The sequence below is a fragment of the Barbatula barbatula genome (assembly GCF_947034865.1).
Source record: "Barbatula barbatula genome assembly, chromosome: 14".
Lineage (NCBI taxonomy): Eukaryota > Metazoa > Chordata > Actinopteri > Cypriniformes > Nemacheilidae > Barbatula > Barbatula barbatula.
The window spans coordinates 13,532,887-13,821,244 of NC_136777.1; the positions used below are offsets into that span (position 1 = coordinate 13,532,887).

Consider the following 288,358-nt stretch of genomic DNA (forward strand, 5'->3'; position numbering starts at 1 on the left):
TGTAATTGAATCATTAATTGAAAAGGGAATGTTCAAAATAATAGCAGTATGGAGTTCAATTAGAGAGGTAAATCATTCTGTGAAAAAACTGGTGTCAAACAAGTGGCCCTTATTTAAGGACGAAGGCAGCAAATGTTATACTTTGCATTTCTCTCTGAAAATCTGAGTAAAATGGGTCCTTCCAGACATTGTCCAGAAGAACAGCGTACTTTAATTCAAATTGATTAGAGAGGGAAAAACATAAAAAGATGTTCAGAAAATGATAGGCTGCTCAGCTAAAATCATGTCAAATGCTTTAAAATGGCAACCAAAACCAGAAAAACGTGGAAGAAAACAGAAACGACCATTCGGATGGATCGCAGAAAAGCCATATGAAGAAAGTCTGGTATTACCTGTGAGTACTGTAACAATTAGAAGACGCCTATGTGACGCCAAGCTATCGGCAAGAAGCCACCGCAAAGTGCCATTGTTGAAAAAACAACATGTGCTGAAGAGTTTACAATTTGCCAAAGAACACATTGACTGGCCTAAATAGAAATTGTGCAATATTTTGTGGATGAAAGCAAGATTTTTCTCTTTGGGTCTAGGGATCCCAGACAGATTGTCAGACGACCCCCAGACACTGAATTCAAGCAACAGTACACTGTGAAGACAGTGAAGCATGCATGGTGGTGCAAGCTCATGATATGGAGTTTATCATACTATGGTATTGGGCCTATTTATCGGGATCCGGGATCATGGATCAGTTTGAGTAGATTAAATTAAAGAGGTCATGTTGCATTATGCCAAAGTGTAAATACTCTTGAAATGGGTGTTTCAACCAGACAATGACCCCAAACACCAGTAAGCTGGCAGCATCTTGGTTTCAGACCAACAAGATTAATGTTATGAAGTGGCCTGCATAAAACCGTGGCATTACAACAAAATATTAGTTTAGTGTTTCACAAGAACGCTAAATCTTGAAGGATTTTTTCATTTTATAACATGTTTGACTTTGTAAGAAGATTGCAGACACTGCTATTTTTTTAACAGCCTAATATTCCTTTTTCTTCACTTTCTGTAGAGTAATAACCAATTTGATACTTTTTTCTTCATGTTTTGATTTAGAATAGTATGTGCAGGGTTCCCAATACATTTGTGTATTAAAGTAAAAGCTATTAAAAGGATTTTGAGCTTTACTTACTTTTTAAACACACTGCTATTATTTTGAACACATCTGTTGATCAGTGGTTTTTATACCGTAAAGAAGATATAAGTAATATCCTAAAATGAGGTTGGAGGCACCAAGGCCAGGGCACTCGACTATTTTGCGGCTAGGTAGTATAAACTTGGTAGGCACAGCTGGGAACGACTACAAAAACTTGATATCCGTTTGTGCCGTTTCCATTAAATGGGTGTAGTTCTTGTAAGTGTCATGATTCTGCCGCATCATGTCATGTTTCTCTTGGTTTAGTGGCAGGATCATGACAGAATCTCATGTTTTGTGTGAGTACTTTCAGTTCACTGAACCTCCAAAATGGATCCTACGTGACGTCACACACAATAAACCCACGTGTCTGACAAAGACCATTACTCAGACTAGCACAAGGCTAAAGTTGCACTGTATTGATGATAACTGCTGACTGACTCCTTCATTCATTATATTTTTCTTGTTCTTTATCTAAATTGTAAATGAATGAAAGATTTGGGAAGTTGTTGTAAAAGGATTTAAAATAAAATATTATTTTTTAAACGTAATTGGGATGCAATGATTTGTAAATTTTGGTTTGATAACATGTACCAAGACTACTTTACGTTAGTTTAAGATTTTTTAACCTTCAAACTTTTCTGGTATATTTTTTATTTAATAAACAAATTATAGATGTTCTTCCACGGCAACCCAGCCACATGTCCAACATGTATCCAGAAAGAAAGCATTCAGACAGCAGGCTGATTCAAACAATGTGCTTTTGTTCCCATAATGTACACATTTCATAGTTACATACTACATCAGTGTTCTGCTAATAGCAGTAAGTGAGTGATGACGACAGAAAGACAGTTCTGAACTTTATTTTAACTGTAAGTAGTATGCAGCTGAAGAAGTTTAACCAGAACATATTATTTATGATTTATCGGGCTATATTATATCAGCTTAAATGTTATTATGATAATTTATAATTACGATAAATTACCGACCATATCGGTATCAGACGATAAATGGATATTTTTAATGTTATCGGTATCTGCTGATAATATATTGTGCATTCCTATAATCAACCTCTCATCTCCTTTTCTAAATTGGATTTCTAGTTCAGTCACAATCACTTCTTTATATATTAACACATTTTAATGAAAGTTATGTCATATGAACAATAACTTTGTATCAGCCGAATTACCTTTGCTGGTGTTTCCTCATGATTAAGCTTAATTTTCTGTTCCCTATCGAGAGTGACACAACAAAAATAGATGAGCGTCCTAACAGCTCATACAATAGAGTTGAACATAAGCTGCCTGGGCTCATGCTCTTATGGTAATGAAGGAAGGACTACTGGATAAACTGTCTATCAGTTGTTAGTCTTTTATGATATCCAAACTATGAGGCTGTCTGATTTAAAAGTACACCCTGTGCAATCCTCCATACCACATGTTTATAAAGCGTATATAACCCATTTTTATAGGTCCAGTGTGTAATTTTGTGGAGGCTCTATTGTTAGAAATGCAATACAATATAGATAACTATGTCTTCAGAAGTGGATAAGGACGCTACATGAGCTATTTCTATCTCCTTTCATGGAATACGCCATGTTGTTTCTACAGTAGCCCTAAACGAAACAAAACTCTACAGAGCACTTTTCGTAAATACGTTATCTCCTTCGGCAAAGAAGCGAAAACATGATGACATCTTAGTTGACGCCATCGCTAGATGCCACTTAGTTACATACACTGGACCCTATCATAAAGACCAGCATCCACCATTGCTGAGATGACATGTACTGGAGACTTTTAGTTTATCTAACAAGAGTTCTAAAGTTCCCTTTGTACACATGTAGACGTAACAGTTAAGAATGTTCTTTCACACATAATCTTCTGGCCTTGAAGTTTATTTTGGAATTTCTAGGTTGTGAAATTAATAAATCTTGTGTCAGACAATATAGTTGATTGTGCATTAACAGTAAGATCATCAGGTTCTAGAGCAGTTCAAGATATTAAAATACTGGCTTTGAAAAATCTAATCATCTGTTTTCCTCATCCCAGGTTTCACTGTGAATATGCATGAGCACGCTCTCAAAAGTACTCGCACAGACACACATATACTTACTTCTTCTAGGTGAGGGTCCAGTGGAAGGAAGCTCCACCCATTGTTGTTTATTCAGTTTGACTGTAGGCTCTTCCTGGAGATACAATACAACTATGGGTGTAAAACAGACCCAAAAAGTGTTAGCAGACCTTAATGCTTGAGAAACTACATTTTCTTTGATATATACGAAATTGTATCTAATGTTAAATTGATAAATACAATAATATACTAGTTTCATGACGAGGCCCATATTTTACAAATAGTTTTAATGTTTTAAAGCTTTATCAATTCACTGTTTTGGTACTAGTGCCTTAAGCTTTATAATGTGTCATTTAACCAATAATTTTAAATTTTTACCTGGAAAAGCCTGTGCCGTGGTGTTTGTAATGTGAAACCATAGCTTCTGAACGAAACAAAATTATGTCAATTGTGACTTTAGCCTTTTGTGGACAGATCACATCTTCATGACCTAAAGTGGTGATGTCAGCAATTATTACCCATAAATTTCCAATAGCCATTGTTTGTGCAGGAAGATAACACAACATTTCCTGTGAAGCTTATGATCTTACTATCACTGCCTAACACATACAGGAAGTGAGGTCCAGGGCACACAAGTGACAGCACAATGTATTTATTAAATTGTGTGTGTGTGTGTTTATGAGACTGCTCTTAACAGTTATTGTGTAAGGCAGAAATTTATAATTACATACCTTTGAAAAGTACACAAGGCACTAGGGGGCAGTGCATCACCCAGAACACTCTTTGCTTAGCTGCAGGGAATCTCTCTCTGTTAGCCAATGCACATCGCGTCCCTAATCTAGCCCAAATATTTCGTTGTGCAGCATGTCTGGCACCTCCGGACAATTCTGCTGAACTCAAGGACAATGGCAAGGTCAGAGATTGACCTCACTCTGTTAACCCACAGCATCCTGTTCACACATCAGGATTTAACCCTTTGATTCCACATTCGCCACATATTTTACACAGAACGTGAATTGATCATATGTGGACAGAGAGTGACAGAAGCATTTGTTTAGGGTTAATGTTTTAGAATGTAGATTAGGTACTTTGAATGCGTAGGTGGCCGAATCAAGCGTTTTGCATGCCATACTGTGGGAGGTACCACTACATTTCCAACTCTTGCCACAGCCATAATAGAAAACTTTAAAGAGCAGTGCATCGTAATTCAGTTTAAGGCTTACACAAGAGCTGTGTTTCTCATCCCCCTGTAAACATTTCAGCCAAACACACACACACGTATCACACACAAACATTTCTCAAAAAACACTTACATGCTGCCAGCAGGTGTGTTTTTTGGAAAGAGCCTTTGATGGCAACAAAATGGAGGGAGTAGAGAGGGGTTCTACACTTTTTGTGAGGGCCGAAATAAAAAACAGATCCCCCACTCCACTCTACAGAGAAATAAAACAAACAGCCCTGGAATGATGAGTCATTACAGTGCTTGCAAGGCAAGATTAAGATTCCTCATTCTGTTGTCTGCTGCACTAATTTCTGCATCAGAAATTAATTATTTCAACTACTTTTGGTGCAAAAACACAACTTCACAAACTTTATATGTTTAGTTAACAAGTAAAGTTTGAATAAAAACTATTAAAAACTGACTATGTTGATGCAATTATAATATTTGCATTTTCATTTTTGCATACTAATGAATGTTTTCTGCTTTAGGGTTAACTATTTCACTGCTTTTACGCTGAAAAAACTGTGTCAGGCCGTGCACTTATTCTTAAACAACAAAGCACATCCAATGTTTTATTTAGTCTACACAAAGAACTAAGTATTAAGTTTACCTTTACTCAAAGTTACCTTTTTCTGCATTGCAAGCATTGGGATTTTCTTTAAGAAATCTAGTTTACCCTGTTGTCAGCCAATCAGCAAAATATTTTCAGCCAACTATGCAATAGGTCGATTGGGACTAGCACAAACATGTCTTAATCAAAAATAGCCAAATCAAACTATCCAGAAGCTCCACATTGTGATATGGGATTTCAAAATCATGCCATGAAACTAATGCTAACGTGACATCATTTCTGATCTTGAATGGAATGAAACCCTCAAGGACATCACAGTGACATCGGAATATAAATTTACAGCTTTTGAAGCACACCACATGTCGCACATTGTAACACATCTATCAGAATCCACATTCTATTGAGCGCATCATGAGCACAAACACACTTCTCCTGTGCGCTAGCACACACAGAAGTGATTTGAGAAACCAGACGGCGTTTGAAGTTCATCGTGACGATTTATGACTGCGAGCATCAAATATACAAACCACGGCGAAGAAACGCTGGAAATGCAGGCTTTAGGACCCAGAGTCACAGCTCAGTGGAGGCAGGGCAAGGCTGACTCACTAAATATGTCTGAGGAATGAGAGAGAGAGAGAGAGAGAGAAAGAAAGATACACACAGAGAGAGAGAGAGGTAGAAGTGGAGAGAGGAGGGGAGAGAAGAGACCGGAGAAGAGGTGATCTTGCCCTCATTAGTGTCAGAACTACCGGATGATTATGGGTTGAGAAGGGAATGATGGAAGGCAACAAAGTTCTTCATTTCGTGCCATCTGGTAAGAACCACATGTACATGTACATTTACATTTTGTAATGTCATTTACCAGACACTTCAATCCAAAGCATGTACTCTCAGACATACACATCCTCACACGCACATGCTTGCTCACTGTCACGACTAAGCATCTGAGGGTTCCCTGAAATTTGAGACTGTGTGCTTGCCGTGCTGAAGGAGGATGTAAATGTGTTGTTGTAAGTTTCGTCTCTGTTGAATCCTGCAGGTCTGTTGGTTGTTTTTCTCACAAGCTTCCCATGCTGCTGTTTTTTGGGCAGCGTTATTCAGGAATGCAGGCAGGGTTTGGAGCTGGTTTTCTGGAATGCTTCGCAAATGCTTTTTCATTGCTGATCTTTGTCAAACTAACAGGGAAAAAGGAAAAAGATCACACACTTTAAAGTGCACACACAATCGCATGCCCTCGCGCACACAAATACAAATGCGGTACACGAAAACACAGATGCAAAACACAATACCTGTAGGGCAGCACTCGTAAGAAAACCCCATATACCTGATTAAACAATACTCAAGTGTGTGTGTGTGTGTATGTGTGACAAAGAAAGTATGTGTGTAGTTGGTTGTCTTCCGGGAGAGTAGGTTTTATTTGTACGCAATGTTGCTGTTCAATTTGTTCCGTTTTGAGAAGTCGGTCTAATACCGCATGCAACACACATGCGCTGTCTTACAGCACGAGTGCACAGACATCAGTCTTTTTCCCTCCTTTTCCTTCGCTCAAACCCTTTACATACACACACACTAGGGAGCAGAAGTGTGAAGACACTCATTCTTTTGCTCATGTTCTCACCAAAACACATGCATACTTTATTACTATTTGCATCTATTCGCCCGAGGGCTGAACTTCAAATTCAGTTTTTGTACCATCTCACAGCGTTTACATGCATGTTTTTCTATGCGTGTATGTGATCATGGTGGACATATGACTTCTGTGGTTGTGATAATTCATGGATAACTCCATTTTCTCTATACCATCGAATCTCAATGTCATTGGAGCAGGTCACGGGCCATCTAACATTGCTCTTGAAATACAGCACACTGTGGCTGCCGCGTTTCCTGAGAACTCTGTCTTACGCAATATACGTCCAAATATGCAGATGAGTGATCACTGCAGCAGGAAGTTGTCTGTAGATGGATTAACGGACACCTGTTTTAGTGATACGAATTAACATTAATTGTAAGACAAAAAGAAAAAGCAATGTCCATTTTCATTGTACGACCGTCTTTCCCTCAAACGATCATTTGGACGAGTATTGCCTACACACATGCATTACACACAAGGTGGACATTTTGTCCCCGATTCCTTTATTTACGGTTTCCCCCTGCACGTACTTAGAGAACATCCCATTTGCGCTTACAGGTGGTAGGGTACAAATATTAGTCATTTTGTAAATGGCCGACTGACTTTGTGCGACTGCGTGTCTTCTTATTTGTTTGTGTTTGTACGTGTGTCATCCTTTGGGTCCTAGATAGTCTGATAATGCCTTTTGGTAGTCTTTGACTTTTCTATTCCATCCACTGTAAATTACATCCTGCAGGGGAAATTAGAATCACACATTCCACTGTTTATCTCCTCTGTTTATGGTACGCTGTAAATCGGCCATATGGGTATCCTCTCTCATACAAAGAGATGCGTCTGCGAGCGCAGAGAGAGCAGTCGGCACAGACATTCAGATGATGGAGAGCTTGATCTCTCTGGCCCTCTTCTGATTTACAGACATGGTCATGACGTGTGTGTGTGTGTTTGTGGAGAGCATACTTTTAGTTAGAAAGAGGTTAATGGCTTGATATGTGGGCGATGTTGGATATTATCATTAATAAAGTGCTGAATGTTGTTGTGAGAGCTCAATTAACCGGGGGGGGACTGGAATGTATTCCGCAAAAAATCAGATTGTGGATAGACATGCCTCTGCTTCTCTGTAATGGATTAAATATAGCTCACAGGAAAACCAGGCATCTGAAAGTTACAAACGCTCTGTCCTCACTTTGTTACTGAATGTCAGGAACCCCCCTCTCACATGCATACACACAAACACACACGCTCACAAACAGACACACCCCCCGCCCACCCCGGGATTGTACCCAGATTGTTTCAAGATGTCGGAGGATGCCAGTGTTGATGAATTCTGACCTTTGATTGCGAGGCTGCCCATAACCTCACATCACACAAACACACCACCTTTACGATACACATCACCATGCATATCCAAAACACATGCATGCACTTCCCTGCTCGTAGGACAAAATTGCAAAAAACACACATGGATACACGTACTTTGTGCCATGCTGTGTGAGTACCCTGATCACGCCTCTCCACGTCTCTACAGCAAACACATCAAAAAGTGTCTTTAAATATCAAACAGCCTTCTTGTTTTACTCAACAATCCACATTCCTTGTATGGACGCTTATGACATGGTTTTGGTTCTTTCTCACTTTTTTTGTCTCTGGTTCTCTCTTGTCCTGTGGCAGTACTGTAGATTGTAAGGGGAATGGTGGCCTGGCTTTAATAGAGGAAGAAGAGAATGTGCAAGCAATTAGCAGGAATCCCCCAGCAGAGCGCTCACGAAACCAAAGCAGCCAACATGAGGAGAGATAGAGAAGAGATGAGGACAGGAAATTCTGTATTTCCTCAATGTACAGGACAATAGTGTCCATGCAAACACATTTTAGCTCAGAGATCCCTTGGCACGATGTGATTAAAGACGGCTGTCATGTTGAAACATGTTAGCGCCGCGGCCAATGGATTCTGACGTCCATCTTTCTCTCTCTGACTCGGTCTGCCTTTCTATCTATTTTACTCTCTATCCCATACTCAAGAGAACATGTTATAGCCGAAATTGAATAAATGGTCTGAAGAGAGCTAGATCTGAAGCTTTTAGTTTCTGTGTTGCATGCTTTCGTATAGTACAGATGCTGCTCTGCGGATTTTCTCTGATGGCTTAAAGAAAGAGAGGGAGACTCCAGCTCATATACGTCTATATAACATTGTGTGATGTGTAGAGTATGCGTAGATCGCTATCAGGGTCACCTGGTGATTGCTACCATCACATTGAGAGAACGTGGTGAGAATGATGCATAAACATCTGCGCTCTTTGACATTCATCTACGGGCTGAAATGTTCGCATTTTTAGGATTTCCATTGAAAGGTTGTTTAAGCTAAACGTATAAATAAGGCATTACACTGCATCACACATTACTCAGAGTCTAAAAGGCATTACACATACAATGAGATAAACAGGTGCATCTCAATTAATTCGAACATCGTGAATTTTCACTCATTTCAGAAAGTAAATACAATATATTATAAAGATTTATTTCACATAGAATGAAATATTTCAAGCCTTTATTTCTTGAAATTTTGATGATTATGGCTTGCAGATAATGAAAACCCAAAATTCACTGTCTTAGAAAATTAGATTATTACATAAGTTATTTCTCAAAAATGTCCTGGTAGATGGCTGCGTTGACTGTGGACTTCAGAAGACACAGTGGACCAAAGTCCTCTTTTCAGATTAAAGTAAATTTTGCATTTCATTTGGAAATCAAGGTCCCAGAGTCTGAAGGAAGAACACAGAATCCATGTTGCCTGAAGTCCAGTGTGAAGTTTACAGTCACTGATGATTTGGGCAGCCGTGTCTTCTGCTGGTGTTGGCCACTGTGTTTTCTGAAGTCCACAGTCAACGCAGCCATCTACCTGGAAACTTCATACTTCCTTCTGCTGACAAGCTTTATGGAGATACTAATTTCATTTTCCAGCAGGACTCGGCTCCTGCCCACAGTGCCAAAGGCACCAAAAGCTGGTTCAATGACCATGGTCTTACTCTGCTTGATTGGCCAGCAAATTCGCTTAACCTGAACCCCATAGAGAATCTATGACACCAGACCCAAAAATGCAGATGCCGCTATCAAAGCAACCTGAGCTTCCATTACACCTGAACCCCAGACTGATTGCCTCCATGCCACGCCGCACTGATGCAGTAATTCATGCAAAAGGTTGCCCAACCGAGTATTGAGTGCATATAAATGAACATATTTTTCAAAAGCCTAACATTTCTGTTTAAAATAACAGAAAGTAATATTCAAGTAATATTCAAATTTTCTGAGACACAAAATCTTGGTTTTTCATTATCTGCAAGCCATAATCATCAAAATTTCAAGGAATTAAGGCTTGAAATATTTCACTCTATATGTAATAATCTATATAATATATTGGTTTTACTTTCTGAAATGAGTGACGAAAAAATATTGACCGTTTTCACGATATTCTAAATAATTGAGATGCACCTGTATATAACCGGAACGTTCCAACAGGTACCGTCTGGATTGTTTCCCTCTGTAGCCTCAGCCTCAGGGGAAGACCAACAGACCGCCCACAGTCAGTTTACAGAGTGCTTGATGCATACTGATGCAGAAAGGGAAAGAGCTGTTTGAAATCACCAATTTTAATCTCATTGGCTGGCAGGTTTAGAGAGCTGACAGATGCACCATTCCATATTTACGAAGTAGGTTCCAGGTTGATAGAATGAGCTCTTATTGATAGAGAGAACTATTCACTAGATTTGTCTTCTAGATTGTGCCTTCAATGTTTAGATGTATAAATAGAATATTATGATTTTACTTGTAATCATAAACTAGATTGCGACAAGCAGAATTGCATATTCGGCATTGTTTTTCAAATATGTCAGTCAATAATCTCTACACTCTAAAAAATGCTGGGTTATTTCAACCCATTGTTGAGTCAAATATAACCATATTCGGGTGAATTTACCTAAATGTTGGGTTTTTCCATATTTTTCCCAACGATTGGGTTGAGTGTTACTTTTGAACAGACATAAATTCTGATTGACATCATTTTCTGAGAATTTTTCTTAATCACCAACCCCCCACACCATAACACACTGTAGTGATCTTAGTTCCTAAAGCTAAAAATATGCCAGTCTTTATTCCATCTCAAACATTCAGCTAGCCAAGGCTACGATCAGAGGGGTATTCCACTAGAGCATAATAGATGTGTGCCACTGTCACACCTGCTGGGCAGAAACTCATTTCGCTTGGCCTATTATAAATCCCTGTTATGAATTTGTGTGCAGTAGATTCCAAACATACTCATTTGCATGCTGAACATTTGTGTGCCAGTACACAGTTTTGCTCACTCAATGATTGTATTATTTTTTATCATTCCCTGTTACTTCCTTAACCATGTGCGTATTCATTTTTCTTCGTCACTTTACATGCTTGCATTGCTTACCAGGCTTTTCTACTCACTTGTTTTCTCTCTAGCAACCCCATATGCACACAAGCTGGAAGCTTTTCTCTTTCCGACCCTCATCACACACCTATTCCCACAAGAACCTGTGTGTCATTAGTGGTAGTCAAAAGGACTTCCCTCTCTAAGCAGTCAGGGACTCGTGTTCTCAAAAGCCTGCAGGCATATTAGATCTCTCTCTCGCTCGCATATAGATCAGAGCTCTAAGTGACATTAAAACGCAGCAGAGAGAATCTGGAACCTCATACGTCTCACTAAAGTGTAGGTGTCCCCGTGTGCTAAAGGACCATCACTACACACCGTTAGACACGAAATATCATCACAGCCCGCGAGACAGCTCGCTCTCTCTCTCCAACCCTATCTCTCACATAGCACAATCATCTCGGTGTCAAATCCTGGTGCTACACTCTCATGCAGGTACAGCAGGATTAACAAAATCCTAAAATCGAAAGAACAGCGACTAAAATCTCTTAACCTTTCCTCGTGTTTTCTGTATAAATTCATCCCCTATGAGCAGCTTATGTAAAAGGTGCATTCACATGTTTGACGGGCTGTTATATTGCATGCCATGTGCTCCGTTTCTTACCACCGGCATTTTAATGCGCATTGTCCATTTGTCAGGGCAGGGATTAATGTTTTGGGCCTGACAGAGCGTGGTGCCATATGGCTCAATCTGACAGCCCCTTAAATTCAATTTACTAGATTTATTTTGTGATGTTACGCAATCCTGTACGATTTTTTCTTTGATGTAACTGGAAGAGAGAATTAAACTAAACGTTTCTTGGGCTGGGCTACGGTATATTGAAGTGGTGTGATTGCTTTAAACCATAATTGCCACTAAAGGGTGTAACATGCAGCAGCAGTACTGACCTGTTTTATATTTTCAGATGTTTCGCAAAGAACGTTGTAATCGGCGCTACAGATCTAAGGGCACCGAAGTTGCAGGACTTGCTTGTGAAATACTTATCATGTGGTCTGTTAGGATAGGTATGTTAAAGGAAGCAAAGAGATCGAGCGCCTGTCTTTTGTGACCTAACACCTCTATGATGAGCTCATTTAACTGCGCGAGAGAGTGAGGGAGCTTTGCTACACACTCCCGCTTTCACACTAAGGAAATTACACAAGCTACCTCAACTGCACACAACCACACGCTCGCTCGTTCTCGTGCGTTTCATCTTCTCACTCTTTAATCTAGAAATTTGCATGATTCTCCAGACAGCGTCCGTCCATCCCGACTGTATTTCTCTAGCATGTTCAGTCTTGTCTGTGAAGAACAGTGTGAGAAATACAGGGGTAAATGAAGAAAGGACGGAGCGAGAGCATATTTGATATTCGCGATGAGCATGGAGAGGTTGTTTTTGCACACAAACCACATACGTTCATGAGTATTTCTTAACGCCCAGACCACTGGGCTCTAAAGATTTGCACACTTACTGCTCACTTGCGCAGAGAGCTTGAAATTGCCTGTGTGTGCAAAAGGAAAGGACTCGCTGGTTACTAAGCCGTGCAATGTCTGTGACTCACACATCAGTATATCTCTGTATTTGAGCTCAATCTAGTCATGATATTAAATGCAAGTATGTTTTCATTAGGGGAGAACTGTGTGTAAATTGTAAAATGACAATTTGACGTTTTTACCGTTAGTGGACAGGCATGCTTTCCTGAGTCCATCTCAGATGTGCATGATTTGTTTGTTTTAAAAGAGTTCCTTGTGAGGTAGTCAAACCTGCACACGCACACACAATACTCGTTTTGCCAGTTCTTGCTTCCTGTTTGCCAAGGCAGCACTTCCTGTGTTAGTAATAATGATGACATTTTAGCAAGTAGTGTCACTGGCACCAGCCTGTATTTTCTGCATGCTTCAGATTTGGGTTATCACAACTGGGTTGTCAACGTTCCCTTTCATTAATGTGATTATCAGGAAAGGACTAATGTTTATCAACATTTATTCACCACCTGGGACAAAATATTTTGTTTAGTCTCTTGTCCCATTTCTTATCTCCTCTTTTTCTCCAATCTGGCTTTGATCATGTCTCTAAGTAAGAAAGCTTTGTATTTTGCCGTTCAGAACATGTGATTAAAAAAGAGACGGCACAGGACTCGGTGTGGGAAGGAGAGTTCTAGAATGAGAAAAAGAAAGAGGGCTCAAACTGAAGATTCAGTTCATAGTAAAAGTAAACATCTTAACTTAAAATATGAAGCTTAACATTACATAAATATATAAATTATCCTTTTGACAATGTGCGTTTTCATATTTGGACAAGATTGTGTCAATAGTTTTTATTTTGTCTGCAATAATTTGAAAAGGGTGACTAAGGAACCAAAATTTCAGCAAGACAGGCAGATTCAAAACGTTTAGTGTAAAATCCAGTTAAAAACAAACAAAGCATGTTTTCCACATGAGTAAACACAGGGAAATATAGTGCATATATGCAATGATATAATAAACTAACAGCAATTTTTACTTAATGCCTTCATATGTTTTATTTAAAATCAATAGATGAATGGAATTTTCCACACTGAATTGTCCTTAAAATTACATTTCATGCAGTGTGCAATGTTGCTATTTGTGAATTTATTTAATGCTATTGTGCGAAGAAACGCTCAACAGTATTCCAATAGCATAGACTTTAATAGTCCGATACGAAGAATAATACAATGGCAACAACAAGCAACGTGACATTAAACAATACAGATTGAGTATTTATAGTCCCTGAGTGATGAGGCTGATGACGGGCATGTGTGGGGATTACAGAAATGAAAAAGGTGCGGAAGCGTGGAGGAGCATGGGTAATGAAGTCCAAGGGGGAAACACAGGGTGAGACAGAGGAACCGGGACAATGTAAGCCGTACGCAAAGTTGTAAAGCCAAAACTGAACGAATAACAAACTTATTGGCTTGGGTCATCTGTCGTTCGAATTTCAGGACCGGCTCAGATATGCGTTACTCCCGCCTACCTTCCATTTTTTCGACATTGCACGCGGTAGACCAATCACAGCAGACTAGACCATCTGACCGATCAGATCAGAGATAACAGAAAGGAGGGAATAACAAATGAAACGCCGAGCGAATCATTTGAGTGTCAGTCAAGAAATTAGGAAATAATCCCTGCCTAATATTAGAAAATGAAAGTGTTTTTACATTGTGCGTGTACGTTAACTAGCTGTTGGACACTCAAAGTAAGGACCTTAAAATCACAAAATATTTACTCTTTAAACCTGATAAACAATTAAAATAAATATTTAGAATATTAAAGTGAACATATAAAGAGGGATAAAACTCATAATGATATTGAGGACATTGCACTTATTTTTTATCACCAGCAAAGCCACTGTGATTAAATGTGACGCTGTCTGTGAGAACCAGGATAAGTATCATAATCTAATTCTGAGATAGTGAGCATCAAAGTTTGATTTCAGCCATTCATTTCACTATGATTTTAACCTTTGACGCGGTCTGACTCCGACTCAGGTTTAAAGATATCAAGGTTGAATTTTCACAGAATGATCTTTACATGATGTAAGATAACTTACATAAAATAACTTAGATAAGTATCACAGACAGAGTCCTAAACCTCAATTGTATCATGTATTTTTTACACAGACTTTATCTTTCCTAATTATATCTGTTTGTGTTTGACACTGGTCATGCCTGGCTAAGTATTTGTATACGTTGCCTTTGTTTGATTTGATGCGTGTGACTTAAACAGACCTGCACTGTAGGTACGGCGTGAGCCAGCATACTGCACCTACAGTAATGTAAGCACTGAAGAGGAAGTGTGATGGCTGAAGTCATACCCTGACTGATGTAAACTTGCGACAATGATACTTCCTCTATCAGTTATGCTCACTTCCTGTGCACATCGAAAGCGAGTGCCGTCTGAGGTGAAAATAAGCACACAGTAACATGGCATTAGAAAAATATCTTCAGATCAGACTATCAGACAGGGCTCGGTAAAGGTTGGAAACACAGTACCCATTGCTGGAGGATCCAAAGACGAAGTACCAGGAAAGGTCAGAGTGGGGGTAAATAGCGCAGAGACTGCGGACCCCTCCGGAGGGCATGGAGGCATGGCTGGACTGAAGGTGTTTAGTCTCTGGGGAAGGTCCTGACAAGTACACACGCAGAATACAGAACAGCTGTGGTGTCACTGACTTCAATGGCAGATGAGGGAGAGAGTTGCTGTTGCAATCGCTTAACCGGCGTACGTTTTATTTGTAAATGATGTTATGAGAGACATGTAAATAATTAGCTATTTGCTAGATTTGGATATTAATGCAAATGCTAGTTTAATTTTTGTGGCTGGTAGCACATCAGCGTAACATAAAAATCTTGCCTCATTCTCTGCCTGAAAATTCTCATTCCCCTTTAAGAGGGCGGCATTGTATAGGTGACCTTGAAACCTCAGTCAGACAAGACTCCATATATTATTCATTTTAATATATGTCTTTCTATAATTTTCCATAGAGAAAATATTTTGAAGATCAGAGGCCACCATTTTAGCTCAGTACATTGTGAATGTTTAAAAGATTCGTATCAAGATGTCACTATTTTTTCATCATATTCTTTTTTCATTGTCATGGCCCAGAATGAAAAAAAACAATTTATAATTATGTAATCAGTGACAGCAGCAGTAGGAGTACAATTACCAGGAAATATTTGAGATTAGAGGTTTTTCAGTAATAATGGTTCTGAGACTGAATGTTTTACAACAAGCAAAGCAAAAACTGCATTAGTTACACAAAGCTGGACTCTCTGTAGACGGATCTCACACAGATGCACACGCTTATGAACATTATTATTTATTATTATAACATTAGAGAATGATTGGAAAATGTGATCTTAGCTTTTCATTGTGATCTTTATGTAAAGATCAAGGGTGAATTTCAAATGGCATGTTTGTGCCCCTGAAGGGCGCTGCTGGAGCTGGATGCTTTTTCTAGGTTGGTTGCAAATGAACAACTGAATATTAGTGACCACGTGGACGTTCAAAGTAGTCATTTAGCGTTGTTTTATATTGTTATTATGTGTGGTTAGTGTACGCTTTATTTTGAAAACTAAAAGATTTTAAATGAGCTTATGACAGAATTTTGTGCTAGAACAGTAAAATTGGGATTTATTTGATGTGATCGTGGATGGTCTCAAGTGAACGTTTTCAGACGGATTGTCATATTTGACTATGGTTCGGTACTGTATCAGCCTATATATCAAGACAGTCTGTTTCCTGCACTGACATGTTGAGCTTTTTTACATCCTGCTGAATATCCCGACTCGGGTGCATGTGTTTTTGTGCTGTCACCGAAGAGAAACATGAGAAAAGCACTGCCGGGATGTCTTATTGACGATGTATCCCTAGATAAACACTTTGCTACTGTTTCATAACTCTAGAAAATGTAATGGAGGTCTCAGTTATGTTTACTAAAATTAGCAACTTTGTCACAGATGTTTTCCCTACAATACTTTTGAATAAAAATAGATGAAAAGAACACATTGTTGATACACTGAATAAGCTACAATATAACTTACATTTTCGAGGAATGTTAAGATATTAAAGTCATTATAAAATAGATATTTGCATCAAGGCATTTGGCAGACGCTATTATCCAAAGCGACTTACATAGCATTATCCTATACATTTTACATAGTTATCTGCAATCCCCTGGGATCGAACCCACAACCTTGCACTGAGCATTATTTGAGGAGTTGGTGAGATCCCTCCCCTTTTTTAAAATAAAAATAGTAGTTTGGGGTTAAATGTGTTTAAAACTATATGTACACTCACATGAGATAAACAGTTTATTTTTTTATCTTAGTCTATTTTTATTTGGCCTAATAACTGTTGTAATTGTACATGGAGCCTTGTTGCAATCATATGACCAGCTGCATATTACATTCTTTATCTTGGGAACCCCTTATTATCACACTTTTGCCTGAAAGTAATTAATCATGGATGACTTTAATAAGACGATTAACTGGTTTGGATGGACTGTGAATTCCTGCGAGTAACTTCAAACCTTAAATTTATTTGTGATGTTGCATATTCATTTGATCATGTTTTTAGTTTTTTATGCTTCGTAATGCCAGTGTTCGAGGGTATCAATGTTAGTTGTAAATGCCTGCTCTCTTTATAATGGGTGGGGGGATGTGAGGGTGCTGGAGCTGGAAACAGAGGTCTCTGACAATTAAGGGAGTCAGAAAGTGGATAAAGAGAAACCTCGGTCACGGCTGACTTAACCTCATGAATATCCCTTTAAACGGCACCCAATGAATGTAGGCAACAGGTGTGAGAGTGTGTGTGCTTGTTTCATGTTAACGTGCTTCGACGAATGGTTAAATGTATTTAAAATAACGTGAACTTCTATACTGTACTCGTGGTACAGTCAGTTTAACTGCTGTTCAGCACGACCTCCTAAATTGTCCTCTTTTTATTAAGTGTGCTTTGGATGGAGTCATTTCAGTGTATTGGATTGTTAGGCCACAAAATGCACAACATTGTCTTTTTATATTTAAGTCTTCTGTTAAATGTTACTGTTTAACTTTATTGTGGTTAGGAAGGTGGGACGAGAGCCGTGAAGCGGGGCCGGTTGCGCCTTCCTAACCACATTTATGTTTTGGGGTGTGTACGTGGGTGTGGCTTTAGATGTATTAGCTGCAAGAACATTACTGAATGAACCATTATAAGCTAATTTACAGACTACACAAAAGTAGCTTGCCCAACACTGTCTTTCTGTGATTTTTAACAAACACACATTTATTCTCACACACTCAAAAAATCATATAAGTATCTTGTTAATTGTGAGTTTTATTTCTCTTTCAGAGGCTCCCTCCTCAGGGATGGCTAAGAATGGATACTTTTATCAAGAGATGGGTGAGTATATGTTTATCGGGCTTGGTTTGTGTGTTTGTTTGTTTAGCACATGGCTCTGAAGAGAGCTGTGAAGGTCGAGCCGGGAGCAGCAGTAGGAAAATCCTTTATTTCAGAAATTTAAATTGCTGGATTTCTTGCCAGTTTCAAAGATAGACAAGTTTTCTGCCTCCAGTTCTGCTGCATTGAAGCACAATGCAGTAAAATCCAAACGAAAATTGGTCTCTCTCGCAGCCGTGAATGAAGCCTGTAAATGAAATGATCATTTCTCAGGAAACCTTGTGGCAAATTTTCAAGAGCTTTCTCTTCATGTCATTTCAGAAACTGTTTACATCAACGCTGTGGCCGTTTGATTCAAGGGATTCTTGTTTATGAGTTTGTAATTATAACAAAGTATGGGGTATTTTCAATAAATTAGTTAATTTGTTCATTTTGAGTAAGCTCTCAGCGAATCAAACGCTTATTAATACGATCAACTACGCTGCTTTGAGCTTGAAAGAGCGAGCGAGGAATGGGGAAAAAAGGGGAGCGTCGTCGTCGGGGTGGGGGATATCCACTCACCGGCTCGCCGCGCGTCCATGACGGCAGAGTCCATGAGCACACGCGTGGATTAACAGCGCCCTCTCTTCTCCGGCTTTACATAGAGAATAATAGAGGGAAGGATTAGTGAATAAATTAATAGATGAGGAGAACGATATGGAACCGATAGCCCCACACACGCCACATTCAGCACGAGAGCAGACAACAATGACGAGCTGCCATGTGTGGATAAATCACAGCTTCAGCCACACTCTGGCTATACAGTCAGATCTGCGGGGTGTTAAGCTTCAGTAGAAAGGAAATAAATTGTTGGATTAATGAAGCCTTTATGTCTTTAAATTGATGAAATTCTGTCTTACTGTAGTGAGACATCAATTCATAGAAAGTAATGGGTTGGTGTATATTAAATGTTAAAGGTAATTGTGGGTAGGCAAGAGGGTGTTGTTATATTTGGACATTGACAAATAACATCTTTGCATTCACCTGTGTAACAGAAACAATTTATTTATCATCATTGTTTTTTTGTTTTTGTTCAAAAATGTTTTTTACATGAATATTTTGGGGAAAATGGATATGAATCACTACATAGAGAATATATGTGAGAAGACACAGTATACTGTAGCATAAGGTCAACGCACACATCTTCATTTCAAATCTGAACTCAAGCTCAGAATATAACTTTGCAAATTGCAAGTCCAATGAGATGAAAGAGAAACAAGACTGGAGAGTAAGAAACGACGACTTCTACCTCGCTAACTTGGACTGATAGCTTCGCTGTCGGAAAAGCACTGCTTCGGACTGGACCTCTCTGCTCAGTGACTCAGTGATGATTCAAGAAGCAGTGGGTAAAGGTACTAAGCGCTCGGGGAAGTGTGGGCTCACGTCCCTTCTGCGTTCATTTATCCCAGCCTGACCAGCGACAATTGGCGGCCGCCAGTGACATGGTCTCGTTTGTCGGAAACAAATTAGAGGAGGACGACAGCATGTCTTTAGAGGCTAAGTATCTAACCCCGCTCCCTGCCGTCTGTAGAGCACAGCGAGCCCACGCTGGATGTGGACTCCCAATTTTATTTGGGTCCTCACAAAGGCTCTGGAGGAGCTGGGCTTGGAGTGGTCTTCTCTGGAGGAACCCGCTCGCAGTCGCCTGGACGAATGATTCCTGCCCTGGTCAGTGGACTTCACCGTTCTTCCAGGAATTTCATGATGAACCCAACAGGTCATGTCACGCCTCCCCCTTGCTTTCAACCCCTTGCCATACGAGCCGAGGCCTGATCCCCGGGGTATCAGATTGGGTTCTGGGGATAATATATAGAGTATATTCACTCCAGTTCGCTCACAGACCCCCACAATTTTGCTGGATGATCCCCACCCGAGTGCAGTGTGCAAATTGACTTACTGGACAAAGGAGCCATAGATCTCAGACATCTGAACCACAGCCTAATGAAATAGCACTTCAGAATGTTTACACTGAAACAGATGCTCTCGCAAATATGCCCAGGGGATTGGTTCTTCTCCCTGGATCTGAAGGACGGGTACTTTGACATCCATATAACCCCCCATCCCAGACGATTCTTGAGATTCGCATACAAAGGGGTTGCATATCAATACTTGGTCCTCCATTCTGACTTTTCTCTGGCTCCCTGCACTTTCACGAAGTGCATGGATGGGGCTCCATCCCCTCGCAGGCAGAAGGGAATCCGCATTCTGAACTTCCTTGATGACTGGCTTGTTCTAGCACAGTCAGAGGATGAGCTAAGGTCCCACAGGTCCCTCCTCCTTGGTGTTATGGAATGCCTGGGGCTTATGATCAACCTTGCCAAGAGCCCTTTGTTCCCCAGCCAACTTATCTCGTTCCTGGGGGCGGTTTTAGATTCGACCCCGTATGGCGGCCTATTCGGCAACTCGTGGCCTCTTTCAAACAGGTAGCTTCATGCCCCTTCAAGGTGTTTCAGAAAATGCTGGGTGTCATGGCCTCCGCGTCTCAAGTACTGACGTTGGGCGTTCTTCAGATGCATCCCCTTCAGTACTGGCTGAAACCAAGAGTTCCGCCACATGCTTGGCGTCTCAGATGCCTACGCGTCTGGGTGGACTAAGTCAGTGTGCACTTACCAATGGCTGTGCAGTATTCACTGCGTTATTAAAAGCTTCAGTCATCAGAGAAAAAGGAGTTTTCCCCATAGCGTCCTGCTACGCAGTATTCGTTCCCGTATCTCAGGGAACCGAGGTTACTTTAGTACCGAGTACGTTTACGAATGCAAGTTTTATTTCGATCAAGACACCATTCTAACATTTTAGTTAGTCTGGAACTAGGCTTTAGCCCTGTCCGGGAAATTGCCCAACAATCTCTAATAGTTAATATTCCACGTTCTCACTGCAAATATCACATCAGTAATGCTGGAATTGCCCTATAACACGAAATTGTTTCAAATAGTTGAAGAGAATATTTGAATAGTTAGATGAAGCATTTGATGTCACACTGACACACTCCAGGACACTTATGTTAGCTATCCAAGGGAATGTAGATGTAGATTGAAACTCTTTGTGTGTGTTTGTGTCTGGTCTTAGAGCAGAGGGAGAGAGAGGAGCAGGAGGAGGGGAGCGAGGAGATTGAGGAGGGCCAGGACTCTCCAATCCCATCAGGAGATGACATTCATCTCTACGGCAGCCAGACGCACCAAGGAGGAACAGGTCAGTGAGTGTGTATGTTGTGCGAGCGAGTTCAGGGTGGGATGGCAGTTAGACCCAGAGCTGTTGATTAGCTCTGGAGATGCTACGGTTAGCAGGTCAGCTGTTGCCAAGGCAACAGTCTCAGGTGTGCTGTGATTAGGTCGTAGCCCCCCCCCCCTGCACCAAGCCCACACACGGTGACAGGTCACCTGTTGTCACTCAAGACCACACGAAATATGCTTATTCTGTTTCTTTTCTGGCTAGTCTCTGTAAAAAAAGTCAATTGGTAAGAAGGGTGGATACCTTCAAAAAACTGAAGTTACTTAAAGAACAATCTGTTTAAGCATAAGAAACAATGGGAGAAAATGTCTAAGACTATCTGGAGCAAGAAACCCTGCTTAACATGTGGATTTTTCAATAAAAAGCCCAAATGCTACGAATATGAAATAAGAATTCTTGCCGCATTTTCAGTTTTGAAAATGGAGCACATTAAAAACTATAATATCCCATGGGTGATGTAATATATCTGATATTACTGAAGCTGCTCAGAGCTCACAGCAGCTTTTGCGAATGAACACAGTAAACCAGCAGACAAGTGACCCATTCAGGCATTGAAGAAAACGTTCTTTTACTGTGTACTCAAACACGGTTAGTCCTGTTTTAAAATTCTCTTTTCTGCGAGACTGACTCCCGCTGTGCATTTGGTGGGCCGGTATTAGCACAAGTGGGGCTTGTTCACACGTTGTCTCGTTCGGTCTGATTTTTTGTCATCCTCAGAGCACGAGCCATCAGCTCTTGTCTAGATTAAAACCTTATTCCACTCATTCCATACTGCTGGGAATCTGAACTGTGTAGGATGTGAGTGTGTGTTGGTGAATATGTATAGACCAAGGCCTCGGAGCATGTCATTTCTAGTGATAATTCCTAACAAACATTCAGCCACAATATTAAGTAGGCTGCTGAGTTTTTTCTCCTGGTTCATTGCTGAAGATGAGGACAAATATTAAAAGTATATATATTTTATGTAAGTGAACAAATGCGTAAACCTGACGTTTTCCAAACCAAAGTGAGGAGAGAGTCGCAACATGCCGGTGAACAGTCATGTGAGAGGAGGCAGAGCCTCTTTAGTAGAGATACACCGATATTAAATGTCTCCACAGATACCGATAGCTGATTGTTCAGAGTGATATCTGCTGATGCTGATACTGATTCTGAAGATTCAATTAATATTTCTTTACCTTTCTGAATGATATTAATGACTATTTCAATTGAACTGGGGATGTTTCTTAACATTTTCTATATAGAGTACAAATTCATTGCCTTCTCGTCTTTTGATTGACATGATACATAGGCTGTTTTAGTCATCGGATTTAGCCGTAAAGAACTGATCCACTGAGACATCACCAATTGTCCAAAGACCGATTGTTAGCGACTGGCTCAGCTGGATTGTATTAAGGTGTAAGAGGTCTCATACCTAAGACCTCTAACACCTGCAGTTTTTATTTATAGAGCATTGACTTTGGGTACAAAATGAAGGTTGCTTTAATTGTAGTAGTCAAATGATATTACAATATTGCTTGTATTGTGTTATACGATTGGTATTTTGACCAATATTGTTATGAGGATTAAGCACAATTACTCATTGACTAATATTTTAAACAAATAAAATATTATATATTTCAGTGAATAATGTAAAATAATACATAAAATCAGTTACATCCAAATAAATTAGATCAAATAAGTCGTTCACTGTCATAACCTTCTGAAAACTCCTTAACACACATTAAAAATGTTCTCAGGGTACATTCAACATATGTTAACATATACGACTAAATGTCACAGGTATGGTGGTACTAAAGTTTGAAGAGTAACTGTAGGGACAGTGTACTGTGGATTTACTTTTGTGCTCTTAATGCAATGCAAACTATACAATTTATAACACAATCCTTGTTAAATCTATCACAATAACTGCTTGTTGGAAGCCATATTTTTTTATGTAAAACCTCCTGGCGTATTGATAATCAGGGTTTTTAATATCACAGTTATTTCAAATTCTGGCATCTTGTGACACCCTTATTTAATTCCAGTTCGTTGTTATGATTTTAAAGCCGTGATCCTGTTTAAACACATAATGAGACCTTGATATGATGGTTTAATAAATGTTTTGTTAACATAAACATACGTACATATTAGAATATAATCTTGTTGGAATGGCTTGTTTATAGTGTATAGTAAAATGATGTTTAATACAGTATGTCTTTAATAAATGTGTATCAAATGAAACATGAATTTATATTAGATTATGAAGCAAACACAGAGATGGGGCCTTGCATCATCAAACCATAAGTCCACAACACAGGATTGTGGTGAAGATCCGTCCTCCTGCCTCGGGCAGATCACTGATGCTGGTGTGATTGTGTGCAGTTTTGATAACTAGCTTATTGCTGAATTCTCTTTGGATTGGAGTTTGCAGTAGTGAAGTTAGAGTTCAATGAATGCTGCCTTTTATCTGATGTTAATACAGTGCTTTTGAATTGCATTGCCTGCAACTAACTGAGCTTTAATTGGGTGTTTAGATGCTTTGATACATTCCAGTTCAACGTTATTTGACCTCACCTAATTGTTAAATGCATACTGCATGTTGATCTAAAAAACAGCAAACATCTGAATATGTAAATGACGAAAGATGAGAGATAAAACATATTCATGGAAATGGAAAGAATGATAGGAGCGGTTCCAAATGGCAACTGTAAGCCTTTAAAAGGTTTGCGAGATTACGTACCGTTGTTCGTTTAACAGTTTTACCTTTAAGTAAAACTCAAAACTTTTTAAGTGGTGCTTTTATACTCTGTTTTTAATCCCAAACCCGTCGAAGGGGCTGTTTAATCCTGGAGCTGAGGCGGAGAAGTCCGACGCAGGTCGTGGTAATCCTACCCGACTATCTCTTTCCAGGGGAAGGACTTTGCACGGGCCACGCATGCAGGATCTTTCTTTTGATAAAGGCTGTCTTTCTTTATATAATCTCTAGATGGAGGAAGACCTGCATGTGGCCATCATGTATGGGATTTAAGATGAGCTCGGTGCAAACCTAAGCATGGTACTAAACCTGAATTAAACAAATAAAGAAGGGCACGTGGGCACACACGTGCACACCCGGCTCTCAGAGTCTGGATGGTGCTCACGGTGCGTGGAGCATTTTGTGATGTATTTGGTGGATCCTAGTAAACAGCACATCGGGTGTTATGTATTGTTCTGTATTGAGGGACTGATATTTGAGAGAATATTTGTTATGTTGGTGATGGTAGGGCTCTCTGGTGCTGATGGCTTTTATGTTTACTGTAGCTGTTTTTTCTAAACACTTTCATGCTATCAAAGGGCTCTTTTAGACACTACTGTATGTTCTTTTCTTTGGTTTATGATGGGTGTTGTTTCGGTTCACAGTATTTACCTCTGCGGGCCTTTTTATACTCTCCTTCCTATAGAATCTGATGTCCATGGCTGTGTTCTGCTCAACACATCGAGAAGGGTGAGAATTTCTCTCGATATTCACATGCCAAACAAATATTTTCAAAAGTAGTGTTCCTGCGAATCTGATTGGAGGAAGGTGCATTTGAAGTCGTGAAAGGACCAGTTTACTAAACCCGTTATTGCACATCAGTTTAATTCCGTATTGAGGCACCAATGTTTTTTTATATTCACAAATATTTCCAGATCTAAATAAAAATAAATAAATGTATGTTTATTTTGTCATTTTAATGTAATGTAATGTAATGTAATCTAATTTGTAGTTAAAAGTTTATGAATTAGAAAAGCAAAAAAGTCAAAATAAAAAGCATTTTCAGTATTGGACTATTTACAATCGCATACTTAAGGTTCACCATGGCTTTGAAAGAATTGGTGAATGTGAAATACTTTGTTTCAGTATGTGAAGCTGATGAACTTCGAGGAGGAGGTGCGGGCTCACAGGGATCTGGATGGCTTTCTGGAGAGGGCTTGCATTCTGCTGCACGAGGACGAGACCTCGCTGGACGACGTGTTGAAGACGATGCTCCGCCACGTCTCGCAGGACCCTCACACCGCCGAACCCGCCTGCAACTTCGAGGAGATCATGAGCTCGCTTTTCACAGACGCCGGGTCACAGGAGGTCAATGGTGAGCTTGTGTGGTCTTTCATGAGAAAAGGTTGCTGAAAACCTTGGAGAGATGATTTGACTGACATCTCAATGAATATGAGCACAGCAATTTGGCGTTAATCAATGGTAATGTTATTTATAAAGCTTTTTAAATCATAATAGAAATTTTACATTTAAAAAGAAATGAAGAGTGTGAAAGGAAAGGTTTAAGAATGAAAGGATAAAGGAATAAAAGGAATTAACAATAATTCAGTCTTTTGCCGTCCCCGTCGATCCTATAGCTTTAAAATGCATGTGTCAGAAAGAGGACTTGCTCCGACTGACCCGATAAAAGGAATTTAGGTGATAATAATGCTCTGCTGTCCAGCCGTTCACACATTAGACTCACGGGAATTGTCAGACCTTCCCAGAGGACACACACTCCTATAAGGTCAGCATCTCTCTGTAGCACTAACCTTACCTCTCACAGACACTAAGAGTGCTTTCAAACAGGAGAAAGTTCTGACAAGACTATGGGCAATTTTAACTTGGGGTTAATTTTCCTTCATAACTCACAAAGTACTTTGAATTTAAATGCCATCTATTGATGTATAAAATATACAGTATTTGAGTCCATTTTTTAAATAATATTACCGATTTCAGTATAAATTTATCTTTAAACACTAGTCCAGAAGCTCTTTCAGTTTCATTTGTACATATTTTACTTCTGAATCTTACGTGTATAATTAACAGATTTTTGTTTAACATTTTGATTCGGTCATAAATGTTCGTTTGATTGTATTTTGTTCAAACGTTTGTGTTGTGTTAACAAACTGAAACAAGAAGTTCTTCTGGACCAGCGTTGAATCAGTGTTGTTTACATTTTCTGAAGAGGTCTACGGCGTCTGTTTTTAATGTATTTATTTTCAAAATTGGTAATTCAATGAGGTATAAAGTAAGTTCTCCGGTAAGTTCTCAGTGCTGCACTCTTAAAATGGATGTGTTCATTTTAACACATTGTTTTGTGTTATTCAAGTTGTGTGAATATATATTTAATATATAAAATATGTATATATAATTTGTAAATATCTGTGATCATTACATGGCAGAAAATATTTTACTGTAAGTTTTTAGGTGCTTTGTACTAATATTTTGATCTTTAAACTTTTTAAAGTTCAGGAAGAGAACAGTACCGAGCATTAGTTGAGAAAATAGGTTTCGTCACTCTTCCTTGTTAGTGAGAGTTTGTGTTGACATGAAGAGTCGATTCCAAACCACTAGAGATACAGATAAGAAGCACTGTTTTTATGCACCTTTTTTAAAAACGATTAAAGTGTTTATGCAGTGAGAAGAGTGTTTTGGCAATACAGTATGTTATCAAACATGTCTCATTTACCTTATTTGTAAATTTGCACATGTTTGAAAGCTGTATTTACAGTCAATATTTAAATGACGTAAACACCTCATTAGGGCTTTCTGCCAAAAACACTTACGCGAAGCGAGAGAAACTGACAAAGAGCGTGAGAGATGCAGAAAAGCTCTTGCTGAGACACACAGGTTTTCCCATTAGAAACTATAATAGCCTGTGTGTGAGAGATTCTGTTCATGTGTAAATATCACCCCTGATATTTCTCACCACGCTCTACACACAATTATTTTCTGTCCTGATGATTCAACTTATGCTTGTTACTTACAGATTCAGCCGATACAGGACCTTTCCAAAGTAGTATTTAAAATGCATCGTACTAAGTATTCATGACCCCGGAATGTATTTATTCTCACAGCATATAAATCAGTCTGTTGGGCCACATGACATGCGATGCCCTTTGGTATTTTCACAAATTCTTTTTAGATTGTATTGATCATTTCCGGCTCACCAGTAATGTGGTTCTTATCACGGTTTGCAAATTCAAAATCTAGTTGAATGAAAACCCCTTCCTGGATTGTACTGTACCTTCCCTAATGTGTTCCCGTAGAGCGTCGAGTTGTGTGAAAGGTGTGCTGCGAATTATCACTCGTTGATCACAAAGTGAGGCCATTGATTTGGGGTTTTTCAAGTCTGGGGATGATGCATTCTCGCTCGCCTCTGTTGCTAGGATACATACCTCACATGTGAGAGAGAATCACATTAATGATTAGAGCCTGGGAACATGTAAATGAACTAACGTGTGATTGGATTATGAAATGTGGATGTCATGAATATGATAATGTATTACGAAACCATGAATGGGATCTAATTGTGATTGCGTAGGTTGTGTGCACACGAGAGGTCTTCACACATGCACACATTCTTTCATCCCAAAGTACTATCAATCTGTGTATCCAATTAGGATGAAACGGCAATGAAGATGTCATTCAGCTAAGACACAGGCTGAGTAAAAAAGGGAGAAAATTCATATTTCACGCGAGTAAAGAGACCTGAGCATCTGCCTGACAACCCAGCCCCAATTAGTGAGAGAGGGAGGTTGAGTGTGGCTGTGTGGGTGGGTTTTCTGTATTTATGTGTGAGAGAGATGTTTCACATTCGGGGTTCGGGACATGTGATTCTGTATTCAACCTTACTTTAACTCTTTCCTTTCTCACTGTACTCATTGTGTGTTTGTGTGTGTGTTTGTTTGTGTCCGTGTGCGCGCCCGTGTGTTTTCTCTCGCACAGACAGGTCGGCGAATTTCATTTTCTATGACGACGGTAAGAACGATATGATCAGATGGGGGATATTACCCACAATTCATCCGTGTTTCTCCCAGAGTGCCGATGTTTCCACTGGATGTGATTGACATGTACCATTAGCCTCACGGACATACGCGCATCTGTTTTTATTTATTCAGATCCATCAATTGACTGCCTTTTCCAGTTGATGCAACAACCCAATCCAATTTAAACTCAGTATCCACACATTTGAAATGCGTTGCTTTAAGTCCGTTCTGAATACTGAGTGATTTCCTTCCCCTTGGTGGTGCGGTAGATTGGGCTGTATCATCCCCACTCTCATTTTTGCCTCATTGCAGTTTGGCTGATTGGCTGTGCATGGATTTCACTGTTGTGATTGAAAAGCCCACTGTCATTCTGATGTCTTCTTCTGCTTGATATTTATGCAGAACACACACATGCACAGGAGTGAACAGACTTTTTAATAAGTTGTGGAAAAGTCAGTAGTGTGCGTGAATAAAAGCATCTCATTCCGTCCTGACGTTCAGGCCTCTGGCTGTTATCAGAGCCTAGTTAATTTTCTAAATGTAAATGTGTGCGTATTACAACTGTGAGATATGGCTCAAAAAAGTCTTCTTCGTAGCTTCCTGCCTTTTGACCATGTATATTTGATAAATCCTGAAATCGTCGCCGTCCTTAAATGTCAAAATTAGCTTTTTTCAGGAAATGGAAAAACCCTCTACTAAGTAACTATATACTGTAATGTTGAAGTTGACAAGCACTTTTGTGCAGTTTTTGTTGGTTAGATATTTGCAAAGCCCAGTAACAAACTATTCATGGCACAAACAATCACGAAATACGGAGACGCAAGGTTTTGTAAGCACATCAGCGATAGTTAGGTGTTTACTATAAACGGTGTTTTTTAATCGGAGGATTAACATTTCAACCAACCTTTGTTTCAAAGCAGAATAAGTGAAGTATATCAATTTCATTTATATGAATCAATCCAAAGTATTGTTTATCTTTAGTAATATGCTTATTTTTATTAAAACATTAAAAGCACGTGTAATGCAATGCAGGGACTTCCATTAACATTTGCGATGAACCAATTGAATCAATCTTTAAGCAATTTATTAAAGATTTAGAGAATTGATTTGAAGAAATCCAAATTTCTGACTCTATTTGCATTTCAGCAATTCAGGTTTTACGCTATTAGAATTTTCATTTTTAGGTGAACAATCCATTAAAAACACACATATATGTAACATGTAACGCAATAATCAAGTACTGAAAAGAAATAATGTACACACAATAAATAGCAAATTGATATAGATTATGATATTGCATACAAAATGAACAATGTTGGTCAGCATTTATGTATATGACTCATTAAACATGCAGTTATAGCTGTGCACAGAATGGCTTGGCATACTTCTGATTTTCTGAAGTATTGCGGCACGTGTTGTTTGTTTTCTTTGCATCTCGAAGCACACCAAGTACACAGTCATCTCATCTGCCAATTCACCGTAACCTTTACATTGCTCTATATTGCTCCATTCATACATTTACCCTCTTTTTTTCCTCTCCCTCTCATACCTTCATTCTCGTCTGTTTCTCCATGGTGCTGAGTGTGTTGTCATGGTGATACCCATCTGTCCAGAGTGTGAGTGTGCGATGTCTTATTGATGAGACAGTGTGACTGTGTGCCAGAAACATCCATCCTGCCTGCTAAACAGCTTGCACATAAACATGCTTTCACATACTCACGCATATTGTTTTTGATAGTCGTGCTTAACATCACATGTCACCTCTGACCGACAGGGGACATACCTGCACACACACATGCCTCCATACTGTTTGTTGTTAATTTGCTGGACGGCTCACATCTACACAATGCAGAGGGCAGGGCACACATGCACGCACACATACTGATGGATTAATTTGAATTAAACATTTGGTGGTGTTCTTGGAAAGGTCTTTATTGTCACTCACCGGTGGCTGCATTGATGTTTATTGTCCTTTGGTACGCTTCAGCTTCTGTTCTACCTTGATATGCATTAGCCTTTTCACGAAGAGACGAGGACTGTATTTGATAACCAGCCCCTCCATCATATCACCCTCTCTTGTGTTGTCGCCATGTACTGAAACTCAGTTGACTTAATCTTGGCGTCAGATAAGTAAACAATCTCACTATTTGGGTTTCTCATTCGCACTTGATTTAAAGTCAAAGTGGCACCAAGATTGTGGTTAACTTGAATCGATTGTTCAGTCGTTTCTCCATGCATGGTCACTGGTTGTCTTTATCGTGCACCAGCCTTCGATTTACCCCTGTCTTCTGTCTTTACAGTGCATCTGTTGTCAGAGACGCTGCAGTGTGTGACGGCCACAGCCACAGGGATTCAGTACCAGCAGTCTTGGCTTTGCATCCTGTGAGTAAACCGGGGGTCTCTTATGTTTGTAGTACTGACCCGATGGAGGTTCTTGGAAAGGGGTGTCAACAATATGATTCTGGCCCATGAAAAGGGCACCTCTGTACCGAACCGGCACTTGTGGTCACAAGTCTGACTCTCTAACCACTTGGCCACAACTGCCCACAAACCAAGTGACATTTAATTTAAAGAATGATAGCACAAATACGTTGTTCAAGTAAAGTTAGGTTTTAATAATGAAACAATGAAAAATGTTGATCAGAATTATTTGGGCCTAGCATTATTTATTCGAACACTTGATTTTTATATTTTGTTTTATCTAATGCTGTGTTTGTCATACACATTTAGTTGTGGCTTACGTGCCCAAATACTCTTGTGTGTCCAAACAATCTCCCATTTGCTTCAGAGAGGGGATCTGATTTTCACTTTTCTCATAATTGATGAGACTTTTGCTTTTGAAACACAACAGTCGTGGTGTTAAGGTTTCAAGTCACTTATCAAACCATTTTTTGCACTTAGCATTGCTGAATAACAACTTCTGGCAAGGTTTCTATTTCACATAATCAAAACCTTGTTTTTGGCAAGTGACCTAGACAATATATGGTAACAAAAGATAACCACAGCTGTTTTTTCACAGCAGCCTACGCATATATTATTATTAGATTAATATTAACTCCTAAAACAATGGGTGATCATATTTTGTCTAGCTCCTTTATTTCCTCTGTGTATGAAGTGCTCAGAGGAAGAAGATGATTCGAACAAAATACTTACACCATGCACAGCAAAGTTAAAGAACTTACCAGGATCTTCAACTTAAAAAAAACACAAACGGTCAATGAGAGAGTCAATGAAGGAAAGCGATAAAGGGTGAACCGTGTCAAAATGGCCATTCTAAAAGCAAAGGCTTTTGCCAATATTACTTTGTCAAGGAATTCTGTGGCAGGCAAGAACAAGGTATTTGAAAAAAAGAGCCATTCATTTTTTTAGAGGGTCGGCGTCACATCCTGTAGCTGCCGACATTAAGTTCAAGGTCCGAGATTCAAAGGGTTTATTGTGGATATTAGGGATGCACTGATATAGGTATCGGGCCCAAAACCAAGCTCATGTACTCATACTCGTATAGATACACTGATACCAAAGACTGATACCTCAAGTGGCATAACTCACTGAAATGTGTGCTTTGAAAGTTTGTGACATGAATATAAAATTGCCTCAAACACACATCACATGTGAAAAAAGACAGAGATATTCGTTTCAGTGTGTCGTGCTTGGAAAATTGCCACCTCAACAAAATAAAATACAGGCATAGGTATTGGTATCAGTATCTGCATGTACCAGAAAAATATATCGGTACTGGTGCTCTTTCTTTAAAAAATTGTATCAGCACATAGTGTATATGCATTACTTAAGAACTCTGTTCACCTAGAGTTTGTCTTTTCTCTAAGTGTAGAAAATATATTTTTACAAAATACTTTCAAAAAATGCACTGGTCAAGCTGTGCAACATGAAATGAATTTATTATAACTTGAGTATTTACAGAATGGAAAGATGGATCCTAAATGGAAATAAATGCAGGATGGAAATTAATACTGAGGACATGGGGGAAATGTAAAAACATGGCAAAACATGTTTTGTTTGAAATATTTGTTAGAGAAAAGGAGGAAAAAGAAATGAAAAAAGGATTATTGCCAACATCTATTCAAACTAATGGAGCGCAGTTATAATGAAAAGTGATTCATATCTTTAATTGTTAACTTTATAAACTATTAAACTCGTACACGATCACAAGGTGAATGTGAAGCACAAAAAGAGTGATCGAGAGACATAAATAAAGTCCTTGAACCTAGTTTCAAGTGTATTCTTTTTCAATAGCCCCAGATTTTATATTCTACTTATTTATAAGGTCTCGTTCTTTCACTCTTTCTTCATGTTTGTGTTGCAGCAATTTTAACTGAATTTCAAATATCTGTTAAAACAAAGCATTAAAAATAATATATACAAAGCGTTAAAACAAACGAAACCCTTTCAAGCTAAAATTAGGATCGATTTTGATGTGTGGTGATGAGGAAACACTGCTAGATCAGTTCCAGCCATTGCCGTTGTTTCTGGAGGCCTTTGAAGATGCAGATGGCCTCAGGGAAGACGCTGTCAAGATGGTGGGAGGTTCTTGTGTGAATGGATTTCCATTGTCCGTCTGAGAGAAGCAAGGTGAATAGGTGATGGACAGGACGTGACAGGTCTGAGGAGATCTTGCAAGTTCAAGCTGAGGTTCTGGTGTCTGCATATGATCACCTGCTGTATCCTGGGCTTGGGATGCGAGGAGGCGGAGCAGAAGTAAACGTTTGAGAGTTTAGAACTCTGAGAAAATTGCAGGTTTAGAAAGTCTGTCTGCAACGTAAAAATCCATCGGAAAAAGGCATATTGTATAAAACTGAGCTTACCTGAGAATAAGATAAACGTGGAAATACTACAGAATAGCACAACACCAATTGTGTTTGATATGAATGCTTGGAAGACACAGCTATTCTTTGTGTGTCACATGTCAATTATGATAACATTGACAAGTACAAGGAAAATCATTAGGGCTCAAGTTTCAGAGTCTTCATTGACCTCAGGGGAGAAATCACACTCTTGATCTGACCATTTACTGTCACTCCAAGTGGTCCTCATGGAACCGCTGTGTAACACTGACTGAATGATGCAATGTGAAGGAATGTGTTTGGATTTATTCTACCAATAGCTGAGAGCAGTGTAATCGAAGATCATCGCCTTCCAAATCTTTCGTGTATTCAGGACAGCATATATATATATACATACATACTCTATGTACACTACCATTTAAAAGAGAAAATGTTAAATAAGTCATGCAACTGTGTTCAGCTTTATTTCTCTCCTAAATATTTTAATAGAGATGTTATATTGATATAAACTGTAAAACAGGTGGTGGCGGGCATCAAACAGATGGAAATATTTATAACTTTATAAACCTAGAGTGCCGGAAAAACGTGTTTATTATGTTGACACCCCTGTTCAAGAGCTTTCTGTAATCCACTTAGACCTCAACCGATGGATTTTATAATGTTTATGCTGCCTTCTCATTACATATTAAATTCATCTGATACTGTCTGTGTGTAAATCTTAAAGAGGATTTATCAACTCTTTCTTGTAGCTCAGGAGTTAGAAAATGATGCTAGCAACCTCACGGTCATGGGTTCGATCCCAGGAATTGCACATATTCAGAAACAAGTGTATGGTATTCTGCAATGTAAGGCGCTTTGGATAAAAGCGTCCATCAAACGCTTAACTGCAATGAAATTCTTTATGACAGCTGTAATGTGAAGAACCTGCAGAGACGGCACGTGTGTATCTCTCGCCTGGAGCGTCCGCAGAACTGGGGGGAAAATTGTGCGGAAGTCCGTTACGTTATCCTCATTCTTGCACCTTCTAAAATGGTAAGATACTGGTACCGGTTCACATACACATGAATGCAGAGCTAAACTGAATAGCCACCACTGAGTCAACCGACTGCATATTTTGTCTGTTGCTTTGTTATAAGCATGTGTCTTAACCATGCATAATGTGATGAAACTCAGTTGACAAGCTATTTGTCTGTTCACAGTTCACATGTATCTGTATTGTGTACAAGATGTTAGTCTTCCAGTCCTGGTCTTGTTCTTCTCCCAGCAGTCTCTCTGCAAAGCATTTGATGCCTCCAGCTCATTCAAAACTCATAGCTTATTCTATCTGTCTGTGTTTAATATGTGTGTTTGTGTGTGTGTACAGTATGTGTTTACATCTGTTGTCGTAATCACTCTGCCACACTTTCCTTCTCTCTTTCTTTGTTTCTGATCATGCATACGCTCATTTCTCTATCTCTGTAAATCACATGCAAACACGCACACATTTTTATTACATTAAAAGCAGGATTGGCGTGCTGGCATGTGCAGATACATCCTATTTTGTGTGTTTTAAAACAAAGGGTTCACAAATGTTACATAAGTGGACTCAATCTTCTTTAATTCTCAGCATCCTTAAAACATGATGCATTCGGTTGTAAAATTGTGTAAAATAAAAAGGAATGTAAACGAATGTAATCTTGCAAAACCCACTGGAAAATTCTTGTCTATTAAGCATAAACCTCACTTAATTGTGTTAGATTTATGCTGGAAAACAATTGGCCAACGGGGTGAATTTATCTTGTTGTACAGATGTTTAGATATTTTTAATGGAAAACAGAGAAACTGAATTTTTGCAGTGCAGAGAACTGAGGAAGAGTGCACGTGTCCTCTGTCTTTTCAACTCATCATAATGCTCTTACTTTTATAATACAGTGTCAGCAAATCTGATTTAGTCTTTATCACCAAATGTACACAGGCGTGATCTGTGCGTTTGACATATCTTTTCCTAACCTCTCTCAGAAAAGCACTAAGACAGCGATGGAGCTGGGCAGGACATTCGCCAGCATGTTCTCCGATATCTCCTTCAGACAGAAGCTGCTAGAGAGTAAGACTCAGGAGGAGTTTAAGGAGGCGCTGGTCATCCAGAGGTACCACCTGACCGCCACGAAGCGTAAAACTACGGCCGTGGAAGGCGAAGAGACAGACCCACATAGCCAAAAACCATTGAAGGTGTGTGTGTGACGCGTTGCTTGTGCACGTGCCGTAACGTTTCAGGTGCAAATGTGAGTTGAATGCGATTGTCTGTGTTCGTTCTCTCTTCAGCTCTCCTACCCGAGCGTTTCTCTATTTCGTCTACACCTGTTCACACTCAGCTCACACTCCAGCGACTGACTTCTACTAAACATGTAGCTGCTAATAAGAATTTGTCTTGTTTGGTTACTCAAACACAAACTCGATTCGACATATGTGAGTGATAGACCACCCCGGCTGAGGTTAACCACCTGTGCAAGCCCTCTCATTTCTTTATAAAGACACCAGCGGAGGCCCAAATGTTTTTGTTTTCTTCGTTTCTCACTCCATCACACATCTGAGGAATGGTAACCAGGTGGAGAGGTTCATTACTTTGAGTGTATGCGCATGATCATCTGTGCCTGTGCACACTAAAAGCTATTCATCTTCGGCAAGCGACCAGGAAAGGTCTCTCTCTCTCTCTCTCTCTCTCTCCCTCTGTCTGTCTCAGACATACATACTGTCATGATGAATAAGTGTATCTTGGTAATGAATCTTTATGTTAACCATCTGGACACACACACACACACACACATTAGGGTTTCCTACAGAATTGCACCCCCCCCACCTACATTGGTCTGTACTAAGCATAACAAAACACTTATATTTTTTGGTTACACCTCATAATGTTCATTTCAGTTTTTTTTACTGAATTTATTTTATTATTAGATGTTGATGTTCATTTGCAAATATACTATCGTTGACGCTTGTTCATGCTCATTCATAATATAATAACCATTGTTATACAAGCTGAAATATGGAAAATCTAAATGAAGAAATCTCCATTAACCAATATGTTATTTAACTAATTATTTATTTAACAGTTGTTATGCGATTTAACCACATTTTACTGTAAATGAGATGAGTACTATTTATTACAAAAAATCTTTGAGCACATATTAATATAAACATCCAGTAAAACTTACTCACTTCTAAATTGTTCTAAATGGTGAACACAGAGAAATATATTTGGATGAATGGTTGTCAGAAAACAGTTCTTGGCCACCGTTGACTACCCTAGTAGGATAAATTGCTTTAGGATAGAAGTATAAATTCATTTATTTTTCTGTTGAACAAGAAGATATTTTGAAGAATGTAGTAAAGCAAACAGTTCTCGGGCACTTTTGACTACCAATGTTATTTTTCTTACGATGGTGGTAGATGGTGGCCAAGAACTGTTTGCTTTCCTGGTTACAAGCCTTCGTCCTAATATCTCAGAACAAAGAGATGTATACAGATTTGAAAGAAATCGAGGGAGAATGATGACAGAATTGTTGTCCCTTTAAGTATTTCATTATTCCGATTCAGGCTGTTTTACTTTATTCATGAGTTTATTTAACTCCAAAAACAGGTAGTGAAAACAATATACGACCCGAAAATCAAGTGATTTGGTAATATAAGAAGGAGTGTTTATTAGATCTGTGCTTGCGCATGTAACGGAGGAATTCCTGGAGCCGTTTAGACTGCTTTAAACACTTCGCGAGTGACAAGTTTGCTAAAAAAACCTCATATGCGCAGGCATACTCTGAGCATGTGTACCCAGGACACAGCATTGGTTTGGATGTCCGGTAAATTCTGTTTTAAAATATAATTCATAAAAGCTGTCCGATCACGTTGCAACTATACACGTAAGCAGTTATGTTCGCTGTTAAAATGCCGGTCTGACACTGAACCAGGATTCAATTTATTTTCTCTGCACCAAAAGAACAGCACACTGAACTCTGTCTTGTGGTGCCCTAAATCCGTAGTGAAGCAAAATCAAATAATACTCTCTCTCAAATACAAATCCACAATTACAGCAAACTTACTTTTTTCTAAAATGCTAAAACGTAGTTTTCTGAACCGTACATATGTCACGGGTTTTTCGCTGATGCAGCATTGTGTTCATGTTTACAGTAATGTTATGTAGCTGTACTAATGCTATTCTAATACTGGGCTGTCTCTCTCTCTAGTCTGCAGAATCTGTGTTCTCTCATCTTCTGTCTCTCTCTCTGCTGTGCAGGGGGCCCTGTGTGAGTGAGATTACACTGAGCTTCTGTGTGTATGACTGTGTATGTCACTGAGTGTGTTTGTGTACGTATTCCTCTGCTTTAACTCCGTATTTCTTCCCTTGCAGTGTAAAACACTGTTTGTGTTTGCTTTCGTGTGTGTACTGTATGTGCTGTGATTCTGCAGGATCCGCTGTATGTATTGTATGTTGTGTGCGTGTCTGTACCTTGGCCTCTGCGCTGCAATAAATGTATTTCAATGTTTTCCTATACTTTACGTTAGATGTGATGTGTGTGAGTAATCCTCTCTCTCTTTCTGTGTGTGTGTGTGTAGTGTAGAGATTTTTTCAGAGTTGGAAGAGGAATCTATGAGGATCTTTGCCGTCGCCTGCCTCTCTACCCATCTGACTTCACTGATGGTGTGTGTCGCGCACAAACTTGCATATCTAAACACAATATATCACAAATAAATCTTATGTGATGTAGAGACATCCCAAGTCAGTTCACCCGTCAGTTGTTTGACAGCACTAATATTTCTACACGTGCACTTGTGTTTGTATGAATGTGTTTGTCTCAGGTCTGGTGGGTAATAATAAAGCCCTGGTCAAATTCATGACGACGTCCATCTTCCTGTACATTGCCGTGCTGCTTCCTGCCATTGCGTTTGGCTCGCTCAACGACGAGATCACTCGGGGAGAGATTGGTGATCACTCACACAAACACACATTATAGATGTATGCACACGCAAACACACACACAGACTGAGCTCTTTTGTCTTTTGATTAGACGTTCAGAAGACGATTGTTGGGCAGAGTATAGGAGGAATCATCTACTCACTATGTGCTGGTTCTCCTCTGGTCATTCCACTGACCACAGCACCCATCGCTATTTTCATCAGCGGTATGTACAGAAATGCATCCGCAAGCATGCAACAACAGATTATAGATACACGTTCGCAAACACACATACCTTCGTGCCTTCATTTGTGGTCCTGGAGTATGTTTAGATCAGCACTCGCTGTTTGTTGAACACTGTTTGTTGATTGGGTAATGATGTGGCGTGTTTGGAAAGCGCTGCTAACCGCAGGATGAGGTGGAACAAGACTTTTAATCTCACAAATGGCAGAATGGGAGTCCAACACGGCCCCCATTTGTTTTGGGCAGAGGCGGATGTTTGCCCTGGCTTAGATGAGATTTCTCCCTAAAGCTCATTCCTGCTTATGCATTCGACACTTTCTACGGAGGACAAATGTTTTTTTTACCAAAAAACGCCATCTGTAATAAAGATCAATCCCAATCAAAGATCCTTCATTGAGGTTTCTGTTGATTGATTCAAATAATTATTTAACCGTTTATGAAAATGTTTGAAAACGAAAGATTTACAATGTGTTATAATCACATTAATATAAGATTTTAGCTGATTACGGTTTATTTCACATGTCTTTTTTTTCTGTTAATGCAAGGGATCAATAACCCCTTTTCTGCTTCTGTGTAATGTTTGTGTGGATACAGTGATTAGAGGGATCTGTGATGATTACGAGCTAGACTTCCCAGCGTTTTACGCATGCATCGGCTTGTGGAACAGCCTCTTCCTCATCATGGGAGGAGTCTTCAACCTCAGTCTGCTTGTTAAGCTCTTCAAGAGGTCAGAAACACACACGCTCACCTGCAAATACAGCGAACATACTCCTGCAGTCATTAGTGCTGAGACTGATATGCTTTTTGTTCTCTATGTTTATGACCCACAGGTCGATAGAGGAGGTGATAGCTTTGTTCATTTCCATTGCTTTTGTAGCAGATGCAGTTAAGGGCACTGTCAAGAGTGAGTGATATACACACACGTCTACACAGTTATGCACTTTGGATGATGTGGATTTCTGCATGGACGATTCTTAGATGACAATTTAATCTTCATTATAAGTATAGGGGAGAACGGGGCTAGTTATTGCGCTCTTTTCTTCAGTGAATATTAGTCAGGGTAGGTTTGAATTTGAAACTCTGTTTCTGTATATGTAAATTATACATATAGTATATATGGTTGTGTGATCTTAGCGACTGTTATGGTCGTGAGGGGAGAACCCAATTGCAGGCAGCGAAACGGGGATGAAGGGGTTAACAGAAGGGACTTTAATATATATATATATAAACAGAAAAACAAAAACCCACGAGGGGGTAACAAAGGAGTACACAATAGCAAAACACGACAAATTGAAAACCAAAGACTCAAGAACTCAACTATAAACACTAAGACTAACCTGAACACTCAAAGACTAGATTTTAAAGTTTCTTACACAACAAGGCTTAGGACAGGGTAACAAGTACAACGAACCAGCACAAGACAATGAACACGAGGATGTTTTAAAGGGAGACAGACAAAGGATAATTAACAAGGGTCAGGTGCGGGTACTGAAACACTCAGGGAAGGTTAACAAGGAAACGAGATGGCGGGAAACACTGACGAGACACGAGAAAGCACATGGCTTTCTTACACAAAACCTAAGGCTATGCCATGACTCCGCTGCAAGACCAAAAATAAACATGACATGATAGCGGAATCATGACATAAGCCCCCCCTTAAATGAACACCTCCAGGTGTTCATCAAGGGGTAGACTAACAAGACAAGACAGACTGGGAACACGACAATACAAGGCAAAACAAAGAAAACAATATCAGGGGGAAACAAGCAAGCAAAATCACAGGGTTGGGGTGAGACAATAAAAATAATAAACATGGGAGGGGGGGTGGGGGAACAACAAAGTTCACGGGAGAGTGTCCAAGAGGGTAGGGATAGGGTGGGACAGTCCTAGTTCCCGGGGGCGCTCGCGAGCGTGGAATCCCCGGGGACTTGATGGGAGAAGTCCTCGGGGGAACTGTTCTTGTTCCCGGCTGGAAGGCCGGCTGAGCCACAGGCTGGAAGGCCGGCTGGATAGGACTGGGTGCAGGACTTGACGCCGGCTGGAAGGCCGGCAGGGCAGGACTGGGTGCAGGACTTGACGCCGGCTGGAAGGCCGGCAGGGCAGGACTGGGTGCAGGACTTGACGCCGGCTGGAAGGCCGGCAGGGCAGGACTGGGTGCAGGACTTGGCACTTGCGTGTACGCCTGAGCAGGACTTGGCACTTGCGTGGACGCCTGGGCAGGACTTGGCACTTGACTGAGTGCAGGTGGGACCACCGGACTTGGGACCACCGGACTTGGGACCACCGGACTTGGGACCACCGGACTTGGGACCACCGGACTTGGGACCACCGGACTTGGGACCACCGGACTTGACGGGACCACCGGACTTGACGGGACCACCGGACTTGACGGGACCACCGGACTTGACGGGACCACCGGACTTGACGGGACCACCGGACTTGACGGGACCACCGGACTTGACGGGACACCAGGAGGCCCGCTGGACAGGGCCCCCCTGCCCGTATGACACCCCCCCAAAAAATATTTGGGCTGAGTTCCGGCGTTCTCCTCCGGCTGGAACCTCGGGCTGGACACCACACCCCTCCTCGGCTTCTTCTTCTTCGCCCGGCTCACGGTGGGTGTAGCCGGTTGCGTAGAAGCGGCGGGGAGCATGACCAGCTCCGTGCTGAAAGAGTTGAAGGGTGCCGAGGGTGAGGAGAGGCCCACAGCCCCGATTCGCCGGGTACGGCCCTCGGGGATGGCGGCCAGCGGAGAGATCGGTTGGGGTGAGACCCCGGACTCAGAGCGAGCATTGACGTACCGCCACAGGTCGTCGAGTTCCGGAGGTCCCAATGACCTCATCTCCGCCCGCGAAAGTGGGTCCCTCAGACCGGCATTAAAGAGCACCGCCAGCTCCTCTTCTCCCATGTCCACATCAACTGCGACATCCAGGAATCTCCCAAAATAGTCCTGCAGGTTTGAGTTCCCTTGCTGGATGCCGCAGAGTAGACGAGGCTTCCGGGATCGTGCCGAGGTCATAGCTGCCTGCTGGGTTCAGTTCTGGCTGGTTCGTTCTGTTATGGTCGTGAGGGGAGAACCCAATTGCAGGCAGCGAAACGGGGATGAAGGGGTTAACAGAAGGGACTTTAATATATATATATATAAACAGAAAAACAAAAACCCACGAGGGGGTAACAAAGGAGTACACAATAGCAAAACACGACAAATTGAAAACCAAAGACTCAAGAACTCAACTATAAACACTAAGACTAACCTGAACACTCAAAGACTAGATTTTAAAGTTTCTTACACAACAAGGCTTAGGACAGGGTAACAAGTACAACGAACCAGCACAAGACAATGAACACGAGGATGTTTTAAAGGGAGACAGACAAAGGATAATTAACAAGGGTCAGGTGCGGGTACTGAAACACTCAGGGAAGGTTAACGAGGAAACGAGATGGCGGGAAACACTGACGAGACACGAGAAAGCACATGGCTTTCTCACACAAAACCTAAGGCTATGCCATGACTCCGCTGCAAGACCAAAAATAAACATGACATGATAGCGGAATCATGACAAGCGACTAAAAAGGATTCTACGTTTTGTGAGCCCCGAAATGGGAACCTGCTCTTTATTGGCATTGTTTTTAAAGGAAGGCTTTATTTTGACATTTTAATATTAAATACAGCTGCAATCAGCGATAGGGGGCCAAGTCCCCGAAAGTGCCGCAAGCGCAGATCCGCTATTGCGCAGAACAAGAGCTGAAAAAGGCAGAAAGCGGAAAAACGGACAGGTTGAGAAGAATTGGTGAGAACAAAGCCACATTACAACAATAACCAAAGTTGCAGCTATGACAGCGCACAGCCACAAGAACACGTGAAAAATGGATATGTTTAAAAAATCACAACGATTCAAACCCATGAGGCATGCGCTTTATTAGGTTGACCCACTCAGTTGATATAGTGCACTTTGACTGCCGAGGACACCTTTTAGAGCTTAGACAAAACTAACTAAGAAATACAACATACAAGAGAAATAGAAGTGACAATGGATGCAAGAATATAATTTTGTATAGTTATGCACAACACGGTACATATGGTCAGAATAGTTTAATACGAGAAAGAGACAATGTCACAGGCACAGTCAACTTTGAAGAGGTATTTCTCAAAAATTTGCTCCAGAAATAAAACAAATCAGTTCGGCCATGTCTGTGCGGCTCGGTCCAAAGATCATACTAGCGGAGCTTGTATGAAAAAATAGACCACATTTGTAAAATGGAAAAAAAGGTTTTTCATATGATTTACAATAAGTTATGAACCAAATGTTATAAAACGACAAATGAGACATCAATGGAATTGGCATGGCCAGGAGAAATAATGACGTGTACCAAATATCATACAGTTCAAAAGATTTAACGATTGACAAATTTCAAAATGGTGGACAGGCCGATCATCCAATCGTGGCAGAATCATAATCATATGATCAGGAATGACACAAGGAATTCGTAGACACCAAAATCTCGATTTTCTGACATCCGTTTAAAAAGTTACGAGCCAAAGAGCCATTTTTCTAATATTTTTTTAAACTGCTGGTGGCGCGATAGAGTGAGTGTTAAAGACCCCATACATTACTGTTGAGGACCACCACTACGAGTGTGCTGCCATAGACTCCCATTGGGGAAGAATAATAATAACAACAGAAGCAGTAGAGGCCATAGCCCCTTCGGGGCTCGGCCCCTAGAAATATGATGTAATAAAAGATATGACATACTGTAATAAATAATCAGTTTTCAGCAATATTTAAACAGCAAAACAATTATGAAACAACTCGTCAGACCTGACATTTATGAAAATAATGATTGTGGTCCTACAGAGTTCAACCTGTCAGTAGAAATCAATGTTTATACTATTCTTCCCTAGAAATAAACCAGTGTAGTTTTACTAGGTTTTCTTGCTATTTCTGGATTCTCATAGAAAATAAATCACAAATCTTTTTTTCTGATCAAAGGCTAGTTTGAACTACGTGTTTAAAGGCAACTATTGAAACCACCGCTGGAGAAACAAGCATTTATTCAAATTTTTGTGTGTACTAGCCCCAGTTTTCCTCTATAAATGTTACTTCAAAACACATAAACAGACATTTTGCCAATGCCATGTCTCTATTAAACAAATGTGTAACACTTATAAAGATGAAATTACTAAATGTATAAACTATGGTCACAAAGCAATTGTACACAAGCTATGCATTCCTGTAGCATTACATTACCATCAGGGTTCAATTCCCAGGTAGTATCACACTTTCATTGGCCTAGGCCCGCCCAAGAGGCCTTATTACTGACAGGTAAAGCAACCAATCACGTTTTGTTTCTTGCAGCATCATGTTTTGAGGCGTGGAGTGTCCCCACAGTAACAGACCGGTGTACATTCACAAACGTGTCAAAGGTTAATTAAGCATTTAGTCGATCGTGATGAATTCATAGGGCGACCGATATGAACACAACAGCTTACGTCTTCGTTCAGATGTCTTCGTCCAGATGAACCGTTAAAGAACGTGCCACGCATGTATCCTGTAAATCCTGTAAAATTCAACCAATCAGAGGACGGCTTCGGACATGCTGTAGTGTTTACACAAAAGTGTGCCTTATGCATCAGACGTTCAGCCAATTTATAGCTTAAATGTATAGTATAGCTCATAAATGTAAGTCGCCAAAATGCATAAATGTACAAAGTACAATCTGGCCAGATCAAAAGGGACTGCAAAAGACCCCAGAAAAAGTAGAGCTCATAAAACCTAAAATGTTTACCCAAGGTTTTGAAAGATTTGGGCCACGATCAGGCAGATTAGCACCATCAGTTCAGCACCATTGTTGCGCTCCAGAAGAAGCCAGTCTGATGTGTAGCAGGGCAGCTTCAACAAATGTCACTTGCACATAAAAACCTTTGATCGCTAAGAGTTATAATCCTACAAAGGTTAGCGTCAAGGAGACATCACAGAATCTTCAAAGAGGTTACACAGAACCCGAGGCTGACTACAAGCAATCATGTTTTTCTCACTGTTAATAGTGTCTGCTCGTAAGTCTATCATTAGGAAAACATTGTATACTGGAAAAAGGTTTTACAACTAAAGAATGTAGGGTAAGTATTCATATACCTAAACCATATTCTAAACCAATTACTTGCCCTAAATAATATTTTCTATGTCTAAAAAAACTATTTTATAAAACTTAGCACAAATTATATATTTCTTGTTGAAGTAAGTCAGTTAATTTAAATAATATTTTTGATCCAAACAAAAAGATTATTTAAGTTTAAAAATATTTGTTTTCTCAAGTCAAATAAATACAGATTTAATCAAACGATTGTTTATTGATTGAAATATATGAGTTTAATAAAACATGATAGCATTAAGGAACGTTATTAGTTCATCCTAAAAAACACGCAAATCCTTTTCATATACATTACTTCCATACATCCACAATTTCAGTATTCAAGTATCAGATTTTTAACTTCTAAGAGCTGGCAAACATTGACCTTAGAAAACAACAGCCGTTATTGTACCTAAGTATGACGCCAATGTCTTTGGATACAGCTTGTGCATCTTTGATGACGAAGATTGCCAAGGTTTCCTGCTGAAGAATGTGTTAAGCCTCTTCCTTCTGACACCTGGACAATAATTTAAAAAGGAGAAAAGAATCTAAAATCTCTCAACACATGATTCGGTTTAGACACGATGTCACACACACACTTTCTCGACACAACATCCTCACAAAACGTTACACAATCTTAAAACGTTAACATTAATACTAATCCTGTGGGTTTATGATGGGAGAATTCACGAGTTTCAATCAGAGAGCGCGCTCACTGAACCAAACCCTCCGTTTCAGCAATGATGTTAACTAGCTGAAGTTGAAATTATAACAGATAACTTTAAAGGAACATAACATTTTTGAAAGTTTACTCACCTTCAAAAACGTATTCACGAATGACTGGGTGCGTCCATCTTGATCCACGGACCGTTAACTTAAAAAGCGAGGTCTTGTGACCGGACGAGGTTTGTGTTTAATGCGCATGCGCTGGTCTGTGTAACCTAGAAATTCTACATTCATTAAAACAAAAATTTCTTAGTTGAACTGTTAATTAAATATATTTATATTTAACAATGTTTAAAACTAAAAATAAGAATTTTAAGATGAACTGATAGACAACTTATTAATGGGATGAAGTACTGCTTGAAAACCTTTTTCAGTGTACAAGAAAGGTGTTCATAGATATAAATATAAAAAAACGTCTCGTAAGAGAACTCGGAATGTCTAGAACAATGTGGATAGACGAGACAAAAGCTAGAACAAAAAACCTAATCGTGACTGAAGGACAGTGGGGGGAGTATAATGATATGGGGCTGATTTGCGGCCTCAGGGTCTGGTCGGATTGGAGTCACAGAGGGACCAGTGCATTCCAGTATATACCAGGGGCAGAAAATCACAACGTCTGTTTGTGATCTGAATCTCAAAAGAATGATCCAAAACACAGCAGTAAATTACCATCAGAGTGCTTCAAACAAAAGAGATGCTGTATTTTAGAATGGCCGAATTAAATGTCCTGACCCCCTCCGTTTGAAATGCTCTGGCGTGATGTGAAGCAGGCCGTTCGGGAAAGACATCTTAAAAATGCGTATGAACCGAAACTATGCGCATGTGTTATCAGCAGAACCCCATGGCTTGATGTAACTGGCAATAAACGAGATTCCACTAAAATAAATGTTCACATGCTTTTTCCATCAATAATCTTGATTGTTTAAACCAATTATTCAATAAAGATGTGGCGCAGAAAACATTTACGCTTTGGAAGCCATTCATGCAGGCTGTTCCAAGACCATTATACAATACACAAACACAAATTGTACATTTTGCGCACACATACTGTTTACATATATTTAGACTTATTAGGAACGCACAAATGCGTTTTTTTATCGTTATTAACAACGAATTGCCTTCACACACTGCCTTTCTCATACTACAGTATAGACAACATGGCGATTGTTTTAAATTAAAAGCAATAAACATCAATGGCTGATACATTGGTGCTTCTCTACGTTATATGATTAAAACAATAATAATTCATATAAATAACTTGACCTTTTATCTCTTTCAGTTTTTCACGAGTACTACCATGCTCCCACCCTAGCCAATGGGAGCGCAGCAGAGTTAAATCGCATCAGCAGCAGTATACATTTAGGGGAACTGAACCTGACAGAAGCTGGACCAGCGTCCCTCCCAGAATCCTTCATTCTGTGCACACGAGCTCGGCCACTTCTCTGTCTCCTCCTCATGCTGGGCACATTGTGGGTGGGATACACACTCTACCAGTTCAGGAGGAGGTGAGCATCTTTCTCCATGACACACCTGCAGATACACACATACAACTGATGGGTGATTTAAAGAGTGACAGAAGCCTATTTTGACACCCCCATCTTTCCATTTTTTCCTGGCAGTCCATTTCTGCATGTGAAGATGAGAGAGATTCTGTCCGACTGTGCTCTGCCTATCTCAGTGCTTGTCTTCTCTTATGTGGGATCATACGTCTTCAACGACATTGCCTGTGAGTCATGTGATCACACTGTGTGTGTTTATGTTGCACATATGCTGACACTAACAGACATTACATTGAAGTGCCCCGGTATGTTATCACATCACACATAACGCAAGCTTTTAACTAGATTGAGCTGTTTTTCTCAGGTTTCCTGGTTATTTATAGCCACAAGCATTTTATCAGGTACAGTATATCACCTGTCAGTCTTTCTCATGTTGGATGTCTGTAAATCAAGGTACTGTAATTTATTAGGGCTTTTTACTAAATTAAACATCACAGTTACTGTTCTTCATACTTAAGATAAACCCTAAAAAACAGGGTTGTTACAACTATGGTTGGGTGAAATACGAGCGTAGTTTAAAACAACAGTTGGGTTTGTGCATATTTTAACCAATGGGTTGAAACAACCCAGCATCTTTACAGTGTAAGTATTAACCTTTGAAGCATTACTCATCCCTCACTGTTTGTAAGTGGTCGGACTTATCACGTGCTAATGATTCAAATACCATAGATTTACATTGAAGGACGGACCTTAGACATATCCAGCGACCGGTAAGCATTTCTGATGATCCCAACATAGGATATTCTAACATCCTACAAAAATCTCAGAATTTAGCAACTACAAAGCGCTCCCTAGCAACCACCCACAACCACTAGCATCATGGCTGTGAGTCACGCAATCACTTCTCATATTTTTATTTAGTTCAGTTTCTCCAAATCACTATAGTCCGTTTCATCGGACGCACACACCTCCGGCCAGTGTTTGGTTATAATATAGCAATTTATATTTAAGTATATTAATATTAAAGCGATAGTTCATCCAAAACATTTGATTCTGTCATCATTTACTCATCCTCTTGTCATTTCAAACCTGTATGACTTTTGAAATATGCTGTTAACTGGACCCCATTGACTTGCATTGGTTTTGGGTTCATACAGTACAATAGATGTGAACCGAGGCCAGTGCTCTTCGGTTACCAACTTTCTTCAAAATATCTTCTTTTGTGTTCTGCGGAAGATAGAAAACCATACATGTTTGAAATGACAAGAGGAAGAGTAAATGATGACAGAATTTTCTTTTTTGGGTGAAGTTTCTTTTAATATGTTATTGTGTTGAATTAAATAAAAACTACTCCACAGTTAATGATTCTTTATGGAGGTCTACTGGAAGGTTAATTTGGGCGACATAACATACGTTTATGTTGTTGCCGCTGAAACTGTCTATATATACGTTTTATCGAAGCAGAGGTTTTTTCCCCTATTATTAATATATATTTTTGCTTTGGCTGTGCTTTGATCTTTGGATAAAAAGGTATCTGCTAAAATACCTAAATGTGATCATGATCATTTATTAAAACAAGGGAACGTGACATGATCTTATTTATGCTATAATCTAAGCAGAGAAAAGCTATTTTAATGATACAATAGATTTATTATGGTAATCTTTAATGAAATATGGGATTATCTTCAATATGCCGAGATTCAACATTTGAGCTTCAATTTTAAATGACATGTCAATAGCATGAAAGGTTCAGTACTGAGAATCTGTTCAAATTTGGCCTAGTGCGTGTCCAGGAAAGCATGCCAAAATAAAACACCCCTACCAACACTTACACACACACACTGTACTCTCCTTTTTACTGCCAGCACGTTACAGCAATGCAAGTCACACCAGCTAACACTATATTATGCCTCCAACTTCTCTGTCATCAGCTCAGTGTGGGAGGATAACTTGATTTTATTTCTTACCTCAGGCTCTTTAAACGTTCACTCAGCGCTTCAGCACTGCAAAAAGGAGGCTCGTATTAAAAATTAGATCAAGTCTGAATCCCTCAAAAAATTGGTTGGGAAACGGTTGAAGACCTGTTGCATATGCAGATCTTCACAAGTCCGGTGTTGAGTGGGTTGAGTCACTGCAGCTTTGACTTGTGCTGAACACACTGTGACTCTGAGCTTGAGTATTACACGTTCTCTCTTCCAGTGCCGGTCTTTAACTTCAATGAAGGTCCAGTGTTTCGAGTGGCCCCGCTGGATAAGCTGACCGGAGCGAGTGTTCTGAGCGCAATGGGTCTGGGCTTTCTCCTGTTTGTCCTCATCTTCATCGACCAGAACATCGTCGTGTCCCTTACGAACGCACCTGAGAACAGGTTCATGTCATGTGAAATAAGCACACACTGGCAATGACAAAATATTGTCTGTCTACTTAATCTAATAATATTTGGTATTGTTTACTTCTAGAATTTAAATTTTTCCTCAAAGAATTATAAGCTTACAACCTCCCTTCTGGAGCTATTATAGTGTTTTTATGATTGTTTTAATTCATATTTTGAATTAGATTAAATTTGCATATTTTTTGTTAAAAGAATTTCACTTTTATTTTGGCAAATTTGTTGCTTTTTGTCATTGATTTTTTTATATTGCTGTATAAGAATAATGTATTTTATTTAAATTATTACGTTAACATTTGTCATTTTCCATAAACTATTTAGGTCGATATTTGATTTGATTTCAATGAACAGAAATCTTTTAATAGTTTTAGTTTTCGTAAACGATATAACCTCACCTGACAAAAACTGATGCTCTTACCAGACACAGTGCTATACAGCAACAACGATAAATCATACAGTATCTAAGATGTGTTTACACTGACAGCAATTTATAACAAGATATGCAAATGAGCTGCACGACACACAGACTTGGCAGACAGCTACCTGTCACCGATACGGTTAAATACTGCGATCGAACAGCAACCTTCAGTAATTCAACTGCGGATCCAAACAGGGCTCACGACAAGACATTTTGTCAGTTGGTTTCCATCACTGTCACGTTACGTCGGGTAGCCCCACCCACAGATAAACCCTATTGGTCCTTCTTCACCTTCTTGTATATTACCCATCAAATACGTTCGAAATGGCTGCGATTTGCTAGCTTTGCACAGTATTTCGCCTTCAGAAATTGCTTTGTGCCTGGATAGGACACTGGGTCGGAGTGTGTGTAATGGCCTTGGTCATGAATGTGTCTGTGCCATAGGTTACTGAAGGGCACAGCGTATCACTGGGACTTGACTCTGTCTGGCTTGATTAATATTTTGATGTCTGTGCTGGGGTTGCCGTGGATGCATGCCGCGTTCCCTCACTCCACCCTGCACGTCAGACAGCTGGCCATCGTGGAAGAGAGGGTGGAAGGTGGACACCTTTACGAGACGTGAGAACACCACAGCACACCATCACAAATGATAACGTGAAGCAAATAACAGTAGATATTGTCACAGCACCATTGCTTTTAAATGATGTCTCTATGTGTGTGTCCGTAGTATAGTGAGTGTGAAGGAGACGCGGGTGACCTCACTCGTGGCCAACATCTTGATAGGTGTGAGTGTATTTCTGCTGCCGGTCCCCTTGCAGTGGATCCCAAAGCCTGTGCTGTACGGCCTCTTCCTGTACATCGCTCTCACCTCCATCGAAGGCAATCAAATGTGCGATCGTATGGCCCTGCTACTCAAAGAACAAGTGAGTGTGTGTCTGCGCGTTTATGAAAACAAAGGCAAATAGAAGTCATTGGTGTTTTTTGAATAAGGACACAGAAGCCAGATGCACTGTACAAATAAAGCAACAGAGCGCCCTCTACTTGTCATGGACAGAAATGTTACTGTGATGCATTTTGGTAGTTTTGTTTGTCTGCGTGGTGGGAAAATTGAATTGAAGTCATTCATTTTGTTTCTCTTGTTGCTCAAAATCTCTCTCTCTCTCTTATTTTCCCAGACGTCATACCCACCTACTCACTACATCCGCAAGGTGCCACAGAGGAAAATCCATTATTTCACTTTCCTTCAGATGGTACAGCTGCTTTTACTGTGTGCATTTGGGATGTACCCTCTACCGTACATGAAGATGATCTTTCCTCTCCTGATGTTTATCCTCATACCCATCAGGTGAGACTTGAAACGCTTTTAAAACTACCTGGACATGTTCACAGTTAGGTGTATTGCTGTACTGTGTACTGTAATTGATATGTGTTGGGGCAGACACTACTATAACCCATTAAAATGTTTTTCTTAATCAGTTTTTGAAGAGTTTGTTTCCAAAATGAGATTAAAAAATTTTCATTCACTTTTTTTATTTTTTTATTGTGCATTGCAATGAATATAAATCAAACTGCACTTGGTTTGTTTAGGTTTAAGCCATATTAACTCAAAACAAAAACAGCTAACTAACAATACACAATAAAAACATGATAAATAATAAAAAACATGATTTTGGATCTCATTTTGGAACCAAACTCTTCATTTATATCTTGATGTCAAGAACAAATACCTGAACTGTGTTTAATATTTAACTAATATTATTATATCATGTTAGCCACGAAGCCATGGTTCAGTTTTTCTAGACAATTTTGTTTTATTTTATTAAACCTAAAACAATATTAAATGAGGTTTTTGCTTAGAGAATTAAGCAATGAGAAAAGAAACAATAACATAATTCAAGATATATTTTTCAACTTTGCTTATTTATTAACACCAGAGAAACGGTAACATTTTTCAGACTTTTGTGGCGGATAAAACATTCAAATCATATATTAGTATCAATAAAACATATATAGATTTGAAGATGGCCTTGTTTTAGTGGGTCAAAAAGCAACCACTTAGCAACACCCTAACAACGCAGCATCCATTGAAAACTGCAAAGCAACATGCGTGATCACTCTGTGACTCATAGAAATGACCTGGCAACCACTCACAACGCTAGCTTTGTGGGGGTCACTTTTCCATTTTCTCCAGATGCATTTTATTATGTTAACAAACCTGTAATTGTACCTCTATCGCAGGAACTGTCTATTGCCCAGGATCATTGAGGCTAAGTACCTGGACATTATGGATGCACAGCGCATGTAAATGCATGCGCACTCAGCCTCTGAGCAAAGGACTCTGGGAATTGTATTTCTGAAATGCAAAACTCTGGGAGGAAAAAACAACTTATTCTAGTGATTAACAGCAGGCATTCTGGTGAACCACTGAACGAGTAAGAGAGAGCTTAGAAAAGAAGGATATTTGGAAGAGAGAGAGAGAGAGAGATAAATAGGGGAAGGAGACGCCTGTTCACCGAGTAGAAAGACAGACCGCTGTCTGACTGTTGACCTTGGTCAGTCACTGCTTGTCATAATCTGAATTCTACGCCAAAGTCGCTCTCTCTCTTTCTCTGGTCTATTATGATGCATTCACGCATCGCGATATGGATAAAACACGAATGTGACGTAAGACACCATCACACATACTCTCAAAAATTGTGTTATAGCGAAATTACACCAGAGTTTACTCCATCAGATCATAGTGTTCTTAACACGACTGGTTTTTCAACACGAGACTGAAGCTCATCTTCAGAGACTGTAGCAATACCTCTTAATGCTGAATCTGAACACGCACTAAGAGCGTGTCTCTCGTTCACAACCTCTCATGTGGTCAAGTTAAAAAGCTGTTTCTCATAGATTTTCCAGTGCAGTTTGGTACATATCAGCGACGAAGAGTAATAAAGAAGTGAGCATGGACCAAAAGAATACACTCGCATTATTAGGAAACTGTGTCTCATAGCAATACAGCGGATTATTAGAGGCTATCAATATTTTCTATCGAGAGAGTTTTCTTTTGAGGTTAAAGACTTCTAGTTTGGATACCCACTGATGTGTTGAGAATGTATTATAAGCGCTGGTGTTTCAGGGAGAAGGAGAAATATAAGCAGCATTTCTGTGGACCTTACTCACTGCTGAATGACATTTAAGCTTTGCACATCAACAGGACACCAAGACTTTGTTCCCTGCCCAGTCACACACACGCACACACACACACACACACACACAGGCATGAATACAAACTACACTTAAAAGAAAGGCACTTACCGTCATGACCGTCAATTACAATATATTCAAAACAGAGAAGGCATGCCTTTTATGAGACATCAAAACTGATTTCAAGTACTATTATGTAAATTTATTGTGTTATTTAAAACAACTAGAAAGAAATAGTCATTTATATTATACCCCTTCATTATAGCCGTTCTCAAATCATTTCTAAATGAAACCTTGTTGTCAATACGTGTAGAATTGAGAAACCCCACAAAGTGAGGTATAGAATTGGAGCTTATAGACTATTTGGACCAAAACAAGTGACATTTCCAGAGAGACGGAAGTCGATCGACGGGTAAACGTTGAAGAAGATATAAATGTAGACGCACAAAAAGACGAATCGTATGAGCACTTGTGCACTTAATCATAGGCAATACGAGATTAGAGAAAGCACAGAACCAGACCGGACTGATATTGGTCAGGAGATTTAAGCTTCAGAGTGAGAGAGAGATAAAAAATACAAAAAAAAATTAATTTGTTCAAAAAAAGTTCATTTTCTCTCGCATCATTTGCATATTCAGCATTCCCATTTCTCTCTCTATCCTCCCTGTAACAGTATCATAGTTATTCTCCTTGAATCCTGACCTCTAGTGTTTCAGTGATCCTATTTGTCATTGGACATCTCTCAGTATTTACTGTAATATTGAAGTATTCAACTTTAATTTGTGATTTCTCACACCTGGGTGGGATATATTGACGAGTTCTGTTCTGTTCTGTGCTGTTTGAATATTGTTTTGGATTTTTTGTTTCCTAATCTTGAATGTATAATGTGTAGATTTTTATATAGCACATAAAAATACATTGTCAAATTGATTTTTTGTCTAACAGATAAGCTAAATTTGTAAACTGCAATATGTAAAAACTAAGGTTATAAGAGACATGTTTATTGGAAGGATTGTGTGGGTTTAATAGGGGTATGCTATACACTGAAATCTAGGTCATTTCAAGCTGATTGCCAAATAAAGAGATATATTGATACCCATTAGTTTCTGCTGTCCTTTATCTCTCCCTATAGACCCTATCGCAAGACGTAAACAATGCTGGTCCAGAAAGAACTTCTGTTTTTTAGCACTACTCAAACAATATACAACATATCATTTATAAGAGAATTATAGCCAAATCAAAATGTCAAATGAATATATTTAAGATTGAATTATGTATGTAAGATATTTTTATGTACGGAAAATTATTTAAAAAAATAAGAATTAAGTGCTACTGGACCACAGCACTATAGTTCAGAAACACTTACTGTTTATGTTTCTCTTGTTATATATTTTTTTTATCTAACTTTAATTAAGCCTTAAATATGTTTCTTTAACATTTTAATAAGTTCTGTGTGTTGTATCTTGTTGGACCGTTTGTGTCAAACAACTGAAACAGGAAGTGCTGGTAGGCCAGTGTTATTTATGTCTGGCAAAATGGTCTGTACAGCCTATGAATGAAGCAGTTGAGTTTGTATTTTTATGCATTTTTGTCACCTAAAATTATTAATAAACGCCCTAAATAAATAAGTGCCATAAAGGCAACCTCTGAATATAACATGCAAAGCTTTACCTAGAGGTGGTTAAATGTTATAATTAAAGTGTAATGTGGTTTTACAATTCTGAGGTAACATTGGATTGTAAATACATCAAGTATATACTATTTATGAGAGCTATATTTGTTTAGGCAACTATAATCGATAGCAAAATACTATTTGTTTTACCAAAACTCTTGGCATATTGATCTATGGTTGATCTGTAGTGGTCTTGCTACAAATAAAGTAGTCAAATGTTTACTATGAAACAACGTTTCACACAAATGTCTTATGGAAAATTATATTATCACAAAGATGATGTAAATAGCTACTGTATAGGCTGCCGCTCCCCACTAGTGCTCACGTTAAGCATAAAGATTACAAACAGCCATATAGTTCTGTATTTCTCCACACAATGCTCTGCTGCTATTGGCTGCATCAGCACACGCCCGCTCTGATAACACTGGCGATTATCTGCCGACTGACTGTATTATCACCATCATACCATAATGTTTCACTGCCCGGGTCTATAATGTAAGTCAGTGCGCTTCTCCCTGATCTCAAGCCTGTTGGTTGTGTGATGAAGTGGGTTGAGATAGCAGTGATCAGCAGCAGATCTCTCCTCCTCTCTGTGTCCGTGTCAGGAAAACACGCGCGTCTGCTCCAGTGGACGAGACACGTGTGTGACAGAGGCGCAAGGCATCACTTCACAATGGCTGAAGAAGCCAAAAAACTAGCAGCCTACGCTGCCGTCGACAACCACATAAAGGTAAGATGTGCATTTGTCATTAGTTTATGTAACCGCGTCTGTTACTAAATATTCTCGTGTCGCTCGCTTTGTGACGTAAGCAGTTTAGGGATGCTAGTTAGCTGGACACAGTTACTACACGATACCTTTATAAGAAACTTCGCTAGCATACGGTGTTAGTGTAGCTCGTGTCAAAGTAGCTTGGACTCCTGTCCCGTGTTAGCATATCGTAAGCTAGGTGATAAAAAGGATGTCGAAGGTGCTCAAATTAAACATTAGGCGATTAGCACGTCTACAAATAGCTATGCGCGGACTTCTTGGGTCAGCAAAGGTGGCTGTGTGTAAAACTAAAACATCACTAATAGTTACGTTGCTTTTACTTTGCACACTATCACAATGCAGTAAGTTTGTGTGCATACACACAAGCGTCACGTGTTAACTGATGTCATGTGTCCACCACAGTAACATTTGTTTATTCTGTGATTGAAAAAACACTGTATTTTTAAAAAGTAAAATGACGCACTTTTTTTGCTAAGGCTAGCATCGTATGTACTGTAAATACTACAAACATGTCACCCCTTTATTTGAGTGAATTGACACAATTTCAGCTTGATTAAAAAATGAAGAAATACATTTTGACATCACGTGATTCATTTTTTTAAGCTGACTGTTGTCTCATTGGTAACCAGGTGTAGGCTACTTCTTAAAGGGACAGTTCACCCCAAAATAAAGAGAAGATATTTTGAAGAATGCAAACCGTTCTGGGGCACTTTTAACTACCATTGTATTTCTTCCTACGGTTGTAGTCGATGATGGCCAAGAACGGTTGGGTTACAAGCATTCTTCCAGAATAACTTTCTCTGTTTTCATCAGAAGGACAAAGAAATAGTTCCCTTTCAAGACAGGTCTCTCAACATTGCGTGAAACGCTAGGGGACTCCTCTTCTCTAAACCTTACTAAAACCTTATTGAATAACGCCAGTAGAAATGAAAATGTAACTGGCCAATGTGGTCCAAGACGGCGCTTAGGGGCGTGGTAGCCACCCCTATATATATTACACTGTCTGGACCACATTACATCAGTTTCTCATTCACTTACCTTCGCGTGCTGTTGAGGATGCACTCAGGAGAAGAGGAATAACCAAGATGCTTCTACTCGTGTGTTCCAGCATGCCCGTGTGTGCGAGGGCCATCGACCCACTGGACACGCATGCTCACTGCATACTCTGCCCGGGTCTGGCCCATGCAGAGGCGGCTCTCTGAGATTTATTAAGGCAGCATCCCGCAGCCACCAGCGAGCCGCTGTCGGGACTGCTGCCCCTCCCCCCAGGGAAATGAAGTGCCTGATCGGCATCAGCACCGATCTTCTTCTCTGATTAGAGTCCTGTTTGGAGCGTCAGGTCTGAGTCCGAGTGGGAGCGAGCTGAGTGGGATGCCCCAATGCGCTTCACGTAGAGCTCTTCTGTGTCCTCACCTAGGCTGTACGAGACCTCAGCTTCGAGGGACTACCCCGAGGAGTCTGTGGGAAGTATGTTGGCAACCTGGTTTCTGCAACCGCCACGTCGCCCTAAAGAAACGTGCGCCCCTTTCTTGACGTTCATGAGCAGGTCGTGGCGCGCTTCAGGATTAGCCATCTTCGCCTTGGTGGAAGGGGCGGAAGCCCGGGGCTATGCGCACATTTCTCCCGTCGAGCAGGCGACCGCACAACCCCTGTGCCGTCCTCGTCTTCACTGCGGTCCGAGGCTGGGGTGACTGCCCACATAGCGGAGAAGGCGTATTCCGCCTCTGGTGAGGCTGCCTCAGCTCTACACTAATTCAGCAGTTCTATCACAATGAGCAAACCCTTTCCCATAGGTTTTGCCTTGTGTACATGCTGTAATATTCAACCGTTTCTCATACAATGAGCAGACCCTCCCTAAGGTTTTGCCTTGTATATATGCTGTGCATGTCAGCCGTTTTCTCACACAATGAGCGGACCAACCCCTAGGTTTTGTCGTGTGTATATGCTGTGTAATTCAGCCATTTTTCACACAAGGAGCAGACCCTCACTTAGGTTTTGCCTTGTTTATATATGCTGTGTAGTTCTGACGTTTCTCGCACTATGAACCGATTCTCGAACACGAGAAATTAATTTTTCACGTGAGTAGGCCCCTATTGTAATGGCGGCATGACGTGTCAGCACATGTTGTTCAAAATGGCGACGAGCCTTTTCACGCACTTGCTACATGCATTTGTGAGGTGTCCCCTGTGGAACTGCGTTACCGGAAATGATGCATTTTGCCTGAACATAGACCATTTCTGATGGATCCCGCTTGCGCGGCATGCGATGGGCCTAATGCTTGTGCATGCGGCTACGCTGATTGTCTGAGGTTTGTTTTGGTAAATTTTTGATAAACTGTTCCTTTAACCTTATAGTTTTCACGCAGATTGTTTAGATTATCATACAATTTTATCAAACATTTTGAATATCATTAGAAAAGTATCTTAATAAATCAAGTCATCATGGGATATCAGTTTAAATGAAAGAAATAATGGTAGAATCTGTTACGTTTTAATAAAAATGGAAGCCTGGAACAGTTTGTGTTTGTCATTTGGATGGCAATTGATTGAATCACACAAGGGTCAATTGAATCATTTTTTACTTGAACCACTGGTACAGGCTGGACTAGTGAGATCTGACCATTTTTTTCTTTCTTCTCATACACAGAACAATCAGGTAGTTGGGGTGGGCAGTGGCTCAACTATTGTCTATGCTGTGGACAGACTGGGTAAGACATACAGTATGAAATAATACTACTAAGTCATGCACAACCCCTTAAAGCTCTCACCTATGACAATCACTAATAAATAACATCATCCATCTAGCTGAAAAGGTAAGGCAGGAAAAGCTGAACATTGTGTGTGTTCCCACATCATTTCAGGTCAGTATAAACCAACTGTGTGGACTTAAATAAACTAATAATGGATTTTAGAACTTGAGCTAACCCTCTTATTTCAACCCTGTGGATTTAGGCCCGTCAGCTAATTCTGCAACACGGTCTCACTCTGTCAGATTTAGACAGACATCCCGAGGTGAGTTGACCAATGAATGGGTTTAGGGTTGGGTTGAGGTACATGATTACCCAATGCAACTTATTAGAAAAACATAGTATTTGTGGAAGAATGACAACAAGTGTTTTAACAAGAGCATCTCACCATTTAAACCACCTTCTGTAGACTTCTGTATGTGTTTTGTTCGTTTTCTAGCTGGATGTTGCGATTGACGGCGCTGATGAAGTGGATGCTGATTTGACTCTGATAAAGGGAGGAGGGTGAGTGAGATTACTGATTTGTTGACCATAAGCTTCAATGACTAAAGATTAAGTCAACTTTGGGTTATGTATTGATATTCCATTTTTTGTCTTCAAACTGGAGTCTATACATAGATGATATAGTATGCTGTATACATTATTATTATTAAAACATTTTGATCTCAAATGTAAATCATCTTTTTGTTTTTTACAATAGGGGATGCTTGGCCCAGGAGAAGATCGTGGCTGGTTGTGCCAAACATTTCATTGTCATAGCAGACTATAGGTGATGCTTAAATCAGTGTTTGTTTAGCATGCTGTAATTTCTATTAAACATTTCTCCTCCATATCAGTGATGTTAAGTCATCTTTTAGATAAACCTATTGCTGTAATGGTGATGTAATTTGTAATTATGTCGCGTGTGGGCAGAAAGGACTCTAAGGCCTTAGGCCAGCAGTGGAAGAAAGGTGTGCCAGTGGAGGTTATTCCCATGGCGTATGTGCCCGTGTCCAGAGCCATTGCCAGCAGGTTCGGAGGAGAAGCTGTGCTTAGGATGGCTGTCAGTAAAGCGGTATGGCGGTCTAGATTTATATCTCTGTCCTTTTTAATGCATGTTCACTCTCACCAGGATGCCCTAGATTTACATGATAAATTGCACACAGACTTGTGTCAATCCAAATCTGTATGACTGCAAATTTATGAACAATATTCTGATCACCTAATGTAAATGAGGACTGGCTAACTCAACAAGGGCAATAAATGATCATAGAATTCGTAGAATTGATCCTCTGCTGCAAGATTGTGGTCTAGTCAGTAACAATTTCACAATATCTGACCTTAGGGTCCCGTGGTTACTGATAATAGTAACTTCATTGTGGATTGGAAGTTTGAGAATCCTCAGAACTGGAAAGAAGTCAACACGGCCATCAAGATGATCCCAGGTCAGTAGAGATAAATGGAAAATGGAAAAAAACAAATCTGTAATGTGCATTCTGCTCTGTTCTGTCTTATATATCGGTGCACGTGTATTAAAAGCCTATCTCTGATGTCTTTCTCTGATATTAAGGTGTGGTTGAGACTGGCTTGTTTGTGGGGATGGCTGAGAGGGTCTACTTTGGAATGGAGGATGGGAGTGTGAAGGTCAGAGACCCTCCTGTCAACTAAGAAGAAACTTTCTCTGCTTATATGACAGACCAGCCTGCACACCTCAAGTGCCGTTTAGATACACAGTCCCTGGCAGCTCTTTCTCTATGGTTTTACGGTACACAAACCACCACTGTCTTGTAAGATTCATCTGGTCAGGACACTTCCCATAATCTTACAGTGGTGTGTACATGAAATGTGGCATTTTACGCTCAAGTGCCACATTAGCTGGATCATTTTTCTCTGATACCAAGCCTGGCTATAGTGAGTCTGTGGTGATGTTCTTCTGTACTGCTCTATGTAGTCATTCTGTACCATGAAAGTTGTCTTGCATGGATGTACTATGAATATTATATGTATTGCATCTATGCCTCTTTGTCTTAAAGCATAGATTCAGTAAAGCTGCTGCTGGCCTTAAAAATGCATGCCTTTAAATGTCTGATAGTAGAGCTCTCACAATCACCTAAGTCTGTTCTAGGAGGTTCTTCAACGTTATTGTAATCATTGAGTCTGGCTTGTTTTGGTATGTATTGTAAGATCTCCTCGGGTGACCCAAAATGAGACCTCCGATGTTTCTTTTGGCCTTCACCCTTACACAATGGTTAGTTTTGTTCAGCTGTCAAACATTGCGGAGCATTCAGTATCTGAACAAACTACACTATTTGGAGGGATGAATCGCTACTCTGCTGTAGGTTTTGATTTTGTGTAATTTGTGCCTTAATGGAGAATGAAAAGTGTGTTTGCGGCTCAACAGAACTCGAGCAGGTTATTTTTTTCAATTTTTTGTCACTGCAAGCTGTGGGTGCTGTAATACTTTAAAAACCAGCTTATTGTTTGACTCACTTCTACCCAATTTTACTGTGATGCTAAATGGAAATTTAAAATGTTGTATTCTTGATTCTGAATTCAATATTAAAACAGGACCAAACAATGAATTGACTTATTTTTTGTTTTCTTTGTCGAAAATGTTATTAAAGTAATATTGGTTAAGGATCGTTAAAGGAGTAGTTCACCATTTGCACGCCCTCTTCAAAACCTGTATGACTTACTTTCTTCCAGAGAACGCAAAAGAAGATATGTTGAAAAATGTTGGTAACAGAACCGCACAGCCCCTCCCTTTCACTTCTATTGTAACCAATGCAGGTGTACGGGGAGCTGTTACCAACATTCTTCAAAATATCTTCTGCGCAAGGAAGAAAGTCATACAGGTTTGAAAAGAGGGTGAGTAAACGATGACAGAATTGAACTACCGTCTAGGATGTTTATTGAAAAATAAGTTTACTAGACCACAAGGGGGCGCCCTACTCACCGGATATGCGTCAATCTTCATAGATACTAAAGATATTGTAGTAAATATGACTAGCAGTACCTCGAATAACTCGACCCGTGCTTTTAACATTTTGAATGCAGTAAAATTACAGTAGTTTAGCATAGTGGTTTTTAGTTCATTGCTGTAAATAGGAGAGTTGCACAAACTGAGCTCTTTAGTAGCTAAACGGCCGGAAATGGAAATGTCAACGTAATCTCGCTGCCTGCAAACAAACGGCCACGTCGTAAGTTCCATCCGTGTACTTTTTACCCGACCCGACGTGAAGTTATGTCCACCATAGAAGCCATAGGCGCACTCATCGTGATTGACAGCCCGTCGGACCAAAGGGTGAACAAACTTCTTTCGCGGCCTCCGTAAACCTACCAATGAAACAACTCCGAGTCATTACCGCAATTTTATTGGGTGAAGTTATGAAAAATATCATTTAGGAGGCGGGACCTACCCGCCTTGCTTGTGCTCGAACACGTCTTTGTTCCCGCCTTCGTATCTGAGTGACAAGGGCAGCGCCCAATGACACGAAGCGCCTTGTGGGCCGACCACGTCAACAGACTGTGCTGTGAAAGACAGCTGGAACACGCAATCGAAATCTGCTTAGTACACGAGCCGCGAAGACTGACAGGTGCTCGCGTCTATCAGCGCGACCTGCATGGATTTACACGCGCGAGCTGCTCATGCGCAGCCAATAGGCGTTTGGATATGGGGCGGGGCTTGACGTTTCCACGACACGGCCAACGTCAAGTATAAAGGGAATAACATGGTGCTGTTGAGTGCGTGTTTACGTTAAGAGAGGAGAACAGGATAATATTAGATAGCTTACGAATTTACTTGCACGAAGCCTTTTATAGTCTAGTTTTTAAAATTCACCCCTCCTTTTGGTATGTGATTGCCTAACTCCTCATGTGCCACTTGTCCCAATGGAAAGGGGGTTTCAGTTTGGCATATCGCTGCTTCTGTTGCTTGTTTTGAGAACGTTAACAGCCACGCAAAGTCAGTCTCTCTCGGAGAGGGAACTCGAAGCGGCCCCGACGCCAGATACAAAGGGGGCAGAATATGCTGCCGTTATGGAGCGGGCACTGGACAGTGTCGGAGGAGCCCCTGGCATCGGAGAAGTGACCGTAGAGGACGACGACTACGTCTCGACCGGAGACAGCGAGGAACCGTCTGGAGACAGCGACACAAACTTCTCTCAACGCAGGAGGTACGAAACGTTTCTTACTTTTTTGTTCGGGCGTGACACTGTGAGGATGTCACGCTGCTTTCTGCGTATTATTCAACTTCGGTGAAGTTTGCGTGCTGCTCGGCGCGCGGATGTTTCCGGCTCCGGCCGCGATCTCAAACCCTTAGTATCGGATAAATCGTCTTGACAGTTGCTTATGTTTGCGATTGGGAATTTCTAATGGAGGCTGTACCTTACCTGCAGTACATTTTGATTACCTCCGTTCTTTCATTCATATAAGCACAAGTTCGGTATTTTTCTTTCAATGTCTGAATGAACGAATGACTGACCTTTTAGAAACAGCAGTTTGACAGATTAAGTGCAGAACACTTATGTCCCCTGTCGCACTTTTGGGGAGCGCCTTATTTACTCAACTAGCACCTGACGTGCGTCCGTGGAAAGACTGGTGTAAATAGTTGTACTTCCTTATATCGTCTTAACGAACTATCGTTAAGTTTTGCTCACGTTTACAACTTTTTAGTGCCATTTTGTGAATTTTGCAAACTGCTGCAGTGTTTTGAGTGTGGGCGTGACATGCGTGCGGACAGCATCTGACACTGACAGCGATATTATTGGTAAACACTTTTCAGTCAAGTTTGAGGTCTAATGTTAAATGGTCATGACGGAATTTGGTAATGTCCTCGATTTTGTAAGGTGTCAACGGTTTGTACACGAGTCATCCCATCAATTCTGTATTTATAGATGAGAAAAGGCGTTGTATTTCTGCAGACAGACCGATGTCTGGAGTTTAGCGCAGAGGCGCTGCTCATAGCGCGTGTCCCCTCGCCCAGTCTTGCGCACCAACTTTCCGGATGTTTTGTTTTTGTAAGTGGGTCGTTCTGCCCGGTTAATCTTAATATTAGTAAGTTTTTAACCGTCTCCAAGACCTCTGCCCCACCGAAGAATCAATGCCGAGTAAGAGGAGTCCAGCGACGGAGTTATTGCTGTAGGAGGAAGAAGTGAAATCCTTTCAGAACTCATTTGAAATGGTTTGGGTTTCTTAAATTATTTGCACAACATTCCTATCTTGCTTAGGTCATTATTTTTCACTCTATTATATCTTTTCCTCAGCTGCATCTGAGTTGGATGTTGGAGAAGTTGTTTCTACAGATGTCAGTGAACACATGTTTTGGTCCCCTGCAGTAAAATCACACTGCACTCCATCGCCATGTCACATTGACAGAGTGGCGCACCCATTTTTTGGTACAGTTCATAGAGGATTCGGGATGCTCAGTATGTTCAGGTTTTAGACTTATTATACAGTAAATAGTGAGGCAACAATGTATTGATTTATCGAGAACAGAGTGCATCCTGAAACGTCAGGTGACAAGAAAAAGCTAAAGATATCAGAGGTACAGGGAAAATGTTTTGGGTGTTGGACAGTTCACAAGCACTCTGATCAGAATTCTTATAAAACCATCTGAAGAAATCGAAATAACTTCACCTGTCCCGATTTCATTCCTTTGACTGATTTAGGTTTTTATTTTTTATTATGAAGCAAACTGCATTTTTTAAAGTTTTATTCGGCACCTAATTGATAGATTTGGAAAAATAACAATTGTTTAATGTAAATATAAAATAAAAAATGTAAGATATTTTGAAAAAAATAGTATTTATTGTTTTATGTTTATTATTTTTCATAGTATGTGACCCTGTCTGTATGTGAAAACCAGGCTAAAGTCTCTAATTCTGAGATAATGAGCATTAAACTTTGATGTCAAGCATTCATTTCATTATGATTCCAATATTTGACATTGCATTACTCAGTTATTATTAACATTTACATTTATTCATTGGCAGACGCTTAGCGACTTACAAGTAGTCAGGGGTAAGGTGGCTTGCTCAAGGGCACTTCAGTCATGACCTGCTGGCACTGAGATTCGAACTGGCAACCTTCTGATTACAAGCTCCAACGTTCTAACCACTAGGCCAAAGCTGAGATACTGACATATCTTAAAATATTAAATTACATAAAGAAAAACTACATAAAGATTGTTATGTCTCAGGATGTCCACCAGCAATGTTTTTACATTTTAAAACGACTTAAATATCCCAATTTGTCCGGGAAACCACTCCATAGTGTTATATACTTTTTTCCTATCACACCACCAGTTTATTGTACACACAACTGGCTCAGGCCGGCTGCTTCTACAGCTTGTATATTGACTTGGGTGCATGTACTGTACATTACAGATACAGATTTATAGCCTAATAAGTAGAATTCCCTTATTTGCAGTTTATGATGAAATAACTATAGATTTTTCACAGCTTGATGCTTTACACAAAGGCCCACTTACCTGACCAACAGGAGAAAAATAAATGAGTTCATGTGAATAAAATGTGCTGCAAATTTACAATCATCAATGCACTGACTCCTTGATCTTGCCGAATATTAATACGATTTGAAAATAGTCTGGCAGAAATCCATGTACTACGCTGTTATTATGGGAAGTTGTTGGGACTGTGTCTTGACAGTAGTCATACATCACTGGTAGGAGGGGCTGGTCTTTGTTTCTGGTGGCATAGTTATATGTGTCATGAACACACAAGGGAATACCGTGTAGTGTGTTTAACACTGCATTGGTTCAGTTTCTCTATAGGGGTGAGAGTAGCAGTTGCCTTCACACCTGCTGCCAATGTAAAGAACTTGCTCTCACCTCTGCACGTTCAAACAACCTCATGCATTTATGTTCAGCGTTTAAGCAGCATATGAATTTCCTTTCATGACTAGTGTGTTGTTTTTGTTGTTACCCAAATATTAGCCAAACTTTGTCTCTGTATTGCGCATATACACTACACACAGGAACCAAAATTCAATGCTTACTTTTCACTAACACCGTGATGTTAATCAACACCCTCAGGCCTTCCCCGTGACATGGAACAGCTTTACTGGGGGATGGTGTTCTCCTGGGACAGTTTTATGTGTTGCACAGCATGGTCGACTGGCAAATGGGAGTCTAACCCAAGAGACATGTACTCACAACAAAAGCAGAGATTGTGATAAAGACACTCCCGTGAACTCATTCTATTGTTCGCACCATTAACTTTAATGATTGAGAAATTGAATTAAAAGAAGTTTTTTGAGAAACCAAACAGCGAACAACAATATGAAGATGCAGACTGCAGACCGAAAAAACACAAGGCGCCACCAGTACCCAGACGCCAGGCAGCGAAGGCTGGGCAACAGGGTCACGCTGTGCTCCCCAATGAGTACCTCTAGTTACGCTTATAAAATGTAAATACCAAATGAGTTATGTATTTATTTTACACATGTAGGGTTCGTGGGTTAGAATCAGGTTGATGGTTCCTGTGTCCAACACGATCCAGGTACAGGCAAGAGACCTGCGTGTGTATTTTTGGACTGCTGGTGATTCCTGAGGGACCTTTTGGAAGTAACACTTCGCTTGAGGTGCCCTCACTGTTACACACTCACAAACACACACACACACACCACTCACGGCGATGCCTCTCTCTACTGCCTGGTGCAAACTCTGCCAGACGTCTAGCTCATGCTGCCTACTGCTTAGCAACAGCCAATCAGAAGAGCTGAGCTGGCAAACTTGTTGACCAATGAGAGGAGTGGATGGAAAAAGTGCTCAGAATTTGAGTTAGGAGCAAAGGGAAAGAGAGAGAGCGGTAGTGGAGGAAAGGGTAGAGTTTGTGTGCTTGTTGTTGTGTTTTTGTCTTGATGGTTAGCTAACTAGGGAGAGTCTGTCAGTTTTGTTTTACATGATTTAAAAAAACATCATCACATAAAAGTTATCACATAATCCTGTGAATGGTAGCATGCAGGTTCTCTCAAAAGTGAACTTGGATCGTTTTCTTTCCCTTTTGCATGTTTCTGTATAAGCAGCATTTTAATTTGTCCAGTTCTTTCACACTTGTCTATTTTATTCTTCTTTAAGTCTCAGTTAAAGTAACTTTTTGAAATGTTCAAACTATAGAATTGTGCTATTCTTTGACTGCATGTTGTTTTAAAGATGCTGTTACTTTGAACCAGGTGCCAATATCTGAGCTCACCCTGGACGTGAGTGACTCGATTGATTTTTGCTGTGTTTATGCTTCCATTCTTTTGAACCGTTACTTCATTCATTGCGGAGGACACACCTTACTGCACTGCAGCAATGGGTGGGAAGATGAGAGAGGTGTGGCGGAGAAGAGCAAACGAGGGAGAGTTTGGGGAGACGAAAAGTGAGCAGGCGGAGGGGAGTCTTCGGGACATGGATTCGGAGGCACTAAGACCCAGCTGCCAGATCGCAGGCGTTCCTGTAGTTTGGTTCCTCACTGCTTAGCAACAACAAATCAGCCACCTAGATCAAGGCCAGGGCTCATCCAATGGGAAGAGCTAAACTCCATGTGACGGACTTTTTGATTTCTCTGCACCGCATATGTTAGAGAGGTAGTAACGGGAGGATGATCATGAGTTAGAAGTGAAATTATTATGTCATGATAATGATACTGATGATTTTTATGCGAGTGCATTTTGTGCGCTCGTGAGTTTGGTGGCGTGGTGGAGTGATTCAGCTGTTTGAAAATCACACAGTTTGTTTGAGTTTTATCATCACCACCTGCAAGAAAACAGCTTGGACTAAACTAAATATTTTTCTGCAAAGTGATATGAAAGTGTTAGATGAGAGATGGACCCAGATTTCGCAAGGTCAATTGAAATGGGAGAAGTGCTTATAGTTCTGCATGGTGATAGCAGTTTGGGCGTGTCAGAACGTGACATGGAGTCAGAGGACAGATTAAGCATTCTCACACACATGCACACTGAGCAAACGCTTCGATCAATAAATGACGAAAAAAACTTGACTTGATGAGGGAGACCAATAAGTAACAGCATTTAAAAAAAGATACCAACTTTATTGACTCGCATTAGCAATTCACTGGTACATATCTACGTTGATAAAAGTTAGAGCACTTTTACTTAAGCATTACATATAATCATTTGTGCACATTTGAATCAACCTTGTTGTGCAACAAGTAATACACTCATTGCACTTTTTTCCTGTGTGTGTGTGTGTTTGTAGGGCTGAATGTGGAAATGAGTCTCTCTCTTTTCTCTCTGTGTGATATACAGTTATGGATATTGTGTATTGCAGATGTTGCCTGGGGAAGATGTTACCTTGAAATTCATTGCTACGTTTTCGAGTTCAGCATTGAAGTACCGTATTTTATCACCGTGCTTACCTTTTCCATTCACTTTGAGTGGATTGTCTTTATGCTATCTTTTTAAATTGAAGTATCAATCAATAAATATGTGCTTGTTTATCATAATATCAACTGGTTGTCATTACATTTATGGTATTTTAAGACATCTTTATTCAAAGCAACTTCCTTCCGAAGCACTACAGTGGCTGACACAGGACTAACATGTCACGTTTTCACTTATTTCTTAATGGAGATAGCGTATTTGCAAAAGGAGTCCTCTAGCAGTTTGTCCATTTAGGGCTACTGTAGAAACAATGGTTAAATCCATGCAAGGGGACCCGTGGTGTATATAGATGGAAATAGCTTATTCTAAGGCCGTGGTCAGGAACCTGTGGCTCTTTTCTAAAAAAACGTGGCTCGCCTGGTGTCTTGGCCTTTACCAACATTTGATCATTAAAAACATAATACATATGAATATTTGAGGTTGTCCTGGCCCATACACACATGCAGTGCTATGCGCAAGCGTCACGGCACTAATCAACGGCAAACAACATTTCTATCACCCCAGATGAAGCTACCCAGAGCGCGAGGAGTTAAGACGAGTGAGCGTCACGCTTTTATTGAAAGTTACGGCTCTCTGTGGCGTATGAAACAGAACGCTGATCAGCCTGCAGCATTTCAAGAAATCGAACATACCTACACTGTAAAAAATGACACCGATATTTACAAAAGAATTTGTGAAATTGTGTTGCCATCATTTTAAAGTACTTTAAAGTGTATTTTTTACGCAATATTCAATTAATTTATCAAGTAAAATTACCTGAATTATTTAAGCACATGTCACAAGACAAAGTTTCAAGTTTGTCACATGACGAAGAAAAAATCAAGTAGAAATACTAATTTGAACATAAGATTTAACTTCTTAATCTTTTTTAACTTCAGTTTAACATTTACAACATATACAGTATGATGCAGAAGTAGAACGGAGTTGTCTCGATACTGGCATTAGCACCAATTAGCAAAAACACACATTATGAGCTCTTCTTCTTAACGAAGGACACCCAGAAACTCAAAAATATAAACACAATCTCTTCTAAATCTTAAAAGACAACTGAACAATAAACTCTATCAAGTGTTTCATTTCCTTTTAAAGCACATAAAATTGATGTTGCCTTATGCAAAGCATGCTGGGAACTCTAAATTCACTGCTCAGTTGGTGAAATTAACTGAAATAATGAATGTAGTCCCACCACAAAATAATTAACTAAAGATCGTTCATACAAGTTTAAGTGGGTTGAACATGGTAAAATTAAGTTGAATTTACTCAATAACTTGGGTATTTAGAGTTCTGAGATTTTATTCTGTAACTTTAACTAAAGTTTTGCTTAAAAAAACAAGAACACAGTTGTATTAAGTAAAGTTTACTATCTACTACGGCACAGAATCATTTTTTAAAGTGTAATGCAAAGTCAGAAGACACATATGCATTATTTTATGAGTATCAGTACTATAGGAATGTGCACTTTTCATTATGTAAGATCTTTATACACCTCTGAAGACATAGTTATGTACTGTATATTATTGCATTTCTGTAAATACATCCTCCAGAAAATGACACATTGTACCTTTCAAGCGCATTCATCGTATGTATTTGTATACATATCAGTTTATGTTTAACATGGGAATCAAACGCATGAACATTTTGTTCTTGTATGTCTTTGGATTAATTGCTGTATCAGGTCTATGTGTGGTGTCTAATGTGATGAATGTTTAGCACACAGGAAAGTACCCAGCTTTACTTTGTTACCCGGTCGTGGACTCCGCAGCTTCTCTGCAGGGGTGTGCCTCTGTTTTCACAACTTGCCCACGTGCTCTCTTTACCCTCGTACTTCTATTACATGTGTGTGTGTGTTTCAGTGGTACATCTAAACTCACAGTTGCTTGAGAGGAGCTTCTATCTGTAGCATGGTTACAGCGGGCTTTTTATGTCCATTGGCTGGCGTTTTTTTTAAAGGAGTGGTTACTGATTGAGAGTGCAGCAACACATCTAAGCCCCGATTGGCTGAGGAGGGAGGAAAAACTCTTGTGATTGGACCAGACTCCTCAGATACCCTAGTTGTGCTTTTTTTCTTCCATGCAGTCTGTTTACATCAAGTCTGAGTTGAGATCCTCTTGACTTCCTCTGAGAGAGAGACAAGAGAGATAGTGAGATATCAGAGGTGTGGACACACTTAGGCGTGTGGTTGTGTGGAAAGTGCGCTAAGTGGATTGACAGATTTTCTTTTTTCTTTTTATTAACAAAGACAAATCATTTTTTTAAATAATTTACAAAATAAAAGATTGTTTTTTCATAATAAATGAATTACTTCAAAGCATGTTACATAATTTGTTACAATGTAGCCTAAACAATGTGAAGTTGTTTGACATAACTGCAAGACAATCAAAAGTTTAAGCCGATGGCTCTTGTAATGGTCGTATGCCAGAATTTGATATTTTTACAATTTGTCTCTGGCAGTTTCCCCACCTGTCCCCGATTTTAGTCACTTGTTCTTTTTTCTCCCCTGAGGTGAAGCAGCCTGTGGAAAACACTCTTTGATCTCATCCGGAAAATGGGATTTGTTATTCATCTTTTTATTCTCCAACAACGTGTCTCTTTCTCTTAGTATTTTTCCTCAGTTACTTTTTTGGCTGGGTGGGAAGTGTCCCTATTCATTCTCACAATGCCCACTGCTTAGCAACAACCAATCAGTCCTCATATTTTTGGAGGGGCCCTCCAGCCAATCAGGAGTGCTGTGCTGTAGCATTTTATGCTCTTCAATCCTATTGGAGAATGGAGAGCAAGCAGCGCCGGCCCAGAGCTTTGGGATTAGCAGAACTGAGGTGTCTTTAAATTCGGACCTCATCAGTGTTTATGTCTGGAGGGATGAGTTGAGTTAACACATCAAAGCACTCTTTCCTAGCCTTGCTCAAAAAGACTTTCCTGTGTCCTGTGCAGACAATTCAGTTAGATCTGTTTAGATTAAAGATGTTACCTGTGTAGTTTATAATAAATGGTCAAATATACAGTAAATGAGACATTTGACCCATAAATACTTTTTTGCTTAGTGATAGTTAACCCAAAAATTTTAATTCTGTAATTTACCATCTTGTCATTTAATACCTGTATGACTTTCTTTTTTCCACAGAACACAAAAGAGGATATTTCGAAGAATGTTGTTAACTGGCACCCATTCGCTTGCATTGGTTTTGTGTCCATACAATAGATGCGAATGGGTGCCAGTGCTGTTGGGTTGCTAACATTCTTCAAAATATCTTCTTTTTTTTTTCTGCGGAAGAAAGAAAGTTATACAGGTTTGAAATGACATGAGGCTGAGCGAATATCGACAGAATAATTTTTTTTCGGGTGAACTATTCCTTTAACGTTAAATGCAGGGATGCACCAAAATGAAAATTCTTGACCAAAGCAGAATAAAAATAAAACACTTGGCCTATGGCCGAACATGGCTTTTTGCATTTCTTCTATTTATTTAGCCAATCTTTTCACTATTGCACAAAATATGCTTCTTAGATTTTTTCTTGCTTTTCAATATAATACAATATATCTTGAGCAAAACATGTACTGTAGGCTCAATTAAAACAAAACATTTAGGACTTTCCCTTCTTGAATAGTCTATATTGGGCCTATACGTAACTGACTGCTGAAATCATGTACTGTACTCTGTACCTCTACAACAAAACACTTCATTAAAAAGTGTAATTTAACATTATAAAATGAAAATATGAATAATCGAAAACTGTTGGATTATTATAGGCTACACGGCAAAATGAAATGTCCATGCAAGCAGTTCTTACTGAAAACCATTTCAGTTCACGTCTTCCCTCCAAACTCTGCCCACAAAAGCTGACGTTCTCTCAGAAGGTGCACTCGTGGCCGGGATGCATAGAACCTACTTTGACAAGTTGTTTAGTACAGGGAACTGTCACCATGCGACCACTATATGATGTCAAATCTGTCGCGAGCAGCGGCTACTTTCAGACCGCCTGGTCCAGTCTGAATTACACAAGTCTTCGCCTTGGAATTATAAGATTATATCTGCGGTCTAAGTAGTTTTGTGTTATTGAGCTTTTGCATTTCATATAGCAAAAATGATATGAGGAACAAATCTCAATATCAACATTTTCTGACATTTGTAAAAAGTTTGGAAACGGTCAAACGCAGATCTAATTCTGAAAAATCAACTTTTGTTAAAACATGAAATTAGTGTATAATAATGTTTAAAAAAGGTACGTCTACATGGTTTCTATTACACTTATTTCATATTTTTTATGCTTTTTTCTTGTTTAAGTCAAGCATAAGTCTTGTAAAAATCTATGTTTTATTCACTTTTAAGAGAGTGTGGCTGAAAAAACATAATAATGCTTATTGTTATAATCAAGACTCTTGATGTGGTTGACCATGGACTATTTGGCATTAACTGCATCATGAGAGTCTCTGCAAATACAGGTATTAGGAAGCTAGAGCTGCTGGCTAGTGTTGTGTCTATAAATATATACAAAATAATCTTATCAGCAAAACCTAAAACAAAACAAAAATATAACTGTCAACCTTGAGGTTTCTTTTCAACATTGTTTTATGTTGCACTGTTTCCTCAGATATTCCCGTCACTGAGGAGTCCGGTCACATGACAAAGAAAGCTGATCCTAATTGGTCCTCTTGTGTGCATTCAAAATGCTGATTGGCTTTTGCAGATAGAACCTTATAGCACCAAATTATAATTTGATTTTGTAAATAGAACCTTTTTGGCATAATGTAAATAAATTATCACAGAATAAGAATATGTGAATAACTCAACTGGCTAACTTTTCAGTACACTAAATGACGTACAGGACCAGTCACTACCACTGTTGCCATAGAGTACCATAGAGTTGATGGTTTCCAGCCCAAAAACGGTCCACTACCTGCCCAAACGCACACCAAACCGCCCAAAATATTTGATTAAAATAGCTAAATGTCAAATTTAACCAAATATTAAATGCCACAATTAATGTACAATGCTATGGCTAGCGATACACACCAGCAGCCCCGGATCCACAGTAACAAAATGACGACATTAGTGGTTCACATCTATGGCCCATGGCCCCGCCCTCACACCACACACAATGTACTTTAACAGTGTAGATTTAGTTTAAGGATCATTCACATGCATAATTTATTTAATAACAAATTCAACAATGTGTATTTAAATAACATTTTATACTCCAAATATCATTTATTTTTATTAATTTTAATATTACTAAATTTTACTAATTATAAGGTGTGTAAGTGAGAGGCAGACAGAGAGAGGAAGATCTTAAGCCTTCCTTTAAAGGCAGAACAAACAATTGGATATACTGTAAGCATAATCTTTTTTCTGCTTTCTAAATATTGGTGTTTGGATTTCCACTACACCTTTGTTGCTCCTTTAACAACTTTATTGTGTGTGTTATTGGTTTGTAATTTTGCATAATGTTGCAGTAATATAGATGTATAACATTATGCAATATTACAAGCATCTTTACGCAAAAATCTCCAGCTCATATACAGTACAATCATAAAGATGGTTTATGCAAAAAAGATGAGGATTTATTCAACAGTAAACGTTGCACTGAACAGGGCTGTATGTAAACCGCTACAGAGTTTTAAAGTTTTGAAGCACAGGCCTAACTGTTTTAGCACAAGTATACGTCTTTTATCATCTTTAAACACAAGTGCAGGTCATCACATAAATAGACAGGTAACTGAAAAAGGACAGTAACGTTATCCAAATGGATACATTTTGTTGTTCCTAAATTCGTTTTTTTCTGTAGTTTTGTATTTTCAATGCTTTACAATACATTTGTCCATAATGTAGTATACTATAGTACTACATTAAACTGCAGTAAAATTCTTGTGTCGTATAGTATATTTGAACGTTATATACTATAGTAAATATTAAAGTATGCTATGGTGTTTATTACAGTTTATAAATTTACCACAAGTACATATTTTTTCATCTGGTTGAAATTAACCTGATTTTTATTTTGACGGGTTGTCGCGAGGACTCTTGAGTTTCAGTGTTTCAGACTCAAACAGTGAAACACTCGTAAAATAAACAGCTTTGTGGATGAAGTTCACGTGTTCATGTCTTTGTATAGTAAGATACAGTTTACAAGATACAAATATTTAAATAGCAGAATTCGGCTTGCGTGATTCCTTCCATGTTTTCCCACATCGCCCAGATCATAGGGCTCTAGATCAATGGACTCGATACAGCTGGAAAACAAGTTTTAATTGCAAAAACTCAAATAAACAGTGGTGCGCCATTAGTTAACCTCAAACATGAACAAGCACAACGACAAACGCACTTCACACAAACAAGCAGCTCTGTCTAATTCACCTGCCAAACTGTATTGCACGCGTGCCACACTACTAGATATATTCTTTGTACAGGCCGTTTTTTTTCGTTGCATGTGCACGACATATATGCCCTGCTGAACTGTGACTGTGTATGAATTGTATGTGTGATTGACAGGGTTCTGGTGATCATCAGCACTTTGGATGGAAGAATCGCAGCTCTGGATCCTCTAAACCAGGGACGCAAGCAGTGGGACCTGGATGTTGGCTCAGGATGTCTAGTTTCCTCTAGTCTCAGCAAACCTGAGGTACCGCACACACTCATGCTTGAAAGCACATTGTATACTCATTGAATGAAGCAAGCCAATGTACCAAAACGAACAGCTGTTTACATGGTGGTTCAATGTAACATTATTTAACATTATGCACTCACTCACAACAGTTTGTTGAGTTTAATTATTTCACACATGACCAATATAAAATACATGGAAGTGTCTCCCTTTAAATAAAACTCCTTTTAGCATGGGCAAAAATACCGTAAATTAAATAATTTTGTGATGATGCGATCTATAATAAGCCTATTTTACAAAGTATACTACACATAGTTTGAAGTGATTCCGACAACAAGATCATCAAAGTATACATTCAGAACATGTTAAATTTGCGTTGTGGGTGGGTAGTGAATAAGACGCAGGTTTTTGTGCTAAAGTAGTGCAACTGTTCAGTGAGTTTGCCCCAGAGTGAGTGAGTGAGTGTGTGTGGGAAGAGGCAATGTTTGTTTGAACCTCTTTACCCCAGAAGAGAATGAGACATGGCCCAAAGGAAATTGGGTAAAACAAGCACACACACGCACACACACACACACACACACAGATCACAGACTCTGTACTCACTGGGGACTGAAGACTAGCCTGGAGGAAGAGCATTTGGCAGTGATGCACTTATACGTGTGTGCGCATGCACACTTGCACAAACACCCTGAGACACAAACATTACCCGCAGTTAAAATAGATTTAATTGTGCAATTGTAATACATTTGTTTCAACGATGCTTACAGAAACTTTTTCAACTTATTACAATTTGTTATCATTTATGTTGTGTGGCTTTAGCATTGTGTGTCAGAGTGAAATGGTGAGAGTGGTTGCTACACTGAAGAAATACACAAACCCCGTAGTATGTAGGACACACAACCTTTCTTACTTTCCATATTTGTCTTGTGTATGTGTAGCTTGTGTATATGTAAGATGTTGTCGACCCCCCTTTCTGGTTTGGCGGTAACCTGAAATGCCTGGCTGCTGTTGGTGAAGTCTTCCCATTGGACAGAGTCTTCATCTCCCCTCCCCTTTTACCTCTGGATGCCTAGCAACTAGCCATTCTGATTGGCTCAGGCTGTGCCTCACAATGCATTCTGCTCGGTGATTAGAGCAAGCTACACCCATCTGATTGAGCCTCGCCATGGCGCCGGTAGAGAGCAGTCTCCTATAGCATGCCACAGCACTGGGAGAGAGGCCAACGGTAAACAGCATTGTCTGCAGAAATACGCTGTCACAACACGAGAGGGGGAGGTGTGATGGAGGGAAAGAGAGATAAGAGGACTGATGAAGAGAGGAAAAGTGAGAAGGATTGGCTGAGTGTGGGGGGATGCCACTGACAGCGTTGTGTGAGTCACGCTGAGAGGATTGAAGAATGAGGTAATGCCTTATGTGTGGGATGATGTCATCCATAAGAATGCTGACCCCCCCACACAAATACAGACACACACACATCTATTAATCTTTAGAGAGATCCGTTTTAATTGTTAATGCGCTTTAATCCAATGAGCCAGAAGGCTGAATTTCTGCATAGCATCTAATTCATGAGGCTTTTCACTTCTTGTTTTGTTTAAATGCAGAATAAACACCAAATTAAATTCATAATTTTGTCTGATGTGCAGAATAAAAGTAGACACAATGTGGGGATGGTTCTCAATACAATACAATACAATACAATAAATACAATACAATTTAAACATACGTTTTTTAAAGTCGATTGACAATTAAAGGGATAGTTCACCAGAAAACGAAAATTATTCTTGTCATTTTAAACCGGCATGATTTTCCTCCTGTAGAACACAAAGAAGATATTTTGAAGAATGTTAAAGAAACTTGCACGTTCAACTTTTAAACAAAGACTCGATACTTCCGCCTACGTCAAGCGTGACCTTTTCAACGTAATTACGTATTTTTTTGAAGTCATGAACGCTCATCGCAGAACAGAACAAGGCTAGCATTTCTGTTTATAAAGCATACATTTTTATTTTATTTAAAAAAAGAAAGATCGTTTCACTAGATAAGACCCTTTTTCGTCGTCTGGTATAGTTTAAAGCTCTTTGAAGCTGCACTGAAACTGTCATTTTGACCTTCAACCATTTGGAGTCCATTGAAGTTTACTATATGGAGAATAATCCTGGAATGTTTTAATCCAAAACCTTCATTTCTTTTCGACTACAGAAACAAATACATTAACATCTTTGAGTTAGATGGGGGTGAATAAATTATCATGAACCTTTATTTTGAAAGTGAACTACTACTGTTTTTTTATTTTTGTTGCCGCTCATTTGCTTTCCATTCAGGTTTATGTAATTGATGTCAACTTAAGAGAGATGGCGTTCCATTGATGTCCTGTTCAGTATATCTCACTCGCTCATCGCAGAAATATCACAGAAGCCGCATCAGCAGTTCCACTGCTACTGTATATTAGGTTAGACGATAAATATTTTTGCTTGTTGTTGTTGTTGTTTTTGATAGCAGGCCATCTGTACTGTGTGTAGAGTGCTAAAGTGATTTATTTTTGTACCAGGAGGAGTATGGAATGTTGATGTATTGTGATTGTGTGTAGGAATACAAATGGGGAACAGAGAGGGGATTGCACCTAGCGTGATGTAATGGTATGTGTCAGACTCGGTGAGGCGATATCATCTGTTGGGGGTCATGGAGTACGGAGGGATATCCTGCCTACACACACAGACACACAAATACACTTCTTAAGCACTCTCAAAACCCCCTCTCATCCCTAAAGACAGGGGCCAGACTGCCCTCGGCTAAACCTTTCAAATTGATTGTGTCAAACAAGATTTCAGAAGTTGCCCTCAGCTCAACTGAACACTTGATTCATGTCAGGGGGATCGGTGAGGGGATTTAGTTTGATACCCTTGTGTTTATTTGCCCTTTCCTGTCCTTAATAGCGTCATCACAGCGCAGGTGACCAGATGTTTGTTGGTGATGCCAACTATGCCCTTGGTGCTTGCTCAAAGTTTACTTGGCATGCTGTGCTCTTTAGAGCATCTTAAACAATGTAGTATGAATGTAAGTAGATGGAATCTGAACAGAATTTTAACCGATGGATGTACGAAACAAGCTAGATGTAATGTTGGTGTATGGAACAGGCTGAAACGTATAGTTCTACATTATAGTACTCAAATCCTAATCATATACATTTAAGTATGGCATCAGTTTGAATTTCTCTGTCATTCTAGTGTTTCCAGACTTTCCCAGATCGTCTCTGATATTAAACCTGGTGTAGTCTGCCATTATTGAATCTAGGTGAATGTGATTAGGGTTGATATTAATTGTATGATATGGTATGAGTATTATACTATGCACATTTGTTTGTCTTTAGTTTTTGGTAAAAAATAAAACCAGAGGGAGCATCTCACATGCTTATAGGTAGCTTCTTTCTACTTGACTGCCTTAGACTCTAAGCTTGATCCACCCACGCTCTATTGTTTATAACTTAAAGGTCCAATCAGTAATATCTAGCGGCAAGGTTTGCAACCAACCGCTCGCTCCTCCCCTCCCTTTCGAAACACTTCAACGGCTGACAGAACATGGCGTATTAAATGCAAGGGCCCCCGCTGTGTATGTAGATAGAAATAGCTCATTCTAAGGTAAAAAAAAACATAACGCCTCATTGTGTAAGCTAGATATACACCGTTGAAGACATAGCTATGCATATTATATTGCATTTCTGTTAATGGTAACACTTTAGAATAGGGACCAATTCTCACTATTAACTAGTTGCTTATTAACATGCCTATTATTTGCATATTTGTTATTTATTAGTACTTTATAAAGCACATATTCTGCATGACAGTATTCTAAATTCCTAATCCTATTCAATACATTCTCCGACAATTAAAATGATGTCATCATTTACTCAGAGAAAGATATTTGGAAGAATGCTTGTTACCAAACAGTTCTCGGCCACAATTGACTACCATAGTAGGAAAAAGGTCAATGGTCAAAAGTACCTTAGAACTGTTTGCTGTCCTACATTCTTCAAAATATCGTCTTTCGTGTTCATCAAAACAAAGACATTTTCTAAGAATTCTTTCCTACTATGGTAGTCAAGAACTGTTTGGTTACAAGCATTCTTCCAAATATATTTCTCTGTGTTCATCAGAACGAAGACATTTATAAAGGTTTGAAACAACTTGAGGGTGAGTGAATGAAGACAGAATTTTCATTTTTGGGTGATGCAGAGGGAATCCCAAAATCCAGTCTTAACATTTACAGTATAATGTCAATGTCATGTAAAATGCACAATTGGATGGATGAACTTATGAATAAATCTTAAGTAGAGCTGCTCTAGTTTCTTTGAATATTAAAGTGGAAAAATATGACTAGTACCAATAAATAAATAAGTTCTGTAATCTGCTTGTTCTGCATGTCTCTACATGAGTAAATGAGCAGTGGTGTCTCGTCTACTACATAATGGATATCCAGAGTTACTATGAGAGAAAATGTCATGAGCCTTTTAATCCATAACAAAAAACATTGAAACTAAAGGGTTCTCACTACAACCTGTCAAAATAAAAGTTTATTTAACTTGAAGAAACGGTGACAGAAATGTATTACTATTGTACAATAGAATACCTAGAATATTAATGACTGTTTGATACTGTATACTGTAAATCTGTGATATTTCTATGGTTATCCTACTGTGAAATGCTCCTACTGTTACAGCCTGACATCTGATTTCAGAGTGGGAAGAATTTCTAGTAAAGAGAAGAATTTTCATTATTTACTGCCAGAAATGAATTCAAGACTTTTATTACTACTACAGAAATTGGGGCTTTGATTTGACAAGTCATGCCCATCAGGTCACAAAGCATATATCAAAACAACAGCCTCGGGGGCACGTTCAACGGAATACACTTTGAACCGCCAACACTAGATTTGCCATTGAAGTGCAAACACACCTTTGGCAAGCAAAATATCCCCAGGTCAAAGAGTGCACTTCAATACGGGGCGGCCTGCCGGGTCCTTTTCCCTTTCCTGACATCCAGAGCATGATAAAATAGATTTGCGCCATGTGTCAAGCTAGTGGCTTTTTAACACGGCATAACACGTGTTTTATTAACAGAGCCGACTGACTTGAGATAGAGGTGGAATGACATAAAACACCTCTTACTTTTACAAGTTACAGTTAAGATGTTTAAAACTTTCTTGTTAGTCATAAAACGCTGTTGTTAAAATGCCACGTCCTGGAAAGTTATGTTCTTCAAGATACAAGGGCGACTCCATGGTTGAAGATTTTATGTAATAATAAATCAGTCATGCAATATTAAACATTGCTTAAGTATTTATATGTTTTGTTGCCTTGTGTAATTATTTGTTTGTGTATGTGTATTGGTTTGGATGTACTTGTGGGCCAAATCTTTAGAAATTCCTCAAGTATGTAATAAAAGTTTACAAAGGCAATTTAAATCCTTTTTAATACTTTTTTAACACTTCATATACAGTGCTGTTAAAGAATCAGCCAAAGCATGCTTAACTTCAACTGACACGATTTAAAAAAGAAATTGTGTTTGTAATATTAAAGGGATAGTTTTTTGATAGACTTTGCAAAACACAAAAGAAGATATTTCGAAGAATGTTGGTAACCAATCAACGTTGGTCCCCATTGACTTGCATTTTACGGACACAAAACCAGTGAGACATTTCTCAAAATACATTTTGTCTCCTACATGAGAATTGTTGTATGTGGGTGGAGCTATACGTTTAAAATAAACTATAAAAGTATTAATATTAGTTCCACAAAATTGTGTTTATTTTATTAGACCCTCTAATTCATTGTTTGCTGATGTAGCTGTTCTTAATGGATAATTTTTTTTTATGGCATCTCGTGTAGCTGATAGTGTTGATTTTCAGATGCGCTGTGTTACAGCTAATGACATTAATGGAGTGCTGGATATCGGCTATGAAAGAACCTGTGCTCTCCTTTAATTGATTGGCTGTAATTATTCATTGATTTAAGTTGTAACTGGGTTGAGGATGATTGAGGTCTCACCCAGCAGCAGGAGATCCTGGAGAGCCAGAGATCAGACAAATAGATCACATGATGGATTAACTCAATGTAGCACAGTGATGAGTCATCAATGCAGCACACACACACACACACACACACACACACACAGACGGTCTATATAAACCTCTTACCCTCAGTAACACCGCTTGAACACAAGATTCAACCCCAGCCCACACCGACATGACTGACAGATGACCTAATATATTCATTTCACAGCCAATCATTCATTCTCCAGGTGCCTTCGTTCTCATAGCGTTCCGCGTTCCTATTGGTCCATACCAGGTGTCAAGGTTAGAACAACAGGACGTTAGTGATCTCATCCCCCCTCTGTTTTTTAAGGAGTGTTTGTTTGAGCTGAGATCATTTTTTGGATTGGGGTCGGTTTATTTAATGGCCTTGTTTTCTCATTGTAATCAAGCACGTGTGCGTTTTTTTTCTGAGAGCTTGTGACCATTTGTGCATGTTTATTCTGTAAGGACTTGTAGGACTGTGTAACCCTTCAGTCAACGGTACACAGACTGCCAAATGTTAATGACACACAGTGTGATAATGCCTGAACCAATAAAGACCACACACGCGCTGAAAGCTGATTGGTCATAGTCTCAATGATTCTGTCCCCTCGTCTCTAGCCATCACTGTCTGCTCATCCTACTGTAGCAACCCTGCTGCGGATGATCTGAAATGCGAAGGATTTTCAATGTTGAAATGTCTGCATAGCACTGCCTCATTTCCAAGCACATGTCACTTCAGCTGACTTTAGAGTTTTTTCTTTTCTGAGGTGTCGCATCAAATTCATGAAAGTGCTTGGGTTTCATTGATGTTCGCATCAGACACTGTTCGTGATATTCCTTGTTTCTGCCTTACAGATTTTTGGGAATAAGATGTTCATTCCGTCTTTGGATGGAGCGTTGTTCCAGTGGAACAGGGATAGGGAGAGTATGGAGGCTGTCCCCTTCAGCGTCGAGTCCCTGTTGGACTCTTCGTACCGCATCGGAGAGGATACTGTGCTGGTGGGCAGCAAGTCCCTCACCACATATGGCCTAGGAGCATATAGTGGCAAGGTAACGCAAAGAAACCTAAAAGGAATAGTTCACCCAAACATTATAAATCTCTTATTCATTCAACGTCAGGATGATCCAAACCTGCTCGCACTTTTTTCTGTGGGATAAAAATGAGAAACTTAAATGTGCCAAAATTTAAAACAAGGATTTTACAATTTCTTATGTTTATTCAATTGAGACCTGGAATGTAGCGCACAAATCGTATCAACTGTTTTTGTTGATGTTTTATTTAGTTATTTATTCTTTATTTATAAGTTGGACAGCTGCTACAGTATCTTTGATTTTTTGTAGAAATAAATGATTGATGTCTTGTTAGGATTCTGTATTCTTTTATCATATTATCGGGTTGGTTGTTGGTTCTAACCTCTCTGTCTATATCGATTTCTCTGTAGTTGAGGTATATTTGTTCGGCGGTGGGCTGTAGTCGATGGGGGGATGAGGAAGGAGAGCCAGAGGACGTTCTGCTACTCCAGAGAACACAGAAAACTGTCAGAGCAGTGAGACCCCGCAACGGCTTTGAGAAGTAAGAAATACCTGCAGGCTCTGACTTCACACATGCTCTGTTGAGCTCTTCTTGTGACCTTGTGTTTGATCTTAAAACCTGAACACAGGTAGATTAGATGCAGTGCATGCTGGGTTTTATCAACATTTTACAGCATGGCTGCACAGTATTTCTGCACAGCTTTCCTGTGGCTCAGTGGTTAGAGCATGGCGTTAGCAACGGCAAGGTCATGGGTTCGATCCCAGTGGATTGCACATAGTCAGAAACAAAAGTGTTGTATAATGCAATGCAATTCGCTTTTGATAAAAGAGTCTGCCAAATGCATAAATTTAAATGTTAATGTATTAAAACACAATGGTGGGGTAGAAGCTGTTGCTCATACTTCCTAAGAAATTAAATTCATATTTTCCTTGTTAGCTCGTTTCAAGTGCATTTCACATTCAGAAAGTGCAATTTAAGTTTACAGTGCAGAGCCTTGAAAAGATGTCAAGTGTTTTCTTTTTCTCTATCTGTTAGATGGAACTTCAGTGTGGGAAACTTTGATATGAAATTCGTCCCTGAGATTCAGTCCAACCTCAACCTTCTGGAGGGGGAAGCGTCTAACGGAGAGACATGGCACGAGGTCCGACATCAAGCACAACGCGTGATCCATGAGGAGAACGACGCACAAACCAAAAATCATGCTAAGACGCATTCAAACTCGCACGCTCAGGTAGAAGGTTTAGATCTGGTCATCAAAGTCTCTGTGCCAGATTGGAAAGTCATGGCCTTCAGCACCAAACCAGAAGGACAACTGATCTGGGAACATCAGGTAACACGATTTGTTATTAATTGAGTTCAACTCAAATTTTGGATTAATAAATGCATACTGATGAGCTCATTATATCTCTCTTTTGCGTGAAGTTTTGCACACCCATTGCCTCTGCATGGTTGGTGGGAGGTGGCAAGGTGACGCCCATCAGCCTTTTTGATGACACGACCTACAACACCAACTCTGAGACTGAGACTCAGGATGACGATGACATCATGGAGGAGGCCCGGTTGGCCATGGAGTCCAGCGTTTACCTGGGTAACATGCTCTTGAAAGTTTGTTTTGTATTAGGCCTGAAGAAAAATGGAATTAAGTGTCTGCCATAATAAAGCGTAGATTGGTTGACGAATTACAAGAAAAACTTTCTTCTCTCCAACTTTCTTTTATGTGGTTCTTTTAGACATGATTGCACAGAATTGTTTCTGATTATAGTTTATTGTTTCCTTTATTTGTGAGCTCAGAGGTGACATGTTTTATCCGGCTTTTATGCAGAATTTGGCAACCGGCCACCTTAATTTGCTTAATTTGGCCTTGTGCTGATGCTGAAAAATTGAGTTGCGTCAAGAATGGTTTTGGAATAGGATCATTACTCTCCGAATTAAAAAAGATTAACTTTCCTGTTTTGCATGCATGAGCATGTAGGGCAAAGATGGGAGGGATGGATAACTACATGTGCTCTAAAATATATTGTTTTTGTCTCTCTCTCTCTCTCTCTTTCTCTTTCTCTCTCTCTCTCTCTCTCTCTCTCTCTCTCTCTCTCTCTCTCTCTCTCTCTCTCTCTCTCAAAAAAGGGATGTTTCAGGGTCAGTTATACCTTCAGTCCTCTGTGAGAATCTCCGAGAAGTTTCCATCAAAGCCCAAAGCGCTCAACGGACGCTGGAGCACCATGGATATGATACCACCACCTACTGTCAAATGGAAACCCCTAATCCGTAAGCACACTCACTACTTGCTATAAATGCAAATGTGTGTTGTCAAGTCTGTGTAATGTTGTTTTTACATTTATTATCTTTTCTTAGACTCTCCCTCTCGTACTCCAGTGCTGGTGGGATCTGAAGAGTTTGATAAGTGTCTGAACAATGATAAATTCTCCCATGAGGAATACAGCAATGGAGCACTGTCAATACTGCAGTACCCGTATGGTGAGAACGGCAAACATTCTTTTGCATTCAGATCATGTAGTTGCATCATTTAATACCAGTAGCTAGGATTGCGTTTAATCAACCATAAAGCGTGAAACCTTGACATGTTGTGTGGTCTGAGAGCAAACTAAAACCCATCACCCTCTGTTTTTCCCAACGTAGATAACGGATACTACTTTCCATATAGTCCACGTTACCGCAGTCGTCGTGATGAGACAGCAATAAGCGTCTTACTAAAGAAGGATGGCGAGAACTCTCAAGTGAGAAGGAAAGACCCCGTGCTGCTCCTGCCGTGGTGGAAAGAGATTCTGGGTACCATCATCTTCTGCATCGCTGCCACCACCTACATCGTCCGCAAGTTCTTCCATCCAACCACAGCATACGTGCGGGTAAACAAACGAAAGGCTTGAAAGTGTACACAAACACATGCAGTCAGAGAAACTGATCTTATGTTAATTATTACATCAGATGAACATTACTGTAAGGTAATTGAGGTTGAAATAAGACTGTTCTTCATTCTTCTGTGCAGCAAAGGAAGGAGTCTGAGACACAGTGTCAGACTGACAGCAAGTTTGAATTGGAAGTCAAAGAGCCTACAGAAGTTGTCATCACTGAGACGCGTCCTAGTGAATACGTCTCAAGGTAATTGAGCATCAAATAATGATTTTGGGAGGTTTTAAAAGTGTAGTCGTGTTAAATTAGAAACTCAAAACCCATTTCTTTAAATAGATTTGCACTTGTGGTAAATTAAACACTTTTCAGCAGTTGCTGAATGCGGAACGCACAGATGGCATTGTGATCACATTCATTGCTTTGTGACATTTCAATACTCAAAGTTAAATTAATAGCTACTGTGACTCAAATGCTTTTAAGTTTTTGTTTTCAAATGAAAATAATAATGGTTATTTATATGTATCTTTGAGTGGATCTCATTTAACTCCGTCTGCTTATCTGCACACTCTTGCAAGTAGCGTGACAATTTTCAGATTCATTTAGATCATCCAGATCAAAGGAATCCTCACATCTGTGGTTTGTTGTTATCAGATACCTGACAGACTTTGAGCCCGTTCAGTGTTTGGGTCGTGGTGGATTTGGTGTTGTGTTTGAGGCACGCAACAAAGTGGACGACTGCAACTATGCCATAAAGAGGATCCGCCTACCCAACAGGTAACCATCAAATCACAATATTGCGTCTCCATCCAGATCGTGTGGTGTGATGCCAGCGTTGCCACGTTTGCCAAATTCCACCAGGCACGTACATCAGTATCTGTATGTTTGTGTTTGCGATTGTAGGGAGTTGGCTCGTGAGAAGGTCATGAGAGAAGTGAAGGCGCTCGCTAAGCTGGAACACCCAGGCATCATCCGTTACTTTAACGCTTGGCAGGAGAGTCCGCCTCAGGGCTGGCAGGAGGACATGGATAAACGCTGGCTCAAAGATATCAGGTGCGAACAATGATCTTGCATGTAAACGTGGAGACTGAGTTGAGAAGGCTTACAAATGTTTTAAATATTTATTTATGTTTTAATTCAGTACTGCTGACTGGCTGCTGAGCTCTCCCGACCACATGGAAGCGTTCTCAGTCAAAGTTCCTGTGGCCACTCCCTCTCCAGTGGACTCCTCGTACATGTGTGCGGCTGGCGGGGATACGAGCGTGTACGCAGGGGATCAGGTATGCGTGGACGGTCTGCTGCCAGACAGTTTGATGTCAGAACGTGACAGCCAGGCCGATCCAGATGCTGTCCTGGAGGTCTCCAATTCCCCCCACTCCTTCGAGCTCTGCCCTCCCCGTACGGTCGTTCACGGTGACTGCACTTCATCCTCCTTCGATATAGTCTTTGAAGACAATGATAGCGACCTCAGCGGAAGTACACCTGTGCCACCTGCGTGCCCCTCGCGATCAGACTCCAAACCCCAGTGTTCATCTACAGGGCCACCCTCTTCCTCGCCTCCACGGCCCACCTCTCTGAACCTTGCTCCCAGCCCCCCCTGCTCTGCCGTACGACCCCCGCTCACACCAAAAGTCTACCTGTACATCCAAATGCAGCTGTGCAGGAAGGAGAACCTGAAAGACTGGATGGCACAGAGGTGTCTGCCCGGGCAGAGGGAGCACACGCAGTGTCTGGATGTCTTCCTGCAGATTGCAGAGGCTGTGTATTTCTTGCATAGCAAGGGACTTATGCACAGGGATCTTAAGGTAGAACATGCAACAGATACCCAACATGAAATGATTGCAGTGGGAGTTTTTTAAAACATTTTATTGCTTGTTGTTTCTCGCTCAGCCGTCTAATATCTTCTTCACCATGGATGACGTGGTGAAGGTGGGAGACTTCGGGCTGGTCACTTACATGGATCAGGAGGAAGATGATGAGGATTTGAACACCCTCTCAATGATGCCAGTCTACGCCCGGCACACCGGCCAAGTGGGCACTAAGCTCTACATGAGCCCCGAGCAGGTCAGATTTATTCATTCTCTGCACAAATGGTAGCAACTAACTTCAACAATCAAAACTCCTTAGCAAACACATGGCTTCCCCCCTAGCAACCACCCACAACACCCTAGCAACCAATGTGATGCTAACTAAAGGCTTGCAACCACATTGCAAGATTATTAAAAAAAAACCTCAATGATGTTGATGAGTGTTTTTATGGGCAACGTTAAATGTCAAAACGTATTTTCCTAACATCTCCATCCTCTTTCTTTCCGTCTCTGCAGCTGTCTGGGAATTCTTACTCTCACAAGGTGGACATTTATTCGCTCGGCTTGATTCTCTTCGAACTGCTTTATCCATTCCGCACACAGATGGAGAGAGTCAGGGTAAGATCACGCACGCAAACAAACACTCATGTCTATGCAAACATATTCATATTCAGCCGTGTACTGCATATTGTTATGTTGTACAGATTGAATAACATCTCAATGTTGTTCTCTCTCAGACACTCACAGAAGTCAGAGCTCTGCAGTTTCCTGTTCCTTTCTTAAGGGCCAATATCGAAGAAGTAAGTTTGTTTGTGTTTGTGTGCCTGTACTTTCAATGAAGGAGGTAGTGGGAGTATGTACAAGTGGGAAATCTAAAAAAATAGAAACACTTTAGTGCCCCCTTCAGGTGCAATGTTAGAATGACAATGCAAACATACCGTAAAAGGCCATGCTGTGGACAACCAATTGTACTTCTATAACGTGATCATATGTGTATTTTCAGTAAAACAGTATTTAACAACTCAGGAACTTGCATTTAGAAAGTAAATAGGATGAATTTGGTGATAGCTTAATCTTTGTCCCTCCTTTTAAATATCTTTCGTCTTTTATCAACTTTGTATTATTGTACCATTGTACACGCTGATAGCATTGTATTTGCTTGCATCGCAGGCTAGGATGGTACGCTGTATGCTAGACCGAATACCTGCAGAGCGCCCCGAAGCCTCAGAAATCACAGAGCACCCTCTGTTCGAGGAGCTGGAGGTGCCTTGCAGAATCCGACAACGTACTCGAACATACAGCGCGTCATCTGCGGGGCGACCTACACGACAGATATCATCATCAAACTCAAACTAGAACTCCCACTCAAAGACACGCACTGTGCCTCATCTGCGGGACGACAAACTCAACCTGTCACCACCTCTCAGCACACACATCATCCAGACATCTTTTCACTTACCGTTATTTTCATAGCGTAATCTCACCAGACTAATGGATCATTCCACTAACCTCTAAAACTGCTACACTGCGTCTCACAAGTCTGTTTTCCAGCTTACTTCAATTTTGGCTCTTCTTTTAAGTCACTGTTGACCAATCCCATGATTCCCAGATCTGTTACCAGAAGAACCGTTCTTGCACATTAACCGTTGCTGTAAGAGGAGAGTTGATGATCTGCCTTTGGATGCCGTTTACTCTGCATGTCTTAAACAGGAAGTGGTGCAATGCGTGCGTTCCCGTTTGAACAGAAAGCGTACAAGTTATTTTCCTCCTCTAATGTATATAGGTTTAAAAACGAATCAAGAAAGAGAGACTTTGTGAGCGTTAAAGGTGCTCATTTTAGACTGAACGCACAAGTTACGAGGCATTATAGCCACTCGCTGTTTACGGGTAGACAGTTGGTGGTGAAGGTGTGCTGTAATGGACGAGAAATGATACAGAAATGTTCAAACTGCCTTTAAGCTGGAGACACAAATGACATGTTTTGAATAGGGTCAGTATGAAGCTTCTGCGCTGTTAGATTGAGAATTGAAGAGCAAATTGAAACAAAGAAAACGTTCTGTAAAATATTTCGCTCATAAGCACCCAAATGTAGTTTACAGTATCTCTGATTGTTTTGAAATGATTTTTCACAAAGTCTGAAGAAGAAAAGCTTTGACTAGTCACATGCATTGAAAGGATACAGCCAGAGCAATCCCTTCGACCAAATATTCAACATTGCACCCTTAATTGTAACATATCAGGGAATGACTGATTGTATGTTTTTTCTTATCAATTTTGATTAGAAGGACTGATGTAATTTTCTTTTGTATATGATGACATTTTCTGTATATTTACTGCTTTTTACACAACTTTGTTCAATTTCTATGGACCTTTTTCCTAAGAATTATCAGAGGTGAGAGAGAATGGATAATCTGCAGTTAAATCTTTACTGATCTCTAGGGTGATGTGATCGATACGGTCTCATCAGTGCAAAGCTCTGTCTGATCTATAGACGTGTGTGAAGAGCACCTTCAGGAGCAGCTTCTGTATGTATGTGAATACTGGTGTGTTTTCTGGACAGGCCATTATGCTGCAGAACGGACATGAGATTATGACCTCTGACCCTTAACACGATATCACCAACCTGAGGACTCTGTGACCTGTAATACTCACTGGGGACTTTGTGAACCCTTCTGACCTGTAGCAAAGCACTTCCAACACATCTTTATTTCTGTCTAATGATGATCAGTTCTTTCACAAATGGCATCCTTGTGTTCAGGTTCATTTTGGTGACTGCTGTTTTTGATCAAGCCAGCTTGTGTCATTACGGTGAATGTAGTGTTTATTTAGTGTAGTTCTGACACAGTTCAGTTTCAGACACGTTCATTGGATGCTATCCGTTTTGTTTTCCCTGTGAGTGCTGAAATGCCAGTTTCATATTCGCTTAGCCCAGCCATGTCTCCAGCCGTCTATGTAAATATGTTTATTTGTTTTTATTTATGTTCACTGCTTAAATCAATCCGTTGGATTGGTTGAGTTATAAATAAGGTATACGAATGCACTTCATCCAGTGATGTGCGTTGAAATATTGTGACTTCTTACAAGTCAGAATTTAATAAACATTCTATGATGTTTGTAAGGGTGTTTTGTGTTTTTTACTTCTGGATTCTGTATTTGAAAAAATGGTTTTAGCTATTTAGATCTTGTAAATTGTATCGAATGTTAAAATATGGGGAAAGGGAAACATAATTTTTTCTTGGAATTCTTGGGAAAATTTAAGTATTTTTCACTTCTGAATACTGAGTCTGAATACTCACAAGCAAAAAAATGTATGTCACTACAAATGTACTTCTTAACACAAACAAAACTAATGTAAAATCGGCTAGTTGCCATTTTGGCTTTAATGTGTTTCTAGTTAATTGAACAGTTGTCTATTTATGGACTCATATTATTTGGGCTACTACATAAAATATTTAACTTTAAATACGTCACTGCATGTCTTTAAAGGTATAGTTCAGCCAAAAATGAATTTTTGAACAAATGCTTATAACCAAACAGTTCTTGGACCACATTGGCCACCATAGTAGGAAAATTGACATTGGTAGTCAAAAGTGCCCCAGAACTGTTTGCTGTCCTGCATTCTTTGAAATATCTTCTTTTGTGTTCAACAGAACAAAAAATCAAGTAATTCTTCCTACTATTGTAGTCAATGGGGTCCCAGAACTTTTTGGTGACAAGCATTCTTCCAAATATATTTCTCTGTGTTCATCAAAGCAAAGACATTTGCACAGGTTTGGAGCAACTCGAAGGCGAGTTGGTGAGAATTTGTACCTTTGGGTGAACTATCAATTTAAAATGAAAACATGGAAACATGTACATGTTTTTCCAAAGAAGTATAACCTTAAACGTAAATGTTATCAAACAACCCATTTAAATGTATGTACATTTTACCATAATCTTACAAAACACGTTTGATGGGTAAATACCACAAACCCCCACAGGTCGTCGCTGTTGAGCCACAGTTACGATACAAGAGTAAACAAAATGGACCGTCGATTCAGAAGTTCTGGCTCCACGAGAAAAAGATGTAACCAGAATACTTGATAAAACGGAATAGGAACATTTATTATAATATATAATGTGATTGGATGGATTACATGATTCTCCATAATCATCCGTAAGGACTGAATAGGGCGAAAGGATACGAAATGTTTTTAGGAAACCAGTGATTTTTCAATAGCAGCGCAGGCACTGTTCTTCCTCCCCGTCTACAGACTGACGGATGGATGCTGAGGTTCGCAGGGTTTCTGGCCTGCCTCCAGGTGAGACAGAGACGGGGATTATCGCAGCTGATGGACGTGACATTGATATTAGTTTGTGTGTGTGTTTGTTTGTGATGCGTAAAGTTCATTTCCAAGTCTTCTTCTTTCACAGACATCTGGAGGAGAGGTCACCTGTGCCACAAAAAATGTTAGAAATTAATTTAAATGAAATGTTGTTCTCTCTTCGGTTTTTGCTTTTTTAATTTTTTCAGTGATAGATACACTCACCTAAAGGATTATTAGCAACACATGTTCAATTTCTCATTAATGCAATTATCGTATCGACCAATCACATGGCAGTTGCTTCAATGCATTTAGGGGTGTGGTCCTGGTCAAGTCAATCTCCTGAACTCCAAACTGAATGTCAGAATGGGAAAAAAACGTGATTTAAGCTATTTGGAGCATGGCATGGTTGTTGGTGCCAGACGGGCCGCTCTGAGTATTTCACAATCTGCTCAGTTACTGGGATTTTCACTCACAACCATTTCTAGGGTTTACAAAGAATGGTGTGAAAAGGGAAAAACATCCAGTATGCGGCAGTCCTGTGGGCGAAAATGCCTTGTTGATCCTAGAGGTCAGAGGAGAATGGGCCGACTGATTCAAGCTGATAGAAGAGCAACTTTGACTGAAATATCCACTTGTTAGAGGTATGCAGCAAAGCATTTGTGAAGCCACAACACGCACAACCTTGAGGCGGATGGGCTACAACAGCAGAAGACCCCAGCGGGTACCACTCATCGCCCTGCGCACTCCTATCGTCCTGTAGCGAGTGCACCAGCGGGAGCTCGGAGTGTATGTGGTGCACTTACATGAGCTTTCTAACAATGTTGGAGACCAGTTGTCTTTCATTCAATGCCCAGGTAAAACCTTTTTAGCACCTGTTTAGAATATCATCTTAAAGCTGAACAATATAGGACTATCATGATCTTTGTGTGACTTCAGAACTCTTGAACAGGTTTTATGTCTTTTGTTCAGCGTGTCAGTGTAATGGACACAGCTTGTGTGTAAACGAGTAACAGCTGTCAGCGATAGTGTAAACACAATACCCAACTAACTTATGATGTTTTCCCGGCTCTGCATGTCGCTTATCTCTTTCTACTCGTACTCTCTTTTGTTTGATCCGGTCTCAGGTGTGAGGTGGAGAACCGTTACCATGGCAACCCTCTGAAGGGATTATTGTGAGTATGTCAGTGCAGCTGCTAATGGATGTTCATATTGTGGCCATATCAGTCATCTTGTCATTTTCCCAACCACTCATTTTGTCCTCCGCCGACAAAGATGAAAACTATGAAATGTCTCAGGAGGATGACCGTTACTACACCGCCATCAACTTTGTGGCGACTCCTGATGAGGTGCGTCATGCTGATTTTTCTATACTCTTACAGGGGTCTAAACCATACAAGCCTGCCAGTTCTCATCATGCATTCATTTATTAACATAGCAAACCTTGCTTTGTGGGTATGATGGTCAGACACGTTAAAGCAGTTCACCCAAAAATGGTCCTCATTGACTTGACCAAGAAACAAGTGCGCCAAAATAGTATGGAGCGATTTTAGTCTCATTAATTATTCATGCGTAAAACAAGATACACACATGCGTAAACAGTTTCGCATGCATAAAACCTAATTTACGTGCACGTAGTATATATTTACATTTACGAAAAGCAATTCACGTGCGTAAAACAAAACTATTTTCTCACAAATTACGTTTCGCAAACATACAACTGCGCACATAACTTTCGAAAAGTTAAAATGTAGGCGTTTGTCTTGTTTTACGAATGTGCAAATTGTCACACACGTATGAATCGCCTTGGACGTGTGTGTGTGTTTTTTGAAACTCTCCTGGCGACGCAACCCCTTCCACTTGGGTTGTCGTACTCTTTAGCCAATCAGATTCAAGCTTAGGTTAGTCAAGAGAAATTTGATTTCCACAGCAACCCCAACATTACTTTTGATGTGTATGTCAGCGACTTTACGTGGCCAGAGACAGTGCAGGTGTGTCTGGGATCATCAGGCTGTTGGTTTGTGTACACATACGTAAACGCATTTTGCGCATTGCAGGTCATGATTGGGTGCAGAATGAGTGGATTAAGGATCTTGGTTTCCTGAGCCCCCTCCAAAAATATCCAGCTGACAATTAAAAATTGAAACTGAAGCTGGATCATATCATTGTTATTCCTTGTCCTAATTTTACAGACTAAATGGATAGATTTAAAAGGTTAAGCAAAAACTAATGTGGAAAATGAAACTACAATTCAAAGAAGTCAAAAACATGATCAATTTTCGATAACATTTATTTTGTAACATGCTTCAATTCAACCTTCTTTTTTTTAATTAAACAAAGTTGAATAGCTCTGTCAAACAGTAAAAGCACAAGATTAAAAAACAACCCTTTAAAACATTTTATATCTTGTTGCAGGTCACATGTTGGCAGCCGGCAGTGCTGCTTGTGTTGAAAGGAATTTTTAAAATAGTGTTTTATTCAATGTATGTCATTGTTTTATCGTGTGTGTGCTTTGTATGTATTGCCTAATAGTCTTTTATTTGGTTTACTTAATGCCAGGGTGCACATGTTTGCAGATGACTTTTGGGACTGTGCAGTATAACACTAAAATCTGTCAAAACAGTTTTGGTGTCCGAAGTGGCCCAGTTAATATCAGTTAGTTTTAGTCCGATGCGCATTCAACCAGTAGACAAATGGTTGAGAAACTATAGTTTTGATTAAAGGACTAAAAATGTAGTGTGGTGAGGAAGGCGGGACATCCTCACCACATTTAGATAAACTAGATACAAACTTTGATGTTTGCTTTGTCTATACTTAAATAGATATAAACTGACATTTCTAAAAGGTGACACAGATGTTACAGTCATATAGATCTAATTGTTAAATAATAAACATGAGTTTAAAAATTGACAACATAACCAAAGTAGTTCAATACAGAAATTATAGTATATATTGCATGCATGTCTTGTGAAGGAACAAAGTTTAAATGTACTTGTATTGAGTGTGTGCGTTTCTGTCACATAGAAAGCATCAGGAAATCATGGGATTCTCAGAAACATCCATGGACAAAAGGTCATTTGCAGCGTTCACAAGATTGAAACTAACTGGAGTCTTTTATTGTATTTTTAGTGATTTTATTGTGCAATTAATGAAAAAAAATGAAGTGTAATCTGCTGTGTTGGCCAATGTGGCCAGAAGTGGAAAAATGTGTTCCTGTTTCATTTTTACACATCATTCATTTATTAGGTGGAAAATATAGGAGTTATACCAAAACAACTAAAATTATTGGGTGGAATTATGAAATAAGTGCTTAAATTGAAAAGAGGTTTAAGTATTGTCCCTGGTCAGGTGCGTTTTGATCTTCAATTGTAAACATTTATAATATTGGTCACAAAATGTATTTCAAGAGTTTTTCAGGCGAGAATGTGTTTAAAATTCAAATCTGCATCTGGTTAATAAAGATAGCGTCTTTTAAAAAATTAGTTTGGACGAATTCGGAGATGTGAGTTCCAGACTATAACCAGAGCTCAGCGCTCATGTACCCACCCAACGTAGCCTCAGCTTGGAAAGTGCTTCTGAAACTCACCACTGGCTCTGACCTCTCTGTGGTGTTAAATATGGCATAATTATTATCTAACGGGCAGTTAGTTTTTAAGGAAAATTACCTGAGCTCTAAAACCAAATAAAGCATGCAAAGAAAATTGAGATTTGTTGTTGTTTTGTGCAGTTAATTTAGATTTCTCTATTTGGATTTACAGTAGGCCTAATTTTCCCCCCAGAATGCAGTGGAAAATTACAGTACCACACTCTACACAACTTAAACAGTACAAAATCTACAGTAACAAACTGTACAGAGCTTTGACAGTAAGAAATTTCAGAGAAAATAGTACTAATACTGTCAATACAACAAAAATCGTTTACAGTGCATTATTCAAACAAAGGGCAAATAGATTAATAAAAGTTGAGACATTTTTTGATTTTTTATCTAAATAAATAAGGTATATTTATGTTCATTAAATTCATGAACATTAAAGGCCTTATAACGGACCAAGCAAATAAATTAAATAAATGCTGGAAAGATTGCCAATGTTAAAATAACATTGAAGTCTGAGTCTGTATACTTGATCATACTCATGGGTGTGTTTATTACTTTAAACTAAACTTAATACTGTATACTGTAAGTGTATAACTCTTAAATTAACCTTTGTTGCATCAATGTTAGAAGAAGATATATAGTTGTTTCTGGGAATTTATATAATATTCCTGTTCTCTAAAATAACATAAAGGCTCCTACACTCTTAAAAATAAAGGTGCTTAAAAGGTTCTTCACAACGATGCCATAGAAGAACAATTCAATCAAAGAACCATCTCTTTCTTGCCTTTTGTAAAACAGAAAAGTTATTCGGATGCTGGAGGTTCTTTATGGAACCATTTAGACAAAAATGGTTATTCTATGGCATTGTGAAGCACCTACAAGTGTGTTACTATAGGATGATGTGGCCTTCAGCTTTATTGGGCTCACAATAAAGTCACAGCTCACAAGTCTATTTGCTTTGATGTTGTGTGTTGTTTATTTTTTATTTACAATATACATCTCCTGATAACCTGAATTATAGATCAACTTTTGACTACTCGAATCTCAAATCCCTTTCCACCTTCAAAGGGATAGTTCACCTAAAAATGAAACTTCATGCACTCAAAAAATAAAACGTTGGATTTACTTAAAAAAACTTTGTCAAGTGGGTTCCACAGAGCTTTGTCAAGTAATCTCAACAAACAAAATGTAAGTTGTATTTACTAAAAAAGTTTGTGTAAAGTTGAGAATATAAATGTCGTATGAACTAAAGAAAACCTAGTAAAGTCACTACATATAGATAATGTTATGTTGTATGAACTAAAGAAATCCTAGTAAAGTCACTATTACATATGGATAATGTTGTTGTATGAGCTAAAGAAATCTTATTAAAGTCACTATTAAATATACTTAATGTTATGCTAAATTTACGAACATTTAGTGTGCAATAAACATTTAAGGATTCAGTTGCTTTGTAAATAGAAGCCATACAAGTGTTCAAGAAAACCATTAAATAATCAGACTTACTATTTTTCAGAAACAAATAGCTTTTTATTTGCAATACAAATAAGTCTTGCATTTTTTTTCTTCAATAAATTCTACAAGCAGGACAATTCGTGTCTAACGCTTCCCAAAGTGCTACAGAACTTGACCCTCATAGAAAGGAATGAGGCATGTTTTTTTATACAAAAAAAAAACACAAAAACAATATTGTTTTTCAAACAGCAGTATTGTACTGGAATTAAACTAAACATCAGTTAATTATTCCATAAGTTTATTTTTAAGTACCTGCATTTTGTGTGAAAGTTTGCTTGCATCAAGTTCCAGTAACACCTTTTGTAGAAACTGAAAGGTGTACTTGAGATCACATGGATAGCTAAGATTCAAGGTATATATTACTCCCAAGAGGAGAGCACAAGCCTTGGTGACATCTCGTAGATCCTGAAGCACTTTCACTCCTTCAACAATGATCCCAACATCCAATGGTGGTTGTTGAGGTCCTGCACCTTCAGCTCGGACAATGAAAATTCCAATGACTGTATTAGCCATGTCTCTCTCAGCTTTCTCCAAGTCATTGTCCTAAAACAAATAACAAAAGTTAATTAGTTTTAAAACATGAAACTTACTTTGACAACAACACGTCCTATATTAATATCATAATGAATAGAATAGGTTTAACAAAATGACAGTCACTTAAAGGGCTTCTTACACTGTATATGTGGCAAGCGTAATTTTTTTAATATGCGTTTTAGATCACATATATGCTCCCTCTTTTCTGTTGATTCTGACTACAGGAAACATGCGGAATATGCATGCACCCATACTGAATGGCTCCTTAATTTTAGCTTGAACTAATTTAAGTGTGTAATTTAATGTTTTATTTTAATATTAGTTTAAATAAAAATACAACTTAAAGTTTAGAATCAAACTGCCTTATGTTGTGTATGCAATTTTGCACTGAAAATTACCACATAGCCCCACCTATTAACCCATAGAGTCCAACCAGCACCAATACAAGTATTATCGGTTTGAACTAAGGATAGCATTAGGCGTGTGTGATATCACTATTTTTGATCATGGGCGATGTGCTTTTGAATAAATATCGTAGTATCATGCAACCATAAGTACATTCTATGAGTTGCAGTTCTGGCCCCTCTGTCCCAACATTCTGTACAACATGACGTACATTCACATCACATGCAGAGGTAGTGTTACACTCACGGGACACTGCAGTTCACAAAAGTTCATTATTTGCATGTGCTTTAAAGCCTTGCCGGTTAAACATTTAATTTGTGTACTGATGCTCTGTTCTAACATGCACTTTCTGAGCGCGTACACCCGGAGCTCACAGGCACTAAAAAACTGTTTAAAAAAACTGTGCTTGGCTTCAAATGTCATTGTCCACACCAAGACAAGTGGACCATACAGACGAATCATTTCTGGATAATGTTCCAGAAAGTGATGCTTTGGCAATAGCCTTTTTCCTGGAAAGAGTACTTGGTATCGATGTCGGTGTTCAGATATTTTACTCTCAAAGTATGCAACAGACTCGTTAGTATGCACAGGACATACAGCAAGTTCAACAATGTCTTTCAAAAGTAGAATTACTTCCCAGGCAGGTTCATCTTCAGGTACAAGTTTTCCAACAATTAAAGGTAATAGCCGTAGCAAACACCAATTGTCGTGTGCATTTCCACCAATTGTTTTTTTCCGGACAAATGTCTGTGGAAGCACATGAGGACGGTTGGTCTTATCTCCCCACTTGAATGGAAATTCTTTAATCAGTTTGTTAAGAGAATCAAAGGTGAAATATTTCTTCTTTAGAAGTATTTCAAAGCACCCTGCCAATTAAACAGGTACAATACCCTCCAGGAGATCATGGGCAACATCTGGGGGAACGCCTGAAGTTACTTTAAAGTGAGACAGATTCTCAGCTAATGCGCACATATTTTTCACACCACAACAATGTTCTCCTTTTGCACGTGCACCTGATAAATGTACATCATGCTGCTCTTCAGATCTGAGAGGAAAAACACCATCTTTGACCTCTTTTTCCTGAATTTCAGTGCGTGTAGCAGTGCAAAACATTCAAAAATACTCCCCCGAAAAACTCTCAACAAAACCACCCAAAGAATGTGCTCCAAGGCTGTCTGCAGCAACATATTGCACTGTAAAAAGCGCACAAGGCATGTCTTTACTCTAAAGCAGTTTTTGACCTTGATCTGACTTAAAACATTTGATTTTCTGTCTAGCCATCATTGTAACGTAAAAAGTTTGGTTGATTCAAATTAAAAGTAAGACTTGTTAGTGTAACGTAAATACATTTCTTTGAAACAACTTAAAAATATTACGTTCCCATTATCACGTGGTGTCTAACGTAACCCGTAGTCGAGCGTGAGGACGTTCATCTCTCCGCCATCTTCTTACACCGCATGGATGAACACGGCTTGGAAAAACGACAATATCTAAAATCGGTAAGTAATTCTAAAGATACGTTTGGGTTTATTATTGAAATCATATACGTATAATTACATAAACTACTGTGATATACTGTTGTTTTACATACGGTTAGTATTACGATGGAAGGGTCTAACTCGGCTACCAAGTTTACAAGTTCCCCTCATCACTATGAAGTTAAACTGAGTGGAAATAAAATAATTATTATACAAGCAAATAGGTTAGATGGGTTGATATTGAAAAGTAGTATAACTGCTGTTTCGTGTATGCTGGAGTGCGATACTCATAATGTGAGTTTGTCATATAGAAAATACATGCCCGCTTTAGACGCTTTGTATGGGCTTAACACTATTATGAAGATTTATTTTTATAACGATGATTATTTGCTATTTAAGAAAGTAGTTTTTACAATGTACTCGTTTAACACTTAACGTCAGCTCAGCTAAAAATTGTGTGCACGAGACTGCGAGTGTCTTCCGAACGCTAACGTCTCTCATTTATGATTAACCTTAACCCAAGCTATGTGCGCGAAACGCATATTAAAGTGAAGGCCCAAACACATGACTTCAAGTGACGGGCATCAACACATAATAACATATTGCGTCTACCAGCATACCCTGTAAAGAAGTCGCCTGTTTAATTTTTACGCTATGTGTGAGCCCAAGTTTCTTATAATTCTCTTTGTCTTTTGTAGGATAGGGTAACGTTTTTCAGGGCAGGTTCTGAATAATCCAGTCACGTGAAAAAGTAAGTAATTTGCACCTTAATTATTGCTTTGTATGGTCAGTTTTGTAATGTATCGTTTTCTCTTCTATGCTCTTCCTAACCCCTCTCTTTGGCAAGTAACTCGATGTAGAAATGCAAAGACTGTGGTGTCACCAAAGCCAAGTGTCCTGAGCTTCTCAAGCATTTTAAGCTTGATCATAGGCATTTTGGACATCGTCATCCTTATCCTCATTGTTCATTTAAAACTTAGAGTTCTCTGAAGAGCCACATGTCGAGGAGGCATCCTCAACATCACCTTCAAAAAGATGCTTTGACAACTTATAAATGCATGCTTTGTGAATACAAACACACATAATAGTTTAAAGAGTATTTCCATCACATTGGGCAGCACCTGAAGAAACACCCTTGCTTGGCAGAAAAAGGATCATTCAATGGTTGCTACGGGTGGACACATAGATTTAAAATGAAGATGGGAAACCTACGCACACAGTTAAAAGGTCTTGGATGCGCTGAGTTTTAGGCAAATTCCCTGAAAACCAAAGCCTCAGATCATGCTTTTCCAGCAAAAAATGTTAAACATATATGTATTTTTACACCTAGTTTTGAAAGTAATATCAGGTTCTTTACGAAGTCCATTTTCTGTTTCTCTTTCTTGCAGATTAATGCTGAATTTTTGCGCATCAAGATTTTTGGCTTCTTTGGACCGACACAGCTCTCAACTTCTCCAGGTTATTAGGAGCAAAGGGGAGTCCTCCATGAAAAACGAAGGATACTATTAATGTTATGGATCAGGTATTGGTGGATGCAATTAGAATTGTTAGAATTCAATAGTGTTTTCGTCTAATAAAACTGTACATCTTGTAGAGTCTGGACATAGACATCATAAGAGAGTGCCTGCTGAAGTGCCTCATCATGTACCTTGGTGAAGATGCAAGCTGACTGATCAAAGAATACCAGGTAATTCTGCAGAACATGAGTTTTTTTTAAGAATGTTGTTAACAGCACCCCATTCACTTGCATTATTTTTGTGCCATACAATAGAAGTGAATGGGAGCTGTGCTGTTCTGTTACCAACATTGTTCAAAATTCTGCTGAAGAAATAAAGTCATACAGGCTTGAAATGAAAAGAGAGCATGTAGATAATGACAGAATTGTCATATTGAATGTCAACAACAAGTGCTAGTTTACCCAAAAGTGTATGATTTTCTTTGTTCTGCTGAACACAAAGGAAGATTATTTTTGGAAGACTGTCAGTAACCAAGCAGATCTCATCCCCCATTTGCTCCCATAGTATAACTTTCCTCATGTGGCAGTTAATAGGGAATAAGATCTGTTTGGTTACATGCATTCTTTCAAATATAGTTCTGTGATCATCAGAAAGAAGTTTATAGATAACACCACTCATTCTTCTCCTAAAAACTCCCCTGCTTCTCTCACTTCCGTCACTACAACCAACGTGACTTTTCAGGAGTTATATTACTGCGCCGAGGTTGAAGTGCTGCGAAGTGCTCTTCCGCCATTCATTATCATGTTTAAGGCTTCATAAGTGTGTAGCAGTGTTTTGCTTCTAAACAGAATTATCGTTGCACTCGTTACCAATTCTAGTTCACCAAAAAATGTAAATGTTTTAGTCACTAAATCACCCTCCTGCTATAAACCGTTCAAATTTCATTGTTAAGCAGAACACAAATAAATATATTTTAATCGAAGCAACCGAGACGTTTTGGGTCTGCAACTTCCGGAGTAGGAAAGCTAACTACATTTTAAAAATAATTCTTCAGATGTGAAAGGAATGTTTTTCCTTCGACAGTCCCTCAATTGCTCTGTTCTTGTATGTTTTTAGGCTGACCAGAGGGAGGAAGCGGAGAGAGAATTTGAAAAGACCACCATGGCAGTTTTTGTGGTCCGTGAAAGTGATGCTCTCAGTGCACTGGACATTGTGAAAACTGTTATACTGTCAAACTCTTATACTGTCAGTGTTTGTATAAATATATAATAAACATTGACAATTTTTCACAATACAACATTTCTCTAAAGGTTTATGTGTTTACATTGTTATACAGTTTGTACATTTTTTACATTAATATTTAAAATGACATTTGTTTGAAAGTAAAGTAAAATAATTAAATGTTTTCTCTTTGTATAAACTTAAGACAAAGTATAATTTGAGATTTCATTCAATTTAAAGATTTTATTTGGTTCAAAGAAGCTTTTTGCTTTCAAAAGATTTAATTATCCATTATTAGCCAAAGTAAGAATTTTAAGTTTAGCCAAAGAAAGAATTTTAAGTTTAGCCAAAGTAAGAATTTTAAGTTTAGCCAAAGTAAGAATTTTAAGTTTAGCCAAAGAAAGAATTTTAAGTTTAGCCAAAGTAAGAATTTTAAGTTTAGCCAAAGAAAGAATTTTAAGTTTAGCCAAAGTAAGAATTTTAAGTTTAGCCAAAGAAAGAATTTTAAGTTTATCTAAAGTAAAGTAATTAGTTGTAACAAGTTGACGCAATTTTTTTACTTTGATCCAATGAAACACTTTTTTCAGTGTGCACTGTTGTCATGATTCCGCCATGTCATGTTTATTCTTGGTCTTGCAGCGGAGTCATGGCATAGACTTAGGTTTTGTGTGAGAAAGACATGGCTTAGTTTTGATTTTGACTTGCCATGTGCTTTCTCGTGTCTCGTCAGTGTTTCCCGCCCTCTTGTCTCGTTAACCTTCCCTGAATGTTTCAGTACCCGCACCTGCCCCTTGTTAATTATCCTTTGTCTGTCTCCCTTTAAAACATCCTCGTGTTCATTGTCCTGTGCTCGTTCATTGTATTTTGTAGTTTTTTCCCTGTATAGATGCGTTATCCATCGATCCTGTGTCCTGAAAGACCCTTTAAGTATTTTATAGTCTTTGTGAGTGTTCTGTTTAGTCTTGGTATTTGGTAGTTAGTGTTCTTGTCAAGTGTGTTTTGTTCTTTTCACTTTATCGTGTCCCCTGTTCTTGTTTTGTTACCCCATCGTGGGTGTTTGTTTTCTGTTTTGTATATATATTAAAGTCCTGTTGTTAACCCCTTCATCCCTGTGTCTGCCTGCACTTGGGTTCTTCCCTTACCTGTTCATGACAACTGTACCTTTAAGGAAAGCTCCCAGGTGACTGACAAACACCCCTTGATGCTCTAAAGTGATAAGATCATTCACAAGAGGTTCCAAACGTTTTTGATAGCCAAAGGTCTTCACGTCATCGCTCTTGCATAACAGTGCTAGATAAATTGAGGACAATGAAGAATTACAACCTGGTGGAAAGTTTCCTAAAATCCAATAAACTGCACAATTTTGTGCTTTTTGCGAGAGGTCCCTAATGGGTTGCACAGTTCAAAGTCATCAATGTACAGACACACAGATAGTCTAAGCTCATTGTCTGAGAAAAACTCATTATGTTGAAAATGCTGACCATCTTTGAAAAATCTGTACAATTCCCCATTTATGTTGTGTTGCTCGTTATGACCATCAACAACTTAACGATTTTAAGATCACTGCGAGAACACAAATGACAGTTAAATGTGGCTAAGCATGCAGTCTTATTTGTATGTAATCGACTTAAATGACTGTGTAATGCATTCCAGGTTTTAAAACGACAAGGGCAATTGGAATAAGTACATGGGAAATTATTGCTTCGACCAAAATGGCCATGCATTAATCTGTAATGCTTCAACAATTGAGATCGTGTTTGCACTGTTATCTTACAGTCCTTACATTGCCACATGGTCTTGAAAATTTCACGTAACTGATTAAAATTGAAAAAAGACTACATAAAAAAAGAAAAAAAAACTCAAGATGCATTACCAGACTCTAACAAAAAAGTCATAAGGATGTCAAAGGATTTGAAAAATATTTATACATCACCTTAATTTCTAAAAGTAATTATTAAATCGGGTGCATCTGCCTTTCACAGCTCAGCTCAGCTCATCTCATCTAAAATGAAAAACACGTATATTCTCTGACATAAACTGACATCTCGACGTAATAAAACTTTTATTGCCAGAATTTTTCAGGATGGAAAATGATTTAAGCAAAATATGCATACCTCACAAATTAAGTAGCCAATGTCGTCATCCCCTCTCAATGACAACGTTCGTCTGTCTTTGGCGCTGCTGCATTTGCATACGGTGTGTGTAAAGGGACATCCCGTTTTGGTTTTCTTGTATTTGTGCGTTTCACTGAACAATGATTTGTTGACTGAACAAAAATGTCTAAAGTAAATATGACAAGACACGGTCTTTTGTTAAAATTACTAAGTTAAATTAATTCTATGCAGTTACTTGTGTTTTTTAAGTAAAGTGAACAATAAATTATTTAGTAAAACTGACACCAACCAAGTTCATTTTTTTCCGTTGACTTTCTTTCTTCAGAACACAAAAGAAGAACATTGTATGGAAAAAAATTATGCAAGCGAATGGGTCACGCTGTTGTTCCTTTACCAACAGTCTTTAAAATATCTTCTTTTGTGTTTAGCAGCTGCAGAAGAAAGAAAGCCATACAGGTTTGAAATAACAAGAATGTGAGTAAACGATGACATCATTTTCATTTAATATAGCCTGGCTCAAATAAGAATAATGATAGACCAAAGGTTTTTGAAGGTACAGTTCAGTCCAAATAAGAAAGTGAATCAGGTTTCTGGATACATTTCAGATTTTATTATTTGCCATGTGATAGAAAATGAATACAGCAAAATAAAAAGTTGATAGATTAAATTATTAACCAAGTAAAATCAATGATGCAGCACTGATCTGACAAAAGGGATTATTTTAAAAGATATGAGATGTGCAAAAAAGTAAAGAAACCAAAATAAATCTCAGCAGTAAACTATCGATGCTTGGAAAGTTCAAATAAATTTAGGCATGTAGGCTAAACATATAAAGAAAAATGCTTAATAAATGATTTGTTTGCTACAGGTTGAATAACAGGAACGATCCATCTGTTGTTGACTTAATGACAGGCATTCATCTAATATTTCTGTCAAACATGGATCTAAGGGCTCTGAATAACAGAGGGTTGACATTCACCATATCTACGTTTACAGTCATAAAGGTTCCATCATTTGTATAGGCGTATTGTGCCCGCCACTCCTCTGGCCTTGGTGTGCTTCCCGCACGGTCCAAACAAGCAGCCAGATGAACAGTGGCTGTTGTTCCGCTGGTCATGAGTGTAAACCATAACGCGAATATAAACACATACAAAGGAATCTTCCCATACGCACTTAAAGAAGCTTGTGGGAGGATATATGGAATAATAATACGGCCTTCTATTTCCATTTGTCCTTCTTGTAGAGCCTGAAACTCTTTCCATGCTCCATCTTCAGGACCCACAGGACTTAGAAGGATCATTGGGATGTTGAAACGTGATTCTTTCATGCAATTCCACCGATAGGGCAAAGGGTTGGGCTCAAATTGAACTCTATTATTATTATTATGAAAAACTCTATTCCTCAATTCAATGTTCCCTTGAGCAATTGAATAGGCAGCGTTGCTGTCAATTTTGCAGTTCCACGGAGAGTACAGAATGGTTTCAGTGATGATAGGTGGGGGAACCAGGCATCTTGCTGGCATAAACTGGTCAGTGATTTCAATATGAGCCACAAACACAATATCTACGTGATTTCCTTGAGGGTTCCCCAAATCATCAAGAAGCCAAATCAACTTCTCGTCAAAAAAACGAATTAGGTTCAGAAACTCAATCTGACGACTGCGGGCTGGTGAAGCCAGGAGACCACCGTGCTGTCAGGGCATGTTGCTATGATGTAATTCATGATCTTTTGGTCAGCCTCAGTCATGGTAAGGGAATATCCCCCCAAATCCTTGACAAGCTTCTTCACTCGCAGTAATTTTTGGATAATCTCACTGAAATGAGACATTTTGGATTGTGAGATTACATTTGTTAATCTGTATACTGTATACAGCAGCGGGAAAAATAGAGAATAGTCCAAATTGTCATTTAATCATCATTTCTAGAAGTATTGTGGCCCTTCCAGTCTAGTGTTTGTTGATTTTCAACAAAATTCAACATCAGGAGTGACATAAAGTCATCCAACAGCAATGTTAAAGACTGACAGCATGACACAAGATTCATGAAAACTAATAAAAATGAAGGATATCACATAATTAAAGAAAATAAACTTTCCTAAATACTTACCGTTGTAACTCGTTATTTTGGTTTATTTTCGCACAAAAAGTATTATTTAAAATTCAGTTAAAAATTCAATTTAACAATGTCTTGTCAATAACTATAACCATGATGTCTATGATATGAGGAGGCCTGGAAATCTCCCGGATGTCATCTAAAATATCTTTATGTTTGTTTCCGAAGCCGCAGGGAGGTCTTCAAACATTTTGAACGTAATGTGAGTGGACAAAAAATGAACTTTTTCCTTTTAACTTTGGTTCAGGCATGTAAATACGAAATAAAACATCATACTCCATTGCATTCAGCTGGTCTTTCAGCTTGCTCCTGGCTTCCAGTATTTTCCTTGCTGAATCCCGTAGGAAATGGCTGGCTGCTGTGATCTGATTGCCCTTCACTATTTTTCACACCTCACAATCAAGTCATACAGAGACACACCCAAACCACTCACACCCAGCAGCTAGAAAGCCAAAAAAAACAGAACACACAATCGAACACACAATAGACATTATAAATGTTAACCGTTCAAGAGAACAGCATTAAATATGGCAACACTTCACATGTATGTCACTAATTTCAGTGTCACAATTATAATTTCAAATCTCTCAAAAAGAAAAAATGTAATACCCTTGATCCTGTTTTAACAGCAGTTCTCATGCCAATGGATCCCATGTCCTTCACCATTTCTTTGGCTGATACTTTTGAAACCTCCATCGCTCCACTCTTGCCTATATTGACAAGAAGGCCTACAGCTTTGGAAATTAAGCGATGGGCATCAGCAGAATTCAATCCACCTTCCTGACGAAAGAACGTGGCTCTGTTGAAGCTTCGGAGCATGTCCAGAGGAACCACAATCTTGTTTCGTCTAACCAGAGCCCCCATAAGTAGAGTGGCCACCTCACATTCCACAGTATCAGAGGTGGAACCTCCAGAGGCTTGAGCACCAAGCTGCATCCCTCCACACCTCTCCCTCAAACTTTGCAGTAGCTCTTGAATGTTCCTCCCAATCTTCTGATCTTCTGTGATTAAAGCAGTACCTGTATTCCTGGTACAGCTAGAGACGCCCGCCTCTACCAATGTGGACGTGACGCTGACTACACTGCCTGCTGCAGCGGCGGCCAGCAGAGGGACAGCCAGACCTCCTGTGCAGACACTGGCGCGCGCTGCCGCAAAGAGCACAGATGTGGTTGTTCCGACAACTTGAGAGATGTTGCTGCTCTTGTGCAGATCTTCCAGTTCTTGCGCCAGAGCCGACAGCTTATCAGCACACTCCTTTCGCTTTTCCAACCACAACAAAAGCGACTCGCACAACTTATCTGCATCCTCCATGCTTACAGCTGGAACTGTGAAAAGAGAAAAAACAGATCTTCAGGGGATTTCAAACTTTGTAATGCCAAGGAACCACAAATATGATGATCCTTTAAGAGGGACACCCTAGCACCTCCCCCTGGGTGTATACAAACCTCTAGTATAACCAGTGACACAAAAAGCACTCATCAAGCAAGATATTCAAAACTATGTTGAGACTAAAATAATGAACAAAATCAGAAACAATCTAATCTTGAAAAGAGAAAACAGTTAAAAATACAATAAGAAGTTGATTAAAATGTAAAATCAAATGTTACAAAGAGAACATATGAGAGGATATAAAAAAGCTGAAATCTTACAGGCAAGTTGATCCTTAATCTGAAAGTGTCAGCAGACTAGACATAAGGATGGTTTAAGTACTTGGACCAAGCATGGATACTTTGTACTTTAGTAAAGAAATCTGTCTTGAGATGCCTGCAGCTTGCTAGATTTATATATACTCAACTATAAAAGTTCTTTGCACTCATAAAACAGTTGAAGAGTTGACACCAAAACGTAAATGATAATGTGGTTTACACACAATACTTATTTGAATAAACACTAAATATAATAAATATTTATATAATGTGTTATTGCTGTCAATTGTATGGTGTAGTATCAAACATGCATGAGAATGTTGAGGAAGGTTAAGTCTTTTAAAAACCCAAAAGACAAACAGAAACACAGATAACCAATAAAACACAAATTCAACAGACTCAAGAGCCGACGATGAAGCACAACAGAACTTCTGAATGCAAATTCAATGAGTGTCCTTGACTACTAACTAAGGTGAGAAATAGTGCACAACACAAAGATCACAACATACATTGTGATTATTGCAGATTAGAACTGAAAGAATATAGCAGTTTTTTACTATTAAAAATGATTAAAGATAGGCCCCTTAAAGAGGAGGAGGTATTATGTATTAAATGATAATGTGTTTGAGATTCACAAGACGTCTGTGGGCAGAGAAAGGTCAGAAACTAGGAACAATATTTTATTTGTAGTACACAAAGAAGTGACGTGATGATCAATGCTGATGAATGATGCTGACAGATACGTGGCGCCATCTAGTGGACATGGGCGGAAGCAGTGGAAGTGGTTGCACACCCGATCAACTTTCTTCTAAATATCTTCTGCAGAAAATAGAAAGTCACACAGGTTTGGAATGACATGAGAGTGTTGTGACTGATCAAATAATTGAATTAAAACAAAAAAAGCCTATTTTAAGGCTTTTAAAAAGTCTAAAAATATGAAAGCATTATTAAAATAGTTCACCTATTACGACACAATTCAAAATAAAAGTGACCGTATGCATATATATATATAGCCTAAAATAAGCTTGTAGTTAAACCACACAGTTATGTAGCATTTCCAAAACACACTGGATTGTTAAATATTATAAAATGGCACCAGTAATTGCTGTTGAGCAACAGTTAGACTTCCTGGAGGGGTCAATTCTGTAACCAAAATGGCTGGTGAATAATAACATTTAATAACGTGGCTATTAAAAAGCTAAAGAAACACACTGTATTGCTTTGACATGTTTAATCACGTATCTGTCCTACAGAAAACGTTTAGCACGTGTCATTTATACAGTTTATAGAAATATATTTCTATATATTTTTTTATTCATCCTGATCCGTGATTTAAGGTCAAAAGCAGGCGACTTAATTCTCGCGCTGCTCATCATCAATCGCTGCGCACTTCCGCAGCTCTCTAAATCTCGTCACTTCCGGGTGTCAATATGCGTCTCAGTACCGCAGCGATAAGCATCGGTAAGATGTGAACGGGGTGAAAAGATAAAGAAATCCGTTTCCGAAGAACCCACGGGCTCCCGACAGCATCGCAGATACCGCCGTTCTTCCTCCTCCGTCCTCCGGTCGCCCGGACTAGCAGCGGATTTCGCACCGACTGTCAGCCATTTTTGCGCGGATGGCCGCGGAGGTACGGAGGGCCCTCGGCCGGGGCCGGTGTCTGACGCTCGGCCTGCGTCGCGTAGGCCTTCACGGGACCGTGCTCCGATCTCTTCTCTTTATCGTAGCCTTCAGCGGACTGGTGCGTTTGCCCGCGGCCACGGAAGCGAAAGAGTGCGATAAACCGTGTATGAACGGGCAGTGCAACACAGCCAGTGGCTTGTGTGTGTGTGAACCGGGATGGGTCGGGGACCAGTGCCAGCACTGCGGCGGCCGCTTCAGGTGAGACAGAGACGGCGCTTATCGCAGCTGATGGTCGTGACATTGATATTAGTTTGCGATGCGGGAAGTTCATTGAGGGCAGTGTCTTCTCCTATCACAGACATCACGAAGAGAGGTCACCTGTGCCACCATTAACAGAATTTAAGTTGTTTGTCAAATAATCGTGAACGTAAACACAATGACTCGTCGAGACCTCTTGTTGTCAGTTTGTGTTGTAAACCTTGCCAGCGTTAGTTTTGGCTTTTAACATATCAGTACAGTTTTATAAGGAAGTCAACCTTATTGTTGTCATACACTATAAAAGCAACATGTTGAGATTGAAAATTTGGAAAACGATTGGCAAACATCAGTACTGAAAAGTCACTCATGGGCAAAGTCACTGTTTTCATTGGAAGGATCAACTGATGTGGGGTGAATCAGGCTCCAAATGGTCATGTGGTGTCAATCATGAATCCAAAACAGACAGATGGGAGGCAGTTTTAATTCAACCATATCGTGAGATGAATGTAGTCATTCACAGAACAGCCTCTCAGTCTGGTATCATGAATGAAGTGGAATATAAGCGCTTGCAAGTCATTTCATCTTACCACTGGAATGTTCCCTTCTTTCCTTATAACCCTTTACAAAGTCCAGTGTTATTGCAGTCGGAATTTGCAAGATGCTCACGTCATTAGAATTTACGTTGTAAAAATGAAACTGCATATTGTGTTTTTAAGATGTTTATTTTTTAAGATACTTTATGTATAGTAGCGGTTGTTTTGACATCTATTGGATGAGTTGCCAACATGCGACCTGCAACATCATTTGTAATATTGATTCTATTACTGGTTGTGTGTTACATTTCAGTTTTATTTTTCAGTCACAGATCTATTGAAGTTTTATTAATTTACAAGTAGAATGATGAATGTTGTCGGTTCTTTAGCAAAATAACAAATGCTATTCAAAGCTGTTAATGTTTTTGAAAGATTTTGTACCAAATATCGTCACAAGGTCAGAATCGTGTATTGTGTTGTGAGATGAGTATATTGTTACACCCCATCTGTCAAAAGTCCGCAGAGTTTATCCATCACCCAAACCAGCAAGCTTATCGGCCACGGCCAATTCAATATATTTCAGATTGACCAAAAAAGGATTTGCCTAGCTGATATATTAGCCTCTCTTTAGTTTCTTCACAGTATGTAACGGGTATAAAACTTTAGCCGGCTTATGTAGAAACATGCATGTTTTTATGTGATTTATGCTAAACAGTGTCATTAGGATGTGTGATATGTTTTTTTGACATGGTGTGAAATCTATTATTAGCGGGCTGGGCAATATATATCGAGATTCACGCTGACTATACATGTCTAAACCGATTCTGTGTTTTATGCACAGCCTTTCCGTGAACTACGGCTCTTTGATGAGTAGGAAGTATTGCTCGATATAAAATCACTACGAGATTGAGTCGTTTTAACGTGCATTCGAAAAACCAACACTCGTCAAACATAATCACTATAAATATACTTTATTATCATGAAAATACTTGAAAAGGTTTGAAGAACAGTTCATGGACGTGTCGTCACGTTACCACGTGAGCACGCCAGACCGCTTCCTAGTGGGTGGCAAAACACTCAGCAAAATGACTGCTTACAATCCATGAAACGCAATACTGTGCAACATTCCAGTGTACAGGAACACCTGATTCCTAAAAATCACTGTCGAGTCCAGCTGCTTGTCATTTCAGCAAATAAATGTGTGTTTTAGTCCAAGTGTCTTTGTTTCTCCTATTCTCCTCAGCCATTTTGCAGGGTGTTTTGCCACTCAGGGAAGCGTGTCACCTGACATGTTCACGTGGGAAAGTGATGTCAATGCATATCCTCTTTATGACTATTGGCATTTCCTGGAACCAATGGTTCTTCTTCGCTTTCTCATATTCTAAGTGTCCGCGCAAGAGCGCCCTAAGGCTTTCAGATTTGGCAGCATTAAAGAATCAAACGAAATATCGCCCAGCCTCAAGTATATTAATAGAATTTCTGATCCATGTGTTGGAAAATACAAAGAGAGGATGTGTTTCCTGTATGAAAGCCACAATAAGTGCTTGACCTGCCTGCTCTGTAATTTACAGGAACATTTATAAATCTTCGTCAACTTTTTTAGTGGATCATTAAGTGAATGACAGAATCCTGACTTTTTCAATGCTCTCTTGCATGCACCAACACACTCTTTAAGATAAAACGTCGATTCCTGTCCAAGAGTTTGAGTCATATTGCACACTGTAGTCAGATAGGCAGACTTTTTGTCCAGCAAATCTTACTGTGATTGGTTAGTTTTTATTTCAATGACACAGGCTCTTCATGTGGGCTGTTCTGAACCAGAATGAATATGGTGCAGACGTTTTGTCTAAGTAAGAACAGCTCTGCAGCGTTTCTGTGCCGATCACACTAAGTGCTTGTTCTCTCGGCGGCTCTTTCTGCACTTAGCAAGTCTAATTCTCTGTAGACTGAGCTCTGAAATCACTTATGGAATGGAGGCATTTCTGATTTTCACACACGGCTGTCTTCTGTCATTATAAAGTCAAGAGGAAGACTAGCCAGAAAAAACACAGCAACTCGATTATTCATCAATATTTTGACTACAACCGCTATATTTCAAGAACTAGATAATGAGATTTCAATAGTTGTTTCAAACGAAGACTCTTGAATGATGATCGACCGGCTGCTGCTTCGTTGAGAGTGGTGTATTGGTCTTGTTTGTTTTTTTCTCATAGCTGTCTGCTGATGTGAGCGCTGTTCCCAAAGGATTGTGGGTGTGTTAATGAACTCTGTTGTTTCAATGTTAACAAATCTCCTTGAGACTGTAGTCAGGGGTTTGATTAGGTGCCTTACCACACAGACAGGCAGGCAGGCAGACAGACAGACAGACAGACACTTCAGGGCTATTCGTTTGTTAAATGGTGACGTAAGAAATACAGTTTCTGGGTCCAAGCATCTATTCATTGGCTACAGCTTAAAGAGTACATAACTAGGGATTTGTAAGGTCCTACTTTGGTTTATGATGTGTCCAACAACAAGTTTATTTACTTAGGTGTAAAAACACTATTATTTTGTAATAAAATTTTGTTTCTTACTTTACTTCTTATTTGACTCTCGTATGATTCGTTCCGTGATTCATCTGTCTAATCCCCTCCTTTCTGCTAGCATAGTCTGATGTGATTGGTCAAATGGTCTAGTCTGCTTTAATTGGTCTACCGTGAAGGAGGCTCACAAGCTACAGTGTTTGGGGGAGAAGAGTGAAGTTTTCGAGTGCAGTCCTAGCAAAACGTAAACGGGGACTATATGTAGTGACGTAAATCCACGGCGGTTCGCGAATTGGACTAGGGACGACTCGTTTGCATGATTCCGAGTCGACTCCCTTTTTTCCAAGTCAGCAACTTCACCTTCGGATTTACAACTGGCAGACTGCTTACTTTCAAACACATTACACACTGCATGAAATGTAATTTTCATGATCTCATGTTATGTACTCTTTAAACAGCTGTTAATGAACAGTCTCCTGGCTTAAGTAATCTCCAACATCAAGATTTGAATAAATTATGAAAAATGAATTACTGAATGGCCATGTGGGTTTTCGTTACGAAGCTAAAGGTTAGGAATCGTGGTTTTCCACCACGAGCGCATTTTTTGTTGTTTGCCTATAGAGATCTTATTTGGTTTTTGGACCCGGAAACAGTATTTGACCTTCCATATATGGTGGTACGTGATGTCAGACTAAACCACCGGATGGCTCGGGTCAATATGGAATCAAAACACACCCAATTTTCTGAAAAAATAACAAAGGGATAGAAAATCAGCATTTGGAGATTTATTTTTTGGTGCTAGTGAGATTTCAGGAGGATAATAGTTGACTTGGGCATTGTCTGGATCTGTTCTGATACGGATTCCAATATTTTTTGCACTATGGTCAGGATCTGACATGGATGAATCAAGGTTCTTATTAAATATACAGCCATGGAAAAATTAAGAGTACATTCCAAATTTACATTTAATCAGCATGTTTAGATTTATTGTGAACATTCCAATCCAGTCAACGTCTGTTGAATAAAAACCTCAGGAGTGGCATAAAGTGATCCAACTGCGATGTGAACGACTGACAGAATGACAAGACTCATAAATACTGTGATAAAGTTGACAGTATTGGAGTATATTTTACACTTTCCTTAAACACACAAGTAGGGCTGAATGAAACATCGAATTTTCATCGAACACATCGCAACAGACAGCCTGACATGATGAATAAGGGAAAACAGTTTATTACATGCCCTAAGCTCATGTAATAAACATTTGACCTATCACGTTTAGCCCTGAAGATATGGTTGGTGCGTTCATGCTATTTCCCGCACCAGAGCCCGATAAGGCAGCGTGGAATAAACACCCGCAAATCTCCGCAAGAAACTTCAGCGCGTTATTGACAAATATACAAACACAAGCCCATTACTATTTTGCTCTGTTTGCTGTGACAGATTTAGTCTGAGGACGAACAATGTGATATTTGAGATGTTTAAAACGAAATAAACCACGGAGAAGATCAGGGAACGTAATATATCTGTCTATTTCTTGAGACACCACCGGATCATTTCAAATCCGTTCAAAGCCAGAACAAACAATATGCAAATTATCTTTATAAGTTTTATTTGAAGTTATCTTTACATTGTGTTGTGAACAAATGTCATTATTACAAACTAAAATCAACATAGTAACGTATTAAAAAAACCTTTCTTTTTGCTTTAAACTCTATAAGCAATAATATTTGTATGCTTTCATATAGTATATATAATATACATATTTTCTTTTGGTTCAAATGAATTCAGAGTACAAATTTGGTCTGGTGTTTTCAGAGTTTAAACGGTCGTTTTAGCATCAATCAATGAAAAAAGCTTCTCTGTCTCTTTTTAAAAAGCAGAACCAAATCTGCTATCAACAGCATTAAAGTATACAGTATAGACAGGCAGCGTTTTAAGACTATTTGAACACATTTACACACAATTATATTTGTGGACAAATGTAAACACATTGATACTGTTCCACAGAATTCTCCAAATTTTTGTACAGAATTAACGTGAAAAGTCTGCAGATACCGTATGTACTCGCTTATGAGGAAAAACAACAAACTTTATGTGAGCAAAACCTGGGGGTAAGATGTACATACAACAGGATAACTAAAAGTAGTTTCAAGTTTATGTTATGTGGCTCTTAAAAAACTATTTGGCGCCCGTTGTTTTCTCCATAGTAGGCTCCTTAATTTATTTTATTTGTCTGGAGCGCTGGTGCATCCCTAAGTAATAATTTTGTCCACATAAAAATACTGTAGTATACTATATACTTTATTCAGTGGGAATAGGCTATTCAATGTTTAGGTTCGCAAAGAACCTATTAAAGCACTAAGACATGGGAACAGTATAGATAACATTCACATTTGAATATTTATCGCAAGTCATATCGTCATCGCAATATTAAACAATGCTATCACACATCGCAGCTTTTCCTCATTTCGTGCGGCCCTACACACATGCAAATGTTACTGTCGTTTTGCTTAAAAGTGAATGTGAACTTTGCAGGATTTGAGGTCTGATACAGAGCATTTTTTGTTGTTTAGACCTGTTTGTCCAGTTTTAATTTTCGGCAAATAGAAACAATATTCTTATTTGAAATTTGAGAGAAATGTTGTAAGTAGTTAAATATTATAATAATGATAATTTTGTAATTAACATAACTATAAATAGTCAATTCAGAAAAACTGAAAATCTTTTATTTTTATCTCCAGTTGGCTGTATATTCATATACTTGACATTAAGAGTCAATGTAAAATTGTGAATCTTTTTAAATGGGGATCAAGTGATTTATAGGTTATTTTTCCCTCCTCTTGGTTAAGGCTAATCTGAGTCAGTCTGTGTTATCAATAACATTGCTTGTTATTTAACCAGAGCTGAGAGCAGACACAAACCATGCCTTTGTTTACACCAGTGTTTTACCTTGAACCTTGATAAGACCATTAAGCTTTTATATTGTCCATTTAAGGCCCTGTTAAACCTCCACTGAGTGCTGTTAGACCCGTATTACAAAGTAATTCATCTATACTGATAAATTTGTGATGTTCCGCTGTTTCATTATAATAAGTCATTTCAGGTGTGTGTTTTAGTGTAATAATGTTGTTTGTCTTTCATGTCCAGGCTAACAGGGTCCTCTGGCTACCTCTCGGATGGACCAGGAAATTACAAATACAAGACCAAATGCACCTGGCTCATTGAGGGACAGTGAGTATCGCTTTATACAAAGTCTTTTTTTAGGTTCGATCTATTGCACAGGCAATCATTTGAATCCCAAATGTCGCCCGTTAACAAGACCCCGTAACTCGACCAGACAGAAACTAAACCTTACATTTCCTATTGTCGTTATATTTGTGACTAGATGAGAAGTCAAGTGCCAACAGCTCTGACTCCGCGACGTGGTGTTTACTAGTAAACTGATACTGAAAGTGACTCCAGTATGATGTCAGCTTTAGATAACTTATGAAATGAGACGTAAGGCTGTCGATAGTATTTAATAGTCCTAATTCTCTTTTTTTGAATGCATTATCACAAACATCTCTCCAACTGCATTATAAGTGCCTAAACTTAGCTGCCCAGATCAGATACTGGGGTTGTGCAGTACTGCACAATTCTGGAGTGCACAAAATAATTGTTAAAACTAGAAACATGTATAGTAATAACCAGTTTGTTTTACATTACAAACTCATGCAAACTTTGCTTGTTAAAGCCGTGCCGAGCAGACATGCGCCATCATGTTTGGCTGTCTAAGACAGATGTGAGATCGGAGAAACACAGCATGTGTGCGTTGGATGCCGGTTGATGTGTCTTTATCTCTGCAGGCTGAATTCTATCCTGAGGCTTCGCTTTGAACATTTCGCCACTGAATGCAGCTGGGATCACCTGTATGTGTATGACGGAGACTCCATCTATTCTCCTTTACTCGCTGCCTTCAGGTAATGTCTACATTTCTCTCTTTCTGAATAACATTGTATTCAGGCAGTCACAGATGCACAGTATATGTGAGTGGAGTAAACCAGAGGAGAGAGATTTGTAGGTGATGACCTGTTAATCCAGAATGAGATTAGAATGCGGAGGCTTCTGGAGGAGCTGTTGGAAGTTGAGCCTTTCCTTGTCCTCTTACCCTCTGTGATTTTGATATACTATCATCCGACCAATAGCATGAGTTTGCGGCATGTTTTGGTTTGCTGTCAGCGGAAGTAAAACATTTTCAATGTTGTTCTCTTTTCTGTTCAGTGGTTTGATCATTCCTGAGAGTAACAGCAACGAGACCATCCCAGAGGTGGTGGTTGAGTCTGGCTTTGCCCTACTGCACTTCTTCAGCGACGCTGCGTATAATCTCACTGGCTTCAACATCTCTTACAGGTAAACATTTATTTCTGGAGCAGTACTGAGCTCTGTCTAAAATCTCCCGAACAGCAACATTATGCTGTCCAATAAGAAACCTAGTTTTCCTACAAGGCATTTGTTTTAGTACCAGAATGCATTGCAACGAGCATTGTGTTTTGAAACAGATCGTGAAATGTGTGATTCTATGCAATTGTAACCTAAATTGATCTCTATATTTGCTAAAAAATCTAACTGTAGTAAACGGAGAACGGAATGTTCTCTAAATATTGTGGAAACGGAGATACATCGTAAACGTCTAATGTGTAGGATCTGCTGACATAAATGCAATATAATATACATAACTATGTGTTCAGAGGTGTATAAAGAACTTGCATAACAAAGCCTTATGTTTTTATTATCTTAGATTTCTATCTACATACAGTGCAGGTCCCCTTGCATGGAATTTGTCATGTCGTTTCTACAGTAGCCCTCAACAGACAAACTGCTCTACAGAGCGGGTTTTGTAAATACATCATCTCCTTCAGCAAAGAAACAAAAACGTGACGAAATCTTAGTCTTGTGTCAGTCACCATAGTGCTTTGAAAGGGAGGGGTAGTGGGGGGTGAGCCGTTTGTTGCAATTCACAACACCGCTAGATGTCGCTGAAATCTCCACATTGCTCCTTTAAAGAACATCTTCATGTACCTGCCCTCATGTTGTTTCAAATGTGTAAGACTCTCCTCTTCCATGGATCAAAAAAGCAGATGTCATGTAGTTCAACACAGCTACATTGAGTAAATCATACACCGTGACCATCATAGAGTATCAAGCTCTCGTATGAGGCTACTAGAGGAGCACTATTCCAGGTGTTCTCATAATGCGTTGTGTCGGCATGAACCTTAATGTTGCTAAATGCCTTTCTGTGCCATTAATAATGTGGCAGGTCTGAAGTGAGTTCTGCTTCTCCCTTTGTGTTCCACGAAATGACACAAGGTTGAGTGAACGATGACAGAATGTTTATTTTCAGCTGAACTAACCCTTTAGGCGGATGTTCGCTAGAGAACAAAGCCGAGAGTAGAAAAATGCAGTTCAGGGTAATTTAAGAAGAGAGAGTCGGGGGGGATGAAGGGTCTTTGACCTCTGTGTCTTTAGCAGATACGCTCATGTGGAGTTCTAATGGTGACGGGACGGTTTCTATAGTGACTGCATTTACAGCCACCCAAAGACATTATAGAGCGCAGCGTCAACAACATCAAACACCTGACCTGACACACACGCTCTATAGCATTTACAAAATCACGTAACGCTGACAGACGCTAGACCGCTTCTTATTTTCTGCTGTCTCCTTGTTTGTTGTTCATCTGTAGAGGACCGTGAGCTGCCTGCTAATGTGCTTGTTCTTGCATCAAGCGCTGGGGGGCGTGTCCACTGTTGGCGCTGAAGCCAAGCCCACTCGCGTCGCCGCTCAACCCGAGTCCCCAGGAGGCTTATTTAAAGATTTTTATGTGAGGATTTGAATTCAAACACGTGCGAATTAATGCGCAGAATATTCATCAATAGATAATCACTGAAGCACATCTAAATCACGCGCAGTGATCCTGCTTCTGTTGGCGTTATTCCCAATCGCCCATTCGCGTCTGCGTCACCGTTTGCGTTACTGTTAGCTTCTTATTTGGCGTGAGATTTGTTTAGTTAGTATTTGACAGCCTAAAGACGCGTGCGTGAGAGTTTACATCCCTGAGCTCGTGATTGAGCAGATGCCTGATGCTAGGTGCTCCAGTGATAGGGGAGGGGCCATGCATGCAAATTCTCAGAATTTACCCGGACTTTAATATTAAAATCTGAAGTTAAAGTATTTACCGTAGATATAGTTAATATTTGCTTTGCTGATGTAAACACGGTATGGGTGCGTCCCTGTGACAACTGTAATATTGTGTTTGTATGGTCGGCTAAAACTGGCATTGTTGGGTCCTTCTAAATGAAGATCTCGTGGTTTTAGTCTGAGCGTCCACAGAACGGTCAGATGTGGTTTCTAGGGGAAATAATCAGACAGTACTGGCCATATCGGATGTCTAGTCAGTACAAAAACCAGACTGTGCACTTGAATGATTAATGGCCAGCCAAGCAAACTATGGGTTTACATAAGGTGTTATTATCATATCATTCTGTTGAAGTAATTCATGTTTAATCTACGTGACCGGTTTAAAGGACATGACGCACTAGCCTGTCTGTTATAGTGGACAGTTAAGCTTTAAGTAGGTTTTCACAGTGTTGCCTGTTATTTGTAATAATAATAAGCATATTGAAATGTATTGGAAACGCATACACCAGTCATACCAGTCACAGGTTTTTGGACACTGACTTTTTACATTTTAGAAAAATAGTAAGCTCTTCAAACTCTAAATGCTGTGGTGCTTTCAGAACATGACTAGGTTTGACTTTTGACTCCAACAGTCGAGAGGTTTGGAGGCAGAACACTTTGCACATGAAAGAATGAATGGACAGGCGGGAATGTTCAGAAAACCAGTACGGAAACAGTTACTTTTGCAATTGATGACACTGGTTTTGGTCTGGTTTATCCATACAGATTACCAGTTCTAGATATTTCTGTTTCTCTATCCCGTGCAGGTTGAATACATGTCCCAATAACTGCTCTGATCGTGGTGAGTGTCGTGTGGGGAACTCCAGCGAGACTGTTCAGTGTGTGTGTGAGGACGCATGGAAGGGGGAGGCCTGTGACGTGCCCTTCTGCCCATCAAACTGTGGCTTCCCGCTGCGAGGACACTGTCAAAACAGCACCAAACGCTGCCGGTGCAAACCAGGGTGGCAAGGTAGGTTGTGAGTTTGGGGCGGGTTAGTTGTTTGATCCACAGATAGCACACCAATATCATTTTCTGCTCTGTTTGGTGTATTGGTGCAGGACACACACCACTCACCTTGAAGATGACTGCTTGCTTGTGGTTTTTTTCTTTTACGCACACTTTTTTATTCTTGTAGCGTCTGCCAAATGCATAGATGTAAATGTAAAGTCACCTTTTCAGAGGTGAACTGTTTGTGTCATATTGTTTCATAAAGGTACTACAATGAGATCTCCCAACAGGCATCTGCACTTCTGTATTCTTGACAGATGATGTTGAGCTTTGATGTGGTTCTTAATATCGGTTAATAGCAGTTACCATGGTAAATTTATGTAAGTGAGGTAAGCGCTAAAGCTGGATTTTAAAGCACTGCCACCCACTGAGCTATAAAGGTGTGGGTCTCTCTCTATTGCCGGAGGCACAGATCTGAAGAAAGTGATTAATCACCCATCTGTGAGCAACAGGTTGAGCAATTCAGAGCTAAACTCGTATGTTCCTCCCCGGTTTCCTGTTATTTTATACATTTTTGGACCTAATCCTGTTGTTTACCTTTTTAGCTTTTGTGAAAGACATGAAGTGAAACTGTACTGAACTTTTTCACTGCTCAACTGATGCACATTATATTTGATGCACATTCATCTTTTATTAGACACCCATATCTTTGCCCATCATTTTCACCTCTCCTTTATTTTATTGCAAATGGTCCAAATTAAATATCATCCAAATTTTGAAATGTAAAATGTATATATTTCTTGTACTTATGATAAACACTAGTGAGAGCCGGAAAGTGTGTCTATTTCAGGCCTGGATTGTTCAATATCCGTACCAGCGAATGTTTCGTTCTGGATGCGTGAAGACTACAGCGGGCCCAGACTGGCTCGGGCTTCCCACAAGGCCGTGGTCCATGAAAATGTGATGTGGGTGATTGGTGGACACATGTTTAACTACACGCGATACAACATGGTGACTGCGTAAGTACACACACTCACTTTGCTCTTGTAAGATGTAAGATTGTTGGCTTACAGTTTCTGATCTGTGTTACTCGACCCTCTATTAGGTTCAACATCTCCTCTCAAACCTGGACGTCTTTAAACCGGTCTGTCAACTCTGTAACTGGACGCTACGGTCATTCTGTCACGCTGCACGAGGTTTGTGTTTATGAATGACATGTTGTTTAATAGGGTTGTGATCTAGTTTCGCTTCGGTAAACAGCATTTCTGGAACATTACGCTGTAATTTTGCTTCGCATTCTACGTAATAATATGAATTATCCTCTCCTGATCAATGCTAAATGCGGTATAAAATGTTTTGTGATTGAATCACTTCAACCACATTTAGAGGTCAGCAAAACCACATCACATTTGAACTGTTGAACCTTGCTGTCTACACTACTCAACGAATAGTTCAATTGGAGATTTTGATGAACCAAAAACCACTGTTGACCAATTGTAGACCTCCATCTCATTAGCAATGACACAGATAATTCACTTTGGATGAAAACCTCTGCTAAATGAAGAAAGGTAGATCTTGTGAAGTTGAATGAACGTAATAAATGCACAGCGATTTTATACGTTCTCAACAGAATGCATTTTATATATGTGTTTTCCTAGGACTGCACTATAGTGTTTCTTATTATACTTGTTTGATTGGTTTTGGTTCATTTTTAGGCAGCAGAACATTTGATGAGCATGATGTGTGTATTTGGCTTTGTTAGGATCAAATCTACATGTACGGTGGAAAGATTGACTCTACTGGAAACGTGACGTCAGAACTGTGGGTGTTCCACATTCGTAACCAGTCGTGGGTTCTGCTAAATCCAGGTGCTAAAGAGCAGTATGCCGTCGTTGGTCATTCTGCACATACTGTCCAGCTCCAGCGTGATGGATCAGAGCCGGTCGTACTTGTGCTGTTTGGACACTGTCCTCTATATGGATACATCAGCCAAGTACAGCAGTACAACATCGGTCAGCAGCACACATTAATACAGTATCATAGCTGAATTGTTTACTCATGTGAGGATAACTGGCTAGATGTCACTATGAATATTCCTTAATATATATGTGAATGAATTTTTATCAGGATATACATTTTTATTTGGCAATTTTCATGTGGCCTTTTCGACAAAAAGCTACGAAACATTTTCAGAGTTATTGCCTAGTGGGAAAATAATTTTAACACATTTTGTGACATTGGTGGAGCATGTTGTCACACTATTTATGGTTGTCATAATAGGAACCTGACATCAAATAACAAATTTATTAAAAAATAATTAGCTGTGAGGCAATAAAAAACAATGCAATATGTCTTTAAGTAAATCATAGTTCAGCTTCTGAACTTGCATCAAGCCCTAGTGACATCTTGTCCTGTTCTCCCTTACACAATTTTAAGCTCTGCTGCCCTCTGTTGTTGTAAAGAGAGAACATCAAATAATAATTTATACATTGTCAGGATAATTATTGTTTCTCCTCCCAATAATTCTTGTTTTATACTTTCATTTTGTAGTGAAGAACACATGGAGTGTTTTAGACACACGAGGGGCGTTGGTTCAGGGCGGCTATGGGCACAGCAGTGTGTATGACCCTATCACCCACTCCATCTACATCCACGGAGGTTACAAGGCTTTTAGTGCCAATAAATATGGCCTGGCTGGGGACCTGTACCGCTATGACGTGGACAAAAGAATGTGGTGCGTTGAATATCTGCATCTTTCTTTTAATCCCAACTGATTGCATGCTGTGGCTCGTGCTGATGATGTCACTGATGTATGTTTAGGTCGATTCTGAAGGACAGCGGGTTTTTCCGGTACCTCCACACGGCGGTGATCTCTGCAGGAAACATGCTGGTGTTCGGAGGAAACACACACAACGACACGTCAATGAGCCACGGAGCCAAGTGCTTCTCGTCTGACTTCATAGCATATAACCTGGGTAATTACCCAACATCCCTCTCACCTAAATATCCAAGCAGCGTATATTGAAACATGGGTTAAACACTAGGGTTATTACACCATCTCGAAAAATAAATTATTGATTAGGATTTTTGTAATTCATGTTTATATATAAACTCTAAGTTTTGCTTGTTCTGTAAACAAGGGGAAATGATTTGCTCTAAAACCTAGACTCGCCATGAATTATTGATCAAGATGTCGGGTTTCCCTCCTAATGCGCTTTGTTTTGAAGAAAGGAACCTGCTTTTATTTGCCTCGAGTTATTTGAATTGATGACTTTAATTATTAAGATAAAGGCAAACAATATCTATTTAGGATGTGGGAAATAAAGGTTTTCATTAAAAGCACAGTCCCAGCCCAGTAATCGATCTACCCCACAGGTAAAATCAGAATATCTTTTATTTAACCCTGTGTGCATTAGGTGCTCATTAACTTGAAATGTATCTACCATTAAAACATTTAGTGCAAGAACTACGGTATAAAAACAGCCAAAAGTATCTTAGGAATTTTGCTTTAAGCAGATCACGTGAATGTAAGCCTGTGCATCTGAATGCTTTTTAACGCCTACCCTAAGGTTTTAGTTTGCCCAGTGAGCAATGACATTCATTGTCAGATATTTTTTTCAGCCTTTGCAATGTCCGTAAATCGATAGAAATCAATTAATTGTTTTGGTAATCAATACTGAAACATTAAAATAATATTTTTAAATCAGCCCTGTTCAGCAGCCCAAAATTTAGCTTGGGAGGATCAAATGGGTTAAAGGTATTGCTGTTCAACATAGTTCAGTAAGCCTCTCTTGGCAGACAGCTGAAACTAGTAGCATCTTTCTTCATTGACTGCTATTGCGTCTTTTGTAACAAAAGCCATTTGCTTAATGACATCATTATTCAGGAAGCAATATTACTTTTGGCTTAGTTTAGGACAAAAATACAAATATGGGCACGCAAAGTTCTGATGAATTCTGTGATATTACTGGAAGTCTCCTATATTCTTTTACAGTAATACTTCCAAGATGAATGGCAACACAGACATACTGTTTTCATTTTGTAAAAGTTGATTGATTCAAAAATAAACGTCTCCAACCTGAGAATGAGGAGGCATTGAGCATGTTGTGTACTGCTGGGGAGGGTCATGCCATTGAGATGAACGTATATTCTGACGGATTGCTTTCTCCAGGTGATATAGCCAACAATTCCAATACCAATTCAGAAAACGTGATATAACAGCAGAAGTGACTGTCGCACAGAAAGCGTAATTAGATTTCAGCGCATGTAGCAGCAAGTCATTAGAGACTGAAATCCCCTCAGCAGGGGGGCTATTGCTGAAAGATGCGTGATTTGAAGTCATTATTTTATGACTGGCACGTTTAGGTTCTGTAATCTCCGGGGATGGGAGACATGTCTGACTGTTGCCGCTGTCTTGCTTTGCATTTAGATAATGAGGGAAACTCTGGTGTCACAGAGTTCATACACTAGAAACACTACCACACAGCAGTACACGCACAACAGCGTGAGAATATCACGAGGACAGTTAGAGCATCTTTCAGGAGTTTGTAGTGTCTCTTCAGATAATACACAGGAAGTTTCCCACACATCGGATGTGATCGAGTTCACTTATACCTCTGTGTATATACTGTATCATTTCTGTCCTTTTTCCTTACCAAAGCCTCTTTTCACGTAGGGGTGGGCTGCTCGTGTGGTAATTTGTAATTAAGTAGAGGTCTGTCTTTGCCCTCAGGGTAATTGCTCAGCTTTCATGAGCTGAACTCAATTATATTTGCCCACAGCAGGCGCCCAGTTTTACTGGTCTGAAGGTTTGCCAGCAGAGGGCAGAGTGATTTGTTACACAGTCATTTCTCCTCGTGGTTCTCCTGCTCCTGTAAGATTAACTACCAACTCATTTTATTCGAACAATCTCAGCTGTGTTTCAACCTGTTGTATCATTTCTCTCCTCGAAGTTGGAGAAAACACACATTAACCTCTTCAAGGTGCAAAGGTGTGGCGTTTCGAATGTCTGAGGTAAAACCATATCTAGGAGAAGGTATCTATTAGCATTTCCATTCATCTGAATGACGGTCACCTGGCTTGCGCGATCCCACCACACGCTTTTTTGGCACCAGAAATCGAAAGTGAAATTCAATGTGTGTCTTTTTCTCTGTGTTTTTAAGCGTGTGATGAATGGACTATGCTGCCCAATCCAGATCTTAACTACGATGTCAACCGTTTCGGCCACTCCGCTGTTTATCACAATGGGTAATTATATTTTTTGGCAATGTTTTACATGCTGCTTTTTTACGTTTGCAAAAGACAAGTGTGTTGGCTTACACAAGTTATATTCCATCTGTCAGCTTCATTTCTCAACCCTTCAGACCTGGTGACTTTGTGTAATATTATTATCACTTCTCCATCGGACCGTTCTGTTTATACTTGTGCGTCGACAGGCAATGGCCTCTAGGCATCAGTGTCCACAGGCGTGAGCCGGAGAAGAAGCGGTTCATTTTGTACGCGGTTTGAGAAGCATTTAGCAGTGATAGCGGCAAGTAAACAGTCACTTTTGCAGCTTGAGTTGTCAAATACAGAAAAACACGTAGTTTATTTAGATAATTCATTCGGTAAGTTTTTTTAACTGAAGGGAGGGGTTCAAGCAGACCGTTGAGAGCGCTTGCTGTCCGCGTCGCATCAACACGCTGTACTTTTTTGGAGAGGTGCACTTCAGGATTCGGCGTACGTATGACGCAGAAGTAAAATCGCACTTAAGGATAAGAAGCAGGTAGGAACATAGCCACTGGGAATAAGGATAACGTAAAATAATTGTATTGTTCGTTTTCATAAAAATGTTTGATATTTGCTGCCTAATTGTTCAAATATCACATGGAGTGGCAGTCTACTATAATCTAGTTCATTAAATCGCCCAGTTCAGATTAGTCTAATGAAGTCATCACGAAAAAGATTGTTATTCATGAATGAAACCGTAATCGTGCTTCAAAATAGTTAAACAAACCTAGTTTTATAATCACACACATTACGAGACGCATTAACTCTAGATCTTCTAGAAGATGTTCTGCTGTGAGATTTTAGCTCAGTGTTTTCTACAGGGTGTTGAGAGACTATGGCGCTGGACTATGGTCACGTGTGAGTCAGCATATATATATTTTTGCATATTTTTTGTCTCTTTTGTCAGAGATGAAAGAAGTATAAAATAGTGACTCATTAATACTCATTAATCCAACCAGTAGTTACTTCTCTGAACGGCTAAAATCGTGATATAACTGCAACATTTTCTGACAAAATCACCATACATTGATGTTATGAAGATGAGATTTATTTATTTTTCTCTCATGCAGTGCAGAGGCTCTGTCGGGGAACAATCTTTGTGCATATTTACAGACAAACTGTGTTTATGTTCATATGCCCAAGAAGATGATAACAGTGAAAGGTGCATTCTGGGAAGATTTTGTTAAGATGTTTTATACGTATACATTGGATTTGTACTCTCCTACCGCCATATACTGACACTTCTGGACACATTGATTCGACCTCACTGCTATCTGTATTCTCACCCATAATTCCCAGCGTCATTGTCAGTACAGAGCTTAACCACTCCGTGACCTCTGTGGGTAGCTGCGGCACAACACAGCTTCTCCTGTTTCACGTGTCAGTCTCTGCCTCGTTCCACACCCCCTCCACCTACCTCATTTGCTGCCCTCTTCCTCACTTACTTAACCTTTAGCTCTCTTCCCGTCTCTCATTCCCTCAGTGAGGTTAATCTCTCTCTCTCTCTTTGCGTCTGTCTTTGTTTCAGGGTGATGTACGTGTATGGAGGCTTCAACAGTCTGATGCTCAGTGATGTGCTGAAGTTCACCCCGGTGAGCTGTGCTGTGTTCTCTGAGCAGCTGGACTGTGTGACGGCCGTGCCCGGCGTGAAGTGCGTGTGGAACTCCAATACCTCCACCTGTCTTTTCTGGGAGGAAGCGGCGGCCTTTGACACGGAGAGCTTGAGGAGCAACTGCACTCCAAGAGTGTGTAAGTGAAGGGGACACTGAGGACATCTCCATTAATAGAATGTGATTAGTAACATGGGCCATCTGTCATTTATATTTATTATCTAGCCTGACTTTTTAACTGTGAAGCTTGCGATGTATAAAGAGGACGCGCAGTTTGTGCAGAGCCACCTGACTTTTTATAACCGTATAAAGAAGACATGTGTCTGCACAGCTCGGATTGTATAAAGAAGATGCACCTCACATTATTACTCTTTTATTGAATATAAAACCAGAAAAAGAATACAATCTAGCCTCACTTTATAACTGTGAAGCTCATGCTTTACAGATGAAATTTATAACTGCCCAGCTCGCGCTGTTTAAAGAAGATGTGTCTGCGCATCTCGTGAATCACTTACTTGCTCAGCCCAGCCCTTGCAGCATTCCTTATAATATATATCCTGGATGTATTGGCAGTAGCAAGTCACAGAGACTTGCTCCGCAGCATATCAGATCTATTCCACCAAGACCAAATACATTTATATGTCATGTGCACCACCATGCTAAACCCTCCGAGAGTTGCCATGACATAATTTCTTTTTTTGGAAAACAAAATTTTTATAAAATGGATGATTTGTGTCAAATAATTAACAAAAAGCAGTCAATAAGAGTCCAGCAAGGATGATGAAAATGTAAAATGGATGATAACATGCTAAGTGTACGATTCTAGTATATCGATCTAACGATATAACTAATAATCACAGCACAGGTCAAGCAAAAAATAAGTAAGTAACAGAAATAAAAAAACATTTACGTTAGATAAGACGCCTATTTAACAAAACGAGTAATCACGGCACACGTGTAATATGTAAATATGTAAATAATAAGAAGTGAAAATGAAATGAAAATAGTTTATGTATCACCGGTGAAACAGACTATCGCAACAACCCTATCCAAAAGTCCAACCTTTTTGATTTGAGGTTGAAATGAATCCATTGGGCTGAAAAGTGAAGGAGCGGCCAAAATGCTCGAGGCATACATGGGAAATCATTAGTAGTGTTTTTAAACTAGCTGAAATGTAATATTTGTTAAGTGTATTTTTTGCATAATCACATAGATTTCAAATAGTTGAATATAGGAACTGTAAATGATGTGTAGGTGTACATGTATGTGTCCACCTGGAAGTGTGATGTGTAACCAAACAGCAGAATTGATTATAGCACAGATCTAGCCTGAAGCAGCTATTACACTCTTAACATTTTCTGGAATCAGACTCTCTGTATTGATTAAAATTGTATTTTAACATCAGATGGGATGCTGGCAGGAAGAACTTGAACCACCAACTGTTATTTCAAACAGAAAGTTGGCAAAACCGTTTAAATCCATAATGAATTGCAACAGGCAGCCACAAGATTCACACAGCAATAAAATACGATTTAGTTACGGCCTTTGACAAAACTCCAAATAAATGAGATGAGCAATTCAAAAATACAATGTCAACAATCACAGACATTCATAACCGACTTTCATTTCCCATCTAATCTAAACTTGTTTTTTTCTTGCACAATATTCAAAAGTACATTTGCAAATGACCAAATTTCTCTCAGTCCTGTCCAAATCTAGCAGGTTTTCGAGATGCTAGATCGGTCCGATGCAGTTACTCATAAATCTAATTTCTCTCTGGGATCGGAAGGCTGTAGGGAAAGTGTGGAGTAATCTCTTTGTGTTTAACAGATGCAGATGGTGAAAAGTGTGAACAATATTCAGACTGCTACAGTTGTACAGCGAACACAAACAGCTGTCAGTGGTGCAGTACGCTCTGTGTGTCCATCCATAGTAACTGCACTGGTTCACGGGTAAATACTTCACGTTTAATAAAGAGAGCCGTGTATGGAAGAACATCTGTATCTTTGAGAGGATCTATTTTTGGGCTTGGCTTTGACACGTCTAATCTGTCTTCTGCCCTGCAGGTGGCGATATTGGAGTATGACATGTGTCCAAAGGACAACCCCTCTTCCGTATGCAGTAAGAGGACCAGCTGTAAAAGTTGCGCCACAGATCAGAACTGCCAGTGGGAAGCCAGAAATCAAGAATGCATCGCCCTTCCTGGTAATGGCTTGCCAAGAGCAATAACCGATTCCCCTTCGACGTCCAAATTACAAGTGATTCATCTTTGAGATTCAAGGGCGTCTGTGTGAACAATGGCTTTGTTATAAAGTCTAGTAAGCTGCTTGAATGCCTTTATAGGAGGCTACCTTTTAAGACAACATCCTGACGATCATATAACATGCTGTGTAGTCCTAAACTCTCATGCATTACATTTACATGCGGTTAATGTCATTACAGTCGGTACTTTGATTAAAATACTTGATCCCATGTGATGCCGTTCTTCATACATGCTACTTCTGTAGATAGCTGTCTAGGTTTTTTAAATGGAGCAAACATCTTATCATCCTCCCAAACATCCAGCAAAACAAGTTTGTGTCCTGTTTGTGTTTTAGGGAACATGTGTGGGGAGGGCTGGCACCTGGTAGGCAACTCGTGTCTGAAACTGATCTCAGCCAAGGACACTTATGACAACGCTAAACTGGCGTGTCGGAGTCACCAAGCTGTGCTGGCTTCCCTCACGACACAGAAGAAAGTCCAGTTTCTTCTCAAAGAGGTGCAGAACAGATCACTGCAGGTGAGTTTGGATCCCACGGAGCATCACACACAGTCACACTTGACTTCGCTGCCTTTGGCTTGCCCGCTTGAATTATGTAAACTGAATTTAAACTGCAATTCAATACAATTGCTTCATTGTGCTGCAGTCGAAAGCTGTGGTGACTCCTTGGGTGGGTCTGAGGAAGATAAACGTCTCCTACTGGTGCTGGGAAGACATGTCCCCCTTCACCAATTCCACACTACAGTGGTTACCGGGCGAGCCCAGCGATGCCGGCTTTTGTGGGTATCTGGCGGAGCCCACATTCAATGGGCTGAAGGCAGCTACTTGTGTGAACTCTGTAAACGGGAGCCTGTGCGAACGACCAAGTGAGCGTGATAGACATAAACCTTTAAATACTGACTATCTAACAGAGTGATGTTTGGTCTATTTAACCATACATGTTGCTCTCTCTCCAGCCAATCACAGTGTAAAGCAGTGTCGTACGCCCTGCGCACTCCGCTCGTCCTGTAGCGAGTGCACCAGCGGGAGCTCGGAGTGTATGTGGTGCACTAACATGAGGCAATGCGTGGACTCAAACGCCTATGTGGCGTCTTTTCCCTATGGCCAGTGCATGGAGTGGTACACCATGAACAGCTGTCCACGTACGTCCGTCTCTCACAATGTGTGCTTTCATGCCTCTGCTGTTTATCTCTTTATAAATCAAACACTGAACATAAGTATGTCGTCTGTTTATTGTCTTGTAATGCACCGAGATCATCATTTCACACTCATTCCAAACTGACATATAGTCAATTCAAATACAATATACTAATAAATAGAGCTTTAAAACTGTCAGGAGCTTGAGATTGATTTTCATGAGCTCTCTGATGTGTGTGTGTTTTTATTGTAGCAGAGAATTGTTCTGGCTATAAGACCTGCGCTCACTGTTTGGATCAGCCCGGCTGTGGGTGGTGTACTGATCCCAGTAATACAGGCCGGGGACAGTGTATCGAGGGCTCTTACCGTGGCCCAATCCAGACGCTCTTCCATGCCCCTTCATCGTCAGGACCCTCCCTCATTCCGGCCCCTCAGCCGATGCTGAATGTTAGCTTGTGCCCACTGGAGACCAGTTACAACTGGTCTTTCATTCAGTGCCCAGGTAAAACCTGTTTAGCATAAAATTAAACGTATAACATTTCTTATTTGTTAGGTTAAGTTTATTATTTCAATTATTTATAGCAAAACTTTGACTGATTGGTCAATAACAGTAGTATAGCTGAGGCATATTGAATTGAGATGTCATCTAAAGGCTGATCAAGATCTTGGTGTGACTTCAGAACTCTTGACAATCTCTTTTGTTTAGCGTGTCAGTGCAATGGACACAGCTCGTGTGTGAACGAGAGCGTGTGCGAGAGATGTGAGGACCTCACCACAGGCAAACAGTGCGAGAGCTGCATCTCTGGTTTCTATGGGGATCCCACAAACGGGGGCAGCTGTCAGCGTGAGTGTAAACACAATACCCAACTAACATTGCTTTTATTTACAGACAGCACTTGTGATTTGATCAAGTCTGAATTTGTGTCGTTCGCAGTTTGTAAGTGCAATGGCCATGCCAGTTTGTGTAATCCTACCAACGGCAAGTGTTTCTGTACCACCAAGGGCATCAAAGGAGACCGCTGCCATCTGTGAGTGCACACACATTCATTCTCTCTCTCCTCTCTCAATGTCAGCCTTATGACGTTTTCCCACTCGGTCATTAGAAGTCATTTGTCAAATGTAAAGCATGTCGCTTATCTCTTTCAAACTCTTTAATTGTACTCATTTTCACTCCGTGCTCTTTTGTTTGATCCGGTCTCAGGTGTGAGGTGGAGAACCGTTACCAGGGCAACCCTCTGAAGGGAACCTGTTATTGTGAGTATGTCAGTGCAGCTGCTAATGGATGTTCATATTGTGGCCATATCAGTCATTTAGTCATTTTCCCAACCACTCATTTTGTCCTTCGCCGACAGAGTAAGATGAAAACGATGTCTGCATTTTTAGTTTCTGGAACTTTTTCATTCTTTCCTTTTCCTGTGATTTGCAGACACTCTGCTGATAGATTACCAGTTTACCTTCAGTCTGTCTCAGGAGGATGACCGCTACTACACCGCCATCAACTTTGTGGCGACTCCTGATGAGGTGCGTCATGCAGACAAAACTTCACTTTGTCTTATAGACCCCAACCAAACGATACTTCCAGTTGTCATAATACATTGATTTTTAAACATAGCAAAGCAAACCATGGATGAATTTGATTGAGATGGACATGTTTACTCCGACAATGTGTGTTAATATTATTATTGAATTGTTGACTTACTGTTACTGTATAAATACCTAAACATTTCTGAACCTTTAGTGCTGATATAGCGTTAAAAAAATGGTGTTGGGGAAGGAGGAGGGTCTCTGAAGTGCGCTCCACTGCTACGGCAAGCACTAGCCAAGATTTAAACATTGAGCAGCAAGCTCAATGGCTCCTGATATGGGAAAAAACAATCAGCTGCGCCATGTGGTGAAGGGTATTATGTCACATTGAGTTAGACCTATCAGACCATGCCATTGAGTTTCACTTTGTATCTATATTTGCGTCCACGCCAGCGGACGATAACAGTGTTCATTCTTAGCTTGCTTAGCTTTTTTGTTACAGTTGTGGTGTGAACCCTTTTTATCTTAAATTGAGAATTAAAAAAGTTATAGTTATCATTATTGTTCATACTGTCAGTCATTCACTACGGTATAGATTTGTGAGAAATTCTCTTTTTGATTATCTTTGCAGACGAATCGAGACCTGGACATGTTCATTAATGCTTCTAAAAACTTTAATCTGAACATCACATGGGCGACAAGCTTTTTAGGTATGAAGCATTGACTGGTGTTGTGTTATGTTATGTTCATGTACACTGCATGAGCTGCGTTACATCTATTTCTTTGTCTCTGCGCAGCTGGGACTCAAGCTGGTGAGGAGATCCCCATTGTCTCCTGCAGCAACATAAAGGAGTTCAAGGAGAGTTTCTCCAACGAGAAGTTCGATTTCCGTGGCAACACCAACATTACCTTCTATGTGTATGTCAGCAACTTCACCTGGCCAGTGAAAATCCAGGTGCGACTGGGGCCAGCGGGCTCTTGGGTCTAGTGTTGGTTTGTGTGCACATGTGCAAATGCATTTGATTGTGAAATCACAGGATCTGAGTTTCTTTAAAAAAGCCACTTGTGTGTGTACGTGTTGTCTGAGAAATGACTGGATTTCTCAGTACATCAATCTGTTGTTTAATTATATATATATTTTTTTGTTATTTTATTATATTAATTTTGTTTTGGTTATAAGTCTACATCCTACATTATTTCTATGAATACTGTTTAATCTTATAATGTGTCTGTGTTGCCTTCAAAAGTAGAGATAGGTAGGGATTTCTGTCTTCTCACAGGTCAGTGTTGCGAAGCAGTAATATATCACTGTTAGTCAGCTCAGATACAGGGATGGAGAAGTGATTAAAGTAAAGACAGAGTAATGGACTTCGTCATTACAGATTTAATGAGACCTTCTGTATCGGGCTGAAATATCAGAAATTGCTATTTTATGCATCTTAATGAATAAACATGGGAGACTTGTTAATGTGTAGTATTCTGTTTTGATACGGTTGTTACGAGTTTATGTTGTTCATTTTAGGTTCAGGTTACCATTGCTTTGAAAAGTAGGGCGTAAGCTTATTAGCTTTACAAATGACTCAATTTTAGGCTACTTAAAAATAAGATTTAGAAAAATATTAATAAAATATGGTAAACTTGCAGCTATAGATTAATTTGGCATTACTTAAGAGTGCAAGTTAAAAAAACGTAAAGTCTAATGCGAATAACAAAATAAAACAAGTTGAGAATACTCAATAAAATTGAGACTATTTGCATCTGCTTTTTGACTTAATCGGGCACGATGTTTCTTTACAGTGTAGAGAGATCAAGTTCTTTTCCTCTGGCCTTTGCTGTCTGGTCTGGAAATGATTTGGCAGAGCTCTCCTTTTCCTCCCTCTTCTTCTCTCCTCCTCTCGTTTTTTCCCCTTTTACCCCCTCCTCTTCCTTTGCCGTTCAAGAGTGACCTAACTACTGTAAATCTCCTGCGTTTGGATGCTGAAACTCGGGGTGTGTTTGATTGTCCGTCCACTATAATAGACCACGTTCTCTCCTCTATTCATGGAGAAAGGGTGAATTTCAGTCAGGTAATGTTTATTCTCTCGTTCGCCTTTCCCTTCTCTGACTGACCTGCCACGTTTCATCTAACAGAGGCTGTTTTTGTGAGGGGTGTAAAGGGGTCGCTCCGGAGAACAGGGGGGCTGTTGTCAAGAATTCTGAGAAGAACGAGAGGAGAGTTCGGGCGGAGGAAAAACACTGCATTCGAAACCTGCTATGTAAACACGGCAGGCCGAGACTTGAAGTGTCAGAAAGTCGGAGAGGAATAAGACGGTCCGTGAGAGTTTCGTGAGCTTTCTGAATAGAGAAGGATTCCTGCCTTCTGTTGCTGATGTTATGTTTTCTTTTCGCCTGCTCCGTGTAGTTTTTGGCTGGTGAAAGGGAAGCGTGTGCAAATGTCTGTGTTAGTGGTAGACTGAAAGCTAGAAAGAGCTTTTCACATGATTTTGCTGACTGGAAAATGCACAAGTTCTAGTTGAAAACAGAACTTCATCTTTAAAAAGAAAATAAATCTGGCTCGCTGTAATGGGCAGAGTTGCCTGTAGATTGACTTTCTGAGCAGTGTAAACACTGTGGCTTTGTGGCAAATCGATTCTCTTCAGTGATTTATTTGGTTGTCAGTAATATTGCTCATACTTAAGATTACTCGCTCTTTCAACTCCTAAACCTAATTTCAAAACTTCATTTTGAGCTCATTCTATGCTGTTTGTATTTGTGATAACCCAAATCTTTCGGCTTTAGTGTCACCAGACTTGCATCTGTACTATCTATGGACGATGTTGGGTCTCTTTTAACTTGGAAGAAGCACAAAAAAGGAGACAGTTGCTTTGAGATTTGAAAAAGTTATTCTCACCACATGAAAAGTGATGTGATGATAGAACCTCATCATTAGCAACCGTTTCGGACGCTGTCAGAACCCCCTTATAACTAATGTAACCACTCCAAACATTAATCTAACATTTTATTAGTAAATAATCTGTTTCTATCTGAAAGCGTATGATGTCTAGTTTAAAAAAAGAATCTGTTCAGATTTTAAAAGTCTTGAAGTGTATTCCAGCCATTAGAGATCACCTACAAAGATAATAGATATTTATAAAGATAATAGATATAATATGATGGGGAATGCAACTCTCAATATGGCAGCTCTATCGATGGAAGTCCCGCCTTCCAGTACAACGAGCCAATCGTCAATTGATAAAGACGGGCGGGGCTCAACACAGTTTTATCAGCTGCTTGCCCACCTGTGTGCATGCGCAGTACCTGAAGCAACTTCGAAAAGGGGTTTTCTAGTGCATTTTCAGGTTAGGAAACAAAAGTTATGGTGCAGTTGATGTCACGTTTCGTTGTTAGTTGGATGTATGCTATTTTACTGTGATTTTCGCCGGCGATTTGTGAATTATCTGTCATTCCCCAATCATGTAGACAGGACTGTAGTCTTGCTATGGCTGAAACAGCTCTCCGGAGGTGTTGCAAACATGGCCGCCGAGCAGCACGACATCCGTAAACGCACTTTGTTGCCTAGCATCACAGCATCGTAGCCTTCACCATGGCAACGAGGCTAGCATAGGCAAACACGCGTTTAGGGGATAGTTCACTCAAAAATAAAAATTCTGTCATCATTTACTTACCTTCTAGTTGTTCCAAATCTGTGTAAATGTCTTCTGATGAGCACAGAGAAATATATTTGGAAGAATGCTTATAACCAAACAGTTCTTGGCCACCGTAGACTACCGTAATAGGAAATTTACTTTTTTTTTGTTCTGGATTAACACAAAAGATGATATTTTGATGAATGTAGAACAGCAGTTCTGGGGCACTTTTGACTGCGTTGTCATTTTTCCTTCTGTGGTAGTCAATGGTGTCCAAGAACTGTTTGGTTACAAGCATTCTTCTAAATATCTTTTTCTGTGTTCATCAAAACAAATAAATGTATACTGGTTTGGAATAACTAGAGAGTTGTTGTGAACGATCCCTTTAAGATTTGTTTTGTATTAACACTAGTTTGTGATCTATAGCCTGGTGTGCACCAGGTTCTCTCTCATTCTCCTCTAAAACATGACTGACCTATGGTATTTATACACTTATGTCACTGTCTTGTGGGTGAATACACATGTAAGACAAAGGTTGTCGTGTGAATGACAGTGATAAGTCAGATTGTGCAGTGTCTGTGGGAGTATCATTGTCCACTAGAGCTGTGAGTCAGGCCCCGTTTGTCTTTGAATCGGCGAGTCTGCACATGAGGAGGTTCTGCTGCGTGAGAGCGGACGTATCGGCGCACAGCATCTGCTGAATGAAAGCTCTGTGTGAATTCATCCTTCATGCTGAGCGTCTGTCATGCTCTCTTTTTCCCCGTTCTCTCATTTACTCCCTCCCTCGAACTCCTGAGCTTAATTTGGAAATGCCTGGAGGAGAGAAGCACCAGGGTGAGCCAAGCAGGTAAAGATGGTGAGGAGACGCTGGATAGATCTTTTCTGCACACTGTACTCGTAGTTTTGATGCTGTATATACATCCTTGAAGCAGAGAACAGGAAGTGTTGCAACTTTGAAGTAAAGCACTGAGGCAACTCGTCTCTGCATCACATACACCGTGTCAACCACTTCAGTTGTGATTTTTTTTCATGTTGCTTATTCAAGTGTCATTATTGTTTTTTAACCCCCATCTCAACCATCTCTCATCCAGTTATTGAAATTCCAACATAATGTGTGCCAAAGATAATGTGATTACTTGTTATAATTAGACGAGGATCAGCTCTATTTTGTTAAACGTGTATAGAGAGAGAGAGCAAAGAAATAATGTTGTGTATCAGCAGGGGGCACTATTGGTACAGTCAAGAACGAAACATTTGTTTGTGTCCTTTTTAGACACATGTTCACACAAACATGAATGTTATCGTCACCATTAACACACCTGTTTCTATTTTTTCAGATTGCTTTCTCTCAACACAGTAACTTCATGGATCTGGTACAGTTCTTTGTCACGTTCTTCAGGTGAGTGTCGTAATGAATCATTAACATGTGATAACACATGTAACAACATGATTTATTACAAACATACAAGGATCCAGTGAAATTAAGTTAACCATCAACATTCTTCAACATACTTTAGTGGGAACCTGAATGATGTACGTTTTTATGGAATGGGTTGGAGCTAATGTGAGGGTTTGGGGTGTGATGTAGCTCTAAGCTCTAATTCACCTCTTGAAGACCCGCTGTAATATGTTATTGATTCAGGAAGCAGGTGGTGAAAATCATATATATAGAGAATCCACGGACCTAGACTTTCTCTTTGACACATGCACACATTCCCACACACGGTAAAAATTACACCTTGTGGGTTGTTATAATTCTTATTGATTCACATATGGAAGGAGGATGATCAAAATGGAAAATTACTCTGATCTGGTCATGCATTCGTGCCTAAGATGCATATACAAACGCTATTGCATTCGCGCACGCCATAGACTGTATAAGACATGGATGTGGTGTCCGTGACATCACTCGTGGGTTTCTGTGGAGCCTTTTTGAAGCTTAATGGGGCGGAGCCAGTCGTCACCATCTTAGCAGCACGTCACTGCCGGATAATCGAAATGGACAAAGAGGCGGGACGTGGTTAGAGCTGAAACCCACCTGTCACTCAAGTGACCATGCCCTTGGTTATTCATAATTTTAAGGCTTATGATAATCTAAATGGATGAGTTCACAGTTATCATGAAGGGCAAAATGAGCTATATAGACCCAAATAGTTTTTTTCCGCTGTAAAGTTGAGGCTCAGATTCTGCTCTCTTTTGGAGACATTCTCTAGAGGCCAGTCGATGAATTGCAGTTTAAGTCTCTTCCATGTTGATTTCACTAGAGAGACCGGAAGGTTGCCGCTTGATGCACACACATAACATTCATACCCTTACCAATGGCTGTGGTCAACAACGGTTCCTCATTAGTTATGTCAGCTTAACCGTGATAAATTACTTTAACTCCACACTCTCCACAGTGTGTGTGATCTGTTCACTGATCCAAATTGAATGTGTTTCAGCTCTGGGCCAGCAGTTGTGCAGTATGAACACATTTATGGCTTTTTTTTGACAAACATACAGCAAAGTTCTCCTATTCCCAAGTCGCATTCATGAGCCCTCGCCTTGTTTCTATGAGAAAATGACACCCCTGATCTTACAGTGGATATGGAGCTACCTATAATCCGTTGCACATTTGAACACGGTTGTTTAATTGTTTCCAAGTTAACATCCAAAAACCTAATTGATCATTCTTTTCCTTTCCACAGCTGTTTCCTGTCCTTGCTTCTGGTGGCGGCGGTCGTGTGGAAGATAAAACAAAGCTGCTGGGCGTCACGGAGAAGAGAGGTCAGTGCTGTACCCCTGCTGCCAGTAACTGCAGACTCTCTGAAAGTTAGCAATCAAGCTGGATTGAACGACGAATACATTTTCGTTGGGTTGATGGTGGAGTCAAGTTATGAGGACTAATTTTAAGGCACCCACAGAGACTAAAGTGGATTGATTTTAAAGGGTTTCAAAAGGCCAATTTGAGGCAGGCAGGTGTTTATAAGGGCTAATGTGAGAGTTCTTAAAAGGACCTTCTTCACCATCTGGCCTAATGAAGTGCTCTCGTCCAATAAAAAGCTGTTTCACACAGCACGACCATGTGTACGTGCACATTAGTTCTCCTCTTTACAAGTGTATTTTTCATTAGTACTGACACTTACCGAATGCACGACTTTTACTAATCATCTCTATGACAAGAAGATATAATGGGCTGACATAACAAAACAAAGTCTAATCCCATAAACTGTCTATAACGTCTATTTATACCATGTAAAGGTCAATCTATGCCGAAATGTGATCTAAATCTTATTTTAAAGGCACAGTTCACCAAAAAAAATTATTCGGACATTATATACTCACCATTGAGTTAAAATTCTGTCTTGTTTTACTCGCACTCAAGTTGTTCAAATCTGTGTAAATTTCTCTGTTCTGATGAAACATAAATACATTTATAAAGCAATTTTTCCTAATATGGTAGTCAATGGTGGCCAAGAACTGTTTGGTCACAAGCTTTTTTCCAAATATCTTTCTCCGTGTTCATCAGAACAAAGACATTTATACAGATTTGAACAACTTGAGGGCGAGTAAAACAAGACAGAATTTTAATATATCGGGTTTTGCTTTGCAACAATTTATTCAAAAACAAACCATATAAGTTTGAAAAATGTGTGTGTACCTACGTTTGCTGAAGACCAGCGTCCCATTTGAAGATTTGGGAGACCTTCCGAGGGTCTCTCTGATGTCAAAACTGTAATTGCAAATCAGAAGTGACCTTTTCTCAAAGCGCTCTGCATGGTGTGTGTGTGTGTGTGTGTGCGCTCGGGTAATTACACAGAATTCCTCCCGAGGTGCGTTCCAGGTAAATCCTTTCTCTGATAAATATCACAAGCCTCGTGGGAAGAGCGTGTATAAACTGAATGCCTACGTATTTCCGGTAAAATCTCAGGGGGCTGAAAAGCTTCCGGATGGTATTCACCAATACAAATGTGTTCTACTAGCACTCGTTTTGGGCAGAATTAACGCGTAATATAGATTAGTGAAATGCATCGTGTTTTTTAAATTCTATATATTAAACATGTAACGGGTGCTATTATACAAAACTTTAGTTTAGTCATGACCTGCAGCGTTTAAATAGATAATGTGGTTCCTTCAGGCATGGATGTGTCCCGTTTAATGAAGCTTCACAGAGATTTAATCATGCTTCGAGCATGGATTTTCTTTACTAAACATAAGGATTTAAACATAACTGGTACTACAGTATGTTGTCATCACTTTAAGAGTGCAGATGTGATTCAGCCACAGCACGTTAGCTGCTGAAGAAAACATGGTCTGTTGGTCAAAGTGCTAATGCTAAAGAATAAACGTAACACTGTGGTTATATCCGGTGGGGCAGTGTAAAGCGGAAGTGATCGTGCATATAGTGCATTGCGACCCAAAATCAAAGATGCTAGGTATCCGTTTATCAGCTGAAATTATAGGATATGCAAATGTGGGCCACTCAGTGGAGATGAGCTGATGCTAACAGACTGCCGATCATTTTGTTTAATCTAGCAAACGTGCGTTATTTACAGAATCATTTTCATAAAAGCATCCCTTTGAAATGTCCCTTTAGTGCCCCGTAGTCAGTATTTTATAATAAGGCTTGATGTGCTGAATGCTGAATATGAGAGAAATTACCAGGACACGTTGCGGTTGGTTTCGGGAATGGTTCTCTCATATACACGTGAAGATTAATACGATTAAAATTTGCAGTGACCAAAGGCTTTCGTTTAGTGGCTTTCATCGGTCCTCTGTGACACACGCACTCTCTCACACATCTTTATTGATGAGCCCATGAATTAAACTGACAGCAAGTGGCTTGTGAATTAGCTGTAGTGGGAATAGCTGTCGATATTCTTTGTCTATGTGAGTCTGCTATAATGAGGTGCCCTGATAGCTTCTGTGCGTGTCCCTTTTTACTGTAAGAACAACTCATACATGTTGCCAACACATTCAAGATGTTTTGGTCGTTTTGTTTTTCTCATTTTAAAGGAGTCATTTGCCGTGATGTCCTTGAGATTATGAATAAAGAGTTTAGATTAACAAACCTACTTCAAAATTTACCGAGACTTTCAGAAGGTCAGGCATTTCTAGATAATTCAGAGACTGTTTATAGAAACTGAGCTGCATAAAGGTGACTCAGTTGAATCAAGTAGATCTGTACCACAGTCTGAAAGCTTTTAGAGCCTTTTGAAAATAATGTTGAATAATTATATGGCTTTTATTAGTTTAATGAGTGTGTAGGCCTTTTCTAGTGTTTAAAATGCTTTTCTCATTCTTGCGTGAAAGGGTGGAAAATATTCATAGAAAACAAACTTTTAGGAGAAATCTTGCATATTTACTGTAGGATGTTGTGCGTCCGCTGGGTCTAAACCTTTGTGCGAACTCCTCAAGGATAATTGTCTTCACCAGAATGCTTTCTTTTTTGGGCACAGGAAGGGTAATATTAAATCAAGACTGTGATTTCAAAATGTCAGACCAGAAAAATGTAAAAATAATGGTTTGTAAGAAAACTGCTGCGCTGTGTCAGGAGAGGCCCGATTGAGTCCGGCTTTGTCTCCTGATGGTTATTTCCTAAAGTATCCTTGTCAACGTTGTGTTGTCTAACGCTAAGGAAGCCGTCATAACAAGATTTGAGCAGAATTCGTAGATTTGGCAGCTTGATGTCTTTCTCTGGTTCTCCGTGTGTATTGTATCCTCTCGCAAACATTGCTGTTGCTTACTTTCTTTCAACTGCCCTGTACAAAGCTTGAATGGTTTTGACCACTCACCTCAGCAATGCAACGCCCTCTGGGTTCTGATGCAAGCCAGGCTTTCTTTCAGTTCAGCGTTCAGCGTGAGATTGAACTGTCAGTGCTGTTAGTAATGTGGGCTTTTTCGTTCTCAAATAGATTCCTGTCAGTGGAGTCAAAACACTTCTCAGACTGTTCACCTCTGCGCTAATGTTTTCTCTGTCTTGACACATTTCACGTTTCGCCTGCGTGAGATGATTAAGAGAAGCATTACGCGACCGCAGATGCTCGGAGGCAAACATCTCCTATCATACTGAAACAGTCATCGTGTGTTTTGTCTCTGCTTGAGAACATGAACAAAATGAATATGTTTATAATTAGGAAGTTTGTGACTCAGGGTGGTTATTATAGTTTTAGTGACAACCTGCTTATTCAGCTAGTCGTTTCATGGAAGAGAGGAGGAGACTAAAAATACATACGAGTGAAACTCAAAAACACAATTGGAGTATAAGCTATAGCTTACAGGTCTGAACTGTGTGTATTGGTGGAAACCATTAGTATGAGAACCATTAATAGGACTGCTTGAAAATTGCTTCCAGAATTTTTATAAAGTGAAACCTGTTCTCTCTTGTGTTTCCACGCGGTCAGCAGCTCTTTCTTTACCTCTCTTATCTATCTTCTTTCCTTCTTTCTTTCTCTCTGCTACTTCAGAGGATTAAATGTAAAAGCTTACATCAGCCTCCCCCTTCCTCCTGATGAAGGGTTTGCATGCGTTAAGGAATTCCCTGGTCTCTGTGTGTCTGTATGTGTGTTTGGACAAATGATCGCTTCCGCCGCAGTCAAGTTCATCAGAGATGCTCTGAACGCCTCTCAATTGGAGGTCTGCAGTAATACTTTCTTGCTTTCTCACCCACATACAATCTGAAAAACTCCTGCCGTTGAGCAAATGCTAGATACAGAGTGCCGCACACAACAGCACACACTCCCTCCCACTGTATGTAATAGATGAATGGACGCTAAACCACTGATATCAGCATGTGGCCCCGGCATGAAAATTTTATTTTGTAACGGATCTTGGTCTTCCCATGCCACCATTTAAGAAGAGTTCAGGAAAGGCCAATGGTATTGGTTGACAAGTTGTTCTTATCCACTGGTGGCCCTTAAGAACCAGCTGGAGTTGCTGACAGATTTAAGATGGCGAGTAATGCGGGCATGCCTGTCTCCTTCAGAACGTGCTCCCCCTGTAGTGTCTGTGCAGAAATAACACAGGTATTCGCTGATATTCCCTTATCGACCCGATATTCCTCAGAGCATGAATTTGTTTTGCTTTGATGCTGCAATTGAGCATGGCTTTACTTTCAAAACAGGCCAACAGTGCTATACAAGTTTATAAAGTAGTTACAGGGCTGTTAAAACTCTGTTGTCAGCATTTGAGTATTACTGTATAGTACTTACAGCTGTTGCTGCACTAACCTTGTGTGATGGTTTCCTGAATGCTCATTGGCTTGAAGAAAATCCTCATCTTTTTTTGCACCGTCACAGTAATCTGTTTTTCAATTGTCATTGAAAAAGAGCCTCAAGGCGAATTACTATGAAGCGTGTTACTTTTAATAGAGATGCACAATACTAAATTATTCCGAGTGATATTTGCTGGTGCCGATACAGATACTGTAGATTAAATTAGGGGTAACACTTTTGTATAGGGACCAATTCTCACTATAAACTAGTTCCTTATTAGCATGCATATTATTAGCATATTGACTGTTTATTAGTACTTATAAAGCACATATTCTGCATAATCATATACTCTACTTCCCTAATCCTACACAATACCTAAAACTAACCTGCCTTACTATTAAAAAGCAACAAATTAGGCGTTTACTGAGGCAAAAGTTGTAGTTAATGTTCCAGAGAATTGGACATTAAACAAAGTGTAATAAAATAAAAAAAATTCATAACTTTCCTCTTTTGATTGACAGGATAAATCAGGCCTGATCTTTGGCTGTTTTTACACTATATCGGCCCATAGACTATTCAATCAAACAAAAAGGTCCCGATGGTCATTTAAACCCTGTACATTTATTTAGTATTACTTTTATTTTGTATTTCTTTGTATATAAACTCAAAATGCTGACTTCCAAGGATTAAAAATTGACATCTTTGTTGTGTATCTTTAGTGTTGTCAAATAGATTAATCACGATTAATCGAGTCCTGAATCAATTAATCATGATTAATCGACTTGACAGCACTAGTACATTTAGTCACGATTTAGAATAGGGACCAATACTCACTATTAACTACGACTTTTGCCTCAATAAACTCCTAATTGCTTCTTATAAGGTATTTTTTAGGTTTAGGTATTGGGTAGGATTAAGGATTAAGGGATGTAGAATAAGGTAATGCAGCATAAGGCATTTATATTTTCTTTATACATACTAATATACAACCCAATATGCATGTTAACAAGCAGGCAGTTAACAATGAATTTGTCTACCTTAATATAAAGTGTAGCCGAATATCTGTAATAATATTTTCTGTATTTGCAGTACTCAAACTGTAAAATGATTTTTTTTATAACCACTAGTTAAAAAGACATGAAACTGTGTTAGTCAAAAGGTGTGGAACTCTGAAATGTGGACATAAGGACAGCAGATTGCTGGGTGTTTTTCTGTACAAAGAGTTTTCTAGCTGTGAATCCAAGAATCAGATGGAGTCTTCTCTATTTATATTCACCGTACAGAACTTGTTATCTGCCAAGTGCAGTGTTTCAGATCAGCTCCATCTCTGTTGAAAAATATTAAAACGCATTAAATTTGTGTGCTTGAACAGTTTTGCATGTGAATTGGGTAGATGCAAGTTGTGGCTAAAGACATGCAGAATGTACAGTTTCTCTCTCTTTGTCTGTGCTGTAAAGATGTGATATTAATTCCTCTAATCTGTAGTCTCGGGAGTTTGTGGGAATAATTAGGCAGTTGGATTTGGGCTCATTTGGGGGATTATATTGCTGCATTAATCCCTCACAGTGGCTCAGGGTTATCTCTGACTGGGTGGCTCTTTCTCTGCCATCATCCTCCTACTTGTAACTTCTCTCCCTCCCTTTCTCTCCTCTCCTCTGTCTATTCAGGCATGGAACACTAATATTTTCTCAGACACTCTCAGCCGCCCTAAATTATTATTTTTCCCGCATGTTTCGCTGATAAGCATCAGTCTATGTAAATCAGTATAATATCAAACATATAAAACCATGAATCAGGAACCTGGCCATGAGTGGCGACAACATGCCTTTACAATGGGTGTGAGATGATGCTTCTGGCAAATAACCCCTCTACTATAGTTTCCCTTTAAGCATTTCCCTTTTATTTTTACTCCGCTGATATTCCTTTTCATCTATCTGGATTCGTATCATTTAAAAAGCTGAAATCTGGCAGTCTGCAAACTTTGCTCTGTTCCGTCAGCGTGCGTCTTGTTTTATGCCGGCTGTCAGCTTTCGAAAGGGCGCTACATGGTACACTGCAAATGAGGGCACGTCTGATGCCACATACTGTATATACTGTAAACAGAGGCATTTACACTGACTTTTTAAAGACCTTATCAGTCTCGGGGTCGTAAGCCAGCTTGGAAGGGTTCATTTAAATAAATCATTCTCCCATTTTAAAGCTACCAGTGGTAAAAAACCATCCCGTTTAAGATTAAAACAAAATGACCTAAATAGGACTGGTTTCTTACTGGGCCCAGTGATTCTTAATCATAGGTCCTTCTTCAAACAGACTGCTTGTTTGACACTCCGGCCACTAATATCGCTGTATCTTTGGTGATATAGCACGCAGGTCTCAGATCAGTATTCACCATGGTTCCGCCCCATAATCTGATTCAGCACTGCTTCTCTTGAAGGTTGATTGAAAGATCTCTCTCTCTTTCCCCCCCTCCTCATCCATCTTTAGCCTTCAGCTCTGTCTCTTTGGATATTCTGTATATTCCTGACGGTGGTTTAGAGCACACATCAGTAAATATGCACTTTGATGTGTTGCAGCGGGAACGTGTGGTTATGAGTGTGTGACAGTTGTTCTGCTCCCTGGAGTGCTCTCTATCTCTCTATCTCTCTATCTATCTCTATCTCTATCTCTCTATCTCTATCTCTCTATCTCTCTATCTCTATCTATCTCTCTATCTCTCTATCTCTATCTATCTCTCTATCTCTCTCTATCTCTATCTCTCTCTATCTCTCTCTATCTCTCTTTCTCTCTATCTCTATCTCTATCTCTATCTCGCTCTCTCTCTCTCTCTCTCTCTCTCTCTCTCTCTCTCTCTCTCTCTCTCTCTCTCTCTCTCTCTCTCTCTCTCTATCTCTCTTTCTCTCTATCTCTATCTCGCTCGCTCTCTCTCTCGCTCTCTCTCTATCTCTCTTTCTCTCTCTCTATCTCTCTTTCTCTCTCTCTATCTCTCTTTCTCTCTCTCTCTCTCTCTATCTCTCTTTCTCTCTATCTCTATCTCTATCTCTCTATCTCGCTCGCTCTCTCTCTCTCTCTCTCTCTCTCTCTCTCTCTCTCTCTCTCTCTCTCTCTCTATCTCTATCTCGCTCGCTCGCTCTCTCTCTCGCTCTCTATCTTTCTTTCTCTCTAGCTCTCTCGCTCTCTCTATCTCGCTCTCTATCTCGCTCTCGACTTTCTGTTGTGTGTTGGGCTGAGCTTGTGTACATGGACAGACGAATGCACACACACATACACTCACAGATTAAATGACTTGCCGGATCCCTGCTGAGAGGGCTAGAAGTCAGTCAGTAAGGTTTTCTAATTGAGTGGTTTGCTGTGAAGAGGCTTGTTTTGCTCTTATCTCTCTCTCTGTCTGGCTCTCTCATCATTAACATCAAGGGCCAATAGGAGTGTGAACTTTGGGGCACGGGTCTCCATCTCCAGTCCAGGAGGACCACAGTCCTGCAGTGTTTAGTTCCTACCGTGCCTCGACACACCTGTTCACACAAGTCATTTAAAGACCTTGTTTAGTCGGTTTCACTAGTTCACCTGCTAATATATATATATACACATATTTATTCGTTATACATATTGTCTGTTTGTTAAACACATGCATACATACTGTAAACAAGGATCTCTGAATAAAGCGCTGGGCTGCGTTTTACGATAACGAAGACTCTAAAGGTATATCTTAACTACAGTTATACCTTTTCTACGTGTATTTACCAAACTATACCTTAGGAGGTTACTTTCCTACGGGCAATCCAGATATCCATACATCAAATGTTATATTAAATTATTATATTAAATTGTAACTGCGATGTAGAACGAACCGTCCACAGTGATAAGGTATAGCTAAGAGCGGTCCAGACCAACCTTACGCAAGTATGACTTGCATAAGTTATACTTAACTAAGAAGGTTTCGGGAAACACGTATTAACGATAAGGAACAGTTTAAGGTATAACTTAAGAACGACGAAGCGTTAAGAAGGTTTCGGGAAACACATCCCTGATCTTTTCCACCTTTATACTCAATCTCAAAACTACTTTATGCATGTCTGACTCGCGAAAGCTTTTTTGTAAAAGGTTCTAGTTAAAGTTAAAGGTTCTTTAGATTATATAAAACCAAAAATAAGCTCTGCTCATAAAGGTCTTATAGACGGTTTCAGTGTCGAGAATATAAACAAATGTTATGTGGCCCAAACTTTACATCCGGTACATCTGTAAAGAATCAATAACTGTTGAGTAGTTTTAATTCATTTAATACAATTAATATGACCTTAATTATTAATATCAATTAAATATAAATTAAAAATATATATGAGGCTATAATCAAACACTGCCGGAAGTTAACCGGTGAAAGAGTCTTGAGACCAAAAATGGTTAATATGTGGCATCACTGTAAATACATTTTTGTAGCCCCTTTTATGTACGAGTATGGACAAATTAAAAAAATGTTTTAAGTGTCCTCAGATTTGTATTAACTGTGGTGCACATATGAATGATGCGGGTTCAAGTCTGTCTGACCTTGTTTCTCGATTCTTTTTCTGTCAGTTTTTCTCCTTGTCATCCTCCACGGTTTCTGTCTTCAAGTCAAAAGTTCCAAACAATGTTACATTTCTTTCCATGAAGAAATCTCGCTTCCTCCACGGCCGAGTGAACATGACTGCCTTTGTTCGCTATATTCCATCAATTTGTTCATTCTTTCTGTCTTGCCGTATTTGTTGACGTGCGTTTAAAGACACGGCTCGCCCAAAAAAGAAAAAGAGCTCTTGATTACAGCTGTCACGCGCCGCGACGTATGGAATTTTAATATCTGCAGCTGTCAGGCACTCTTCATTGTAGCGTTTTCCGTGTTTTTGGTTGTTTTGTTTAGTTTTTCCCAGACATTAAAGTAAAGACTACCATCATTTATGCTTAACAACCATTTGATCTCTTCTCTGCTGTCTCTCCCTCTCTCTCTCCTTTGAAGATATGCACTTCTCTTTTCTTTGACTACCTCTTAGATGGCTCTTTCATGTATTTATTTCTCACAATCTTGTTTTAATCTGGCCTGTTTGTACGTCCAGCTCACATCTTTCAAACTATATTTCATCTTTTCTCTAAGGTTGTATTGAGACGTATGCCTGTTTGTGTGCATGCGTAACGATGTTGAATAATCTTTCTCCTCACTTCCTCAGCAACTCCTGCGAGAGATGCAGCAGATGGCCAGCCGACCGTTCGCCACTATCAATGTCGCCTTGGAGACGGAGGACGAGCCGCCAGACCTGATTGGTGGAAACGTGAAGGTTAGCGTGACCTTTGGTGTGATGACATCAGTGTTTGGTTAAAGAGGGAGTGCATTTACTGCATATGTTAATGTTGGGAATAGGCTGAGTCACTGGGCCCGTTCCAAAATCTAGTGAGCTGACTCATTTGCGGCCCTTTACATCAGCATCCCTGCATGGCCATTAAAAGCCTACAGATATGAGAGCATTAAATGCTTTGATCAGCATAAATGTAAAGGCAATTTTATACCAACACTTTGATATGCCTATGCCTGTTTAACTTTCTTGTTGTGATGATGCTTTGTGTAGATCTGTTTACTATAGTTTCACAGCCTCTTGGTCCCTCGGTGAGATCTTTTGACCGATGCGTGTATTTCATCGTTTTTTTATTATGAAGAATTACTGGATTGTAATTACTGTTTTTTAGAACATTGTAATGACAACCTTGAATGGAAGATCCAATTTAGATGTACCTCTCGCCTCTGTTCTCTCTTCTGCTCTATCAATGTCCTATAATTTAAAAGTAATTTCAATCCAGTCATTTTTTAAGAGCAGAAAACTATGAATGTAGTTATTGGTCTCAAATCTGATAGAGGGGCCCTGGGGGTGTTAAAGTGAAGTAATAGTAAAGAACACAGAAGCCGAGACATCAAAGCATTTACTGCTGTAGTATATGACCCCCTGACATACTCAATATTCTATATACAGCATATACAAAAGTGGGGTCCAAAACTCTGAGACCACTAGCATATATTTTTTGATTGTATGTTGTATTAAAACATTTTCAATATTTTGCATTAATGACCGCTAACATGGACTCCACAGGCAAAACTCAATGATCCATGTTATGACAGAATGATCCGAAAAGTCGTTCCAAAGCGCATCTTGTGCTCTTCATTTGAAGCATGGAAATCTGACATTTGACAAAGTTATCATAATCAATGACCCATATTTGCTCGCTTGGTTGTTGAACCAAAATCATATAAATACCATAAAATAAACAATTTGATTTTCAATGGGGTTTTGGACCAGCAATAGGTTACATTATCCAACACACACTAGTCAAAAAGATGGCTAGTTTATCTAGATTCACTCCGTAAAGAAAAGCCTTCATCCGCTTAAAATCCCTATAGCGATAAACTTGAAGTTTGTTTTGATCTTGCCACAAGCGCAACACTTTGTCAGATATAAAGTATCATATTAGTTCTCTTGAGCTAATTCGGTTATAAAAGGCAAGAAAGGAAAACCAACAGAACGTAACCAACTAGTTCACTAACTAGTCTTTCTGCTGAGTTGCCTGAACAACAAACATTTGAAAGGTTTACACATTTATTACCACCCCACCGCTCTCTCTCTCTCTCGCTCTCTCTCTCTCTCGCTCTCTCTCTCGCTCATTCTTTTTTAATTATAACAGTTAATTAAACAGAACCTGTCTTGTGCTCACTCAGTCTGGTTGCTTCAGATAATCGCCCAGGTCCAAACATAATGGATGCATATACACATACATACTCGGATGCTGTTCCTCTCAGATGCTGTAATTATATTTTACTAGGAGTTTGTTTTGCGTGCGTGTGTGTGTGTATTAGAAGTAGGTGTGTATGGCTTCAAAGATAAATGCTGCTTTCCTCCTGCTCCGAATTGACAGAGTGGTAGAGAGCAACGATTAGAGAGATGAGGTGAACTGCTGTCAGGAGGATAAGGAATGCTTTAAAGAGTCTAATATATAAAGAGAGGTGAATATGCAAAGTTGTTGTACAAAGAGGAAGATTGTGGGAGTGGTAGGAGGACTGACTTTGTGTATAATGTGTATATGCTTATACTATACATAGTATAGAATGTGAGTTGTTAGGCTGTGGAAAAGTGAATGTATATAAGGGAGGGAGTCAATTAATGTGTTAAAATTGTGCATAGATTTGAGATTGAGTTTCAGTACGAACGGTCTGTGTGTGGTGACATGCAGATACAGCAAATCTGAAATGACATCATATCAGTTCTGTTCTATATACAGTGTATATACACATTTGTTAGACCAACACCCGGTGTAATGTTTGTGCCACAGCTGCCCTTAACTAACAATACTGGTGTTTACCAGGATCACTTTTTAGACTATTCACATTTAATAGACTATTCAGTTGTTTTCAGTTGTTAAGTTTTTTGCCTTATCAAACGACAATATAATTTTTAGTTTTAAATACGTTTTCAACAGATTTCTCAAATATTGGAAATATTTATAACATTTGGTCTAATAAATGTAAAGGTCCAGCGTATTGATTTTAGCGGCATCTAGTGGTGAAGTTACGAATTGCAAACAATGGCTTAGTCCACCACTCCCCCCTCTCTTTAGAAGCACCTCAGCGGCTGACACACAGCTAAGATGTTGTTACGTTTTCACTTCTTTGCCTTAGTAGTTCATGTATTTATGAAACGCGCTCTGTGGAGCAGTTTGTTAATTTAGGGCTGCTGTAGAAGCAACATGATGAATTGCATGTAAGGGGACCTGTGGTGTATGTAGATAGAAATAGCTCATTCGAAGGTAATTAAAACGTAATGCTTTATTATGTAACACACAGTTATGTATATTATATTGCATTTCTTTCAATAAAAACTGACAGTAGCTGTAAAATTACAAACTGTACCTTTAAGTACTTTATCCGTAACACTTTGTTTTTATAGCACCTTGGACACCTTGGTCAATTTCTCTATATTACTATGGTACATTTTATAGGTTATATGTTTACAGCAAATATATGGTAAAGACAACCTTTCTGGAACATTGTATTACCAATGAATAGCATCATTGTAGGAAACATCTTTTGTAAGAGAATTTGTGACGGATTAAAATAACAAATCGACTTTTTTTTAGTTTCTAGTTTTGTAGTTTTCACCTACTGTGTAATTTACTTTTGAGTGTTTTTCAGGTTTCAGTTTTGGCGTATAAAGCAGTATACCACAAGAGGATTTGCTTTAGTGATTTTACTGTGGCTAAGGGGCAAAGTGTTTAATAAAATGACAGTGATAGTGCGTATATCAGCTAAACGGTTTTGAATCAGCAATGCTCTGATTCTGAAAACAGCATGTGAAAATTGAAGTAAACATAAAATCCACTATAAAATCAAGTAACTTTACAGCCAATTTCAGTGTAACTGCATTAACATGTGTAGGGCAATGTATGTAAATTCATATATTTCTCTCTTTCTCTTCATACAGTCTGTACCTAAACCTATAGCCTTGGAGCCCTGTTTTGGGAATAAGGCAGCAGTGCTGTCTATCTTTGTTAGATTACCCAGAGGACCAGGGGGCATCCCTCCTCCGGGACAGTCAGGTGGGTCTGCACGCAAAGTCATTTTGTCCCACGCCGAGTGTTGAACAATCTTACGCTTTCTTCTGCCAAGGCCATTATAGTGATGGTCAAAAACACCCTCTTTGTCTTTTTATCCTCAGGTCTGGCAGTAGCGAGTGCATTAGTGGACGTCTCTCAGCAGATGTGCCTGGGATATAAGGAGAAATCGTCAGGATTGCGTAGCCGTAAGCAGCAGCCGTTAGCACAGCCCGCCACCTGCATCTGACCCCTTCATCCTCTGACCTCAGACCTCTTAAGACTGAATCACAGCAACATACACTAACGGCCGGGTCACGGGAGATGCGGTGGGGCATGGTTTAGCGAAGCCAAGGTGACTCTCTGATTGGAGAAACTGAATTGCTCCTGGCCAACAAAAAACAAACTGAAGCAAAAAGACGGACTCCTGCGTGACCCTGACTCATAGGACTTTACCCGCGGGCCACTTTATTATATTTAACTTATTTCAGTTATTTTATTCTGTTTTTACAATCAGGAGGAAGAATCCTTGCACTGCTGCATCTGCGTATCGAAGGCATACTTCCCTTCTGGAGACTGTTGTTGGCTGCATGGCTATCACACACACACACACGCGCGCGCACACGGGGTGTCTTTTAGAGGCGTGCAGTGTTCCTTTGTCTCTTTAATCGTTGCTCCTTCAGTAGTTCAGTCGCTACAAATTAGTTTTATTTGTTAATCATTTGTGTCTAATTTGCGTGTGGTGTACTAGTTCTGTGTAATGAGTCTGCTGTGCGTATGTTCACACAGATTTCATTTTACAGGTCATCTCTGCTGTCGCCACAGAGTTTGCCGGAAAAGAGGATCTTTATGTTTGCCTTTTCACATCTTTCCATTCTCCACGGAATTCCCTCCATTCACATGTTTACTGATCCAAGCTATTAAGATGATCGCGCGAGTGTTCACGTTTGCGGTAATGATAGTGCCGCTTCTCTGCTTTTACGCTCCGCTTATCTAAAAATCTCAGGCTGTTTCTCAAACGGTGGAAGGAAACAAAGAAGATATAAAAAGGAGATGGCAGGCGGTAGGACGCAATCAGAACAAGCAGGGACCTTGTTTGGGTTTTTCAAAATGTCAGATGTCATTTTTGCCCAGGGAGGGATTATCTGCATACACAAATGCACCGACCCAGGTGTGTGTGTTGGATACCGAGGGGATTCGTCGGGGTATGGAGTGGATTGCCTGGTACAAAGGAAAGGTCAAAGATGGAATGAGTAAATGTGACATTATGAATTCGAAAGCGACGTATAAGTGGGCGTAGCAGTGCTGTCATCATGTTTTTCGTTCTGCGAGCGTGCCAGAACAGGCGACAGCACAGATGACCTGATTGCTTGGTTTATAGTGTCGTTTGCGTGAGCAGTGAATAAAGGGACACAGGCCACTTGAACGGAACAAAGCATCTATCTCAATGCAGACAACACTAACAGCAGTCACTAATCTTCCTGTGATCTTGATTATAAAGTGTGAATGTAAAGGTGATCATACAGAGACACGTTTAATTCTTACAGATTTGTTAAAAAAATATTGGCCGACGTTTCAGAAAGTTCTTACGTTCGTAGTGTATTACAAAAGGGAAATGATACACACACACAAGTGATTTAATGAAAGGAGCTGGTCTCTCTTACTTATGGAAGTTCATTTCCACAATGCTTTTCTCCATAAGCCTCAAACGGTACTCCTGTAGACACACACACACACACACACACTGACTGCACCATCTATGTACAGTGATGCTGTAGATATGAAGTCTGTAGTTTGTTAATATGTATACTGTAGCAGCAAGTGCACACAAGATTTTTGTACATAGCGATGGACAGTAATGTGAATGCGTGTCTGTTAAGCGACTCACTGCGCTTGGCGTGTTGAGAAGCCCAGGCTTTTTATTGAAACGTGTCTGCATTGCAGCTTCTTTTGTATGTAAGATGGTGAATGTCATGAACAAACTTTAAACTAGCTGCCTACTTTAAAAGCGAAAGATCTGAAAATGTAAGCTCTTCTTGTAATTATGTGTACATAAAGAATGACCTAGAACATTTTGTCTATAATTAAATGGTAAAATGAATGTGTCTGTCTTCATATCGATTGTTCTGTTAAAAAATGAAATGCTTTTTTAAATTATACGTTTCCTTTGCCATCATTTATTGTGATAGGTGATGAGTTTCTTTTAGCAGTTTGTACCTGTGGGTAACATAGTACATGATATAATAATATTAATTTAATTAAATAGCTGTACATCTAATATATGCCTACAGCTACTTGTATCTTCTTACCATTGTTTTTAGTGGTGCATAGCATACAGCATCGCTATAGAGTACCGCAGAGATGATATATTTTTCTATACAAACCCCGGAAGCGAGTTAGCATTTTAACCTTTCCATCGCCTCAAAGTGTGTTTTTTTAATGGGGTTCTGGTGAATATCTTTAAATAAGATCTGTGGTTAACAAAACCTCTAAGAAAAATTGTGTTTGATGTCATAGAATAAAATATGAAAATATTTAAAGCTTTATTGTGTCTTAAAAACAGTGGTTGCTAAAAGCCACAACATCCTTTGCCGTGGATGGTAAACGTCATCACGCAAAGGAATCTCACAAATAATGTTACGCGGGCACAAATCTATAAAACGTGGACGGACCTTCATTCACAAATATTTACCTACCAGGGAACACGTTTTATATAACGTTTGAAAAAGTTGTTGGAGGCGACGTTGATATCAAGCGACCATAGTGTAGTCCGTTTATAGCATAATGTTTGCTTTGACTTCTCCTTTCGAAGTAACAAATGTTTTGTTTATTTGTAAATATTATCTTGATAGACAAATCCTGTAAACATCATAAACCTTAGACAACTACAGATCTTTATTTTAGATCTTCCAAAAGTCTAAAAATGTATAAGCTTTCGGTTGAGGAAACCAGTGCGGTGAAAACTTCCGGGTTGGCCTACAAAATGTCATCTCTGATGTACTCTACAGTTGTGCGTTGTAGACACATCAAATCATGCTGCTTGCGGTGTTTTTTTCTAAAATAATATTTTTACCCCCATGTCATTTCAAACCTGTACAGTATATGAGTCTTTCTTCTGGAATGACAGAAAACCGATAATTTGATAAACGTCTCAAGGGTTTCGTGTCCATTCAATGAAAGTTCTTCAAAATATTAATTTTGACTTCTGGAAAAGAAAGCCACACAGGTTTAGAATGTCGTGAGGGTGAGCAGAGGATGACAGAATTGTCATTTTTGGGATCACGTTAAAGGAGAGATTGTACTGTAAACCTATCTTTGCTATTATAGAAAAGTCCGTTTTTTCCTCCGTGTTTAATCCTCAATGTTTATCTGGTGCTCCTCGGAGCAGATGCAGTCGGTGGATCAGAGAACATCCGTTCATCTAGATGCGGTGCAATACACCCTTATGATGAGACTGCTGCGCCATTATTTAATCAAAATCTCACACCATTTGCTGTATATTTGCATTTACCATTTGCAAGTACATTGGCAGGCATTCCGAACAGAAAGTGTTTTGATGTTTGGTCGTTGTCAGGTTGGGGATTGAGGGAGAATTCCACAAAGCAAACGGCATGACAGTTGCTGGCCTCAGCTGAAGAGACTTAAAATGCTGTCTGTGCAGGCATACAAGGTTCGCCTAAATCCCTGTCTGAAACCGGTATTCTTAGAAGGTGCCTTTATAAAAAAACTCTGAAGTCTTTTACTGAATGGCCTGTGAGGCAGTTGCGTCAGGTGTTTAGACATCCAAGGTGTGCAAGCAAACGCATCATCGTTCGTCCTTCCCTTGGGTCAAAAGGTTCGGGTGTATCGTTAGAGTTTGTCATGTAGCAGTAACGCTATGCTAACTGCTACATGTGGGCGTTTATTATGTACGTGAAGAGGGTTGCGTGTGACTGGCACTGAAGGGCAGGGTGTGCTGACCCGGATAATGAACACAGGTGGCAATGTAAAGACGGTGTGGCAAATAAAAGAGGGGCACTGTACTCCCTAGTTTCTCATTTCCCCCTTAGCTTGAGCTGAATGACAAGCTCGCAATTAAATCTCCACCCACAGAACTCACACATTCTACAAGATCAGAGCATGCGTCATTCAGATTTACACATCCCACACAGTGGCCGAAGATAAGTATTCAGAGTTCTGTGGATGTATGTTGCTCCGGTCCTCATACCTTTTTGAAAGTATGTGGACTTTCCCTAGAATTTGTATGGACACCCCACCTTTTTTCTATTAGCTTTATTCCTTCTATTAGCATAAATATTTAGATGTTTGACATTTTAACCATAACCATATAATCAATATTCTTTACTGATATGACGTTAATACTGAACGTATTATTATTATTACAGTATCTGGTTGATACCCATATCAACACATGGTAGGTGGCGATTTTGCAGTTGGTTACGATCATTGGTTAAACATTTTGAAAAAAGAGAAGCAAACAAAAAAAGATTTCGGCCAATAACTCTGGCAGTCTAATTGACTAAATGTCTCATAGTCATAGTCTCAAAGTGTATACAGTTTGTGATACATTTTCTTTTATAAATTGATGCAAATACGAGCCTTTGGATGAAACATAGCTCTTCTTAAAAAGGTTTACATTTGATGTATTTCAATTCAGTCATCTTTCTACGTAAAAACTGATCAATCTTGTGCTGTAGATAATAATTTTAAAAACACAACCTGAATAATATTTATACATTATTTAAAATGTTAAACATATCTTTTTATTCTAATTATGTATGTAAGATAAAAAAACTAAATCTTAAGTGCCTCTGGACCGGCGTCTGCATCTTGCATGGTTTATTGTATTACTTTTTACTTCTTTGTGTACTGTTCTTGTGTACTATTTGTATTTAAAGATTTGCATTTCAACAATGCAAAATTTTGAAAGGTGATATAGAAATAAATTTTAGTACTTTAGCTTTAATACATTGTTCTCCATGTTTAAGACCATTCTGCAGATTCCTAAAAACCTCCAGCTGGGGCTTTTGAAACAAACAGTTTCACTTTGTGCGCACGTAAATATCAGGACTCGTAAACTTTATTCTGTATATCTGTATCCGGCAGCTTTATTTTTCAGGAAATAACAAGTAAAATGCACAAATTCCACCCGTTTGACAGACACGCCATGCCCCTTTTTCTGACGATAGAAGCCGATTGGTCAATAGTCTCTGGAGGGTCTCTTGGGGGTCATTCACTGTCATCACAACACAATCAAGAACAAAAAAGCAACAAAACAGTTCAGATGCCAAGTGCTCATGAGATGGAGGGGAGGTGGAATACTGTGCTGTTACTCTTATCAAATGTGCTCATTCTGATTAGCTATGAATTAGGAAGGTAAAGCTGCTTGGATTCACATGAACAGGAAGTGCTTTGTGCTTTGCAATAAGACGATACAGAATTTAGACAACATTATCAACAAGAAATGCTCAAGGAACATCTGAGAAAGCCTACAATGTGACCATTCAAGATCATTTCATATTTGTGCCTCACATACCATTTTACTTCAGAAGTACAACCCACTCCAGGACTGCTTGAGAAAGGGAGAATCAGTCTGTAGTATGCGCATCGGAACAATTCAACCACATTTACAAAAATAAAGACCTTGTCTAACCCATTGAGACCCAGTCTCACAATGAGCTCTTACCGTTTGCTTTCCTTTACCACTTTCTCTCTACTTTTTCTTCGAGCAGACCTAAGAAAACACTTTTCTGCGTCGGTGAATATACAGCACACCAATGTACCAATGTCATCTACTCAAAAGAGCTGAAGAAAACTGATCGAAAAACATGGATGATGAGCAGGTGGATTTTTAAGAGTGTTGCATATGACTCAGCCGCCTAGCGACTGCATTTCAGTCTCTTTCTTTGAATAGAGAGGGGGCTTTATTTTACACGGGGACCATTTTAGTCCAAAATTGTTCGAGTGACACACGAACGCACAATAATTTAAACCCTTTGAACTCAGTCATAGTGTATACCCAGAAAATGAATCTACAAGTTGCATTGAGGAATGGAGTAGTATCTTTTGGGAAGTTCCTGCGTTCTCTCCAAAGTTTTCGTGTTGCGGTTGGCGAAGGTTAAAACTCATGATCTCACACACACACACACACACACCGTCCCAGTTCATGGTGTTTTGTTTGGCTGTATCTTTTTTTAAAGTTGAAGATCCAGCAACAGGAAGGGGAGGAGCCACGCTAACATGGCCAGGTGGGCTGCTGCAGGACTGTTGTCATAGAGATCAGGGGAGGGAAGTGTGGAGTCACCCCACAGTCTGTCTCTCTCGTTCATCTAAAGGACAAAAAGAGCAAATAAGTTAGATGCATGTCTGCTCCTATCATTCCTCCGCGCCCTGATGTTTTATCTGTTCTTTGCATCTGTCTTTTTCACTTTGTTTTGCTGTATTTCACCGTTTCACCTGTCTCATCTCATCCTTTTCTACCACTGGTCGTCTTATCACATCATCAACGGGGTCGATACATTAGATGGATACATCTACGGTGAACGCAATAAGCTTTGCTTTGGGTTTTCAAACGCAATCTTTTGGTCCAAATGTCGGTACATCACTTTGCAAGTCATTAATCTGACTCGACTGTTCGGACAGTGTATTCAAAACCTGATATATATATATAAATGTGTTGCCATTGTAACACTTTCAGAGTCAGCACAATGTGAAGAGCATGCAACCATACGTTTTTGACAGTACTGTACTACTTATGATGTGCACTGTACGCTCCGTCAGAAACGGCTCATTCTTTCACCATTCAATAAATAGTCAATTCAGTTACAGCTTTATGATGATATATGTGCAAAAAAAGCAGGACTACTTTTTCTTTCAGGACTGCTAACAAAAAAATGCTGTTATTACGCTGCTGTCCTTCTGAAACCTTGAATATCCATATTTTGTGATTTTCATTTATCGCTGTAAATCAATATCTTACCAATGAAAAGTACTAAAAAGTACTTGTCTACTTTGACAGCACAGTATGTAATAATTTAAAAAGTACAATGTTTTTTTTTATTTCCTGAAAAACAGCGAATTTGGATTTTGTATTGAAATGTTGTTTTGGAAGGACAGCGATGATACAAATAAGTACTGGATCAGTACTGGAACAAACCAGATTTGTGAAGTCGGAAAAACAAGTGCCTTTGTAACAACTACAGGTACCTGTGTGGGCATCTGTGGACGGAGGATGCTCTGCTCTGTCTCCATGGCAGCACCGATGGTGGTGGTGGTAACCTCGGTGCTAACTAAGATCTGATTGTAGGTTTTGGTGTTAGAACCCGGAGCTTGATTGGTAGCAGACTTCAGGTCCGTGTCATTCCCGAAGGCCAGGATGGCATTCTCTGTTTGAGAGGAGAGAGATCAGAAGCAATCACAGCCCTGGCTTCCTCACATGAGCACGTCTGGAAGGCAGTCATGCTTCACTTAGTTTCCTCTTTCAGATATGTCCCTTTTTCGAAATGGTTTGAATTTCGTCAACATGTTTTCCTACAATAACAACAGCAGAAGTCATTCAGGAGAACAGGACAGAGCTGCTGGGTTATACAGTATATACTGTATATATCAGGACAAATGTTGACAGAAGCGTATTCGGACTCATTCTGATTCACGATCCAAATATAGTATGTTACTATATTAAACCACTATATAACCAATCAGCTAATCCAGCCCTCCAGAAATAAAACAAGCGCTTGCTTGCCGTTTGTCCCATTTCTTGCCCATGTCCTCCATTTTCTTGCTTATCTTTTATTTTCTTTGAGTGCGTTTTCTCTTGGGAAAATGGGGCTGGTTGCATAAATTGGTGGGTGTAACCGAGTGTGCACTGTGTGTCTGCGGTTTCTAAAAACCAAAAGAATGATTGCTTTCATTTCCGTATCCTGACGCGTGAACCAATTCTTACCTATGCTAAGATGCCAGTGTGTGTTCATTCTGAAATATAATGAACTTCGATATAAAATGAATTTCAAGTCACACTCCCTTTCATTTTTGTCTTTTATTGCCCATATCTGAGTGCGTTTGTGACTTACAGTGGCATGATAGTAAATGAAATGTATTAATTCTCATTTGTCTAGTGGGTCACTTGTCTGTGAAAGTCGCTTCAATTAAGCCACGGCACTCGATAGCCGTATCTGATATTCACTCCAGTAAAATCTGTGGAATTGAAGAACGAAGAGTTTCAGTTAAAAATTAATGAGTAGATTTATAAAAGGTGAGCGGTTGCTTTGGTTGAATGAATGTTGGACTTTAATTGAAACACTAATTACTTCATCTTTGTGATTTTGCGGGCGCGATGAAGCGAGAGAGGAAAAACGGCCAAGTGTCTTCTAAAGAAAGCATTACCATATCCACAGTACAGTGCTTCATTTATTCTGTCATCAGGTATTACAATGTCCTTGTGAAGCATCATGCCATCCGCTATAAATATTTATAACATGCCACACGGCTTTGTACATACAAAAGACCTTTTAACTGAATCGTTGAATAGTGGAGGCAAGGTTAGGACGAGGGGTGACTTAAGTTTACTGTTTAGAAAATAATTTCTGACAGTTGTTTTTCACCTCGGCCCACCCGGCGCTCTCATTATCCAGCATTCATATCATAACTCATTATGATCGCAGGTAATGTTAGCAGAGCGATAATGTGGAGGAGTGTGAATGGTGTTGATTACTCTCTGAATGTTTAGCAAAGAGCCATGAGTTGATTCTAATTGAAGCTGCCCACTCGAAGCATTGTTGAATTACAACAGAGAAATAAGTCAGCATGGTGCTATGTCTTTATTTCTGTTCACAGAGCAATAGAATATGGATGTCATTCCTGTTTGGTGCGCACAATTATGTTCATACACACATTGACAACTGTGTTCCTTTAACTTCCTGGAACTGAAGTACGGGTTCTAAAAGGTTCTATAATGTCTTCTACAGTATGCTTCTGTTGACAGCTGCCTATCCGTTGAGTCACGGACATATGTATGACATAAAATGGGCCCTTCTTGTGTTATAATTTGCCGTCAATCACATACAGCGTTAAGGCTGTCAACATCTTTCAGGATGTGGAAAATGGGGGTCATATTGATGTCTGACAGCGATAACTCATGCAGAGCGTGAGCAGGGCTGGTGTGCCTAAATATAAATAATATAAATTGTAATCCTTAAAGATGCCATATGTAGACCTCGTATTTGCTCTTGTTAGCTGTCACTGTGATTACAGGCTTCCTCAAGGACTTTGGTAATCTTATTCACACCTACAGCAGTCAATCTGATTCTGGCTGCTGTTGTATGTAATGGACACTTTAATAGTCACACCTGTCTGTCTGTCCTACCGCAGTGTGTGTAGAGGCTGTCTCACACACACTGTCATATCCCGAAGAGCATGTTTGGATGTTATAGAGAGAGACAATGACCATAAAGGCATTTCATCAGTGATGTGGGTCATTGGCTTCAGTTGCCTCTGTGTTTCTCTCATCCATGCTCGTATGCATAAAAGGCAGAATGAAACTGTAGAAGTCAAAGCGATCGTTTTGTAAATATCTGCCGGTAGCGGGGAGTTTCCAGTGGATGTTTAGATAAGGTGATTCCTCTCTCACATCCTCCATCTGTCCTGTAGCAGGTTGAGGGGGTTTACAGCAGCATTGGTACCCTAACGGAGCGGGTATACTTGACTATTCGTGTCTGTGTCCGTCGAGCAAAAGCACGTCCGAGTTCGACCCACATGCGCTTTACAAATAAGTATGTGTGCTTTATTTCATTTTACTGTTTAAGCATACGAGCATGGATGAGAGAAACACAGAGGCAACTGAAGCCAATGATCCGCACCACTGATGAAATGCTTTATGATCATCCTCCTGCGAGAGCCCGTGGCCTGACTGACCATCCCAGCTCAGGCGATTCCATCACCACCCAACAGCAAAGACGGACTACTTGTCACATTAATGCTAAATGTCAGTACTTAGTATTTAATGCTAAGCTTACATCACATGACAGCAGTTTGAAGTTAAAGCTGCACTCAATTAAGTTAGACTAAATTAGACCTAAACAGTTTCAACAAATGAAATTTCCTAAATCACAACTAATAAGCCCTCCCTATTTATCATAAACATTTACTCAGTAACTTTAAATCAAAGTCACCGAGTGCAGCTGTGACACGTCCGAGGGGATCTGGCCCTCCCCGCTGCGTCTGGTTTCTCCTGAGTGTTTTTTTCTCCATTTATTTATCATTGGAGTTTGGGTTCGCCACAGGGCCTTGTTGGGTCACTCACCGGAAGACTGCTGATATTAGATATTATTTGCTAGAATGATTTTGCTTGTTCTATAAACGTGGAGCACTGTGCTGTGTTTTACCTATTCTGTGTTTTTCTGTTTCCTTATTTTCTCATGTAAAGCTGCTTTGGGAACAATGCACATTGTGAAAAGCGCTATACAGTATAAATAAATTAAATTGCTCTACCAGACTGTCAGCGGGTCAGGCTGGTAGAGTGTGCGGACAGTGTGCGGACGACCGCGGACCCATTTGATGACGTAAAACGGTGGACAAACGTGGACGGAGCACCATACTTTGGCCTTTGAGGGGTTTTAATACATTACAACAATAACGCATAATTACGATATTATTTCAATAATACTTAAGGAATTTCATAATATATATGACATGGAATTATTTTAAATATTGCATATTCTACAGTTAACTCCCATGTATTTAAAATTTTAAACTAATCGAATTGAGCGATGAACTATTTGCATGTAAATTACACACAAAGTTGCGACGCGAATGACATGAATTGGGCGGCGAAATGTCATTGAGACGTCTAATTTGACATGTCCAGACGTGTGAAGACACACCGTCACGCAATGTTTCTTCGTATCAAGAATAAATATAAGTAATCTCGCAAGTAATATAGAGCTAGGAACTCAATGCTTTGTATTTGTTGTGAACTCCCCACTGTATTACATTATATCATACTGTATTGTCTCATAGTACTGAAGATGTCGTACCCATAGCTGGTTGTTTTTGAAGGGCTCTTAAAAGTGACAAAATCCTGAAATCTTTTTTTTTTTTTTATTAGTTCCATCATAGTAAGCATTTACTGCCTAGGTTTACCTCTGTGGCTACATGTGCAAAAGAAACCCTCTGTGCCAACCAAGCAACTGCTTTTGAGATGAGAATACTATCACATCGCTTTCTCCAGGTGTTATAAACGTCCTGGTGGCACACACACAATAAAAGTTTCCGCTCACTCATCACCCCCCAAAAAACAAACCCTGCCATTCTTCCAAGGCACAGAAAGATTTCCATCTAATAACAACCCTTTTGGCTGTTGATAGACTGACTTCAGCTCTTTTTCGCCCCCCAGAACAATGAAGAAATTCTTGTAATTCTTGTCCAGTATTTCGTAGGAGGTCCCAGGAGTACGCCGATGGTTTGGGGGCAAGCGTAGCCAGCAAGAACTCGTCCAGTAACAGCCGAGGTGAGGTCCAGCCTCGATGGACTCGCTCTCAAAAAGCATTTTCAGCTGTTTCCTTCCATCCTGTGTTGCTTCTTTCCTGTTTGCTGCTCTTCGGCTGTCTACGCTCCATTAGTTTTACTGCAGGGAGCCAAATTACGCTCAATTACCAAAGCACCAGAGGCTGCGCTCAGCCTTGAATCAGCACACATACACACCGACCCAGCTCTTCAGACCGCTCCGAGATAGAGTAGCGAGGGAGCGAGGGTTTGTGATGGTAGGCAACGGACTCTGCAGTTTGGTAAATGCTGGAGGTACCCATGAGAAATAGGATTACATGAAAGTACTTCTACAATAGCGATACATACTGTCAGGTCTGGAGCTATTCTCTAAGTCCTCAATAGCCAGACTGCACCACCCAAACAGTCAAACGGGTCGTGTTTACTTTATGTGATTTTTAATAGATGCTACACCGGGTGCGGCGCGCCTCGAGTCCTTTGCTGAAGATATCTTTAAACCTGATGTTTGGTAATGCCTCATTATGTACACGCATTTAAAGAAGTTTCAGACCTGAAACATTGCGTCAGAAGTTTCCACTCAATGCTGCTGATCGCACAATAATAGTGCTGAGTGTGAAGAGCAGGCACGCGGATATATCTCTCTGCTGACTTGTATAATATCACGTGGGATTATTTTATGTGAAGCATATTCAGGAGAGTTTACTTTGCGTAATAGAGTGTATGAACGTTGTAATAATGACTTTACATTGGCTTGAAAATTGTGGGTTGTGACTTCCGAGGGACACACGAAAGGACACCCTAGATAAACCTCTATGATGAGAACCAATAATGTCAGTGTCCATTTTCTTCTTCTCCACCTTTTTGGAAACGTACCAAACGTAACTTCCAGTAGACCTCCGCAAAAAATCGATAACTGTTAAGTAGTTTTAATTTCCTTAACATACAATAAAATATGAATAGAAATTAATAGAATTAAAAAATTCCATAAAGCATTCTTGTGTACTGTATTAAATACAGGATGCATACACTTACATTTTTACCTTTATTTTACCATATATTGCAGTGTGGTTCACTTTCCACCATTCTTTATTTTTATATAATGACAATTTAAAATGATAGATGTTAGTTATTAACAAGCAGAACATTGTTGGTTTGTTTAAATTAAATTGCTTTAATGATCTGCTGTCATCTGGCAAACAATACTGATACACAGATACAGTACCAGTCAATAGTTTGGAAACACTTACTCATTCGCTATTTATATTTTTGACACCTTTCTGAATAATAGTAAATATAACTCATCAAAACCAAGGAATAAATGTGAATAAATGCGTATAAAAAATAATCAAAATATTTGAGCATCTTCAAAGTTGCCAACCTTTGCCTCTACAAGATTGTTCTCTGGGTATTTTATAAGCCAGCTTCTTTAGGTCTTCTTGAGGTCTCCCCTGAGAAGCTTTTGAAACAGCGTTATCAATCTATTCAGGGCTCTCATTGGCTGCTTAAAAAAATCTGTCATGAATTACTCACCCTCAAGTTGTTCAAAACCTGTATAAATGTCCTTGTTCTGATGAACCCAAAGAAATATATTAAGGAGAAGTTAACTGACATTTCAGGGGTAGTCAAAAAAATGGTAGTACTGTTTGTTATCTTATTTTGTGTTCAAAGAAATCTGCAATCTTTTTTATTATGGTAGCCCAGAAATGTCTGTTGCTAACATTCATTCAAATATATTTCTTTGTGTTTAACAGAACAAATACATTTTTTAAGGTTTGAAACAACTTGAGGCTGAGTAACTCTAGACTTATTTGGGTGGACTATCCCTTTAATACTGTATTCTACAAGTCATTTCAAACATTGAATCATACACCCATCAGATTAAAAGATTTTTTACATCATTAGAAACATTTGAGTCAGCTATTTCCAAATTTTAGACTGATACTGTAGATCTGATAATAGTGAGCGTGCAGGGTGTAGAATTATATCTTGTTTAAAGGTGCTGTGATTTTTTTTTGCATGCTATTTATGTAAAAAATTGCACTCTTGCTCTACTCACTCAAACAAGTGTTGTCATGAAAGTGGCTGAGGAAGTGGCTGCACTGATCTCGGAAATTCCCACTGGCCGCACAAGAGCACCACGGACCTACGTTAGACGTCGAGTTGTCTAGGTAGTTCGGAGTGATGATGCTGCCTACAGAGAGAAAGACAAGAAACAAAGTTAACAAAACATCACTTGAAATGCATAAACCCAAGTGCAGTACAAAAACACAACAAACACAGGCCATATCTGAGTCGTGCATTATGAGAAAGGCTACCTATCTTACCATACGCATAAAGGCTAGCATCACAAACCACATTTGACTGCGTATGACCAAACCTCCTCCAGAACACTAAAGCCAATATTCACAGAGACGCTCTCACCTTTCAGGTGATGAAACGTTTGCTACATTGTTAAGCTATCACCTTGTGTTACTCTATAGGCCCTCAGCTAAGGCAGATATGAGAAGCTCTGTCAATCTTAATCCTGTGTGTGTGGGTTATATAAGTGCTCGAGCACATTGATTGCAGAGGATATAGTTTGGTATCTCTCCAAGATGTGTCTTTATTTCAGCAGGCAGAGTAAATGACAGTGCTTTTTCACCGTGTGAGCGAGAAAGTGTCGAAGGCATCAGTTGAAACGGGAAAAGTGGGGGTGCTGCACTCTTGGGCTCTATGGTCTGATAGAGGCCCGTTTAAACACATTGATTTCTTTTGTCCCAGAACACAAAAGTGCATCTTCACAACTGCTCTTGTAAAATACTGCTGTAATGGTTAACACCCAAAGCTGAGTGCTTGGTATGTTTGTCTCTCTCTCTCTGACTCACACATTCATTAATGCCATAAACTCGTCTCTTGTTCTCTGTACCCCTGTGTCTCATTTGGAAGTACCTATTTTCAAAATCATCTAGTCTGCAGCTTGAATGACTTGTTAACTAGTCCGTTTTATGGAAACCCTGATCGTGATCCAGCAGATCAAATGTTTCTTTATATAAGATGTTGTTATGGTGTCTAGACTCAGTTAGATGAAGTTCACAAAGTTGGTCACCAGACCTAATACCACGTCTGTGTGTTTTAACACAGAAACATTTAAATTGCACAGGAATCCAAAAATCCACATCCCCCTAAAGGACAGCTGGCACGGCTTGATACAGTATCTATAAACTATATTTGCAATGCAAATACATAGTCTTACATATAATAAATAACAGGAATATAGCTCACAGCATGTGACTTGAGGTCAGAGAATGTGTTATTAAAGCTGTGCTTTGATATGCAATACTTTAAAGGGGATAAAATGCATCTTCTTTAAAATGGTTTTGGAGTTGTGTTAGTATTACTCGGCACACTTCTACAGGACTCTTTAAGAGGTTACGTCTCTTAAAGGGATAGATCACACAAAATGTTTTATTCTGTCATCATTTACTCACCTTTGAGTTGTTCCAAATCTGCTTCCAAAGATATTTGGAAGATTTTTTATAACCAGACAGTTCTCGGACCCCATTGACTAACATACGAACAATTCCCTTGTATATTTTTTCACAAAAGAAGGTATTTTGTAGAATGTAGGACAGCGAACAGTTCTGGGGCCCTTTTGACTACCATTGTCATTTTTCCTACTATGGTGGTCAATGGGGTCCAAGAACGGTTTGGTGAAAAGCATTCGCCCAAATATCTTTCTCTGTGCTCAACCAAACAAAGAAATGTATATGTGTTTGGAACAACTAGAGAGTGAGTCGTTCATGACAGAATTGTTATTTTTGGGTAAACTATCCTATTTATAATCTTATTTAAAAGAAACTGAACACAAAATAGATTATAAATGAACTAATGTTATAGTGAATATTGAATTATGACTTACTGTAAATTTCTGCTTCTCACATAGAGTTATGATATGCCTTTAGAATACTTGGAATATCGTTTTATTGCGCACATGTTTTAATCTCCTGGGATGTAGATTTGGTAAGTGATCTTTTTTAATGAATTATCTGAGGTTTACATCACATGCATTATAGATTACAGGAATTATTACAATAGCAAATATTTGAGTGATGGTACAGTCTCCTCCCAGAATTCCACATGTCTGTGCAGAATTGCAGCAAGATCAAATTCTAATCTATCTGACTGCTGTTTGCGATAAGCCAGGTAAGAGCTCTCACCTATCAGGCCGGTGTATGCAACAAGGCAGGCTCCATAATTTTCTTGCTGGCAGCCGCTGCTGGCAAGCTCGGAGGGTTGGCAGTCATGCTGGAACTGAGCCCACCTAGACCTGGGGAAACCACAACAGGACATCCATCATGCAGCCAGTCGGCAAGGCCTTCAAGCACACACTCAGAAACGACACATTCCCACAAACAATGTAGTTAGAACGACATATTCCCTTCTGTTTTGTCGTCTCTTTGTTGTTTAGAAAATGCTTCGCATCAATACACAACTCCACTCCATTCTCTCCTGTTCAAATCCCCCCCACAAATACACTCTGCTCATCCATTCGTTTTGCTCTCATTTTAATCAGATAAAAGACTGCAATTGAGACTTCTGGAGAACTGCCAGACACCCAGCCGGTGGAAAGAGCATTGGTGACCAGCCAGGACGATTTCCATGCTTGTCACATACTTCCAATCCTCTGGTCACCGATCAATCAGTGAAGCAGGTCAGTCTCATAGGAATTACCCACATTCCCTGCTGATTTTTTATGCTAACTGGCTGTTGTGGCAGTAAGTGATCTCCTTTTGTTTAATGTCTTGTGTCAGCGGAGCGGTAGGCCGGCTGTGCTGGTTCTGAGCGTGTGTAAGACGGATGAAGTCCTCAGTGTTTTTCAAGTGAAAAGAAGGAGGCTCAAATATGACCACACAAAATCCATCGAGAGCTTCCTAAAATGAATGCAGCTGTCAGACTTACTGTGAGATTCTGTGTGTTTATTGTATCTCCTGTCTCCGGGTCTCTTATTTGTCTCCAGTGAATGGATGGAGATACAAACAGGAAGATCAAGCACCTTTTACAATCCGCATATACTTATTTTGGTCACATAAATATAGAATATCACAGTGTGTAAAAAGTCATTTTTGTTTGTTTTGCTCAAGGGTTTGGCTTGCGGCTGTAGATGCGGCAACAATAGCCTTCTAGAGGCAAAAAACATTGCTATTGACAGCCTTTCAAAAGGGTTGTTTTTAGGGTAAACTATCCTTTTAAAAAAAAATTGGATTGTAAAAATACACTTTTTTAAATACACGTTTAAATATTTTATTTTGATATATTATGGTAGATTTGTGTATAGTAGATACCAGTAGTTTTACATTTTTAAATCATGAAATGCAGCGAGGATATAGTCAACCATTTCCACTCAACCTCACTAACTGGAGCCTTCATATTTTGTGTGAGTGCACAAATTTATTCAAAGTACTATTAATTTCTTAAGGTATAAAACTATTCTAAAGCAGAAATAAAATGACTTGAGCACCATTATTTCTCTCTAGAGCACTAGGGTCTCAAAGCTACCCTTCATGCTGCCTTTAACAGCACCTGAAAACTTGATTCAATCTTCTTTTTCTGCATTTTCAAATAACATGATTACGTTTAATACTAGTCATTTTCATCCACAATACCCACTTGCACACGTAGTCGGCTTCGCAGACCCGTAGCTGAGCCAGGCAATTTGGTTTTTCCCGTTCCTCATAAGAGCATGCGGGAACAATGGTCTGGCGCCGTCGCTCTGCGCATGCGGTGTCGGAACACGGACAGAACAGCAGCTCATGCGTATAATCTGGTGGCACGCGGTCGAAGAATTTCCTCAGCGCTTTGTTGCAGCGTGCACGGTTGCAGGGTCCGGCTCGCGCTGAAGGGGCGATGCAGGCCGACACGTACTCCGTTCGTAGCTTCTGACATGTCTCGTCGACGTTACAGGCCTTGGCGGCGTCCAAACAACGGTTGACAGTTGTCATGCCCACCTCAGACTCTGAAATGAGAAGAAGTGAGAAGGTTTGTGATTAAATGGCGTATTTGCGTGTGAGAGTTGTTTGGAAATGCAAAGGAAAGTTTTGTGGTCACCGCAGTGACGTGGTCGCTGTCCAGTGCTGAAACGAAAGCGATTTACTTCAAGTGGCCCTGCAACGGTGTGTCATGCTTTCTAACTTCATTCTAACGTCTTCTCATGCTTGGCATGGTCACCTTGACAAAAAACGAGTTGGACCTAGGATTTCTGTGCTCGATACACTCCCCCAGTGTTCGTATAAGTTTCGGAGAGTTTTGTTCGAACATGAAAAATCGTTATCGTTACCTTATTGGACAATTCTTCCGGAACAGCATGCGACACGCATCAACCAAGGAGAGCGGGAGAAGGAGCATGCGCACAAGTCACTTTCACTTGTGTAAAGGAGAGATAGAGAGTACTATGTTTGCGAAGTTCAGCTTTGTTGTTTGTTCGCTGCATTTGGGTGATGAATGTTATATAATGTTATATGTTATATTTACTAGAATAATTTGATTTATTATATAAAACACCATGTAGTGTGTTTTACCCTTTCTTGGGTTTTTCGTTTTTTTTTTTTCCCTGTAAAGCTGCTTTGGAACAATGCAAATTGTGAAAGGCGCTATATAAATAAAATTGAATTGAATTGAATATAAACGGTGGATATAACGCTGGATTTGGAGATCGTTTGGTATATTCGCTATTAATAATATCAATAAAACGCTGTAGTGAGATTTATTTATGTCTGTATAATTATTCATTCAAACAAATTACAGTTCAGCAGACAGATGAGCTCACCAGGCATAAAAGATCACATCTTTTCGCAATGTTTGTATCCCGTTGCATCATTTGCAATCCCTTTGACCCAGAAACAACTTTTATGCATTGAAGTTAAGCGAAATTTTCATCTCTCAGGATATTTGTCTAATAAGAATATTTATATGTGTCACACCATATCAATGAATATCAAGCACCCACGTTTACTTTTCTAGCTTCATAGTTTCATTGTGACTACAAAACAATTAACTTTCAGTTTTTTTGTCTTTTATGGTGAACCACCTGCCACGCTGGTCTGCATAAAATTACATCACCTACAATCTCACGCAGAATTCATTCCTGTACTAGACAATGAATTGATACAATCCACTTGCAATAGCCCTCTAATTTAGTCTCGGTTGTGCCCCCGCAGTAACAATTACATTTTGGCAGGTGTTCTTTTTGCTCATTGTCCTAATGAGGATTTAGGCTTCACACACTGTCTCGTTCTCTCCCGTCCTTACAAAGATCTGAGTTTGTTTGGTCTAAGTGGATGTGAGGTCTGTATGGTCCATGTGTGCTGCTAATGAATAGAACATGAGAGAGAATGAAAGTCGAATGAGTCTGGTCTCTATCACAGAGCAGGTCCCAGCTGAGATCGACTGCTGCTGGTGCTTCATTTTTCATATCACACTAATGTGGGCCACGGAGAGCCTGCCAGCATTACACTCCTTACAGCTCGCTCTGTCTCTCTCTCTTCCTCATAAACCTTTTTTAACCACTGCCCCTTCATACTGTCAACTGTGATTCCTCGTCTCCTCTACATCTTTTACAATACCCCGAAGCTTTCACCCTGATATTTTCTTTCTTTCGATCTTTTCATCCATCATTAAAACACTTTAAAGTAAGAGCTTGTGGTCAATACACCTGTTGTTTTATGCACTCAGATTTGAAAAAGTATTGTACGTAGTATTTTTTAAAGTTATATATAATTTGCTTAGAACAGTGAATAACAATAACAATGCCACATGAGCATGTAAAAAGTCAGAAAATAATGTTTGTATAAGTGAGCCCTTTAATTTGAAACTCTGAAACCTGGTAGAACAGCTTGTGCAAGGTCATTATAATGTTAAGAATGAAATTAATTAACCTCACATCTCACAGTTTCTTTCTCAGTTTCTTAACTGTTGTTTTTAAAGATCACAAGAGCGTTCTTCTATGCATTTTCTCTCTCTCTCTCTCTCTCTCTCTCTCTCTCTCTCTCTCTCTCTCTCTCTCTGTCTGTCTCTCTAACCTCCCCTTCTCCGTGTCTACACTTTTGTTGGATTTTTGTTGCCTGTACCGAGTCAGCTTGTTAAACGCTTGCAGTGTTTGAAAGTTGAGAACAGCCATCATTAAAAGTCATGCATGAATGACCGACATTCAAATTACTTTCATTACTTAGAGGAAATCACTTCTGTTCTTTCCCCTCGAGTTTAAACGTTATTTTACGTGTGTCTGCTTGGACTCGAGTGTGTGTGTGTTTGTGTGTGAGAGACAGAGATGATGAGTAAATGGATCATTATGTGCTGCCCTCGGGGTCTATCAAATTCTGCTCATGCCTTAAGCACCCCATAAACTGAGGCTGAGAAACTGACAGTTGTAGTCATGTGTCTTCTCCAAAAATACGCTTCTAAACTTGGTACGGTGCTATTTTGAGTGAACGTGATGAGATGGGAGAGAGATGAAAAATGTAAGGGCCACGGTTAGATTTTAGAAGAATCAAACTACATCTCCGAGCCAAGATACTTTACAGTACACAGACAATTTTGGACACTTGTTGGCCAATAGAAGATCTTTTCAATTGCATAATTTTTATGTATTTATTAATATAGCACCTTTAAAAACAACCATTGGTTGACAAACGTGATGTACATAAAAGAAAAAAAGGTCACACTTCAGTATAGGGGGCAATTCTCGCTATTAACAAACCATTAACTACGAATATTCCCTCAATAAACTTTTAATTTGTTGCTTATTAATAGTTAGTAAGGTAGTTGTTAGGTTTAGGCATTGGGTAGGATTAGGGATGTAGAATATGGTCATGCAGAATATGTGCTTTATAAGTACTAATAAACAGCCAATTTGCCAATAGTATGCATGCTAATAAGCAGCTAGTTAATAGTAGGAATTGTACCCATACTGAAAAAATAAGTAATTAAAAAAGGATATAAAATATCACTATTAATATTATGTGTTAGATACAAAATATAAAACTGCTAGACAAATTATGTTAGTAACAGCAATTACTTGGTATTGATCCATTACTTTTTTATTTACAGGGATGCCTATTACAGGCCGGTTGCCTCAAAAGCGTAACCACAGGTGCATCACATTATTCATGTTCCATTGACATCCAGTAAAATTTTTGTCTAACTTTTAACTGTATCTATTTTTAAAACAACACAACATATTTATTTTGTGAAATGTTTTGAATGTAAAGGGGTTTATTTCTTCAAAATGCAACCAACTTGGATAGATGCATAGATTTTGTTAGTCACACATATGTATTCGTTTGAGGCCAGGCCACTGTATCAAAGCGTTTTTTCGCTTGGTCTAATTTGAGTTTTCACATAATGTTTTTGACCGATAATGCATTCACTTTGAGGGAGTGCAAGTTCATAGGCACTGCTGACGACAATCTATGTTATATCCAAGTACATTAAACAAAGCAGTCGTGTTTTGTTGTGAGCTATTGAGCTCTGCCCTATTAATAACTCTTCACCGCTAATGCACGGCACAGAAGCAACAACACACGTCGTGATCAATTCCAAATGTTCATTGTAAATCAACATTGTGTGTCTGTGCAAATCACTGACCTGCAGCGATGGAGGCCAGGCGAACGTAATCAAAGCCTTGCTCGACAGGCTCATAGGGGTAATTCTCCACCAGGCTCAGCCCTGTTAACATACACGCATACACACAAACAGTGTTTTTGTGGCTATGGTAACAGTATTTTGTGACTCTGAATTAATGAGAGTGTCACAGGTAAAAGTTCAGCTTGAAGTAACGTTGCAATAATGCCAAACTGGTTAGCATATTAAAATGTGGTGTCTAATAAGCATCCATTGGAATGCTTTCTGGGGACAGCGTGGGTGTACAACTTATAATTGCATCAATGTGTGAGTGGGAATTTTGCGTGTATAAGGACATGTGTATGAATAAGGAATGATGTGTCTCACCGTGCAGTACAGACTGCTTTAGGCTCCAATATATGCTAAGGCAGTTTTTTTCTCTCTTCATGCCCCGTTTGCATTGGCACCGATGCAGGGGGCTGGAGAGTAGGGCCGTCACTGCGTTCTCACAGTGGTTACGGGCCCCTGGTCCCAGCTTCACACTCCCCCCGCCGGCGACGCACTGACGCAGCGTTCTCAAGCGTGGGCTGCACGCCTCATCACTGGAACACGAATCTCCCGCTGTCAGACAGTCCCACCTGCCACCCAACACCAGCCGTGGGAGCCCTGTACACATATCATATACAGAACATAATATAGATCTGTCATTCATTAAACATCATCAAACAGAAAGACTTTCTTGTTTAGAATAAACTCAAATATATTTTATTTGTCTACTAACAGTAACAGTAACGAACAATGTATAAACAGTGTAACTCCGCGACATCTCAAATTATTTATTTTATTTTATAAGGTTTTGGTAGAAATGACAGTTTTTGTGTTTTAATGACACAGATGTTGTATGTACACTGTAAAAAGTTGCTGTTCTTTTGCAGCAGGATTGCCAGTAACTTACTGTACATTTAATTTATAATTTTGTTTTAAAACATATACTTGCATACTTTCATGAAATATCTTCAGTCACTCTTCTTGTTATTTAAAGGCATCGTATTTGAAGAAGTTTTAAATATTTTTACTAGAAGACAAAAAAAAAAGTACTAATAGTACAGACTTCTTTAGGCTGCAATATATGCTTTAGATCTACAGTAATTTACTGGCAAACCTGCTGCAAAACTACAGCAAAGTTTAACAGTGTTTACAAGTTTTTTGCTAAATTACTCAGAAAATACAACACATGTTCACGTTTTTCCTGTAAAATTACTGTATGGTTTGTTTATTTAAATTATAATAGTTTTTAGCATTAATAATATTCATAGTATAAGATAATACGTAGAGAATGTCAAATATAATCATTTTTAAATCATCTTGAGGCCTCCTTGGAAACCACTGATAATAATTAGAATTATAAAAATAGATTACAACAAATAGAAAGAGGACAAAACATTAAGATCTATTCAAAAAAGCATGCTACATTGTTTCCAAGACCTTCAAGACGTTCAACATTACAGCATATGACCAGAAGTCAAAGAAACACTCATATAGGCCTACTGCACAACATGCATTGCCACGGACAAAGAATCCTTAGTATATTAGGACAACCTAATACTGAGGGTGTAGCAGTGCATTACTGTGTGTCTGTGGGCGAAATTCATTTAAATAGCTAACCAGATGTCAACCTCATCCACTTTTCCTGCCTTTATTCAGGGTAACAGCGCTGTGTTCAGAAGGTCAGTGAGAGGAGCACAAGCAGCACCAATGAATGACAAACAACCTGAGCGATAGAACTGTTGATCAATGAACGAGTTAATCCTCACAGAACATACATTGTCCAATCACATCTGACGAAGCAAAACAAAATTGCAACGTGCCCTTTTTCATTGAAAAAGTATGAAAAGAGCCTTCATTTACACCAGAAGTTAATGGCAGAGACCGATTTTCATCGTTTGGATTTCCCATCATGCACTCTGTTATCTCTCAAGGGCCAGTAATTATCTTTCACACATCTGTTTAAATGAAACCCCCCTCAGAATCATTTTAGCAGCTGAAAACAGCTGTCGATAAACATGAGGATCCCAAAACAGTGTCTGCACCGCATTGCAAAGTACTTGGTGTTCTTTGTATAGCCAGTATAGTGTTTGCTACAGTGTATGTAAGAAACATCTTTTGTGACATGGAGGATGAGATCTCAAATATCCAAGATGATATGACTGTCTGACACAAGGTCATCTCAACGATGCTTAAAGATGCTGAATATAATAACAGAGCTGTTGACATGGGTTTTAGCTTCCGGACTGCCCACAGTCCCTGCACTGACTGTCTAATGCATATTGCAATCTGATTGGTGGTTTTCTAAAAAGAAATGTGCCATTCTGGTAATGCGCCATTCCACTTTTCCACTTCAGTCTATTTTTGGGTTTCAAATAATCTCACCCCTTAATGCAAAACGTTGTTGACAGTAGAACCATCGGACTGATGGGCAGAAGAGACTAGACAGGCAGAAATGAGACAAGACATACACTTGAGATGAGATGATACAAGACAAGTTCAGAGCTGTGTAGGGAATTTGCATTTCATCTGCGATAAATTCATAAACCAAGTGAGTGCGTTGCCACAATAACTAATCTCATTGTGCCTAAGAGACTAATCCGGTGTGGAAAATGAACCTGCTCAATGGATTATGTGATAATCTGATTACTTCTTCATGAAATAATGCACTAGGATGGTTGAAGGCTGACAAGCAGGCATTCTGAGATCCTTGCCGCAGTACAGCTGCTTCATCAAAGCAGTTGTGCCCAAAGCAATTATGGGAAATCATCTAGTTTGTCAGTCACATTGGTTTCAATACTTTACACCTCGCCCCATGTGCTAAAATTAAACACCCACACGCTCTTCAAGAGAAGAATACCTGCATGGATACAGATAGGACAAAATGCTGCCGTTGAGATATGATGTGGCACATTTACATCTGGTATATTAAAGAGTATATATGTGCGTGTAGGTTTGGCTATACCTGTGAAATAAAACCCTCACATTAATATTGAAGCATGTCAAAAATGGACTTTGGAACTTTTAGTTTGTAGTAAAAACGGTTATTTTGAATGAAGTCTAAAAATGTCCAGAGGTTCGCGTGAAAGTTAGGTTGGATTAAAGTCATTGTCTTCCTATGAAAACTCTTTAATGTAGCTTCAAAGACCTGTGTGTATGTGTGTGTGCGGATCTAATGATATCCTCCTGTAAGAGGATGAGATGATGACCAGAACTCTCAGATCTTACACCCTTGGGTATGAAACTCACAAAACTCTCTGGCACTTCCTCACAATTAGACCTGAATAGAAACCTTGTCGGCACAGATATGTGCTAATGGTGCATGCGAGCTTGTGGGAGAGATTCATGTCCCCCAGAGACACAAGAATCTACAATCCTCAGAGATGCCATCTCAGAGGATTTCAATGTCAGTCATACATCCACCAGACTGCACACTCCCCTTATCCAACTACACTCATAGTGAGCTTTACTTTGGGTTTTTGTCTTATTGGGGCTGGGGCTCTAAATCTATCTAGCACTAATCTAGAGTTTGGGAACTTTTATTATTATTTTTATTTCACTGTATAATACTGGTATGTAGCAATAATCTGAGTAGTTATCATATTATTTTGATCTTTGTAAACATTTTTAACAGCTTCTGTAACTTGATTGACCCAGCCATGGGAAACGACAGTTTACTGTCACATTCTTACTATGGAATACTACATGAACTCATAGCAGATTTAAAGGAACAGTTCAACCCCGAAAAAATTATGTCATTATTTACTCACCTTCGAGTTGTTCCAAATCTGTATACATTTCTTTGTTCTGATGAACACAGAGAAAGATATTTGGAAGAATGCTTGTAACCCAACAGTTATTGGACCCCATTGACTGCCAGAGTAGGAAAATTTACTTTATCATTTTTTTGGTTCTGTTGATCACAAACGAAGATATTTCAAAGAATGCAGGACAGCAAACAGTTCTGGGGCACTTTTGACAACCATTGTCATTTTTCCTACTATGGTGGTCAATGGGGTCCAAGAACTGTTTGGATACAAGCATTCGTCCAAATATCTTTCTAGTGTTCAACCAAACAAAGAAATGTATTGGTTCGGAACAACTAGAGAGTAATTCGTGACAGATTTTTCGGTGAACTATTTCTTTAAGCACTATAAACTAAATAAAAGTAGCATATTACTGTCAAATGTGATAGCGTCTATATTATATTTACTCAGAAAAAACAAACCCTGAATTTAGTTTGGTTGTTTATCGATTGGATAAAGGAATTCATTGAAATATAGAGGAGCTCATTATTATGGAGCGAGCAGCAAGCTGGAAAGTTGATGACTTGCTGGTGTGCACCGGAGGGTCTGAAGAAACGTCTGTCAGATCATATCCTGCAGCAGCCCTCTGATGGATCAATCAAGACTCAAGCCTTTAAATCGGAGTGACTCCCTGTTGCATACACTTGCCCGTGTGAACCCGACAATGTGCATTGGGGGTCTCTCTACAGTCCAGTTCGATTTGTCTCATTGTGACTGTAGATATTGTGGAGGTCACACACTTTGTTCTGTTGTCCCAGCCTTGAACCAAATAGTTAATAAGAAGCATCATTTTTTGTTAAATACAATTAAGGTTGCCCATTGTGCTTAGAAACACTTTTAGTTACAGATAATATAAACAAAATTTAGTTGTTTTATTGACTGTATTTTCACATTGCATTAGACATACTGTATAAATGGCCATTGGTCCGACCAGAGTCATGTCCCGATCCTACTTTTACCCCCGTCTACACCGCACCAAAAGGAGAGAAAATTTACCCGAAAAAATGAATTACGCATCTATAAAATGCCCGTACAAATTGAAAACATTTATTTATGTATCTGATCAAACCAGTCATTAGTGTGATTAATCAAAATATGATTACATTTACCCATGTGGGCTTTTCTATGCTTTGCAACTACATGCTAACTAACTCACCAAAAAGTATTAGTAGACTGTCAGGTTAGGGTTGGGTATAAAGGAGAAGAAGTTGACAAGAAGTTGCAAAGTTACTTTAAACATGTCTAAAGAGGACTATCAAAATAAAGTGTTACTCTAATTTGGAGAGATTTTGTTCCACATACTTCGGGAAGTACAAGCTTCACAGAAAAAACAGATCACATGCTCAAATGTTTATTATTCACTTGCGTGCACAAGCGGACCAACAACGTGCTGATTGACAAAAGACAGAAAGGAACTCCAATAGAATATCGCAAAATCATTTCCCTCATGTCTCGTGGTCTTATGTTTAATGAGTGATGTATTATTCAAATTAATAAATCGACTTAAATGTGCATGTATAAACCCAACCGTTGAATCCTACCTGAAAAATAGGCCGGTTGATCTGAAGTTTTTCCTTAATAAATGTAGTCAAAGGCCCAGAAATCAAAAGTAATAGTACTTAGAAAGGTGAGATGAGTTACAGCACTGATGTTGAGTGGCACCATGACATGAAAGTAACAACCGACTAGTGACAGACAGTCCACCAGGACTAATTAAACAACGCTTACTACTATTGAGACATCAGAGAAGGGTAGGCGGATGATGTCTATCGATGTGGGAAAGTTACTGAAGCAGCGTTGCAGATAATGCCGATATTTAGAGATTCTGTTTAAAGAAAGACAGCTCCTTTTCCTAACTCATTATCAAGCTCCCATCAGGGTCAGTGGTCTAGGTGGAGAGAGTCGCTCATTAACCAAAGATTTACTCTGTGTTGTTTGAAGACTAGGCAGATCGTGTTAAGAGTGGCTTATGTATACTTTCTTAACATCACGAGTCTCCTGTGAACTTTTGTCAGTATATTGGAACGGCAGTGTGCTGAAGACTTTTGTGTCAGACAGTGTCTATCTGTGGTCAATATGTATGTGCAGTAGAGGTCTAAAGATCCAAAGATCTTTACCCCGAACCCGAGACAGACCCGATAACGTTAGACCCGAGTCCGACCCGACCCATCGTATATTTTTTTTCAAACCCGACTAGACCTAAATGTAAACGTTATTAATGAAAATGAAATTGATATGGCAATGGAAACGTTGATCCTCTTGTTTTGCTCTGGCAAATTCCGCAAACTCAGGCTAAATAGCCTACGCAAAACAGTATAAAGACACAGCTTAATCCAGTTTCCTGATTAATCCCCTGCACCGATCTGGTTTTTTCGCAAGAGGAGAGTTGGTAACTACACGCACACAAACACGAGCGACGCGCTGTTATTGTACAGGATAGTTCGGGTCTTCCTCGGGTCAATTCAGCAAAAAACATTTTTACTTTATATTTCCCGAGACCCGAAGAACCTAATAATATACCCGACCCGTGTCCGAAGCTCCCGTGAATCTTTTAGACCCGAACCCGCTCGGGTCTCGGGCCGGACCTCGGGTTTTCGGATCTAAGTGGACCTGTGAAGACTTCTAATGTGCAGTGCTATGAGTCTCTGTAGCTCTTTCATTTGACCCCAATATGTGAACTCCCGTGGTGATTTATTACAACATAAAACCCTTCACGTGCGTGTTCTTTATGTCTCTCAAGTTGTTCTCAGCCCATAACACGTGATGTGTCCAAGTACAAATCCACGCACGGATGGTACCTCCTCCAAATGGAGTTCAGTCTCCTGTGGCCGCTCAGAGACTATGCTGTTAAATAGGTCAACAATGTAAGTCGGGAGTCCGTTTAAAGCAGCGCTTCATAATTTGGAAAGGACATCCTCCAACCTGAACTGCCATCTTTGCAAAAAGAGATGTTGTTTGTTTTCTCAATCGCACACGCACGTGGCCTTGTATTCCTTCGTGTGCGTGTCCAGATCTCAGGGCGACGTCACTTTTAGAACTGCGCTATACCTGTCACCCGCTCAGACACTTTCCATCACAAGCTTTATTTACACAGAAAGGTGTGGTGGTGCTAAATCTGTCATAAGACGCTCTCCTCCTCAGCTTCAGCTTCAGACAAAAAACGCAGAATCCCAAACGGTGAGAAAGCAGCAATTAGCTTCGTCTAATGGACACTACTGGGCACTACTGGGCAGCCTTCAGAGATCTGTTCAAGGTAAAACGTGCGTGTTGGTGGGCGTGCGTGCGTGCTTGCCTGTGTGTTGGCAGAGTGATTATTTTTCTGTCTGAAGAAAACAACCCTGCCAAAAAGCGAAGGCGACCGTTATATTGAAATGACACATGTTGTACATCACAATCAAACTCTATCAAGAGGGGATATTCTAAAGCACCACGAAATGTTCTCATGGAGAAAAAGCGACTGCAAGGCCGAAAAAGCACCCATTGAGGAGCAGCAGACGCCCGTTTTCAATGCCTGCTTTTTCTCTGCTTCGCTGCTTTCAAGAAAGAAAAGATCAAGCTTTTTTTACGACGCGTCCGTGCACACGCTTAAAAAGACGCATCCGTGTGTGAGTGAGTGAGTAAATAAAATATCATATTAAAGGTTTTATCGTCGCCACAGCTCAGTGCTACAGGACATGGCTGAGATCCCTCATTCATGGTGTGAAAAGGGTTTAACTTAGTTTGTTCGCTAAAGCCCCGTCATCACATCCTTCAAGAAAACACACACACACTCACAACTGAAGAAGACTTATTGTGTGAGAGCTGGATATAAATCAATGTACTCAGACTGTGTTTTGTTAATGGTGCTGCGGTGGAGATTAGATTGCATCAGGTCTCGCTTAACCTGATTAAAATGCATGCTTCATATTCCATGTTTGTGTAAACACACCAAAGAACACACACATTTCTCTTAGGTTTTGTTTTAAAATATGATTACAGGTCCTGTAAAAATAAAATCTTTGAAGAAAAGGAAAAGGCCTTACTTGAAACAAAAGCTTTTTTGCCCTAATTATAGGTTCACATGTGCAAACCTAATAGGAGGAAGACTGATAGCATCTCAATGTGAAGTAATAACATGTAATGTGTGCCCTTCAAAGAGAACAAATGTATAATCATTGTTACAGACTTATCTGATCAATTCAATACTTTCATCAATAGGAGTGACTCATTACAAAAAATGCGTTATGACTTCCATGATCAAGAGCATCGGGTGCATTAATGTCTCTAAACATGTGCCAGAGGTGTCCCAGCTCGCCTCTGATGAATAATACAACACACTGTGAGTTGAGTATTATCATCACACCAGCCTGAACTCACGAGGGTCAGCGAGATGGAAAATATTAAAATGAATTTGCTCGTTGCGAGTCTGAACTTCGTCACATTCATTTTCATAATCTTGCAGACAGAATTAGTTCTTCTGACGTCTCTCTGTGCGACTCCTGAGCATGTTCTTGCTCTCCGTCACCTCACATTGGTTCTGTAAGGAGTGTTTGTGTGGAAGGGCATGGTATCCATATTTCATATTACTCCGTTCGTCATTTCTTTTTCACAACATGTCCACTTTGCTCAGTAGGAAATGCATTCTCTTTAGCTCATATGATGCCTTCTGGATTAAAACATAAAATGCATAGCGGAAGTATTGAATGTAACTGGCTCTGCCAGTCAGATTTTCCTGCTCTATCAATATATCTTGCTCACCGTCTCTGTCTGTCAAATATGGATGCTGGCAATCTTTTTGCTGCTCTGAGGACACCCACAGAGAGAGGTGCTGATTTGTGTCTCTGGCAATGATGTGAAAGTAAGTTGCTACAGTGTGCATGTGTGTTCGCGTGTGTGTTTCGGTATGAGACACAGACAAATATGTGTACAGACAGACAGAGAGAGAGAGTCAAGTAAGTCTGTGTTGTCCTTCCCTGAGAGTACAATTGCAATTGTTGTGTACAGGTTTTTTATAAAGAAAATGAGAAAATGAGTCACGGTAAGTGTTAACTATTGCACATGTGTACAAACTGACATTTAAAAGAGTTTAAATGAGCGCACAGAGCAGTCTGTGTCAAAGCTATGACCCAGCGGGTTGTTCTCATGACGCTTTTATGTATAATAGGCTACTACATTCCACTACAACTCGGATTTTGCATTTTTCCAAATTGGAAATAACACAAAGTTATACAACCTGTGAATTTGGGCCAGATCAATCCACCCCGACCTCAGAGAGACGCATCGTTTGACATCATGTTCAGGATGCTTCAAGTGGAGCGACATTATGTGAAAGTTAACATAAAAACAGAACGGATAGCTGAACAAGGGACCTCCTAAATGTTGTATTGCTAAATACAAACAGTGATTTTTTTTTTTTTCATTTTGTAAATCTCAAAAATAAATAATGATTCACAAAATCTTGTTTACGATTTTATGTAGAAAACAGTGCATCAGGAAAAATGGCTGGGTATTCTTAATCCAAAACTGCCACTTTACAGGAAATGAAAAAAAACGGTGTTGTTGACAATATTTATACAGGCCTATTTAAATATTTGCAAACCTTCAGACATGCACGAAGATAATAAAAAAAATCATGAAAAAATATGGCTTCCTGTAGATTCCTTTCCTGTAGCTCATTGGTAAGAGCATAGTGCCAACAACAGGTCGTGGGTTCGATCCCAGGAGATTGCACGTACTTAGAAACAAATGTATAGGATAATGCAATGTAAGTGGCTTTTGATAAAAGCGTCTGCCTAATGTGTAAATGTAAATAATGGTTTTCAGGTTTAGAGATACAGTACAAGGTTTCAGTCCAGCAGTGACAGTATATCAAATATTTCCACTTTCAACTTCGCACATGGCATAAGCACTCATGTGGTATATAAGTAATCACTATACGAGTTTTGGGTGCCATGTGAAAAAGGAAAGAGAGAGTTTCTTTTGAAAAAGTCAGTTTTAGCATAACCGCAAAATGTTTGCCTAAATCTCAGGTGTTTTATTAGCATGTTCCCTTCATAGAGGTGTTAAACAGTTCTGGAGCATGCGTGTGCGTGTTCCTCAGTTCCCACTGAATGTGACGTGTCTCGTAAAATACCCCAAGTGTAGGTTTGGTTCACTGTTGAGGTCACAAACCTTTCAACCTAACCAGCACAATTAGCCAGAGAAGTGTGTGAAACAAAGCAAGCCGCACTAATTCTATTAGACACCCAGAGCTGCCAATTACCCTGCATGAGAAACCAGATTAATCCACACCTGCCGTCTCCTTCCATGTTGCTCTCTTTTATGTAAGATATTAAATAAGGCATTAACGGTTCATCAAAAACGCAGAAAAGGTCTTTGAAAAACCAGTGCTGCGCAGGCTTTTGTTGTTAAGACAACAGAAAATCTGATTTGAGTCTGTCCCGGCATGCAAACGTGTGTATATCCGTGCTTCTAGGTGGCATCTCTTGTTGTTCCAGCTTTATTAATGACGATGATCAGTTTTCACTGCACACGTCCTCCTAAAGTTGTGCTTGACTGAGCGTAACCCCTGTAATGTGCAAGTCTGACAACACAAAGACTCTATCTCTTTAAAGTTCCCGGATCGACTGAAGCTACGAGCTCCATCTCGCCGTGTTTGATATGCAGAGCGTGGATTTAACGCTGCTATCTGCCTATGTACTTCTGATGTGGGATATTTGTTGTTAGTTTGCAACGAAAGGGGAAAAGTTTATGCCATGGGTGGTTATTGAGCCATTTATGCTGTTAAATGTAATCTGTACTGTAAGAGAGAGACACGGGGTGCAGAAGCACCAGAATTTTACGCCTTGATGTGGAGAAGCAGCAAAAACAGTTTATGTTCAATATTTACAAACATTTGAATAAAGTTTGTTTCTCTCTACAGTTTAGTTTATATTTGTATGTTTGTTTATTAATGGAGAAAATCGTAGACATGTTGTAGCTCTTTGCAAAATAATTACGAGTCTTGAGAAAAAGGAGAGAAAGAGAGGGAGGGGCAGACGGTAAAGTTTTGCAAGGATCCCTGACATACTCCATCATCAGAAGTCTCTTTTCATAAGCATCGTGGTTAGCGGGGGAAACGCTCCTGCAGCATATCCTTATATACATTCCCTCATGCACAGTTATAGTTACGCACACAATGAGCGGACGTGTTTCAGCTCGGCTGGTTTGAGGCCGTCTCAACAGACGATGATGGTATTTGTCTTCTGTCATAAAATATTCTGTGACTATACACTCTTCTGGCTTTACATACCTGAAAGTGATTTTTCAACAGGGATACAAAATACAACCTCATTTATCATGATGTTGGCATTGGATTACAGGCATAACGGAACACCTGAGGTGATACACTTGTAACATCTGTATTCTCTCAGCGGCAAACTTGAAACGTTATCCTCTATGGCTAGTGTCTTTAATGGCACACCTGATAACTTGGGGTCTTGTGATCTGCAGCCACGTGTGTCTGTAAAGTCAACGAGACTGTAGAGTGTCCCATTTGTCATTCTATGATTCAGATGGATGCTCACTTTGTGGCCGTCGTGTGTCCTTGAGGTACTTTGCAGCTAGGCTTGCACAGATGCCAACTTCAAGGAAAAAGCTACTTGTTTTTTTTAGGCTTTTGCCAATTATAGCTACACTTAAATGATATGCAGTGTTCTCCACCATTGGTATATTCGTATGATGGGTATGATTTAGGATGGGACAAACAAATCCTGGTTACCATGGTTACCCATTCATTTCTAAAGTAAGAATAAAGGGAAACTCCCAATAGTTTTAGACATTTTTAGAAAATAAGCCTTTAAAACCTTCCTAAAAGTTGCCATGGTTTTCTGCACCTCAAGTAAAGCAAAAATTCCCCACTGTATTTTTTGTCTGTCAATTGAATAAAGGTTTATGTGAAGACGGCACACAAGCAATTCAGCAAGAAGAGGATAAAAGAAGCCTGTGGAATAACACATCTGAATATGGCTACGTTTGCAGCATACTTTCCAAACTTTAATACAGGTTAAATAAATAAATCTTTTTTCCACCACAGTAACCCAAATCCCCAGTTTATATTGCGTTGCAGTGTGTAACTATGCGACTGTTGAAGGTTACATCAATATATATCGATCATCATCAGTAAAGTGTTCCCACAGCTAAAATATGATGAATTATGCTGATACTGTAAGACCAGCATCACACGCAATACCTTGCAAAACTTGAAATGGCCAGAGCGTACTGCTCTGCTGTATTCTTATTTCATTAAGATGGACTTTCGCTGTTATTATTGTACAGCACATACTTTTGACTTTGGGTTTCTAGTTTAGTTGAAGACGCTCAAAGAGCAAAATAACAGTAATAAGATCCAGACAGTGAAAAAGTGCCATTGCTTTTTTACTCTGCCATCTTTTTTTCTAATAACAGAATGCGCTTCCTAATAGAATCTAAAGCATAATTCGAACACAATCGGATTAAAGGATTATAAGAATTGATAAAAGAGAAAGAATAAACTCAATCCATTGCATCGGAGGACACACATTGGCCGCTCATGTTTGACCCATCACTGGATCTAGCCACTGGTAAAAATGATAACTTGATCATACAGTTCTCTATTATATGAGATTGACTGCATAGAAGATACTCCATCTGGACTGCAGTCTCATATTTTGTTTGTGAATAGCATTATCTTTAATGAAGGAGCCGAGGTCCCTAAAGAGCACTGCAACTCGAGGAGAAATTTACGAACACGATTTTCCATTTATTTTTGTATGATTGTGTTTATCTGTGGAAAGACGTTATCGCAGTCATCGCTGTGATCAATCTTCCATTTCGAAATCTGCAAGCAATTTGTGCTGGAGTTTTACAAACATTACCGTTACAGGAACAGCCCCTATAACGCACATGCACCCGCTGAAATCTTGCTTATGGCAATTCAAATGTGTTTGCATTATACGGTTGTGCTGATTTAGCGTGAAATTTATATTGGTTGTCAGAGCTCTTTGTTAGAGCTTGACGTGTGTTCTATCTCCACGTATGACTCACAAACAGATCTCTTCTCTAATTAACTGTTTAAGGATGCAATCAGATCGCTGCTTGCGGAATACATAAGGTATGCAAAAAGAGGACAAGAGAGGAGAAGGTGGGGGGCGTGCAGAACATTTTAAATTCCAGGAAACCATTTTCTCAGAGTCAACAACTGAACAAACAGACTGCTGAAGAACCTGCGTTTCGTCTGTGATGTACCTTGAGTCATTTCACCGTTTATCTGTTTGGGCAGCATGTTTGTGACAGACTGAGATACCAAAAACGCCGTTGTAATTTTCGTTACATGACGTTTTCAGGGCTGTCTTTTGTGTGTGCTCAGTAGCGTGTGTCTTTACTCTGAATGAGCTCTGAGCACACTGTAATAGAGGTTTTCAACATAATGTTATAACAACGTGTTTCTTTCCTTTCATTGAACATCCATTGAAGTAATTGGTTAATTAAAGGAACTTCTCACAGAAGACTACACTTCATTTAATCTACTGACATTCTGTTTGTCTTTCTCTTCTCCTTCCATATACAGAAGACTGTAACACCTTTTTTTCAATTTTCAGAGAGTGGGAATTGTAGTCTAAGCCCTTAATCCGAAAACAAATTCATCTCTCTTCTTGTTTCCCACCTCTGGCCACCCATTAGTTTATCTTTTCTTATCTCTTCTCCTTTTTTTCTGCCTCTGCTCGTCTTAAATAACAGCTACTGGAGATTCCCAATGGCGTGAAACACTTTTGTATTCTTTTTTAATTCTACAGTTATGAATTGTCCCAACTGTAATTTAAAGGTCAGTGTGTAATGTTTTGGAGGATCTATTGACAGAAATGCCAAAAAATATACATAACTTTGTGTTCAGAGGTGTAAAAAGACCTTACATAACAAATTGTTATGTTTGTATTACCTTCGAATGAGCTATTTCTATCTTCATACACCGCGGGTCCCCTTACATGGAATTCGCCATGTTGTATACACAGTAGTCCTAAACTGCAGGACAAACTGCTCTACAGAAAGCATCTCGAACAATAAATAGGTTATCTCCTTTGACAATGAAGCGAAAACGTGATGATATCTTAGCTTAGTGTCAGCCGCCATAGTACTTCGAAAACGGGAGGGGGGAGCTGTTGGTTGCAATTCACAAGCTCAACTCTATAGATGCCACAAAATTTCATACACTGGCCTTTAATGGTATATTACATATACAATACATGATACCTAAGAGTTATGGTTCTTGGCCTCCATGTCGTGCATTAAAATCCTTTAATGCATGTCTAGCCGTAGATTATCCCGCTTATACCACGTGCGGTACATTCATCCAGAATCTTTTAGCGCTGGGACCGCCGTCTCCAAATCCAGCGTTATATCGAACGTTTATATAACATCCATCACCCAAATGCAGTGAACAGACAAACACAGCTGAACTTCTCTCCTCTACACAAGTGAAAGTGACTTGTGCGCATGCTCCTGCTCTCCTTGCTTGATGCGTGGGCATGCCGCATGCTTTTCCGCAAGAGTTGTCCAATTAGGGACTAAGAAAAGTTGTTACATAACGATTTTCAATGTTAGAAAAAAACTTGGGGAGTCTATCGAGCACAGACATACTACGTAATACGTCCAACTAATTTTTTGACAAGTTGACCATGCCAAGCATGAGAAGCATTGTAAAGCAGTTGAATGCATGACACATCATTGCATCACCCCTTTAAGACATTTGCGTTGTAATGTACTGTAAGACTTTAAATATAAAAACGGGGACTTGTAAGTAAATGTTTTATCATTAATATGTGATCGCTCCCTATTAATTTTAATGGAACGTTGGGAATACCAACATGGTGGCGCAGTAGCGTCAGTGTAATGACGTCACGGCATGAGCAATCCAGTCATTTATATAGATCAGAGTTCCGTGTCTTTCAAAACACTCTCAAAACACACATGCGGAAAAGTGCTACAGTTGCACAAGCATCACCGTTGTGTGTGAGTGTGTGTGTGTGTTTTTGTTAGTAACAAGACTCGCTCACACTGCTGGATTATCCTTCATCAGGGCTGTGAGATCGCTGAGCTGAAGATGTCTGACAGCAAGTCCTGCTAATGCTGTTTAAAAAGCTTCAGGTGTCAAAACATGACATCCATATCCCTGTCGCCCAACCTGTCCACACACATAAAGCCCCCCTGTCACTCCAGCCTCTCTATAAGCGTTACAGGGTTTGCAGTTTATTTGTCACTATTGACAGTTCCTGCCGTGCAGCAGTATTACGACCAAACACTGAATACTTGTACATATAAGTCCTGTTTCACAACCTAGAGAGCTGCCTATACCCTGACCGGCATTATACGGTAGGCACTGCTGGAGTAAACACTGTTCCACAGGCTAAACAGCAATTATGTTGCCTTTTATAATACCATTTTCAGCCAAATTCTGAGGTTAAATTACACAAATCTTTCTTAAAGCGAATCACAGAATGCACATCGACAAGCATAGTGAAACAAATCACATACAGAATTTAAGGATTGTAAATTAAGAGAAATTATGATTTGGCCTTTAAATATATTTTAATCAGCACTGGGTATCAACATAAATAGTCTGATCTAACCAAACATGAGCTATTTTTACCAAAGTTGTGTGCGCTATGGAATTTTAAGCTTATTAAATCCTCATTAATTTATGATCACATTAAAGCCAAGGTATTCTTGTTCAATTAAGGTGAACATTTCCATAATTTCAATGAAATAAAATGTAGTCACCCGAGTGAGCTCCGAATCAGTCAGCCAACAGGTTCCAGGTCCAGAATCTGTTATTGTGATGGAGATCTTATACCGTACTGTAAAACTATTCTGCTTACAGCCTAGTGAGAGCTGGAAACGCAGGATATCTGTCAAGCAGACTTTCTTGAAACAGTTCGACGTACAAAGATACAGTCAGAATGATGTGAGGATGAATCTTTTATGCTCTGACCCAGTCACACCACCAAACAGAGCTTTAAGCGTCAACCGAGGCGCTCCGACGGAGCCACACTGAGAGGGGAATACAGAGAGCGTTTGGCTGCTTAGTTTCCCATGGAGCCATTCAACACACGTTCTGAGCATAGAAACTGAATGATGCTTTTGCTCATAGAGTTAAACCAGCAGAAAAGGAAGGAAATTAAACGGGGATAATACTTAAAACGGTTTAGCTAAGAGTGTGCAGGCTGTTGACTTTATCTCCACTCTGAGCTTGTTGGTTGGCCGCATCAGTTCGGCAATAAAAATTCCAGGCAGAAAGAAAGAGAGAGAGTCACATTCCCGCATGGCATAGCACACCCTATAAGACTGTTATTCACAGACACAAACATACACGCATACCTGCAGCCACATGCAATGCTACACCCTCACAGGCTGGCCTGCAAGAGTCATTATGATTCTGAGTGTGTGAGCGCCAAACGGGGTCAGATCTCATTTCCTTTAGAGTGTCCTGCCAATCGATTCTTCTCAGAGAAATAAAGAGCCAGGTAGAGAGAGAGAGAGAGAGAGAGAGAGAGAGAGAGAAAGAGAGGATCACAGAACAGGAGAGATAAAAGTAGAAAGATAAATAGGAGTTCATGTGCAAACATATACAGTGTTAGATGGCCTCTGTGATATCTTCACTGTGTTATGTACTCATATACTGATTATTTCAATCTTTAATTCAATTCAATTCAACTTTATTTATATAGCGCTTTTCACAATTTGTATTGTTCCAAAGCAGCTTTACAGGGGAAAAATTTAAAATAAAACCCCCAAAAAACGCCACATGGTGTTTTATATAGTAAATTAAATTATTCTAGTAAATAATATCTAATGTCAGCATCTCCTGGTGGTTTATTTAGCATATTTTGCATTAAGTGAATGCTTGGCTGAAAAGATGCGTCTTTAGTCTAGATTTAAATTGGGCGAGTGTGTCTGATCCTCGAATAATATCAGGAACGCCATTCCAGAGTTTAGGTGCTACTTTTGAGAAAGCTCGACCCCCTTTGGTGGATTTAGTTATTCTAGGTATTATCAAAAGTCCTGCGTTTTGAGATCTTAGAGAGTGTGATGGGTTGTAAGTGTGATAAAGGAATGTTTAAAGGAACATTTCAACCTACATTCTTTAAATATATGTATTTATTCCTCCTCCTGTGATTCTGAACCTAAATGATTTTCTTACGTCTGCAATACCTCAAAAAAGAGATATTGAAGAATGTTGGTAACCAAACAACACTGACCCTCATTGACTTCCATTGTGTGTCTCAAAATATGCAGATGAGGGTGAATCAATGATTAATAAAAAATTTTTTGAAACATTTTTAACCCCTTAAAGCTGTTATATGCCATTTTCGCCTCTAAATCGCCACCATTGTTGGAAAACTCCAGGTTAGTTCACGCAACTTGACTTGAGTTGAAGTCAAATGGCATTAAACACATTTTGTGGGAAATCGTGGTATTGTTTTTGCTTGTATGTTAATATTGTCATGGTTTTTACGTCACCAAAATGAATTTTAGTGACATGATGGATTCTGGAATTCTTTTTTACCTCATGATCTAAACTTTATGTACAGTATTGGGTGGTTTATGTAAATTGGTCAATTTTATGTGTGTAAAAGGTCACATGTGTTATGCTTAACAAGCTTTCACAAGAGTCTATTTAACCGATACTTTTGTTTAAATCAATCACCTTTCTGTCTCTACTTGTGTGTTTACTGAAATAATCTTATTAAGGTCCACAGCAACTTCGTCTCCTCCTGTGGAACTGAACTTCATGCGCACAGCTCCCATGGGACAGAACAACAGATGCACACATTTATCGACTGACTTCCTGTTGGTGACACATGAAAAATGACTACATTTCCAACACCCACTGGGATTCGCCCACTCAAAAGAACTGTAATGGTTTACTGACTCTCACGTGCACTGCACAAATATTTAAAAAAGCATGCTGTGTTTGGGTAGCGGAGCCTTGTGGGTTTGTTCGGAGGTGGGAATCAGGATTGCTCATCTCTCGCAAACCAATAAAAGGGATGGTTGATCAACTATGTACAGAAACAAGACCAGCGGGTCTATATAAACACAAACATACACAGCACACCAAAAGCGTAAGAAAGGATCATGCTTTAATTTGTTTCGGAGGGACCAACAGACATGTTTTACAAGGCTCAGGAAACTCTTTCGCTGTGAGGTTTCTGCACTTTCCACTCCCTTTACCTCATGCTTGATAGTAAAATGTCCTTTTAATCCGTCTCTACACAGACTGATACATCCGTGAAGATGCTGGGATGCATAAATTAAACTGTACTGTCATGAACGGTAAACAAATATGTATGTGTCTGAAAGATTTGTATGGGTTTACCTGCATGTGTTTCCTGAGGGGAATAGTTAAAAACCAAACAGATCGATAGTGACAAACTAATTAGATTTAGTGTCTGGGCATGTGGGTGTTTATAGCTTTGAGTGAAATTTTATGCAATGATTTCTATTTAAATGTTAATGACCCAACAGGGTAGTCAATGCTTTCTTTTACATATCAATTAGTTGTGGGTCTCAACCCACTACTAACCAATCTAAACGTGAGATGGAACAGATATCTTACTTTCATCTTTCTCTCAACAGTATCCTTAGCTCGCTCTGTCGCTGTCTTCTCACTTCTAAAGCTTTTCTATTGGTATACGTGTCAGCATGTACGCATATAATAAAATAGAGTACAATGAGAATACATTTACATACGGAATGTGATAAACACAAATGTCGCAGGCTGAGGTATTAAATCACCCATTAAAGGGGTCATATGACGCACATTAAACAAATATTATCGTTTGTTTTAGATGTAATGAACTGTGTATATACGATTTAAGATTAAAAATGCTTTATTTTTCCTATACCGTGCATGTTTGTATCTCCTCTTTGCCCCGCCTCTCTGAAACGCACAGTTTTTAAAATCTTTGCTATGATTGGCCAATTAACCAGTGCGTAGTGATTGGTCGAATACTGCAAGCGTGTGGAGGAAATGTAACCATATTTACAACATTATGGAACATCAGGTTCCAAAGCATTTGTACTGACAGGTACGCACACCAAACATTTGGGCGGTCTTAGTCAAATCCTACCACGAACTGACGTAGATTTGTGGGGGTGTGGTTACACGAGGCGTTTCAAGCAGGTCTGGCTGAGCATTCACTTTTAGATAGACCGCATCTTTTGTTCCGACCCATTAATTTTTGCAATTTTACGTGTCTAATACATGCATGGGAAAATAAAAAAACACCAAAGATGCAGAAAAACACATATTCGTGCCATATGCCATATATATAGAAATGTTGGTGTCTATTGATATACTGGTTTTGGGTAATCTAATGCCCCTCAGGCACGTAGAAACAATCCATGATGATACGAACTCTTGAAAATATTTTAATGATTATATGCCATGAACGAAACCAAATTTGGAAAACCTAGCAAATAGTTAAGTTGAAGTGTTATGGGGCTGTCTGACACTATTGAGCGGGTCCGGTTCATGCTGCAGAATAACACAGAAAATCCTCAGCAGATGCCAGAGCAGTGCTTACATTTACAACTAAATATACCAATAATGGCACAAATAATAGCATACTTTGTCAGCAAATACTGCAGCTGTCCTATTACGAATTTGACAAAGCTTGATAGGGTGTTTTATTGAGTAATGATTACACGCGCTCTGTGATATTTGTTTCTCATTGGCCAATCGCTACATTCCAAGGTCTGATATTCACAGATAACAACTGGTCAAAATGAATAACACATGGTAACCCGGATGCTGAAAATCATTTTGACAAGCAGTTCAATTTTATATGAAATAAATTATAAATATGTCCTTAAATAACATATATGACATTATATGTCCAAATGATAAAACCAAATTGCCCTTTCCTGGCATCTTATACTTTAAAACCGCAATTAAATGTGTTTTAAAAATGTGCTAATAAAATATTTCAAATCAATATTTAATGTTCAATAACTTACTAATGAGGTAAGTAGCCGTGCAGTAAGCGGGATAATGTACAGTACAGACAGCCAGTTGTAATAGCAAGAAAAAACCTTGACAGTGTTATCAGGACCCGATGATGAATTATTCCTTACATATTATGCATTCTGATTAACTCAGCCGAAAGTCATGTGTATGGAACAGTGTAAAAAGTGATGAAAACATAGTCATTAAAAGTAAAAAAGCAGTATAGTTATTTATGCACCATTAAAGAAATTTAAAACCTGACATAACAATGCAAAAGTCACATTTAAAAGAAAATTGTTCTCCCCCTAATAAGGTGTCTGTTGTTTGGAAATCTGTACTGTTAAAGTATAATTCGACTTTTGGTTTCAGTTGGTGAATGTTTATGTTTAGTTCATCAGTAATGTTGGTATTCTGTAGGACTGGACGGTGGCGAGCTAAGAAAGTGAATGACGCAACTGGCCTCTTCTCTACCCCTTAGCCCCTGGGGGCTCCTTTTGTTTTTCTCTCTTCTTTTTTCTCTCCCTCTTTCATTTCCCTTTCCTCGCGCCACTTGATTCCTTGTTCAACAAAGGCTTGTGTCCTGGCTGTTCTAAAAAAGATCAATTAAATTTCCATCAATTACCAGCCACAGAGAAACTCTGGGCTTCAGTAAAACTCCTGTTTAGCCAGAACTGAGGATTGTCCTTCAAACGCTCTGTGATCATTACAGCCATCAAACGCACACACGCCACTGCTGTGAAAGCAGCATGGGACATAAGCCAGCAGAGGGTTCAGAATGACAAAGAAAAAACGAAGTGACAGCCTCCTTGTGACGACGTCTTATGACAGTCTAGTAATGATGATGTTGTCTGACAGGACCCCTGCGTGCCGAGATACTGAGAGGCAGGATGCTGACACAGGAGTCATAATGTTATGGATTACTCCGCTCTGCTCGGAGCCCCTGTGTATGTGTGTTTACTGACGGTCCGTATCAAACGGCGGAGTCGCTTAGTTGGCTTCGCCGTGACCTCTTTTTAGAATCAATAGCATCATTTTGTTTATCATATGTTAGAAGATTAAAAACGGAGGAGAGGAAAACAACATTGGGGAAACAATACAGTTGGAATGACATTCCATTCATTGCAATTTAGATGATGAGTTGCAGTGCGAACTATTGCATCTGATTGGCTTTCAGCGATTTGCTCGCGACACAGCTCTTGATTCATTAGCACGAGTGTCCAATGAGCAAGTCTCCTCTGTTGGAAATGGCATTCACCATGGCAACGGATCCAGGTCAGGTAGAAGAGTTAAAGCAGCCCAGAAGGATTCTGTCTGGTCTGTATGTGAAGTGTGTGTGGGAATGTGTGAACTACCGAAGACCACTGTGAGAATCGGGTCAGATGCTGACAGCGTTTATGATGAATAGTTAAAGAATAGTTACGAAAAAAAGAAGAAAAAGATTAAAAGAAAGTAAAGCCTCCTTTCTACATTGATTTGGACTAAAGCTTATGGAAAACGTACACTATTAACAAGTAGTCAATACAACCATATTTTGTCATTTATAGAACAGTTAAGTCCTCATTTTTGCATCAAAGTATCATGGCTTTACTGCCTTTACCATATTTAACATATTCAACGAACTAACTAGTAATGACTAACTCTAATCCTCCTTAGGAAAAAAGCGAAGTTCACTTTATTTCTGACATCCCATAAGAAAATATAAGATAAGATCAAATAAAATGATAAGATAAGATCAAATCTACATTGATTTTACAGTCCTATCATTTCATGTATTTAAAAAAAATGCAGTTTTTATTTCTCCAATTATATGAAACATCTGAGACTAAGTTGATACTTCAATGAGTACTTGAAGAGCAACCTAGTATGAGCAATAACCATTTCCTCACGGCTGCCTAAAATGGAATTACTCTGTATTTGGTGCATTTTGTACAAAACATTACAGTACTTAACAGTAAACAACAAACAAACAGGTTCACATCTGCATTTAATCTTCACAGTCAATACAAGGTTGTGGTTCTCACCATGTAAACTGACCTTTAAAATGTAGGTGTGACGTCTACGTTCCATACACATTTCATTCCCGCATTTAAAAACAGCCCTCACACTAAAACCTGGTTGCAAAACGCATTACCTTCTTTCTCACCCACAAAAAATCCTTAACAGTCCAAATGTTCTGTCTTGCAGCTTCAAGTTTAGTTCAGAATACAGAGAGGAACTGTTTTACCATATCCACTTGTCTTTGCCACTCTTGTCTTTGCAGCTCCACTGCCTGAAGTGGGTAAAGCCTCAGAGATCATGAGAGATTTTAGCATCTGGGCATTGATTCAAGCTTCATTTACAGGTAGTTGTTTGAATCAAAAGCACGACAGATGCTGGTGCTTCAAGAGTTATAGCTCCTTTACACAAACAGGATCCCTCCTGAAGAGCTCACCAGCATAAATTTCAATGCTAGTCCACGCTGGTTTCTGGCGGTCAGTGCAGGTCTAATGCTTCTGAACCAGAACAACAATGTTTGTATCTTTCAGCACAACAGGGAATTTATAATGTTTTTTTGCTTTTGCTGTTGGTCAGTGGTGGTCTTTGGGCAGTTTGAGGCGGTCTGTGCATAAGCACAAAAACAGCACGTCTTTTCTGAGCTTTAACAGGTTATCTCATTACACGAGTGTATGCTCGTGTAATGATGCCCCTATGCCTCTCTCTGTTAATGAAGAATGGCTCTTAGAATGGATTGATAATGGAGTATGTGAACAATGAAAGAAGATTTGGAGGGAATGGTTCCGTGGGCATTAACTGCATAAAATTGGACAGGAGAGTTTGAAAGGTGCTTCATGCAATTTAAGCCATTAGCCAAATTTCCGCTACACTTATCTATCTATTTACCACTAGACTTATTTCTCGCTGTGTGCCGTCTTGGACATCAAAGTTAAATTACTGTAGTTTCTAGCAAAGGGACTCAGTAATCAGCCTTTCCTGTCATTTATCTTTGGCTACGGTCACTTGGTATTTACCATTGAGAAGACGGTTCGGTAACCTGGAGGGAGATACAGGTGCCCATGAGCAAAACTTCACAGCACATATTTACGGGGTTCTAAAAAAGCTGAGGAGCTGCCATAGAGATGAATGGGAATGTTAAATGATAGCTTTTTACAGGTACAGTATTATCGGCCTACCTGGTTCACAGAGACATGTGCGATGTCTCAGGACCGCTATTTCTGTCTGGAGGTGGTGATATTTTATATGTGGTATTTAAAAGCATTTCTCGCAGCATCAAGGATGGAAAGATGGCTCTTTTTTAATGAGATCTATCTCACAAACTTTTTCAGCTGTGACTTTTGGCTTTTTTATGTCCGGGGTTGTAAATAGGAAATCTATTGCTGGTTAATGTTCTTGCAAATTCGAAGAGAACAACCATCATGTAATAATTTTGCACATTTGGTAGTACATTCTTCGTCTAAAGCATGCAGAAAGGGAGGATATATAAAAAGATCGTGCCACATTTGTACATACATCATACATGCATCGGTGAACAAATGTGTGTGGGAGAGAGTCTGCAGGTGTGTGCAAAGAAAGTGAGAACCAGAGGTTATAAATATTCCATCTGAAGTGAAATAAGGTGATGATCGTGCTCCTGCACACACGCACGCACACACACATGGTACAGGTAGTGCTGCAAACTAAGACATGATGTTTCCCAAACAGAGCTAAGACTGTCTGTTCTCTTCTCCCTGTCTATCTATCAGCTTGTCTTCCATCATGCATCTGTCCATTTCTCCATCTCTCTTTCTTTCTGCATGTCTGCCAGGATCCCTCTGTGTTTTCTGCATCTGTCTAGCAGAGTCACATCGGATTCTGTGGCCAGTGAGAGAATTCAAATATCAGAGAATCTATGGAGCGATTTTGATCTCATTAATTATTCCCACATAAAACACGATGTACACTTGCATAGCTGGTTTCACATGCATAAAACCTAATTCACGTGCACAAATCATATATACTGTATATGAAATCATAATAAACAATTCACGTGTGTAAAATAAAATTATATTCTCGTAAAGTACATTTCATAAATGCTAAATACAATGCACAGACGTACAATTGGTGCACAAATATTTTGAATGTTTAAAATGCACAAGTTTATCATGGAATGTGCAAATCGTCACTCACGTGTGAATCGCCTTGGATTTGTGTGTGTGTGTGTTGAGACTCTCCTGGCAGCGCTGTCCTTCCCACTTGACTAGTCATCCTGTTTAGCCAATCAGATTCAACCGTACAACGAGGAAAAGTGAAATGTCCTGAATTCCCCCATAACTTCTCTCTCCTTCTTTCTCTCTATCTATCTATCTCTCTCTCTCTCGCTCTGTCTCTCTTTCTGTTTCTCTCTAACAAAGCAACATAATTCAATTTAAAGTAGCTTCATTGGTATTACTGCAAAAGAGGATAATGTTGCCCATGACAATAATCATGTAAATGTATCTTTAAACATATTCAGAGTGGACGAGAAACACTATAAAGTCAGTTGCAAAATAATAGCATTAAATAATGTCAGTAACAGCTTGGGGGGTTGTTCTTTTAAAAAAATGTTTTTAGTTAGCTGCTCATGGAAAGCCTGTGTGGATTCCAGTCTAGCAACATCAATTTTGAGAATATGTTCAGCGTGCTGCAGTCTTTTCTTATCGACTGCGATGCCCCTCTGTATTATAAATTATGCCTGATAACACTAGAGATACAGCAGGAAACTGGGAATTGCGGTGAAATCAGTTTTCTTCGTTTGAATTTTGCTTAGGCTACCAATGCTTTTATATGGGGGGGGGGGGGGGGGGGGTTGGCTACAGCCTACAAATTATGCTTTTTTTGGAGTCATTGTTTTCTTTAGATTGGCACTTTCTTTCATTTACTTTGCAAATAGAAACCCTGTGGATTATTGGATTAATATTATAACGTCTCCTCATTTTTCTTCGCAGGACTGTTACTTCCATATTTGTGTGTTTTTCTTCACTCAATACGTCTCCTTAATGCTTTTATCTACTGGCCTAGATTTCCAGAGAATGGACTATATATATGGCCCTTTTTTATGGTCACAGGACATTTTTGTTATATTAAAAAGAGCAACATTTATAGTAATATCCTTTTATGTCTCCATTGAAGAAAACATCTGTGACAGAAACATATTTTTTTGTGTCTAGTTCGTAAAACAGGTAAATGTTTCATACAAGAGATCGTTACCTTATTTAGGCCTACTGTAAAAAATAATATTTATCATATTAACTCACCGCATTTCACCGTTGTCCTTCTGAAACCTTGTATCTCAATATTTCCTCTTTTGCCATAAATCATTATTATTAGTCACCTTTTGTGTGTTTTTACTGGTTTCTACAAAAATGCGACAAAGTATGTAATCATTTAAAAAGTACAATGTTTTTTTTCCATTTCATGAATTTCTTTTAATTTGGACAAACAATGTTTTGTAAGGACATTGATGATTTGCTACTTGCAGTTGATATGCTAGTTGTCTGAATATTGGACGTATGGAAAAACAAGGACGAGGTCTAAGGTTCTCCATTAACATGGTTATTTGGAATCTAGTTTACAGACTTGGAAAACTCTTATCACCTTTTCTCCTGGATTCATTAGGAGGCGGTGAATGAGCATCTGCCGTGGGTGCCTGGTGTACCTGAGAGCAATATGTTTACTCCTCTGATTAATTAATATAAAACCCCAATCTTCCCAGCATACCCTCTTCATTAAAATGGGTAAAGCTATGCCGTTTAGACATTTTGTTCCTATCATATTTTGCCTCATTTCACAGGTAATGGTACGGAGCATCCAACGTGTCCTATAATAAAGTTAATTCAGTATAATAGCAATATACCAATTCATCTGGATTTTATTGTCCTTCTGTTTGTCTTGGGTTTTCCAGCCTTCAAATTCCCATCAATTAAACTTCCTCCTGATAACCAAACTGTACCAGTTTAATAAGAACATTAAATGAGCTTTGTTTATGAAAAAATAAATATATATATAGTAAACCCCTCTGGTTAACTAACAGTGCTACTGTTAAATTTGTAATTACACACACAAAAACAGTGTTTCAGATACAAAATATGAAAGCTTACGTTCCTATACAGAGTTATTTCATTGACAAAATCATTTGTTCCACCTAAATTATATGACGACTAAAGTAACGATTTAAACCAAGTTTAACATATTTAACACGAATACAGTCATTCAAAATGTTCAGCCTTTCTAGATATATTGTGGCCATCCCAGTCCAGTGTCTGTTGAATTTCAACATAATGAAACCTCAGGAGTAACATAAAGTCATCCAAAAGCAATGTGAAAGACTGACAGCATCACAAGACACACAAATGGAGATTATGACATTTGTTTTACTTTTCCTTAATACATATACAAATATTATTGTTGTATTACTCAAAAGAGAATATGAAATAGTTTTCTTTGCAGTATTTGAGGTGTGAAAATAATACAGAGTATATTTTAGTTTTAGTTTCTGCAAATAAATGCAAATGGAAAGACTATTTTATTTGGAATTTGGTCAAAATATTGTTAGTAGATCACACGATGAAACTAAAATGATAATTTTATCTAAGCACATGCCTATAAAAAGTAAATCCAGAACAACTGAACATAGTTGTAAAATGGTCTCTTTATTCTTTTTGTGGCTGTAAGCTATACATTTCTAGCTGTCTTATTGTAATTGGTCAAGTTTAAATCATTGTCTGTTGCAACTGACATCACGTAACAAATGCTGTTGGGTAAATCAAACTAGTATTGAATGAAGAACACCTCTTTCATCCAGCTAAACATGTTGACAGGTCTTTGTTGTCTTCTCATGTCACATTTTTTTATGAAAAGACACCACATGTTAACCTACTATATTATAAACCTAGTAAGCCTGACTCAGCGGAACTCTCAGTGTCAGGCTTTCAAAAGCGTGAAGATAGTTTCCCCTATGTTTCATGCTTTTTCTCCAATGCGTTTTTTTCCACAAAACTGCCTGATATCCATATTATCGCTGACTGTGTTGTCTCCGCTCCGCTCTACTCTAATTAAATCTGTGACCGTGTCACTGTGTCTGTAGCTCTCTTTCCACATTAATGTGTGGAGAAGAGGCAGTGGCACGGTAAAACAAAGCAGCCTTTTAGGATAAGAAAAGAAAATGCCACTATCTTTTTAAGTAAATGGCCCCTGGATTTGAATAAATAAGTTACACGCATTACATAATTCTTGCTTGTCAAAAAACAAAAAAACAAGGACAATTTGATATTTCAAAATCAAAAGATGTGAGGCGTAATTGACAAACTGCACATCTTCATTTGGATTTTTTTATTTAAAGATGTGCCCACCAAAGATGAAACAAACAATGTATGAGACAGCTAGAAAACCAAGAAGCCACTTTGTAAGTTAATGACAGTTTTGTCTTTCGTACAGAGCTTGAATCACATATGGTGAGATGTCAATAATCTCAAAATCTTGTTTGTTTCACCAAGAAGGTTTTATGTCAGTGGTGATGCCATATTTAGTTTGGGCTCTGTACTGTAGACATATTGAGCTGATCAATGATCTAATTTGAGTAAATTATTGAGTAAACAGTCTGTTTATTATACAAAACCATAGTTGTACCACATAGGACTTGAAATAAAGCCCTTGATGTGATGGATCATTTTCACGACCTTCATGTACATTTCATGTAAAAGCTTTGGACACATTTAATTTGTTTTGACAAAACAAACAAGAAATTCTATATAATATTTTCTTCTGTTCCCTTCAAAGAACAGGAAGTCATACAAATGACATGTTTATTTTTGGGTGAACTATTTCGTCTCTCTCTATATATACAATCATTAGAGTGAATCATCAGATAAAGCAAGGGGAAACTGAAGCAGTCATTCTGCTTCATATTTTGTGCTATACTTGTGTGCTTACAGGAAAGATCTATTACGAAAACAACCAAACAACAAGGGAAATAACTCACCCATCTATGAAAGAATTGTGCTCTGATACTTTCGTACTATGACCCTGCAAACACTTTTTATGGCAAGCATCTCTTTTTATTCGCACACACTTCTCTAAAGCTAGACTGAGGTCACTGGGCCTTGTTCTTAGTGAGGATTCTTCTCTGCTCTGGTTTGACAGTAAGTAGAGACTCTCATAATTTATTGCCTATTTATAGGACCCAAGAGCTCCCTAACTGTCTGTGACGTCTAGATTCATTATCCTTATCTTCCAAAAAAGCAGGTTTACAGTTTTTATAGCCTGATTTATTGTTTAGCTTAAAAGTATCACTGCTATGGGACAGGTCTATCAGGTGCTGGTGCGGCTCATTCAGACCACCAGTTTGACTGATGAGAGTCGTTTTGGGCATCTCTTATATCTATGATTCGATCAGCGGATCTAGCTGAGGTGGCCAGTGAGACTGAGTGGGCACGCTCGAGTACTGTTACCTGTAGTGCAGGTGCTCGAGTGAAACGAACATTACCTCTGTACGAACGTAGGGGTAATAGGGTTGTGTGTGCCACAAATCTTCAGGCAGAGTCTATCTCATTACAACACATGATATGACTGATTTTAAAGGGACAGTATAGCCAAATTACTCATCCTCATGGACACAAAAGAAGACTATTCCATCAATATTGGACAGTTTAGTGCAGTAGCAGTACATTGTGACACAAGACATGACTATTGCAGTAGTCACGTCATCATTACATCACTTTAGATTTGATCTTTTAAGAAGACTAAAATATATTCGTTTTGCTCCTGCAAAAATCTCTGCCCACGTGGATTACACAGAATTAAAATTCCTCTTTTTATCACGGCAAACTGTAACATCTGTAATTATTTGTTCTTACAAAGAAAGTAAAGTGTTAGGTGCACCAAGAACACTTTGGATATATAACACAAACAAACTACTGTGGTGCTGTGAACTTCACTTCTAAGATTTCATTTAGAATGTTCAAATAGCATCTAAAAGTCTTGGGAACGGCTAAAAAACTACCTCGCCCGGAGGCTAACAGAAACCATAAGCTAGTGAAACATGACTATTTTTGAAGCGTTGGTGACAACGCAGCCAGCATGAATCTGGCAAAGGAGATATGCACACTTTCGTTTCTCATTCTCCGCAGAAGTTCATATCTCAGGTGCTACACTCTCTCACACGCCTTGACAGCAACACCAAAGACTGCTGATGCTACGTGTCAAATGGTTATTTATACATAAAGTGAACTCTGACTGGTAGACTACCTTTCTGGGCGACTAGTCGACTGATACAAACCAGAAGTGTAAACTCCATTGTGTGATGCTGGAATGAGTAAAGCAATTGTCACAAAATAGGGCAGATCGCCGAATCTTTTTCTGTCTCTCTCAAGGGATATGACAAGCTCTGATACACATATCTGCAGTAAAACACACACACACACACACACACACACATACACACACACTAACTACCAGCCCTGTCTATTCTCTCCCTTAGTCTTTCTGGATAGAAAGAAGCTTATGCATTGATATCCTTAGTGGTTCCGAGTTGGAAAAGGCTCTCTTTCCAAAGCCTTTCCCTTTCGTGAACTCACAGCACACAGCGTGACAGTGATGGGTCTTGCTCTGTATTACACTTAAACTTTAATAAGACTTTAATCTTTTATTTGACCCTATGTGATAGCAGCTAACCGATAGCCTAAGGAACACACTCGTGTAACGGGATGATAGTGTCGGGTGTGTCACTTCACACAGCAGAAATGAAAGTGAATCCCCGTTTCGGTTGTCAACTCAGAGACCACTCAGTACTATAAAAGTATGACTGTAAATTAAAAGTACACAAATGTGATGTCCAGGGAACTCAAAACTATAAAAACTTATGTAAGTTGCTTTGAATGAAAGTGTCTGCCAAATGAGTACATCATTAAATTATATAACATGTCGCTTCAATGCACTGCAAGTCACTTCTGGATAAATATGTCTGCCAAATACATAAATGTCACATTTTTGCAAGTTCATAGTCAGCAAAGACCAAAGCGCTAATACCTCCCCACACCACACTTACAGAGAGCAGACGGCACAGAATGAGCCATTTACAAAGGGCATCTACAGTACCAGCATTCAAAAAAAGCTACCGAACAACCACAATGGAAGGGAAACCATGGCCTCTGCGTTTTTGTGTTAACTGTTTACAACTTGACACGCTCTCTCAACATGCATTGAAAAAACAGTGAGGCACAACACTACTATCAAACATGTCTGTCTGCATGTGTATCAACAACAAATAAATCACCACACAGAAACAGCCCTTCTTCTTTAGACAGACTGAAAAAAAACAGTCAATACAGCAAGTCAGCAACATAAAAATAATAATGAGACCACTCAAAAATAATTTTATGTTTTTCCAAATGTACTCTTTGTATACGCAAGTAAAATGATTTTATATTCTGTAAACAACTGACAGCAGTTCTCCCAAATTCCAAATGAAAAAAAGTTTCTTATTTGCATTTATTTAAAAAGAAAATGAAACAGGACAAACTGACAACGAAGATGCAATGTTCAAACAACAAAATGATAGCATCGCGGTGCTAAAGCATCAAAATTCCTCCGTTACTGCCTATTTTCTAAAAGATAGTATAATAGTACCGTGTGGAAATGTTGCATATGCGTGTAAACATGAATTGAAACACTTAAAACTGCCTTTTTGCGCTATTTCTGTCTTACATCTGTGTTTTGAAAGAAATAAACATTACTGTATGAATGAAATGTGTCGCACATTTGAATTAGATTCCACATAAATAAAATCTTTAGTATTTATGAGTCTTAACATAGTTGAGTATACTACATTTGCTACAATTTATCCAATTAGCATAGTTAATACTAAAGTACCAGTATATACAGTATATTTTTGTTTCAATGATGAATGTAATATATGATGGAATGAGCAAAAAAATCACATAACTTTCATGTGTCTTGTATTCTCTCCGAGGCCATTTTCTTTCACTTTGAGACCTGTTTTCAAAAGTTTGCATTTACAGTCCCCCGAAATGCAGTTTTGTGTAAATGAAAAGCCAAAACGAAGTACAATGTCATTCCAGATGTCATTCCAGAGGTTTGTTACTGTTGAAATTCAACAGACACTGGACTGCTATTGCCACATGGGCCTATATGCAGAAATAATGATGAAAGGCGAAACTGAAGTGCTCTCTGAAGGCAGCATATTAATTACCAAAAATTTCTATTCAGTAACATTCTCGACAGCATTGTAATGTCTTAAAGTTTTGTTATTTAGGGACATTGTATAAAACATCAAAATTGAATGTGAACAATTCGTATCTATTGCATCTATCTAGAGTAATCTAATTGCATGACATCTCTAACAAAGCAGTCTAGCGCTACAAAAGCTACAAATAAATGAGTTCTGCTATAACACAGCTCAGAATCCACTATAACAGAGAAAATTATTGACCATTTATGTAACACCTCATCTTTAAAGAATGAATTAAAGTATCAATCTCCAGGCAGGTAAAGCTTCATCCAGCCTTTAATATCTTTGTAGTGATTGTAAAGGCACATGCTCTGAGGAAGACAGCTCAATAATGTAAGGAGTATTAAGTAAACAACGACACTTATCATCATTTTCCGAGCACCCTAGGGGGAGCTGAATAGGGTATATGCATATGAGCCAGCGAGCACAAGGAAATCTCCTTTGCCTCCGGAGTCCTCTCAAACAAACAAGCAGATGATGTTTCCAACAGGAACACTTTATCAAAAATACATATAGACTCTCCGGGGTGGTTTCTTGAAGAAGTCTACAGAGCTCGAGCGACTGCCGGTACAGTCACTGTTATACAAACACAGGTTTGCCGTTTCAAAAGGAGCGCTTCTGTCAGTATGATGTTTTTGCTTTAAGCTTAGATATTCTTTGAAGACAAGAAAAGTGAATGAAGAAGAAAACGTGGAAAGAAGGGAAGAAGATGAAAAGGGAAATGCGGTGCTCTATATGGCCTTCATCTCCCGGGAGGTAACAGTCATGTTAGATGGAGAGATAGAGAAGTAAACCGGAGTGTTTTCATAAGTGCAGAGGAAACAGCCGGGTCACTGCAGTACAACTTCTAATGTGTGCAGACACAGAGCAGGAACTCTGATTATTCAAGAGCATCATCAAAGAGAGAAAGAGAGAGGGGAAGAGAAAACCAGGAGATGGTGTAGGAGGTACGTTTTAGAAAAACAAGATTTGAAGGTTGATTTTGTTCAACACAAGGGTAAGTATGAAATAGAAAGTCATTTTCTTTTTGTGAGAATTTGTTGCTCTTTTTATTTTCATCTTACTGTAGCTGGTAAAATCACAATGTGTGTGTGTGTGTGTGTGTGTGTGTGTGTGCGTGCGCATCTTTATGGAAACCTTATGAATGAGATAATTACCTTGAGTTTGATTACTTTGAGGCCCATATTCACGGTGAATGAATACATAAAACTTTAAACGTCACTATAAAGTGATATTAAAACGGAATTACTCCCTGATAAATCAAGCCATGGGCTCAGCGAAGAATAACGACAAGCCAACAAAATGTAAAAGGTGTCACATCAATAAAACTCACATTTCAGTTTATGTATTCAAATAAACGAGTTTATACAGGTGTCCCATAAAAAACACACTCAAAACTTTTAGAACTCAAATCGGCTCGTTCTATGCCTATAAAACCAAGCTGCAAAAAACGACACGATTTTAAAATATCTTTGAAATGAAGATATTCATGCATGACTGGCCTTCAAAAAGTTAAGTATCATGGATCTTATTATTTTCATACACCAGAATAACAAGATAGAATTACTCCAGTGTGTATAACTAACAATAAGATTGATTTTCTGAAGGATTAATGTTAATAGAAGGTTAATTTTGGCATTTATTTGTACAGTATGTCTCTGATCATTTTAATCTGACCTTAATAGCATCAGCGGCAGAATGAATAGCTTTTTAAAGAAGCTGTTTTTAAAAGAATTTGGTCATGCAAACTATACCGGACTCCACAGCAAAGCTGCAGCGCTGTTCCTTGTTTCACACTTGAAAAAGGTGTCAATGAGTTTAAAGTTAAAGAAACACAAACAGTCTTTTAATTTCCAAAGGTCAGAGAGAAAGTGGAGAACGGTCATGTAAAACTAAATTATGTCCATGCAAAAACCCTTACAGTTAAAAGTGGTCCTCGTGGAAGTGAAGTGGTTTAAAAAATAATGATATGACCTACTAGGTTAAAAGGACAGGCGTAGAGATAGAGGCGTTTCAACACGTGTGAGAACCAGCTTCATTGAGGTCATGTTTTGATCCCCTGAGTATTGCAAGATTCACTTTACAGGCCAGGCGAAAAATGAATGAGGCATGAGATTGGACAGAACGTGACAGAATATGATATATTAAGCATAAGTAACAGTTGCCCTGATGGAACGTCTGAAGTTTCAACCGCCATCTATATTCCGTCTATCCATTTCCTGTCCTCTGAGAGGCGGATGATACCATTAGCCATTTTTCTAGAGTATATACTGCAAATCCTGCTCTTCAGCAGGACCCAAAGGGAAACTGCATTGCTCCAAGATATGTCATAGCGAACGAGATTTAATATTTAATTGAGTTATCAACTTGGTCACAGATGCTTTTGAATAAAAATATACAAATTGAATAATTGTTGACACACAGTAGAATATAATTATATAGAACTAGTGTACTAGACATTTCTGACTATGGCAAAACTGAGGATGGACTTTGTGAAACACATGAGAATAGTGTAACAGATAAACTAAGAAGCAGTTTTAATTAAATTTAAATTTCTTTTAAATTTAAAAATTAATCTTCCTACAAGAAATGTAGGTATTAAAGAAATTGTTTTCTGAGATCAGGAAATAAAATATATTCACTAACAGTTGAGTTAAAATTGACCAACCAAATAACCCAATGCTGGGTTATTAAAGCACCAACCCATTGTTGGGTTATTTTATCCCAATATATCGGGTTACAAGTTTAACCCAGCTGTTGGGTTATGAAATAACTAATTTTGGTATACAATTATAAACTACAAAACAGCAGCACCACCAGGCTTGGCATTGTCACACTATGAGGTTATGCAAACCAATATAACTTTATAAGAGGGCACATAAGAGGGAAACTCGATTACAAAAACAGGGTTTCAATGAGGAGACAGGACAATGCACAAAAGAACACAATGGGAATATCTACCGTCTGGTTATGAGGCTGACAGTCAGGTGTGGGTGATGAGGGAGCGGGGAGAATGCTGGGAGGTGTAGCCCAGGAGGAAAACATGGGATAACAAGCATGGGGATAGACGTGACTCTGTGACAGAACTCCCAGTCCTCCGACTACCAGTGGCGGATCTAGGATTTTTAAAAAGCAGGGGCCACAATTTACAGTGGGGGGCCAAGTATAGTGCGCAAATTCTTTTTCATTTTTCAATAGCCGTTGGCACTACAAACAAAACACAGGAGATGAGTTAGAGAATGATGCAGCTTTATTAATGATAAATAGAGATGAGTACAGGTCAGCAGGTACACCAACACAACAAAAACGTTTGATATACTTATAAACATACTTTTGGTATAACCAAAAACTATAGGGTTTGAAGTGTCAGACACTATTATCCTTCCCCGAAATATTCTACTTCCCTGAATTATGCAACTGTTTTTTGACATAAAATAAAGCCAACTTACAAATAAAATACAATCAAAACATAAACACACAATAAAAAACATGATTTTGGAAAGGTAAACCAGGAGGCCTACAAGACCAACACCGGATCTGCACCATCGTATCTCCACTCGCTAATGCAGATCTATGTTCCTGCCAGATCACTGCGGTCTGCAAAGGAACAACGACTAGTGGTACCATCCCAAAAAGGAAAAAAGTCACTCTCCCGTACCTTCTCTGGATCTGTTCCACATTGGTGGAACGATCTACCAGCTGCTACAAGATCAGCAGACTCGGTTGCCATCTTCAAAAAACGCCTAAAAACGCATCTCTTCCGTCAACACGTCGCTGATTGCTTTTTCCTAATTCTCTTCCCTTTCCTTCTTTATAAAAAAAAAGAAATCCTTACTAACCTCACTATTCGTAGCTTTTTATACTGTGCTAGGCTTTAATGGACTAGTTTGATGCACTTATGTATTTTGTTGCCTATGTTGTTATAATTGCTTCCAATGTTTCCTCATCTGTAAGTCGCTTTGGATAAAAGCGTCTGCTAAATGACTAAATCTAAATGTAAACACTGTTCTCTGTTTTTTCAAATTAACTCTTCATGTATATAAATATATACATTTTGTTATGTTTATATGTTTTGGCATTTATCAGATGCTTTTATCCAAAGTGAGTTACAAGAAAAAGTAAAGCAATTTATCAATTACAGAAGTGCTAAAACAAGTCATTATTTATGCCCATATAGTGATTGTGTAGTTTTACCAAGGACAAACAATATTACACCACACAGCTGTAATAACCCATTACTTTACAATTTAGCTTGTATTTAACTGTGTATGTAGATTGCGTCAGTATGTGTTTCACGCCGATGTCCTCAGGGATTGTCTACCTGAATGAACACAGCATGATTTTGAGTTGAAATTAAAAAGCCCTTTTGTCACCCAGCCAATACTAAACCAGGAGGAATTTAATTATTGTGTCTGTCTTTGCCCTACCATGCATGGTTGCAGATATGTGTATGTATGAAATTACGGACAACTTCAGCATCTAATCCATTTAACAGTTTTTTAATGGTATCTCACTCACGCTATCTTCTATCTGCCTTCTTATTTCACCCCTATTTCTGAGAGACAGACGTGTGAAGGTTTAAAATGATTTCGATACCCCAATAAATGTATCTCGGCTTCGATTAAACTCTCTAAACTGTGGTGCAATGCCCGTGCTTTCATTAAGTGGCGATCCTTCTCCCTATTCGGTTTGATGAATTCTAAACTAATTTCTCACAACGACATCCAATTACATTCACACTCAATGAATCAAGTGAAAACTGGATCAATTTAACCGCAACAACAGTTCCAATGTCTTTAAAGCCACTGTGTTGGCTGGAAGTCTGACCTTGCTTGTGTCAATGCCGGTTTGTTTTTAGGGGATCAGATCCTTAAACAGTTGCCATAAGAAATAATAAAAAGATCAAATTGTAAATAAATAGAAAGAGGAGAAATTATTGCATACAGACGCTATATAACACTCATATTAGGAGAGGAGATCAAAGCGGGCTCAAAAAGGCTCATCGAAACCACATTTTGTACCGCCACACCAGGATCGGCGGGAAGATATGAGCATATCAGGTTTTTAATTCCAGACAAGGCTCTAATTTGCAATATGACTTGATGAAGATAGAAGAGGCTGATGGTGGGATATCCGTGAATGATAAACAGCGGGTTGTTTTGACAGAATCACACTGTTCTGAGGCCTTCATTATTTATCCATGTACTCTCTGCAGGTTTCTGAGTGTGGGTTTCTGAGTGTCGGTCCGTGTTTAGATTTACCCTCCCTCTGCTACACTCTGCACTGGTGTGCTTTATGATGTTAACAACAAACAACAATGTTTTACTGAAGCCTATTATGAGCTTATTTTCCCCTTTGAGTACCGTGGTATTACCATGATTACTGTGGGAGGGCTTGACAAAAAGGTTTTTCTGCTCGTCTTGTAGGTAATAAAATGTACTTCCCAGCCACGTATAAGACCAAATGACATTTACTATTTGAATATTCATTTTTAGCATTCTGTGCATTCTATACATTTAACAATTTCCTTTTGTTCATGTAAAACTGCATTGAAACAAAGTAATATTGCAAAAAGTGCTATATAAATACATTTGTATGAAAGTGAATGCAGAATGCAACATCTAGTGCTGTGACAATATCACATTTTCATAACACGGTTATCGTATCCAAAATCATGTGCCATAATGATATTATCGTGATATTGAATGGATTTATAAAGTAATAAATACATACACGTGTAAATACATTATACTATATGTCAGACTCTTTCTTATTGTTTATGTAGTGTTTTCTCTTTTTTTATTTGCTGGACTATGTTGGAGTGTCAACCAGAATTATTTACGATATTAAAGCATAATCACAATAATTAATGTAATGATTATTGTTAATATCTATATTGTGACAACACACTTGACCCCCATGTATGCGACAGTTCCATCAACCAGCCAGAGCCATCTGGCCCGTATACCACAACGTATATCAATGTACCATAGTAATACCGCCTGATGTCATCACTGAACCACTGCACCACCTGAACATGTTTGTAAAATAACCACAGGAGAGAAACGCTTAAGTAAGCAGGATGTCTAGATTTAAGTAGACTTATGCAGATCCAGACAGTCATACCCTGGGGCTGTGTCGAGCTGGGGACCGTCCTAACCAGCGTAAGCAGCCATATCCAGGCAATTATAATCATAAGTGATACTGTAATTCCCATTCTTCATCCATTAAGGAGAAAGTAGCATCCCATCAAGAAATGCACGAAGACAGGCCTTTTAATTACACATTTGAGAAACAACCTGTTAAGTAAAATAAAAAAATAACCATTTAAATAAATCACCCAGACAGACAGTGACCATCTGTTTCAACAGAGAGAACGATAATAAAACCACAGACACGATGCAGTATTGCCTTAATGAAGTTGTATGATGGCAGATTTGGAGCTCATAACAGTCTTTATTAAGACTCCACGTGTGTACCCCTGGAACTTTGTTTCTTGGGTGTGCATTTATTTAAAGAGATAGGTCACCCAAAATGGAAAAGGTTTTGTTCATTTACTCATCCTCATGTCATTCCAAACCTGACTTTTTCTGTTCTTAAAGAAAACATTTTGAAGAATGTTGGAATCCAAACAACTTTGGCCCCCGTTGACTTCAATTGTATGGACACCAAACCACATAGACATTTCTTAAAATATATTCTTTTGTTTTTCCACAGAACAAAAAGTAATATACAGGTTTTGAATTAATGTAAAAACAATTACAACATATTTGGTGTCATTTAAACAGCAAGCAACATTTGGTCGACTAATAACTGGTCACCAAGATAATAAAAGGGTCAATAAAACTTGAGATAAAACACAAGATAACACATAGATGTATGAAGAAAACAAGAAAAAAATATGACTGTGAACAGAGTGCTTTTGTGCTGCACTTTCAATAGTAATTTCGTCGAGACAACGAGTCCGCCGTTCCAAAAGTGTTTCAAATGTCATTTCCACCACAGGCTGTTATCAAACAGAATACATGAAACAGGATGTGGTGAAAATAAGATTTGTTGGTTTAGAAATAAAATGACAAAACGATAGCGTTATCATTTAAAGCATTCAATACCAACACAGTATCCAGTGAATTGAATAGTGTTGCCAGCTAATATAAAATAAAGCAAATAAATTGTAACAATTACCTTGTGAGAATGTGCAAAGATTGTCCACAGGCCCACCAGTGACCACAATGAAAAAATACTCAGATAAGCAATAATCCACTGAGTAAATGGTATTACCTTTTCAATTTTATTTTTGTATCGAATGTGCTACCTTTGCCAAGTGTTCCTGGTTCACATATACTCAGGGGACTTCTTTTCTTTGCATTTCTCCTTCTTATCTGACATGCAAACAGCAAGTGGGGCTCCAGGCACAGAGGCAGCCATCAGGGCCCCTGAAGAAATGTCTCACATGAGGCGCTGAGAAAGATTTCAACACGGTGCGATAGATGAGCTAATGCAACAAAACCGCAGTACTTTTGTGGTGAAAGTGTCAAACTCTGGATGCTGTTGCTGTGCTATTGCATGTAATTGAAAAAGGTCTTTAATGAGTCGATAAGTACAGTATGCCTTTATTTAATCGGCTGTAATAATGTGCACTTGTACACACACACACACACACACACACACACACACGACAGTCTACATACACAAGGGATATGCAGGTCAATTACAGAAGAGGCCTGGATCAAATGACTTTAGTTCTTGTAATGCATTCTGATCATTAGCAAGTTGTATTATATGGGCGGCGTACAAATATATCCGAGTGAAGCTATGGTAATAACCCACAAAGCCACAGACAGTTTATAAGTCTGATATCCTTCTCTGATTGATCAAATGAACAAAGCTCTGATGTTTGTCCTGGATAAACATTTAAACACCGGAAAAGAGATTTACCGTTCTCATGAGAAAGCGATCTCTGTGTGGCTTCCTTCGGGTACTGTATTTCACAGCACGTTGAGGAAATGTTGACTTATTAAACTCAAAGGGAAATCTGTCATTATCAGCTATTGACCACAGCCGCACCGGTGATATTTAATTCAGCCCATGACTTTACAAACATCCTTCTGTATGAATCGATGGATACATCGGCATTGATCCCTCACCTCCAGGTCATTCGTAGACTTAATAGGCAATGTTTTTGCAACAAGATGCCTCCTTAAAAGCTTCATATCTTTGTCAAGTTCTAAACAGAGGCGTATATTGAAAATGAATAAATGTACTCCTTTCAACTTTCAAAGTCCTACCACCATTGTTTTTCTTTAACCTAACTGGCGGACCACATGCACAGGATTATGGGATATCATAGGCAGCAAGGGGAATGATTGTGTTGCCTTTAAAACAACTAAATGAAGTCGTCATAGTAGAAAGGCTGCCGAGGAAAAATGACTGGGTATGTGTTTCAAATCATAAGAAAGTGTTATGAACAGTTATAATATATATTTTAGTTTAGTTTATTTATATTTTGTTTTCATGTTCATTTTAGTTTAATCGCCATTTTGTACTATTTATTTGTTTTTGTTATATTACAAGTTTAATTTATTATTTATTTAATTTTAGTCATAGTTAAATATTAAACATTAAACTTATTTTTAGTTAAACATTTTAGTACTTTTTGTTTGTTGCTGAGGCAACTTTTCTACTTTTCTTCAACAAATATTTACATTTGATTTCAATTCAAAGAAATGTTTTAATAGGTTTAGTATCAGTAATCTATATTAACCTCGAGTATGAGTAGGATTTCCTTCAGCTCTGCCTTTGGGTAGCATGAGTGCACTAAACACTAAAACAAAGCTGACTTTCTGAGCTCATAGATACAATCAAATCCCCAGGTGAAACATTAACTTGATTGGTAATGACACCTTTCCACGTTCTTCATTTTCCTTTTGATTTCAGTATTTGAATTGAAGTATTACCGAGCCATAGCAAACGTCTGCCGACCCTGAGCAATCACCCAAAGCAGCATGACCTCACTGAACCAATCAACCTTAATCAGCAGGTACAGAACTCCACTCCGCTCTCCAGACGCTCTCCTCGAACCCCCTGACACAAAAGCAAGGCCAGAGCATCCGCTGGTAATGACCAGTTGGTTACATAATGCAAGCGTGGAATAACTCTTTTGCTCTATGCTAAGCATAGCGCCATGAATATAAACAGGTCAGCTGTAGGCAACAGAAAAAGGCCCGAATAATTTATCTAGGCCAAGAAAAGTCACTTTTAGAGCCAAGGGCTTCTCCGCCGGACTATGCTCACCGCTGTAGGTCGAATAAAGTCCTGGATGCTTGGGAGTGAATGAAAAGAAATGGCATAATTTAGCATAGCAGGAAATACTAACTTATTCAGCCACGCAGAGAACCATCACGCGGCAGGAGATATTTGCTCGGTTTTGGCACTTGTGCTGCATGCTAAACCTCTCCCAGATATGTGAAGAGGAGGGGGACATTTGTGTTTGAAAAGCATGGCCAGGCAAGTGTAAAAAGGACAGTTCGTGGTCATATGCACATAAAAATGTCTGTTTATTGCCACCCATAAATCCTTCGGCAACACGTGAAAAGTTTGAAGAACTTCCTCTGCGCTATACGTATTTTGTTATGGAGGACCACCGGGACCGTAATACATGCTGCATATTTCTCTCAGTCTTTACGGTGCGCAATAAAGCATCTGAACACAAACAATATTCTTAAATCATTCTGATAAAGGAGAGCAATCTACATATGCAACAGAACATAAAATTCCACGTGTCAGATGTTAAGTAGATGTAATTCATATCTGCTGATGTATATTCCAAGGCTGGGGTGCCACGGTTTGTGAATGGCCCAGCTCCCTCATATATTTTATTTGCCTGTTTAGCGATCATATTTTACGCGGGTTTCGCCTACCGCCGTGTGTGTTTGTGTGTGTGTTAACCTGCATTACGGCTTGCGTGAATAAGTAATAATGACGAATGGCTTTAGTCCCTTGACAGATGGTAATAGAGAATCATTTATTCATGGCGGCCATGCTGAGCGTTCTCCTACAACCTCAATAAAACTTCAATAAAGCTTGAGCCTGCCGTCATCATCTATCACCTTCCTGACGGCGACATTTTCCTGGCATCGTCTCCAAGGCCAGCCTGCGAGGGTTATTATGGGATTGCACCCTCAACCTTGTGTCCTCTTTGACGCTCTGTCCTGGTTCAGACAGATGTCTGTGGTACCCCTTTTCGCCACTGATCCTCATAGACCACTTAGATCGGTCATCCTCAATCGGCAGACCGCTGTCCGGATCCGGACCTTTGCTTCGTTCCATCCGGAGTGCCAGACATAGCCTAATAAACCATTTAAAACTTTTAACTATTTTGGTTGTTTAAATTGAGTCGCAACGGAAAATCACAACGGAGAATCAAATCACATGCACTCTCAGGAACATTTATGTAATTTATCTTTTGCCGCTATATCCTCTAATATCTTAATTCCGGCCAAACGCGCTTCATTTTAACCCTTTCAGCTCCGCGCCGCTGCTTCTCAAAAGGTGACAATGGCATGGAAAGGCCAATTTAGTCAGTTACTCTGTTTTCTGTTTATGATTTTAATTGTTAAATTTGCTGTTTGCATGTTGTCAGTAGTTTTTTTTATTTACAAATAGTTATCAGACTTCTAGTAAGAGAGCATTCCCCTAAAACAACAGAGCCTATACATATCTCATATATCAAAATATAAAATAAATGGCCTGATAAAAGATCCTATATCATACAGTATAGCCAACTGGGGAAAATTTATTTATTTTATTTTCAAAAAACATATTATCCTGACCTCCGTTTGGAAGAAAATATAAAGACCGGACCTCTTGGAACTTTTATTGAATACCCCTGACTTAGATAATAGGCCCAATAGCCACTGAGCGCTTTTTCTGACTCAGCATTTTTGACTGACCATCGAGTTATCTGACAGGATTATCTGTGTTTGACCCTGAGCGAGACAAAGTGAACAGAGCCAACATGTCACTGGTATGCGTGTTTCTAAAGAATGGATTTTTTTTAAGTGAGTCTTTCTCCAGCCTTGACTGGATTTTGGAAAACAGCTAAGATCCGGTTTAAAGGAACAGGCTAGGAATGCGGTTTAAGGCCAGATGCACTCTGTCTACAGATGGTAACTGTGTTTATACGTTTTAAGTGCTCTTACAGTGAGCTTAAACTGACAATGGAAGACACTTTTTAGAGATCTTAACTTAGAAAAGAGGCCAAACGTACTACTGATTCCTAGAATGCTGCAGTATTTTTCAAAGGATATTTCAGGTTACTGTAAATGCAACTTACATATCAAAGGAATAGTTTATCCAAAAATGAAAATGCTGTCATCATCTTATTTTGAGTGCAATTATTGTATATTAAATGTTTGTCAAATCTATAGTATCATTAGACTTGGAATATACTGTAAATAGCTCTTAGATGTTATATTGTTTGTCCTTTGAATGCTTAAAAGCTCCAGTCCTCATTTAGTTGCATGGAAAAGAAGAGAAAATACAAATTAGCACTCATTTCTTTTTCGTCTTACAGGTTTAAAACAACACAGGGTGTATACGTTTTCAACTTCAGTTTTCCAAATTGAATAGGCGAACTAATCTTTTAAGCTCTATCAACAGCATTGTCTTGATTACACAGAAAATAATTTAGATTGGAAATGATAAGATTCTAATACAAAAGCTCAGATTTTTGGTGAAGCATTCAGCAAACATCCTTAGGATCTTTTTATATTTGTGCAATACAATTTTTTTAATTCATTCTGCTGAGGTGATTACTTCTAGGTACAGTACATAACCTTCAGTTCATACACTATAAATCTGCTGCCCAGACAGAAACAATTATTTTATTTTATTTTTCATCCTATCACTAAACAAATAGTCACGGGGTTTCATTGAAATTGTATATAACTCTGAAATGATAAGGTACGAATCTGTCAATGATCATGTCACACTAGTCGTTAAACCAGTGTTTAAGAGTTGGTTACAAGAGTATATTTTTACAGTCCAGCACAAGGTTTTTCAAACTTTTCATGCCAAGGACCCCCAAATATGATGAACCTTTTGCAAGGGACCTCCTTTCTAAAAAACATATCCTTTTTAGTATTATGATTTAAATAAACACATTTAAACATTTAGCCAAAGAGTAAGTGTGATATTATAAAGACAACATATTGTTTGTAGAAAGGAAACTGTAATAATCATCAGTAGAATTGTACAACTTTTGCAGTCTATTTTTTCTCTTTTTTTGTGGGGACCCCTTAGAACATCCTGGAGCCCCCCTGACCCCAGTTTGAAAACCACTGGTCTTACAGATGCATCCTTTAAACATTGAGGTGCTATACACTTCCTCTGTAGGCTTCTGTTACTATAACATTTTACGCATTTGGCAGACACTTTTATCCAAAGCGACTTACATTGCAATATCCTATACATTTGTTTGTAAGTATGTGCAATCCCCTGGGATCAAACGCACGACCTTAGCATTGTTAACGCCATGCTCTTACCACTGAGCTACAGGAAAGCTACAATTTTACATTGTTTCCAGTTGCTCTATTAGGATTTAGTTCCTGTGGTGATCAATAGCATACCACAGATGATGTCGACAGCACTCTGGCTGGATTTGACCCATTTGTCCTTTAAGTGGAAGTTTCGGGGCAGGTCTGAAGCCAACGACTTTGCTCCAGCGTGTACAGTTCATTGGTAAACCGCAGCAGGTCTCTAAAGCTTTGCTTTTGTCCGCAGGTCCACCAAAGCGCTGGTTAAACATCTCGATTTCAAATCAGCGCAGCACCAGCAGAGTCCATTGACCCCTACACTCTAAGCTGAGGATCAGTGAGAACGTGAGTGGGAGGAAAGTAGACATTTCTCATTATGCCTCTTATGGTTCAATCCACTAAAGCTCAGCTCACAAAAGCCCACCTGCGGTTATCCAGCCAACAACAACACATTTTACACAAAAACACACAGCATGATCCTTTGGACAAATACGCTTTAGTTCATAGCTACAATTGAATAATCATTTGTAATGTGGGGGCTAGTAACGCTTCTGTATCACGAAGCGAGGTGAACAAACTCAGAGTTGTACAGTAGGTTTAGAGTTGACAAAACCAGACAAACCCAACCTGGTTTAGATCAGGTTCAGCTGTAGCACAACGCTTGGTAATAACGTTCTCTGTCATTCAGGTTTTATCCTGAGATTGCATATCAATGCAGAATCCACTGGTTTACAAAAAGATCAAAAGATAATATGTATGCTACATCAGTTTAAAAAGCTTTATATAATGAAGCTTGTTTTTATCTGTATATAGTTTTCTAATTTAAATGCTATGTTTAATATAAATTAATAAGGAAAATATTAACTATCAGATCATGTAGAAATGATATGAATGTTTTGATTCATATGGAATTTAAATCAATAAATATATACTTAGAAGAAAAAGATTTTTACTCATATCACTTTGAAGTAACGTCTTTATTTTGGAGCAAAATACGAGGGCAGTGGTTTATGTCACTTTCCTCACAGCTGATAGGTCCAGATTAATAAATGAAACCTGCTACAGGGCATGTTGTCTCAAAAAATCAATGCATGTTTCATTAAAAGTAGTTTTCTTCCTGTTCAATAATGTTCAATAACTGTAGCTACTGTAGTTACTATACTGAAAATTACAACGTATTGCAAAGTATTCAATAGAGTAAAAAGTGTAAAAACTATGACCCCAGACCAGTTTCCATTAAAAGAGAAAAAAGTTTAATACTCATGTACACACAATAACAGAAAACTAGCCAGAGATTGTGATTTTGAATGATGGGGCAGTAGAAAGGTGAGTGTTACAATGATCACGTAACATTAAATCCACATTACAGACAGAGAAAGAGGTAAATAAGGAAAGAGAAGATTGTGGCTGCACTGAAACGTTCGATCCCTTAAAATTCCCACAATGCACCACAAAAAACAGGGAGCGTCGATGCTTCCTAAGTTCCCTTACCGGAAATCACCTGACAAATTGTGAAGATGTTCAAACCAAAATCGTTGGAGTTCAATGAACTTCATGAAACACGATGTAACTTTAGAAAAGAAAAACGCCATTTTATGTTATGTATAAACAAACGTTGCTAGACAGGCACGCAACACAACAGTTCAGTTTAATAATCGAAGTCAGAGAGATGTCAGGTTTGCAGGTTGTTGATTAATACCAGCTGTGAAGTATGATGAATCGCTTCAGCAGTCATGTCACAGGAGAATAAGTGAACGATGTCCCAGTGAGAAGGGAGCCAGGGTCCTTACCAGTGCCCGGACCCGTGTACACAATATACTGATTTACGATCTCGGGAGCAAGGGAGCTGATCGAGACACAGCCCTCGACCTGAGGCCGGTAGTGTGTCTTGTTGATGCTTTGAATCTTTTCACATTGTTCTTGCATGCAACAACTTTAAGATTCTCCTATTTGGTTCGTGATCTATATCTTTAACCTGGTACCACATAATATTCAACATCAAACTTCATAATGATGAAGCAGAAAAAAGAGAGGGTTTAGTATTGAAGAGGGGCTTGGGAGATAAGTCATCCGTGCAGGGTTTAAACTGTTGAACATTAATGTTGTGCCAATATGATCCAGCATAGGTTTTGAAGTGCACCTTAAGGAGCCTTAAAAATACAGCAACCACTTGATGCCTCTGATCTGCTCTTCTATTATACTGCATAAAGACAACCACTTTCAAGGCCTGTTTTACAGACACAGCTTAGCTTAAGCCAGGCCTATGCCTTCGTTGAATTAAGCTATTTATGACGCTTTTATAAAAATGCCTTTTACTGGTGTGCGTTTCAGAGAGGTGGGGCAAAGAGGAGATATGAACATGCACGGTATGTGGAAAATACAGCGTTTTTGAACCTTAAATCGTGTACACACATTTCATTACAAAACAAACCATAATATTTGTTTGTTCATATGACTCGAGGACCACAATGGAAATAAGTTTTGCAACTTTCTTGTGTTATCCTCGACAGTTTGGATAAATGTACAATGTCACTGTGTTGGCATCTTGTTATGCATTTATTTTGTTTATTTTTTTACTGTCTAATAAATAAATCAAATCAAATCAAATCAAAACTCCTTTAAGACAGGTCGCACGTTCAATTCAGTGTTAGACTAGCCTTAAGCCTTGTCTGTGAAATCGGGCAAAAAGGTTTAAGGGTTTTTTAAAGTCGAGAGATCTTTTCAGAAAATGGTGAATATTTAGCATTTACAGCAGCGTGGATTGTTGGCAGTTTGTGTTGGCGACAGGACTGCGAATGGAACGTTGAGCGTGACTGACCCTAAAGTGTTTGCGTACCTGTAGGTGTCTGTGCATGTGTGCTTGCTCTGTTTTTTATCACATCCCCCCCTCCCTATCTTTTTCTCTCTCTCACCCTGTAAAACACAGTATGTCAGTAAAATGCTGTTGCTCTTTTGTGCACTCTAGATTGAACAACATAAACAGGTGTGCTCTGTCTGTTATCAGCCTAGTTAAACACACACAGCAGCTGATGTTGATCAGATTGCCGACGCTGACCGCCGACAGAATAACTGATTAAATCTCTCTTCACCTCCACACCAGATTCAGAATACAGAATCTGTGCTGTTGTGCTGCAGGTTGAAGTGTCGGCACCTCAAACTCCCAGCGTAATATATAAAATATGAGGATTTGTGCAGATGAACGTATGCAAAAAGGTCAACACAATTAAGTGGATTAGCCCCCAAAAAGCTGAAGCTGATTAAATAATTCGTCTCCTCCCGAACACCTGGCAACTGCAGCAGGTGTTGGAGCTCGAGGTGGAAAGCCAATAGATTATTAACCAATATTGCTTGTGACTGTATTAAAAAGCTATAAAGCCTTGCATGGTTCTCCAGATACAGAGACTGTTTCCCACAAATTATGAAGTTTCCAAAATCAAATGGCTGGGGAGATCAATAGTGGTGCTGGCTAAGGGAAGCGCTCATAGTTTCAGGGATTTGAGCAAACCCCGACCATAAACTTACAGTAAACTACAGCACATACCTCGTACCTGTAGATATTTGTTATAAAATGAGCAAAAATAAGATCTTTAATATTGAAGGAAGATTTTTCTTTATCGTGGGTCTAAGTTCTCAGGTGTTATGAGCAATACATTAAAGGAATAGTTCACCCAAAAATCTTCATTAACTTACTGTCATGTTATTGAAACAAGGGATGCACCGAAAGGAAAATTCTTGGCGGAAACAAAAAGAAACACTTGGCTGAAGGCTGAATACCGAACAGCGAACACCGAACATGGCTTTTTGATTTTCTCCTATATATTTAGTCAATTTTTGAACTATTGTATTAACTGAATGGTGAAAATTTACAATTTATATTTTGCCTTGCTTTTCGATATAATACAATATAACTTAAAATTAAATAGAGTAAAACAAGTAGGCTAAATTAAAACGAAAGAACAGCGTATATTAGGCCTATAACTTATTGCTGAAAGAATATACTGTACTCTGTGCCCCTACAACAAAACACTTAATCATGACTTGAGTTTTTTGACTAGTTGACCATGTTAAGCATGAGAAGACAACACGTTTAACATTGTAAAGAAGTCAGCATGCATGACACAGCATTGCACCACCCCTTTAATACTGCTACGACAATCTGATAGGGTATTTACGCTGTAAACTTTTTTGAGTTTATTTTAAGCTGGTAGGACTATCTGAAAGGGTATTTTGCATTTGAAAATAATCCTACCTGTTTATTTTGTGGTTTAAATTATATAAAATTTTGCCCTGCGGTAGGAAAATCTGACAGGGTAGGACAATTCGACAGAACACCGGCGCAGCAAGTTCCTTGCTGTGTCTTTCTCTGACACTTAAAAATGCTTGCTGCATTAATAAAGTGCGTGCCTCTCTCTCTCTCCCTCTCTCTCTGGGCTGGTTGCTGTTTTATCATATCACACGTCCTCTTTTTGCTATTTACGGCCAAATACTTTCAGGAGCCGAACATTAGTTCGAACCTGTATAACTTTCTTTAAAACAACAAAACAACATAGGCATCCATAAACTTCCATTGTATGGACACAAAACCACTGAGACATTTCTCAAAATGTGTCTTGTGTTCCACAGAAGAAAGAGTCATATACAGGATCTGAACGACATGATGACATCAATAAATGATCACAGATTTTTGGATTAAATTATCCCATTAGAGTATGAAACTATGTAATTCATGTACATTAAAGGAGCAATTCAATAATCTGGTACTGCCAATTTTATGTTAATCTTGAGTACCTGTAAAGTAGTATTGCATTCTTCATATCTCTGAAAAGTGTTTAGTTTTCTCACATTTACAGAAGAAAGATACAGTGCATCCGGATAGTATTCACAGCGCTTCACTTTTTTTTACAGCCTTATTCCAAAATTGATTCAATTCATTATTTTCCTCAAAATTTTACAAACAATACCCCATATTGACAACGTGAAAGAAGTTTGTTTGAAAACTTTGCATATTTATTCAAAATAAAAACGAAAAGAGCACAGCCATTGCCATGACATTTAAAATTGAGCTCAGGTGCATCCTGTTTCAAAATTCTCTGATCTGATGAAACAAAGATTGAACTCTTTGGCCTGAATTGAAAGCTTCATGTCTGGAGGAAACCAGGCACCGCTTATCACCTGGCCAATACCATCCCTACAGTGAGCATGGTGGTGGCAGCATCATGCTTTGGGGACGTTTTCCAGTGGCAGGAACTGGGAGACTAGTCAGGATCGAGGGAAAGATGAATGCAGAAATGTACTGAGACATCCTCGATGAAAACCTGCTCCAGAGCGCTCTGGACCTCAGACTGGGGAGAAGGTTCATCTTCCAACAGGACAATGACCCTAAGCACACAGCCAAGATAACAAAGGAGTGGCTACAGGACAACTCTGTGAATGTTCTTGAGTGGCCCAGCCAGAGCCCAGACTTGAACCCGATTGAACATCACTGGAGAGATCTGAAAATGGCTGTGCCATCCAACCTGATGGAGCTTGAGAGATCTTGCAAAGACGAATGGGAGAAACTGCACAAAAATAGGTGTGACAAGCTTGTAGCATAATACTCAAAAAGACTTGAGGCCGTAATTGGTGTCAAATGTGCTTCAACAAAGTATTGAGCAAAGGCTGTGAATACTTATGTACATGTGCTTTTAAAATGTTTTAATTATAATAAATTTGCAAAGATTTAAAACAAACTTCTTTCACGTTGTCATTATGGCGTATTGTTTGTAGAATTTGGAGAAAAATAATGAATTGAATCCATTTTGGAATAAGGCTGTAACATGACAAAATGTGGAAAAAGTGAAGCGCTGTGAATACTTTGCATCCGCAGAATGTCTTGTTAATACTTACAAACATTTATGGAATTTACTGTAACGCTCATATTGAGCATGTTTCGCTTGTGAAAGCTCACGTAAAAGATTACAACACAATTGAAATCCTGTGCCGTACCAGTATACAATGGTAAGACTTGTACAATGGTGAGAATCCCTAATTTCACATACATTATAATATCATAGAAAGTAACGCTTTGTACTTTCCATTTTAAAACTCAGAAACTGGCTCACTGCTACCGTGACACCGGTCCAAATTATCCTGTTGTTAACATTACATTAACCAGAACGAGGCTTTTTTCGTCTCACATCCAAAAACACACCTCTTAGGTGCCATTATTAGCTCTATTAGGTAGAACAACTAAAATACACTATTACGTGCAGTGCTCACCACGACTTCTCCAGGAAGGAAACACGCTGATGGTCGTGCCCTTCTGCTCGCTCTCTGGTTCATTCATGGGCATGCTCTTCCAGGAGAATGGCCAATAAAACCATAGGATCCTTGTTTCGAAACAGGGATCCAGACTTCCGAAACAGTATCGAGCATAGAAATACTACACCATGCGTCCAACTCGTTTTTTAACAAGGTGACCATGTTAAGCTTGAGGATCCAGCACTTTTAACAGTATAAAGAAGGCACAATGGATGTAATAGCATGTTAGGCCTCCTTTAAAAACGACTCAAAACACGTCAGAAATAGCATTGCCATGGCTACCACCCACAAAACAGACAGGAACCGCTCACATGTTAAAATCTAGTTTATGTTATGACCACTGGAAGCGATATGCTGGAATGACCACCTCTGCGGTTTGCCATCTGTTGAGTGCACAAGGTTCAATATCAAATGAAATGCTGCAGCCCACACAATGTGAAGGTATCGATGCTCCCACCTCCCGATGCTTCATCTATCTCTCCAGACCTCTCGGTCAGCAGGAACATCAATCTACATCATGCTGACTGATGAACATTGATATACCTCAAGGAGGACAGTGGGTAATCCTGTGAGCATGTCGGTGAGACGGGGATCAATAGATGCTGCTTAATAACTGTCCATCTTTCCAACCGCTTACATTGATGACCATTTGGTCAACACAGTGGACGCTACACAGCCTTTTTCCCATTTATCCGCAAATTTGAGGAGATCAAAAGATTTTTGTGTGTGTTTGCGAGTAGACCTTTAGCAAAAGGTCGTACAGTATAATTTAATTGAACTCCTTTGTACCCTTCAGTGATGGACTATTGTAACTTGGCACACCAAGGGGCTCATTTTAAATATAGATTAGCTCACCTTCTCAATATTGACACCATTTTTCTCAGAACCTGAACAAAAAAAGTCAAAACCAAAGCTAAGGGCAAGTGTGAGCAACTAACTCACTTTTCTGACAATACTGCACAGTGCAATCTATACAGTAGCCTCAAAGACAAGCTAGAAATGAGTTTTATTGAGTAAAATGGAAGAGCGAGCCGAGAATGAAATAGAGAGATCAGGGGAGTGAATTGCCTGGTAATTGCAAACAAACCAACAGTTGATTGTGTGAGTCTTTCTGTGTGTGTGTCTGAAAGGGAGAGAGAGAGGGTCCATGCTATCACAGTGACCTGACTGTCATGTACATGCTGGTTGGTGCAGTGAGGTCGGTGGTGTTGAGCATTGGGCTGATAAATGAAACAACTAAAGCATAAAGCATTCAAATCTTATTCAAAAGTAATATAGATATTAGTGGAATAAAGGATGGGGAAAAGCATACCATTTTGGACTGCAACTTTGGACTCCTAATTCATATGAAAAGAGGCAGTTAACATAGAAATGTTAAAGGTACAGTAGCAATCAGAAACCTATGATAAAAAAGGTTGCTCACTCTCTCTGCTGTATTCTGGGTTGCAATGTTTACTTTGTCAAATGTTGCCCCGTCCGTTGTCAACAGCCAAAGATAAAGGAAAAAGAGATGCATTTTTCAGCGAGCTCTTTGTGAATTGAATTCTAAGGCGAAGTGTGTGTTTAAATCTTAAAGAGTCTTTTGTGAGCTGGTTTTTAACAAGTGTATTGTGGAATCACACAGAATGAGTTATTGATAGCATGCTTGCTTGCCTGTCAAACTTACAAAGCTCACCATCATAATTGTGCTCTTTTTAATCTTCAAGCCAACGACAAAGTGTTTGTTCTCAACAGACACCTGCACTGGTAATGACCAGTTTATCAGTCTCCACCATATTTCATCCTCATTATGGGCCAATCATTATGGTGCATTTTGTCAGTCTGCTAATTATAGGCCAATCAACTCAGTGCGTTATGGTGAACCGCTCATTAGGAACCAATCAACACAGTGTGTTCTGCTGAGCTGCCCACAGATTCTGCCACTTGTTAGCCTGGTTTGACCTCCTCTTGTCCTTTTCACCAGCTCATGTTGAGAGGAAAGGCAGAACTATGTACAGCATGTCCAGCATGCCCTAACCTAATTATGAATTATGCCATGCTAAGCCCTATGACTAAACCTCTACAGTGGTGAACGTGAACACTACCTTACCGTATATTTTACAGTAAAGTGTTGATCAATAAACAGCTGTGGTGATGCATTGCAAAGCTTGTATTGACAGGCTTTAGATAACATGACTGGGTGAAGCCTTGCTCTGGCTATATATAATCATTTGATGCTTGCTTGTGCAGAGCAAAATGACCAAATATGACCAAAAATTCTGAAATGATTCATAAAAAATATACAGTATGTGTAAAATAAACATATTCACATTGAAATCAATATGATCAAAATCTGTTCATTTAAAATGATTCTACACCAAAATCTAAAGAAATTGAACTATATCGCAAAGTCTCCAACTTTTTAAAGTGATCGTTCATCCAAAAATTATAATTCTTTCATCACTTGGTCACTCTCGTGTCCTTCCAAACCTGTATCACTTTCTTCTGTGAAACACAACGATATTTTGAGGAACGTTGGTACCCAAACAACACTAGTGTGTTTTGTGCTGGCTTTTGCATAGTTAAAATGTATGATTTACTAGTTTAATGCTCCAAATACTCACTGGGTTGTAAAGCGCACCTGCCATCGTTCACCAGCATTCATCTTTTATCGGTTTGTCATGGTATTTGAGGAAAAATCATAAAGGTTGTTGCCATAGCTCAATGAACACAATATTCCAGATAGCAGCACACATATCACTGTTTCTCTTCCGTTTTGCCATATTTGAAACCTGTGCACAGAAGAGCCTCAGAGCTTCCACTGGTGTGACAGAAGCCATCATGAACGACGAGCAAAACAATTTTACATACAAGACGCTCTATTGGGACGTTGTGACGCAGTGGCGGTTGTCGTAAGTGTCATTTATTGTATGAATCACTATGACACCTTATGACAATTCTGTTGAAATTGGGCCACATTTGTGTGATCTGAAGGAAGCATTATAGACATCATATACTTTAAACAGTTGGTTCTCATACTCTGTGCATAAGAATCATAAACCAACAATGTGAGGTGGGCGAGGGTGGCGCTGATGCTGCAACTCATTGTAGTTGATCTGTACACACCCACTCAAACACACATACAGTACAGCACATAGCATTATACACACACAAGCCAAAGGCACAAAAGCTGAGGTTCACACAGTCTCACAGCTTTAATGTTTTGTTCTCCAGGAACAAAAGTCTCTTGGAATCAGAAGGGGCTAAAAGACTTAAGGAAACAAAACAAAAGATGTCTCGCAATTTCAGTTCACATGCGCTCTGTTTCTCTTCCGCGGCAAAAAGCACGAGCCGCCGCATTGTCGATCTGCACGCTTATGGTTGACACATACACAGACTCAGACGACTGACCTAACCCTGTTCATTTGTATTCACGTGACCGCGGCTCAGCCCCAATTTCCCCCCAGCTTCCGTGGCGCTAACAAGAAGCCTCTGCATGAGAGCGAGGTGGCGGTGTGCTTCAGCACCCTGTCGAGATAAATTCACACCAGACCATCTCGGTCCTTTCCCATTTTCCTTTCTGTGTGCCGCATGCAAGGCGTAAGAATGCCACATTCCTTTATTGAGGTGTTGGTAATAGTCCTAGCAGTTTCATCTTGCCTTTAAAAAAGACGGCAGAATGACAGGCTTTTAACATAATGAGCACTACTGTCACCTCCTCCTGCGCTTCAATCCTCTCTGCCCGCTCTAAATGTGTGTGTGTGCAGACGTGCATGTGTGAAGCTTTTCTTTATCTAAACCCCAAAAAGGTCTTCATGTCTTCTCTTTTCTCCTCCGCTCTCTATGGCTCTTATCTCATAGATGAAACTGGCAAAACTGATGCTGAGACTCTCGGCGGAACATGGTGTATGAATGCTCGACTCTCGCTGAGCTCACGGCAGACGGCAGATTTCCTATCTGACCATAAGCTACATACGGGCATTTATAAACGTTCTCAGCGGTCCAATACATCTTCAACTTGAATAATACAAAACAAAAGACCCATGATTGGGAAAACTAGAATAGAACTAACAAAAGATAAACAAGCTACAAAGCAAAACTTCCCATGAGGGGACAAAACTGAAAAACAGGACAATATAAACAAGGACTTTGGCAGGGTAGACATAGCAAACCAGCGTAGCAAACTAGTAAATAAAATCCAACGTCAACAAGACATCAGACAAAAGGGCATGATAAAGGGGAACCAACAAGGAATAATTAACAATAGACAGGTGTGGGGATGAGGAAACGAGTGGGCGGGGTCAAAGACGGGACCGGACGTATGACCGTCGTAAACAAACCATGATCATGCGTTTCCACACAAAACACGTGGGACTGTCTGTCATGACCCTGCCACAAGACTAGAAAATCATGACAAGGTGAGGCAGGATCATGACAGTGATGTGGAACACAACGTGTAGCACAATGTAAACAGTTGTCAAGCAACGCTGTACACATACAGTATGTATATCGGCTATATTTTAATAACTCCAAACGCAACTCTAGAAAGTCTAGAAATACATTAGTTTGACTGTTTTCTTTGTTTTATCAGTGCCATGGAATAAAATGACTCATAACCAGAGTTAGTGTTTGACTGTCATTGTCCCTCATTTTGAAATTCTGTCATAATCAATTATTACCCATCATATGATTTTTATATTTCAATAGCAATACGACATTGAATAGCTTTTGTTTTTGCTCAATATTTGTTTCAATCATTAACATACAGTAGAACTATATAGGCTTGATTATGTATTTATTTACAAATTAATTTTTTCATGAGACTTTGCGTCACTTTTCATGTTCAACACTATACAAAGTAAATGAACTAAGGTTTCTGCAGTGTTGGGGAGGCCACCGAAACATGACATTTGTGCCTCAACAGGCAAATATGAACAACGCTTTATTACAAAATGCAATTATAATTGAAATTTTAACAAAACAGCAAATGAAACGAAGACAACTTTCAAAGACAAAAAGACAAGAGAGATCAAAGACAAGAGAGTACATCGGACAGCCTACTAAAATAAAACTCCATTTATTTGATGACCAACATCTTACTTAAATTTTGTTCACACTCTAAAAAATGCTGGGTTATTTTCACCCCAGCACTGTGTCAAAAAGGGACAAACCCAACCGTGGGGTTAAATGAAATAGGTTAAAGGAATAGTTCACCCAAATAAAAATTCTGTCACAAATTACTAACTCTAGTTGTTCCAAACTTGCATACATTTCTTTGTTTGGTTAGACACAGAGAAAGATATTTGGACGAATGCTTGTCACCAAACCGTTCTTGGACCCCATTGACTACCATAGTAGGAAAAATTACAATAGTAGTCAAAAGGGCCCCAGGACAGTTTAATGTCCTACATTCTTAAAAATATCTTCTATAAACGTATAAAGCAATTTCCCTACTATGGTATTTTGGTTATAGGCATTCTTTCAAATATATTTCTTTGTGTTCATACAGAACAAAGAAATGTATACAGATTTGTACAACCCGAAGGTGAGAAGGTTTTCCCTTAGAAAGTTTAATTGTTCTATTCAGACCCAACGCTGAGTTAAAAATCCCGGCAACGTTTTTAGAGTGCTCCCCTAGACATTGCAAGTTCTGCACAAGGGGTCCTTGATAGATTTACGTCAAACAGCAGCGAAGTAATGCACATCTATCTCTCCCGTTCTCATTCGAGTCAATCCGAGTCAATATGCACAGCTCTGGAACAGCTAATTAAAAGTCACCGCGAAAATCATCTCGAATGAGAGACTTAGAGATGTATGCAGAGGATAATTAGCAATGTGAAGGCAGTTAACCTAGGCAGGCCAATAGGGGTGGGGAGGTGGATTAGCATTAAAGCTAGTGAGAAACAGCAGTCCTGCCAGAATACATTTATATCCCAGTGTGCTGCAATGCACAGCACCACATAATGTAATCTGCCACAATTCAAGGTTACTAAAAGTGTGGCTAAGAAATGTATTCAATCCCCTTAACGCTTAAAGGGCTAAATGAGCATTAGTCTAGAAAAGGTGGAATTTATTAGCCTCGCACACTTGAATCCCACACTTTTGTCAACTGTTGGAAATTACATAATGATCACATGCATTAACACCTTGAGAAAGACTCATAACAACATCTCTAAACAAATGCAGAAGCGTAATGAGTAACATGAAATCCTACTCATTGTCTTTATTTCATTAGCATGTAATTGCATTTCCCACTGTAAATAGATCAAATGTTTATATAGTCATGTTTATGCAAATAAAAAATGATTAAGCTTGATAGCAAATTGAGTTTTGTAACTGGAAATGATTACACTGCAACCCAACAGTTGACAAGCCCATTAAAGTTTCCCCTCGGACTGACTCTGTGATGGCTGTCAAAGCCGAGTGCGACACAGAAGGACACAAAGCAATCAGGGCTCACATGATGAGCTTGTATCTTCCCTGCAGGAGAGGACGCAATCATACGCTGACCCAAAATATTTGCTGAGAGCATTGTTGCTGTATTTCTAAAAGTGGCAAAAATGAACACATGTTGACTTTCAAAAAGTGCTATGAATAATAACGCTGAAGTATGTGGAATGTGTGAGCGAAACAGATTGTGGGTGCACGTGTGTTTGCGCTGTTGGACAGTGGAGTATGTCTCATTGAGACATGAGAGATCAAAACATTGTTTAACACAACAGCATGATGCACAATGTGTGTGTTTGTGTGCGTGTGTGTGTGTGCGTGCGTGTTTTTTATGTACAGTAACTGTGAAAATCAGATTAATAGATGTCCAAAAGTGACAATCTCTTTGACTGTATTACAAAAGCATCTGGCTTTCCAGCTGTTGCCTGGATGTATTTTGCTCTTTGTTCTTGAACCTTGGAAAAAGTATAAATTTTTTCAATTCATGCATTCCTTAGGAAACAAACCTGTCTTTACATTGCCATTACACATCCCAACTGTCCTTACAATTAAAACAGAGCAGTATGTCATACAAAAGGTAAATGGAGATATACATGTACTGTACCAAACATTCTATACAAAATGTAAATCACTTTAAAGGGATAGTTCACCCGAAATGAAATTTATGTCATGATTTCCTTACCCTCTTGTCATTTCAAACCTGTATGATTTTCTTCTGCAAAAATCACAAGGAGATGTTTTGAAAAAATGTTGATAACCGAACAATGGCTGTACCCATTCCCTTCTATAGACACAAAATCAATGCAAGTCAATGGGTACCTCCTTTGTTTGGTTACCAACATTCTTAAAAATATCTTCTTTTGTGTTCCGCAGAAGAAAGAAAGTCACAAATGTTTAAAATGACAATAGGGTGAGAAAATGATGACAGAATTTAAATTTTTGTGTGAACTATCACTTTATCGGTCAACAAGTTGGTTAAACTCAGTATGCACAATTACAGTATGCAATTACAGAAACAGGGAATGTTTAAGTAAAAATGCCAAATGGTTTTGTGAGATTTATGTTTAGGTAAGATAAAGAGAAAGAGAAAGATCAAATGAAGGTGTTTTCTCATGGATCTGCTGCAGCACAATTCATTTATGGGAAGCCAATATCCGAGATAAATACCCTCAGAAACATTCATATCCATATTCATAAATTACCTGAATATTCTCAATGTTCCTTTTGTGTTTTTATTTTATTATGTTTAACTATATTGTATGTTATTTATTTGATATGTTTGTTTATCAGTATTGCTTTTTCCATCATTGTTTTTATTGCAATGATTTGGCAATATCGCAAACCGTTAAATGGGATTTGCAATGGTGTTCCATGCATTCTGACTTCTCTACAATGTCTTCTCATGCTTGACATGGTCATGAACGTATTACGTAGTATTTCTGTGCTCAATACACTCCCCAAGGTTCGTGTAGGTTTTGGAAAGTTTTTTTAGAACATGTAAAACTGTACATTACAATTTTTCTTAGTAATTGGACAATTCTCCCGGACAAGCCTGCCGAAAGAAAAACCCGGCCACACGTCAACCGATGAGCGATAGGAAGACCCGCTTACCGTCAAGATTGGCTGTGCTGTGGGCCTGCAGCTGCAGCTCCTTACTCTTGCATTAGTGAGAGAAGTTGAGGTGTGTTTGTTTGTTCACGGTATTTCACGGTATTTCCACGCTGGATTTGGAGATCGTTTGAAACTGATAGATGGAGCGGTCCCAGGCCAGCACTAAAATATGCCGGACATGAACCGCACACGATCAGTGGAACTCAGTCTGTCTTGTGTTTTGTTGGCAATGAGTGTGCATGTGCTTTAGTTCGACCCTCTCCCCTGCAAGCGTCGTATGTTTTCGGAAATAGTCGTACAGCTGTATCTGTCTTTTATAAATGTGATCAAACTAAGACTATACGGATATTTGAAGGGTACGATACTATTCTGTAAATACTCAAGATTAACATGAGATATGCAGAAACTGTCTGAGCTACGGCAACTATAATTCCAATAAAGTGCTTTCAAATTGGAGAGAGAGAGGGAGGGAGACTATGTTACTTAGATCACTGTGGACTGTGACGTTGCAGGGAAGCTTTTCCAAGAGCAATGGTCTCATTTTCAGGTATCTGCACTGCAAAATCTCCAGATGAAATGGATGTTTTGGATTTTACTCTGCAGTTGACTTTAATCCTGAACAGCTTTCTTGCTTTTGTTCAACTTCCCATTATGAACCTGTTGTAGTCTCTTGCCTTCATGATGGCAACACTTGTAAAAGACCGTACCTAGATTAACTCAAGTGTCTCTCTCTCTACACGCATACATGTATGTTTATGTTTGTGCGTAAATAAAAATGTCATGAGTAAAATATGTATACTACAGAGAGAAAATAAATGCGTCACATTTAACGCAATGAATGATGACTCCACCATGTAACCGTTATTTTAACCTCATATTAAAATCATCAGAGATTTATTTTGTTTGTTTCTTGCACATTAACATGCATATTTTATACCGCTCCACAATGCTCTGGTGTGTCTCAAATATATCTGAAGGGACTTCATACATGTACGTACAAAGCTCGGACTCAGTGGGATTCACAAATAAGCGATAGAAGCCCCCGACATGGGGTCTGGTTAGAAGGCATCCTTTGAAAAATCTTTTGACATGATAACTCAAGACTCCGCAGTCTCGTGTTGTTGCCTCTTCGCAGTTTCTTTAGACATATTTGCATAGATGCAGCAGGATGCATCCTCTGCGCTCTACCTGCAGACAGCACGAGACGCGACACTATGTTACAATGAAGCGCGCGGCATGACGACTGGCTGTCAGGCTGATGTTTTTAATGATGGCGGTAATGTGCCGTGAGCATCATAATAAAAAACGCACGTCAGGTAATTTTAACACACAAACATAACCACGTTAGCAGGTCGTCCGATCCGTCTCATTTGCTCTGCCAAAATGATAATGACACTTACAGGCTGCGGGCGCACCGTCAATCTACCGTAAAGCCAACAAGAAAGAATAGAATATCGATATCATATAAAACAACTCTTGAGCATAACAACTTTTGGCAAATTGTCAAGAAACAAGTTTAAGTTAAAACGCACACCGAAGATGATTCGCTCGTCTACAGGAAAAGAAGGGATTGTCGATATTCCTTTCACATCGGCAACAGCTGCGACTGAGCTCGTCCTCCGATCCTGCAAACCAGATTTAATCAAAAAGAAAACTCACCAAAAATTGCCAGCTGGAACAAGTAGAGCCCGATGATGTCCATTCTGCTCAGAGCCATCGGTCCTACAGCAACAATCCCGTGGCAGTTAAAGACTTCAGCGACTGCCCGTGTCCACTGGCACCAAAGTTGTCCAAAAACGTCGTAGTGCGTTCAGTGCTGGTTTCCCCCCAAAAAGCAAGGCGCAATCCAAATCATGTCACGGAAGCAAAGCACGTCGAGAATCATCTTTTATTCCCCGACAAATCTGGCGCAAGATTAGGGAAACAGTTGCGCAAAATCAGTGCCACGAAACGCTGCTGTTTTTTACCACTTCAGCATATATAAAGCTAATAAACACTATCCGCTAAGTGAAGAACGGTGTCGGTCTTCGGGATAAAGTGCGCTGCTTTTCGTGTGATCCTGCGTCTGTGTGGAACTCGGTGAGCGCCTGAAAACTGCACTGACACCAAATCACTGCACGAGTAAGCGGCACTGCGCTCTGCCCTCCAACTCCACTTCTTTCAGCTGAATGCAATTATGAATAAGCAGCAATGCATGCCAATTACATTTCATAACCCAGGGAACAGTTGATCATCCTGCAGGGAATCAAAATAGAGGATTTCTTTTTGATCCGAATGTGCGAATTCTATCAGGTTTTGTTTGTTACAGGATTATTTTTTTTTCAATTATGGGAATACAAACTAAAATGGAAAAACAACATGTCCTGCAAGCTGGATTAGTGTCCTCTGGTGTATTCTAGGAGGCCACCCACGTGGGGAATGAAAATCAGTCACATTATTAGAAGAAAATGTAATTTATTTGTACCCTAAAGCTTTCAACATAAAACCAGTTCTGTTCATCATTTGAAAATATATTGTCATTTCAGCAGTCTGCGATGACTTTTTATCAAATAGAAACGAGTGAAAAAATATAACACAAGTTTAATTTATTCATCTTTAATTTCATGCCACTGAGACACTGTTTCCTCCTAAACACAGAGAAATAATCAGGGCTTTCAGCTTGGCGTGAATAAAAAAATACGAACATTTAGGTTTGGCAAAAGCTGAAAAATGTGATAGAGAATCTACAGTGAGATGCAGCAAACATCTCCTTGTTCTCTGTGTTGTGAAATATTTGAAGTGTGGATGTAATGATTATGATATAATAGGTTAATCATACACAGTATTTTGAGTGATGGGGAGAAGAGTATGATCAAATAATAGTAAGAGATCCATAGATTGTAAGAGAGAGTGGAAAAAAACGAGAGAAAGAGAGTTTGTCCGGTGTAATGCTTGCCAGCAGGGGTTTGGCAAAGTGTCCTTTCTCACATGCTTGATAACTGTGGAAACAGCCATGGTTATGCTCCATCTGCTGAGAGAGAGAGAGAGAGAGAGAGAGAGAATTTTGTGGTCTCAAGGAGCAGGTCCCCTAGAAATCTTGTTGGTTGAATGAAGTTTTGAATTAAAATGATGCGGTATATTACTTAAAAATATGTTTTTTTTACAAAAACCTAATCTATATAGCATTTAGAGTTCAGAAAGATAAGCTTAATTGTTGCAAATGATGCCTTGCTGTGGATGTATTATTAACATGACAAATTTATCTCGAATTGGTTTGAACAATAATGTCCTGTAATATGTAATACATTTGTTAATTTATCAAAAGCTTACACCTCTGGATCATTTTTGAGTTACTGTATATACAAAGGCATGCAAAACTCTAATGCACATGACTTTAAACTCAATCTTTTTTTATTGGTCTGAACATGACTGCAACAGTGATCTTTTATGAACTTCAAGGGATAGTTCACCCAAAAATGAAAATTCTGTCATCATTTACTCACCTTCAGATTGTTCCAAACCTAAATGTCGTTGTTCTGCTAAACACAAAGGAAGATATTTAGAAGAATGTCAGATCTCACCCCATAGGGAAAATAAATACTATGGGAGTCAATGGGGACTAGATCTGCTCGGTTACTGACATACGTAAATGATGACAGAAATTTGGTTTTTGGTAGAACTTTCCCTTTCAGTCCCTCAATTCTACGGCTGGAATCCTTCAGAAGAAAATGCAAAGCAACATGTGTTCAAATTTGGTGAATCTTTTTACACATTTTGCTTTTATCATGATTTCTTCTGATGTTTAATATGAATGTTTTTGACATCATAAATCAACGGCTGAATTACTGAGTTTTGCTGATTCATTTCAATAAATGGTTTTTATTTCATTGGGAATGTCGAAGAGGAGCGATGAACTCAATTATCTTAAAAGATAAAGGGAAATTACATTCCATTGGAAATGAGCCCTATAATACATAATGGAAATAAAGGCGGAATAAGGGTAATGAGAAGACCTCAGAGGAGAGAGATTAAATATATTCCTGTGTTATGATAAACAAAATTAGTATCAACCTTGTCCAATGTTTGCCTTTTAACCCTTTAAAACATTCACTCTCTGATTTCTGGGATTGAAACAATTGAAACAAGCCTCTAAAAGCCCACAGAATTAAATTGTCAATCATCTTTCCATCTGTTAATTCATACATTTAATGCAATTACCTCAAAGTACATCTTACAGAAATAGAGATGCAAATTGATTTATAATAGTTCAGAAGGCAAACATTGACTAAACTCTCTGCACGACCCTTTCCTGTTCTCACCAATCAACAAACCCGGCTTGTTGATCGACTCAACAGACAATTTAAATGTAATCAGAAGTCTCGTTTTCAATTAATTGATAATGTCATTCTATTTGGGTAATTGCTGTCGTTGTTGTAATTGTGAGAGATCACAAATTTGACATCTCTGTCTGTGAGTATACAGGAGTGTGACGACTGAAACAAAGGGACGTGTCAACCTGCTTTTTATCATAGTCACAGAAGACTTATGTCTGAGTCATGTTTGACAGACAATGTAAGCATGATGTGATCATTTTAATTAGCATAAAAAGTGTGAATTTGACTTGAAAATGTGAGAAGAGGATGTCATAGCTTTACTGTAGATACAGCCTCGAGTTTTATCGTTTCTTGATGACCTGGAACCAAGCAGCATTATTTCTGGGTCACCATATTGTTTACTAAAATACACACAGATAAGCAAGATTAATACGACTGTCTCACAATTACACTATTGATAATATTCAATTAAAAGTAAACCATTTTTGGTTAATTATAAGCACTATAAATAGGATCCATTTTGTTCATCAAAATCAACAGATTTCATAAATCATAAATTTTCAAATGGTATTGTGCCAAACCTATTCTCTCTCTTTCCCACACAGACACAAACAAATGTGAATGTATGACTACAAAAATTCATCAGTCCTAAAATTTCTCTAGAAATGTATCCTGATTTAGGTTTAGACATTTGAAATAGTGTCTCCTCACCCACCTTTGCTCATGTTTCACATCATCCATCTAGTGACTCTTGAGGCCGCAGGAAACCATTGTGCGCAAATGCAATACGACTCATTCATCTTTCTTTACTGAGTAATGACCATTACTGTCATTTGCAGTGTTCTCAAAGATCAGGGCTGTGATTCTCCTCATAATGTAACTCCAACTTTTTCTCAAGCCAAAAAATAATAGTATGGCTTATAGCTCTATAGTGTGCGGTTCATAAGCATACCAACAGAAACATAATTCAGAGAGAAAGAATAACTTCTGGAAGAGGACGATTCAATATGGCAGCTTTGAGAAAGCATGAAGCATAGGTGACAGAACACACAACAAGCTTGAACTCAAAGAGATTTTTTCTATTTGAAAGGAAAAATGCAAATCACCATCTCCTGGTTGTTTTTCCTATGGCTGTATTACAGAATGTGTTATGTAATGCTGTTTCACAGTATGGCACACTGGGTGTGAATGGGGTGACTGTCGGACAGGGTGAGAAAGATTCACCCAGGAGTTGTTTCACCAGGCCTGCTGGAAGGAATGACAGCAGTAGTCTCAGCCGAGTGGGGGTGAAGTCTTTTAAAATGAGAGAGAGAGAGAAAGAGTGGGAAAAAGAAGAACATGATGCGGGGGACCAAGCTGAGTAACACTGACAAGAAAATAGAGCATTTTGTCCCTTGTTTGCCAACCCCATCCCATGGTTTAAATACTGGGAGGACAAAGCTCACGCTGCTGAGGTTGATAAATGCATGTGTTTTTCAAACATCTGTCTGTAACCACCCTACAATTTGATGGAGTTAGTAGTTAATAAGTAGAGAGAATCAATCAAAGAGTAGTTTGTTTGTAGGAGTCTGCAAAACTTTATCTTTCACCAAAATGTTCCTTTCCGGGTGTTTGTGTGATTGTGTGCGCTTAAGTCTTATAAAGACATCACTCAGTTGCTATTTCTGCTTCTTTGGCTTTTGGTACAGAGAATCAGCATGATACCTATTTAGACATTTTAACGAAAACGATGATTTCCCTCCACTATACCCTGCTATTGCAGGAAAACCAAATTGTTTGACATCACAAATTGTTCAATTTGCTTTACACAGTCAAAACCTCAAACCAGCCGCAGACTTATGCCATGCGTCTGTTGCATCTGTTGCCCCACGGCTCTGCAGCGGTTAGATAAATGTGTTTGTGAAGTTCCTGCGGCAGTAATGCCAGCCTGCAGCGTCTGGCACAGGATATCAGATGTGACATGATTAATAGACAGCACATGTAAGGGTGGAAGAAAAAAAGAGTCTTCTATTGACCATGAAGAACATAAACAAGAGAGATGTGAGGGAAGGCCGTAGCGAATATTTTCTCTAGTGAATATTTTGTTTTGATTGTCCATTTTTGAATGTCACTTTCTGTCTTCTATCAATTTGGGTGAACTATTTTTAAGACATACTGTGTTTACATTGTGTTGAAATTATTATTACAAGATGAGAGCTCAGATTATATTTAGAGCTTTTCACAAACTAAATTATTCATCATGTTCTTGTGCAAAGTGTAACATACAGACAGAGCTCTGAGATTTTTGCTTAAGACTGATACTGCTGCCTGCCTTTAAAAGTGCTTACCGAAAACAGAAGTTTAAACAGACTTGTGGGAAATCTCTTTCTTCCTTTACAGCTTGAACATCCCGTCCACTCATCAGACTTCACTGAACAACTACAGAGTTTGCTTACATTGAGCAACTGTTGAAACATTAAGACAGGAGAATGGCAGGACCTGCCTGTGGGTAAATACATCTGTAAACCCCTTGAGGCTGTAATCTCACCATGGGGAAGATGGTGCAACCATGCGCAAGAAGACTACTGCATGGCTTCTTTTAGGATATGTTTTTTCACAAAATTGTGATTATGAAGAATGTTCTGCATTTGACAAAAGCCATCACAGTTTGTTACAAACTCTTGATATATGCTAAATGTATTTAAAGTCCTTCATCTTTTAAGGAGAATCATTTCTAATTAGAAATATTTCTAAATGCATACAAATGAACCCAGCTGAATTATTACACACAATTGCTTTTATTGGGTAATAATTTCAATATACAGTGTAATATTAATGTGTATAGGTAAAATTATAATTGTTTCATTCTGTGAACTACTAACACTATTTCGAACAAATTTCGAACAAAATGTTGTTTCAATTAGCATTTATTTGCAGAGAATGAAAACTGGAGAAACTTTCAAAATAACTTTCAGACCTCAAATACTGCAAACAAAAAGTTAATGTTCACTTTCAAGCAATACAACTGTAATAATTGTACATGTCAGAAAAGTAAAAAAAAGATTTATGAAGTGATAAGTTATTCGATTTCTATTACATTATTTTATTCTTATTACGATTATTATTTTCACATGTCTTATCATGGCTGTTGGATGACTCTGTCACTCCTGAGGTTTTGTTTTGTTGAAATTCAACAGTTTCGTCCAGGAATGGTCACAATACATCTAGAAATGATGATTATAAACATTTGGAATGGTCTCTGGGGGCTTTATGTACCTTTAAAAACTTAAACATCTCTTGATCTAAATTCGTGCTATTACTCTACAGTAGCTTATTAGTTATTAAGTAGGTCTAAGATATAATTGACGACTGGTCGCTAAATTCTTAGAAAATAGTGGCCATTACACCTCAGGTTATGCATTGTTTTCTAAGAATTCAACGGAAAAGAGTCGATTATTACCACCTCGGGGTGTGCATTAACTTTTGAATAATCGAATGGCCTGTCGTCAATTATTCCTTACTTGATACAATGGTCGCTCCGACCTTTACATCAGGGGTTCCCAAACCTTTAAGCCAACGACCCCAAAAATAACAGTGCCATTGACTCGAGAGCCCCACTATCCTCGGATGTGTTTAAAGCGGCCCTCAGACCGTTTCTGCATATCTCATATTAATTTTGAGTACTTACAGAACAGTATCGCACCCTTCAAATATCCGCAGAGTCTTAAGTTTAATGACATTTATTAATGAGAGACACAGCTGTATGATTATTTCCGAAAACATGCTACGTGTGTGGGGGGCGGAACTAAAGCATGTGCGCACACATTGGCAAGACATACATACCTGGAGCAGTGGGCAGCTATCACTGCAGCGCCCGCGAAGCATGAGGTGGTAAGGTGCCTTGCTCAAGGGCACCTCAGTTGCCGACCCTGAGAATCGAAGTAATATGTCCTACAAATTTTTTGACAAGTTGATCATGTTAAGTATGAGAAGACAGCATGTTTGACACCGTAAAGAAGTCACAACTGCGCACATGCACTTATTAGTTATTTCTTAACACACATATAATGACACAAAAGAACACAATGTAACATAATATAGTAATTTGCTCATTACTTTACTTGTTGTTATCCTGTACTAAACCATGAACTTTTACTACAGGTCACATTTCATCAAACTGATTCGAGTGCTGATAGATGATCTCTTTTTGTACCTGAGGTCGATGGCCTTTCTGACTGCGGTGCTTCTCCGCCCTCCTCCGCTGGGCTCCCTCTATTGTCTTTGGTCGATATTAACCAACGTTTCATTTCGACAAATAAAAATATCCTAAACCTAAAGCCTGAAAAATAATCTGTGTGCACATATGGGGATGTTTAACATGGTGCTGTAGATCGACCTGCTGTACCAAACCTGTCGCTAATGTGATGTAATCACCTCAGGGGTCATGATTGAGGGGAAGTAAATTCGAAAAGCTGGTGGCTTTTTATCTGCATGGTTTTTGTAACAAGGTTCAATAGAAGGGAAGGAAGGAGGCGGGAACCGGCGAACATTTAACAACTTTAAATAAATCAAATAAACAATAACACGGAAGTAAAATGCCCGCAGCGCCCTCACGGACGACTGCCGGCCATACAGAACATAAACACAAACTAAACCGGGCTAACCGGGCCCGGTCCTCTCTCGTCAACAGTCCTGCCGGTCGTCCTTTTAAGCTCCCGATCTCCTCCGTAAGATATGCGGGACCAGTGTGCGCACAGCTGATTGCAACTTTCCCTCACGCCACCGGCCCCGCCTCCTGCTCTCGTCCCGCCCCTCTCACCACAGTTTTATTTTTCACTTAACTAATATTTTCATATTTTGTTACACTCATTGACAAAATACACTGTTTCTAATAAATAAATAAAAAATATTTCTGGGAATCATCTTGCGACCCCCACTTTGGGAAACCCTGTTCTGCATTACAGCCCCCCCAAAATCAAGACATCTCACAGCTTTGAAGAACACAAACATCGAGGCAGTTTTTCTCTCAAAATATACGTCTTTGCTATCAGTGGAGCCTAATGGAAAGTTCTACAGTTATATAGATTATAAATGATGGTGGAAAGAAGAGTAAGTGGAGATTCTGTGTCCTTCACGGTTATGTGCACCTACTGCACTAATCATAATCATAGAGAAAACTGCGGCCTCCACCACCCACTCCATTCTACACAGCCTACCGGAGCTGGTACGACCCTTCTTCCTGTCTGCCTGCTCCGGTGTATGAGTATATGTCTGTGGGAGAGAGACAACAGACAGTGTCTGTGTAAGTGAGTGTAAGAAACTCAGCAGAGGTAGAGGTAGAGGTATTGTCTCGCCGCAAGCCACTGAAGGGACGCTGACAGTGAGAAAATCTCACCTCAAGGGTGTGTGAGAGCGTCTGTGACCTTGGCATCTTCATTCCTTCTCCTGGAATTACACAATATACACTCACCACTGCCAAAACACATCTGTACCACGTAAAAGGAACAATTCGCCCAAATATGAAAAAGTATTAGTATTAGTCTTGTTTTTCCAAATGTGTATGACTTTCTTGCGCAGAACGCAGGAGGTGAATATTTCATGTAACTTATACTGTATTACAAAATCGGTTTACCATTTACGCTTGGTCACACAATCTCATCAAATGCTTTTTCACGATTGTTTTGATATTGCTATTATGGAGATGATTCGCAGGCATCAAGTTTCAATTTAATTGCGTGAGAACAGCAAGGCAAACATAGTCACCGCTCTGAAACTGTTGTTCCATTTCTAGAAAGAAAATGAGCATTAACCACATTCTCAACCTTCTGAAGGGAAAATTTCTAATTGAAGAAAGTGAAGTGGGAGTGAATGTTCATCCTGACTAAGGGTTAATAAAAGGATGTTCAACACGGTCCGCAGAATCAACATAGAATTTAATCAAACTGTTTTGTAGCATCTCTCTAATTGGTTTGGAAGTAATTAAAGTGACACCGTCTTCAGAGACTGACTGGCTGGGCGGTGTAATAGAAGATGAGAATGTATGCGCTTTTGTGTGTCTGTGAGTGAGAGATTAAGACCCACTTCAGTTTAATTTATCCGTCTGATGTAAAGCACGGGCAGGTAATTTAAGCATCTATATCGGAAAGAAACGATTCAGCTGATTATGTACACGCGCGCACGCATGCACGCACATACAAACACACGCACACATAAAAGTTTCTTGGACATTGTGCATCTGATGTGTGTGTCACTCTAATTTCTGGGTGGTGAATGTTTTAATGAGATATAGCCTGTACATCTAACAGCTGTCCTATATGGAACAGCCTGGGGGAAAATCCACTCGTTGTGCTTTTCTTTTTTTATATTGCCCATCATTTTGTTATGTTATTGCCTGTTACAGCACAGCCCAGAATGAATGCAGAGAGTTTTAATTGGTGCAACTGCTTGATGGGGCCCTTGGCATATTGGCCTGGTAGAACACTTAAAAATGTTTTCCCTAAACAGTGTGCTCATACACACTGTACACACTCTGAGATGATCCCATGTTATGTTGAGAAATCACCTGTCAAATCCCAGTGTACATTTTTCTGCTGTGATGGGCCGGTGCCTCAGGCTCTCACCATGGCTTGCTCAGTCTGACAGTATCATTCACAGTATTTCCTTATTTCCTTTTCTAACAAAAAATTGAATGCAGCTACAATAAAGTTTTAACAATTACTGCTGCGTACAAATCACAGAGAAGGTTGGGGCAATTTCCGTACCGACTTTAAACTCCAGGCTGCTCAACGCTGAACTCTATTGAAATGCATTATCTTCGGCCTGCAGGTCCATGTTTTAGCTCTCAGGCTTCATATAGTGTAATGGCGGGTATTGGCTGTTTGCTGACTGTTTGAATGCTAACAGTGCTCTTTAAACGGTTCACTGACTGCGTGGGTGCTTCATTTGACTAATGCCTCTTATTTCACTTTCAAAACAGGACGTGCAGTCTGTGGAACACTGCTCTGCGCCTCAGCTAGCGAGGTGTGAATGGAGTCACGGTGCGTGTGCATGCGCACAGAGAATGAAGATTACAGCGCTTGGTTTTGGCCTCAGGTGGCCGATCAAAGTCCACGTGGTGGGCGACTCGCGTTGATAAACCCCGTCAGCAGACTAATGCCTCACCAAAAGTTATTTTTTAAATCTTATAAGAGTAAGAACAAACATGAGAACAAAAAAATCCTAGATTTATTCATCTAGCTCCTATAATGTGTGGTGCGTCGTGATGTGACGAATACAGCACACCACACAAGAACATATTTTAACACTCCAACTTCCAAAGTCCTTACTGTGAACACAGGAAATCTCGCGAATTCTCACGAGATTTCAGAATGATTTATTATTTCACTGTAGGCTTTGTTTATTATATATGTGTTCAATATAAACAAATGTGTAAATATAACTTTTTGTTTAAAAATATTATTTATCATTGAGAATTTGCTCAAGCAGCGTCGTCTAAGGCATTTAAGGTGGCGCAGCACTAGATATAATTTTATTGCACCACTAACTCCTCTGGACCTATTTTTTCTGTTCTACCTAAAAGCATCAGCACACTTCAACATGTAAAATTGTTACGATTCGCGATTGGCTTCACCACAAAGCTTCAACAACAACACGGCTGATGAAACTGCAAAAAAAACATCTTGATCATTTTAATAGCTTGAATAATTACTGACTCAAGCGTGTCTTAAGAGTCACTTTAGTTGTGAACATAATTACAAAGTATGAGAGGGTCAAGCAATGTACAGCCCCCTGAAGTTTATTGTTTATTAAAAGCACGAATGATTATTATCGGGGAAATGTCATCTATGGCTATCTGAAGAGCTGTTATCCTGTTTGATGCTTTAAGGCTGAGCTCTCATTATCATTAGGCCTTCTAGAAAGTTCAGTAAGTGTAATAATGTGCTTCAGGGTGGTGTTAACTCCTCCCCAGCATCTGCTTTACTTTTTGGATGCTAAAGTCTGCAAATATCCTCGACCTCGGCTGACCCAGCTACTAATGTAGTAAACCTGCTGCTAATTGCAAACAGAGGTTATATTAGACAACAAACATTCTTTTTATTTCTTGCAACAAAAAACTGACAAAAAAGCACTGTGAAAACAATTGTCTGATATTATAGAAGAGATTGCTTTTGCTTTTATGATGTGAAATTCCATGTCTTTTTCTTTTCTTTTCATTTTCTTTTACCATATTACGTGTAATATGTGAAAAATATGTTTAAAACGTTATTTATAATAAACAGTGAACTTACGTAAAATCTTTTTTTTACAGTGGTCTCTCTCCTGGTATATTTTCTCCTGGATGCTTTATCTTAAAACTGCATTTTTCTGTATCCAAGCATTTCGTCACATCTTAGTCAATGTTGGTATCATTAAGTATTGAAACACTTTGACCGGATATGTTTTTCTTTTTGTCATAATAATGTAAAAAAATGTTTTAAAAATGTTAAATGACAAATGTTGGTCCCCGCACGCTCTAGTGACTTTTCTTTATAAATGACTTTCCAGTTGATTTCAACTGTGTTTGCTCATTCCAAATTGCTTGGATGTGAGAGAAAAAAGCTGCTAGTTTGCAAAGCCGAATCTGATCCAAAGCTTACTGAGATGATGGAGAGCGGAAAACTCATCTAACGCAAGTCGAATGATACGCATTAATATTTAGCATTTTCTGAGTTCACGCAGAGAAGAATTAGTCCGGCAATCATGAAACTCATCACAACAACTTTTCGCATCTCACAACTTCATTCATGACATTCTGTCGGAGGAAGAAAACAGGAAGTGCCTTCCCTCTAAAATCACACATGCTTGAGGGCAGCTTGATTATACATAAATGGATTCCCATTACATGTGATGACTAGCAGATTTAACCTATGGGGCTTTCTCCCTTCTACACACATTTGCCTGGAGTGATGCCAGCCTTTATCATGAGCTGAGCTGGCGGGGGCACCTGTAATTCACCGGATAATGTCGGCACCTAATGCATTAGGGTTCTGGCAGGATGATAGCACAAGTACAGAATATGTGTTTATGTGGGCTTTGAGGGGAAAGGTCATCAGGTTTTAATGTCAGTGTAAAAAATAGCAGCATGTTGACATCGAGCTGTCCTTTTGATTGAGTATTTGAGCTTTAGTGGCAATGTCCTAGCACATATCACAATAGGAGCCTAAGATTGATATGCGGAGCGCGGCACTTCTTACTGCGTGTCTAAACAAATCATGCGACCTATTAAAATTCTGATTTAGTCTTGGCCTAGATTTGGCTCATATACATTTATATAGTTTGGGGAAAAAGGCTGGTGTGCGCAGGGACTTTAGATTTTATCTTATAAGTTACTTTACGCCGGGAAGCACATCTTCTGTTCTACAGGGCTGTGATATCAAAGGCAGGCAATCGAGATAATAAATTCTTCCCAGTAATCAGCTATTTGTTTTCAAGGCCTGACAGAGGTTCTAGTGGTAAGGAGGTTTTAATAGAAATCAAAAGATAAAAAGCCGCTTTTAGTGAGAGGGCCACTTTCCTCCAAAGTGAGAAAGAAATGGTTGTGCCAAGTGTCCTGCTGTGCTGATTCATTGCATTGATATTTGTTGAGGTATTGTGCTCTTGATGTCTTCTTTCATGTTAAAGCTTCTTACCTGTGTGTACAAGTAATGCATTACAGAGTCCAGGTCCTGTAGTTTGTCAGGTAAATAATTCAGAACAGTGTATAATGTATTGTTGTCATCATCAATGTGTGACCTTTTCTAGTATAAACAGCATATGGAGTGTGTAATGGGTTAAGGAGTGTGTGTCGAGTTGGATGGCTGCGTTCAATGTGAAAAGTGTTAGAAGTGTGTTTGGAAATTGAGGTCATGTGTAGGGGTTCTTGGGTGTGTATGGACCGGTGTTTGGTGTGTGATGAGTGCCCTGTCAGACAGAAAGGTTTAAAATTGTATCTTTTCTGTTTGTGATATTTATTTGTGTTATATGTAAGGGGTTGTGAGTGGTCTATGAAGGGTGTTTGGAGTCATGTGAAGATGCAGAAGCATTGGCTGTTGAAGTAATAGTTCACTCAAAAATGCTGTCATAATACGTTCATTCTCATGTAATTCTACACCTGTATAAGACTTTATTTCTGTGAACCACAAAAGAAGATATTTTGAGAAATGTCTCAGTGGTTTTGTGTCCATTCAATAGAAATCAATGGGGTCCATGTTGTTTATTTACCAACATTCTTTAAAATAGGTTGTGGTCTATGTGGAGCATTCAAGATATTTGAAGGTGTTAATGATGTGTGGTGGGCTGTGTATAACACGTGGGAATGTGTGAGCATAGCAAACAGGCAGCAGACTTCTTGGCAAACGGTCATTCCTATGGGCAGCCATCAATGAAACAACTTAGTGATCCAAAATGCCAACGATTTACATCATTGCATGTGTGTGTGTGTGGTGAAGGTCAGACGGTGGCATGCTTATGTGCAAGTTATGATGCTAATCGAAGTGAGAGAGCTTGTTTTAAGCAGCCACAACATTCACTACCATACCTCATTGCTCCCACAACACTGAGTCCATTCTTCATCGCAGACTGTTCATCTAACACTCTCCCCCCACCTCAGCCTTGACCCATGAACTTACACAGCCCGCTGCCATCCCTGCGTCTATGATATAAGGTGTCTGAGTGACTAGTTTGAGAGCCCTGGACTGTGTAAGGACAAATGAATCAATGCCCTTTCCACCTCTGCACTGACACATCATCTGATGTTTTATCCACCCGCCACATGACCAACAAACACTGCCGACAATAACCAGACCAAACAACACAGAGCGGACAGAATTCACAGCAAACCCTTACCTCTCTCTCTCTCCTGCTATCTCCCTCTCCCGTTTTCTTTATCTATTTCAGAGATTTATGAGCCATGAATTGTGACTACTATAACGTAGGGATAGTCTCTCTCTCTCTCTTAAATGTGCTTACTACCTGAAGTTACAATGTATAAAAGGAACAAATTAATACAAATGAATAAGTGATCATGTAAGATAAACATTGTCATACTTTAGAGCTCCTAGTGTTATCGTTTATGAGCGCAACCCTTACTAAAAGACTCTTCACTCTTTTTTTGACAAGCTTCTTTGCTGTTAGTGAAACACGTTATTTGATCACCTTATAAAATCTGAAGCTGTGTATTTACATTTAGCTTTCTGAAGTCAAATTTGGGATTGAGTTTTTTTTATTTCCGCATAAGGACAACTTGACATGTCTACATTAACTCTCTCCCTCTCTGCCTCCTTTCTGGTTAAAGGGATAGTTCACCCAAAAACAAAAATATCTGTCATCATTTACTCACCATCTTGACATTTTAAACTTGTGTGCAAAACACAAAGGAAGATATTTAGAAGAATGTTGGGGACCAATGGGAGTAAATGACAGCATTTTCATTTTGGGGTAAACTACCCCTTTAAGGACATCAGGTTCTTTAAATAAATGGAGAGTGTTAGGGCGTGTTCAAATATGCCACGTTGGGTTCGATTGAAACTAAATCTGGTGCCATTGTTCTGTAAGTGCGGTTTATTTCTGTTGCAATTGCTCTGTTAGTGCGTTTTTGTTCTGTAAACCTAAACGCTGCCACCCATACCCTGGTGCGCACCGAACAAACAGACTGAGACTGCTGAAAATATGGGCCTCCGACTGCTTTCAAACGAACTATGGTGCGTTTCAATTGAAATATGTATGCAACATGGACAAAAGGCATCTAACCAAACTAAAAACTGGAAATGATAACAAGTAACGACCATAAAATCAAGTGATTTGGTAATATAAAAGCAGTGTTTATTAGATCTGTGCTTGCGTGTGTATTGGAGGAATTCATGAGGTCTTCACAAGTTGCCGGCTTGCTAAATATACCCTCATATGCGCAGGTATACACTGAGCATGTATAACATAGTACACAGCATTGTTTTGGATGTTCGGTAAGCTCTGTATCAAAATATGTATCATAAAAGCAGTCCAATCATGTTGCAACTTTATATTTAAGCTTAGGTTCGATATCTTTAGGTTCGCTCGCTGCTAAAAAGGGAATAACATTTTTATTTGTTTTGGTCCGAACCAAAAGAACCAAAAGGTAAGGGTGTGCGTTCAGTGGGTTCATCTCATCTGGCCTTATGATACTAAGCACACTATAGATTTTATAACTGTCCATTCAACTGGTCCATCTAGCACTTACAAACACTTAAAACACTTGAAGACGTAAAACAGTAGCTCTTATTGGTTTGAAAGAGCACTGCACTAGTTTAGAAGTAGTGACTGAAAATGAACTGTGGCTGCTAATAGCGTCATTTATTCTCACATGCCGTCTGCCTTGTTTTAGCACCTGATTCGCAAAAAAAACCTCAGCCACTACGGTAGGTATCCAATGTTTAAAAATAAATTCGCTCTGAGAGTCTGCGTACATTTGACTGTGTTAAATCAAATTGAAAAAGTGCTTAAAAATCAAAACGAAATCAGACATCTGCTCATCTGCACCTCTTTCTCATATCTCACATCCTCCTGCTCTCTTCATAAATCTTTGTCTTTCCTCATAATTTCTTTAAATAGATTAAACATAAATGAATTCTCTGCTAATGATGTCTACAGTCAATGGATCGATTCTCAAGCCTCTTTAGGACTAAATAATGTGTATGCACCAGCGGAGCTACAGAAGACCTCAATCTCTCCCTTACTTATCATGCTGTCATACTCTCCGTCCTGTTTAAGGTCCTGCTGGAAATCAGAGGGAGTGTTGTAAACCGAATCATGCTGGGGATTCAGGGATTAGAAGCAAATTCTGAAGGCACGAAGTTCAGTCAGAGAGGTGAAGACAGCAGCGCTGGAGTTCAGAGCAGAGGTGATGACACATCGAGATGGATGAGAGGGAGAGAGATGATGGAAAAGAGAGGAGACAGAGCAGATGAGAATAAAATGTTAAAGGAGAAACAAAAAATGATTTTTTAATGTCCAAGGTGAAAGTTCCCATCACACGCAATGTCCAAAAATCCACTTGAAATTTGTTGAAATCTATTATATTTAATCTGGGATAGGACAGATGAGACAGTTTACAAAAACGTGACAATTTCAAAAGTGCCCCTAATTGACAAATCATCTGAGTACCTAATAACACGAATTAAGGAAGAGTGGAAAATTTAAGCAGATGTTAAAGCCTGGTGAAACAATTATAGTGAATGACGGTGAAGAAGAAACCGTACAAAGGGTTGGCTGGAGAGGTTGTAGGGAAAAAGGTGATGATGGAAGCTACATCAGGGAGCCCCGGTGTCCTGCTCTGCGTTTAGAAGGAGTGTCAGATGGTTGAAGGATGGCATCCACCAGTGGCGCAGAGGACAGCTTCCTCTCTCCCTGCTTTCACCTCCAGCGGCATCAATCAGCCCAAGGTTCCCATGCAGCTCTCTCACTATAGAAACGCCTCACGATTTATCTGTCTCAGATAAAGACCCGGATTCCAATGAGCCCTACTTTTTAACCTTTCTCCCAAATTCATAAGCTCCCCATTACATATTCCCTTAGGGCCAATATGTGGAGAAAATATACACAGGGAGGACATATCATTTATAGATTTAAGGCTGAGTGCACAGTACAAGAAAGAAGCCAGTCAATGTGACCACATTTAAAGATTCAAGATTATTGTGTTCTGTTATGTTGGTGACACACAACTAATTGCAGACTAGGCGCATCAATTAGAAGACCACTTGTTATTCCCAGATTGCAGTTCTGTATATCCTCGAAATTCCTTTTCAAAGAGAATGTAGACAATTTGTCGATAAACAAGGTGGAAACAAACAAATAATTTGTGGTGGTTTTTGTATCGATAGTACTGTAAACAGCAGAAAATATAGATGAGATGGTTTGGGAGGGGTGTGGAGTCGATTTATGTTTTTTTTGGGGGGGAGCATTTTCCTATTTTGTTCCTTAGTAATTTAACTGTCTGTTGCTGTTAAAATCTAACACACACACACAAAACATTTTGTCAACCTGAGGTCTCTTTAACGTAAAAAGTAATGTCAAATTTTAAATTGAAAAATATTAAACTAAAATGCTCAATACATTGATGAATTTATTTCAGAAAAAAGAAAATGCTGCTGTCTTTCTGTAACCTTGTATGTCCATGTTGCGTGATTTTTATTTTTTGTCTTAAATCATTATTGTTAATCACACTTTATGTTTGTCACTGGGTTTTGCACATATCTAACCAATAAAAAGTATTAAAGAGTTTTTGCCTTTTACTTTTTTGGGAGAATTGTCCGTTTAAAGGGATAGTTCACCCAAAAATGAAAATTCTGCCATAAATTATTTGTATTTAATTAAATGTATTTGTTCTGGCGAACACAAAGGAAGATATTTGGAAGAATGTAAGTAATAAAAGGTGGTTCAAGAATAAAAATAAAAAAATATATAAAATATATATATATATATTTCAACTACAATCAACTACAAATAAAATCATATACAAACATGATCTTCTTGTATGAAAAATAAATACAAATGTAATGGAAAAATGAAAATAGACAACTAACTCAACTTTACATACCACCTCAATATTTTACTTTCCTCCTTTGAATTTGTGTTTCCTGGCCTTTCTGGACGCAAAGTCGTTTTTGAGATGAAAATAATAATAATAATTATAAAAATAAAGTAAGCCATGTTAGAGATCATACTAGAAGGTGATGCTGTCTGTCAAAAACAAACAAATATATCACAAATGGCATGATTAATATGATGAGGTCCACATTCACCCTAATTACCAATCAAGGCAATAACCACTCTCAAGTTTGTCAATGGAGACTAAGACTTGTGTTGGTACATGACTTCAATTAATTTATTTGAACAAAAATAACTAAATGAACACCTCACCAAGCTTAAACCAAAAAGAAACAAATATCAAAATTTAACAAATTATCCTTATAAACAAGTTGATCGAAGATTGTTTTAAACTTTTTTTTAAAACTCATTTTAATATCATCATCTGCTGTAGCACTGGTACTTTTGGGGGCAGGTGGCCTTCGTTGTGCCCCACCTTCCAAATATTTCAACAGTGCTCCTAAAGAAGTTCCATAATAGTAATATAGTTGAATGAACAAACTGTTATTTTAACATTAAAAAAGCTATTTCAACCACAAACAGCAGTTATTTTAACGTCAAACTATATAACACAGCACCGCAGCAAGCCAGCTGTACACCTAAAACATTGAGACATAATGTTACTGGAATATAATAGCAAAGAACCCAAAGGTAGGCTATGTAAGTAATATTAAACTGTCATTAGTACCAAACTTATAAAACAGAAGCTTATTTTGCATTATCAGTACCAAGCTTATGAAACAGAAGCTTATGCTTATTACAGAGATATAATCCAGGACAGTTGTTTTTAGTAATATGTTGTGTATTATTATATTTTAATTAAACATACTTTCTTGCTTGCGTAATTAACTAGCCTGCTAACTTTAGCTTGCAATAAAGCCTACTAGGCTAACTAGGCTAAGTCTATTTATTTTGTATATAACTTTTCTCAACTTGCCTTTATCTTGATCCTTTTAAATATTATATATTAAAAAAACGATGTCAAGAAATGGCCCAAGAGTACGTGAAATTACATCGTTTTTTTTAAGAGTCTTGGGGCCCCCTGGTGGCCACGGGGGCCCTAAGCAACCGCTTAGTTCACTTATGCCTTGGGCCGGCTCTGCATCTTACCATGGTGGTTAACCAGCGAGTTAAGTCGTTGTTCGGGAAACGCAACCCAGATCCCATCCCTCATTTATTGCCATAGTAGGGAAAATCAATACTATGGGAGTCAATGGGGGATGAGGTCTGTTTGGTTACTGACATTCTTGCTTTCTTTGTGATCAGCAGAATAAAGACATTGAAACTGGTTTTAAATAATAAGAGGATAAGTAAATGATGACAGATTTTTGGGTGAACTACCCTTTAAAGCACATCCTAGCAAAAACTCAAAGGGAAGTGAATGATGAAGTGTACAGTCTTTCCTTCACATCAGCATGACATCACAGGCTGTCGTTTGCATGGTGCTGTAGTATTGATTGTACATCCTCAATAATAGAGTGCAAGTCAACTATACGGTTGAAAAAAAAACAGATTACACATCCAATACCAAGGGATAACAATCCATAGACTCTGTGTATAACAGACAGTAGTCAGTCTGCATGTGTTGATGGTTGGCGTGAAGCCGTAAAATAAACAATATAAAATCTTTCACACCGAGCATTCTGGAATGGAAATTGATTGGACACATTGTAAGAAATCAAAGCAGTGGGGAAGAACAGCTTCCGCTTCTTTCTGTCAATCCTTCCTCACCTCTATCCTGTGCTCCTCTTGTATCCTCAGAGACGCACTCATTCACTGGCTCTCTTCCCACAATTCCTTTTTCCACCTCCTGTCAAGTTGGCTTCCCTATGTGTTCCTTCATCAAACGATTTCATCCTCCTCTTTTAGTGTGCGTTTGTAAGTGTGAACGCGTGTCCAGTAGCTCAACTAAAGCATGGCACGAGCAACGGTTACTTCGGATAAAAGTATCTGTCAAGTGCAGACATTTAAACGTATTTCTAAAAAAGAAACAGAAATGTCTTTGTCTTTCAATACACTATTGTATTGCTATTCTAAACCGTATATGCACAGTTACATCACCTCACTTGGTGCAAAATCTACTTTGAAAAGTGTAAGAGAAATTAATGCAGCTCTTACTTAAATAAGGATTTTTTGGGGACTCTCTGTGTTAAAAAACATATGATACATTAATGGGAAACATCAATTATTGACTGTTGAGTTTGCACATTTCTCTTACCACCTTCTACTTCTCTGTCAATCCCTCGACCCCCTGTGTAGGCCAGAGCTCATCTCCCGTAGAGAATCAAGTGAAAAACCCACTCAGCTCCTCGCTACTGGACACATACAGAGTGAACATTGCTGTTGCGGATTTTAAGCAGCTTTAACATCAGTGAGCTGAAGAGCAAGGGTGAGAAACACGGGGCTCACCAGGGAAACGCCAAGCATCATCCTGTCATCACACTCATTTAACACTTATACTTGGGTACTTTGTTCTGCTGACTCTGGCATTTCTCTGCTGTCTCTTGATGTAAGTCTGGGCCACGAGGGGGTCAGGGTTTGCTGATACTCATGGCTGATCAAAGTCCAGGATAACAGGAAGAAAATAAAAAAGGGCAGAATGAAAGATAAAGAGAGCAAGGCAGTGATGCGAATGGTCTAACCCAAACCTGGGACAGCTTGCAAAAAGCTTACATTGAAGCGTAAAGCGTGAGTTTTTCTACCACTTGACTGTGTGATCTTTACGTGATATTGTTGAATGTTTTTTTAGGTTTAAAACATTTTTTACAAATTCCATTGGTGAAAAAAAAAGGATCAAACCACAGCAATATTTGATCTCATCTTAAATTAAGTTGTATGTTTCAATCACAAATAGTGATGGATAGAAAGATAGAAAGGAAGTTAATCGGTGCACTTTTTAAACGTTTAAAATAAATAATAGAATAAACTTGATAAAATGAACACTGTATGTAATTTGTTGCTGTGCCAAATTGTAAAACATACATTTGATCGAAATCATTTAAAATAATGACATAATTTCTCCAGGTCATTAGACTGTTAAGGCCATAAAAACAAGATGCCAGGCTCTGAGGCAAAATACTGCTCTAAAAGCTGCACTCTGATATAATTTAACATCCATTTAGCGTACTGTAGTTATGAAAGAGATGTTTCAGAGTGTCTTCTTTTTCTTTAAACACTCCACATGTCTCTACTCCAAATAAGCAGATAATTACGTAATTAGATGTTTTCATGAACAAAGATTTGTTTAAAGCTGATTGTACCCAGTCAAAGTCATTTTGGGTTTCAGGACATCAGCAGATGAAGCTTTAAAATGTACAGATGAGAGAAAGATCACAGTGTAATGCCGCTCACCTTATTCGGGACGATCTTATGCTTTTCTATTAGCGAGTACCAACCAAAATGACATGTATTGTTGAGTCAGGTAACATTATCCATTAGCATTAAAAAGCTTTCATGAGGATCTACTATGATCTTCCTTTACTGAGTAAACAATCTCCATCCTTAAAATGCTTTTGATGACTCAAAACCAGAAATCGTTGATGTTTCAGAGTGGAAGCATGTACTAGTGTTTTAACTATAAACAAACTTAAGAGTAAAGTGCACAGTTAAATCATTCAAAATAGCTATTTCAGGCTAATAGGAATGGCATCTATATCAACTAACTTACTTCTCAGCAGCACTTTCTTAATAGCATTAGCACAATATGTGCTGAAAATCAAAAGGTCAAAGAACTACACTAATTTTCCTCGATTTGGTATTAAATGATAATTGTAAAAATGCTGTAAAAGAACTTTCATTTTTCGGCAGCCGGGGTGCCAGTTAAATACAGTAAATAACTGTTTTGTCATGTCAAATTAGCCTACATGTTTTTTAATGCATTTGCAGTCTTTTTCCTTTTTCTACCCCATATATAAAATTCAGTAAAATAGCAATTTGTGCATAAAAAAAAATGTGTAAAAAAACGTAAAATCATGTTTTTTTTCAACGTTGCTGCTGCCCAAGACAATTAAATGCAAATTGTTAAAAGCGCTGTAAAAATAAACTTGACTTGACTTGAGACAGAAAACCCTGACATCATTCCCAGTGGACATACAAGGCAGACAAACTTTGTGAAATAATAATACACCCAACAAACAACCAGAAAATGGGCAACATAAAATTTTGCTGGCAAAGAGACAAATCCATTTGTGTTTTTCCTTTGCTTGCATCCTTTGTTTCTTCTAGTTTTTTCCCCTTACTCTACAGTGACAGTATGAAAAATAACTATTTTAATTCTCATCTAATCATAAATTCTCCGGATGTTGGGGGGTGAGCGGGGCTATTTTACAAACACGCGCAGCAGATTGTCTCAAGTCATTTTGGAAGGATGCTGAAGCAGGTAGCATGATTAAATCCCTCTGAAGAGACCCTGGTAAATATTCATGCCCCACATTCCTTCTCTCTAACGCTATTTGACAGAGACGCTTATTAAATTCTCATATACTTTAAAACCACGGTGACATTCAGCCAGCGAAAGCTCCCAATAACCTTGTTAGCTTATGTAAATAACAAGCCAGTGAGCACATATTTAAAACAAACCCCTCAGAACACATACCACACTCCTCTGGCACAGATTAGCTGCTCACTCACTATCCCAGGACAAACAGATGAGAAAAATGGACAGAAATGACAGGTTTTTGTTTTCAGTAGGGAAAAATTAGATACACTACTCTAAAAATCCAAACCAGACGTACCTTGAAAAGTAGTAAAAGACATAATATTCATCCGCCCACCGGCACAGAGAAAACAGAGACAGAATCTGAAGGGAGGGATTGATGTAGTTATGTTTTGTACACTCAAGTACCTTCCATGGAACATTTGCACAACAAACTTTGAAATGCCATTGAAATGCAAAACGCAGTGTATGAGAAGGGCACAGGTACATGGAGAAAAACGATAAGCATCTCTGACAGAAGAAAACACGGTTTACAGAATTCGGTTTTATCGGGTGCCCTTTTTGTGAAGCATGAATAAGTGAATTTAAACTGTGTCCTTTCAGAATACGTAAGGCACCTGAATCAGGCCTCCTCCAAAATGAATGAAAGGACACTCTTATTTAAAAAAGATTTACACATAAATAAATGAATAGAGCTACTGTAAATAACAGGATGTGTCAAATCATCTACAATAATACAAGATGAAGGTTGCAGTCATATCAGTAGCCTTATAAAAGTTGTTTTTATCAGCCAGTAATACTTCTATTGTTAGACACTTTTGCTCACTATATAAACGAATGATAAACAACCGCAAAATTATCCAGCGCCCCCCAAAATTCTAGCCATTTATAGACGGTTTCATGGGCGGCAACAACATAAACAAACATTATGTGGCCCAAACTTAACTTCCGGTAGACCTCCGCAAAGAATCAATAAATGTTGTTGTTGTAGTTTTAAGGTAATTGAAAACAATTGAAATACAATTTTTTTATATATAAATGAATACCAATATATATTAAATATAAACTGTTTATAACCAAACACAGACCGGAAGTTAACTTCGGGCTAGGCGCGTCCATTAAGCTGTCAATGTTTTCAACTGAAAATTGGAAACATTTTATGTGTTTTGTCTGTTTGGGGGACTGAAAATGCTAACATTCGAAAATGGGTTTCAAAGTGCCACGCTGTGAAAAAGTTACGTGTGCAGTCTGAGGCATATGCAAGTATTCCCAAAACAACTATGACAGCATCAAGGACTGGGTGTCTGTGCTACATGACATACTTATTAACGTTTCTTTAGCAAAATGATTTACTACACCACCAACGGAAACGCATTATTTGAAATTCGCCAGACTCACACATAAAACGACGAGTGGTAATAAAAAGTGATTTGTGTTAAACCTGGAAATGCAGATTTTTGCAAAATTCCATCACCAACTATACTGGCCTGGCATTTAGTCATTTTGCGGATCCATCTAAATGCAGATTGATTTTATATACATGTTACCATGTTCATGAAACTATTTAAAGGCTCAAACGAAAAAACGTTCAACTCCACTGTGAGTGCTCCTTAACAATAATTTTTTGTCATGTTTCTCTCAATCCCTGCGCAGTTAATCACAACACATACCTGGTGGGTGCTCACCATGATAATGGTCCCGGACTAATCAAACAACAGTTCTGCTGGGGAATTGCGATTGTCCTGGCAGGTTCTTTGCTGGCATATGTCCTCAGAGAAGTCTGATGTTAATTAAACTACAGTTTTACAGATGGGCTCTTTGTATCTTGGGATGTTAGAAAGCCCTTATCAAGACCTGAACACAAAATAATAATAATAAACTCAAGATTTCTGCAATCATTATTTTCCCTCTCAGGATAAATTAGTACAAAACAGACAGAACACAAAACTTTTAAGAACGTTGATAGTAGGGCTAGTCCAGTCTGGGAACCCATCATTTAAGGTATTTATTGAAAAAATTGAACTACAGCATATCAGCAAATATGGGTTCCCTTTCTGTCGGTCTGTCGACATTGTGTCGAAGCCGACAGATGGGGTTCGCCCTTGAGAACAGGGGAACAGGTTCTACAACCTCCGCCCGGAACCGGTGTCAGCTCGAGTCTTACAGGGTAACACCAGGTGAGACCGGCGGCCGGCAGGGCGTACGCCTGTGAAGAGCGCCATCCCCTCATTAGGTGGGTCAGTGCGCGATCATCTGCCTCCCTTCTTTCCCCTCGGGGGAAGAATAGGCATTCCATCCATCACTAAGCACTCAAGGCAGTGGGCTGGGCGGAGTAGCCTGCCACCTTTGGCGGGCCCAAGCTGAGTTAGCCATGTGTAGCTCTAACCGACCTCAGTGCTCCAGACGTAGTAACCCCGCAGCAGGGTGGTTCCGTCTGAGATTTCGTCATGACTTGGTTCCCCTCCTGGAACCCATGACCTCCCGCAGGTGGACATCCACCTTGCGCCATCCCGCACATACCTCCCATGAGTTCTTCCCTGCCGGTAAGACCATGTAGATCCTCCACTGTTTTCCCCCCTAAGGGTGGGAACTGGTCTCCGTAGTGCACCTCCCCCTTGAGGGAATAGCGCTTAGTTTTTAATATTTGTTGCCAATCTAAAATTTTGTCCTCGATTAACTTAGCTTGAACATATGTATTAGCCTCTTTCAATTATTCTCAAAGCTGAGCTTCAATCATCAAAGCATGCATGCAAATTTTTATTGCAACATGTTTGAAACAAAAAACTGTATACGTACCACACCAAAACATATCGGCTATGATATTCTGCTTTTGTTTTTCTGTTCATTGTTCACATATTCTGTATGAAGCAAATCTCATTTTTTAAAAAGAAAAAGAATCCAGAAAAGACACTTTAAAAAACTATTAGCATAAATAGATAATAACTAAATGTATTTTGGTTTTCTGAAACCAGGCACCAAGTGATGTCAGGGGAGCATAGAGATTAAAGTTGGTAGAGTCACTTTTCCCACTGAGCGCATGTCTTGTATCCGTGTCGGAGGTGGTTTCGAAATAATAAAAATATGTAGCGTTTACTAGTACATGCTGCGTAACAGTATAAATACATCTCCAACAGACGCAAATTTTCTCCCGTTTGTTTAAATTGCTTACAATTAGATCACTCGCTTTCATATCCTCTCAATCTCATCTGCGAAAGTGGAACATCAGAATTGCCTCTAAATGTTTCAAAAAGGTCAAACACATCTAGGCTTTAATTGAAGCGAAATCCCTTAATCACACGGTCCTCTCTTATCGCACCCCTGTGCCTTCTCCTCTTATCCATTTCTCATATCTCTCGTTACCTCTCATCCTTCACGTCCCCTCTTTCATGTCCCTTACTAATCCTGTCCAAGGGGATAAACTTGTTGAACACTTAGAGCCCTAGATAAAACCCCTGCTATTACCCCACAAGCCAAGAGTGAACGGTAATAACATGATAACAAAGGCATAATTACACAGTAATGAAGTGCAAATGGCTGCCGGAGGCTGAAGTAAACCTGCATTGTGACTGTGACCTGTCGATACACCAGATGGCATTTTCACATGGAGTGTGAGGAAGAGAACAAGATTCATGAACTATGGAGGTCAAAGCAAAAATCAAATCCCCATATTTCCAGAAGCACTGGCCTAATATATTAATAGTGCATTTATGGTGCTTGAAATGAGTCTGCAACAAAATTACACCTTAATGTGCTGAGGTTCATTTATCCGACAAGACAACGAGCGCAATAGAATTTTTAGTTAGCCCCTCTTATCTTCAAGTCTTACTTCTTGATTTAGAATGTTCATTTTATTGCAGAGGCTCCTCTAGCTTTTTACAACCTGTATAGCCATGTTGAAACCTCTTGATGTTATTGATGGTGTGTAATCACAAAGTCTGGGTTAATGCACTACGCATAAAGCAGACTTGAAATATTCTTGATAAACGACATCAGATGTGCACGGTCACGCACAGGTGATACGGCAGCATTTGTGACTGAGATCAGTGTGGAACGGCAAAAGTCAAATTTTTCTGTTGGATTGTACAGTATTATAGAACCAGAGGAGTTCACACATTACCATCAAGCTTTCAAAATGTAAATGGCCTATTTCATCACAAGCTCTACGCCTCGGTGCCTGTCACTGTGACTCTCGCTTTGTCTGAATATGTCTGAATTCCAATTCACCTCAAGCTGATCTGATATCTGGTCTTTTTTACTTAGAGAACTGTAAGTTTGTCATTGTACTTTGGATTCTTGTTACTTCATATGCCCAGTGCCACTTTGAATGTGTAAAACAGCCAAATAGAATCAAGTTAGCAAGACGGCTTTTCTGTACTCAATTATACAGTGGCCAACAAGAAATATTTAAACACTAAAAAATGTATGACATTTAATGACATTGATGCATTAAAAATGTATCAATGCCATTGCATAAAGCACAAATTGTCAAACCTAAGTGGCATCTGAAAGAAGTGATTCTAGAGCTTTTCTCGCAACTAACTTCTAGCAGTTTTTATCACAGGTACTTAAAACTAATTGGTCTCAGGTTCATTTTAAGAGGATGTACAGGAATGAAGTTTGTTTCTCTGACACTCACACTGAGTGACCTAGCACATTATAAGCTAGCAGTTATAACATTAACTATGAATACGTTCCCCTTGGTTTGACTTACAAGTTATGATTTTTTTTATCTCAGAGCCTCTTTATCAGGCTTGTAGGACAGGGTGTTTTATTTTTCATGGAGGTCTTTGTTTGGCTTGATATTATGTGTGTTAGTTTCATTCGCATCTGAGCGTGTGCTACAGCACGTGTGTCACGTCAAGGCTGCGGCTATTCACCAGCGCAGGTCTGACCGGTGAGAAAAAGATGAGCTAATCAATCACCTGTCACGCTGTGCAGCAAGCGAGCGGCTCATGCCGGGAAAACAGATCAGGAACAGGCCCAAGAGCACCATCCTTTACATCAGACTGGAAGGGAAAACCCTAAAGACATAGCATTTAACTTTTTATCTGATAGAACTAGCTGAAGTAGCTTAAACATTGAAAGGGTAAATCATTCTCCTTTTACCTGAAATTTACTCTAGATCCTAAATTCGGTGTGATTACACAAAAACATTTCTGAATATTTAGGACATCTAGGACATAGAATTTAAAACATTTGAAAATTTGGTTATATTTTCTGTATTGCCTATGAATCTGCTCTCTGAAGAGACATATGTTCCGTGGAAACTGCAATCTCTCTTCTCCTTCTTCCCAGAAAGAACCTTGGGTTTATAGGGTCCCCTTTTCGGATCAATCCGGGATGTATTTGCGTTCACACAGAAGGCACTCTGGCAATTTTTTGGCAATTTTCTGGGATCAGCGGTCTGTGTGAATGGGGTTTATGTGAAAATGAAAACCTGAATGTACTTTTTTGAAATGAAACAGCATTGCCTACTGACATTCTAGGAACTGCATCGAAGAGAAAGTGAAAAACGCAGAAAATTCTAATGTTAAGAATAAGCCTGTATGAACAATGGGTTTAATATGGATAAACAACATATTGCACATTGAGCCTTTCTGAAAAAAGGAAGGTGGGTGGTGGTTTATACTGGTGACCTACACAAAGGACAAAAAGGTACCATTTTAGTATAGTCCATTTCACGTATCACAGCATGATCAGTCACATGACAAACGTGAACCAATGGCATTTGCTGTCATTAATATTAAATCTTCCCTGTCCACAATGTAAAAAAACATAATTTTACACAATTTTTCCATGTATAATGTAATTTTACGGAATAAAAATTAATAACATTTAAATATGGTTAAAAAACAGAAAAAGGCCCTGAGGCTACAAGAAAAATTGGGAAAACAAGCAATTGCAAAAAATTACACAAAAGGCCACAAAATGTACAAGAACACTGGGAGGGGTGTTATTTTACAGGAAGAAACTGTTATTTAAAACTGCCAGAAAACGTCAGTCTTTTTATGCGATTTTTACGGTGCAGGCAGGCAGCACTAAATGTGTGACATATGAAGATATAGACTGTGTGTTCTTCATACTCTCTGGGTGGTGGTTTATGGTGTCTGTTTATCTGAAAATTTTTAAAATGCTGAATGTTCTGTGAGGTTTAGGGTGAGGGTTAGATGATAAGACAGAATATACCGTTTGTACAGTATACAAATCTTATGTCGATGAAAGTCCCCATATAACAAGGAAAGCCAATGTGTCATCATACGCATTCATTTATGGGAAAAGCAGGGGAAATTATTTAATTTAGGGTGCGTGTAATGGCTATTTTGTTGTTAATAATTTTTTTCAAAGATCACTGCATCAGCAGTTGTTTGTATTTTAAAAATGAACAGAATAAAAGATTATCTCAAGTGATACGCAAGAAGTACAGTAAGCAGCTGATTAGCAATAAATTGTAGATGGTGTTCATTTTGCTTTTCTGCATCGCAGGGAATAGGATGTTTGTATGAAATGAGAAGCTGTGCCGTCGTTCGACTGTGCCTAGGGAGTTTTTGTTTGATATTCCTAAATACAAGCGATTGAAATGTTTGCCTCAGAGCATTCAGACTAAAAGTGGTAAAATCAGATTGTACAGTTGCTTTGATTGAATAGACAACCCATTTTAAGCTAAATGGATAGCTGGAGGAATCGTGCTTTACAAACAGAAGATATTAACAGGCCTTGGCTTTGCTTCAGCAGAGTAAGACAGAGATTCGGGGCGAACTTATGTATCTGCAGACATTTATACAGAGCAAATTTACAAACATGTTGCTTTTTTCTGTGCCAGGGATGGGGTGATTAGCAGCGAGCTGTGTTGCAGACAAATAAAATCATATTTATTACCTTTTCTCAGGCCTGACAACGCTTTATAAACATGACCCAAATTGCCCTGATATGTAGAAAAACAGAGGCAAAGTTCACCAAACAGCTGCTTCACCTGCTTCTTTGCTAAGAACTTGCATTCAATTTGAAGTTTTCACCTAACCGCATGGATATTAACATTAAACATTGTAATTTTTTTGTGCAAACATGCCACTTTTCTATGTTAATTATTATTATCATAGATTGCCCTCTGTGTAATAGTCGGCCACCTCTTGCACAAGTGAATTAGGTGGTAACGCAGATGGTGCGTGCAAATATACAACACCATCAGGCCCAATTCATTGTAAGTAAATTAACCCCAATGTGTGTGTCTCTGCGTGTGGTGTAATTTCAGGACTGGTTTTTCTGAACCCATCATGCTCTCTGATAGTATGTATAAAGCCAACTTTTTCGCTGCACAATACACGTACAGACTTGGCAATTTTTCATTTCCTTTTAGCTAAAAGATTAACCCACATGACACCGACAACAAATAGTTGGCTTTCGGCTGGTTTCAGAAAACGGCTGCTTGAACAGTAGAACGTTTCTTTACATTTAAATTGGCACACCAGCTCTGTTATCAGTCAAGGCAGTTTGCTTGGGAGGAGAAAGATCTTATGAAGCGTTAAAATCTTATGAAGCGCAAATCTAACACTATCGCCATGTATCATGTAAAATTACAGACAAAAATATCTCTCGAAAGCAAATATTTTTCGTGAAATATGAAATTATAATATAATTTCAACTTAAAAGGAAAGGGGACGGGGGAGACTCAAATAGAGAGGAAAGGGAAAGTGAGCGAGAGACTAAGTGATTAAGAGAAGTATTGAATGAGCAAGGCTATGGGAGCTAAAGCGTGTGAGAGAAAACAGATGGATGCGTTCTGTCCTTGCGTTTGAAGTTGTGCCTTTCCTCTTGGCGGTGCTGTGTGTTGTTCGCTCTCTGTGCAGAACTCCCTGATAAGAGGACGCGACTTGTTACATTTGGAGCATTAGAACCATCGATGGCAAATGAGTGTCAGATGGATTTATGGACTGTTTTTCGCTATATTTACCTTACATATACACATGTACCTATGTAAAGGGATGAGTTTAGTAATTTTTTTATGTCTGGGAAAGTTTTTGTTGGTGTCCCAATCTATTTAAATTTAGTTAAATCTATAGATATGGAACTACTGCTACTTAAATTAGTTATATTAAATGGTACCCCTTTAAAATAAGGTTAATGAGTTAATGCATTAGCTAACATGACCTAACAATGAACAATGCTTCACAATACTACTACAACATTTATTACTCTTAAATGAAATGTATTAATTTACTTTGTATACAATACAATACCATTTTATAACAACATTAGTTAATGCACAATGAACTAACAAGTATAAGTTTTTATAGGTAATGACATTACCTATACATCCTGAAAAACTATTTTACTCATTGCTAGTTCATGTTATTTAAAAATAATGTTAAGAAATACAACCTTTTTGTTTTACCTATTACATTAAAAGTAAAATTTTCCATAAAACCAGGCAATTTAGTTACCACATAACTCATTTTTAGTGTACCTGACAATTCAGTTTTTCTGAATTCTAAATAACGTCATACTGTACATCTAGAAATTCCAAAATAATCATCATTAAAAACAACAGAAGTTTGTATCATGATAGAAGAATAAATGTTTGTGTTTGTGTGTGGGGGTGAATCTAATAAGATTGTTTATAACAGTAATTTGGCTTCAATCAGCTCTCATCCTATATGACACACGAAATCACACACATCTGCTGCTACTGTATAATTACAGGGAAAGGATGGAGAAATAGCAGGAATTGAAAGACAGGATGAGAAGAGAGAAAAAGAGAATGAAATGCAATAGGATAGTGAGATAAAACAGGGCAAGAAAAAGAAGGGTTAAAGTGAAATTTAAAAAGATAGCTTGTGTAATACTCTCTTTTATAAAATAAGACAAGATGAAACAAGATGAGAACTAATTGAGCGATATGTTGTCACTTGTATATGGTGAAGTTCAAGTGTTTTGTGGATGTGAAGAGATGAGCTATTCTTTGCAGCTGTCTCTATCTGTTCCTGACACTCGTTAAACTCTTCAATAAGAGACACGGAGCTTTACAAAGAGAATCTTTTCCACTGAGAGGAGAAGCATTTTACTTATTCTATTAGAGCCAGACAGTCGGAGTGAGCGAGAGTGAAAGAGAGCAAGAGAATGAGCGGAGAGAGATTGTTTTTTTCTCAGTAGAGCTTTTGAGGTGATGGATTATGCTGTCAATAAAGATATTTATGGAGGGTGTGTGACAGTGAAACCAATTGTTTATTTGCAACATTTCACTTCTGACATACAATCTTTTTTAACTGCCACATCTCTTACTTAAAGATCGTCATGTCATGCATTCGGACTTCTTTTCACTGTTAAACGCACTGCCTTCTCATGCTTAACATGGTCAGCTTGTTAAAAAACGAGTCGGACGTAAGACGTAGTATTTCTGTACTTTGATACACTCCCCAAGCACTCCAACTTGTTTCGGACAGTTTTTTCAAACTCTATGTCTTTTATGGGCCAATAGCATGGCCAGGCGAAGGCGGAAGAGCCTGTCTACGAGCCAACCGACCAGCGAGACCTGCTTACCATCAAGGTTATCTGCTCTGCGTCAAGATGGGCTGCGCTGCAGCTCGTAACTTTTGCGATAGTGAAGTTTAGGTGTGTCTGTTTGTTCACGGCATTTCAGTGATGGATGTTATATAAACGGAGGATATAACGCTGGATTTGCAGATCGTTTGAAACTGATAGATGGTGCAGTCCCAGTGGTAAAAGATGCCGGACATGAACTGCACGCGTTAAGTCAAACAAAGTCATTGGCAATCGGCGTATACACTCACCTAAAGGATTATTAGCAACACATGTTCAATTTCTCATTAATGCAATTATCGTATCAACCAATCACATGGCAGTTGCTTCAATGCATTTAGGGGTGTGGTCCTGGTCAAGTCAATCTCCTGAACTCCAAACTGAATGTCAGAATGGGAAAAAAAACGTGATTTAAGCTATTTGGAGCGTGGCATGGTTGTTGGTGCCAGACGGGCCGGTCTGAGTATTTCACAATCTACTCAGTTACTGGGATTTTCACTCACAACCATTTCTAGGGTTTACAAAGAATGGTGTGAAAAGGGAAAAACATCCAGTATGCGGCAGTCCTGTGGGCGAATATGCCTTGTTGATCCTAGAGGTCAGAGGAGAATGGGCCGACTGATTCAAGCTGATAGAAGAGCAACTTTGACTGAAATATCCAATCATTACAACCGAGGTATGCAGCAAAGCATTTGTGAAGCCACAACATGCACAACCTTGAGGCGGATGGGCTACAACAGCAGAAGACTCCACCGGGTGCCACTCATCTCCACTACAAATAGGAAAAAGAGGCTACAATTTGCACGAGCTCACCAAAATTGGACAGCTGAAGACTGGAAAAATGTTGCCTGGTCTGATGAGTCTCGATTTCTGTTGAGACATTCAGATGGTAGAGTCAGAATTTGGCGTAAACAGATTGAGAACATGGATCCATCATGCCTTGTTACCCCTGTGCAGGCTGGTGGTGTAATGGTGTGGGGATGTTTTCTTGGCACACTTTAGGCCCCTTAGTGCCAATTGGGCATCGTTTAAATGCCACGGCCTACCTGAGCATTGTTTCTAACCATGTCCATCCCTTTATGACCACCATGTACCCATCCTCTGATGGCTACTTCCAGCAGGATAATGGACCATGTCACAAAGCTCGAATCATTTCAAATTGGTTTCTTGAACATGACAATGACACTGTACTAAAATGGCCCCCACAATCACCAGATATCAGATATACACTGAACAAAAGTATTAACGCAACACTTTTGTTTTTGCCCCATATAGCTGAATTTAAAGATCTAAGACTTTTTCTATGTACACAAAAGGCCTTCTCTCTCCTTCTCGTTTACAAATTTGTCTAAATCTGTGTTAGTGAGCACTTCTCCTTGGCCAAGATAATCCATCCACCTCACAGGTGTGGCATATCAAGATGCTGATTAGACAGCCTGATGATTGAACAGGTGTGCCTTAGGCTAGTCACAATAAAAGACCACTCTAAAATGTGCAGTTTTTTTACACAGCACAATGCCACAGATGTCGCAAGTTTTGAGGGAGTGCGCAATTTGCATGCTGACTGCAGGAATGTCCACCAGAGCTGTTGCCCGAATTGAATGTTCATTTCTCTACCATAAACCGTCGCTAAAGGCGATTCAGAGAATTTGGCTGTGCATCCAACCGGCCTCACAACCGCAGACCACGTGTAACCACACCAGCCCAGAGCCTCCACATCCAGCATCTTCCGCTCCAAGATTGTCTGAGACCAGCCTCCCGGACAGCTGCTGCAACAATCGGTTTAGTTAACGAAAGAAATTCTGCACAAACTGTCAAAATCCATCTCAGGGAATCTGCATGCTCGTCGTCCTCATCGGGGTCTCGACCTGACTGCAGCTCGTCATCGTAACCGACTTGAGTGGGCAAATTCTCACATTCTATGGCGTCCTGCACTTTGGAGAGGTGTTCTCTTCACGGATGAATCCCGTTTTTCACTGTAAATGGCAGATGGCAGACAGCATATATTGTGTATATAGTGTCCTAGCGATGGGGACGATGATTGTCAGGTGCAGTGATAAAAGATAAGGAAATTGTGCGGGAGCGTGGAGGATGATGGAAGTTGGAGTCCGAGGGGGAACACAGGAGGCAGGCAGGGGCGAGACAGTTCTGACCATCTGTATGTAAATGCAATGTTGTTGCGATAATTAGTATTGAGCTTTAACCTTTTCTTTTTGTTGCTTGAAATACTATTGTCATTTAAATGCAGACCAAAAAAATGGACAAGAAAAACTACTTAAAGATATTACATCATTGTCATCATTTATTCACCTTCGAGTCTCGAAATCTGTATAAGTTTCTTTGTTCTGATGAACACAGAGAAAGATATTTGGAAGAATGCTTATAACCAAACAAAGAAACTTAAGAGGTTTGGAACAACTAGCGTGAGTAATTCTTGGCAGAATTTTCAATTTTGGGTAAACTGTGCTTTTAATAATTGTAAAAATGTTTTAAATGTGTTAAAGAAACAATGTATAGCATATATGCATGCAACAGAGAAATTTCTCCTCATACATTGTCTCCTATTTTTATACCAAAGCTCTCAATCAAAACATCATCAAACAAAATGTATTAACAGATTATACATCACTAATTTTACTGTCTTGTTTTTAGTTAGAAAAATCGATCACTGTAATAATCTCCATTTTAAGAAAAGTAATGCTAATGCAAATGTATAGCCAGTATTGGAAACAAAATAAATGCATGAAAGAAATATAAACTATATTAAACCAAGAATCAGTCAGTACTGTTTATGCTCAATGATTCTCATCTTCATTAGGTATGATAGTAAATAGAATAAATTGGAATGAAATACCTTGAATAAAACCCATATAAATACAGATATTATCAGGAAAATGTTCTTACTTGGATGTAATAATACAATGGCGCAAATTCATTTTGCAAAGAAATTAACATACTGCTGTAACAGGGATACTGCTGTAACAAATGTATGCGACAGATGTATTCAGACATGCTCTCCAGTCTTCATAAAGCATTATTTGTTGAGGTCCGACAGGAGCAGGATTTTCTGCTGATGCATGTTTATAATCGGATGGGCTGACATGCCTTTTGACTTCCATCAAGTTTTTTCTCATGCTGTGTTAAACCTATAGCAGGGACCAAAAAATTCCAGCTAAAACAGAATGTGATGTAGCTCAAAAGATTACCACACAAATCATTACAGCTTTCTATAGAAAAGAACAAATCCCAGGAGATCAAAACTGAGAGGACCACACAGGCACACATATACAACTACCCAAAAGCATTATATTAAATTCGGTCTTTGCTTTTGCAGTTTGATTTATGGGATGCAAGTAATAGGTTGCCATGGGAATGTGTTCGAATATCAGGGGTACCAAGAGTTCTTGCACAGCTATGGGAATCATGGAAGCACTGAACCAGAGCTTGTGTATGTGTGTGTTGATGTGTGTGTGTGTGCGTGTGTGCGTGTGTGTGTGTGTGTGTGCGCGCGATTGTTTGTTTGTGTGTTGCTGCTATACCTGCTCAGAGTTGATCCAAGCACATTTCATATTGTGCCTGGCTTTCAAGATATTACTATTTCTTCCAGTTCACTAAGGTCAAAAGACAGACCTTTACTGAAGCTGAACACGTCACATCTGCGATATTTCTTCATCACTCTCATATTCCATATGCCCACTCTGACTTCATATGTTAATGCATGCATATGTGTGTGTGTGTGAATAAAGAACATATTAGTTTGTGTGTACATATGTACACAGAATTGAAATCTCTTTGAACGTTCGTTTAAGGATTGTTCATGAGAATGACAACATTATCACATAAGCACACACACACTGTGTTGCAAGAAACAGGTTCCTACGTAATAAGTTAGGGTACATAGGGTACAAAAATGTCTTTATATGTAAAAACAAAAAATACTGTAAATACAATGGTGCAGATTTGGGTTGGTGGCCTTAGTGAGGCAAAACATGATCAAAAAGCCATGGCTCCAAAAAAAGACATTTGAACTAAATACTATTTTTGTAGTCACTCTGTTTCCATGTAGCATGCAAGCAGACCAAGGGTTCAAATGCTGACCTAATATAAAGGGTTTTAAAAGAAAACGAGTAAAAGTGGAATTGAATTTGACAGCATTGACATTTTGATTTTGATAATAGCTTCATTTGGAGAGTTATTCTCAGAGGAAAAGGTCATTTGAGTTTGGAGGAACAAAGGGGCGATGAATAGTGGATTAACCCAAACAGAAAAGATAATGCACCCTTTGATTTGTTTAATAATAAGTGCATGTTTCTTGGAAATGCAATATAATATACATAACTATGTCATCAAAGCTGTATTATACCTTACATAATGTCCTGTGTCAGCCACCGTAGTGCTTCGAAAGGTGGAGGGGTGGAGAGAGACGTTGGTTGAAGTTCACAACCTGACCCATAGATGAAGCAAAATTTCCTTCACGGGACCTTTAACTACTTTCAATGCTTTTGTTGTTGTTACCTATACCCAAATTGTACATAAAATATTGAAATAAAATAATTACAAATAAACATGTTTTATTGTATTATTTTGGGATTAAGGTTTTTCTTTAGTAAATATAATCGGCTCAGTACATACCGCTCTATGGTCCCCATGTGCCAATTTAGCTAAGTAAACATGTGTCTGTGTATGTGTGCTGAATTACCACTAAGGAGATGGTAGAGCTCTTGGAAAAATAAGTAGGACCCAGGAGCTAAGAATGATCGCTTGGCTTTACATCATGGGGCCTGTTAGACACAGTCCTGTTTCTTCAGAAACACACAGTCACACACAAGTTCTCAGTTTAAACTCGTCCAAATGCAGATGTTTGCTTCTGGCTATAACAGACATGTAATGTGATCAGTACAATCGCTGATCAAAAATATGGTAACATTTTAAACTCTGCTTCCCATGCCCTGGGGTTGCTCTTTAAACCAGCATTTAAACCTCTGCATTTAAACCCAGCAACCAGGGCAAACTCATCTCTGCCAATTACGGCCCTTCATTACTTTCACCTTCGTGTCCCTCTTTAATCGGTTCGAATCTGCTCTTCCGCTGATCTACTTCTCCCAGTGGGGGGTGAGACTGATGTACAGTATGTACGCCTGGGTTTGGAGCTATTGAACTGGGACTGCATTATTAATACTCGTGTGGCAAGAGGCTCCGCGGGCCACTAAGGGCACAGAGAAAAGAAAGGGCTGGATTTTCGCCCTGCCTTTCATCTTTCCTTATATATATGGCTCTTTCTTTCACACTCTGTCTTTGTCCCTCCTTTCTCTCTGCCTTTATTGTTCTTTTGACGTTACTCACTCTCTCTGTCATAAACTAACTCTAGTCCTCTCCCTCATTTTTAAGCCAAGTGAATTTTGAATGAAAGACCTTACCTTCACTGGGGTCAAATGTGTAATTTTTGGGAGGATCTATTGACATTAATGAAATATAATATGCATGTCTTCAGAGTGTATAAAGAGATGGGTGTGAAAAAAATGGGGATTCCCAGGAAAAACAGGAGCGTTGACAGGTAGGGCCTATGGTTACTTTTTACTTTTTTATCTTGGTTGTGAGAATGTTTACAGTGTAAACTAATATAAATATTGTTTTATTTACTCATTTGGTAAAATAATCTACACCGAACGAGAGCAGCGTGACACAACAAACCAATTAAGAACAAGGCATTTGTAGCGTTGCATCAGTGTGGACAATTTCTTTCATTTAAATAAGTTATATGATCTTTGCTTGCGAGCGGTGCAGGCAGGGTGTCAGCCAGACAAAACTGCTAAACTAATACATCATTATAATCTTTCAGTCTTACCTGACAAAAACGTTCAATCAAGACTTCACTGTGTCATAAATGTATTGCATCCTTTTAGGGGGTAGTTTAAAATGGGTAGTGTCAAATGTTTTATTGACCTCTACTGTATGTACAAGTTTAGCGTATGTTAGCTGTTGCAAGCTCCTGAGAGTTATGAGAGATTTTGTCTGTGGTCTTAAAAGAGGCTCCTCAGGTACCTGACCTATCTTTCTCTCTCTCTCTCTGTCTCTCTCTTTCCATGCAATATTTTTGTGTGCACTTGAGATGGAACATGGCGGTTAATTATCTCTGATTGGCTGGAGAGTTGAGAAGCTGCCATGGTGATGAACGCTTGGTTGGTTGAGTGGTCTCCCTCATTTCCCCCAGTTACAAGGCTAGACTCCTCTAAGATCACAGCCACAAACTCTAACAAACCTTTTCCATTAGACAGTCTGGGACAAACATGCACACAAAAATAGCACACATGTATACACACGCAGGTCAGAGTAAAGAAATTGTTGTTGTTTTAAATATTTCAGCTGCAAATAAAATCTTTTGCAAATGATCAAATACAAATTATAAAATAAATCCTGAATTGAGTAGATGTGCCAGCTCTAAATGTGTACCACGGGGAATTCTTGTTCCTTTTTTATATAGCTTGCATGGGTGCATTTCAAGAGGGGATCAGAGCAGAAGGTCAGCCATGCAACCTTATTCTCAGAGCAAAATGGGTTTTAAAAGCCTTGTTCAAGGACATAGACACAGCCGGCAGAAGAAGGTGCTCGTACAACATGTCTACTATCCTCACAAGGGATCAAACCATCAGCCATCTGGGAGGTGCTCCATTTCCCTAACAGGCAGGGTTAAATAAACCCAAAAAAATATTTTGGTTTTAACCAGCTCACATTCAACGTTCCGGAGCTCTGTTCTTTGTGTGCTGTGGAGGCTGGAACCAGTGTTTGAAACTGAAATATTACAGATTTTTTATTTTACCAAAGGGCACAGGCCAGAACATTTGTGATGCAATCTGGGAGAAACTGTCGGATGTCGCATTTGGAGGTTTTCAGGAATATAAAAAAAGAAATGTTTAGGTCAAAATTGTTTTTTCATTAAATTATTATTCTTTAAACTCTAGTCTATCATCTCTGAAAATATCATGGCAAAATGTACTTGTTTTGCTGAAAAAAGCGATTTATAGTGGCTAGCTGGTGTTTAAGGACATTCTGGAAGAGCTGCAAAAGATCATTCACGGAAAGTTCACCTCTCAAAGTAAACCACATTACACTTTCCTGTAGCTCAGTGGTTACTAGCAACACCAAGGTCATGGGTTCCATCCCAGGGGATTGCACATACTTGGAAAACAAATGTATAGTATAATGCAATGTAAGTCGCTTTGGATAAAAGCGCCTGCCAAATGTGTAAATGTAAATGTAACACAAAAAATTAAGGAGTATAAATGCTCATTACACTCCAGTCCTCATTTTATTCAAAAGGTTTTATACAGTATTTTTAAATTAAATTGTTATTAGAGTAAGTCCTTTAACACTGTAAAGTGACTTTTACTTGTTATACTTGACTGTTGTGCTATTATTCATCACCTAACTTTAAACCAGTTTTTCTACAAATTCGGTTCCTGAAAAACGCGTGCTCTGCCGAATTCAGATAGTCATAACTTTACAAGGTTACATACCAGGAATGAGCGAAATTACCTTTCATGTAGTATCAAAAAATGTAAAATGTAAATTTCCAGCGTGTGTTGTGTTTTCCCATATCTCATCACAAATGGTTAGAAATACATACACATTGCATAAATATTTAGTAGTCATTTAGAAGATGGTTTTATCCAAAGCGACGAGCAGTGCAGTTGTTTCAGAGACAAATCTCTTGGGTGACTTGGGGTGAAATGAAGTGCACAAGTCCAGAAAGGCACAAGGATGTCTCATGACTCGCTTCTTGTGGGGTTCAAATTCGTAACCTTCTACTTACCACCCTGCAGGACGACTACTTCACTGGTTGCAGATGAAAATGTCTTATATGAATAATCTTTCAGTTTGCCGTTGGCTATTTAAACACATGCTATACTGCTGAAAACACTGGTCACAAATACACAATTTACACACATTTTCTATTACTGGACAATTAGGACAATTTTGGAAGGTTGTTCTTGGTTTGATGGAACAAAGCCGATCGGTACACTGTCATTTATGGATGGCCTGCAGGAACAGAACTGGATTTTGTGTTACAGTTGTCAAGGTCAAATAAGATAAAATGTATCAATAAAATTAAGCAAATTATATCAGTGAGGGCAGATTCTTTATGTGACTGTTAATCACAGCTGTCAGATCCACAGGTACTGCAATATTGCAGTAAGTGCAAAATTAAAAACACAAAATGTTGGACAGCTGCCTTTCCTATAATTCTAGAGAGATACACTCGTTTGTTTAAATGTGAATGTTTGGTTTCTCTACAAAGCATTTCAAGATCGATCATTTTTTACATGAATTTCGCACCGGCAGTATAGTTAGCATTTTAATTTATGTTGAGCAAACATTGAAATTTCTGCATAACACTTTGTTAGACTGTTGAATAAAAAAGAGCTCATTTAAATAAAAATATATTTTTAAGGTTTTTGAATATATTTTTTGCTCAATATCTATTTTATTGTGGAACTCCTTGGTAAAGAAAAAACGAATAATTCCTAGCTTCGTATACTGTCGTAGGCTAACTGAGACCAGTTTTACTGCACCCATTGCACAAATTGCTTCTATTGTTTTTCCCTACTTTGTAAGCCGCTTTAGCGTCTGCTAAATGACTAGACGTAAATGCATTCATTGATTTTGGGAGAAATGTTTCAGAATTTAGCTGGAAGACGTTTAAATGTGTTCAAATGTTAATGCATGTTTATAGAAACACACTTTACACTATAGTTGCAAAAAGCTTAATAAATATGTGCAAAACATTTAATAAATAAACATGCATTTCTTGTGTAAACCTTCATGAATAACTGCAGACATCTGTAGAGGTTTCTGTGTTCACATTCAAAATTAAAAGATTTGTTCAGCCTACTTAAAAAATCATTGAATGCGTTCTCTCAGAGCAACTTCTTGCTTATTTTTAAGCACATTACCAAAAACATTTTATTTTTTTACGGTTAAACTATTTTTAAATGAACCTGTGACAGTTAAACCATTCAGACAGAGACCCGACTGACTCCTGTTCATAAAAAAACATGCTCTTTACTAGGAGATTTATTTTCTGCAAATATAATTTCACATTCCTGCTTCCTAAAGATCAGTGTTATTGCAGACATGCTTTCGTATTATCGCATAAATAACAGAGTGAATCTTGCGCCAGCTAAAACAGATTACATGACAGCAAACAGAGAGATAAAGCAAAGCGATTGAGGCACTTTATAGTCTGGCGTGGGTTTATATATTATGCATGTGTGAAACACTGCCGTTGTACTTTGACTTAATATGAATCTGTGTAGAATGTTCATTCAGAGAACAATTATATAATATGATCACAATGAATTAGCCTGACTGCTAGTCTCTCTTTTCTCTCATTGTTTGAACCCTGCTTTTTATGTTTTGAGTGTATCTTGTCTGAGAGTTCAGAACTATACATACAATATATGATGATTTATTTCACTCGTGTCTCTCCCCAACTCCCCCTCTTCCATCTCTCCCTGCTAGTTTTGACATTTCTGAGATTTTTCCTCCCTAGAGGTTGACATGCTCACATTTAAAATTATTCCTAACCACAGCATGAAATAACACCAACACAGATAAAACAACAAAAAACGAGAACATGAGATATCACAACAAGAGAACATAGTTTGGATTCAGAGAACACTGTTTTTAGAAAGTCTGCACTACACCACGCAAACAAAACCCAGTCGCACAGGGTGCAGCGAAGGATCATGAGAAGCATCATGTGTCTGACTTATGAATGTTTGCATTTGTGGCCTAGATTTAGCACAAGTAGTCGACCTTGGCCCCTTTTCGATAAATTCTCATAACGATGTGTCTACCAGGTTTCTATATTTACCAAAAAGTTTGATTCTTAAATTGTCTGAAAGAAGATATCTGAGAATTTGCCCAGCCAAAAGCAATGCAGGTACGTACCGATTCTTTACACCCCAAGGCTCAGAAAGCAATATATCGAATTTTTAATGATACATCTTGGACAGACAAGTAAAAAAAGATTGTTGGAGCATTTGCATACAATCCCCATACAACCCTACTACACACATCTCTGTTTGTTCCAGTGGGCCACCCCTCAGCAAGGACACCAACAGCTTGCATCCACCGGAACCTCCACTCGACACCACTAGATTTAAAAATCTTCTTTACTTTTACTCTACTATTTAACTTTCCACAAACCTGCCAAACTTTCCATAAACCTTCTAAAAGGTGCTCATTCAAGCAGCCTGGTTAAAAACACAACTTTATTTAAAAACTTCTGCGTCCCATTATCATCAAATGAATCATGCGATATGGCAAATACACGTTTGAAACATGCATCAGACGTGTTTCTGCAATTGTCTGTTATAGTGAAATTCATATTTAAGTCTGACTGAAATCTTTAATAAATTTAGGGAATTGCAGCATATCTTGTTTGATTTCATATTCACTCTTCTCCGGCTCTTTTAATATTCTCTGTAATGTTATAATCATGATTTGTGCATATGCGCATGGGCTCTCATACACTGTCCTAGACTGATATCTTAGGGGTAAAGTCAACAGAAATAAACTTTTACGATCTTTAGCAACACTGAGAGACTAATGTTCATGCTTGTATTACTATCTAGAATTAAACCAATATACTGAGCAGAAAGGACTTAATGAAAATGTTATATTTGATCTTTTTAAAAACTTGTGGCGATGATAAATGAAGCCTATAAACTTATGTTTTTGGAACTCTCTGGTGTCCGCCCTGCTCAACTCCACCCGTACAGTTTCACCTGTATTTTTACACCTGTATCTTGCTTTTAATAAACATGTTTTAGCTCCAAATGATTATAATAACTCCAACTTGAATCACTTCTTTGAGCCCTTTCGTTTGCAGACAGAGAAGCAAACACATAATCTTGATTATTAAAGATTAAGCAAATAAACACGCACAACAACATTACATGAGGAAAAAGTTTTTACTCTGAACTAAATGAAAGTTGGTATTCAACATGACACTCAAAGTGGCATTGTTGCCTAACATCTCCCTCCCTCTCTCTATTTCTCTCTTTTTTTTTTGTTGACAGACAGGTCTTTGATGTCTGACACTACTGATGAATATGAAATTTCTCCATGAATGTCTGTCATTGTCCTCACACTCCTAACATTGTTGAAAAGTAATGCGATGCACTGGCGTCGGCAAATTAATTTGCTCCCACATATACGCACATACAAACCCACACATGCACACGCATATACAGTCTTTGACGCATCTATTGAGGGTAAAATGTTTGTAAATTTCTACATCTATATTCACACTCTCATTCTCTTCTGACAGTATTCAAATCATATAACACCTTTAGATGAGCTCTCTATGTCTCATTAAAACCCGACTGACGATCACAATCACGATTATCCAAACAAAAATATTTCACAAACACAGAGGGAAAAGGGACAAGTGGTTCACAGAAGTGAAATATTTTGATTAAAATAAATTTGTGTACTTTCTAAATTGGTCAGATCTATATATCTTTTTGCTTTTTCTTTCTGATACAGGCAGAGATGGTGGCTTTGGTCCATGGAGTGTATTAGCATACTACTCACTATTATTGCAGTTACAGCATATAAGGGTGGTGTTCCAAATGTGGGCTTTTTTTACAATTGTTTTTAGAATATATTGTATATATTGGATTGCAATTATTAAATTAGTGATATTTTGCATACAGAAGAAGAGCTTACAGTTACAACAAGCTGTTTGTTATTTTGGTTGGACATACATTTTTCTAGCCTTATAATCATGCTAAATTGCATCATTTACATTTTTCTTTGAATAAATGTATAAATCATTATTTATTAGATAATATAAATTAAAAGTACTTAATATTTAATTGTTTTGTATTGTCATCTGGACATTTTTAAGGGGTCCAAGGAAAATGTGACTCCCCCTAGACCCGGCCCTATAATGAACTTGTGGAAAAGCATAATAGCACTTCTGTAAATAGACTAAACACTATAATATCTATTATACATGAATATCTAGGCAATAAACAAAATGTCAAAGGAATGGAAACTCAAAATGGAAAGGATACATAAAAGAACTTTGAAAAAAAAAAATTAAAGTATCAAAAATCTATGAAGAAGTTGTAGAACATTTCCAAGTTTTATTGTGACCTTCATATACAAAGAAGAAAAACATTCCTATTCAAAAAACCAACCACTGGGGCATGAAAGTGCCAGATTTGAAAGAAACAAAGCGAATTTCCAATATGCACAGAATACCCAAAAGGCCTACAACAGAGCAAACTGCACAGAATACAGTGTCCCACAATGCAATTGTGTTCACGTTTCCAGTCCGACGACTGCAGATAATCAAACTGTAATGATGTCTTCTTGACACATTTCTTGACAACAACAGTTTGAAACGTTTATCGTTGCAAATGCATACCGCTTCATTCATTGTTTTTACAAACAGCACATTGTAAACTTTTTTGCTGTAGTTATGCAGCTAGTTGCCAGTAGCTCACTGTATATTTATCTATTTTATTGGCAACAGTTCATTTAAAGATAGATGAACATTAAACATTACCAAGTCTTTATTTCTACACGGAAAAAGAACAGCCTCATGCGAAGCATTCTGGAAACCAGAAATCCTAAACCTTTTATGTTTTCTTTTCTAATTTTGCTTCCCAGAATGCTTTGCATGAGGCTGTTTTTGTTGTTTTTTCTGTGAAGATATAGACTTGTTAATGTTTAATGTTCATTTATCTTAATTACATAAATGTAAATCTACAGTAAGTTACTGGCAAACTGTAGCCAGTACTGTACTTTCTAAAGAAATGATTTACAGTGCAGGCAGTATACTGTGTATACTTTGAATTATTCATTAAGTAGTAAACTACTACTACATTCTATACCCATATTGTATATATCATTGTCACCTACAACTAGGTAGGCTAAAAAAACGTATTTCGTCAAAACAGGTCTAGTCACTTCCTTGAGGCATGGAAAAGATTTATTCTGGTAGATGAAAAAGTCTCACAACATAAGTCCAAATGCACATTCACACTTACATAAGCAAAAAGAGAAGCGGACAAATGAGGAGAAAAGTTAATTATGAATGACAGTAAAGCAGATAACACACAGCCATCATTCAAGAGATTTTCACCATCTAGTGAAAGCAGGGCTCAAAGTGTGAACACAAAGGCTTTGAATACTCTCTCTCCAATACGACACCTTCATTGCTCTTTTCCTCAATCTACTCTTTTCCTTTCTGTGTGGTTTAAAGGCACAACGTATATTCTTGGCTTCCCATTTATTCCCCTCACAAATGCTCTCTTCCTGCCTCTATTTCTATCTCGCTTACTAACCTGCTCTAATGTTCTAGTTTTCCTCTTTTCATCTCCTCTGATGGTAGTTATAACTGATGCGGAGCATTTCAGCAACACGTGTGTAATGTAACATATAGATTGCGATATAATATACAGACCGAAAGCTCTATAATGAGGTGCTTGCATCTTCCTTCTGGTTTCTTTATTGCTGTAATGCATATCTGTCCTAGGCTGATATTCTTAGTCTCTGCTTCCATAGTTTTCTCAACTACATGTGCAACACATACTTATTCTCAGCCTGCCCTGGCCTTGCTGCGGTGCATGTGAGGACTGCGAACTAGAATCTCACAGTAAAGGAAAAAGAGCTCTTTCATCTCTACGGCACGACACGCACCAGGTTTAATTAGAAAATGTCAGCCTGGCATCAGTGGGTGTGCATTTATGTGCGTCTCCCAACAAACTCAGTTTTGATGAGCTTCGGACGTGTTTGCATTTTGCCATAATGTTTTTATTCCCACTGTAAATTCAGCTTGCCTCTGCTGTCCTTTACTAAATTAATCCCTTTGTCCTTTTAAGAAACACTGTATCGAAGAAATATATGAATAAAATAAGTCTCACCGTGCTACCGAAAAAAGAGCCTCGGCCAGTTAAGGTGGTTAGGCTTGTGATGCTTAACCACATTATTATATTATTTGTATCCTATTGACCATATATGGCATTATCATACTGGATAAGCTATTTTACAGTCATGGAAAACATTAAGAAACCACTCCAGTTTTGCCTTAAATTATTTTTTCTTTATGTACTTTGTCCATTTTTTTGTCCAGTGTCTGTTGAATTTCAAACAAACCTCAGGAATGACTTAATGTCACCCAACAGAAATAGGAGGATACAAAGATGCATGAAAGTGGTTTAAAAATTAACATTAACTTGTTTTGATCTGCAAACTTTGCATCTTTTGGTGTTATTTTGACCAATTTGTCTCGTTTCATTTCCTGCAAATAAAAAACAAAACTTTCATATGGAATTCAGGAGAAATGTTTTCATTAGTTCACAGAATGAAACAATTGATCATTTTAATGATAAAATGATTGTGGAGTGGTCTCTTAATTTTTTCTCCATATAGTACCTACAGCTAGTATTAAAGGTAGCATTCATTTATACAAATACCACACATAATACGGCCTTATTTTGTGTGTTGCTTTGAGATATAACACATGTCTATGTAATGGCCTAAATTTGGTTTATCCATCAATAATTTCGGGGCTTATGTTGTTAACCAGTTAAATCCATCTCTAAGGTTTTTTAGGCAAGGCTCTTAGAGCTGGGGACATGATGGATGCTATTCCTGACCCAGGCATATTCTTGACCTGAAACTCGGTCCACTCCCAGATGGTAAATGTTCACGAAGAGTGCTTTTTTGAGTGCTTGCTTTGCAAAGGAGGCAGATGTCTGTGAATGTAAAGAACTAATAGATCCCCTGTGTGCGTTTGTTCTCTCTCGATGACAGTAACGTGACAACATTGTGCTGCGCATTAACATGCAGTGTACAAAGGGATTCCGAATGTCTACGGGAGATGTGTATGTAAGTGTTATTTATTGGGAGAGCGTAAAGTGTTTACTGCAGGACATGAGCCAGTGCGGCCCAGTCTAATCCCTGTACCAACAGGAACACCATCCTTTCTCTCTCTCTCTCTCTCTCTCTCTCTCTCTCTCTTTTAATCTGTCTGAACACACACTCTGCAGGGTTAATGGGCTACATATCTTTCTCCTCCTGCTCTAAATCATGTTGTCTTCATTTAGACCCTCTCAGGCGGATGTTTTTAACAGAGAGCAGCCGAGGTCTCCATCATGGACCTATACCGTAGAAACAGGGATGCAACAATAAAACCACACACGCTCTCCGCTGCGTTATGCATTAACAGCACGGGCACGTTCAATAGCAAAGAGGAAACATTGTTTAGTGGCTGAAGATTACAGAGTTCAGTCGAGGTGATTGGATTAGCTTCTCCTTTGCACTCAGAGCAAAGAGTGATGTGTAGCTGTGTTTTGGCTACCTTAGTTGTGAGGGCAAAATTGTCTTCACAATGAAAACAATTCACCGGCTTAATAAACATCCTAAACTATGTCTAAATGAAAGTGTAAAAATGCTTTGTGTGAGAGGAAGAGGAACTTAACCTAAGGGGATAAAAAAACATTATTATCTGACTACAAAATAAAGGAGTCATTTGAAAGTTCATGTAATAGCAGTAGTAGTGTGTCAAAGTAGTATAAGAAAACACATTACATTTTCTGATTGAGGATATAACATAAAGTTAAGATGCATTATTTATTTATGTCTTGATGTTGGAATACTTAAAAAATGTAAAGGAGAATAATGCTAACGTTGAATTCATTCCTCATCTCCATTTGAGCAGTAATTCACATTGATACTCCCAAATTGGTTGGGGATTTTTGCTTTTAAACGTTACTCTTCAACTTTTGCGGTACTCTTTAGGAAAAGTAACCAACTGCTCGGCTTTGAGGAAAAAGTTACTTTTGTGTCACCCTCAACACTAAGACACACACAAATCCACTTAAGAGATTCCTGAATTATGCATTGCCGAAATATGACTCACTTTTGCATGCACACTCTCGTTCCAGACAAAACAGATAGTGAGGTGTAAGAGATGATAATTAGTGATGCAGTGGGGATTTTGATAACCATCACAGCCTGATCCACAAATACCACACATTCATGGATGGAGAAAGAGGCATGCTGGGAAACATTTTCCTACAGGCTTCCTAGTGCTTACAAAAATATCTGTCTGTTCTGTTTTCTTGCTGCTTTAACTCTCACACATAGACACTGTACACATAAGTATTAGAAATAACAGTTATTCCATACTGCAGTTTTAAATAGCACTGCATTTCAAACTGATGAATTCCATCCACGTGTAGGTCTCAAATGTGAAAAATATGTCTGCCGGAAAACAGCACCCTTGCCTTCATTTGTTGTAATTAAATATGACAGCAATTTACAAAGTCTACAACACAGAGTGTTAGTATCAACCATAATAATTTATGTGAAGCTAAAGTCGCAGCAAACTGTTTTTTTTAAGAGTATTAAATAGGGATGTACAGTATATTTCCAGCCATATCGGTTCGGACGATAAATTATAATGGTTATGATATCGGTATCGGCCCGATAATAAAATCAGACCAACGCATTATAGCCGATAAACTCTGAGTAATTTCCTCTGGTTAAAGCACTTCAGGTGCAAGCTGCTGACAGTTCAAATCCAGTACAGTCCTGTCTTTCTGTCGTGATCATTGCCTTACTGCTTTTAGCAAAACATTGTTGAAACTAAATAGCACCTTGTCTTCCTCAGTCAAGGTTTTCAAATAAAGCCGTTGTACACTTTTTACCTTTTGTTTCAGTCTTAAGTATTAATATTGAGGCATTGTATATAGGCCAATATATCGGTTATCGGCTTCCAATGTTAAAGAATTATTGACCAAACTGTGCATATCGGTGCATCCCTAGTATTAAATAATCAGTGGGCCTCATTCATGAAACATTTGTAAACAACGTTATATCAGTACATTTTTAGTAATTTGCGTGTAAAACAGACCTACCCGAAAGACTTTCCCCCCGGAATCACAAATACTTCGCAAACGTCAGATTTCATAGTAAAATGTGTGTATGTTAATAAATTCCAATAATTCATCAACAGGGCGCCCATGCACGCTCATTCACAATTTGCATAACCCCGCCTGGAGCTACAGCTACGTAAATTACGTATCTCGGAATGCTGGAATCCTCTGGACTTCATTCTCTGGTTTGGCTATACATTATATTGCATAAATGCACAAGAGACTAATAGGCTATATGCTTAATATTAAATGAATCAATTAAATTGTGTCCACCAAAGCGTTTTTAGCCAGCTGAAATAATACCTGGTGCTCTTCTGAAAATGACAAGCTGGTGGCGCCTGAAAACGCCTTGGAGGCACTGCGCATTATTCCGGAGATGTGTGGTTGCTGTGATATAGTTAGCCTATATCCACAAAAGTAAAAAATAATGAAAGACAGGGTTAGAACTCGTGAAATATCATTATGATACACAGTGCATCGAAATCCAGTGTCAGTTTGTCTAAAACATTAAAGAATGTTAAGTGCCGTTTTACGCACAATGTTCACGGGGTACGGAGCAGGTGTACATTTCTTTCATACTAACTAACATTTGTAATGAATCCGAAAATGTATGTTAGAATGACAAAAATTTGTTCTGCTTCTAATGTGAGACCCTTTGTCGGTTGGCAGCCAAACAATTACAGGTAGCCTACAGGTAAAAGGGGATGCAGATAAAAATTGTTCCTTAAACAATTTAACCTAAAAAAATTATATTATTAAATATTTTACATTTAAAAGTATTAAATATGTTTATAAAGATAGTTAACCCTTCTTAACTCACCTCATGTCATTCCAACCCTGTCAACCCTGTCTGACTTTCCCTGAAGAACAATGGTAACCAAACTACCTTGAAACCCATTGACTGCCATTGTATAGACACAAAACAATTGAAAAGAAATACCATCAGGTTTTATACAGCGGGCAGGTGAATATGTTATGACATTTTTATTTAGCTTGAACTATCCCTTTAAGAGCAAACACTAAAGTACTCTGCGATTACCCACAAAAAATAAAAAAGGAAAAAAATCCATGTCATTACGTATTAGCGACATCTTTGATCTTAGATTTCACCGCAGCGGTTCCTTAGTCTAAGAGTGCTAATTCTGTAGCTTGATGAGTTGTTTTTCTGCGTACAGTAGGTACAGTCACAGACCTATTGAGAGGGTCAGTAAACTGCATCAGCTCTAGCTCGTGTGAACCCATGAATCACTTTAAGAGGCTTTTAACTGGAGTGTAAGATCATAGATCAGTCTGAACCACATTATACTAGAAGTGCCACAACCAGAGATTGCGCAGCAACAGCACGCGCGCTCAAAGGATATGCAGTGAATATATATTATCTCTGAGCATGCTATGTGGATTGAATCACTGTATTTGCCACATATTGGTCATTAATTATGTTTAAATTGCCGTGGGTGTGCGACTGCTAGACAAGCAAGTCAATAGTACACACACATCAATTTTGGCCAGACACCCGTCCAAATCTATGCACGTAGAAACACACCCCGCCGCGGTTAGTTGAATTTAATTCATTGTAATGGGGCGGAATCAAAATGGAATGGTACCAATTATCGTGTTGAGTGTTGGAAATGAATGTGATGAACTCAGACAGTGGCATGCCTTAGATGTTAAGCATATGAGGGTTCTGGCAGGTTTAGGAATATTTAATTAATGCCTCCTGATGCTCCTCTATTTCCCCCCTGGAGCCGCTGATGAAGTTACAAAATGTTTTAAGCTCCTGTTGGCAGCACTTATGTGCCATAAACAATCCAGCTTTATTCAATTACATGGGCTAGAACGGGAATGAGAGGAAAAAACTAATTGCATATGGTTTACAGAAATAGCAAGGCAGATATCAGGCAATTGGCATATACATTTATAAAAAAAACTGGATTTGCCAAATGGTTTGAGTGGGTAGCATGTAAACTGGATATCCATAGGCAAAACTTGTGATTTGGATATGAATGATGTAAAATATATTAGTAAACTAAATACATTCATAATTATATTATTAATAGATTAGGTTTACAAAGTCTATACACATTTCTTTCAATTTCTACAGTTGTGAGTGTGGTGCATTTGTTTCTTTATTGTTATTGCACTGTAAAAATAGTACTATGTGGATATATTTTTGAAACTAAATGTTGAATTCCTCAACTCAACAAAAGTGTGAAATAAACCATAACAAACATGTAATATATCTTTACAAATTAATTATAACAAATTACTTTACATTTTTCGGATGCCCCAGCTGCCAAAGTTGTACAGTTTTTACAGGTGATGATTCATGTTTTTTAGTTGTTTTTAGGTGTAAAAATTGTTTTGCTCTATCGTAGTGGGAAAGAATAAGCCAGAATAAAGTGCAAACTGCACCAGACATCATGCATGACTATCCTAACCCTAGCCCAACGATATTTGACAGGAGTCTACTATCTGAATCCACACAGGTGAATTCCTGCAGCGTACACTCTGACTGACTGCAAAAGTACCGGCTGATTCTGAAAAAAAGATGGAAAGTGACTGCCACAGTAAATATACCTTGAGTATGATTGTGTTGTAGTTAATCGTCCGTGAGCCAGAGGAAAGGAGGAATTCACATAAATCTTTAATTCACATGGTCAAAGGTTCCAGCTAGACACATACGTCAGGAAAACAGTGTTGCACATGAATAATGCATAGAGAGAGTACATTAATTTCATACAGGTCTCGGTGTCTGTTTCCAGCTGCACTGAGTGACAATTAAAAGGGGTTTTCGAGTAGATGTAATATTTATGCAGTAGTGGTGGTGGCCCTATGGGTGTCAGTCTTCTAGGTGCTTGTCAGCCACAGTAGAAAACAGTTCTCTATGGTGATTATCGTTCAGGTGGGCGCAGGTACACATTTCTTTTCTCTCGGCTGTTCATTACAATAATGCATTCTGCCATCTAAACCGTGATCAGGGAGTGCCTAACAACACAGAACAATAACAATTTCATTCTCAATGATTCATTAATTTTGTTTCCCCCAAAATTAATGCGTCTTGTCATCTCAACTGGACCAGGAAGATATCGCAACATGGAACAATAACAGTTTAATTCTCACTGTTCCGGCAATTTATTCCTTGAAGACATTACGGGGGAATTCACTGAGATTAATTAATTGTGATCGCTGACAGTGGGGTGTGTAAGAAACTGATTTGCTTAAGGAATTATAAAAACAGGTAACAGCATCGAGTTGTGGGAGATGCAGCTGACCAGTACTGTAGATTTATCTTTTAATTTACAATCCAGACACTTAATTTTGTATTTAATATAAATACATTTGTTTTTGTGTCATAAATAAAAATATTTAATATGAATATTAGTTGCACCAATATATCGGCCAATCACACTATGGAACGATATTTTAACGTGATTCAACCAAAAAATAATTCTGTCATTATTTACTCACACTGTCAGATTGTTCCAAACCTGTATAAATGTCTTTGTTCTGTTAACACAAAGGAAGATTTTTGGAAGAATGGCGGTAACCGACCTCATTCCCCGTTGACTCCCATAGTGTTTATTTTCCATACTATGGCACTTTCTCTGTGTTTAGCAGAACAAAGACATGTATACAGGTTTGGAACAATCTGAGGGTGAGTCTAGGATGACAGGATTTTTGGGTGATCTATCCCTTTAAAAACAGCCGATGATCAGAGCCGATATATACATATGTCAATCAAAAGTGAAGGATTTTGTGTTTATGTACACGTGCTGCGTCCCAATTCACCTACTTATACTATGAACTAAAAGTTTGTACTGTTTTTTTATACGGAAAAGTATATACATTTTAGTGTGTAGTAAACCAATATTCATGCACTGGGACATACTAACAGGAAACGAAGTGCAACATCGTGGCCATTAACTGTCACACACATTAAAATACAGCTCTTCTTTCCATGTATATATTCATTCATTATTTCCTATGTAATGTTATATTTATTTATTTAATCACACATCAGTTATTTCCTTTTATTAATGCAGTGGGGCATCACTAAACTCCGCCTACAACTCAGTGAGTTGAGGGTAATATCAGCCGATAGAGTGTGCATCATTCAGCACTCGAATATCTACCGGAAGTAGTAGACCATCCAGGAATCTTTGGAAACTATTTTCAACACGTTTTGGGACATATTCATTCTTTCAAATACAATTTAGGACGGAAAGTATGGCAGGCAGGCAGGTGACCTGAGGCTGCTCTCTAATTGGCTCACGTCAGATCCTCGCCAGGGCAGCTCTGTGCGCCCCAGAGAGCGCATCAATGTTGATTTTAACATGTTTGACCTCATGTGATTGGACAATTCTCAACCGTAACACTTCACGCAACAAAAGCAGAGAACCCCCTATAATCAGTGATGCTTTTTGCATTGGATGCAGTGCGCTGGGCAAGTAATGTTATTGTATTTTTTTCAGTTTACTCTCACTTTGTAAACTGTAGTAAATAGGACGGATGACCAACCAAAACAATCAACAGGGTTACTATCTCTGTATGGTCATTATTAACAATTTTAGAGTTTCCTGAGCATTGCATACACTACTACAGTGAATTGAAAACCCTGTATTATACCTTAATATTTATTTGGTACGGTTTTAAAAAAACGTATGCATCTAGGAATTTTACTACAGTTTACTATAAAAAATTATAAAGTATACTGCAATATTTCTTAGCACCTGGCACCTTTTAACTGTTAATAAACACCACTACAGGCTTTGACAGTTAAACCTTTTGTAAGCCAAGCAGTGATGATATATTTACATCACATATCAAATGGTTTGTTGCGCCCCTTCAAAGAAATTGTGTAGCAACTGCCACTGGATCTATTCTAGAATATGTAAAGAATGTAAAAGGTTGGCACAAGAAAATGACAACAGAAGAACCATGCCATACTAGAAATATAGCTTCAGCGCAAGTTCTGCCGTCAAGACTCAATCTTGCATCATCCACTACCAATCAACACCTAACCAATCACCTCCCAACATGGAACATAAAAGGTCGCCACTTTCCCCTTTCTACGTCCGCAGTCGAAGCAACAGAGAATTTGTCCTCTGTGTATATAGAAAATGTGAAGAACATCACCAGTTTTACGTTCAATATGAATAGTCATATGAATTAATAACATTCAGAAAGTTAAGAAAAGTTAAATTAATCCTAAAAACGTTGATAATACGAGTTACTATATCCACCACTTTTGGTTGTATCTGCATCGCCAGATATCACTATGAATAATCGGCTATCGGAGGAGAAATTTTGTATCGATGCATCTCTAATAAATATAATTGTAATGCATTTACATTTATGCATCTGGCGGATGCTTTTTTCAACAGTGATTTAGAGTGCATTCAGGCTTATACATTTTAATAATCATTAATAATACATTTTATCATCTATGTTGAGCATATCAAATGCATTTCTAGGCTAAATAAAGGTGGCAAAACCATTCAGTGAATTTGCCCCTTTATAACACTCAAGCAGTGAGCATGTAACTAAACTGTGAAATAAACACCAGAATGAAGATGTTAGGCGTGGAAAGATGGTCCTGTGTGTGTGTTAGGTGCTGAGAGGCAGAAGGCGAGGTTGTCAGAAGTGATTCGCTCTCATATCAGAGACTAGAGCAGAAGTGCTGTCATGGTCCTCTGCTGCACTGATGTTTGATGATGATGATGTTTCTGTGTGTGAGACTCCTGCTGCAGTCCAACCTTCCTCTGCTGTTTGGATCCCGTTATGACAGATGTCCCGGCAGTCAGCGGCTCTTACTGTTATCCACACGCACATGGACGGAATACAAGGACTGAGCGTGTCCATTTAAACTGAACCTGTTCGACTCACAAGTGTGCCACTGTCATTTTCATGCTTCTCGGTCTATTTTCTCTACTGTTCTTCAGACTTTTCTGCCAGCAGCTTCCGCTCTCATTCACGATTTCATACTATATCAAGCATGTCTCGTTGCCAGGTTTTGTTTCAAGGCTTCTCTGTACACCACTGATGGCCATGACACACCTCCCTGAGGCTGATACAAACTGCCACGCACATACACACCAAGAGGATTATGGCTGAAAACAAACATGACCAGCAACCATGCAATTTTACAGATCTTGATGGTTATAGCTATTAAAAGTAAGGATGGGTACCACAGCTTAAAGGTGTAGTGCACTCAAATATGATTGACTTCGGTTTTCTCATTTCTTTGAATCACCCTCGCAGGAGAGTGTAGCACCGAACGCTGTGAGATGTCAGGGTAAATATATATGTGGAGGCGATTCCAGCTGTGGCACAAGTAAAATGACATGCTTTTCCATTAATTTTGCATGGAATGTATCATTTACACCACATTTCAAAAATATATGAATCTTTGTCAAATAAAATTGTGAAATTCAATAAAATTCCATGTGTGTTCCACCCAACAAATACAACATGTTTGGAACATATGTAGTTAATAAAAAAACATTTTTGTGTCACCGGTACCTTTAACAAGCAAATGTTCTGTGTAGTGCAGAAGCCTTCCTCCTGTCTCTCCCTTTCTCTCTCTTTCTTTCTTTACACTCTCTGACCTTCAGCTCCTGATAGACAGATGGGTATTGAGACAGGACCACTCTTTGTCCACTGCGCTGTCCTCGCTGAAAAAGCGTTAATAGATTGTGAGCCTGTATGTGAGCTTTAGTGATATATTTTATAAATCGCATCATACCTCAACAAAGATATTATGTTGGAAGAGATGTTACCACTGCCTGAAGAATGTTAAGAGATTTAAAACAGAGACCACATGCCTGCGGTACAGGTCTTTACCTTTGAAGTCGGCACATAAGCTGAGTAAGGAAAGCGTGAGGAGTAAAAATAGCAGAGCTGCTGTCTCTTGTGCGTTCAGGGGCGTACAAGCTCATATTCAGTATTTATGAGAGGGCGAACCAGGAGGATAAATCCTTATTTAAAAATATAGCACAGGTCAGGTCTGCTTTAGCTATCCAGCGAAAGGTGCCCGTTTCCAAGAGACCGGCATACCAGATCTCAGTGTAATGATATTGATGCGTTGAAAGAGCAGAGTCTCTGGTTGTAGATGTGAAGTTGCTGTGTGACCCAATTCTGTCTAAATTGTGTTTGGATGTTGTTGGACAACGAGAATTATCCGAAATGATAGATGGGTCTGGAGCTAGGAGATATGTGTGGTTGTTGCAGGTCAGGACAAAACTGACAGATGAAACTTCACTTCTGTCTGTCAAACAACCAAGAACTGCTATTCACATTGCCTCTGATCGTACTTCCTCAAACATTTTTGAAACTGTCTTAAAAGTTTCTTGCAGGGAAAGTGTTTGTATAAACTGTATAACTGCTAGAAATCGGCCTCTATCAGGATGTAGAAGCTGGAGGTTTAAAGCTGTGTGCTTGAGCCACAAGATAATCGTGCGATTCTTAAAGACATGGACAGCCTTTATGCACGACGCAGGTTACGAAACATACAAATCTGATAATCCTAGTCGTTCTGTCTCCAAGTCTTCAAACCTCCCCCAAGCATTTTAGATTTTGCTTTATGTTGTTAATCCACGATTTGGACCATTTTAACAATGAACTCTACGACATTATGGAGTTAAATCTGTGAGGTCGGGACAGAAAGACTGATTTAGCTTTGCAACAAATAGAAAAGATACAGATCGTCATATTGTACTGCAGCTATCCTATACTGTTCTTTGTATGGAAAAAATGGGCTCTTGGCACTGACCAGTAGCGATGACAAATACAGCCAATGTAGCTTCACCTGGTTCTTTAAGTTACCCATGAGCCAATAAACTCCACAGCACAGCATGCGGCTGTGAGGAAAACGGTGTGTACTTGCAGATTTTGTGAATGATGGTGCAACCCAGAACACATTATCATACATGCAGTCGTTTGCAACCCAAATATACTAGCTGTGGGATTTGGTCATATTACCTGCACAGGAGTTGCTGATGTTTTTACGTGCGTGCCCTGCTTTCAGAAAGTCTAATGTGCTGCGATTAGAAAATTTGCCACAGGTAACCACAACACCATCAGCTTGCTATCACAGGTACTATGGGATAGCAAAGCATGCGTTGGTTTGATTAAATCCGGATGCAGGTTGTTGTTCAAGGTGCCATTCTCCTACAGTAGAAAACTAAACTCCTGACATCCTACTCATTGAAGGATGCTTTTTGCAAACTGTACTACAGATATTTGGACACGGAGTGTGTGTGTGTGTGTGTGTGTGTGTCGGAGATGGTCGTGAGGAACTCAGGGTCCCTATAGACCTGACCTGAGGGTCTAAAAGAGCATAAAAGCGAGCGGAAATAAAAGCAAAGCCGTGCCGTAGAATAAAAGCATAAATCTCAAAGTGAACAGAAGACTGCTACATGATCGATTAGTCTGAAGTGACCAATGTGCTTTTCAACGGTGAGTCACCAAGTCTCATGGCGATGATGGCTGAGAGGTGCGGAGGAGCTTTTTAACAGAATCCATCCATCACTCCAATCATCTGTCTCCAAGCCTCGATTCAGAAAGCAAGCAGTTTGACCAAAACAGTCTGTTGTTGTCTGTCATACCGGGGTTAGTAATTATAACCTACAGGCGTAACGCGGATAGGCTGGAAGACACGGGAAGTCTCGCTGGGGGCCGGATACCATAGCAAGGCATGTCAGCAGCTCTGCTGGATGCTAATGAGAGTAATTTCGCCATAATAACAGGAGCACATCGTGATTGTGCGAGTGCGCTGCGGCAGGGCGTTGAGGAGGGGAGCAAGCTTTAGAAGACCCTTTAACTGCAATAATGGCTCATAATTAAACTAACACGTCTGGGTGAAATATGCAGAGGCATGAAGATTAACACCTGCTTTTAGACTGAGCGGTATATTAGAACAGTCCGCCATCTGGTGCCTACAGCTCACTCACCCCCAGAGTAATTAATGTCCGCGTTCATCCTTCACAAACAAGTTACAAACACAGTGACATCATCATCTTTTTCTCGCCTTTCTATGTTTGAAGATTGTACAGCAAACTCTGGTCTTAACTCATCAACAACACCCACAACTCAATATAGATAACAACCGTCTGTTTCAATGACGATCGGTCACGGAATAATGCAACGGCATGGTTGGCACGGATCTTAAATGAAAAAATATTACCAGTAACAGAATTTCATGATCGGTATAAAACCTGAAGTGTAAGCGATGCTTTCAATTATCCGTTCCATGCTCATCGTACTCCCGGTTCTGTTAATTACTCTCAAAACACACATTAACCAAGTTACAGTTATGAAGGCATGAGTGTTATACGCTGTACGGTAGTGTGGTCAAGTCTGAAATTAAAATGCGCTTGAAGCTAATGAAGAGCTCTCCAGACAACAGCTGTTTTTTAATGCATCCCTACACTACACAAGAGCGCTTGCGCTGTGGAAATGCCTCCTCACAGCGGTTATTACACAGACATAAATCAATTACCAACCTTTAACATTCATTATTTTTCAAGCTGAAGAACACCAGCATTCTCTGATGAATGCTACCCATGCCACGCCCACGTATCCCATCAGCCTCTGCTATCTGACATCAGCACATTTTCACCTAATGGAATCTGAGGACCTGATATCCTGTAGACACACACCATTACACTCCATTACTGTACTGGCCCTTGCGTCTGTGTGTGTGTCAGCTTTCCCTACTGAAATAAAACGAAACAACAACTTTCTGAGCTGTCACTGCGAAGGAGTTCTTGAAGGACAGGTATAGGAGCTGCTTTTGTGTAGCAAGAGAAGTTTGAAACATGACAATATCTGCACGAGGTACACATATTGTGTTTATAATTTCAGAGATACCTTTGCGATACTAGGAGTGCTCAGACAGCTCTCGGAGATCTAGATTTCTCCATCGCAGTCCACTGCTCAGTGTATTCTTATGACCTACATTTTGAACATTACATTTATAACATGAATTGTCAAATATTATTTGGTTGGAAATCAAGGGGCTATATGCACGTGTTACTTCGGCATTTCAATAGTGTTATTCCAATGTTTTGATGGATTTAATATTATATTAAAATGTGCAAGAATGTAAAAATTAAGTGATCCTAAACTTTTGAAAGCATAGACCATTACAAAATGGTGGCTGTGTTAATCTATGATTTTGATTGACTTCTGGTTAGTTTGATAGAAATTCTAATGAGGTTCTATCAATTCATATAAAGTTCAAGCTAACCAAATACTGGCCGGTAAATCTGTCTGTCTGATATCATCTCATCACCACTTCGGAGCCATCTACATTCTCTTTAAATCTCAGAAGAGCTGTGCTGGTTTCCTTGCGAGGCGTATTTAAAACAGGGCTGAGAACTCATCTGTCACTGTAAAGTTGAGGAAGTGAGTGCTGTAAACTATAGTGAC

General features: G+C 39.1%; 6 protein-coding genes and 1 long non-coding RNA gene across 9 annotated transcripts; 5 read left to right on the plus strand and 2 right to left on the minus strand.

Annotated features, from left to right (window-relative positions):
• Positions 1–5,687: 5,687 nt before the first annotated feature.
• On the plus strand, positions 5,688–53,447 carry slc4a11 (solute carrier family 4 member 11). Its single transcript, XM_079472629.1, has 20 exons — positions 5,688–5,863; positions 17,962–18,012; positions 21,115–21,237; positions 24,699–24,742; positions 25,139–25,367; positions 30,324–30,405; positions 33,734–33,857; positions 34,824–35,033; positions 37,416–37,500; positions 37,659–37,784; positions 37,868–37,981; positions 38,593–38,725; positions 38,829–38,902; positions 46,133–46,358; positions 46,473–46,579; positions 48,552–48,717; positions 49,601–49,774; positions 49,884–50,079; positions 50,332–50,501; positions 51,395–53,447. The coding sequence occupies exons 1-20, from the start codon at positions 5,824–5,826 to the stop codon at positions 51,459–51,461; spliced, it is 2,541 nt and encodes an 846-aa protein (XP_079328755.1). The 5' UTR covers positions 5,688–5,823; the 3' UTR covers positions 51,462–53,447.
• Positions 53,448–54,403: 956 nt separating this feature from the next.
• On the plus strand, positions 54,404–60,096 carry rpia (ribose 5-phosphate isomerase A (ribose 5-phosphate epimerase)). Of its 2 annotated transcripts, XM_079473489.1 has the most exons (10): positions 54,404–54,515; positions 54,626–54,750; positions 57,436–57,496; positions 57,594–57,649; positions 57,741–57,800; positions 57,975–58,039; positions 58,236–58,304; positions 58,448–58,589; positions 58,860–58,959; positions 59,085–60,096. In XM_079473489.1, exons 2-10 carry the CDS (start codon positions 54,694–54,696, stop codon positions 59,180–59,182), a joined length of 708 nt encoding a protein of 235 aa, XP_079329615.1. In that variant the 5' UTR covers positions 54,404–54,515; positions 54,626–54,693; the 3' UTR covers positions 59,183–60,096. The 2 variants fall into 2 exon arrangements, with proteins under 2 accessions (XP_079329615.1, XP_079329614.1); XM_079473488.1 differs by having other exon boundaries at positions 54,404–54,750.
• On the plus strand, positions 60,096–88,415 carry eif2ak3 (eukaryotic translation initiation factor 2-alpha kinase 3). 2 transcript variants are annotated; one of them, XM_079473486.1, is made up of 17 exons: positions 60,096–61,689; positions 73,410–73,539; positions 80,446–80,640; positions 81,033–81,163; positions 81,659–81,953; positions 82,046–82,211; positions 82,745–82,885; positions 82,973–83,095; positions 83,258–83,484; positions 83,625–83,737; positions 84,140–84,262; positions 84,389–84,538; positions 84,627–85,290; positions 85,376–85,549; positions 85,810–85,911; positions 86,031–86,093; positions 86,464–88,415. In XM_079473486.1, exons 1-17 carry the CDS (start codon positions 61,406–61,408, stop codon positions 86,647–86,649), a joined length of 3,267 nt encoding a protein of 1,088 aa, XP_079329612.1. In that variant the 5' UTR covers positions 60,096–61,405; the 3' UTR covers positions 86,650–88,415. The 2 variants fall into 2 exon arrangements, with proteins under 2 accessions (XP_079329612.1, XP_079329613.1); XM_079473487.1 differs by lacking the exons at positions 60,096–61,689; positions 73,410–73,539 and adding an exon at positions 74,824–74,922.
• An 8,640-nt stretch (positions 88,416–97,055) lies between these two features.
• On the plus strand, positions 97,056–99,871 carry LOC306903282. The gene is made up of 5 exons (XR_013787535.1): positions 97,056–97,145; positions 97,823–97,875; positions 98,513–98,646; positions 98,719–98,811; positions 99,698–99,871. It is a non-coding gene; the product is annotated as an uncharacterized lncRNA (long non-coding RNA).
• A 2,628-nt stretch (positions 99,872–102,499) lies between these two features.
• LOC306904186 (uncharacterized protein) lies at positions 102,500–105,404 on the minus strand. Its single transcript, XM_079473939.1, has 3 exons — positions 104,637–105,404; positions 104,304–104,469; positions 102,500–103,729 (listed from the first exon to the last, which is right to left on the minus strand). The coding sequence occupies exons 1-2, from the start codon at positions 105,336–105,338 to the stop codon at positions 104,407–104,409; spliced, it is 765 nt and encodes a 254-aa protein (XP_079330065.1). The 5' UTR covers positions 105,339–105,404; the 3' UTR covers positions 102,500–103,729; positions 104,304–104,406.
• Positions 105,405–107,069: 1,665 nt separating this feature from the next.
• Positions 107,070–151,145, plus strand: atrn (attractin). The gene is made up of 29 exons (XM_079472331.1): positions 107,070–107,554; positions 113,760–113,843; positions 114,458–114,571; positions 114,873–115,001; positions 117,594–117,796; positions 118,626–118,794; positions 118,881–118,971; positions 119,538–119,787; positions 120,326–120,509; positions 120,596–120,750; positions 122,938–123,022; positions 124,572–124,792; positions 126,484–126,605; positions 126,720–126,858; positions 127,251–127,432; positions 127,560–127,779; positions 127,870–128,055; positions 128,304–128,552; positions 128,757–128,894; positions 128,985–129,078; positions 129,252–129,304; positions 129,477–129,571; positions 130,206–130,284; positions 130,372–130,529; positions 134,538–134,599; positions 135,888–135,966; positions 145,586–145,693; positions 148,880–148,994; positions 149,114–151,145. The coding sequence occupies exons 1-29, from the start codon at positions 107,292–107,294 to the stop codon at positions 149,236–149,238; spliced, it is 4,152 nt and encodes a 1,383-aa protein (XP_079328457.1). The 5' UTR covers positions 107,070–107,291; the 3' UTR covers positions 149,239–151,145.
• Positions 151,146–154,055: 2,910 nt separating this feature from the next.
• Positions 154,056–230,218, minus strand: gfra4a (GDNF family receptor alpha 4a). The gene is made up of 8 exons (XM_079473598.1): positions 229,728–230,218; positions 170,469–170,747; positions 170,106–170,186; positions 166,134–166,479; positions 164,684–164,793; positions 162,544–162,678; positions 156,195–156,373; positions 154,056–155,317 (listed from the first exon to the last, which is right to left on the minus strand). Exons 1-8 carry the CDS (start codon positions 229,783–229,785, stop codon positions 155,183–155,185), a joined length of 1,323 nt encoding a protein of 440 aa, XP_079329724.1. The 5' UTR covers positions 229,786–230,218; the 3' UTR covers positions 154,056–155,182.
• Between the last annotated feature and the right edge of the window lie 58,140 nt (positions 230,219–288,358).

Coding starts and splice junctions, on each gene's coding strand:
- gfra4a (XM_079473598.1), bottom strand. CDS start 229,785: ATGGCTCTGAGCAGAATGGACATCATCGGGCTCTACTTGTTCCAGCTG. Junction 166,480..170,105: donor CCTGGCCTCCATCGCTGCAG/GTCAGTGATTTG, acceptor TTCTCATTTCAG/AGTCTGAGGTGGGCATGACA. Junction 156,374..162,543: donor TCATGACAACACTTGTTTGA/GTGAGTAGAGCA, acceptor CCTCTCAAACAG/AGAATGCCATCCTGGCCTTC.
- eif2ak3 (XM_079473486.1), top strand. CDS start 61,406: ATGGAAAGGGGGTTTCAGTTTGGCATATCGCTGCTTCTGTTGCTTGTT. Junction 73,540..80,445: donor CTAGTCTCAGCAAACCTGAG/GTACCGCACACA, acceptor TCTGCCTTACAG/ATTTTTGGGAATAAGATGTT. Junction 80,641..81,032: donor TAGGAGCATATAGTGGCAAG/GTAACGCAAAGA, acceptor ATTTCTCTGTAG/TTGAGGTATATTTGTTCGGC.
- rpia (XM_079473488.1), top strand. CDS start 54,562: ATGAAGTGGGTTGAGATAGCAGTGATCAGCAGCAGATCTCTCCTCCTC. Junction 58,040..58,235: donor ACTCTGATAAAGGGAGGAGG/GTGAGTGAGATT, acceptor TTTTTACAATAG/GGGATGCTTGGCCCAGGAGA. Junction 58,960..59,084: donor GGCCATCAAGATGATCCCAG/GTCAGTAGAGAT, acceptor TCTGATATTAAG/GTGTGGTTGAGACTGGCTTG.
- atrn (XM_079472331.1), top strand. CDS start 107,292: ATGGCCGCGGAGGTACGGAGGGCCCTCGGCCGGGGCCGGTGTCTGACG. Junction 118,972..119,537: donor ATTCTGTCACGCTGCACGAG/GTTTGTGTTTAT, acceptor TGGCTTTGTTAG/GATCAAATCTACATGTACGG. Junction 135,967..145,585: donor GGGCGTCACGGAGAAGAGAG/GTCAGTGCTGTA, acceptor TCACTTCCTCAG/CAACTCCTGCGAGAGATGCA.
- slc4a11 (XM_079472629.1), top strand. CDS start 5,824: ATGATGGAAGGCAACAAAGTTCTTCATTTCGTGCCATCTG. Junction 21,238..24,698: donor GACGCACCAAGGAGGAACAG/GTCAGTGAGTGT, acceptor TCCTTCCTATAG/AATCTGATGTCCATGGCTGT. Junction 46,359..46,472: donor CTCTACCAGTTCAGGAGGAG/GTGAGCATCTTT, acceptor TTTTCCTGGCAG/TCCATTTCTGCATGTGAAGA.
- LOC306904186 (XM_079473939.1), bottom strand. CDS start 105,338: ATGGAGGATGCAGATAAGTTGTGCGAGTCGCTTTTGTTGTGGTTGGAA. Junction 104,470..104,636: donor CTGTTAAAACAGGATCAAGG/GTATTACATTTT, acceptor TTGGCTTTCTAG/CTGCTGGGTGTGAGTGGTTT.